The following is a 216,990-nucleotide window of genomic DNA, read 5'->3' on the forward strand; positions in this document are numbered from 1 at the left end:
ATTCACATTGAAATGAGGCCGGCGCGTGCCTCATCTGCCGCAGGGCGCTGCCACGCGTCAGCCCGGCCCGCCGCGTGCCAACTGGGGCAGTGGGGCTGGCAGGGCCTGGCAGCCGTGGGGGCGCAGCCCGAGCCCCGAGGCCAGGCGGCGGGTGGGGGAGGGGGGCCGAGCTACCCTAGCCGCTCAGGCGCCGCAGTTTCGCGGACCTTGGCCCTGCAGTTGGGAGCGAGCCGACGTGAAAGGACCAGGACCGACGGGTTTCGGAGGGGGGCCGGGATCGATGCCGCCGCTCCCCGCAGATGCGCCCCAGCAGCGCTACTCTCCATCTGCCGCTGCTCGCACCTGCCGGTCAATAAATCGATTTTACAATTTAATGCAGCAGCTTCCCGCCCGCCTGGGACAGATGCCGCCGCAGAACCACCTCCGCCCTCGCCCCTCCCCTCGAGGGGCGCCAGCGGTTAGGGCCGGGATTCCCGCTCGGCAGGCGGCGCCCCGCGGGGCCTCTGTCACCTCTCTCTGGAGTCCCTACAAGGAACTGCCTGCTCTGGGTCTTTCCCGCGGGACAGAGCGGGTTTCCCATAGGACAGGCCTGAAGCTGGTGGAGGAGAGAGGAAGATGATGACTTGGTGGTGGCCTTCAAGACTTACTTGGGGGCTTCACAGGGGGAAGACAATGCAGTGGCTGATGATAAGACGTGAGAGCCCCTGTGAGAAGGAGGAAGGGGTAGCACCTGGGACACTTGTGCTGATAGCCACTGGGTTCTGAAGAATCTCCATGGCAGAGCCCGGGAGGGTTGAGTTGGAGTGGGGCCTCTCCTCCACCTCTGCCTGAGTGGGGTGAATAAGCATGATGCAGACCTGACTCTTGGCACTTCTCAACCATATGGTCTTGGGCGTGTGATTCAACTATGGCTCTACACCTTAGTTTTCCTATTTGTGCAATGGGGATAAAGGATGGGAGGGCAACTGAGTATGCATTTGCAAATGAGTTCCAGGAGAAAAGAGCAGAAAAAAAGGAGAGCTGAAGGCAGTTATAAAGGATGAGGCAAAGGAGCAGAGGATGGAAACAAAGCGAGGAAAGCTAGGTGGGGCTTGGAAGGGAGACTGCACAACCTCCACTGGAAAAGGCCCTGTGCGGGTCTTTTGTGAGAAGAGGACCAGAAGGTTCTCAACTGAAAGCAGAAGTCTGGAGCTTAGAGAATGGGTTTAGAGATGGTTTGGAAGAACCAATTGCCCATGACCACATGACCCTCCAGCCAGGGCCCAATGTAGGTCTCAAGCTCTCACCCTTCCTCCTTCACAGTGGGGTTTCACAGCAGAGGCATTGGGAGGAGAAGTCAACTTCTGGACAGCCCTGCTTATTGAGGGGTCTCAGCCCTCCGTGCATCAGCAAGAGGGCACACAGACTGGGCTGGGCTGTCCGCTGGTTTATGGCTCGTGACTGATGACCCAAATGTCCCAAGGAAAGGATGTCCAAGTGGGTGAGGCCATTACACATGAGTCAGAGTGCCTGCTCTGGCTCTCCATAAGACCAGGAGGGCTTCCCACCTTCTCTTTGCCAGGCTCCCAGAAGCCTGCAGGCCTGGGCTAGCCCCATTCTCTGTCTCCTTTACCTTCTCAGAAGACTGGGGCAGATGGTGCCTAGGGCTGGGGCAACTGCTCTGGACTGAGCCCTCTCCTTCTCAACAAGAACAGCTTTGGCCTGAAGAGACAATGGGCCCAAGAGAGAAGCAGCTGAGGGTCCGTCCCTGACCTGAGAAACCTCTTCGTCCCTGACCTGGGAAGCCTCTTCTGACTGTGTAGGAAGGAAGCGCTCCCTAGGCTTCCTGTGTGCTAGTTAGAAGGAAAGAAGGAGAGAGAGGAAGGCAGGGCAGAGACCTGCTGGCTGGAAGCAAGGGCCTTCATTGGTGGTGACCTGGCAGCTGCCCCAGCTTCATTTGCCAAACCCAGGGGAAGCCTGGAGAGCTAGGGCCAGGAGCCATGCCGCGGGTATTTCCAGCCACAGATGAGTCCAGGGTTTATGGCAGCCTCCACGGCAACTTTCCCAGATCCCCTGGCTTCCCCTTCCCTAGCTCCTTCCTGTCCCCACCCTACAAATTAGGAGGGAGGCCCCGGGGAAGGGAGGGAAGGCGCTTCGTGGAGACCCTCAGGCTGCAGGCCTTGCCCAGCCTGCCCTTGCCTCCTGCTGGGTCTCTCAGGACAGAGGGGACTCTGAGAGGGCTCACAGGGCTAGAGAACAGAGGGCATGGGACAAAGGCATTGCTGAGAACAGGGAACCTTCTGCCAACCGTGCTGAAGGACAGAATGGGATGGGGAGCAGAGCCTGAGTTGAAGGTAAAGGTTCAGGCGCCTCCTCAGCCCTCTATCTGGGACCAGTTTCTCTGCCCCAAGGACTTTCTTCCCTCTCACTCACTAGCCCCCGCCCTGAGTGTGCTAGCCTCCATGTCCTCTGCTCTTGTCCCCTCCCCAGCATACAGCTCACCTGTCCCTGAAACCTCTCTTTTCAGTAAACGTTGACAGGTGGGAAGCTCTCGCCAGCCCCACCCGCCTGCTCAGCCCTCACTTTCCTCTCCTGGCCCTGGCCTCTGTTTAGCATCAAGGCCCAACATTGCACCTGACCCCTCCGTGTCCTCGTGTGCACTTCACCTTGCTCTGCTGAGCAACAACTCATCTCCTGGAAGAAACTCTGACCTCTCTTCATTTCTCCACATGACCTCTGATCTCTGGGCTCAGCCTCCACCCAGGACTTGAAGCGAGGAAGAGATAGGTGCTGGGGTCACAGCTCTCCCTCTCTGCAGCCCCAGAGCCTGGGAGTGGGGACTCCTCAGATGGGCCAGGGTCCCCTCCAGCCTCCCTGGGGGGAAAGGTCGGGCTAGAACCAGGAAGTGCTGTGCTTCACATATTCTCACACACAGAGAAAGAAGCCAGGGGCAGGTGCCAGCTCCATGAACAGCGGCCTGAGCAGGTCCCTGAGGAACAGCTCCCTGAGGAAGGCTGAGGAGCAATCTGACTGCCATGGTTAAGTAGGTGATGGGTCTTAAGCAGAGAATGGTGACCAACTGACTCCGTCTCCCACCACAGTCAGAATGAGAGGAAATGGGCTTCAATCGTGGCAGGAAGGATTTAGGTTAGACATATGGGAGAACTTCCTGTGACAGTGTCTACACTATGTATCCCAGTCGTTAATCCACGTTGAACTCTCGCCTGGAGTTGATGAGAAATGCATGTTGATGCTGCTAATGAGTAACTTGTCTTGCCTGTGATTAGTCAAGAACTGCCAACCCAGAGGATTTTCCTTGTCCAGAAAGAAGTCCAGGGAAGCCTGAGAGGCACTAGGACCTGGGCCTCCTCTCAGCCCTGAGGGGTTTGGGGACAGTGTTAGACCACTGTGGGTCAATGTCCTCTGCCTCTCCTGCCCCCAGTCCTCTGGCTGCTGCTCTTAGGTCCAGCCCTGTGGAGCTGTCCAGCCACCTGAACTTTGCAGCAAAGGGGCAGGCTTACTTTAAGGTCTGGGAACTCACAGAGAATTTCCAAAGCAATGGTGAATACCTAGAATCTCCACCACCAGGGGCTTCAGCACCAGCCTTAGCTATTTCTATAAGTTTAGAAATAGACAGGCTTTAGCTTGGTTCTGTGCCCATTCACCCAACTCTCATGAGTCCTGCTCAGGCAGCACGAACATTTCCACTGCTGGAGTCATCCTGCACTGAGATCCCTGTGTGTGTCGCCCCGTGGCTATGGTCGACACCCTTGTCTCTTGCTTCCCTTCCTCTCCTAAGAGGCTTGATCCCCTACCCCCATTACCACCACCCTTCTCTAGGTAAGGAGGAAGCTGGGAAGACCTGGGATGGGTCTATCAAGTGGGCATCAAAAGAATGCAGGCAAAAGACCTGCTCCATTTGCAGCATGGCTCTGTGCACCCCCATAATGGGTCCTCCTGGGTCAGGGCCTATGCATGTGGTACGTGTACACTCAGAGTTTGGTCCATTAGTAAACCAGTTGTGAATGAGGTTGACTATGTGTCTAGCACTGGGCTGTGGTCAGTGAGGCTAAAAGGAACATCAGATTCAGTTGTTAATGCCTATGGGACATGCAGATAACATTGACGGTCCTGAAAAGGAATGTGATGTCCTGAGGAACCAGGGTTCAGAGAGGCATGGGGGACCCCAAGTCAAGGGAGGCTTTCTGGGTGGACTGGGGAAACACACTGAACCTGGAGAAAAAGAGCAGGACATAGAAAAAGAGAAGAGAGGGTATTCCTGCCAAGGAGGGTGGAGGGAGGAAAAGGATCAGGTAGAAACGAAGTAGGTATGGCTGGAGTGGACTTTGTATGTGGAGGGTTGGACGTGACATTGGACAGAATATGGAGATCTATCAGGCAGATTAATTCAGCCTTGATCAATGGGCTTTCGAATTGTGGTGCTAGAGAAGATTCTTGAGAGTCCCTTGGAGACCAAGGAGATCAAACCAGTCAATACTAAAGGAAATGAACCCTGAATATTTATTGGAAGGACTGATGCTGAAGCTGAGGCTCCAATAGTTTGGCCACCTGATGTGAAGAACCAACTTATTAGTAAAGACTCTGATGCTATGAAACATTGAAGGCAGGAAGAGAAGGGACGACAGAGGATGAGATGGTTGGATGGCATCACTAACTCAATGGATATTGAGTTTGAACAAGCTCCAGGAGATAGTGAAGGACAGGGAAGCCTGCTGAACTGAATAAAGCGTGCTGAAGTTCATGGGGTTGCAAAGAGCCGTACACGACTTAGCAACTGAACGACAACAACAACAGGGAGCCTTTGGGTTCTTGAGCCGAGGAGGGTGTTCAGCCATTATCTGGCAGTGGTGCGCAGGTGGTCTGGAATAGGGAGGTGCAGAGGGAGGGCCAGAGACAGCTACGAGCCTTTCTGCATCTGTGGCTGGTGGCCAGGTATACACCAATGCCTGGGTCCTGTCCTTGAGATGTCTGGGCACCTGAGGTTGCCAGACCCCTGATGACCTGCTGGGAGAGGCCCCATACTTTCCTTGCCAGCAGCTGCTCTCTCCTTCCACCCCAACTTAGACAGAGCATCCCTGACTCCTATACTGAGCATGGGGACTGCTTTGTCTAAGCCACCTCTTGCACCCATCCCGCCCCCTTTCCTCCTTTTTCCCTCAGAGGCCTGAGGCCCTTCCTGGCAGCCTGCCTGAAAGAGGGTAAAGGGTTGGGTCAAGCCTGGGTTCATCCATCTTCAGGCCTGAAACCCACTGCAGGAATCTACAGGTGTCTCAAGGGAATGAGCTGGGGCCTTATATCTAGAAACTCAGGATGAGGTAAGCTCTCAAGAGCACCTAGGCCCACCCCACACTCTATACCCATGTGCTTGAATACCTCTAGAGACAGGACCCTCACCTCCTCCTCAGGCTGATCCTGCTCCTTAGGTGGTTCTGGTTATAGAAAGTACATCCTCTGGTTGATCCAAAAGTCCTGCTGTGATCAGAGACTGGTGGTGTGGGAGAGCTCTGTTTGGGCCTCGCTGAGGGGCTTCTGGAGTGGCACTGCCAGAGGGAGGGTCCACCAGCCTCTTGGGTCTAAGGTGGCTCTGCTGGGTCTTGAGGGCCTCCCTGCTGCGCCTGCCTGGCACCCTGGGCTGGGGCAGGTTAACCGTGAGAAGTGCCAGTCAATTCCCAGCTCGGCTCCGGAGGTGGGGCAGCAAGGGCGAGGCCAGGCCAGCCCCGTCAGCCTTGTCAGCCTCACCGGGAGGCCAGGCTAGGGTCAGGCTGTCGCAAAGGCCGGCCCTCCCCAGGCTGAGATCATCGCCCTCCGGCCTCCATGGCAGCCCCCACCCCCAGCTGAGCTCACTGCCCTGGCCCGCTGGGGGACATTGTTGTCTCCTGGGCCCCTCCCCCGGGCTCAATGAGCTGTTTGTTGGCATGTCCGGCGCGGGCAAGGGGAGGGCGGGCACGGGGCGCCCGCACACAATGGGGATTCCGTCCATTCTGAGGTGGCTGCGGGAACCAGGCTGGCTTTGTCTCTGGGACCCTCATTCCCACCATTTAGCGGAGCCGGAACTCCAGGCGGAAGGCCCCGTATAAGAACAACAATGTCGTCACCCCGTCTGTGGGGGGAGGGCATTGTGGGCCAGGCCTCTTGGGGCCCATGGGACCCACAGTTCAGGGCAACCTGAGGAGCACTCGGGACAGGTCTCAGGGCTGAGGCTGTGCCTCAAATCTGAGGGGGACTCAGGAGGCAGGTGACCCCCCGCCACCGCATGCCCTGCTGGTGTATCTGCAGCCCGCAAGCATGGAAGGCGCTTCCCTGGCATCTCTAGCTGTCTGCAGCTCCTCCCTGTGCAAAGATGAGAGCTAAGGTGCAGAAGGGGGTGAATGTACCCTGTATGCCCCATTTGGGTGATGTGCTGTAGAGGTGCTGAGCTCGAGGCAGCCTGACCCACAGGCCTTTCTGGATGCAACTTGGGCAAAGACCTTTGCTCAAAGCTGGGCTCAGGCCCATTTCCGAGCCTCTAACTCGGCAGGCCTGGCCCTTCGGAAGCGGCGCTGGCTGCTCAGACAACAAGTGTTTATTTTCCAGGGTGAGGGGAACAGGACGTCACCGCGTTTCCCTCCTGCCTGGTGCTGCAGTGGTTCTCACAGTCTGGGCACTGGTGACATCACCAGCCTTTCCTCCTTGGTCCTGGCCTCCTTGCCTCTCCCTTCCCCCACCGCACACTCTGGCCAGGCTACACGTTCTGAAGCTCCTGCTTCCGGCAAGGGCACTTCTGAGCAGGTCCTCATGGAAGGCGTGAGGGTGGCCGGGAAATTACTGCATCAGCCCCTCACTGCCCTTGGCATTCAGGCCAAGCCTGGGGATAGCCCCTTCTTGCTCACCCTCACCAGAGCACTTGGTGTCCCACCGGGCACGCTCCTAGAGTGATGCTGGCCCTTTAAGGGTCTTGGGAAGCCAGAACAACAGGAAATCCAAACGGCCTCATTAGGCAGCTCAGAGCTCAGCACAGTAATTAGTGCCCTGAAAACAAAACAAGGAAAAGCAGGTGGTGGTGCCCCCCCCAATCTCGGCTGCCCCCGGCGTGGCCTGTTAGTACCCAAAGCTAGGCAGCTGGGACTGGAGCCCCTCCCTTCTAAGCCCACTCACCCCAAGCTCCTGAAGCCTGCTGCGTGCTGCCCAGGCCAAGGGTCAGAGCCTTAGCTTCTGGGGAGCAGGCAGTGGCTTCTTGGCCAATCATTTCCCCCTGGGGGAGGATGAAGCCCCAGGGACCTGCACTGGGGCTTCCCCTTTCCTGTAGCCAGGTGGCCACTTGTCTACAGCATTTTCCACCTGTTTGGAAAGGGCTGTGATGAAGGTTGGGAGCCGGGGTGGTCTTCTCCAGGGGGAAAGGGGAGACCCCTGAGAATCCCAGGCCAAGAAGGGAGAATCCTGGTCTGTAGTCCAGCCTTTCAAGATCTCTGGTGATTCTGCAGGTGGGCAAGACAACTTGGACAGAAGGAATGGTACCCCACTGGCCCTCTGGACAGACCTTGAGGACCTGTAAGCCCTTCACCTGGTAAAAGCCTGGCCAGAAGCAAAAAAATACCCTAGTGAGTTCTCTTCAGTCAGGCCCCAGGCCCCAGCTCATTCTACCCTCCACTCTCCCCCATCTGATGCCACTGGAACCCCACCTTGTCCCAGACCCCCGAGAGATCTTTTATGTGTACTGCTAGGGGAGGTTAGCAGCAGCAGCAGCTAGGGCAGGTGCATACTGTGCTCCACTTAAGAAACAAATAGTCATTCAACAAACATTTCTGAAGTGTTCAAAATACTCCATGCACTGTGCTGGTGGGGAATTCATGAGAAGGTTTCAAGGAATTTAGATGGTAGTTACCTTGTGATAGCTCATTACAGTCCCTCCCTCTGTTTTGAGAAAGCCTTTGAGAGGAGGGGCTGTGGCTTTCTGTGTGTGCACATCCCCTTGTAGACAAAGTTCTTAGGAGACTGGGACATGCTTATGAACATTTAAAAATGAACCAAGAAAAAAAAAAAGAATCAGAAATAGTCTAACTTTAGAGTAAGCTCAGTATTTGGCATGGCACAGCAGCAGCACTCTGGCAGGGCCCCCTGGTTGCTGGGGAAAGTCACAAAGGCTCAGAGCAGAGATCTCCCTGAGGACCCTAAGTTTTGTGGACAGCAAGGGCTAAGGGCATTGTGGGGAAGGATCCTCTGGTCATCCTGAGAACAAAACTGGAGATGACCCTGGGAGGTAGAGAGGAGCTGTGCTGGGCTTGCCTGGGCTGCAGGCCGTAGGGGGTGGGGTGGGGGTGGGGGATGCTGGGCGGGAGAGCTGGGCAGGTTGAGTATGGACCGTGGCCAGCCTATGGCCAGTGAATGGGGCTGTAATTAAGCTGCGGGTAGGTTTCTGGTCACACTCCTGTTGGCTGAGAACAAAGGCCCCAGGCGTCATTGCCCAGGGGGAAGGAGAAGGAGCAGAGGGAGGGGGCGGGGTATCCCAGAACCTGCTACTGGGTTGGGCAGCTGGCCTCCAGCTGGTCAGGGAACTCTGTGGGCACCTCTGGAGCCACCGGCAAGGTGGTAAATTCGGAGGGGCTAGAATCCTGTGAGGCCAGTGCTGATGCTAGAGGTGAAGGGGATCAGCCAGCAAGTGACCAAAGGGTCACAGGTTCATGGAGCAGGGGTTCTCAGCCCTGACTATACATAAGAATCACCTGAGCTGCTCCCTAGAGGTTCTGATGTAATCGATCTGGGACGAGGCCTAGGATCGTATTTTCCAAAAGATTCCTAAGTGACCCAGAGTGCAGCCAGAGTTGAGAACTATCACTTGTTGGGAGCACAGGGCCCTGTTTTAAACCCTAGGGCTTCACCTCCCCCTCCCCCAAGCCCATCGCGATCAGAGGTCTTGCCTACTGGACCAAACAGTGCAGGTGCCCCGGGCGGAGAGGGAAATGGACAACAGAGTCTCCTAGGCCTGGGGGTGGGGACTTTGGGAAAGTCCTCCTCTTCTTGAAACCCCCTCACCCAGCGGAAAGTTACCCAGGGAAGCGGCTCTGGGCAGACAGGGCAAGATGGCTGGGGAGGTTCCCATGGCCTTTTCGGGCCCCCAGGAAGGGACCCTCCTACCTCACCCCCAGCCCCTCAGACAACACCAGGAGAACAGGGGAGCAGGAGGGAAGAGAGATAGACTCAGAGCACCTGAGCTGATGGAGCCCGACCCGGTTCAGGGACGTGCGCTGGTCCTGAATCATTTCCCGGATATAGCTCAACAGCTCAGACTTCAAGGTTTTGAGGGGGAAATCTTTTTTCCAAGTTCCTCGATCTGTCATCCCACTCCCCAACCCCCCGCCCACCTCCCCGCCCCGCCGGCTGGCCGGATAGGCCTGGACCAGTGTCCTCTCTCGGCTCCCCCTCAGCCTCCCAGCTCGGGCTTCTCCACTGAGCTCCCTGGACATTGTTTCCCGCCTCAGGAAGTCTCTGATGCCCTGCGCTGGATTTTGTTTTCCTTGTTATCGGGACAACTAATATTTTTTCCTGTGCGGAAAAAAAAGAGATTTTCCCAAGCAGATTACAGCTGTCAGTGAGGGGGGAGGGGGCTGGAGGTTGAGCCCTCCCTTCACCCTCCCTCTCTGCCACCCTTCCAGGGCAGGGCTTTTGAACCAAGGAGGAAGCGCTGGCCCAAGAGCCAGCCAGGCCAGCTGGAGCCAGTGACAACTCTGGCCTTGGGAGAAAAGTCAGGCCCCTATCCTCTGCCTGAGGGGGCCCTGCTCCCTGCTAAGAGGGCTGATCCATGGTCTGGGTCACATGCCCAAGGGCAGGGAGAGGCTCTGGGGCCTGCCTTCCCTCTAGCGGGCCAGGAAGAGCAGGCCACTCAGCAGTGCCCATCGGGTAAGTTCTGTCTGAATGGCACATCCTAGGCGCACAGTCACATTTGTGGATATACAACACACACACATACATCCTGGGCTTCTGTATTCTTCCTCAATAAATGCTCACTTTCTACATGAGGTGCTATGGTTCTAGGGAGAGGCCGCCTGAGCTTTTGGGGCGGGGAGCTTTAGCATAACCAGGATTGCAGCAATAAGGCCTTACCTAAGATGACCAGGTTTTTTTTTAAGGTTCACAACAACAAACGGAAGGGCTTTAGATGTGGATTACTCTATTGTTTGTGGTTTGCAAATGTATTTAGAAAACTAGCCCGCCCCCTCCCATGCCCTGCACCCTCCTGCAAAGTGGATGGTCAGCTCTGAAAAGGACCCTCCTATCTCTGTGTGATAGCTCCACAGTGGGCTGTGTGCAGGGGTGAGCAAGGCTATCTGTCCAGGGGGTGAGGAAATAGAATTTCTATTGAGATTAATTGTTTATCTAAAAAATAAGTTGAACTTTAATAATACTTAATATGTGTTTTGACTGGAATATAACCTATACAGAGATATTTATAATCTAAAAAATTCGGAGACCACTACTCTGGGAGATCAGTGAGAGCTTCCAGACTGGGTGGGGGAAGGGAACTGTGGAGGAGGGGCTGGTGAGCTCTGGGTGCAGAACCATTTGGGCCAGGTCGGATGCCCGTACGTCACCAGCATTGTGGACTTTCCGGGCCATCACTACCCGCTGTGGCCTCCCCTCTCCCTGCCCACCCTCTCAGGCCCTCTATGTTCCCGTTGGGTTCTAGGACCTTTGGCTGCCATGTTTCCCACCAGGGAGAAAGTGGTCGTGTGTGATGGTCCCTATACCCCAGGCTGGCTGAAGTGCGGCTGGGGTCCCTCTAGCTGCCCTGGATGCTGTGTCACCCCAAGAGAAAAGTCCCTGGCGGGAGGCGGCCCTCTGCCGGGAGGCTGTTTCCTCAACCAGCCAAGGTAAGAAGTGGGGGATTTCCAGCCCTGTCCATGAGCTGACTTAGTGCTGGGGGCTCCTCTCCTTCCTCATGCAGCCCAGGGCCTGGTGAGGACAGAAACCCCAGAGTTGGGCCCGGTTGTCGGCCAAGGGGTGTGGGGGCAGAGTCAGCTAAGCCCGCAAGTCTCCCCAGCTGTGAATCCCTGTTCCATAATGAGCCAAATCCAAGGCGGAGCCCCAGGGCCACACCTGGGGCCAACAGGGACCCAGTCCTGGAAGACCCCGGCAGGCCTCTTGGTGGGGAGTAGGACCTGGAAATCCAGAGCCACACTTACTCATGGTCCTGTGGGGAATGACTCAAATCAATGAATGCCCCTGCCTAACCCCAGCCTGCCCTGGTTCTGGTGGTCAGGGGAATGGCAGGTCTGTATTTTTCCCTTTTGGGCTCTACTAACTGGCTGGTCCTCCCAAGGACGCTGGAGAATCAATGGAGCCAATGTGGGCCCCTTGGGAGCTGGGAGCCAGGACCCTCACGTCCCAGACATCTTGCCCCAAAAGCTTGACCCCAGGAAAGGGGAGCCATGCCCTAACAGCGTCCCCTTTCTTCCCGCACTGTGGTCAACTGAGTGAGGAGAGTGGGTGTGATCCTGGGGGCTGATTGGAGACACAATTAGGCAGATTTGGTGACCTGGTGATGGTGTTACACACAGACGCCCCAGCTCCAATGACGGGTCACTTAGGCCCAATAATGGCTTAGGAAACAGCTCGACTCTTCCTCCACTTTCATGAAGATTCTCTCGTGCCTCAGACACTTGTGAGTTTCACTTCGTTGCCTGGCTTGTATGTGTTTGCTGCATGTATACATACCCAAGCCTGCAGGTTAGTGTGACTGAGGCATGTGAGGTGGTGGAAGAGACAGGGATTCGTGCAAGGTCCCTGAGCATGAGAGCATCTGAGAGGTGAAATAATAAATTCAGATATCATCAGCGCAGGCTGGCAATACACCATGATAATGTACATGCATTATCACCAATCTAAATACCAACCAATCCTCTGAGGAAGGTATCATAATCGCCATTTTACAAATCAATAAACTGAGTGAAATTGAGAAAAGCTAAATGACCAGCCTGAGGTCACACAGTAAGCAAATCTAGGTGAGCATTTGAACGCAGGTCAGTCCAAGGCTAAGCCAGAGGTCTCTCTGTCAGGCTCTCTCAACATGGTTCTCTTCAGTTATGCTCCATCTGCTCCTTGTCTCTGAGGCTTTGGCTGCCCTAGTCTGAGGTAACCCCCTCTCCCCCTCCTTCCCTCCCCTTTGGTCAAGGTGGCCAAGCAGAGCCTGTTCAAGGCTGTGTGGAGCCCAGATGCTGGGCCCAGACCTTCAAACATCTAGCCTGTGCCCATTTCAGAGAGGGTCTGGCTGGCCCTGGGCGGGATCGGCTAGGGCAGAGCTGGGGCAGCTGTTTACAGTAAACAGAAAGCTCCCGAGGAAGGAAGGAGGGGAGGGGCTGGGGTCGTCATGGAGACAGGGAAGAGCAGCAGGGCCTCGGCCCTGATCCACAGTTACTGGTAACGCATCCCTGCGCCTTCTAGAGCTGAGAAGGCCCATGGAAGGTCCAGACGGACAGCCTAGGCAGGAGGGGCAGGGGCAGGTTGGGCCTCGGAGCCATGCCTGCTGAGAACACACTCCCACCTCATTACATATTTCTACTTATTGCTAACAATAACAACCACTGTTTATTGAGCTTTTTTTAACAGCAGGCCTGATGCTAGGTCCTTGAGAGTATGTTTTCTTATTTAAGCCTAAAAACAACCAGGAGACAGGCAGAATAACACTCTCTAATTAACAGAAGAGGAAATTGAGGTTCAGAAGGATGAAGCCATTTGTCAAGATCACACAGCTTGTGACAGAGCAAAAATTTTTGGATCAAAAACTCTTTACCAAGGCAGATAGGAGATGAGCTAGCAAGTGAAGCTCTGAGACTGTCAGCTGGTGGGGAAACTGAGTCCCTTGGGTACCAAGGGGACTTTCCCAGGCTTCTGGCATTAGTCAAAGAGATGGCTGGGGACAGAACTCGTGTGTTCCAGCCCTAACCACTAGACCACACGGCTTCTCCATGGCCTGAGCTGGGAAGGTCCAAAGAGAAACTCCCTTTCCAGCCCCAGCCCGGTCTTAGATTCTCCCCCAGCTATCAGGCTGCCCCTGTGGAGGCCAAGCCTAGCCAGGGTGCCTGGGGGATGCTGGGGGGTTTCTGCCCACACATATGGTTTCCAGATTCCAAGGGATGAAAAGGAGGCCCTTGGGGGCGGAAATGGGGGATGTGTGATGACAAATTTAGACTGATTGCTTTAAAAAAAAAAAAAAGGCCTAGAAACCCTAAAAAATAAAAGCAAAAAGTCCGCTAGAAAAACCAAAGGGAATTATTTGATTGTGGAGCCAAGTGCCGTGAGGTAGAACATGGTTTAAAGTGGAACAGTACCAAGGGTTCTCCTGACTGTGCTCAGAGGATGACGGGGAGGAAGAGGAGTTCCGTCTGCTGTTTCTGGCTTTACCCCCTGGACTTTGAGACAAGGCTAAAAGTTGGGCCTGGCTAAAGTCGGATGTCTGGAGTTCAGGAGCACTTGTTGGGGGGGCTCCCCTGTAAAGACAGGGCCGTTCCGATGCCAAGGATCCTGGCTTGTGGCCAGGGGTCCCCATTGGCTCACAGAGCGAGTTGCCCTAGGGGAGGCTCCAGCTGGTCTGTACTGGGAGCATGTAAAAAGATGAACTGTAAGGTGGGGGTCTGGGGTGTCTCTGAGTCCCAGCCTTAAAGGGAAATCGCCAGGAACAGAAGGTAAAGAAAGGACAGCTGCCTGGAATTCTGGCCTGCAGCAGGCCCAAAAGGTCAAAGGTCAAGGGGGGACAAGGGGGACTTCCTGAGGCTCTCTGGGGAGTGCCAGCCAGCCAGGCTGTTGTGCAAGCTCTGGGCTGGACCAGAAGGGCAAGCTGGCAGAAGAGCCGTGCCTGGCCTAGTCCCCTCAGCCTCTCATATCTGTTCCCTGGAGCTGGAGTAGTGCCCTCTCTCCTTCAGGAGATCAGACCCCGCCCCCCAACAGCACCCTGTCCCACCTCACTGGCCACACTCTATATGCTTGAGGGCTTCGTCTCGAATACTCATCCTGAACCTCTCCTCCCCAGAACCACCATCTTTTGAGAAGCAGAAAAATCTCAAGTAAGCGTCTTTCTTCCATTTCTACTCGGATTTCCGACGTGATCAGAAGGGTTCACGAGGAGAGAGCCATGAGAGGGGGTCACAGGCTCTCAGCTCTAGAGGAACAGGCACAAGGAGAGTGGAGGTGAAGCAAGCATCAGGGGTGTGTGGGCGCTGGGCCCTGGGTTAACCACAGATGTGCTGCCCTGCTCTCCCTTAGTCTCACATGAGCCTCTCAAGGTCTATTATGTTTGAGTTTAACAGGTGAAGAAATTGAGGTTCTGAGGGTGTGATTAAACTGACAGCTGGTAAATAGTAGAGCAAAGACTTGCACTTGATCTTTCCAGATCGCCTCCCTGTCTCTCAGCTCAACCCACCTGACTGGAGATGGAAAGCGAGCACAATAAAGGGTCTAGGACCGCATCTGGCTCCCAGAAGGTATGGGATCATTACTGACTGATGCTGAATCTCACGGAGAAGGGACTGGATCCTGGATGGAGCCTGGTGTATCACAAATTTCTCCTCTTAGATTCAGCATCTATAAGAGCAGGAGGTGGGGTTGCCAGCTCAGTGGTTTTTCCAGCTTGGATTCTGGGCATCCTGGCATCTCATAGAAATTGGGAAGGGGGAGAAAGGATGGTGAGTAGGGATGTTCCCTGCCTTCTTCCAGCCCAGATCCCATCAGGGAAGCTCAGCATATCAATATAAGGTAGTGGACATCCATAAGGGACGCTTTTATTTGAATAAGGGTCCCACAGCACTCTATGACCTCCACCTGAGGTCCCTGCAACTCTGACCTTCTGGGAGCCGTGATCAAGGCAGGTCCTGGGCTGGGGAGAGAAGCCAGAGGATCTAGTGAGGGAAATGCAGGAAGCCATGTCTGGGCTCCTAGCCCTATGGCAGGAAGCAGGTTAAGGTCAGAGCCATGAGATCAGGCCTCGGCAGAGGAGGTGAGTTAGAGACACATGGCACTTGCCTCTCCACCCGGGAAACACAAATAGACCTTTGGCCACAGCAGCCTGGAAACCAGAAGTAGCACCCACCTTCCTGGGGGTCAAACCTATGTCCCTTTCTCCTTTTCTTCCAGGCCTGCTTGGGCTTGTTCTCAGTGGACATCAATTGTGGTCGCCAGCCAAGGACCACCCTAACCTCCTATGACCTCTTGGCTCCTGCTGCTCAGTTCACAGCCTACTTCAAGGTGAAAGCTGAGAAAAGGCAAAGCTGCTCACAGAGAGGAAAGCCCCTAATAGAGGGCATTCAGTGGGCAAGGCTAATCACCTTGAAAGAAGGACCCTACTTGGTGCTCCTTTATGGGCCAGCCCTAGACAGAGTTGTCCCTGTGCCTCCGTTTTCCATTTTGGAAGCTGGGCGTAAGAATGGTGTCCCTCTCCTGGTGGCTTCAGCATGCATAGCTCCCAGCATGTGTAGTCTCCATGCTCTAGGTGAAGGAGGAAGCAGAGGGTGGCCCTAGAACTATCTAGCATTCTCCTTCTGTCCCACTGCTCATCCTGGCCCTGCCTCTGACCACCATTCACCCTCAACCTGCTGCAGGGCCCAGCCTCACTCCATGTAAGCAAAGCTTGCCAGCAGGGTCCTTTGTGGGGCTGCTCCCCTGTGGCACTGCCTAGGGGCCCCACCATGGGGCAACAGATGGACCTATGGTCTCTACAGAACAATGGTGGGGGAGGGGCCCTGGCATCGCCTGCCCCAAACAGGAAGCGCTGCATGAGCTTCAAAGAACTGGCAGGGCCAAGGGGCTGAGTGGCTGGAGCCGGTGCCAGGACCGGCGGCTGCCTGAAGAGATGCCTGCCAGCCTCGGGATGCCCAGCCTGCAGTGGGGGTGGGGCTGCAGTGGCAAGGGCAGCTGGGTCTCGGCCGAGGACGCTTTGCACCCTCGGTGCAACAGCCTCTGACCTGGAAGCAGGCTGAGGGAAGGGCGCTCGCACTCAAGGCTGTTTCCCGGCTCTGCTGCCACCCGCCCGCGGGACTGCAGGTTCTTTCCCAGACCACAGTGGGTCTGGCCCTCCAGCAAGTAACCGTGAGGGGCAGGGCTGGCACTAAGCCTGCCGCCCACTCCCTGCCTCCTGCTCCCAGCTGCACTGCTCAAAGCCTTTTCCTCTCCACTTCCTGTTCACACAGGGGGGGGCGGGAAGTGGAGGGAGGAAGTTGGGGGGAGGCGAGCAGGGGGGACCCATTGAATAAAAGGAATTAACCGTTTCCCTCCTCTGACCTCTGGGAATTTCCGCCTGTGAAAGTGTCTCGAAGAATCTGCAGAGTTGAGGGAGTGAGGAGGAGGTGTGCCCCTCTTGGCCCCCTTCCCTGCCCCCTCTCCCGGTGTTAGTAGTGGGGCCAGATAACTCCCTCTGGGCCCCCTAACCTTTTGTTTCCCTGGCGCCAGGGGGGCAGCGCCAAGGGCAGCCTGGAGCCTGGTGGCCCCCTCCCAACCAATGGGGTTAGGGTGTCCCGCCTGCGACACGAGTTGGGCGCAGCGGGGCAAGAGGGGGCTGAGCAGGAACTGCTGGGAGGCGGTGGTCCCTGGGGAATGAACTCACTCCCGGGCTGTCCGGGCTCTGAGCCCTGCGCCCTCCCTGCCAGGGTTGGCTTTGGCCAGGAGAAGGGCGGTGGGCAGTCGGCCGAGCCTCAGACATGGGGCGGGCACACCCTCGGGGCCACTCCCCCTGGGGCAGAGGAAAGGAGCTGGTGGGTTAGGGAAGCCAGTAGACAGCGCCCCCTAGTGCCCGCTGCTGACTCAGCCAGGCGCCCCCCGCAGCCCCCCCACAAGGGCCCTCTCAAGGGCGGGCCTCAGGAAGCACCTGCTCCCCAGGACCAGTGGCCGCCCTGCATCTCCCCCAGGTGGCTTCCTTGTTTACAGGCCTCCTGCCCTGATCCCAGCGTCACTGACTGTGGCCACTCCTCCTATTTCCAGTGACCGCTCCAGAAGCAGCTCATTCATCTTGGCCCCTGCCCACGCAGCTGCTCCCACCCCACCCCACCCCCTCTTGGTCCTTCCCCCAGGCTTAGGGCCAAGGCCCCGAGGGCCTTCTCTCTTCCCTCCACTCCAGGCCTTGCTTGGTTTCCAGGGATCTAAGAGCCGTGGCTTCCCGTTGCCCTGACTCAACGGAACCCCATTCTGTTGGTGCCAGAGAAGATTGGGGCCTTTTTCCAGGAAAGAGGAAGCAGCCTAGGACCAGATGGGCAGGCTTAAGAAAGGACAGAAGGGGCAGGGGTGTCCCAGGTTGTCTTAGCCAAGTCTTCTGGGAGGAGGGAACAGTAGGGCAGCCTTTGCTTAACTAACATGTTATTAGGCACACATTATGTGCAAAAACAGAAGCCTCAAGCTGTTCCAAGTAAGCAAGTGACCAGGCCAAGATTTACCTAGCAGACAGTGGGGAGCATTACCCTGAGCCCTGGACTGGTCATGTCTAGGTGTGAGGGGAGCCTTAGGCCACATGGAGAGGAAGGGAGCAGGAGGCCCCCCAAATCTTCCTGGGGCACTGGAAAGCGAACAGGATTAGGATGGGTAGGGTCCCCTTTGTTTCCATTCTTGTTTCAGGGGGAAGATGGAGAGTCTGAGGCTCATCAAAGATGGACAGCTTCTGGCCCTATCCCTTGGCAGGGGCCATGAACAAACCCTGTTGTTCTAGTGGTTGGGGAAGAAATCAGCAGGACAAGATTCTCCCAGAACTGCAGAGGATAAATGTCTTGGGAGAGGATTAGGCTGCCCGGGCAAGAGAGAGAAGCCTGCCATCACTAGCCAGGTGACTTGACCCCAGCCTGATTCCAGGAACACTCACTAGTTATTTCGTCTCAGTCTGGGCAGCTGACTGACCACACCCATAAAGCTGGGCAGTGGACTGTGAACGCTAGTCCATGGAGCAAAGGGTGCTCAGCTGATGTCACAGGAAGGCCCTGCTTCAGGACTTCCTAGGGCTTAGCCTCAAGCCACAACTAAAGAAGTATAAGTTGGGGGGGATGGGTAGGTCATAGGAGCTAGATAGGGAGAAAACATATCTGCCAAATGCTATGGATGGCAGCAGCAGCAGCCTCACCTCCATGGTGGACCTCTGCATTACGGTTAAGGGACTTCCCTGGTGGTCCAGTGGTTAAGACTCCATGAAAACAATGAAACAAACATCGATTGTAGGGCAGTATCAAAATTGGGCAGAAGTTGAGAAGGCAGGGTTCCAGGCTGGTGAAGAGACAGGCAAGCAAATTCTAACAAAATCTAACATGAGCCAGGGGAGGTAGGAAGAATGAGGGGCTTAGATTTATGATTAGGCATTGAGATTAGCAGAAAACTCCTGGGACAACCAGGGAGAGAACAGACCAAGACTTGAGAAGTCAGCGCCCCCAGCTGCCTGAGTGTGGAGAGTTCTGTGGGGAGCAGCACCATCTGCTGGCCAAGGGGAAGAACAGACCCTACTCCTAGACTTGGGAGTGCTGTGCTGAGTTGCTCAGTTGAGACTCTTTGCAACCCCAAGGTGTGTAGCCCGCCAGGCTCCTCTGTCCATGGGATTCTCCAGGCAAGAATACTGGAGTGGGTTGCCATGCCCTCCTCCAGGGGATCTTCCCGACCCAGGGATCGAACCCAGGTCTCCCGCATTGCAGGCAGATTCTTTACCATCTGAGCCAGCAGGGAAGCCCATGAATACTAGAGTGGGTAGCCTATCCTTTCTCCAGGAGATCTTCCTGACCTAGGAATCGAACTGGGATCTCCTGCATTGCAGGTGGATTCTTTACCAGCTGAGTTACCAGGGAAGCCCAGACTTGGGAGGGTAGGCCTTAAAGCCCAACCCAAGCTTGGAGTCAGAAAGAACAGAATGAAGGCAAAGAATCAAAAAATCATCCTGTCACATCTCCAGGAGGAAAAAGGGCCAAGGCTTGAAAGTATACAGGGCCTTGGCAGCTTCCTGTGGCACCCCAGCCCGTCTTGGAGATCACTCACACACTGCTCTCCCCAGCATCAACACAAAGGCACCAACTCCAGAGTACCAGGGCAATGCAGACAGTTTAATGCTCTCCACCTCATCACCATCTCCCACTGTCCTCCAGGAGGCTCTCTGCCCCAGAGCACCCCTCACACTGGAGCCCCAGACAGTGTGTGCACAAGGGCAGGCCCACCATCAGCCCCACCTCTCACCGCAACCCATGCCCAGGGCTTGGGGGGCTGGCCTTTTCACCTGTGGGACCGAGAGGCAGACAGAAGAGAGCGCTTCTGAGAGAGACAAGCCACAGTGAAAGGGAAGGCTAGGATAGGAGGTAATGCTCCAGGAGAACAGGTGTGTGGAGAGTGAAAAGGAAAAGAGCTGTTACACGCATGGGGATAGTGATGGGGTCACAATTCTGACTTCTCCAGGCTATGGCCCTCTACTGGGAAGCAGGCTTATGGCCTGGGCAAAACAGCAGCTCTGAGGCAGCTCTGAAGACCAGCACAGGCAGCTGGCAGAAAGCATCAGCTGATACCCGAGGGCAACAGGGATAGTTGCAGTCCCCCCACCACCGTCCCAGCCCAGCAGCCTCCAGGAGATTGAGCACAGATAATGCTGTGGCTTTCCCAAGAAGGGACAGCCCCTCAACTGCCTGCCCGCCTATCGGGGTTGACATCTTCCTACAACCAACTGAGGTGCTCCTCCTCGTAGCGCTGGGGGTCGATGAAGGGCCGGTCAATAGAGCGGATCATCAGCTCCCCACAGTACACGCACTCAGCGGCCACAAGTTCATCCAGGTCAGCCTTGAGCTGTTCCCGGCTGGGCCCCCCAGCAGCAGTGCCCCCCTCAGCCTCCTTAGCCCGGGCAGAGCCCTTGGCAGGGGGTGGAGCAGCCCCTAGCTTTCGCTGCAGCTCCTCGAGCCGGGCCTGCTTGTAGGCCGGCAGGCCAGGCCGCACAGCCTGCAGCAGGCAGTCAGCATGGAACATGTGGCCACAGAGGAAGAGGTAAAAGGGGCGGTTGAGCAGGGGAAAGTCGCAGGTGGCACATTTGTCCTGGGGCTCTACGGTGCCATAGCGGCCCCGCAGCTCCTGCAGGTCTCTCCGGATGCGCTGGGCACTGGCTGTGGCCTCTTCCATCTCTCGCTGTAGCTCTTGGATGTGGTGGTTGTAGGCCTTCAGTGAGCTGCAGATGGCCTCCTTGAAGTGGTCAATGGTGACGAAGTCAGGAAAGAAAGGCAGCACATCTTCAATCTTGAGCAGGGGGCAGCTGGCCAGGCAGGCCATGGCCGTCTGTACATCTTCCTCCTCCTGCACCACGTGCCGCGCAATCTTTAGCCACAGCTTCTTGCGCAGCTCCTCGTCTTCCTCAGGCAGGTCAGCACACTGCTTGGCCAGGTCCACATCCACCTGTGGGGAAGCTGAGAGTGTTAGGGTCAAGTCCCCTCCCCACTCAGGGCAGAGTCTGTGGGAAAGACAGATGCCCAAGAGAACAGATGCCCAGCACTCCTGGCAACGAGAAAGATCGGGCTTCTGGGAGCTGAAATAGGGGCTAATGAAACAGGAAGGAACCTGAAACAGGAAGGCCTGTCAGTAACGGGCCTGTCCCTGTCAGAGCTATGCAAATGCTACTTATTAATGGTGGGCCTGCAATATTAGTGAAGTTAAAAATCACCTCAGGAAATACCCAAAATACAGATTTTTGGGCCCTCACCCAGACATTCTGATTCAGTAAGTCTTGGATTCAAACCCAGGAATTGATTTTTTTTTTTTCTTTTGACTGCAATGCATGGTTGGCAGGATATTAGTTCCCTGACCAGGGATTGAACCTGCGCCCTTGGCAGTGAAAATGCACAGTCCTAACCACTGGACCACTAGGAAATTCCCTCAAATTTTAAATAGCACTTTCTATAATACTAAATAGGTGATAATTCATGATCTGAGCAATGCAACTCAGCATCTTCCCATTCTGCAATTGTGGCTAGCATGTATGCAGAACTCACCTGTGAGGGAAGTGCTTATTATATTAACCCCATTTTGCAGCTGAATAACCTGAGGCAAAAAGAGGTTCAGAAACCAGTCTGAGGTCACACAGCCTAGTACGAGACAGAGCCAGAATTCAAACCCTGACTTCTGAGTCGTGTTCTTCACCTCTATACAACAGCTCCTCTGCGAGAGGCCAGCACCCCTTAGCCACGGTCCAACCCCCCCAACTTTCAGCATGTCTTGCTTTCTAGTCCTCTCTCCCATATGGGGTCAAGGATCACCGGCTCACCTGCAGGGCCAGGTCCACAGCCTCCTCATACAGCTCCAGGACCTTGTAGACGTGGACACAAGCACGGTGGTGGCCGTGTTCAGCACAGAGCCGCAGCGCATACTTGAGATCATAATGCACGCGATGTGGGCTGGCCCCGGCCTGCTCCAGGTAGGCCAGCAGTGAGGCTGGCTGGCCCCGGGCATAGAGCGACAGCAGGTAATTGTGAATAGCCTGCTCGGTCTCGCCCAGCACATTCACGCAGAACTCCATGTAGCGGATGGCTTGGCTCACCTGCTGGGCCTCGCCACCTTGGCTATAGTTCACCAGGGCAGGGATGAGCTGCCGGGCATCCAGCCGGCTGCCCATCTCAATCCAGGCGTCCACCAGCTGGCGAGGGATGTGACGGATAAGGATGGGTGAAAACTTGTAGAAGAGCTGGGGATCACGGTGGCGGGCCAGCACGGCCAAGGCCTCCTCGTAGGCCTCATGCTGGCAGTGGTAAGCCACCACGCGCTCGTAGTCCTGCATGATCACAGCAAAATACACCATGTGCTCCGTGTCCCCGTGGCTGGCCAACAGCTCGTGGATGGAGGCCCGGCTGGCAAAGAGCCACTCCTTGTGGCGAGGGCTGCTGAGGAAGGAGCGGAAGCGCTCACGGGTTTCCCGGTAGAGGTTCAGGGCGTCGGGGTCACCCTGCAGGGCCCCGAGCCGGCTCAAGTAGAGCTCCGTCAGCCACGCGGTCAGCAGGGTTGCCTGGGTTCGTTCGGCAGGCTTCAAACTGGCCAGTTTTCGCTGCAGGAACTCGGCCAGCGCCTCCTCCTGTCGGGCCTCCAAGAACTTAAGGGCAATCTCTTCAAAGTAGCTCTGAGTCAGGGCATAGCAGCGAGCGCTCTCCAGGTAGCGACGCTGGCGGAAGCAGAAGTCAGCCTCCCGGGCCAGGACTGTGTCCAGGCAGTCAGGCCGCTCTCGACAATACTCCTTGGCCAGGTCGAAGCGGTTCATGTCTAGGTAGGTGCGCCAGACATCCCGTGCCTCCCGCTGTACGTGGTAGCGGAAGACAGCCCGCTCGGTGTGGGCCCACAGGTGACCCGTGGAGGAGTCCTTCACCATGTGCTTCAGCGGCCCAAACTTCTCCAGGAAGTGGTCCCGCAGCACCACCTGTCCCGTCAGCGTGCACACTGCCTCCACCCGGTCTGCCAGCAGCAGCAGGAAGTGGAACTGGGTCAGGACAATGGCCAGGGGTGGGCTGGCCCCGGGACCCACCCCCTCTGGGTACTCCCAGACCCGTTCCTCACTCAGCAGGGAGTCTGGACGCCCGCAGTCCAACGATCCATACAACACGCCATCTCCCATCATCCAGGCGAAGGCCCGGGGTGCAGAGCGCAACTTGGGGGTGTAGAAGGCCAGCTCGCTGTAGCCCAGACTGCTGGGGAACTCACGGAATGGGGGTGGGTGGTCAGCATAGGCAGCAAAGAGCCCCGAGAAACCCTGGGCCTCAGCTCCCTCCGCCACTCGGCCTATGAACTGGAAGAGGCGCTGCCGAGTGGTGGCGATGACAAAACCGCGCCCTTCAGGGCCCCGCTCAGCCTCAAGGGAGCACACAGGTGCTGGGCCCCCTTCTTCATTTAGCACGTACAATGGACGGAAGTAGAGATCCGGGGCAGGGCCAAAAAGCCCACCCTCGCTGGCCGAAAGCTCTGCTTCAAAGATCTGCCCTTGGGCGGTGCCAACCAGGATGGGACCCGTGCTGCTCTCAGTGCCCAGGGCCTTATTCCAGCCCACACTCTCCACCAGCTGCCCCTTCCAGCGTGCCAGGGGCCGAACCTTCTGTCCATTACGATTCACATAGAGGACCTCAGTGCTGCTCAGAGCGATCAGCAGATGAGAACCTGGAGGAGGGCAAAGCATGGCACCCTAGAGGATGCTGCCTTTCCCACCCTCAGGTCCCACCCACCCCGGCAGTGACCTGCCCTCAAAAGTCCCCACCCCCACCTCAGAACTCTAGCACCACTCACCAGTGGGGTCCAGGAACATCTTGTGAACTTTGGCATCATCCTTGCGCCCCAGCTCCATGTGGTTGGGTTCATTTGCTTTGCCCAAGTCAATGCTGTCAAGACAAGAGTCAGAGCATGACTCCAGAGGAGGGCAGAGCCTTTTTTTGAATCACAGACCTCTTTATGGAGAAGGCACTGGCACCCCACTCCAGTACTTTGCCTGGAAAATCCCATGGATGGAGGAGCCTTGTTGGCTAAAGTCCATGGGGTCACTAAGAATCAGACACGACTAAGCGACTTCACTTTCACTTTTCAATTTCATGCATTGGAGAAGGAAATGGCAACCCACTCCAGTGTTCTTGCCTGGAGAATCCCAGGGACGGGGGAGCCTGGTGGGGTACGTCTATGGGGTCGCACAGAGTCAGACACAACTACAGCGACTTAGCAGCAGCAGCAGCAGCAGCAGACCTCTTTATAATCAGATGAAAGGCACAACAACCTTTCCTCCTTGAAATCTACAGACACATAAAATTATGAATACAATCCCAAGGGAACTCTGAAACACATATGGGGTCCTCCTTCAGAACCCTCAGCTCTGAGAATCTACTTCATTTTGAGAAATCACTAAGCAGAAGTATTTTGCTTCTGCTCAACACACCCCCAGTGCCTCCAGGATGGGCAGGGACATCCCAGAATGCTGGGGTAAAAAGGGAACCACAAATAGTAGCTAATGGTTATTGAGCACTTTCTAGATACCCAGCAGCATGCTAAGAGCTTGAGCTAGTATGACCTCAATTAATCTTCACAGTAATCTTGATGGGTATTTCCTTAAGGTTATTCCCTATTTAAGGTATTTCCCTTATTAAAACCTTTTCAAATGATATGCTCATTCTAACCAAAGAATCAATGCAAAATTGTATGAAGGGGAACTTCCCTGGTGGTCCAGTGGTTAAGAATCCACCTTGCAATGCAGGGAATGCGAGTTTGATCCCTGGTCAGGGAACTAATATCCCACAAACCTCAGGGCAACTGAGCCTGAGACCCGCATTGAAGATCCCATGTGCCACAACTAAGACCCCACACAATCAAATTTAAAAACAAAAAGTAAGTATGTACGAAGAAAAAGTTAATGACTTTCCTTCCAAATTCCTGTTATTCCCAGCAGAAAAAAGTGATATTAACGTCTTTCTCCATGTTCACAACATAAAGTTATTTTATCACTGTTTTTATAATTTATACCTTACTTTTCTCAATGATATCATGAACATTCCACTGGGTCAACAGATACAGCTCTCATTGTTTTAATAACTGCGTAATATTTCCTTTTATGCCCGAATCATAACTTAATCATTTTCCTACTGATGGGCATTCAGCTTGGGTCTAGTTTTTTCCTACCAGAAACATGGCTGCAATCAACATCCTTGTATATATACCTTTCAAACTCATAGTTTTCTTTCTATTACTTGAATTCCCCAAAGTGGGACTGCCAGGAAATGTCACAGATATTTTAAAGTTTAACAGACATTACTTTTCCAAAAGGTGGTGGCAATTTATACTCTTTCCAGCAATATATAAGTTCATCTCTCTATATCTTCACCAGCATCATACATTGCCATTTTAAACTCTTGCTAATCTTACAGGTTAAAAATAATAGTATCTTAGTTGTTTTGTTTTGTTTTGTTTTTTCAATTTTTTGGCCATACCGCACAACATGAGGGATCTTAGTTCCCCAATCAAGGATTGAACCCACGTCCCCTGCATTGGAAGCACAGAGCCTTAATCACCGGACCACCAGGGAAGTCCCTTACTGTTATTTTAATGTGCATTTCCCACAGGTTTAAACTATTTTCAGATGTTTACTGGAAATTTGGAGTTCCTCTTCTGTAAACTGCTTGTTTATATTGTTTACCTTTCCTCTTCTACTGAACTTTTTCTTATTAATTTCAAAGGGTTTTTTAAGGAACAGGAATGTAAATCTTTAGTCATATATGGAAAAACATTATTTTCCCACTGTCTTTTGTCCTGACATGCCTCATATGCTTTTCTATTTTTATTCTGTCATAACAGAAATTACATAGTCAAATCTACCTTTTCCTTTGTGGATTCTTGATTTTCTAGCTTGAGTAAGGTCTCCCTTAAGCCCAAGGGCACAGAAATTTATTAAATATTCTTTAATATTCACACTGCTTATTTTTTTATATTTAAATAATTATTCTACTTAGAATTCATTTTTGTGATACAGAGATTTAGCTCTGTTTCATCTCAGATGGTTATTCTGAATAGATAAAAAAATTTTGCTAACACCTTTTGTCATGTATTTCCATTTACTTGAGATATTTCCAGTTTTATTGAGATATTTTATTTCTACTTATAGTGAATTTATTTCAGGACTCTAGACAGTTCCACTTATCTACATGACTAACTTTGTGGGTTGGTACTGTCTATAATGGGCTTCCTTGGTGGCCCAGTGGTAAAGAATTTGCCCGCAATACAGGAGACAGGGGCTCAATCCCTAGGTTGAGAAAATCCCTTGGAGAAGGAAATAGCAACCTACTCTAGTATTTTTGCCTGGGAAATCTCATGGACAGAGAAGCCTGGTGGGCTACAGTCCATGGGGTCACAAAGAGTTGGACATGACTTGGTGACTAAACACACACACAGAGTCTGTAACAGATGAAGGGACGTGTTCAGAGAGACCAGGTGACTTGCTCAAGATTCCATTGCTGTAAGTGGCAGAGCTGAGCTCTGAGTCCAGGTCTACTGCACTACATCAGTTCTCTCTGCAAAGGATAGGATATTTCCCCCAAATCCCAAATCACTGTTTCACCTGCCCAGAATGGAAGAAAGGCCTGGTCAATCAACAGTTCCAAAATACCACCAATCCACTTCCTACACTTGTAAACCTTCTGGGTCTTCATTTACCGGAGTAGTGTATCCTTGCCAAGGCTCATGCAGAGCTGATTGCAGGAGACGACAAGACTGGTGATGCGCTCGGAAGGGGTAAAGTCAATGCGCTGCTTCGTGAAGATGGGCGCTTCCTTCTCTAGCTGGGCATTCACATATCCTAGGCAAGAAGCAAAAGAAAGGTTAACTATGAAACAGAGGAAGGGCAAGAAGAGGCAGATTGCTCCTCTCCACCTTCTTCTAACATATTCCTACCCCAGGATGTTGGTTAGTGACACTTTAAATATCAATATATCAAGCACTTTACTAATCACCTCTACATTAGTCCTACGCTACATTATAGGTTCTGGGCTCTTCCCACACCTCTGAAAGCAGTAAGGGGTTGATTCTTTGAACCCTTGGGACGCTATTAAACCACTATGTACCTGCTCCTGGTGGTAATGAGGTAAAGTTTGAGTGTTCTCCCTTATCAGTCTTTGGTCAAGCAATCCGAGCTCAACTAAAGTCGTCTAGTTCCACTTTCTTCCCTCCTCCCTGCCCATGCAATAATGCTCTCAATGAATCTCCAGAAGAATGAGGGCAGAGGGATCCCTGAGAAACCCTTCCAATCAGTTGGTTAACAAACTGCTGGTACTTTCTCTCTAGCCTTTACTTTCATTTCTCTATCACTACTCAAAATATTCCAGCACTTCAGATGCCTCTGCCAACTCTGTACTACTTTCTACAAAAACTTCCCCTCACCATCCAGCTGCAAACAGCTCTACCAAAAGCTTAAGATACTTCATTTTCCCCTGTTCAGTGACAGAGTTCCCTCTAGGCTCATCCCTCCTTCCACTACAACACTCCCCTTTCACCAGTTCTTTACTCATTCTTTCTCTTACCTCCACAAGGGGACTGATGGGAAAAACACTGAATCAGATGAAGCCTATTCTCATCTGAACCTATTCTCAGTTTTCCCAACTGCTGCCCTCTAAGCAAGTCACTTCCTTATCCGAGTCCCAGTTCCCTCTTAGAAGGACTCTAGTGGCATGGCCTAGATCACGCGGCTGTGCTTGCTGCTCTTAGAAACTTCGACCATCCACCGCCTAGAGGCCATAAGAACCTGAGGAGAACTAAGGGCCTAAATCCAGACTGCAGGTCCAGGAGGTGAACCCGAGCTCCTGGAGCCACCTGCTCCGCTCCTCCCATGCAGATGCCAGGACAGCCGAGAGGTGCAGCGGCGCCTTCACTTCCCTTACCCGAGTGGGGGATGCCCACGCTGGGGCAGCCGGGCTGCAAGACGGTCGAGCGGGACAGGGAGTCCTCGTATTCATCCAGGATAGACGCCATGGTGCCCGGCCTCTGGGTCCTCCGTCCCAGGGATTACAACAGGGCTCCCCCCAGGGATCCCCGTCTCCCCGGATTGGAAGCTGCGACTCCCCAGCCTCGACAGGAATCTGACAGATCCTGGCAATCCGCCACCGCCAACTCCTCCTCTTTAAAATCCTAAGAATCTTTTCACTCTCGCCTTATAGAGCGAGAAGATCAGAGAGCCCGCCTCCTTTATTTGACGCAGTCCTGCACCCAACTCACGCCCCCAAGAGAGCACCGGTTCCCCTTAGCCGATCTCAGGTGATCCCAACGTCGCCCGAGCAGCTCAGCTGACTCCCGCCCCTGGGACGCACGCCTATAACGTAACTTCCGGGTTCTCAGAGGCCCACGTTTGCTGGCGCAGGAACGTCGCGGAGCCGGCCCTTGGGAGGTGCAGTGAGGGCTGCGGTGGGCGGGGCCGGATGGTGGTAGGGGCGGGGTCGGGTGGCGGACGGGCGGGGATATGGCCTAGCTGGCTCTCCAGCGGAGTTCTCCGTTCTCTGCTGCGGAGAGTCCGAGCTGGTGGTGGTGGTTTAGTCACTAAACCGTGTTCGACTCTTGTGACCCCATGGACTGTATGTAGCCCGCCAGGCTCCTCTGTCCATGGGATTCTCCAGGCAAGGATACTGGAGTGGGTTGCCATTTCCTTCTCCAGGGGTCTTCCTGACCCAGGGATTGAACCCAGGTCTCCTGCACTGCAGGCAGTTTCTTTACCGACTGAGCTACCAAGGAAGCCCCTAGGTGGTGGACGGGCCCCGCTGAACACAAGCCCCACCCTCCTGGACTCTGCTGCAGTTCTAGACTTTGACACCAGGAGGCAATCCTGGCTTTCTCAGTCGCCTTCCCAGACCCGCCCAGCGCAATCCAGCCTCAGCCTCTGAGAAGGTCCCCAGCATTTTTCACGCCCAGGCTTCCCTCCGGCAGAAGACCACTCAACCTCTCTGGTCAGCTCCCGCTCGCACATTTAAAAATAGTCCGTTGCCCTAGGTCCCCAGTGAAGGAAAAGACTACCCACTCCAGTACCCTTGCCTGGAGAATTCCATGGACAGAGGAGCCTGGAGGGCTGCAGTCCATGAGGTCGCAAAGAGTCGGACACGACTAAGCGACTAACACACACACTAGGTCCCCAGGAGAACATTCCTTTCTTCAATCTAAACGCCACCTAAATCCTGCCTTCACACGGCACAGGCAAGCGGTCCTGGGCTCTCTTCTCCCACATCCAGGGACCCACCAGTTTCCAGAAAGTGGCAGAGATGGTGGCTCGGCCAATAGGAAGCTATGTGCTATCCAGTCTCTTTCTCTGGTTCGTAGTGGCTCCTCCGTGTTGAGCACTTATTCTCTGTCTGGCCTTGAGTTAGGTGCTGGGGTCACAGAGATAAGTACAACAACCGTCCTGGAAGATCATAATCCAGAGGGGCGATGGGCCCATAAATAGGTAGTTAATGCTGATTGTGAAGTGAAAGTCACTCTTGTCCTACTCTTTGTGACCCCGTGGACTGTAGCCTGTCAATCTCCTCTGTCCAGGGAATTCTCCAGGCCAGAACACTTGAGTGGGTATAGCTGTTCCTTTCTCCAGGGGATCTTCCCAACCCAGGGATTAAACCCAGGTCTCCTGCATTGCAGGCGGATTCTTTTTTTTTTTTTTTTTAATTTTTAAACTTTACAATATTGTGTTAGTTTTGCCAAATATCAAAATGAATCCGCCACAGGTATACATGTGTTCCCCATCCTGAACCCTCTTCCCTCCTCCCTCCCCATACCATCCCTCTGGGTCGTCCCAGTGCACCAGCCCCAAGCATCCAGTATCGTGCATCGAACCTGGACTGGCGACTCGTTTCATACATGATATTATACATGCTTCAGTGCCATTCTCCCAAATCTTCCCACCCTCTCCCTCTCCCACAGAGTTCATAAGACTGTTCTATACATCAGTGTCTCTTTTGCTGTCTCGTACACAGGGTTATTGTTACCATCTTTCTAAATTCCATATATATGTGCTAGTATACTGTATTGGTGTTTTTCTTTCCGGTCTGAGCCACCAGAGAAGCCCTAATTAATGCTAGAAAAGCAATTTATGATTTGTTCAGCAGCGCACTCATTCCGCAAATGAGCATGCAAGCAAGCAAGTGAACACACACACACACATACACTCTGTTCCTGGCTCTGGGGACACCACACAGAACAGAACAGAAAAAATCTGCCCTCCAGACATGTACAAGGGACATGGCCACAGCGCTGTTGAAGCACAAGTGCCTGAAAAGCCTGGCTGGAACAAGGGATGAGGGATGTTGGAGGCGGATGGGGAGTCCAGAGCAATGAAACAGTGAGGATTTGGGTGCAACTGCTCTTGGTTTTCCCTCTTCCACCTGCCGGGGCAACCCAGAAAGAATCTCTTCCTTTCTTTGGGGTCATGGGCCTTGCTACCTTGCTAAAGTGGAAGACTCTAGGCAGGATTACCAATGTCCTGGCTTTAACCCACAGCCCTGTATTAATGACTAAGAGTGCCCTCTTTGTTCTCAAAAACTTCCAGATGTACAACGTACATGGTGTGGTTATGCTTCTCTAGCTTAACTTTCCTAGTAGGCACAGAGGACTGGACCCTCATCGGCCCTCACTGAAGGTTCTCTGGGCCTGGAGTGTCCCTGACTGCTTCGCGGTCCAACATATTAAATAACTTCCCAGAGCTCCTGGGCCGGCCTCTCCCACCTGAAACCTGCGGCTGCGACGTGGCTACGCCGCCAGGGGTGCTGAGCAGCAGGTTAGGTCCCAGGAGGGAAGGTGCCCAAGCTACGAAGTAGGGAGGTTTCCGCTGGGAGAAAAGTGATCCCAGCCCCGAAGCTACTCCTATGTAAGGCTCCACCCCAGATCACCTGCCGGCTGCATTTTGATAAACACACATAGGTCCAGACGAAGGTCAAATAACCAGAAAAGGTACATTTCCTACAGATGCGCCAAAAACCACACTAAGTTCCTAATATTCGGTGTTATTTCATCTTACCTCACACTAATGATATAAAATAGGTACTGCTCTTTTCCCCATGTTAGGAAAGCGAAAACTGAAATTCAGCATGGTGGAGCATTTTGTCCAAGGTCATGTGGCCAGCAAGTGAGGAAACCAGGAAGCAATATTCAAATGCAAGCAAATGCTTAAGAGTTTACCACCGCACCGTCCATGACCCCAGAACAAGCTGAGGGGAGGGTGACACAGCTGAATCCTCAGGTCTGGACTGTGCAGGGAGAGTGTACGCCCGGCATGGAGCTGGTGTCTCAGGGAAACAGAGCTCTTCCAGCCACCTCACTGTCCCCAGAGCCTCCCTCTCAGTTCCACTGCTCTCTGGGATGTATGGGGTGGAGCCTAAGTGGGCCTACACACTCAATACTACTCCCTGTTGAGCTGATTACAGCAGTTTTCCCCCCCGCATACTGGGTCTTCAACCTTAGGCTGGACTTTGGAGTAAGAGTCAGAGACCAGCCTTCTTATTCATGCCTAGTCACTTGGTAGCTGTGACACTGTGTACATTTGATGCTCTTAGCGTTGATCTTCTCATCTACAGAAATAGGTATAATGATACCTAGTAGGTCTATGTGGAAGAGTAAATGAGGTGATCTAGGTGAAAGCTCATTGTGATAGCACAATGTTCAACGTAGAGCATGTGCTCAATAAACTCTAAATGTGGCTTTAACCTGAGAGTCTCTCAAGTCCACCTCCTCCATGAAGTCTCCCTGCATCACAATGTCTCCCTCAGAACTGCTATGGATTTCCTTGTATTGACCTCTACTGCCGCCTATTTCACCCCACTCCAGTACTCTTGCCTAGAAAATCCCATGGACAGAGGAGCCTGGTAGGCTGCAGTCCATGGGGTCGCAAAGAATCAGACACAGACTGAGCGACTTCACTTTCACTTTTCACTTTCATGCATTGGAGAAGGAAATGGCAACCCACTCCAGTGTTCTTGCCTGGAGAATCCCAGGGACAGGGGAGCCTGGTGGGCTGCCATCTATGGGGTCGCGCAGAGTCGGACGCGACTGAAGCGACTTAGCAGCAGCAGCAGCAGCCACCTATTTATGAAGCATGGGCATTTGGTTTTGATGTAACGGATGCTGATTATGGGGAATATCTCAAATACTTCTGAGCATCTGAATACAGAAATGCCTTAGGGAACTTACAGCTGGAGATGCAGATCCACTCACTTCTACCCAAAAAACCCCTGTGGGAAACTTCCCTGGTGGTCTAGTGGCTAAGACACAGAGCTTCTGATGCAGGGGGCCCAGGTTCGATCCCTCGTCAGGGAAGTAGATCGCACATTCTACAGCTAAGAGTTCTTATGCCTCAACTAAAAGATCCTGCATGCTGCTACTAAGACGTGGTACAACCAAATAAATAAATATTAAGAAATACGGTAGTTGTTGCCATGAAACAGGTAAGGGCTGACTGCTGGGCCGGGGAGAGAGAGGATTCATATATGAAAACCAGTGAATCTGAGCTAAGACTTGAAGTGCATGTGTGATTTCCAAGGGCCAAAAAGGGAAAGCAGCAGCTTTGGGTCTGCAAAGACCTGTAAATAGTGATGCTGGTGGGGAGGTGGGGGAGGTGGGGGAGGTGGGGGAGGTGGGGGGTGGCTGAGGAGCACTGGGAGTAGGGCAGTGGGTGAAATGGGACTGGTGGTGGCCAGATTGTGAAAGCTATTGGATGGGCCATCAGAAGGTTTTGGCTGGGGATGAAACCACCTGATGTGGGTTCTGGAAAGATGGGTGGTGGCTTGGGTGGAGTCCATATCAGAGAGGATGAGCTCTGAAGCAGAAACAGAGAAGTGGAGACGGCCCAGCCTGGAAAAGAGAGAGTAGACTGGGAAGACATTTCTGAGGAAGGGCCACTGGGCTTAGTGTCAAGTTAGGCACTGGCTGGGGGGGAAGAAAGCCGGCAAGGAAGCATGCAGGACGGCTGCTAGGAGACCTAGCACATGGTCCAGTGACAACTTTGTCTGGGAGGAGGACGAGCTGGGTTGGGGTGGGGCAGAGGTCACATGATTGAGCTCAATCTGGATGATTGCATTTGAGGCCCCTGAAGGGCATTTACTCTAAGAGACCCAGCACCTTTTGGACATTCCCTAACTCACTAATAAATATTTATTAAACAATTGCATGAATGAGTTTTCTCATGCTTTAGTTTCTACATTTGTTAAAGGAGAAAAATCTACCTTGCAGTGTTCTGTGTTAAAATTAGTGAACCAATATTGATATATTCTTATTCACTGAAATCCATACTTTATTCAGATTTCCTTAGTGTTTAACCAAATAACCTTTCTGTTCCAGGACCCCATTTGGCAGATGACCTTGCATTTATCTTATAATGATTTTTTTAATGTTTGTTTTTATTTATTTGGCTGTGTTGGGTCTTTTTTTTCACTAGGGTAATTTTTAAGCTCTAAAATTATCTGGTTTTATTTCTAAGAATATGTTTCAGTTACATCTAATTGTCTTTAAGATTCCAGGCACTTTTCATATTTGAACTGTGGACCTGTTTCCTTCTTTATCTTTAATCTTTATGAATTATCTGACTTTAAAATTACTGCCCACTTCTCTCCTGTTTAGTCTGAACCCCAGTGGACATCCCCCTCTTCACCACAGTGTTCAGATGCGCAGCCAGGAGATGACTCTTGACTCCATGGGGGCTCTCAGTCCTGCCCCAGGATTCTGTGGCATTTCCCTACTCTGATCTTTGACCTACTTTCTTAGGTAACTATTTCACATCTTTCTGTCTTCCTTGACACCATTCAAAACTTTCCCCTCCTCCTAACTCTCAGCTAATAAATCTGTGTCCTGTCTTCCTGAGAAGAAAGAAGCAGGAGAGGATTTATATAAGATCCATTGCCTCATCTACCCACTTATCTGCTCCTTTGCCTTTATTTTTTTTAATTGGAGGATAATTGCTTTACAATATTGTGCTGGTTTCTGCCAAACATCAACATGAATCAGCCATAGGTATGCCTATGTCCCCTCCCTCTTGAACCTCCCACCCACCTCCCTGTGCTGAGTCTTAATTGTTGCATTCAGAATCTTCGATCCTTGTTGCATCATGCAGGATCTTTTAGCTGTGGCTTGTGGGATCTAGTTCCCCAACCAGGGATCAAACTCAGGTCCCCAGCATTGGGAGCACAGAGTCTTAGCCAATGGACCACTAGGAAAGTCCCTGACCTTATATTCAGTTATCATTTCTCCTTAGGCTACTCTTGACTGTGGCAGTTTTTTCTGACTTTCCTTGTTTTAGGTGACCTTGACAATTTTGAGGAACACTGGGCAGGTAGAATGCTCTCTATTGGAATTTGTCTGTTATCTTTTTTTCATGATTAGACTGAATTTGTTGAGTTTTAAAAGGTAAAGGCGCATTATCATCACCTCATATCAAGGGTGCATACCATCAACATTGCTTATCACTGTTGATGTTGATATTGATCCCTGACTGAGGTTTGCCAGGTTTCTCCACTGTGCAGCTGCTTTTATCCTCCTTTCTAGACTGTACCCTTTGAATGGAAGTCACTATACACAGCCTACACCTAACGAGTGGAGATTTTTGCTTCCTTGGGGGTTAAGTATTATACAAATGGTTTGGAATTCTTTCACATGGGAGATTTATGAATTTATTTATAAATTTAACTTTTTATTTTAATCATATATTTTAATTGTTGGTAAATTTTTTCCCAACTGTCTAAGTGGGAAATGAAGGCATCCTAGGTCAGCAGTCCTCAAACTGGGGTTCACAGGTCCTTATGGGGTATGGAAGTCTCTCCCAAGGAGACCACACCAAGTCATTTTATGAGAATCAGTGCCCAGAGCATCTGTGGCTAAAAGTGACCAGCAGGAGAGAAGGTGCCTGGGAGCAAGGTCACGTCCCCTTCCACCTCTGCTGCTCCTGACTCTTCAGAAGAAAAGCACTCCACACACCCACCTAGATGGCGAAACAGAAACCCCATCCCTTGGTGCATTGCTTCAGAGCTTAAAAAACCTGCAGGGAGCCCAGAAGAGAGACCTCTGGAATTGTTGGTTCTCCCACAAAGAGAATAAAGACAAGAAAACAGTGAATAGGACTTTCCTGGTGGTCCGATGGTGAAGAATCTGCCTTCTAATGCCGTGGACATGGGTTCAATCCTGGGTCAGGGACCTAACCTCTCACATGCTGTGAGGCAACTAAGCCCCTGTGCCTCAACCACTGAGGCCGGGCACCTAGAGAGAAGTGCGTACACCTCTACGAAGAGCCCGCGTGCTGCAACTCAGACCCGACACAGCCAAAAATAATAAATAACTATTGTGAACGGAGATGTGTGTAAACAAGGCTTCTCTGCATTTACATTAAACAAAGCAAAACAGTAAGAGAACTGATGATGAATTTTGTCACGTTCAAGCATTCTATCCATGAATACATAACCTAATTGAAAACGAACCCCCAAAAAGCCTGATGCATTTCATCAAAAGATGTATTTCTAGTATAATTTTACTTTTCATGTATAACTTTATCAAAATGTGTAATATATTTGTGCTTTGATGTTGAATGATTGTAATGATAATTTAATTCAAATTTAAAAGAAAACAAGTAGACTTAGAGCCTCACAGTCACAAGATATATAACATAATGTTAAAAAACATATATATACTAATTACACCCAGTTAGGATACAATACCAATAAAACTTCCAATCATAACATACATGGGAGGAAGACTGAAATATTGAAAGAGAAAATGAATAACATAAATTTTCCAACTGTTAAAGTGGAGCTTGTTTACATTATTCTTGTGTGTGTGTGTGTGTTGCAGAGTTTTATTAAAGTGAAAAAGGGACAGAGAAAGCTTCTGACATAGACATCAGAAGGGGGATGGGAGAGTGCCCCCCACATTATTTTAAATGGATGTGGTAGGATATCAAACGAGTTCGGTATTTTAGTTTCCAATGTGCGTATGTAAAAGAGTGAGGTCAGAGTTTTATTTAAATGTCAGTATTCACAGTGTACTAGAAATGGCATTCTCTGCAGCTGCTTGGTCTTAAGGTGAAGAGTTTTGGTTGTCAGTACCTATAGTTTGGGGGCTTCCCAGGTGGCACTAGTAGTAAAGAACCTGCCTGCCAATGCAGGAGACATAACAGATACGGGTTTGATCCCTGGGTCAGGAAGATCCCCTGGAGGAGGACACGGCAACCCACTTCAGTATTCTTGCCTGGAGAGTAAGAGGACAGAGGAGCCTGGTGGGCTGCAGCCCGTAAGGTCGCAAAGAGTCAGACACTACTGAAGCGACTTAGCACGCAGGCACCTATAGTTTTATTCATTTTTAGGGAGTTTGGGAGTCTTAGGGGGGAGGTAGATGCTTTGTCCCAGCACCACCTTGCCAGGCGCCACTCCCAGGCTGGCTGTTGCTGTTCCTACCACCACCCTCCCGCGCTGTTTCTCCAGAAGCTCTTCTTCTCAGAATGTGGAACCTAACTCAGTCAGATGCTGCTGGACGAGTCTCCTGGCCCCTCTGAACGCCTCTCATTTCCTCAACTGTAAATGGTGAAGGTAGAACTAGAGTATCTCTTAACAGTCTGTGGTTCTCTGAAACCCAAACCTTTCTCACAGTCCGTTTGGAGACACGTAGGGACAGCTCCCAGGGAATAATGGTTTTCACGTGACTGCCTCCAAGCTGGTTTCTATGCTTCTTATCTATCCCTTAGTCTAGGATACATTTTAGAAGATGCCTCAGCCAGGAAGCCTTCTCTGATTATGTGAAACCAAATAAAATCTAACAACCAGTCCTCATCCTGCCTCCAATCTTTTAGGTCATAAGACCTGATACACTGTAAGCACTTGAGAAGAGTCTGCTGTATTAATGCATGGCTTGACACATAAATGTGTATTTACATGCCTACCATCACACTACGTATGTCTATGTATTCACCCACACGTCCTCTTGCAGAAACTGTTTCAAACTTAAAAATAATGAGATCTTTGTATTAAGAATAAAAATAATAACACAACAAAAACAGTAAAATCCAAATTGTTCAAAAAGACCACTAATATGTAGTGTTGTGAGGCTGTGAAGCAACTGGAACTCATTGCTGGTGAGAATGTAAAATGGTGCAACGGTTCCTAGCCATGCACTGACTTTATGACTCAGCACTTCCATACGTGGGTATTTACCTGAGAGAAAGAAAATATATACCCACTTAAAGATTTGGACCAAATGTTTATAGCAGCTTTATTCATAATAGCCCCAAACTGGAAACAACTCAAATGTCTATCAATAAGAGAATACACAAGTAGTAGTACATCCATTCAATACTATTCAGAATTAAAAAAGAAAAAATTATCCTTACACACGGGGCTTCCCTAGTAGCTCAGTGGTAAAGAAGCAGCCTGAAGTTCAGGAGATGCATGTTCCATCCCTGGGTCAGGAAGATCCCCTGGAGAAAGAAATGGCAACCCACTTTAGTATTCTTGCCTGGAAAATCTCATGGACAGAGGAGCCTGGAGGGCTACAATCCAAAAGAATCAGACACGACTTAGTTACTAAATAACAACAACCCTTACATACAACAGCATGAATAAATCTCAAAAGCATGCTGAGTTTTAAGAGGTCAGACATAAGACAGTAGACAGAGCCTGATTCTGTTTATTTAAAATTATAATAGGCAAAAATAAAACTTTATCAACAGAAAACTGTTCAGTTTGCTTGGGAACTGGCTTAGAGGCGGAGGATTGACTAGAAAGAAGCAAGAAGGAACTTTATAGAGGAAATGGAAATGTTTAGTATCTTGATTGTGGTGGGGGTGAATACATTGGTTGAAACTCCTTAAACTATACAGTTAAAATGGGTGTATCTTAGATGTAAATGATATCTCAGTAGAGGTTATTGTTATACCAAATGTTATTTTATTTTTTAATAATTTTATTTATTTATTTTTCTTATTTATTTCTGGCTGTGCAGGATCTTCGTTGCCATGCAAGCTTTTCTCTAGCTGCGGAGAGTGAGGGCTGCTCTTCACAATGCTACTCTCATTGTGATGCACAGACTTCTCACTGTGCTGGCTTCTCATGCTGTGGGGCGTGGGCACTGTGTGGGCTTCAGTAGTTGTGGACTGTGGGCTCAGTAGATGTGACTCCTGGACTCTAGAGCACAGGCTCAATAGTTGTGGTGCTCAGGCTAAGTTGCTCCTCAGCATGTGGGATTTTCTTGGATCAGGGATCAAACCCGTGTCTCTTGCATTGGCAGGCAGATCTTTACCATTGAGCCACCAGGGAAGCCCTGCAATAGCAAATTTTAAAAAGATCTTTGCCCAAATGTCAGAATGGATATTAGAGTTTATAAGACAAAAGATAACATGCTTTGTAGCCCATAATTATTTTTATTTACATTTTTAAAAACACTGAAGTATAGTTGGTTTACAATAATGTGTTAGTTTCAGGCAGATAGCAAAGTGATTCAGTTATATATATTTTTCATATATTTCTGAAGATAATCTTCAGATTATCTTCCATTATAAGTTATTGCAAGATATTGAATATATTTCCCTATGTTTAAGTCCTTGTTGCTTATCTATTTTAGGCATTGTAGTTCATATCTGTTAATCCCATATTCCTAATTTATCCCTTCCCTCACCTTCCCTTTTCATAACTGTAAGCCTGTTTTCTGTGTCTGTATCTGTTTCTGTTTTGTATATAGATTCATTTGTACTATTTTTTAGATTCCACATATAAGTGATACCGTATAATATCTGACTTCCTTCACCAAGTATAATATTCTCTAGGTTCATCAATGCTGCTGCAAATGGCAATATTTCATTTTTTATGGCTGAGTAATATTCCATTCTGTGTGTGATGTCTATATCTATATATTGTGTTTTCCTAAACCGTATCTCTTGATGGGATAGCCCATCATCCTTAAGGGTAGACTGAAAAGTAGGTGTTGGTGGAGCAACAAATGGGGCTCTGCAATCCTGGCTGTATCTGAGCTGTGAGGCCTTGGGCAAGTCATGTAACTTCTACGAAGACTCAGTTTCCCCATCTGTAAAGTAAAGATAATAACAATACCAGTATATTAGAATGATGACTTTGTGTTCCCTATCTGGGTCACAGAAGACAAAATTCTGAACCTGTTTTTTTAATTAATATTTATTTATATGTTTTCCGCTGCGCCAGTTCTTCACTGCTGCTGCCTGAGGGCTTTCTCTGGTTGAGGTGAGCTGGAGCTACTCTCTAGTTGCGGTGTTCAAGCTTCCCATTACAGTGGCTTCTCCTGCTGCAGAGCACAGGCTCTAGGTGCACAGGCTTCAGTAGTTGAGGCTCATGGGCTCTAGAGCATGGGCTCAGTTGTTGTGGCCCAGGGCCTTAGTTACACCCAGGCATGTGGGATCATCCCATACCAGGGATTTAAACTGTGTTCTCTGCATTGACAGGTGGATTCTTAACCACTGGACCACCGGGAAAGCCCCTGAACCTATCTTATCTGACAAATGTGTGTTCACTCTTAGGCTGCACTATGACTTCATCTGAAGAAAACTTGACCTGACCCAGGGGAAGATAATTATAATACTAGTGCACCCTTGCAGAGTACTTTTTCTGCACAACACTATTCCAAGCATTCTCTATAATTCATTTAATCCTCACAACATTCTATGAGGCAGGCACTATCTTAATCCCATTTTATAGACAAGCAAACTGAGGCCCAGAAAAAAAGGCAACAGCTAGTAAGGGATGCAACCTGGATACCAATCCAGGTGCTTTGACCCAGAATCTGTGCTCTTAACCATCAAGTTAACTTATCTCTTGTTGACAAAAGCATAATTTGTGATAAAGTCGGGGAAAAGAACTTGATTTAGAAATACTAACTTTATACAAACAAATGTGAACAAAATGCAGTACCTTTCATATCAACACTTTTATAAAAAATAGTGAAAGCTAATTTTATGTTGGTGTGGAAAATCCTGCTCTGTTTCTAGTTTCAATTGCTGTGGTTCAGCTAAAGAGCTAAAGAGCTGGAGAAGGAAATGGCAACCCACTCCAGTGTTCTTGCCTGGAGAATCCCAGGGGCGGGGAAGTCTGGTGGGCTGCCGTCTCTGGGGTTGCACAGAGTCGGACACGACTGAAGCGACTTGGCAGCAGCAGCTAAAGAGCAGTCTACCCTACTAACAGGGTTAGGGAGACCAGCCCTCATGGTTTTAGAGCTGAAAGTTCTGTATCCTGGGGAGATATCCCTAGATCTAGCTGTTCCCTGCTGAAATAACCCTGAAGGAAATGAAAGCTGTGATGTGACCTGGATTGGGCTCTCGCCTCCCTTCCCAACTCATTTCTCCCACTCACTTCCTTGGTGAGCTGAGCTAGTTTTAGTTACACAATGGACCAGAGTCTTTCCCTTCTGGGCCGGATTCCTGCTATTCCTTCAGGCTGTTTCCAAGCCCTCTTTGCTTGGTTCACACTCACTCCCAAACCCAACCAGACTGATGAAATTCGGCAGGTACACACCTATGTGGTCACGCCAGCGGTTAAAATATCCACTTTCCTGAGTGTGTCTCTCACCATCACTCTTCCCTAGGAGCCAGCCATTAAAGGTTTAATCTCCAGCATACTAGAGATTTTCTAAAAAGCTGCTCCAGCCCAAGGACCACCATCTCTCTGTGGGCCAAATCAGTTGTTAAATAATGTAAATGTCATCCTTGGTTCAAACTATATAAAATGCAGTTTGTATAAGCAATGCCAAGGAGAGGATTTGGATATCATTACTAACTGAATACTTCTTTATTGGGTCCTCTTTTTTGTAAAGCTGCTAATGTTCATCTTGATCATCAAAGGAAAACACATGCTCTAGGGTTAACCGCAGAAGGTCGAGTGGACCTTGGTGGTCTCAGGCCCCAATTTCTATCCACGGAGACTTTGGGCCAGCGGAGCCAGTCTTTGAGGAGAAGCAAGTAAGGATTAGCTGAGCCATTTGGACAAGTGCTTGTGACATCAAGGAACATGGGGGTAGTCTCTTTATCATTTGGTAAATCACGCCTCACCATTCATTTATTTATTCCACAAAGAGTTAATAAGCTCCTCTTTAAGTGGGATGCCACTGGGCTAGGGCAGTAAGAGCCAGAAGTTGTATGAGACCCTCCTTGTCCCCTATCCTGTGTATAAGACATGCACACAGGAAACACGGAGTGTTCTCAAAATGAGTGAGACACACCTTGAGTAGAGAAGGAGGGTTAACATAGGATAAGCAAGGTGGAGGAACACATGAGCCCGGATTTGTTCATCGCTGTGCACTGAGCACTTTCCACAGTGCTTACCCCACAGTGGGTTTGCAAAGAACCTCATGGAATGAAGGGATGAATGAGAACATAATCATAATTCATGATCCTGCCATTCTGACATTGTTGACATGTTGGCGTGTTTCCTTTTTTTCTAAATATACAATGAATGTGTATTTTTAAAAATATTTATTTATTTGGCTCTTCTCAGTTTTAGTTGTGGCATATGGGATCTAGTTCCCTGACCAGGGATCGAACCTGGGCCCCATGTGTTGGGAACTTGGATTCTTAGCCACTGGACCACCAGGGAAGTCCCTGAACGTGTATTTTTTATTTCAGTATTTTTTTTTTTTTTGCATAGAAGTAACATGTTCATTGTAGAAAAGGGAGATAAAATGATGATAAAACAACATAATATTAATAGCTAACTTGTGCTTAGTGTTCATTATATATCAGGCAAAATCAGCTTCCCAGCCAGTGACAATGACTCTCTACATTTTGGTCTAAATCCTTCTTATAGGACTTTTTTATTCTAACTGTACACTTTAAAAAAAATACTTGGCTCAAACTGTTTATATACTTCTGTATCATTTTACATTATTTTTTAAAACACTTTCCTACATCACTGGAAGTTCTCTTAAGGATTATTTTAGTGGCTGTTTATCCCATCCTGGGAGTATACTGTAATCAGAAGCTGTGGATGACAGCAGAGATTCATATACTATCCAGCAGTGAATAGGGATTCACTGTAGTGTTTTAAGTGGGAGAGTAACAGAATAAACTTGTTGTCTTAGGAAGCTTGAGTCCACTAGAAATGAGCAGAACAAAGTCAGGGAGGCAGGCAGGAGGTGATTCTTTGGGCAAGGGATGCCAAAAGGAAGAGGAGTGTCAAGTACTTCACAAAAAGGACTGAAGATGGAGAGGAAGGAGTCCAAGCACATGGTGAGGTTTGAAGACTAGTCGGCTCCAACTCTGTCCAATTCATTAGCTGGAGAGAATTGTGTTAGCGTTTTCAGAAATGAGGAAGTTAGGGGGAGAGCTCTATTAATGAAATGAGAGAAGAGTACTTTTATATGAACAGTTTTAGCTGGAACTCCTGCAGGAGGTTAAAAACAAACAAATAAAAATACTGGGCAGGGCTTAAGAGCAAAGTCTGGGCATAAGTGAGAGGTTTGAGGAGGTAGAAGCAGTGAGATCGAGTGGGTAGAGATGAGGTGGAGAGAAAGGCAGGGAGAAGAAAAGACTAAGGCTGGATGTTGGGAGAAGGGCAGGGCTGGGCAGAAGCCAAGGAAGTAGCCAGATCCTTGGGACAGATGGCATGGAGAGGCTGGAGGGGAGATGAACAAGATCTGTTCCCCTGGTACCAGGAGGCTAACTCAGTCCAGGCCACTGAATTTTGCTTCTGACACGCTCCCAGGATGCAGCACAGGGAGTAGAGAAAAATCCAGTTATTGTCTTATTATCATCAGTATGTTGGTAAATAAGTAGTTTTTCCCAGGTTTATTAAGTGTTGGATATAAAATTCTTTTTATTGCATCCTCTTTTTATTTCAAAGCTTTCTGACCTACTCATTGAGTCTCTGGGCTCCTTTTGAGCAGCAGGCCTGATTCAGAAGTCTCGGAATGGAGTATGCAGAGGATATAGAAAAAGATTACAAGAGGTACGTTTCATTGACAAAGGGCCTCAGCACTGAACTCTTTTGGTAAACTCTTCCTTTTTTGCTAATCTTTTTTTCAACAATAGGAGAATCCAGGTGGTGGGTATGGGTAGATTTCTTTTGGTTTATTGAGTTGAGGTTTTGCTGGAGGTATTCCAATGTATGCAGTAATTTTAAATAAGATCAGGGCTTAACAGAAATGCCTAGGAAGTTGACCACACCTGCTGCTGCTGCTGCTAAGTCACTTCAGTCATGTCCAACTCTGTGTGACCCCATAGATGGCAGCCCACCAGGCTCCCCCGTCCCTGGGATTCTCCAGGCAAGAACACTGGAGTGGGTTGCCATTTCCTTCTCCAATGCACGAAAGTGAAAAGTGAAAGTGAAGTCATTCAGTCGTGTCCGACTCTTAGGGATCCCATGGACTGAAGCCTGCCAGGCTCCTCCATCCATGGGATTTTCCAAGCAAAAGAGTACTGGAGTGGGGTGCCATTGCCTTCTGGTGAATCTATTGATTGCTAGTTTTGGGATGGTCTGCCACTTAGGAGCCTCTTTGATCTTGACGCTAGTTTCCTAACTTTGCTGGACTCCCCGTATACTCCCCCCACATCCCTCAAACCGCTCAGCAATCACACTTGGATATCTTATGAGATAGAGCAAACTAAAGAAGCTTCACAAGTCTAAAGCTCCATATACCTTCTGTTGGACACTTTGGAAACAAAACGTTATGACTGCCAAGATTCAATGTCAGGACCATGTTTCAGTTTTTTTGTGTGTTTGTTTTTCCACTAAATAAAACTATTTTTATTAATCTTACACTCTGCCTAAGCTAGCTAATTTTTTTTTAACTTAAGGCTTAGTTTTTTTTAATATAGTTGACTTAAAATATTAAATTAGTTTCAGATGTACTACATAGTGATTTGACATTTGCATACATTATGAGATGATCACCATAAGTCTGGTAACCATCTGTCACCACACAAAGTTATTACAATATTATTGACCATATACCTTATGCTACACTGTGTATTACATCCTCATGGTTTATTTTATAACTTGAGGTTTGTACCTCTTAACCTCCTAAGTATTTCACCCCCATCCTCCTTCCTTCTGGCATCTACCTGTTTGTTCTCATAGATGTGTCTGTTTTTATTTTGTTTTGTCTTTTAAACATTTTAATTAATTTTTTTTAGGCTGTGCCACACAGCATCTGAGATCTTAGTCCCCCAACCAAGGACTGAACCTGAACCCCCTGCAGTGGAAAGGTGGAGTCTTAACCATGAAATTGCCTGAGACGTCCCTAATTGTTTTGTTTTTTAGAGTCTACACGAGTCAGGTCATAGAGTATTTGTCTTTCTTTGTCAGATTTAGTTCACTTAACATAATACCCTCTAAATCCATCCATGTTGTAACAAATGGCAAAATTTCACTTTTATGGCTGAGTAATATTCCTTGGTACATGTATACAACATCTTTTTCCATTCATCTATTGATGGACACTTAAGTTGTTTCCTGGCTATTGTAAATAATGCTACAATGAATACTGGAGTGCATGTATCTTTTTGAATTACTGTTTTTTGTTTTCTTCAGATAAATACCCAGAAGTGAAATTGCTGGATCATATGGTAGCTCTTCTTTACCGTCTGAGCCACCAGGGAAGCAGAAATGCAGGAGACCTGGGTTTGATCCTTGGGCCACGAAGATCCCCTGGAGAAGGGAATGGCTACCTGCTCCAGTATTCTCGCCTGGGGCATTCCATGGACTGGGGAGCCTGGCAGGTTACAGTCCATGAGGTAGCAAAGAGTTGGACATGACTGAGTGACTAACACCCGGTAGTTCTATTTTTAATTTTTTGACGAAACTTCATACTCTTTTCCATAGTGACTGCATCAATTTACAGTCCCACCAATAATGTGCAAGTGTTCTCTTTTCTCCACATTCTCACCAACACATTGTTCTTTTTGATGATAGCCATTCTCACAGTTGTGCTTTTAATTTGCTTTTCCCTGATGACGACTGATACTGAGCATCTTTTCATATGCCTGTTGGCCATCTGTGTGTCTTGTTTAGAAAAACGTCTAGTCAGGTCCTCTGCCCATTTTTAAATCAGGTGTTTTGTTGTTGTTGTTGTTGAACTGTATGAGTTCTTTGTGTATTTTGGATATAGTTTCAATATAGTCCCTTTATTGAATATATTGTTTGCAAATATCTTCCCCATTCAGTAGGCTGTCTTTTTGTTTTGTTGATACTTTCTTTCAATGTGCAAAATCTTTTTAGTTTGATGTAGTCCTGTTTGCTTATTTTTGCTTTTATTTCCCTTTCTAGGAGACAGACCCCCCCCAAAAATATTGCTAACATCATGTCAGAGAGCACATTGCTTATGTATTCTTCTAGGAGTTTTATGGTTTTGGGTCTTACATTTAAGTCTTAATCCATTTTGAGTTTATTTTGGGATATGGTGTGAGAAAGTAGTCCAGGTTTGATTCTTTTGCATGTAGCTGTCCAGTGTTACCAACAGCATTTATTGAAGAGCCTATCTTTTCCCCATTCTATATTCTTGCCTCCTTTATTGTAGATTAATTGATCATATTAGTGTGGGTTTATTTCTGGGTTCTATATTCTGTTCCATTGATCTATGTGTCTTTTTGTGTGTTAATACCATACATTAGGGTCTTTTGTTTGTTTTTTAAATAAACTTTAGAACAGTTTAGACTTACAGAAAAATCAAGAAGATAGCACAACGTTTCCCTGTCTTTCACGCTCAGGTTCCCCTATTATAAATATTTTACATTATATTGTACATATTTTCCAGTAGTCATGTATGGATGTGAGAGTTGGACTATAAAGAAAGCTGAGCCCTGAAGAATTGATGTTTTTGAACTGTGGTGTTGGAGAAGACTCTTGAGAGTCCCTTGGACTGCAAGGAGATCCAGCCAGTCCATCCTAAAGGAGATCAGTCCTGGGTGTTCATTGAAAGGACTGATGTTGAAGCTGAAACTCCAATACTTTGGCCACCTGATGTGAAGAGCTGACTCATTTGAAAAGACCCTGATGCTGGGAAAGATTGAAGGTGGGAGGAGAAGGGGACGACAGAGGATGAGATGGTTAGATGGCATCACCGACTCAACGGACATGAGTTTGAGTAAACTCCGGGAGTTGGTGATGAACAGGGAGGCCTGGCATGCTTCAGTCCATGGGGTCTCAAAGAGTCAGACATGACTGAGTGACTGAACTGAACTGATTGTACATTTTGATGTCACTGCTTATCACAATTAATGAACCAGAATTAGTCCATTATTATTAACTCAGGTTTACATTTTATTCAGAATTCCTTAGTTTTTACCTAATGCCCTCTTTCTCTTCCAAAGTCCCACCCAGAATACCACATTACGTTTAGTTGTCATGTCTCCTTGGGCTCCTCTTGTCTGGGGCCGTTTTCCATACTTATCTTGTTTGATGACCTTGACAGTTTTGAGAAGTACTGGACCACCTTTTGGTAGAGTCTCTCAGTTGGAACTTTTCCTGTTTTTCTCACGATTAGACTGGAATTCTTGAGAGGAAGGCCACAGAGGTAAAATGTCATTCTCTTTGCATCACATCAAAGGTACATACCATCAACTTGACTTATCAATGTTGATCTTAATCTTGATCACCTGCTTGAGGTGGTGTTTGTCTGGATTTTCCACTGTAAAGTTGTTTTCTTCCCTACCCTTTTCAATCTTTGCAAGGAAGTCACTATGCATGGCCCACAGGAGTGGTGGTTTACTCTCTTCTTTAAGGGTAGCGCATCTACATACAGTAGAAGCATTCACAAGATCATTCATGGGAAGTTTGTATATTATCCCCTATTTATATCAGAATAGATATGCTATTTATTTTATATTTTGGGTTATAATCCAATGCTGGTTTATTTTATTGCTCAAACTGTCCCAGATTTGGCCTGTGGAAGCTCTTTCAGTTGGCTCCTGGGTCCTCTAATGTATCTCCAGCTTCCTGTTGCTTTGTTTGTTTGGCACTTCCTTACTTTCTGTACTACAAAATGTTCCAGGCTCATCTTGTATGTTTCCTGCTCCAGTCCTAAATTCGATCATCCCTCCAAGGAGAAAGTCAAGGCAACATTTTAATCTTAGCAAATGTGTATCTGACTGGAAGTTGGGACAATTTCTCAGGTGGACAGGAACAAGACTCAGGCCACCCTCAGGAGGGGACTTTCCCAGCAACAGCAGCAACCAGAATTGCAAGTCTTTAGTGAGAAATAGATGACTCACCAGCTCCCCAGGTTGTCTCCTCCTTCCCCCCTCTTGCTGACAAGTCTGTCCCTAAACCAGCTCAGACAGAGAGACCCAGGTTAGAAAGTGTCCCCACCCACAGGGCCAGCAAAGAATGGCCTGTTGCAGGCCAAGTGGGGTTTAACCATGACCAGCTGATACCTCCCCCATTTGTATTATTTCTATTCCCTTCTACCTGCAGAAAGAATTAAACATGATTACTCTCAAATTTACAGCTACAATAAAAGTTTTTTTAATAATAGTTTGGGTAAAAGGATAAGAGCATGGTGAAGAAGAGTGTGTGTGTAGTAATTTTGTCCCAGACACCCAGACTGGGGCAATTTCCCTAGGTTCCCTGAATCACAGATTGCTAGCACCAGAAATAAGAAATATTTAAGAAATAAATATGAAATAAGGAAGCTTCACCTAGCATGTTATAGCTGAGATGGAGCAAGTGATCTCTCAGGAATTACACAGCTAATGAGTTGAAGAAGTGGGAATACTGGGGCAGGTCTCTTGATGTCTAGGTCTTTTCAAATCCCCATTCTTGCCTCCCTTTCCAGGACAGCGAAAAGAATAGCTTTCAGACCTTCTGGGCGACACAGTGTGAAGGCAGCACTTTCAGGCTTCTTTCACTTGCCGGATGTCTTGTGTGGATGTGTCTGAGGAGTCATAGGGGCTATAATTAGGGGTTATTAGCATCCACAGATACTTGGAGGTAAGGAATGTAGGATGTAGACACTGGGATACAGAAGTCAATACTGGGGATCCTACCATTTCCGCACAGTCAAGTTTTTAATGATTAAATCGGCAACTTTCTAGTTGTTGTCCTCAACATTTGATCAACAGTTGGTGGTAGGGGTGGGGTAAGGAATAAAAATCAGAAATCTTGAAACATTTTTTCAAGAGATTTTGAGATTTGGACTTAGGGATTTTTATACTACCTACTGCTTGAAAAATACAATGATTTCTTTTCTTCAATTTTCACTGACCTACTCCCAACACTCTCCCTTCAACAACTCGTGAAGGAGGTGTTTTCAATGATCTTTATATAGGCTGAGATCTTCGTACAGGCTTGGAATTCAGAGAAAGGATTCTGGGCCTGTTGTCACCCGGTGTGGCTACAATAAAGAGATGAAATTAGCATCAGGCTATTCTTCACTTGCTCTCTTGGTGACCTTCCTAGAGTTACATGAGATATCATGTATCTATCTATAAACATCTTCTAGGGCAAGGACAATGGGTGACCCAGGACAGCATCAGCAAACAGGTAATTATTATGTGCTTTTGATGATGATGAAGATAATATTAGAGACTTTGGGGATACAGAAAATATTCAATTGGAGAATTGTCCTTGAAGATCCTCCCCAGCTAGCTTCTCCAGCATCCCGAGATCCTTTAAAGGAGCAGAGTGAAGGTGTTTAAAGCCTGCCTTCAGGCTGAATCTAGAGGAAGCTCTTCCGTGGAAGAGGTACAATACATTCTTGCCTGCCGTGTTCCCTCTTGAGCTTATCTTCTGCCTCTTCATGATCTCTTTATTTTTAAAAAGTAATTCATTAATAAAATTATTATCCAGACTTTTTAATACTCAAACATGTCTTTTTTATTGTTTTGATTTGAATAAACGTTTAATTTGAAAATGTTGCATTATGTGTTCTGCAATTTGCTTCTTCTTCCTAACAATAAATCCTGGATATCTGTCTCTGCCAGGATACCGAGATCTGCCTCATCTGGGCAATTCTTTGTTCTCGAACTTGTGTGATCCCCTGAGCGTCAGTTTTCGGCCCGCGTCTCTACCTCCTGATGTTAGAGACTGCCTGACCTCTTGGGGCGTGCTGTAGAGGGAGGTCCTAGAGGAGGCTCGGAGGGTGGGCGGGGTCCGAGGCCGCTTGGGGTATGCAGATGAGGTGGGCGGGGTCCACATAAACCCAAGGGTAGCGGCTGGCGGTTGAGCTGGGTTTCCGCGGATTCAGTCAGAGGCAACCTACGGAACGTGCTTCACCGATCACAGCGGAGCCTGGTCCTCGGCTGTCCCCGGAGCGGGTCATGCCCCCGCGGGAGCTAAGCGAAGCCGAGTCGTCCCCGCTCCGATCCCCGACCCCTCCCCCGGGACGGGGCAGCGCCTCCCCCGAGCTGGGCATAAAGTGCGTGCTGGTGGGCGACGGCGCGGTGGGCAAGAGCAGCCTCATCGTCAGCTACACCTGCAATGGGTACCCCGCGCGCTACCGGCCCACAGCGCTGGACACCTTCTCCGGTACGTTCAACGGCCGCGGCTGCCGCGTGGCTGGGGGTGGGGTTGTGCACTCAGGGGCTGCGGCTGGAGCAGAGGAACCAGTGCGCCGAACCCCCCCGGGAGGCTGGCGGGAGCAGGCCCCAAGGTGGCGCTGCTGAGGCTTGGTGGGATCAAGTACGCTCTTTCTTTTTCTTAAAAAAATTTTTTTTTTCATTTATCTTTGGCTGTGCTGGGTCTTCGTTGCTGCGCGGGTTTTTCTCTAGTTGCGGCGAGCGGGGACTACTGTAAATTGTAGTTCGCTGCTTCTCACTGCGGCGGCTTCACTTGTTGCGGAGCACCGGCTCTAGAGCGTCCCGGCTTCAGTAGTTACCTCATGTTTCGTTTCGGTTCCAGGGCTCTGGAGCACAGGCTCAATAGTTGTGGTCATGGGTTCAGTTGCTCTGAGGCATGTGGGATCTTCCTGGACCAAGGCTCGAACCAGTGTCTCCTGCATTGGCAGATGGATTCTTTACCACTGAGCCACCAGGGAAACCTCTTTTTCTTTTCTTTATTCGAGTATAATTTCTTTACAAAATTGTGTTAGTTTCTGCCCTGCAACGAAGTGAATCAGCTATATATATACACGTATGCCTCCCTCTTGAACACTCGCCTCCCCCCATACCACCCATCACAGAGCACAGAGCTGAGCTCTCTGGGCTGTACTGTAGGTTCCCACTAGCTATCTATTTTATACACGGTAGTGTAAATACGTCAAACCTAATCTCAGAACGCTCTTTCTAACTCAGTCTTTCGCCTGCCTCTCCCCTGCAGTGCAAGTCCTGGTTGATGGAGCCCCGGTGCGCATTGAGCTCTGGGACACAGCGGGACAGGTGAGAAGTAGGAGCATCCTCTACTGGTCTGGGGTGAGGTGGGTTGGAGGCTGGGAAGATCCCGGGTCCATCAGGAATGGAGAAGGCCTTGGGCACTTAGTTATGAGTCTCAGTCTCTAAAACCCAGGTGGCAAGGGATTCCCTGCATCCTGTGGCAAGGAATAATGGCCTGAACTTTCCATCCTAGGAAGACCTTGACCGCCTTCGCTCCCTCTGCTACCCGGATACAGATGTCTTCCTGGCCTGCTTCAGTGTGGTGCAGCCCAGCTCCTTCCAAAACATCACAGAGAAATGGCTGCCAGAGATTCGTACTCACAATCCCCAGGCGCCCGTGCTGCTGGTGGGTACCCAGGCGGACCTGAGGGATGATGTCAATGTACTGATTCAGCTGGACCAGGGGGGCCGGGAAGGCCCGGTGCCTCAACCCCAGGCTCAGGGTCTGGCCGAGAAGATCCGGGCCTGCTGCTACCTGGAGTGCTCTGCCTTGACGCAGAAGAACTTGAAAGAGGTGTTTGACTCGGCCATTCTCAGTGCCATTGAGCACAAAGCCCGGCTGGAGAAGAAACTGAACGCCAAAGGTGTGCGCACTCTCTCCCGCTGCCGCTGGAAGAAGTTCTTCTGTTTTGTTTGAACAGCTGTGGCAGCAAAATGATCAGTAGGCCAATGGCCACAGACTTCTAGAACCTGAGACATGGGGCCTTTGAGAGGCTCTGCTGGCAGGGCCAGGACACCCCCATGGGACTCAGTTCCCGTCTGAACACTGTGGAGCCATGGGCCTTTAACTGCCCGCTCTTATATGCTAGGGTGAGCCTAGGGCCTGGAGGAGGGAAGGCTCTGACTTGGATTTCTGTGGTCAAGGCTGACAGAGAAATCCTAGTACTTTGATTTTCATGGGATGATCCTGACAGTGTCAGCTGCCTCCAAGCAGTTTGGGATCCAATTCCCATTTTCTTATTATGGGCCCTCAAGCCAGCCTGGCTGAATTAAGACCCCTTGTGGTGGTCCCCACCCTTTCCTTGGCCCAGGGGTGAGGAAGAGCCTGAGGAACAGCTGGGCATCTCGGAAGGCTGGAAGGTGTCCAGCCCTGATTTGGAGAGTTTAGAATGAATTGACTAAGACAGAGGTCTGTGAGAGATTGAGAAGGAGCAGAAAGTACAGCCTTGGAGCCTTAGGACTAGAGGCAGGCTGGGGAGAAGACAGATCAGAGGGCTTCTCTTGGAACCAAGAAGAGAAAGGAGAGTAGAGAAGTGGGGCAGCTGAGGAGCAAGGCTGACACTTGGGCTGTCCTCAAAGCCTCAAGGCCAGGGAGGGCGGGGCTGGTGCCTGAGAAGAGCTGGGTCTCAGGGCTCCCTAGGCACTGCCCAAACTGGCTGGACAGGAGTGGGGCAGGAAGTGAGAGGCAAGGCCCAGCAAGAGGAGGGGGAGGAGCTGCAAATCGGAGCCTAAAGGAAGAAGGGGCTTTCTCCAAAATCATAGCCTAGAAGACAGGGCAATGTGGAATCTGCAAATAAAGCCTTAAGTTTCTGAAGCTGCTGTCTCTGTGTCTTTTTCTGGAGAGGTCAGCATGTTGGTCCCTCAAGACCCAACAGTTTGGATGGAGACAGCTTGGGTACCAAAAGACTGAGGCTAGATTGAAAGGTGAGGGCTGGTCTAGATGGGACAGTGATGGGAACTGGCCTGTGGGGAGGGGTTTGGGGCGCCCCGTTTGGGGCTTAGCTGGTTCCCAGGAGAGCTAGCGTGGGAAGCAGCCTGGAAACGGGTTTCCCCAGGTGTCAGCGCCAGAGCTGCTTTCCCATGACCTCACCAGGCGGGTGGTGCCCCTCCCCTTTTCCCCTCCCTTCTGGAGCACAGTGCTCAGCCCTGGGCTCTGGGGCAATCCTGAGCCCTCTAACCTTCCTGTCTACAGTGCCCCAGGGTTTCAGATTGGGGAGGGCCCTCTGATTCAGACCCCAAACACGAAGGGACCCCCATACAACTTAAACCTCAACCACTGGCCAAACTTCTTGGACTTGGGTTGGTTGAACTCAGTCTTTAGACTTAGCACTCAAAGGCTACATAAGGACCTAGTGAAGGTCAAGATGCCAGTGTTAACAATTTATATTGCTTTTTTTCTTTTTTTGGCCTCTTCTGTGCAGGTTGTGGGATCTAAGTTCCCCAACCAGGGATTGAACCTGCCCTCAGCAGTGAGAGTGAAGTGTCCTAACCAGTGGGCCACAAGGGAACTCTGGTTAACAATTTAAATAGAAGTTTGGTCCCAGAAATCCTTTGAGAGTGAAGGTTCATTGATTGATGACTTGGAAAGGAGCAGGGATTCAGAGAACATTCCCTGGACTTGGAGCTGGAAGGACGTTTAACAGGTGAATTTGGAGTGGGATGGGCACCACTTTACCTGTAAGGAAAGGGAGGCTCACAGAAAAAAAGGTAATATCCCAAGTAATATACTATTATAAGTGGCCATAAGAACTTTGCAAACTCTGCTGCTGCTGCTGCTGAGTCGCTGCAGTCGTGTCCGACTCTGTGGCAGCCCAGCAGGCTCCCCCGTCCCTGGGATTCTCCAGGCAAGAGCACTGGAGTGGGCTGCCATTTCCTTCTCCAGGCACACCTGGGACACTTGCTAGGCAACTAATGGGCCAGGTGAGCCTTCTGTCCCGGCCCAGCTCCCTCTGCAGGAAGTTGTGTGTGTGTGAGAAAGAACGTGGCTGTGGGACAAAAGTCCTAGCCAAGTGAAACCTCAGATAATCCCCAAGTTTAGTTTTGGCCAAGACTGTCCACCTTATGCCCCACCTGGGCTCTTCCCCCAGAGCTCTGGCCACCTGTCTCCCTTTGCCCCTTGACCCCTCATGTGGATGGAGTCTCACGCCCCTGCTCCATGGCCGGCTGTTACCTCAGCCCAGCCTGACACACTCCCTTTCCTGGGGGCAGAGACCCCAGTTCAAGTTCAGGGTCTGGCATCAACCATGACCTTAGGCAATTTTTTTTCCTTCTCTATGCCTCAGTTTCCTCATTCGCAAAATGAAACACTCAAGTCTCTGGATTAGAGATTTTCAAACCGTTCCAAGGTGACTTAAGGTGCTATGGGTTGGGGGAGGAAGCCTAATCAAGTGATCTTTGGGGTCTCTCCCAATTCCAGCTTCTTCCCTAATCCTCTGATGGTACTAGTATACCCGTGTCGCTTTGTCTTCTCTCCTGCTGGGTCACTGAGCCTTGTTCGCCTCGCATCTGCATCTCTGCCACTCCCGCTTCCCACCCCGGTCCCCCTAGTGCTGCTTCCTTTCTCCTGGCACTTCCCTGACTCAAGACTCTTCCTAGATCTCAGTGCCTGCAATGAACTCCCAGCTTCTCATTTCAGCACTCAAGACCACAAATCTGACACCAACCTGGACAAGTCCAGATTGTCCCAATGATCCCCACTCCCTGATCCCCAATCATTTTTTACTTCTGACTCCAAGTCTTTGCTTTTGCTAAATCCTCTAGAAAGTGCCCCCCACCTCCTCTCCCAACCAGATGCCCAGTTTCTCCTTTAACCGTCTTCTAGTCACTACTCAAGTCAAGTCAATACTTCCAGTCAATACTCTCCAGGACCTGTATCATTAATGTCTGCACTGCTGTCTTGGCCCATTAAGGAGACACTGAATTTAGTCCTTTGCTCACACTACACCACTGCCCCCCACCCACCATCACCAGCTAAATGGAGAGGGAACAAGTCCCATTCATGCCTCTGTGTTCCCACAGGATCATGGGCCCAGGCAACATTTGCTGCTGGCCATTTAGTGCTTGGGGCTTCCCTTGTGGCTCCGATGGTAAAGAATCTGCCTGCAATGCGAGAGACTTGGGTTTGATCCTTGGGTTGGGAAGATCCCCTAGAGAAGGGAAAGGCTACCCACTCCAGTAATTTGGCCTGGAGAATTCCATGGGCTGTATAGTCCATGGGGTCGAAAAGAGTTGGACACAACTGAGCGACTTTCAGTTTCATTAAGTGCTTGAGATAAAAAGCCAAGCAGTGAGCCCTGCAGGAGATCCCGAGGATAAAGTTCATCTCCAGGTCTGTGTCCAGGGGCCTTACCACAGGCCTAAAGAGTAATGGAATGGCTTGGACTTCCCTGGTGGCCCAGTGGTTAAGGTTCCTTGATGCCACTGCAGGGGGCCTGGGTTTGATCCCTGGTCAGGGGACTAGATCTCACGTGCTACAACTAAGAGTTCGAATGCTACTACTAAAGATCTCGCATGCATCAACTAAATGATCCTGCATGCTACAATGAAGATCTCACATGACGCAACTAAGACCTGGACACAGTAGAGATAAATATTTTTTCAAAAGAGCGATGGCTTGCTGGAAAGGCCTTCTGAGGCACTGGGCCCATGCCTGTACAGAGCAAAAGGGGATTTACCTCTTGTTCCAAACCCACCGTCTCTCTTGCTGTCTCTACAGTGTGATCTCTCTCTGCTTTTCTGGGACTGTTTTTATCTCTTTATCTCTCTCATTTGCCTCTTTTCCCCTCTTTGCTCTGCTCTTGAATCTAAAGGAACATTGACTATATTAACTGGAAAGAAATGTATGTTTCTTACGTATACAGTCTTAAATTAGTGCTTATTGATGTGAAATTATTTTTAATATCTGTGGAACCAACCCTTAGTTGATGTTTTTAAATATCTATTTTCTTTTTTCACAATAAATGCTTCGCTTACAGAAAAACTGGAAAATCCAAAGCACTAGAAGATTGAAATGTACCAATAGTCTTAATTCCCAAAGATAATCCATAGTAACATTTTGATGTTACTTCCTTTTGGTTTTCTCTGTATATTTTTGAAATATTTCTTGTGATTATGCTAGATATAATTTTGTATTTTCAGTTTAAAATTTTAACAGCTTTTTCATGTTATTATAAACTCTGATTAGAATCTGTAACCATTTATGTATGTTTGTTTACTATTTCACTCTGATCATAATTTCTTCAACTAGATCCCCATTTGGGTGCATTCAGGTTGTTTTCCTTTAAATACTTTTTTTCTTTTATAAATGAGATTAAATCCACAGTTGATTATTTTTTCCACCACGGATTGGTGACCATCTATAGAAAAAAACATCCTTCAATTTTGGCTTGGATACTGGGCCACCATATGGTCATAAATGGGGCCTATGAGGGAGCTTTGCCTGTTGACTTGTCAGAGGCTCTTTCTGTTGAAGCATGACTAGCAGATTGTGGGTGTTCAATAAATACTACATGATGACAAGGTATGTATATATGACATATTTGTGTTCATGTACATCCCTCTGCATCCCTGTTTTTGCTCTTGTGTATTTCAAGTGGATATTACCTTTGTGCAGACCTCTGAACCCTTCCATGTGTGTGCAAGTTTGTGTATCTACATGTGTAAATGTGGATGTCTGTCTTCGTGTGAGATGTGTGTAGCTCCGCATGTGTACATTTGTGTATCCACATAATACTTGCCCTTGCTGGGGCTGCTAAGTCACTTCAGTCGTGTCCAACTCTGTGTGACCCCATAGACAGCAGCCCACCAGGCTCCCCGGTCCCTGGGATTCTCCAGGCAAGAACACTGGAGTGGGTTGCCATTTCCTTCTCCAATGCATGAAAGTGAAAAGTGAAAGTGAAGTCGCTCAGTCGTGTCCGACTCTTAGCGACCTCATGGACTGAAGCCTGTCAGGCTCCTCCATCCGTGGGATTTTCCAAGCAAAAGAGTACTGGAGTGGGGTGCCATTGCCTTTTGGTGAATCTATTGATTGCTAGTTTTGGGATGGTCTGCCACTTAGGAGCCTCTTTGATCTTGAGGCTAGTTTCCTAACTTTGCTGGACTCCCCGTATACTCCCCCCACATCCCTCAAACCGCTCAGCAATCGCACTTGGATATCATATGAGATAGAGCAAACTAAAGAAGCTTCACAAGTCTAAAGCTCCATACACCTTGTGTTGACACTTTGGAAACAAAACGTTATGACTGCCATGATTCAATGTCAGGACCACGTTTCAGTTTTTTTGTGTGTTTGTTTTTCCACTAAATAAAACTATTTTATTAATCTTACACTCTGCCTAAGCTAGCTAAAATTTTTTTTAACTTAGCATGTATGCATGGGTGTGTTGGATGTGTGTTGGTCTCTGTGCCTCCGTGTGTACATCTAGGTTTGGGTCTTGTGTCTTCGGGGCTGTATGTCTATGTGTCTGTGTGTGCCCAGGCTCAATTCTGAGTGGGTCTGTGTGTTGGGGGGGGTGGCGGGGGGGGGGGGCCGGGGGTTTCCTCCATGAGCATCTTTGTGCTGGGTGTGTGTGTGCTGGGCTGGTGTGTGAGTGCACACTTGAGGGAGCTGGGCCTTACTCGCTTTCCCCTGGTTAGCAGAGCGGTGCCCAGGGCAGAGGTGACACACCCTCCGATCTCATTCTCCTGGGAACCAGCTTGGGAGAGTGAGTGAGACCGAGAGCAGACTGCGTCAGGAGTACCGGCCCCTTTTGCAACCAGCCCAGGCCCCAGGCGGTAACCAGGCTCTCACAGGTCAGACCTGCCCACTGTGCCTGGCTGCCAGGAAACCCCGCTCCCAGCAGGGCTGCGCTGTCAGCGCCCTCCCTGGGCTTGGGCCAAATCCTCTGGCGAGCGGAACTCAGCCAGCCGAGAGGCCACATTAGTCACGCTGTGACAACAGTAGGGAGTGACTTCCCAGGCCTGGGCAGTGCTGACTGTCCCAGGAAACCACTGTTTTCTGTCCCTGGTTGCGGCAACGCTTAGGCAGCCTGGTCTGCTCCAGTATTGTCTTCCATTCTTACAACTGAACTTCCAGATGGGCCAGAGGGCTCTTATTAGCTCCGATTTTCAGATGAGACTGAAGCCAAGGCCAAGATGGCGCTTGGACCTGGGCCCTGACCCTGCAACCAGGCTTCTTTCTAGGGTGCCTCCTGGAGGCTCTGCCCCCCTAGAAATAGACCTCCCAGAGGGCAGGGCTGGGAGGCATGGTTGATGGGACAGACAGATTAGGTCGTTCTAGGCTGAGTGGGACAGAGGGAGACAGGGTCGGAGTGGAATGTGAGAAGGGAAGTTGGCACTGAAGCGGGCCTGCCCTCCTCCTGGAATGTTCTCCACGCTTCCTCCACTGAACAGATTTGTCCCCTAACTGGGATGACCGTGCAATTCATTGTCAGACTCGGGATATTTCTGAGATTGAATGGGAACTCTATTAATAACCTGGGCGTATGGTCACCCTGCTCATACCCTTCTGGAAGGCAGAGCCAGTCAACGGTCTCCTTGCCTGGCCAGCTCCTTGGCTTGCTTGACCTTTGCCTGTACCAGTCTGTACCAGACTCTCTGGCCCCTGGGCGGTGAGGGGCAGCAAGGGGGCCTTTGGGCCAGGTGGGGCACAGTGATTCCCTGGGGCCCCTTGAAACTGGCAGAAAAGCAAGCAGCCCAGCCCCCAACCAGGGATGCCTGACCTATCGTGTGTTTCCCCCTCAGACCTGTACTCACTGTGGTCATGTTCCACTGCTTCTGCCCATCTTCTCTCCCTCCCCAGCACCCCATACCTGCTGGAGATGGCAAGATCATCCCCTGGTGAGACAGGGACCCTCTATTCCCCAGGATATGTGTGTTTTTCTACCTATGGCACTGTTCCACCCCTGCCCAACAGGCCATGTGTCCCGCCGACCACCCCATCTCCCATGGGTTCTCCGGTTTCAGTTCTATCCCCAACTCGCTGGGCGACTTTGGCCAAATTATTGCTTTCTTCCTTGTCTAAATTTCTCCCAGTTGTGAAGCGGGGTTAGTACTCTCTGCCCCTCCCTGGCTCCCAGGGGACCTTCAGGGAGAAGCACGAGAAGAGTGGGGAACTGATATGGAGGAAGCTGTGCAGTGTGTGAAGGAGCAGTTCTGGCCTGTGTTTACATGGGTGTGTGGGCCTTGGGATCCCAGCCTCCTGAGGCTTGGGAACAGCCCTGACTGCTCCTTGGCCTGGTTCCTTTGTCCCACTTCCAGAGAAATGACAGACACTAAGCCCAGGAGCCTGGGCATCTGGAGAAGATGAGACCTCAGAGCAAAAAGTTTGGGGCTTAGACTTCCTGGCCTATTCTGTCCCCAGACACTGGCTATGTGACCATGGGCAAGTCACTGCCCATCTCTGGGCCTCAACAACTTGGCTCTGACAGCCTCCACCAGTCGTGTATTCAGAGGGCCCTAGAATCTGTAACCTGTAACCATAGTTTAGGGATTAGAAAGGATTTTGCCACCTAGTCCAAGTCCTTCACTTTTCATAGAGCACTGTGGATTTTCTGGGGGCCACAGACTAGTTCTGGTTAACCTAGGATCATAAACTGGTTGCAAAGAGGATTGAGCAGGAGAGGGTAAGTGGATCAGAGAAAATCCACTGGTGAGACAACTCCAAGTGGGTTGGTGAGTCAACAATGTAATCTTTTGTACTCCATCAGTATTCGATCATCCCCAGTCCTCTCAGCCTCTCCAGCCATGCCTGAAACCCAGCCTGGGCCTCTCCTCCCCTTCCCCACTATTTCATTCCGACTCTGCTCTCTGCCACCTGCTAGGACTCCACCTGGCTCCTCAACCATTCATGAAGATCAGCTGGCAACTCATTCCCAGCATCCTCCTTTCCTGACCCTGGCAGGGTTTGAAACCCCTCACCTTCGAGCCTCTTTCTTTCTGGGTCTCCTGCTGCCCCTCCGACTGCTCCTCCTCAGCTTCCTTTTCCTCCAGAGGCTCTGTCTTTACTTACCGCTCTCCCCTCTAGGTTGACTCTCTCCATAAGTAGTCTCCTCCTTCCTGCCCTTCACCCTCACATGGCTTATTCTCTCCACCAGGCCCACACACTCACCTCCAGGGTGTTGGGGGCCTCACCAGGAGGCCCCACACCTGGGACGCAGAGCTAAGTGCGTGGCCCAAAGACTATAAGACTCGTATGTTTTTGCCTTATTCCTAGCCCTATCTTATGTTCCTTCTTAGGTTTCTTTTTAAATCTTGTTCCTTTGTACTCATCTCATAGTTTATAGACCCTTTTAAGTTGCCTTTAAATCTTTCCCCAGTAAGGCTATGCAAAAGCAAACAAAAACTAAGATCAACAATAAGAGCCACAAAGACCTACAAAAAGATCAACAAAACCAGTCTCCATCTGGTCCCTGATGGCCCTCACCTTCTGCTTGGTTCTCCTGAAGCTGCCTTCCTCCCCTGGGCCCTGTTTCTATTGATGGCACTGCCAGATTTCTGGCACAGAAAACCGGAAGGCCCCGCTGACTCAGCTTCTCTGTCTGCACGAGCCAGTCAGTCACCAAGTCTTGGAGCTTCTCTCTCCTTTACCAGCCCCTCATTCTCTATCCCATCTCAGAGACTCCGGATCTAATGATTTGTTTCTTTCCGAAACAGACCTCAATATCTCTTCCGAAACCATTATTCATTGTAGAAAAGCAATAGATATTCATTGTAGAAAATTTTCAAAAATGCAAGTCAGCAAAAAGAAGAATGTGAAAACCACCTATAATTTTATCAACAAGAAAACACTGTAGGCATTTGGGTAAAAATCTTTTTCAGTTTTATGTAAAAGAGTTTTTGTGCATGTGTTTTTTTTAAGCTCTTCTTAGTTTCTTTCCCAGTGTATTTTTTTGGTCTTCCTGGTTCTGGGCTCAGCTGATGGAACCCCAGGAACTACTGCAGGTAGGGGAGGAGAGTACTGTGGGGGAGTTTCGGCCACCCCCGGGGGCTGAAGCCAGCTTCTGGGTTTGTGGTTTCCAGGTGACACTCTTGACCTTGGGGGTGGAGGGTGGGGGTGGGCTGAGAGTGCCTTCCCAGGCTTCAGTCTAGCTGAAGCCTGGGAAGGTGGGGAAGGGAGTGGTCTTGTGCAATAGGACAAACCACTCCTCATTCAGGGCTGTTTGTTTAAAGGGGCAGGGATGGGTTCCAGAGAAACAACCCTGTTTTGTTTTCTTTTTAAAAATTTATTTATTTACTTATTGGCTGTGCTGAGTCTTCATTGTTGTGCAAGAACAACGCACTAGTTGCCCTGAGTGGGGGCTACTCTTGCAGTGTGTGGGCTCTTTCACTGCAGTGGCTCTTGTTGCAGCGCACCAGTTCTAGAGAGTGGGCTCAGTAGTGCTGGTGCACGTGCTTAGTCGCCCCGTGGCACGTGGAATCTTCCCAGACAAGGAATCTAACCTGGGGCCCCTGCATTGGCAGATGCATTCCTAACCACTGGACCACCAGGGAAGTCCTCAGAAGCAATACAGTTTTTGTCAGTGTTTATTAGATTTAAGGGCCTAGATCTGATAGAGTGCCTGATGAACTATGGAATGAGGTTCATGACATTGTACAGGAGACAGGGATTAAGACCATTCCCATAGAAAAGAAATGCAAAAAAGCAAAATGGCTGTCTGCGGAGGCCTTACAAATAGCTGTGAAAAGAAGAAAAGCGAAACGCAAAGGAGAAAAGGAACGATATAAACATCTGAATGCAGAGTTCCAAAGAATAGCAAGGAGAGATAAGAAAGCCTTCTTCAGCGATCAATGCAAAGAAATAGAGGAAAACAACAGAATGGGAAAGACTAGGGATCTCTTCAAGAAAATCAGAGATACCAAAGGAACATTTCATGCAAAGATGAGCTCGATAAAGGACAGAAAATGGTATGGACCTAACAGAAGCAGAAGATATTAAGAAGAGATGGCAAGAATACACAGAAGAACTGTACAAAAAAGATCTTCATGACCCAGATAATCACGATGGTGTGATCACTGACCTAGAGCCAGACATCCTGGAATGTGAAGTCAAGTGGGCCTTAGAAAGCATCACTACAAACAAAGCTAGTGGAGGTGATGGAATTCCAGTTGAGCTATTCCAAATCCTGAAAGATGATGCTGTGAAAGTGCTGCACTCAATATGCCAGCAAATTTGGAAAACTCAGTAGTGGCCACAGGACTGGAAAAGGTCAGTTTTCATTCCAATCCCAAAGAAAGGCAATGCCAAAGAATGCTCAAACTACCGCACAATTGCACTCATCTCACACGCTAGTAAAGTAATGCTCAAAATTCTCCAAGGCAGGCTTCAGCAATATGTGAACCATGAACTTCCTGATGTTCAAGCTGGTTTTAGAAAAGGCAGAGGAACCAGAGATCAAATTGTCAACAACCGTTGGATCATGGAAAAAGCAAGAGAGTTCCAGAAAAACATCTATTTCTGCTTTATTGACTATGCCAAAGCCTTTGACTGTGTGGATCACAATAAACTGTGGAAAATTCTGAAAGAGATGGGAATACCAGACCACCTGATCTGCCTCTTGAGAAATTTGTATGCAGGTCAGAAAGCAGCAGTTAGAACTGGACATGGAACAACAGACTGGTTCCAAATAGGAAAAGGAGTACGTCAAGGCTGTATATTGTCACCCTGTTTATTTAACTTATATGCAGAGTACATCATGAGAAACGCCAGACTGGAAGAAACACAAGCTGGAATCAAGATTGCCGGGAGAAATATCAATAACCTCAGATATGCAGATGACACCACCCTTATGGCAGAAAGTGAAGAGGAACTCAAAAGCCTCTTGGTGAAAGTGAAAGTGGAGAGTGAAAAAGTCGGCTTAAAGCTCAACATTCAGAAAACGAAGATCATGGCATCTGGTCCCACCACTTCATAGGAAATAGATGGGGAAACAGTGGAAATAGTGTCAGACTTTATTTTTCTGGGCTCCAAAATCACTGCAGATGGTGACTGCAGCCAGGAAATTAAAAGACGCTTACTCCTTGGAAGGAAAGTTATGACCAACCTAGATAGCATATTCAAAAGCAGAGACATTACTTTGCCAACAAAGGTTCGTCTAGTCAAGGCTATGGTTTTTCCTGTGGTCATGTATGGATGTGAGAGTTGGACTGTGAAGAAGGCTGAGCGCCAAAGAATTGATGCTTTTGAACTGTGGTGTTGGAGAAGACTCTTGAGAGTCCCTTGGACTGCAAGGAGATCCAACCAGTCCATTCTGAAGGAGATCAGCCCTGGGATTTCTTTGGAAGGAATGATGCTAAAGCTGAAACTCCAGTACTTTGGCCACCTCATGTGAAGAGTTGACTCATTGAAAAAGACTCTGATTCTGGGAGGGACTGGGGGCGGGAGGAGAAGGGGACGACAGAGGATGAGATGGCTGGATGGCATCACTGACTCGATGGACGTGAGTCTGAGTGAACTCCGGGAGTTGGTGATGGACAGGGAGGCCTGGCATGCTGCTATTCATGGGGTCGCAAAGAGTCAGACACAACTGAGCGACTGATCTGATCTCTGATCTGATTTGGCTTCCCTGATAGCTCAGTTTTTAAAGAATCTGCCTTCAATGCAGGAGACCCCAGTTTGATTCCTGGGTCAGGAAGATCCCCTGGAGAAGGGATAGGCTACCCACGCCAATATTCTTGGGCTTCCCTTGTGGCTCAGCTGGTAAAGAATCTGCCTACAATGCTGGAGACCTAGGTTCAATCCCTGGGTTGGGAAGATCCCCTGGAGAAGGGAAAGGCTACCCACTCTAGTATTCTGGCCTAGAGATTTCCATGGACTGTATAGTTCATGGGGTCGCAAAGATATGACTGAGTGACTTTCACCTCACCTCATGTGAGCTGCTAGGACCAGTAAGTTCTAGAGAAAACACTGGAAGGAGGATGGGTTATTAGGGATAAGATGCCCAAAGTCAAATGCCTGGAGGGCCCAGGCAAGCACCTAACCTAGGGAGATGTAGGGTGGATAGGGGATGGGGGCAGTTAATGCCTGAGGGGATCAAGAGGACCTAGTGCCTAAATCACTGTAGGAATGTGGACCTCAATTGCCAGAGTCTTAAGTTTTCACAAGCTAGATATGTGTGTGTGTGTGTGTGTGTTAAATAAAGTTTCCCAATTCTTTAAATGTAATAACTAATTAAAGAAATTAAACCACTGTTTGGGTCACAGCCCAACTGACTGCCAGCATGCAACCTTTCCAACTAGGCTTTACTGCCTGTCTACCATGTACTTCACAAAGGTCCCTCTGCCTAACTTACTTGATGTGGCTTCCTCCTCCCTTCCCTCTCTCTGGGTTTCCACCTCTAATGATATAGCCTGCTTATATGTCCACTTCTTAAAGTTCAGTTTGGATTTCCCTTCCCTTGTCCCTCTGCTCAAATCCCCAAGTGCCCACCAATGTGATCTCTACCTACCAGCCTCCCAGCTTTTCCTTTTAGTGCTTGAGCCAAACTGAGCAGCTGGCTGGACCCCCGTCAAAACAAGAACCATGATCTCCACTGCCCAGCTTTTGCTCACTTTGATTTTGTTATGCCTGCAGCACACACAGCCACCTGTTCATCTCATTTTATACCTCCTTCATGAAGCTGTCTCCAAGATGGCAGACTAGAAGAACATGCACTCATCTTCTGTGAGAATTCCAAAATTACAACACACTGCTGAACAACCGTTGACAGGAGACTGTTGGATCCCACCAAAAAAGATACCCCATGTCCAAGGGCAAAGGAGAAGCCCCAGCAAGATGGTAGGAGGGGAGAAATCACATTTTGAATCAAACCCCGTACCCATCAGAGATGCTTGGAGGGCTCAAACAAACCTTGTGCACACCAGGACCCAGAGACCCCACAGAGACTGAGCCAGAACTGTGTTTGAGTGTCTCCTGTGGAGACACGGGTCAGCAGTGGACTGCTTCAGGGGCAGGAGCTCTGGGTGCAGTAGACCTGGGTATGACATAAGCACTCTTGGAGGAGGTTGCCATTAACCCCACCATAGAGCCACCAGAACTTACACAGGACTGGGGAAACAGACTCTTGGAGGGCACAAACAAAACCTTGTGTGCACCAGCACCCAGGAGAAAGGAGGAGTGAGCCCCATAAGAGACTGACCCAGACTTGCCCGTGAGTGTCTAGGAGTCTCTGGTGGAGGCATGGGTCAGTGGTGGCCTGCTGCAGGGTTGGGGGCACTGAGTGCAGCAGTGCCTGCACTTTTGAAGGAGTTGCATTGTCTTATTTAGCTTCACCATAGTTTGGCCTCAGGTCAAACAACAGGGAAGGAACACAGCCCTGCCCATCAATAGAAAATTGGATTAAAGACTTACTGAGCATGGCCCCGCCCATCAAAACAAGACCCAGTTTCCCCCTCAGTCTGTCTATCCCATCAGGAAGCTTCCATAGCCTCTTATCCTTCTCCATTAGAGGGCAGACAGACTGAAAACCACAATCACAGAAAACTAACCAATCTGATCACATGGACCATAGCCTTGTCCAACTCAATGAAACTATGAGCCACGCTGTGTAAGACCACCCAAGATGGACAGGTCATGGTGGAGAGTTCTGACAAAACGTGGTCCACTGGAGAAGGAAATGGCAAACCACTTCAGTATTCTTGCCTTGAGAAGCCATGAACAGTATGAAAAGGCAAAAGATAGGGCACTGAAAGATGAACTCCCCAGGTCAGTAGGTGCCCAATACGCTACTGGAGATCAGTGGAGAAATCACTCCAGAAAGATTGAAGAGATGGAGCCAAAGCAAAAACAATACCCAGTTGTGGATGTGACTGGTGATAGAAGTAAAGTCTGATGTTGTAAAGAGCAATATTGTATAGGAACCTGGAATGTTAGGTCCATGAATCAAGGCAAATTAGAAGTGGTCAAACAAGAGATGGCAAGAGTGAACCTTGACATTTTAGGAATCAATGAACTAAAATGGACTGGAATGGGCAAATTTAACTCAGAATTTATCTACTACTGTGGGCAAGAATCCCTAAGAAGAAAAGGACTAGCCCTCATAGTCAACAAAAGAGTCCAAAATGCAGTACTTGGATGCAATCTCAAAAATGACAGAATGAACTCTGTTCATTTCCAAGGCAAACCATTCAATATCACAGTAATCCAAGCCTATGCCCCAACCAGTAATGCTGAAGAAGCTTAAGTTGAATGGTTCTAAGAAGACCTACAAGATCTTCTAGAACTAATACCCAAAAAAGTTGTTGTTTTCATTATAGGGGACTGGAATGCAAAAATAGGAAGTCAAGAGATACCAGAGTAACAGGCAAATTTGGCCTTGTAGTACAAAACGAATCAGGTCAAAGGCTAACAGTTTTGCCAAGAGATGCACTGGTCATAGCCAACATCTTTTCCAACAACACAAGAGAAGACTTTACACATGGACATCACCAAATGGTCAATACCAAAATCAGAATGATTATATTCTTTGCAGCCAAAGATGGAGAAGCTCTATACAGTCAGCAAAAACAAGACCAGGAGCTGACTGTGGTTCAGATCATGAACTCCTTATTGCCAAATTCAGACTTAAATTGAAGAAAGTAGGGAAAACCACTAGAGCATTCAGGTATGACCTAAATCAAATCATTTATGATTATACAGTGGAAATGACAAATAGATTCAAGGGATTAGATCTGATAGACAGAATGCCTGAAGAGCTATGGATGGAGGTTTGTGACATTGTATAAGAGGCAGTGATCAAGACCACCCCCAAGAAAATGAAATGCAAAAAGGCAAAATGGTTGTCTGAGAAGACCTTACAAATACCTAAGAAAAGAAGAGAAGCGAAAGGCAAAGGAGAAAAGGAAAGATATATCCATTTGAATGCAGTGTTCCAAAGAATAGCAAGGAGAGATCAGAAAGCCTTCCTCAGTGATCAGTGCAAAGAAACAGAGAAAAACAATAGAATGGGAAAGACTAAAGATCTCTTCAAGAAAATCAGAGATACTAAGGGAACATTTCATGCAAGATGGGCACAATAAGGACAGAAATGGTATGGACTGAACAGAAGCAGAAGATATTAAGAAGAGGTGGCAAGAAAACACAGAACAACTATACAAAAAAGATTTTCATGACCCAGATAACCATGATGGTGTGATTACTCACCTAGAGCCAGACATCCTGGAATGGGAAGTCAAGAGGGCCTTAGAAATCATCACTACAAACAAAGCTAGTGGAGGTGATGGAATTCCAGTTGAGCTAATTCAAATGCTGAAAGATGATGCTGTGAAAGTGCTGCACTCAATATGCCAGCAAATTTGGAAAACTCAGCAGTGGCCACAGGACTGGAAAAGGTCAGTTTTCATTCCAATCCCAAAGAAAGGTAATGCCAAAGAATGCTCAAACTACCGCACAACTGCACTCATCTCACACACTAGCAAGTTTAAGTAATGCTCAAAATTCTCCAAGCTGAGCTTCAGCAGTATGTGAACCATGAACTTCCAGATGTTCAAGCTAGATTTAGAAAAGGCACAGGAACCAGAGATCAAATTGCCAGCATCAGTTGGATCATCAAAAAAGCAAGAGAGTTCCAGAAAAACACCCACTTTTGCTTTATTGACTACACCAAAACCTTTGACTGTGTGGATCACAATAAACTGTGGAAAATTCTGAAAGAGATGGGAATACCAGACCACCTGATCTGCCTCTTGAGAAATCTGTATGCAGGTCAAGAAGCAACAGTTAGAACTGGATATGGAACAACAGACTGGTTCCAAATAGGAAAAGGAGTACGTCAAGGCTGCATATTGTCACCCTGTTTATTTAACTTATATGCAGAGTACATTATGAGAAATGCTGGGCTGGAGGAAGCACAAACTGGAATCAAGATTGCTGGGAGAAATATCAATAACCTCAGATATGCAGATGATACCACCCTTATGGCAGAAAGTGAAGAGGAACTAAAGAGCCTCTTGATGAAAGAGGAGAGTGAAAAAGCTGGCTTAAAACTCAACATTCAGAAAACTAAAATCATGGCATCTGGTCCCATCACTTTATGGCATATAGGTGGGGAAACAGTGGAAACAGTGACAGACTTTATTTTTTGGGCTCCAAAATCACTGCAGATGGTGACTGCAGCCATGAAATTAAAAGATGCTTGCTCATTGGAAGAAAAGTTATGACCAACCTAGACAGCATATTAAAAAGCAGACAACTAAGGTCTGTCTAGTCAAAGCTATGGTTTTTCCAGTAGTCATGTATGGATGTGAGAGTTAAACTATAAAGAAAGCTGAGCGCCAAAGAGTTGATGCTTTTGAACTGTGGTGTTGGAGAAGACTTGCACTGCAAGGAGATCCAACCAGTCCATCCTAAAAGAAATCAGTCCTGAATATTCATTGGAAGGACTGATCCTGAAGCTGAAACTCCAATACTTTGGCCACTTGTGGCGAAGAACGGACTCATTTTAAAAGACCCTGATCTGGGAAAGATTGAAGGCGAGAGAAGGGGATGACACAGGATACAATGGTTGGATGGCATCACCGACTCAATGGACATGAGTTTGAGTAAACTCCGGGAGTTAGTGATGGACAGAGAAGCCTGCTGTGCTGCAGTCGGTGGAGTCGCAGAGTCGGACAAGACTGAGCAACTGAACTGAACAGATGAAGCCATTTCCCAACCTCTTTCTTAATCTCTGTGGCTTGACCAGCCTGTTTCATTCAACATCCATTTGTGGGATACGCTGTAACCAAGGGGATCCTGGCATGGTGGATACTGAGGTAAATAAGACCCGGCCTCCATCCCAGAGTGGAGGAGCCTTGTCCCACTTAAGCTAACACCCAATCATGTGTATGCAGGGCAGCTATGAGAGGGTGGCTTTTTCAGCTGGATTATCAAGTAGGAGCTTTCCAGAGGCAAAGAGATATTCAAGGTGGAGGCAACTGCCTATACAACAAAGAAAAGGAGGTGTGAAAGTTCTGGGAAAAGGAGTCATTTGGCTGGGGACAGAGCAGAGAACAGTTGGGAATGTCTCAGCAGTTCGGGGACCAAATTGTTTAGGTACAGTATTTGCATTCCTTCCGCCTGCACTCCAGTGTGTAAGTTCCAGAAAAGCAGGTGCTGTGTGTCAACTTTTATTGCTCCACACCTGACACCTGTCTGGGACTGTGTACTCTGGGTTCAACTCTTGCCGCAAACACAGCTCCTGGCAGTGATAAGAGCGCCCCCTAGTGGCTCCTCTGCGCTCCCACCTCTCGTCACCCAGCTGACTCAGCTCTGCTTGCCTCCCAGCAGCTCTTGCTAGGGAAGGCACTTTTGTCTGCCGTCACCTCACTTCATCTCCACCCTCCCTAAGAGGAGGATGCTCCCTTCAGTCCAACAAACACTTATTAAGCTCTTATTCTGTGTTGATTACTCTTCTAGGCATTGAGATACAGAATTGACATCAGCCTGGAAGTGCTCATAGAGAACCAAGGGATAATGAAGTTTCCTGGTGCTGTGGGGACGAGAGGAGGAATCAAGCCCATTTTGAACCTTGAAGGATGCATGAGTGGCTGGCAAAGTAGGAAGCAAAATACAATGCCCTTTGAAATGGAAACAGCCAAAGCACAGTAAAGGCCCCACCCCTGCCATCTACTCAATGTTTATTGAACCACTACCATTTACTAAGGTCATAGAGGGGGTGTGGCAAGCTGCAGACTCAGGTGATTTAAGATGCCATCTGTGTCTGCAGCACTGTGGGAAGACAGGTAACTAAATGGAAAAGGGGGTGCTTGGTGATGAGGGTCCTGTTAGCAGACACAGGATGTAGAGCAGGGAGTAATCCCGAGAGGATCTCAGGAATGAGCACTCATGAGAAGGGTGAAGATGGGCCAGTTCAGTACCACAGGCGCAAGGGCTGTGAGAAAGCCATCAAAAAGAGGCCTGTCCTGGGCTGCTAATAAGGTTTTGCTTCTTTTAGAAAAAATTAATTTACTTATTTGGTTGCACCAAGCCTTAGCTGTGGCATGTGAACACTTGGTCGTGGTATGTGGGACCTAGTTCCCTGTGTGTGTGCTAAGTCGCTTCAGCCGTGTCCAACTCTGTGAGCCTCTGGACTGTAGCCCGCCAGGCTCCTCTGGCCATGGGATTCTCCAGGCAAGAATACTAGAGTGGGTTGCCGTGCCATCCTCCAGGGAATCTTCCCAACCCAGGGATCAAACCTGCCTCTCTTAAGTCTCCTGCATTGGCAGGCGGGTTCTTTACCACCAGTGCCACCCCTGGCCAGGGGTCAAAACCGGGCCCCCTGCACTGGGAGCGCCATTGGACTACCCGGGAAATCCCAAGGCTCCGCTTCTTGATCTGGGTGCTTGTCTCCTGGGTGTGTGCAGTTATGGAAATTTATTGAGCTGTACACTTAGGACTCAAATATGGACATTAACCTCAGTTGCTCTTCAACCCTTTAAAAGTAGTCCTCAACCTCTCACACTGCTATTTGATTTTTCTGTGTGGCACTTTCCACAATTTAAAAAAGTCTCTCTTTTGTAATGTAAAGGTTTAAATCAATCCCCCGGTACCAGCTCTAAGACCTTAGGAAATGATCTTTGCTGAGTCAGTTTCCTCGCCTGTAAAACGTGGATAATGGTAATACCTTCATCCTGGGATTGTGTGCTGAGGCAATCACTTGAGATATGTTAAAGCACTTACACAGCGCTTCCTATATGCTTAAAAATACCAAACTTCTAAGGACTGGTGGTGCCTGGTACATAGCTCAATAAATAATTGGTTGACTAAATGAATGAATTAACAGAATGATTTTTTTTTGCACAAGCAGGTAGGTAGCTCAAACAAACAGAGGGGTGTGGATTGGAGGCGAGCACCTGAACTAATGGCAGGAGCTCAGAGCCTGGGGAGCAGCTACACTCCTGTGAGAAGCAAAGGCTTCTGTGGGTGACCAGATGGGCCCCTTGTCCCCAGCCCCTACACCAAAGGGAGTAGAGATAAGAACCAGGGTTCAGTTAAATTCCCTGGCGGTCCAGTGGCTCCACTGGAGGGGCCCAGGTTCAATCCCTGGTCAGGGAACTAAGATCCTGAAAGCCTCGGCTACAAAATGAAAAAACCAAACCAGGGTTCAAGTGTATGCACCCCCCACCCCCCAAGTCCTCGACTACATACTGCAGGCCCAAACCAGGAAGAAACAGAGCTCCATGGCCTCCCTAGGTCCCTACTCCCAGGGCTCTTTCTCCCCTCCCCCTTGGTGGTCAGATTTGGCAAGTCTCTCCACCCTCAGGGGCTGGGGCTAGGACAGTTTCGGGAAGGGTGGGAAAACCTGCTGAACAGGATGACCAAAGCAGGAACCGGTTGGACAGGACGGTCCCATCTCCCCCCAGCAGCCTGTCCCTTTCCTGGCCCACAGAGCAGAGGCAGGAGACTCACAGAATAAATCACTTTATTCCACTGAGTGGACTCTGGCCCGTGGAAACAAGGGAGCTCCAGTGGGTGCGGAGGATCTGGCTCCATGTGCAGGCCGGGCTGGCTTGGGGCTTACTATGGGGGGCAGGGGAAGGGGTGGGGCCAGAGAGCCACTTCCTACTCCTCTCACCCACCCCCCACAGCATTAAATAAACAAAAAGGAACTCTGTACAACACAAAATATACAGGGAAGTCCTTCCCCCCCCAGACCGCCGCCCACTGGAGCCCTGGACTTTGCAGAATGGGAGGGCCAGATGTGGAGGAAAGGGTTGGGGCTTCCAGCCTCTGATGCTGTCCCAAGCCCTTTCCCAAGGTCATGGGATGGGGGCAGGCAGCTTGGAACAGGAAGCAAAACTCCAACTTCCTCTGAAATCCTACGTGGAGAGGTCCATTTCTTTGGGACTCCTGGCTCAAAGGTTTTCTGCTCCTTGCAGACCTGTGAGCTTTCTCAGGAACAAGTAGCCTGGACTTAGCTGAGACTCCTCCAAGAGGAGCTGAAGCCCTGGCCTTGGAGGCAGAACAGCCCTGGGAAACAGGCTGGAGAAGTCTGGTCCCGAAGTCTTTGCCCAGCCCAGGCCTCCGTCTTGGCTAGGAAGCAGGGCCGGGTGAGAGATGGCGAGAGCCCTGGAGAGGCCCAGGCTCAGAGGGGTCTAGTTGTTTGGTAATAGACCAGGTGTTCCATGTCATCAGTGGTGGAGACCTTGGAGCTGGTGGGGGTGGAAGGTGGGGGGTGGCGGTGTCTGTGGAAGTCCTTTCTCTGGTTCTTGAAGAAGCAGTAGCCCAGAATGGCGACCACCACCACGATGCAGGTACCCAGGAGCACTGCAATGGCCACCTCCACGGGGCCTGGGGGAGGCAGGGAGCCTGGGGGAGGAAGGGCCGGATGAAGCACTCCCAGAGCCTGCTGGGTCCTGACGCCCACCCCTACTCTGTATCAAAGGGACTTAGGCAAACGGACGCGGTGGGTGGTGGTGGTGGAATAAGGACCCTGGGCATGTGAGCAGCTGAAACTGCTCTGCTGGGAGTTTGGTGGGAGGGATTCTGCTGGGTCTTGGCTCCAGGTCACTCTACTTGCAGCTGATACGGGGAGGACACTGATGGCCCGCAGACCTGGCATGTATTTCTATCCTTCTCTCCCTTGCCCCGGCAGGTACCACCATTGTCCCTTTAGCCAACCTCAGGATCCTCTCAACACAGGCTTAGGCTGTCACAACCAATTGAGTGGAGTTGATCTTTCAGTTGATACCTACTCAGTGGTGACAGGCAGACGGGAGGCTTACCTGTGTTGGGAACGGGGCTTTCCCGCCGCAGACCAAACACATCCTTCTCTACAAACCAATGGAGGCGGGGGAGATAAGTCAATATGAAAGGTTCGAAGACTCAGCTGCTCATCAGTAGTGCCCCAGACACCCCACTGCCATCCTCTCCCACCCTTAGTTCAGGTGCTCTGACGACAAGGCTGACCAGTCCACGCCTTGAGACAGAGCTGAATGCTCAGCTAAGCCTTTCACCTCCCCATCTTCCGGCCCCCCTCTGCCCCACTCACTGGAGATGCCACGACAGGACTCAAGGCACTGCTCCTCCTCCTCAAAGTTGTTCTTGTTGCCATAACAACCGCCATAGGTAAAGCGGGCACAGTGTTCAGTGAAGGGGTTGTAGTACCAGCGGGGGATGCTCTCTGAGCAGAGGCCCGTGTCTGGCATGTCTACACAGTGCCCTGCAGGGTAAGGAGCAGACGAAGGTGTGAATGTCCACGGGACCTCCCTGCCACCACTAGGCTCCACATGGTTGCTGCCCGCCACCCCCGACCCTCCTCAGGCTGGGGATGGCTGTGATTCAGTGAGGGCCCTGGGGGCCCCAGGAATATCTGGGCCATTTGCAGTGCTGCTAGAAGCAAGGAAGATAAATGCAAGAGAGTAAGTGTGGGTCCAGAATTACCCTAGGCTGACTCATATAACTATTTCTTAATTTTCTTTCAGCATTCCTGACTGTATCAAGGTCTTGGTTTCTCCCCAGCACTTGATGGTCTGCCTTCTAACAAAGAAGACTCAGTCTGAACCTTGGCAGCCAACAGCATCCAGCTAAAATTTTTTATTATATGTTTTATTATACTTATTTTAAAAGCAAATCTCAAATTGTGACATATAATAGTGGCTTTTCATTTACAGTACTGATGTGAAAGTTCCTTTTTCTTTTTTAATCTCCAATTTCAGTTATTTATTTTTGGCTGTGCTGCGTAGCATGCGGGATCTTAGTTCCCTGACCACGGATTAAACCCATGCCCCCTGCATTGGAAGTGTGGAGTCTTAACCATTGGATTGCCAGGGAAGTCCCGGAAATTTCCTTTTTAATATATTAAGTTAAATCAATAACATCTCAGTGATATGTAGGCATGGTTAAATTTCTGAAGGTGTTGGAACTCCCCTGGCAATCCAGTGGTTAAGACCCTGAGTTTCCACTGCAAGGGGCATGAGCTCAACCCCTGGTTAGAGAACTAAGATTCCACATGCCATGTGGCATGGCCTAAAAAAAAATAAGAATTTCAGGAGGTGTTTGATGCTTAGCAAACACAGAAAGAAAAGCACAGGACACCCCTGCCCCCAGCTTTCTGCCCACAGCCTGGTATCCACAGCAAGCCCCTTCAGCACACTGATGGCATGAGTGAGGACAGTAGTTCAGCCCTGACCCAGGAGACCAGGGCAGGAGCTCACCTTTGTCCCCGGGGAAATGGATCCTCTGGAGTTTATCGAAGTCTCTGGTGTCTGCAAAGATGAAAGATCATCAGAGGTGCAGACCTGACAAGGGCCTCGCAGAGGTGTGGGGTGAGTGGGCTGGCTCTGCCCTGCCCTGCCCGCTGCCCTCCACCCCCAGGCCTCACATTTCTCACAGGTGGCCTCATCGGAGGCGTCAGGGCAGTCAGGAGTGTCGTCACACTCCAGGAAGCTGTCGATGCAGCAGCCATCAGCGCAGCGGAACTTGCTGGAGTGGCAGCTGCCAGAACACACTGAGTAGGGGTGAGGCCAGGGGGAGGGTGAGGTCAGGTGGGGGTGCAGAGGCCAGCAAATACCTCGAGTCCATCATCTACCTGGCCCTCTCTACCCCCAGGCGGCATCATGACACAGCCCCTGTTCCCTCTCCACCCCTGCCCCTCAAACCCTCACACAAAACAGGCAAAGGCTGATGGGAGGATCCTGAGCTGCAGGGGGTGAGGCACTTGTGGGCCTCCGTTCTGAGGGCAGGAATGAGTTGTAGAGCCAGGGCAGTGTGGGCAGGGGCCTGGACTTGATACCGGCTGGAGAGCTGGCAGGGGTAAGGGAAACAAGGAAAGCAGCAAAGCCCACCTGGATGATGCCTTTCTGCTGAGGGACCTAGGAGAGAAAAACAGAGAAGTGAGAGGAGGCAGGGCCAGGCCCCAGCCGGGATGAGCTGATAGGGGGCCTAGGGATGGGGGTATGCCCATGCCCACCTCCCTGATCCGTGAAGAGAGAACACCTACCCTGGGGGAACGTCACCTGAGCCCCAACACTGCTTCGCAAAGGCCCACCTTGCACATTGCGGCAGGCGAGCTTGCACTCTTCCTCCCGAAGGTAGTTGTTCTTGTTGCCCAGGCAACCTCCATAAACAAAACTCTTGCAGATCTGTTCTGTGGGGTCGTAGTACCAGCGGGGGAAGGAACCACGACAGCGGCCCACCTTCCTGGATGCAAGGCAGTATTCTGGCAGGCAGGGAAGTTGGTCAGGGGCGTCTGAAGGGCCAGGCAACTGGGGCGGGGGATGCCTCCCATGGTGGCCTCCTCGCCCCGCTTCCTTACCTTCCGTCTGCTCAGGGGACAGCACAGTGACTGTGACGTTGGACGTCCTCTCTGGCTGGTCTGAACCGGTCGCCGTCAGCTGGAACAGGTAGCTGCCATCTTTGAGTCCCCACAGCTCCACCTGGTCTGGATCATTCCTCTAAGCACAGGAATGGCCGTCAGGCAGGGGCTGCTCCAGGCCCTCCCAAAAAGCCATTCCCCCGCCCCTGCCCCAACTGGGGAGAGCAGACGGTCTTGGTATTAAATGGATCCTTGGCTTTTATCCACCCCATCCCTCCTGGAGCCACAGTTGGGCCTATGGCCCCAGGAAGGAGCCCTGGAGAGCTGAGGTGGGGGTCCGAGAGCCACCCAGTGTCTCACCTCGACCCTGATGTCTGTGTCACCCCGCAGCAGACGCCAGTCTGTGTTCTCCACACCCTTCAGCACTAGGGGCTCCTGGGGCTGTACCTTCAAGTCTATACCGTCCCAGGCCATGGGGATCCGGGACCCTGGGAGGAAGGTGAGGTAAGGTGAACTCTCACTGAATGGGAAGGATCCCTCCTCAAGTGAGGGGCTGGTGCCCTATGGGTGGCAACTAGACCAACCTAGGACTCAGCAGCCTGGTGAGACACAGATACAATTTCGCAATGAAACCATTCTTCTTGTCCTCTATTTAGATATGTTACACTTAAGACATTCTAATGTTGTAAAGCCACTTTCTGAAGCAAATAACTGAATGCATTGCCATCTGATTCCATTTAGGAAAAAAAAATATATGTATATATACATATACATACATATACACACATATATTTGGAAGGAGGAATTTTCCTATTTTCTACAATAAGCAGGTACTTGTGCTAATTGCTTTAAAAAGTCAGGGGACTTCTGTGGTGGTCCAAGTGGCTAAGACTTGGCACTCCCAAAACAGGGAGCCTGGGTCTGATCCCTGTTCAGGGAACTAGATCCCACATGCTTCAACTAAGTTTGTATGCCACAACTGAAGATCCTGCATGCCACAACTAAAGAACCCACACGCTGCAAGGAAGATCAAAGAACCCGCGTGCCACCTCTGAGACGCGGCGCAACCAAATAAATATATTTTTTTAAAAGTTAGAGTAACAACACTTTTGAAATGCCAGATAAGTTAATGTGTAATTAACATCATCACCCTTCTCTCTGCAGCCCAGATCACTGCTGAGAAGCCCATCCAGACAGAGGCCTTAAGTACAGAGTTCCCGGGCAGCACTGTGTCAAGCCTGGTCCCATGATGACCGGGCACATGAAGAGGGTGCCTCCTCCAGTTACAAGGGGACACAAAATACCCTCCCTCAGCCAGGGTCTTCAGAGAGAGCATGGCCCTGTGGACATCTTGATTTTGGACGTCTGGCTTCTGGAACTGAGACAATACATTGCTATTGTTTTCAGCCACCCACTTTGTACTACTTTGGCATAGCAGCCCTAGGAAACTGACATACTGCCCTTGAGGGTGTCATGGTCCCGTTAGGCAGGTTAAGACCCAGCCACAGGAAGCAAAACCAGAGAAAAGACCCACCAAGATGAAGGGGTTTGTGGTACATGTACAAGACAAGGAAATGGATGTTTAAAGAAAGGAAAGATCACAGCAAGTTAGAGGAAAAAGGCAAGGCTCTGTGAAGAAAAGACAAAGGATTTTTTTTTTTGAGACAAAGGATTTTTAAAATTCTTTTACTTTTTTTTTGTTTGGTTGTGGGGAAGAATGTTCTGTGTTGCTGATGATAGCAGAAAGCATGATGAGCCAAAACAAGGAGTGGGGAATTTGCAAGGCTGGTTTGGTGGACTTTAAGGAGACCAGCTGGGCTGGGCCAGATCTCCAAGGGCCCTGGACACTCGGTCAGGGCATGTGCACAAACAGGATTAACATGCAAATACTTGACAACTGATGGTACAGAAAGGGGACAGACACTGGCAATGAATAGTGGCACAGAAGCCTGGAGGCCCAGTCTGCACTAGAAGCTGACCTCCCGCAAAGCCTGATCAAGCTCCAGAAGTACTAAGGGAAGGCCAAGGGCTAGGGTAGCAGGGGAATTCTTAAGCTCCCGGCAGCAGCTGTTTACCCATCTGTCTGGAATAGAATTATTTCTACGGAGCAAGGAGACCAGCAAGTGGACCAGTGCAGTAGTTCAAGGCAGATGCAACAGAAGCAGTCTGAATTAAGAGATAGCTTAGGGATGGATCCTGATGCTGGAAAAGATTGAGGCAAGGAGGAGAATGGGGCAACAGAGGATGAAATGGTTGGATAGCCTCACTGACTCAATGGACATGAGTGTGAACAAACTCTGGGAGATACTGAAGGACAGGGAAGCTTGGTATGCTGCAGTCCATGGGGCCACAAAGAGCTGGACACAATTTAGCAACTGAATGATGACAGAGATGGAAAGGAGGATCTAAGAAACAACGGGCAGATGCTTCAGGCTGCTGTGCCTGACAAGCTCTAGGGAACTGGCAACGGAGAGCCAGGGCATGGGCAGAAGGGAAACCAGATCTAGCAGGAACATGTGGCTTCAGCCATAGAGAAGTTGAATTTAAGGGAGAGGAGTGCAGTGGGAGCCCCAGAGAAGCCAGAGGTGGAGAAAGACCTGGAGTCATACTAACAAAGCTGCTGCTAATGGAAACTGTGCTCAGAGGACTTCCCTGGTGGTCCCGTGGCTGAGAATCTGCCCGCCAATGCAGGGGACAGGTTCAACCCCTGGTCTGGGACGATCCCACATGCCTTGGGGCAACTAAGCTCCTGGACCACAACTACTGAGTCTGGGCTCTAGATCCCACACTCCACAACAGGAGAAGCTACCATAACGAGAAGCTGTCACACTGCAACTAGAGAGTAGTCCCCATTTGGCAACTAGAGAAAGCCTATGCACAGGAATGAAGATCCAGCACAGCCAAAAATAAAATAATTAAAAGAAAAAAAAAAAGCGTGGCTGGCACACACTAGGTACTTTATCTGTAGTATCTTATCAGAGCTGGCAAATTATGGCCTGCAGGCCACATTTAGCCCAACCTGTTATATTTTTTAACGGTTGAAAAGAATTCTTAAACAATACTTCATGACATGTGAAAAGCCCATAAAATTCAAATTTGTGTCTATAAATTAAGATACAGCCTTACCAAATTGTTTACAAATTGTGGATGGCTGCTTTCATGTTACAACAGCAGCTGAGCAGTTGTAACCAATACAAAATCTAAAGTATTTACTATATGAATATTCACAGGAGGTTTGCTGCCCCCATCTATATTGCCGACCTGCCTAACCATCCTGCCACAACCACATTCTTGCTCCTCTTTCCAGATGAGAAACTGACACCAGAGAGGTTAAATGACTTGCCCAGGGTTGCTCAGTTTCTAAACAGCAGAGCTAGGATTTGAACCCTGGTCTGACTCATACTTGCTGCAAAACATCAAAACACCATGCTGCAGGTTATACCTGATTAGAAGGATGACTTTTTATTATTATTACTTTTATAATCTTCAATTTTGTTTTTAGCTTAGGTAATACATGGACCTGGAGAAGGAAATGGCAACCCACTCCAGTATTCTTGCCCGGAAAATCCCATGGACAGAAAAACCTGGTTGGCTACACTCCATGGGGTCGCAGAGCTGGACATGACTAAGCATAAGGACATGAACGAACCTTCTCTCCAGAGGTATTCTCAGTTACTAGTTTGGGGGCGTGTGTATGTGTGACTATCAGGAGACAGAGTATTGAATTTATAAGCATGCAAGTTCTTCATCTTGCTTTTCCCTTAATATATACTGGAAATCATTCACAGTAATACATACTTTTGGTTGCATAGCACTTTTAACACATTTAACCAGTCCATCAGTCCCTCTGGGTCGTGAAGATCTTTTTGTACAGTCCTTCTGTGTATTCTTGCCATCTCTTCTTAATATCTTCTGCTTCTGTTAGGTCCATACCATTTCTGTCCTTTATCGAGCCCATCTTTGCATGAAATATTCCTTTGGTATCTCTGATTTTCTTGAAGAGATCTCTAGTCTTTCCCATTCTGTTGTTTTCCTCTATTTCTTTGCATTGATCGCTGAAGAAGGTTTTCTTATCTCTTCTTGCTATTCTTTGGAACACTGCATTCAGATGTTTATATCGTTCCTTTTCTCCTTTGCTTTTCACTTCTCTTCTTTTCACAGCTATTTGTAAGGCCTCCCCAGACAGCCATTTTGCTTTTTTGCATTTCTTTTCCATGGGGATGGTCTTGATCCCTGTCTCCTGTACAATGTCACGAACCTCATTCCATAGCTCATCAGGCACTCTATCTATCAGATCTAGGCCCTTAAAATCTATTTCTCACTTCCACTGTATAATCATAAGGGATTTGATTTAGGTCATATCTGAATGGTCTAGTGGTTTTCCCTACTTTCTTCAATTTAAGTCTGAATTTGGCAATAAGGAGTTCATGGTCTGAGCCACAGTCAGCTCCTGGTCTTGTTTTTGCTGACTGTATAGAGCTTCTCCATCTTTGGCCTCAAAGAATATAATCAATCTGATTTTGGTGTTGACCATCTGGTGACGTCCATGTATAGCCAGACATCCTGGAATGTGAAGTCAAGTGGGCCTTAGAAAGCATCACTACAAACAAGCTAGTGGAGGTGATGGAATTCCAGTTGAGCTATTCCAAATCCTGAAAGATGATGCTGTGAAAATGCTGCACTCAATATGCCAGCAAATTTGGAAAACTCAGCAGTGGCTGCAGGACTGGAAAAGGTCAGTTTTCATTCCAATCCCAAAGAAAGGCAATGCCAAAGAATGCTCAAACTACCGCACAATTGCACTCATCTCACACGCTAGTAAAGTAATGCTCAAAATTCTCCAAGCCAGGCTTCAGCAATATGTGAACCATGAACTTCCTGATGTTCAAGCTGGTTTTAGAAAAGGCAGAGGAACCAGAGATCAAATTGTCAACAACCGTTGGATCATGGAAAAAGCAAGAGAGTTCCAGAAAAACATCTATTTCTGCTTTATTGACTATGCCAAAGCCTTTGACTGTGTGGATCACAATAAACTGTGGAAAATTCTGAAAGAGATGGGAATACCAGACCACCTGACCTGCCTCTTGAGAAATTTGTATGCAGGTCAGGAAGCAGCAGTTAGAACTGGACATGGAACAACAGACTGGTTCCAAATAGAAAAAGGAGTTCAAGGCTGTATATTGTCACCCTGTTTATTTAACTTATATGCAGAGTACATCATGAGAAACGCCGGACTGGAAGAAACACAAGCTGGAATCAAGATTGCTGGGAGAAATATCAATAACCTCAGATATGCAGATGACACCACCCTTATGGCAGAAAGTGAAGAGGAACTAAAAAGCCTCTTGATGAAGGTGAAAGTGGAGAGTGAAAAAGTTGGCTTAAAGCTCAACATTCAGAAAACGAAGATCATGGCATCTGGTCCCATCACTTCATGGGAAATAGATGGGGAAATAGTGGAAACAGTGTCAGACTTTATTTTTCTGGGCTCCAAAATCACTGCACATGGTGACTGCGGCCATGAAATTAAAAGACGCTTACTCCTTGGAAGGAAAGTTATGACCAACCTAGATAGCATATTCAAAAGCAGAGACATTACTTTGCCAACAAAGCTTCGTCTAGTCAAGGCTATGGTTTTTCCTGTGGTCATGTATGGATGTGAGAGTTGGACTGTGAAGAAGGCTGAGCGCCAAAGAATTGATGCTTTTGAACTGTGGTGTTGGAGAAGACTCTTGAGACTCCCTTGGACTGCAAGGAGATCCAACCAGTCCATTCTGAAGGAGATCAGCCCTGGGATTTCTTTGGAAGGAATGATGCTAAAGCTAAAACTCCAGTACTTTGGCCACCTCATGTGAAGAGTTGACTCATTGGAAAAGACTCTGATGCTGGGAGGGATTGGGGGCAGGAGGAAAAGGGGACGACAGAGGATGAGATGGCTGGATGGCATCACTGACTCGATGGACGTGAGTCTGAGTGAACTCCGGGAGTTGGTGATGGACAGGGAGGCCTGGCGTGCTGCGATTCATGGGATTGCAAAGAGTCGGACAGGACTGAGCGACTTATCTGATCTGATCAGTCCCTCTTGATTTAGGTCCTTCTTCCCTACCTTCCTCCCTCCCTACTAAAAACTAGCCCATGCTGCCTCAGGGTTTATTAGTAATATTATGATTAAAACACCACCACAGCTGTTTTTATACACATTATAGGATGTGTTGACAGACACTGAGATTGTTTCCAATTCCTTGCTATTATAAACAATGGTGCAGTTGACTGGCTGGCTGGTAAGTTGTTTTACACACGTTTAAGCATAGCCACAATATGAGTTCCTGCAAGTGGAACTGTGATGAGGGTTATGTGCATTTACACTTTTGGTGGATACTGCCAACCTGCCCTTCACAGAGGCACCACAGAAGGTTAGTGAAGTCTAAGAGTTCAAAGGAAGGAGAGAAGGTAAAGAGATAAGAACAACTGATAGAAGGCTGAATCATAGGGCTGCGTCCCTGCCTCTCTTTGATGAGGCAGAGAAAGCAGAGCCAATAGGGGAGTCACAGAGCGTGGTCCCAGAGGTGAAAAGACCAGGACACACAGTGACAGCAAAGAGAAAAGGAAACCTCCATTATAAGACCAGGAGAGCAGGGCCAGGAACCAAGCCTCAACCCAGTGGCTTGAGGGCTCACTGAGAGCTAGCCCAGGCCCTGAGGTGAGAGGCCAAGCCAAGGGGGCAGTGAACTGGGAGGAGCCTGTCCCTCCCTCCTTGCCTTTTCCAGAAAGTAATCAGCAGTCCACAAGGGGAAACAAGACAGACTACTTGGCAGTCTACCTAGCAGAGAAATAGGCTAGCCCCACTGGCCCCAGGGTAGAAGTCACAGAGTGACATATCAGACCTCGAGCCAAATCAGCAATGTCTACCCACACACGCAAGGCTGGTCCTCTCCAAGCCCCAGTCCCCAGGAGCAAGGGGCAGATGTCTGGACAGATACCACTCCTTACGTCCCACCCACAGAGAGCAAAGGGCCAGAGGAGCAATAAAGCCAGCCCCTCCCCCAGCCATCAGGCCTCAGGACTCTCCAGGGAAACGCAGTCTCTATCTTCCAAGCCACTCTTCCAATGCAAAGATGGGGAATGCAGGGGAAGGGGAGAGGAGGAAAGAGCAGGGTGTTTAGGAGGCCCCAGTAATCTGGACTGGATTGGCCTGGCCACAGGCAGGGAAAGGGGTACAGGTCAACCCACCCTGGGAAGGGCTCCCCCAGTACAAGAACCAAAGGTTCAGAAGCCCTGAGCACTTGCCCACTTTGCCTGCCTCGGTCTACCCTAGCCCAGCTTCCAGAAGGCCATAATGGCTTGACCCTCTTTGTACTTTCAACCTCTCTACTGCGACTCAGGTGAGAATGGACTCCTGGACACATGCACACAGCATCCCCCATTCCCCCAAACACTGTGGTGCCCTGAAATGGCCTGGGGACCAGACTAATCCAAGTTCTACCCAGCACCTCATGGGACAGGAATCCCCACTCTGTCCTGTCTTGTGCCAACCAGGCAAGTCAGGAGGTGGGGAGGTTCCCAGATGAGGAAGGCTCCGTCCAGCTCAGCGTCCTGCCCAGACCCCAGAGTTTCAGGTGTTGGTCCTCTAGTGCTGGCCCTCCGATGGGTCCTGTCAGAGCCGGGAGGGCAGGCAGCTCGGATCACTTAGGTCATCACCACCTACACTCCCTGCTGCTTCCTTGTGAAATACGCTCAGGCCCTGGCCCACTGGGACTCAGTAGCCCAGCCTAGCCTGGAGACAGTGTCCCCCTCCTGGAATCTCCACCCCACCTCTTCTCAGAGATCCAGAGCTTCTGAAAGGATAGGGAGAAGAGGAAAGGCTGGAGAGGGAAACTCCTTTCTCTACTTCCCAGGACTGAGACCAACCAGCCCCAGCCTGGCCCTGGGCTCCCCAGTCTCTGGTTCTGCTGTCCACTGGGCTGTCTTGGATCAGAGACAGGTTTCTACCAGAGAGATGGTCTTGTGTGAGAAATAGCGCAGCCCTGCAGGAGGTCCTTCCTGGGGTTGAGTCCCATTTGTGGATGGTATATATTTAAGACGGGAGTCAGTTTCCTAATCTAAAAAGTGGAATGACTACTAATAGCACCCTTTTCAGAGGCGGTTGTCATGATGCCTAAGTGAGAGGCTGAGTGGCATAGCAGTCAGCAAACAGTAAAGTACTAACAGAGGTTATCAGCATGACCCATCCCTGCCCTGGAGCCCCACCTGGCCAGAACAACAGGTGGAGAGGATGGGGAACGAAGGTCTCTGGAAGGACCCCAATCCCAGCTAACTGCTCAGTCCCAGGAGGAAAGAGGAGGAGCCGTGGCCCCACTTTGCCCTTATCCTGGCAGTAAACAAGGTGAGCAGACAGCTTGGCTACTAGATCTTAAGCAGGAAGAGCTCTGCCAGGCTTATGAGCACACACAAGTATACACACATGCACACACACACTTGCCTGGACAGCTGACTTCCTTCCCCTACCAGGTATACATACCAGTGGACTGACTCATCCAGCAACCCTCCTCACCTGGACCCCAGGGCTAGGCTACTGTGTCCACAGTACCACCTTCTCCCCAGTTGGGTCATCCCCAACTGGGCTTGTTCTTTAGACTCTGGTGGTCTGGCAGTTTTCCCCCAGACCACTAAAGACCAGTACCTGGGGAGAGGAGTACAAGAAATGCTAGAACCAATCCCAGACCCAGCAGTGAGGAGCCCAGCCTTCACCAGTCCACTTGACAGGGCCCCAAGGTACCTAGCACAGTGCTTGGCCTGGAGTATCTATCTATCTGGTCATCAGGTGGCCTCCAGACAGCTCATTCCCTGATTTGGCCCAGTGGGGTCAAAGTAGGAATCCCCAGGAGCTTGCTCCCACTCACACATCCCAGAGCACCCGCCCACTCAACATCCTGAATTCAGGAGCCAGCCTGGGCTCTAGGACTTCCCCCCTCGCCCCTCCTGTAGGTTGTTCTTTATTTACTGTTTATACCATGCCTACTTCTAAGGATGAGTTAGGATCGAATGGGACTCTCCTCCAGCTTCGCGCAAAGACCCTATAACCAGTCCTTTTTGTGAGTCTCCCCAGATTCTGGCACCCTCGTCCTTACCTCTGAAGCCCTGGGTCCGCAGCTCGCGGTAGGAGCGGTAAACCTCCCGCGTGAGGTAGTTGATGAAACCCTCCCTGGGCGCGAACTTGCACACGAAGTTCTGCTCGTAGAGGCAGTTGATGAGGAAGCAGGAGACGATGGCGTCCTCCCCGCCGTCGGGCTGCAATTCCACCAGCGCCAGATTGCAGTCGTTGGAGCTGCAGCAGGCGTGCACGCAGTCCCTGCCGCGGCGCGCGGTGAGGGAGCGCAGGAAGGTGGCCCCGTTTCTGACCGAGGCGTCCGTGTCGAGCACGAAATCAGGCACCCCGGGGGTAAAGCGGTTCAGGCAACCGTCGGCCGTGAGGAGACCGGGGGTCACCGGCGGCGGCCCGGCCTCGGCGCCCTGGAGGACGAGCGCGCAGAGAAGCCACACGGCGACCGCTGGGATGCGGGCCCGGGAGAGGCGGCCCCCGGCCATTGTCCTCCCGGGGATCGTCGCCCTCCTCACCACCGGGGTCACCTTCAAAGAGCGGGCCTCTGGGCTCCGAGGGTGCTAGCGACCTGCGAGAGGGAGGGGACGGAGGAGGAGACATCGGATCAGCCGAGAGACTTCCAGGGAGGAGGGCCGGCCGGGAGGAAGTGAATGGGAGGACCGAGGAGCACGAACATCCCGGGAGTGAAGAAGGGCAGGCGGGCCCGGTGCTCCCACACACACTTCGGTGACCCCGCAGCCGGTCGGACGGCTAAAGAGCTCACGTACCCGGACACACGCACCGGCGCAGAACAAAGGGCCAGACATGCTCCGAACCCGCTCCGCCTCCTCCTGGCTCTCCTCGGCCCGGGTTACCTGCGCAGGTGAGTGGGGTGGGGCCGGGCCTGCCGAGGTTCCGGTCCAGGTTTCCTGCGCTGCTCGGACCGCCGTTTCCGCCCGGGTGTCGGGTGCTCTGGGGTTCCGGCACCTCCACCCGTCTAGTTTCTGGTGAAACTGAGTCAGTGCGGCCGGGGCGGGGCGAACATTAACCCCGGCGTCGCCGGCCCCGCCCACGCCCGGTGCGCCCCGGCAGCCCGGGCTTCCGGGCCGCCTACCCCCAATCCCTGCCATCTTCCACCCTGCTTCTGCAATCTGGTGCCCAAACAGGCTCAGAGGCCGGCGCGCCCTGCCCGGGTCCCAACCTCGCGGGGCTCCATGCGCCCCAGAAGTACACCCCTATCCCTGGAGGCCCAGACACTTCGGGAAGCGCCGACGACGTCTGGCACCCGAAGGTGGGTCAGGTGCTCAGAGACGCCCGACTCCCTTTCCGGTCCGGGCTAGCATTCCCAGACCCAGGCCCGAGGCGCTAGGGAAGGGGCTGGGGGAGGAGAAACGGGGGAAAGCCCGACGCCAATGATTTCGCTGTCGTGGTCAGCCCTCGGGAAGTCATTTCCATCTTGTGGCGGGAAGAGATCCCAGAAGCTGTGTGGCTGCCCCTTTGATAACTGGAATTCCAGATGCCTGCTGGATTATTACCACCTTTGCCAGTTCTGGAAATCCTCCTTTCAGTTACAGTTGAGAAACAGATTTCCCCGGGCCAGGTTAGTGGTTCCTTTTGTTTTGAGGCCCTTCCTCATTTTGTACTAACGTTTCCGTTCGGGTAGTTGTCCGAGCTGACTTAGCTTCATTGGTCAGACGATGCGTTCTCTAGAGCACAGAATTTCTCTCCTCTCTCACCAGGTGGGGTGCTCCTGGTCAGGAGCTGGTTCTTTGTTTCAGTAAAATAACATCCTTGGAAGCTAGAGGTTCCGGATCACCAAAGTAGCTGAGCCTTCACTGAGCCCTGGACTCCTTGAAACCAGGCTCATTGCTTTTCCTGAGTGAAGAACTCCTCTTAAAGGCCATTCTTTACAGAACAGCGTTGGTCCTGTTAATGTTCTCCTCAAAAGAGATTCCATACCGGACTTCCCTGGTAGTACAGTGAATAGAAATCCGCCTGCCAATGCAGAGGTCACAGATTCAAGCCCTGATCCAGGAAGACTCCATATGCCAGGAACAACTAAAGCCCACGAGCTGCATCTAGTGAGCCTGTTCACCTAGAGTCCGAGCCCCGCAACGAAAGAAATCGCAGCAGTGGGAAACCCTTGCACCACAACAGAGAGTGGCCCGCAGCAATGAAGACCCAGCGCAACCAAAAATAAGTTAATACAATTTTTTTTTAAAAGAGAGATTCCACACCTTCACGATGACTTAACAAACCCCAGCCCAATGGGAACGGTCTTCTTACCCACTAGATCCTGTAGCCAAACCTCAGCCTTTTTCTTAGCTTAACTGCAACATTCCCTAGCTGCACACATTTTGGGTATGGGTATTGGGTGTGGGAATCTGGAGTCTGTCTCCCCTCTGAATTTTCCGTTTTTTTCCACTGCCCCAGGCATGGTGGGGAACATGGATTATATGCTGGGGAATGAAGCTTATGATTGTGTAGTTAGTGGAAAGAAAGAATTTTGTTGAGATTTGATTCCTGCTTCCTTTAATACCTTATACATACAAAAATCCTAACACAGAAGACTTACCCTATGGTAATATTACTACAGATTAATCATTACTTCCATCATATATACCATTACAAAAACCTACATCTGATAATGCCCAAAACCTGTTCCCAAGTATTTCCCACACATTGCCCCATTCAGTCAAAACAAACCAAGATAGTAGGTACTAATTTTAATCCCCATTTTACAAATGAGCAAGCAGGCTCAGACAGGTGGACAAACTTGTTAGGTCACGTGACTTTGGTGGCGGAACCGGGATCGGAGTTCAGGCAGGCTAAGTCCACTGCTTTAGCACATAAACGCTGTGCTTTTACTGCACTTTCAATTCTGACTTCAGCTGGAAATTCCACACTCAGCTCAGATCAACTTGCCTTGAAAATCAACAGATTTTCAAGTGGGGATCAGCCACCATTTGAGATGCCTGCTGGGTTCCAGACACATGACATCTGTGACCTTCTAATGCTCACAGTAGCTCTGAGAATAGTTTCTACTTTGCAGGGAGGCTCACTAAACTCCACCTAGGTAAGGTAGTGAAGAGTGGGAGGCAAGATGCTATAGGGGTTCAGCTTGTGGGCTTCAGACTCAGATTACAGGGTTTAACTCTTTCATCAGCCACTTACTGTCAGTGTGGCCTTTGGCAACTTATTTATCTCCTCTGTGCCTTAGCCTTCTTGTATACAACGTGGGACTTCCTAGGGTTAGTATGAGAATTAATGAGTTAATACAGAGAAAACATTTGACTCTGAGTGCTCAATAAATGTTACCTGAAAAAAGCGACAGAGTCAGAATTTTATCTCAAGTATCTCAGACATCAAAAACTACTCTTTGGGAACTTCCTGGTGGGCCAGTGGCCAAGACTCCATGCTCCCAATGCAGGAGGCTCAGGTTCGATACCAGGTCAGGGAACTAGATTCCACACGCTGCAAGGAAGATCAAAGACCCTGCGTGCCGCAAGACCTGACACAGTCAAATAAATATATTAAAAAAAAAACAACCCTACACTTTTCACACTACCTTATGCTGGTTCTTACATCCTAAAGAGAAAAGCTACACATGAAGGGAAAAAGACTAAGTTCACCAAAGCGGTAAAGGTGATGGCATTTGAATGATGAAAATATGGGGTAACATTTTCTTTTTTCTAGTTTAGCAATTATTACCAAAGTTTCTTTTGGTGAGCTTGAAGTGTTTCCATGAGAAAGAGAAAAATACATCATGACAGCTTTCACATTCATATTTAGCCCCGCATTACTTCTTTTTCCACATTCTCTCCTCATCTCACCGACCCAGCCACTTTGTCGCAGTATCTCTGTTCCCCTTGGCTTTCCTTGGGCTTCCCTTGCAAACGTCCGGCCAGCCCTGGGTGGTGGCAATCTTCTTCGGTAACTGCTCACAGACATCCCGGCTTGTCTGTGGCCACTGCTGCCCTAGTTTTGGGCTCTCTACCAGCTTGCAGATGTACTCCAGGCCACCCTGCACGTGGCATGTGGTTCCCTCCTCCAGCCCTGCCCTTCACCTGTTCAGGGCCTCAGTGACTCCCAAGAGCCTCTCTAGCAGTATGTACAGAGCCAGCTATCCTCTGGGTGGGTTCATAAACTTTGGTTTATGGAGAGGCAGAGAGCGTCAGAGCTATTGGGGATCTCAGTTAAAGCCTTTCCCCTTACATATAGGAAGCTGTGTGTCCTATATAGGCCCAGAGATCGGTCTTTGGTTTGTTCAGAGACAAACAGAGCTAGCATGTAGCAGAGGCCATCTCTACACTTCAGGTCTCTTGACTGCCAATATTGGGCCCTTTCTGTGATTCTGACTTACTTCCTACAAAGCATTTCCAGATGGTATTGTTTTCTTTTCTCTCTCTCTCCTTTTTTGGCCATGCTGTGTGGCTTATAGGATCTCAGTTCTCCAACCAGGGGTTGAATCTGGGCCATGGTAGTGAAAGGCCAGAACACTAACCACTAAGCAACCAGGGAATTCCCCCAGATGATATTGTTTTCTGATTGTACATTGCAGGCCCAAGGGAGCTGTCCAGGTGAGTTAGCTTTTTTGTTAGGCCACGTGGTTCACACTCCCTATATGAACTTGGGGAAGAGAAAGCCAGGGTTTATGCTATAGGCTTCCTTCTTATTTGCACCAGTACCAAACACTGATGTTAGGAGTGGGTGGTTTGGTGAGAACATGCAGTCCTTAACACCATACTAGAAAAGGAACACTGAATGCCTTGTCTTGGATGGTGGTCTGGTGGTTTCTATAAGTAGGTTTAATGAACTATCTACAAAGACCGCTATCAACGATGGTGGACAGGCCCTCACCTTCCTTGTAAGTGCATGCTGCTCCTCCCACCAAGAGGTGGTGTCTACCTTTCCCTTCCCTTTGAATTTGTAACTTGCTTTGACCAATAGGACAGAGTAGAAGTGGTGCCACGTGGCTTTCAAACCTCAGCCTTGTGGCTTGCATTTTCCCTCTTAGAACCAGTTGTTGGGTAAAGAAGTTTGACAACCCTGAGGGAGAGAGAGGCCACCGGAGGAGAGCAAGACCGGAGGATGAGAGGTTGTGATGGGAGAAGGAGGTGTCTGGCTATCTCACAGCCACCCCCGCTGAGTAGCTTCATTAAACCATTGTTCGCCTTTAGCCCCAGTTGACTCGCTCCAACAGAGATTAGCTACACCTTCAAAGCCCTGCCCATGTTGCAGAATCATGAGGAAATGTGTTCATTTTAAGCCTTTAAATTTTGGGATGATATCTGTAAGCAGATAAGTTAGGGAGTCCCTGAAGAAAGAGAATCAGGAATGGCATTCTTGACATAAGAGAAGCCATTGTGGGGAATTCTGTGGTGGTCCAATGGTTAGGGTTCCTGGCTTTCACAGCCAGGGGCCCAAATTTAATCTCTACACAGGGAACTAAGATCCCACAAGCTGTGCAGAGCAGCCGAAGGAAAAAAAGAGAGAGAAGCTATTTTGGCTGAAGTTATCTTGTGTTCCCTGATAGCTCAGTTTGTAAAGAATCAGCCTGTACTGCAGGAGACCCCAGTTCGATTTCTGGGTTGGGAAGATCCCCTGGAGAAGGGATAGGCTTCCCACTCCAGTGTTCTTGGGTTTCCCTCATGGCTCAGCTGGTAAAGAATCCACTTGTAGTGTGGGAGACCTGGGTTCGATCCCTGCGTTGGGAAGATCCCCTGAAGAAGGGAAAGGCTACCCACTCCAATATTCTGGCCTGGAGAATTCCTGGGTTGCAAAGAGACATGACTGAGCGACTTTTACTTTCATCTTGTGACCTAAGCCTGGCCACAGTGCTTGCCCTTGAACAGGTCTAGGTAACAAGGATCTTGAGGGAACAAAGAAAGAACAGAGAAGACAGTCAAACAATAGTCCTGTGATAAAGCAGAGTCCTAGTTCCTCCTCAAGGAATATACATAATAATTTATCTTTGACTCCAGCTGGAGTTAATGCCCCCACCCCGGTGGAGGACAGAATAATGATACTGACCCTCCTGACTTCAATCCACCAAGACTTGGATGCCTAAAACTTCGCCCTAATTCTATGCAGAATTTTCTGCTCAAGCCTCTTCCTAAATATGCGTATCAGTTCAGTTCAGCTCGGGCTTCCCTTGTGGCTCAGCTGGTAAAGAATCCGCCTACAATGCGGGAGACCTGGGTTCGATCCCGGGGTGGGGAAGATCCCCTGGAGAAGGGAAAGGCTACTCACTCCAGTATTCTGGCCTGGAGAATTCCATGGACAGAGGAGCCTGGAAGGCTACAGTCCATGGGGTCGCAAAGAATAGGACACGACTGAGCGACCAACACTTTTAGTTCAGTTCAGTCGCTCAGTCATGTCCGACTCTTTGAGACCCCATGGTCACAATGCTTGCCCTTGAACAGGTGTAGGTAACAAGGATCCTGAGTGAACAAAGAAATGTCAGAACAGAGAAGACAGTCCAACAATAGTCCTGTGATAAACCATATGTATATACCCTTAGCTCAAAACTTCCCTAATTTTGCTGTTAGGGGAGAGGCTGCTTTGAGAAAGTTCCCTGGTCTCCTCCTGACTTGCTGCTATTGCTGTTGTTTAGTCGCTAAGTCATGTCTGACTCTTTTGTGACCCCATGGACTGTAGCCCATCAGGCTCCTCTGTCCATGGGATTTCCCAGGCAAGAATACTGGAGTGGGTTGCCATTTCCTTCTCCAGGGCATCTTCATCGTCACCCAGGAATTCAACTCACATCTCTTATGTCTCCTGCTCAGGTGGGTTCTTTACCACTAGTGCCACCTGGGAATCCCCAAGGCAAGTAATAATTTGACTTGCTGCCGCTAAGTCGCTTCAGTCGTGTCTGATTCTGTACGACCCCATAGACGGCAGCCCACCAGGCTCTCCTGTCCCTGGGATTCTCAAGGCAAGAACACTGGAGTGGGTTGCCATTTCCTTCTCCAATGCGTGAAAGTGAAGAGTGAAAGTGAAGTCGCTCAGTCGTGTCTGACTCTTAGTGACTCCATGGACTGCAGCCCACCAGTTTCCTCCGTCCATGGGATTTTTCCAGGCAAGAGTACTGGAGTGGGGTATTACTTGCTGCAAATAGTAATAAATCCTTCCTTCTTCCAGTCTTTGGCTTGATTGTTTCTGTTGGCTTGACAGCCACTGAGAGGCAAACCCATTTCTCCGATAACAGTTTGTTTTGTGGAAATAACTGAAACAGAGGGACAATATATTTACAGAACAATTTTTAGTATTAATTATCTGATTATCTGGAGAAGGAAATGGCTACCCACTCCAGTATTCTAGCCTGGTGAATCCCATGGACAGAGAAACCTGGTGGGCTACAGTCCATAGGGGACCAAAGAGTCGGACATGACTGAGTGACTGAGCACTAGCACATCTAATAATTATAGCTAAATAAGTTGTATTTTAATGATCTAAAGACCAATAATTCCCTTGATAATGCAGGGCCATGGAGAAGGCAATGGCAACCCACTCCAGTACTCTTGCCTGGAAAATCCCGTGGATGGAAGAGCCTGGTGGGCTGCAGTCCATGGGGTGGCTGGGAGTTGGACACGACTGAGCGACTTCACTTTCACTTTTCACTTTCATGGATTGGAGAAGGAAATGGCAACCCACTCCAGTGTTCTTGCCTGGAGAATCCCAGGGAAGGGGGAGCCTGGTGGGCTGCCGTCTATGGGGTCGCACAGAGTCGGACACGACTGAAGCGACTTAGCAGCAGCAGCACTGCAGGGCCAAAGAATTTTGAGGAAAGTAATGCAATATTTGTCAAGGTGAGGCCACTGTCATTGGTTTAATCTTCATTTAAAGGAGACAAGTCCCCTCAGATACTGCTGCAATCCTCAAAGGGCTTGATTTATTTGGCCGTGCTGCACAGCTTGTGGGATCTTAGTTCCCCAACCAGGGGTTGAACCCCAGCTCTCAGTAGTAAAAGTGTGGAGTCCTAACCACTGGACCACCAGGGAATTTTCTAAAAGGGACATTTTTGAAGAATTCTGCTAACGTCAAAAACGTTCACAATAGTTCAGTGTGGTAGATAACCTCTAAATGATCACCAATGATCCATACCGGCCAGTAATCATGCCTGTGTGTGTAATCTCCTCCCTTCAGTGTCGCTGGACTTAGTGATTGGCCTCTGATGAATAGAATACAGCACAGCAAGTCATGGGATGTCACTTCCTAGATTAGGTTACAAAAAGACTGTGACTTCCATCTTACCTGTCCCTCTGCCTCTCTCAGCGCCCTGTGTCTGTTGGAAACCAGCTGCCATGTGGTGAGTAGCCCACTAGAGATGTCCATATGGCAGGGAACAGATGTCTGACCAACAACACTGGCTTGTGCTGGCTTGCACCCTTCTGAGAACCCCTGAACCAGAGGAGTCGGCTAAACCACGTACTGAAATTGATATAATAAATACCCATTGTTTTAAGCAGGCTTTGCTGGTGGCTCAGAGGTAAAGAATTGCCTGCCAATGCAGAAGACATGGGTTCGACCCCTGGGTTGGAAAGATACTCTGGAGAAGGAAATGACAACCCACTTGCCTGGGAAATCGCTTGGACAGGGGAGCCTGGGAGGCCACAGTGCTGGGGTAACAAAATAGTTTGACATGACTTAGCGACTCAACAATTGTTTTAAGCTGCTAAATTTAGGGGTAATTTGTTATATAGTAATATATAACTGGTGCGTGCCCAGTCGCTTCAGTTGTGTCCGACTCTTTGTGACCCTAAGGACTGTAGCTTGCCAGGCTCCTCTGTCCGTGGGATTCTCCAGGCAAAAATACTGGAGTGGATTGCCATGCCCTCCTCCAGGGGATCTTCCTGACCCAGGGACTGAACCCGAGTCTCCTGTGTCTCCTGCATTGTAGGTGGATTCTTTACCCACTGAGCCACCTGGGAAGCCCTAACATATTCATTAATTTAAAAAATTAGGATATCAAACTATAAACAGTTTATCTGGTACAATCTTTCAAGGAGCCTCTAGAATTTCCCTAGAAGTGGGGTGGGGGGAAACACAGGGTGGTCCAGGGGGCATTCCACTGCAGGTGGTAAGGGTTCCATCCCTGGTTGAGGAACTAAGAACCAAGAAGCATGGTCAAAAAAATTTTTTTTTACATAAGAAAAAGAAAGAGAACATCTAGCTCTGATGGGGCCTGCTTGCTGCTGATTTTATTCCACCGCTGGACCCAGGCCTGGCTGGGACAGCAGGGCAGACACCCTCGCCTCTGCCCAAGCCTGCACCCTCTTTATTTCCCCACCCTGATATGAACCTGTGGTCCTGGTGGTTTTTATTTTCTTGAAATTTGAGTTCCCTTATCTTGGGCAAACTTATTGATGAGTGGTGACATGCATAGGTCAATGCTGAGATGAAAGAATGTAAATAAGGAGACTTATACAAAATAATGGGCATTACTCTTTCGTGTGCCATTGAGCGTCTCTGGGACTGTGTTGTGTGTTCCTGCAGAGTCTTAACAACGCCCAGCTTATAGATGAGGAAATATGCTCAGAGAGGTCCCATGTATGAACCTGTGTTCCTGTATTGGCATTCATGGAATTTGCATGTTCCAATCCATCACCAAGTTCTGTTAAATATTACCCCCTAAATAGCTCTCCAATCCGCAACTTCTCACTATCACCAGCAATACCTCCCCCAGTCAGGCCCTACAGCAGTGGTCTCCCCACTGACCTCCAGGACTTCTGCACCCTCTGATCCTCTCTCTATTCAAAATCTGAACATGTCAGTCTGCCCAACCACCCTGGCTTAAGATTTTGCAGTGACTCTCAATGCTCTTAGGATAGAGACAAAACTTCTTACCATGGTTCACAGGGCCCTAAGTGGATAGATCCACCCTGTCTGCCTCAAGACTCACTTCTGCCTCCCTCATCTCTTTAAAAATTTTTATTTATTGGCTGCACTGCACAGTTTGTGGAATCTTAGTTCCCTGACCAGGGATCGAACCTGGGTCCACAGCAGTGAAAGCACTGAGTTTTAGCCACTGGACTACCAGCAGATTTCCCCTCCCTCCTCTCTTTGTTCCAGCTCTACTGACCTTCTCCAGTCCCTGGTGCTTACCCTCGTCCTCCTGCCACAGGGCCTTTGCATATGCTGTGCCTTCTGCCAACTCCCACCTCTCCCCTGTACCTAGTTAACTCCTACTTATCATTCAGAACTCAGTCCAAATGTTACCACTTGTTAGGTCATACCCTCTCTAGACATTCTATATCACCTCTTACCTTTTCTTCAGAAAAGAAATATAGTTGCAGTTTTACATTTATTTGATTAGTTGATTAATGTTTATTTTTACACTAGACTGTAAGTTCCATGAAGGCTGAGACCGTGTCTTTTTTGGATCACCAGTCTCCAGTATTGAGCATAATGTTTGCCTACCAGAGGAGTTCATAAAATCTTTGTTAAATGAATGAGTTAATGAATGAACAAAACCATGGGCTCTTCTGATCTGGTTCCTTTTCCTGAATGGGCTCTTGAACCCTTCAGGAGACAGAAACAGAATGGGGAGGAAACTATCATAATAATGCCTATCACACTGTGTAACATGTCATCAAGGTAGAACAACTGAGTCTACAGGCTGTATTTTAGAGGCCTCCCTACCCCCTTCTTATTGCCACCTTCTTCCAAAGAGGGTCAGGAAGGAAGCCACTGCAGAGAAATTCCAGAGCCAGCCTTTGATGGACAGAGCCTCACCGGGAAAGCAGGGAGGATGGGAAGGCAAAGAAAGGAAGAGAAAGGATGTCTGTTGAGAAAGTACTTTGTATTGAACATCATGCTAAATGTTTACACACATCATCTCATTTAATATTTACATATATATTTATTTGACTGCCTCGGGTCTTAGTGGCAGTACATGGAATCTTTGCGGAGCTCAGACTATCTGTCATGGTACTCCGGCTTTAGCAGTTGGGGGCTTCAGTATTTTCAGCACATGCTTAATTGCTCTGCAGCATGTGAGGTCTATAGTTCCCCGACAGGGATTGAACTCATGTCTCCTGAATTACAAGGTGAATTCTTAACCACTGGACCACCAGGAACGTTCCCACCATCTCATTGAATCCTCTTCAAACTCCATTTTGCAAATGAGAAAGCAGACTCAGGTTGTGAAACTGGAGGGTTATTAGACCAAGGCGGGGCAAAGCTGAGTTTGAACTGGGATCTGTCAGCCTTCCTCTGAAGCCTGGGTGTTTCTAGGCTACCATCCTGGCTTCCAACCCTCAAACACCTCCCCAACCCGGTTAGCTTAGGGCCTAGAATATCACCATTAAAGACTCATCAATTGGTTTTTGTCTAAAACTCTCTTGTAGGTGTCACTGTATGAGAGTTGAAATTGATAAGTTGGAGACAAATTCAGCATCACAAAGGCAACCACTCTAAGACCTAAAAAGAAATTAGTGAAAAAGAAATACATAAATAAAAATACGAATGTAGCAAGTAAAGGGGATGAGGGAGTATGAGTGAGGGAGCTAATTTCTTATCATTCATATTAGGAGACAAGAGATACTGTCTAAAATGGACAAATTGGAATTTCCCTGGCAGTCTAGTGGTTAAGACTCTAGTCAGAAAACCAAGATCCCACATGCCACGCAGCATGGTGAAGAAGATAAAAAATAAATAGAATGGACACATTTATGTTATTACACAAAGAGATAATGGTGATCACAGGAGAACTAAGAACAGAAACTGTTGGTAGGCTGCCTCTAGGGGGTGGAGCTGGGGAGAACAGAGAAACTTTCATTCTTTATTTGTCCTTCTTAGCTCTTCATTAAAATATATATATATTATATATATAATATATATTCTTCTGTTGTGTAACTTTTCTAAAACGTTTGGAAATTTTTATTACAAAAGACTGAAGAGACAAAAACACCCTTCCTTTAGCATGCAAGTCTGTCTTGAAGTAATAGTCCTTGACACCGGGGTAAATGTTAGGTCTACAGGGTTCCTCAGTGGAACCTCAGTCAGGGGAGGGTCATGTGGTGATAAACATGGCTTTCTAAGCAGTTGCCTCTGGGGAATGGGCTTGGGAGACAAGTTCAACTCTGCAAACACACAGGGCCAGGGGAGTACCTGTTCCCTCACAGTCTTAAAGGCAGCTAACACTCAGACACAAGAGGATGCTGCCCCCACGAGGGCCAGAGATCACCACCCCTCTAATTATCCCTGATGCAACTCTGCTCTCAGCAGCACCACGCTCTGAGCAGGAGCCCTTGCCAGCCAGGGACCCCACTCCTGCAGGATCCCTGTGAGCGTAGCTTCTGAAGGCCAGTGGATCTAGTCCCAGGAAAACGCGGTGCTAAGGTCTCTCTGGTGAGTGTGACTCAGGTTAGAGCCCCGCACCCCTCAGGACCCAAGGGCCTCTTCCACCTCTGAGGCATGGCACCCTCTTGACCTTTGTTCCTGTGCAGTTTATATCCCTGTTTTGCAGCAGCTGCAGAAAGGAAGGCTGGGGCACAGCTCGGGAGTGCCACTTACTGGCAGCCTGGAGCCAGGAGCCTGGCATTCCCAGCACCAGACAAAGGCCAGTTGATCTTTGACCCCCGCCCCCCCAGAAGCCTTGGCCCTGCCTCCACCCGCCTTTCTTTCTTCCCTGCTGGCCTCTCCCTCTGCTCTCGCTCCTCATTCCCTGGCTTTCCTGCTCTGACTGGCAATTTTTCCCAACTCTTTGCCCAAACCAGTCCTTCCATGCTGTCTTCAAGCCCTGCTTCCTGCACATCTCCCAACCCGGACAAGGAGAATCCAAGTAAGAAGGTCCACTGGGCTTCTGGGAGGAGGAGGACATCATCCACAGACTCCGAGTCCAAGTCCCAGTCCGACCCCTTCCGACCCCGGTCCCGGAAACCCAGCCGGCTGACGGTGAAGTATGACCGGGGGCAGCTGCAGCGCTGGGTGGAGATGGAGCAGTGGGTGGACACCCAGGTTCAGGAGCTCTTCCAGGTGGGTAGGACCTGCCGGGCCTGGGGACTGGAGGGCACAATAGAAGTGTTCTATGGAGAGGAAGCTTTTCCCACAGGCAAGGCATGGGTTCGCAGTCCTGAAACTGGCCTCCCATTGGTCTGGGCTCTGCATCCCACTCTATAATCTGGAGCAGGTCTTTTAACATCTCTGAGACTCAGTTTTCTATCTATAAAATGGGGCTATCAATGCCTGTTGTACCCCTTTTGTAGAACTTTTTGAGGCTCAGATGAGATGGCAGAGGAATATTTGTATTTTAGGTCTGTATTTACTTTCATCCTCAACACACATACCTGTCTAGTGCAACGCTGTTCACTCCTGTAGCTATCAGCCATGTGCAGCTATTTAACTTTAAACTGATGAAAATTAAATACAATTAAAACTTCAGTCCTCAGTCACACTAGCTACATTTCAAGTGCCCAATACCTCCAGGTGACTAGTGGCTACCAAGTTGCCAGGACAGATACAAAACCTTTCCTTCATCTCAGAATGGATAGTGCTGGAGTAGAATGTCAGAGTGACCAATAGTGACCGCTGATATGAGCGCCTGACCTAGCCTTGGCCCTGGCTCCGACTGATTCCCCTCAACCACATCCTGGGAGAGCAGCATTTTATTTACCTAGATACCTCCAAATCGAGATCCTAGTGTAGTAACAAAGGTTGCTCCAACAAGAATAACATTTTGAGCACTTAACCATACGCTAGGCACAGTGTCCAGAACCTGCCTTACGTTATTTCATTCAGCCCTCCCCACAAGTCCATTAGGTAGATTCTGTTTTGTTGTTGTTTAGTCACAAAGTCCTTTCTGACTCTTTTGAAGCCTTCCAGGCTCCTCTGTCCATGGGATTTCCCAGGCAAGAATACTGGGGAGGGTTGCCATTTCCTCCTCCAGCGCATCTTCCCAACCAGGGATCCAACCCAAATCACCTGCTTGGCAGGCATACTTTTTACCACTGAGCCACCTGGGAAGCCCAGATACTGTTTTACTGTGGAGGAAATGAGGACAAGGCAATGGCAGCCCACTCCAGTACTCTTGCCTGGAAAATCCCATGGATGGAGGAGCCTGGTAGGCTGTAGTCCATGGGGTCGCTGGGAGTTGGACACGACTGAGCGACTTCACTTTCACTTTTCACTTTCATGCCCTGGAAAAGGAAATGGCAACCCACTCCAGTGTTCTTGCCTGGAGAATCCCAGGGATGGTGGAGCCTGGTGGGCTGCCGTCTATGGGGTTGCACAGAGTCAGACACGACTGAAGCGGGTTAGCAGCAGCAGTGGAGGAAATGGAGGCTTAGAAATGTTGAATAAGTAGCCCAGGGTCACACCACTAGAGAGCCCTGGGACCAGGAGCTGAGCTGGGGCTCTGCCTGTAGCGTCCGAATGTTTATTCACGTAGCTTAGTGGTTCCCCCAAGTTCTTCAGAAATAATTCAATGCCCCTGTTGTACTTCAACTAAATTTCAGTCTACTGGAGTGGGGCCCAGGCGCTGGTCTTTTTCATAAGCTCCACTGCCGATCCTAGTGTGTGGCTAGCAAGAACCTCTGCACCATGCCAGAGTCCTCCTTGTCCACATGCCATGGTCCTTGTTTCTCTCCTTCCTGACTCAGGTCCTGTCTTCTTCTTGGGGGACAGCAAGGGTTTGTGACTCTCCCAGGTAAGAGCTGTGTCAGTGGTCCTGCAGTGGGGGTGGGGAAGAGTGATACCCGTGGCCCAGGCTGTCTTGTCAGGCTCACTGTGTCATGTATCAGTTTGGTCCAGGTGTTGACAGTGTCCCTGGCAGCACTTGTGGAGGAGAGGGAGATGGCTTGGAGCTGGGAGCAGGAGAGGCAAGCTTTCTTGGCCCGTGTCTACTCTGACTTTACTGGACATTGCCCTGCCCTTCATTCCTGCCAGCACCCTGCCTCTCTGGGTCTGTTTCAATTTCAGATTGTTAGACTTGTGGATAAAAAGTCTCATATTTCAGACACCTCAGGGCAAATCCTTCCAGGCAGTAGAGAGAGACAATAGCCAAAGAATCTTGTTTTGCAAGATCAAGGCAGGGGAAAAGCTGTAGAATTATGAGCTCATAAGGTTAGAAAACAGGACATGTGGGAAGACTGCTCCCAGGAAATGACTGGAATAAAATACCTGACCTGTGGTTGCCATGGCAATTGTCCAAAGGTGCCAGGTGGGAGTTCCTGTCCTAATCTCTGCTCTTTTCAGCAGGAAGCAGGCAAGTGGGTGGGAAGCACTAGGTAGAGGCTGGTCACCTTGGGCAGGGATTGAGGCAACTCAGTCTTCAGCTTACCCAGCTTCAGTTCTACCTTCATAGAGTCCCTCTCTACTAGCTGCCCGCCTACCCCTGGCCACATGCCCACCCTGGATAGCACTGCTGGATTGGTTCCAGGAGTAGGTTGCATTACTGCTTTTAGTTTAGTTTAATGGGACCCAACCTTCCTTTGTTGAAGGGCCCCACCTCTTCTCACTGGGTGTGCAGCCTGTTTTAGGGTCTTGAGAAGAGCCAAGTCTGGATTCAACAAGGCAAACTGACTTGGGGCCCCGGAGCTCCTGTTGTCCAGAAATGATTGTGTAGATTCAGCTTTTAAGCAGGGACTTAAACACTCGTGAGCTTCTCCTGTTTAACACTATGCTCCGGTTTGGTTACCATCCCCTACTTCCTGTCTCCTTTACAAGGCCCTTTAATGGATTTGTACTCAGAGCCTTTGCTAACTTTCCCCCTTCCCTTCCTATCACTATTCAAACCACTGTAATCTACAAACCACTGCAACCTGACTTCTGTTCCCACCACTCTATTGAGACCTCTTGGCAAAGTCGAGGATCACTACCTGGGGGGCTAAATAGTGTACATATCAGCAGGGGACACTGTTGACCACCCCAGAGTTTTGAAACATTCCTGTCGTTTCCATGACACAGCCCTTTTGATGTGTTGACATTTTAAAAAACAATCTATTCAACTTACAACTATAAAAATGTACTGCCTGTGCCTCCCGAGGTCTCTCTTGAGTTCCTGGGTGATCAGGGATGACCCTCCACTCTGGCTGAGTGGACCTTGATTTGTCTATCAGTCTTCTGTGAGGTCAGGGAACTGTTCATTTCTGTGCCTGCCGTGTCTCATAGTATCTGGCCTCGTGAAGTTTTACCCTCTGAATGTGTACCTTGTGTTCAGCAAAAGCTCAGGAGAACCCTTCTGCAGACTTTTGGAGGTCTCTTTCTTCATAACTCCCTCCTCTCTGGAACTTGTCCATTTACAGCCACCTCAACCCCAAACTCTGATCTCTGTCATATCAATTTAGTATGACCACTGCGCTCTGCTTGGGATCTGCCTCTCTGCTCTGTGGTCTGGAAACTGCCTTCAGGATGAAACCCAGGACAATTGTAGAGTTTATCTCTTTCATTTCTCTTCCTTCCCAGGTAGTGCTGAGTTAGTTACCTGTTGTCTAAAGTCTGAGAACACTGTTCATATATTTTTGTCTAGTTTTCTAATTATTTTCTGACTAGTTACTTATGTTGAGAGAATAAATCTGGTCCCTGTTACCCCATCATCAGAAGTATAAACATCTTGTTAACTCCTACTCAGCCTTCAGGTCTCAGATTAGAGATCACTTCTTCCTGGAACCCTTCCTAAACCCCGGTCTTGGCTAGGTTCCCCTTTCATGTGCTCCTATAATATCTCATCAGAGTGCTTAGCTAAGCTAAGTCACTTCAGTCGTGTCCGACTCTGTGCAACCCCGTAGACGGCAGCCCACCAGGTTCCCCTGTCCCTGGGATTCTCCAGGTAAGAACACTGGAGTGGGTTGCCATTTCCTTCTCCAATGCATGAAAGTGAAAAGTGAAAGTGAAGTCGAGAAGTCGTGTCCGACTCTTCGAGACCCCATGGACTTCAGCCCACCAGGCTCCTCCATCCATGGGATTTTCCAGGCAGGAGTACTGGAGTGGGGTGCCACTGCCTTCTCCTCAGAGTGCTTATCACCCTGTATTATAACTACCATTTTGCTTGTCAGTATCCCTCAGGAGAATATAAGCTTTTCGAGAGCAAGACCATATCTGCCTGTCTTGCTGTTATGGCCCCAGGACTCATCACAATGCTTGGTGCACAACATGCTCTCAATAAGGATGCATTTAATAAATGAATGCTAAATCAGATGAGCTAGAAACCGAGGAAACAAAGGAGAAAGTCTAGAGCTTAGGGTGAAAGAACTTAGAATCCTAGCACTAATTTGCTTTTAAAAGGGTATAGAAGGACCAAAACTAGTAACAATGATTAACCATGGGCAGTGGAAGGAATGAGAGGGTAATTGAGGCATTTTTTCCCTTCTTTCTTTTCTAAATCAACTTTATTGAAGCATAATCGGCAGACAATAAAATGTGCCTATTTTTAGAGTAGGGGGTAAGCATTAGCTCGTCAAGATATGGAACATTTCCACCACCCAAAAAGTTCCCCCCAATAGCACTTACTTTTAAACAATTTATACAACCAAATTAATTAATGCATCTGTTTTTACTATGTCTCCTCAACTGCCCCTAAGATAGGTTCTTTGAGGGCAGGATCTTTGTTTTGCTCACCGAAATTCCCAAGGTCAGAGTGCCAGGTTAATAGTAGCCACTGGACACACTTGTTGAATGAATAGATTCCAGATAATTAAATACTCAAATAGAAAAGGTAAAATTATCAAATATCTAGGAAAATGTAAGGTGACTATCAAATATTTACCCAAATCAGTATGGGAAGAACCTACTAAGCATAGAAAAAAATTTTTTAAAAATGAAGCAAAACTCAACCTGGAAAAAAACATTATTTCCAATTATATAATACACCTATTTCTCCAATGCCTCCCCCAAACAATATATCCATGATATATGGAATGCTAGGGATAATCTGAATCAAAACAAACAAATAAGCTTCTTTAATCAGTTAAAAAAAAACCCTCAACAACCCCACAGAAAAATGGAGAAGGCAGCAGTTCTCGCAGTGTGTTCTGGTGACACCAGGGGTTCCCAAGACCTTTTCAGAGGGTCTACAATTATTTTCATAAATAATGCAATAAGTTGTTTGCCTTTTCAACTGTATTGATATACGCACTGATGATGCAAATCAGTGGTGGACCTTGGCATGAATCAAGAAAATTGCACCAACCTATTCTAGAAGTCATGATCTTCCCCATCAGGCAACTTTCACTTAAGAAAGTCCCTGATGAAGCACTACAAAACCTTGAGTTTACATCTTAAATTAAAAAAAAATATTTTTATTAAGGTGTAATCAATATTCGTTTCAGGTGTACAATGTAATGACTTTATATTTGTGTATATTGCAAAATGATTACCATAATAAGCCTAGTTAACCGCTGTCTTCATACATAGTTTCAACAAATTTTTTCTTTTTCTAAAAATAATTTTATTTATTTATGACTGTGCTGGGTCTTCACTGCCGGGCGAGCCTCTCTCTAGCTGTGGTGCGAGGGCTTCTCATTGTGGTGGCTTCTCATTGCAGAGCACAAGCTCTAGGGCATCTGGGCCTCAGTAGTTGCAGTGTGCGGGCTCAATAGTTGTGGGTCCCAGGCCCTAGAGTTGTGGTGCAATAGTTGTGGTTCGCAGGCTTAGTTGCTCTGACTCATGTGGGATCTTTCCGGACCAGGAATGGAACCCTTGCCTCCTGCATTGGCAGTTGGATTCTTTTTTTTTTTTTTTGACTGTGTTGGGTTTTAGTTGCGGCTCATGGGCTTCTCTCTAGTTGTGGTACCTGCGACACGTGGGATCATAGTCCCCTTATCAGAGATCAAACCTGAACCTGTGTCCTCTGATTCTGAAGGTAGGAAGGCAGATTCTTGACCACTGAACCACCAGGAGAGTCCCTGGCGAGCAGATTCTTTACCACTGAGCCACCAAAATTTTTTTTCTTGACAGGAGGACTTTTTTTTTTTCTTTTTTCAAACCCATGCTCCCTGCAGTGGAAGATTCTTAACCACCAGACCACTAGGGAAGTCCCAAGGAGGACTTTTAAGATTTATTCTTTTAGCAACTTTCTTTTTTTTTTTTTTTTTTTTTTTTGACTTCCACTAATACTTGTTAAATTTATTAAACAAGAAGGCCATTAGACTGAGGTATTTCTAATCCCTTGGCATCTACAAGTAAGCCAATCAAAATATAAGCTTTAAATATCTCAAGGTTACACATCTAAACCTAAAAAGGACAACAATCATAGACAGCCAACTAAGCCGGTATTCTGACCTGGAGAATTCCAAGGACAGAGGGGCCTGGCAGGCTACAGTCCATGGGGTTGCCAAGAGTCGACACCACTGAGCAACTTTTCACTTCGCTTCACTTCACTGTGTATACATGTCAACCTCAATCTCCCAATTCATCCTCCCCCACCGCCTTCCCCATAGTACATCTGTAACTCTATTTCTGTTTGGAAATAAGTTCATCTGTATTGTTTTTCTAGATTCCGCATGTAAGTGATATTGTACAACATTTATTTCTCTCTTTCTGACTTACTTTACCCTGTATGACAACCTCTAGGTCCATCCACCTCTCTGCATATGGTACTATTTCGTTCCTTTTTATGACTAAGTAATAGTCTATATCCCAGAGACTACTCTTGCCTGGAAAATCCCATGGACAGAGGGGCTTGGTGGGCTACAGCCCATGATGGGCTACAGTCCACAATCCAGTGTGGAGATTCCTTAAAAAACTGGAAATAGAACTGCCTTATGATCCAGCAATCCCACTGCTGGGCATACACACTGAGGAAACCAGAAGGGAAAGAGACACGTGTACCCCAATGTTCATCGCAGCACTGTTTATAATAGCCAGGACATGGAAGCAACCTAGATGTCCATCAGCAGATGAATGGATAAGAAAGCTGTGGTACATATACACAATGGAGTATTACTCAGCCATTAAAAAGAATACATTTGAATCAGTTCTAATGAGGTGGATGAAACTGGAGACTATTATACAGAGTGAAGTAAGCCAGAAGGAAAAACATAAATACAGTATACTAACGCATGTATATGGAATTTAGAAAGATGGTAACGATAACCCTGTAATGAGACAGCAAAAGAGACACTGATGTATAGAACAGTCTTATGGACTCTGTGGGAGAGGGTGGGAAGATTTGGGAGAATGTCATTGAAACATGTGAAATGTCATGTATGAAACGAGATGCCAGTCCAGGTTCAGTGCACGATGCTGGATGCTTGGGGCTGGTGCACTGGGAAGGCCCAGGGGATGGTATGGGGAGGTTGGGACAGGATGGGGAGCATGTGATTTTTTTAAAAATAAAATTAAAAAAAAAAAAAAAAAAAGAAAACGAAAAGCAGGGTAAAGGCTGAGAAAAAAAAAAATAATAAATAAATATTCTAACCATAAAATATAAAAAAAAAAAAAACAAACTTGAGAGGTATGAAGTTTCTAATACTAGTGGTATAAAATCAAATGCTTAGAGACCTAATGGGGATTCTTGGATAGTTTCCGGTGCTTGGTATAATGCCAGAGAAGGTGTGGAGAAAGGGAACCCTACTACACTGTGGGGTGGGAATGTAAATTCCCACAAGTATGGAGAAAAGTATAGAGGTTCCTAAAAAATGAAAAATAGAGTTACCATATGACCTAGAAATTCCTCTCCTATGCAGGTATCTGGAGAAAATCAGAATTCAAAAGGATGCATGCACTCAGTGTTAATGCAGTACTATTTACAATAGCCAGACTATGGAAGCAACCTAAATGTCCATCAATAGAGGAATGGATATAGACTATGGCTGCTAAGTCACTTCAGTCATGTCCGACTCTGCTCGACCCTATAGACGGCAGCCCACCAGGCTCCCCCGTCCCTGGGATTCTCCAGGCAAGAACACTGGAGTGGGTTGCCATTTCCTTCTCCAATGCATGAAAGGGAAAAGTGAAAGTGAAGTCGCTCAGTCATGTCCAACTCTTCACGACCCCATGGACTGTAGCCCACCAAGCAACTTTCAAATAGGCGGTACAACATTATTAATGCTAGTCACCATGCTGTGCATTAGAGCCCCATGACTTATTTATTACTGGAAGTTTGTACCTTTTGATTTGTTTTACTCATTTCGCCTTTCCCCACCCCCACCTCAGCAACCACCAATCTGTTCTTTTATTGATGAGTTCTCTTTTTTTTAATGCCACATATAAGTGAGATCATACAGTGTTTGTTTTTCTTTGATTTATTTCACTCAATGTAATACTGTCAATGTAATTCATGTTGTTGCACATGGCAGGATTTCTTTCTTTTTTATGGCTGAATAGTTTTCCAGTGCATATGTATACACCACAGTTTCTTTATCTATTCACCCATTGATGGACGCCTAGGTGGTTTCCATATCTTGGCTACTGCAAATCAACACTGCAGTGAACATGGGGGTTCATATATGTTTTTGAATTATTGTTTTCATTTTCTTTGGATTAATATCCAGAAATGGAATTACTGGGTTATATGGTAGTTCTATTTTTCAGTTTTTGAGGGACCTCCATACCATTTTCCATAGTACCTGCACCAATTTACATTTCTACCAACAGGGCACAGAGGTTCCCTTTTCTCACATCCTCACCAACACTTGTTATTTATTTTTTTGCTATCTTTATTTTAAAAATACATGCACATGGTAAATTTTTTAAAAAATAATAAAATGGTACACAAAGATGTAAAATGAAAAATATGTCTTTACTAACTTATAGAAACACTTGTTATTGTCCTTTTGATAATAGCTATTCTAACAGGAGAAGGCAATGGCACTCCACTCCAGTACTTTTGCCTAGAAAATCCCATGGACGTAGGGGCCTGGTAGGCTGCAGACCATGGGGTTGCTAGAGTTGGACACGACTGAGCGACTTCACTTTCACTTTTCACTTTCATGCATTGGAGAAGGAAATGGCAACCCACTCCAGTGTTCTTGCCTGGAGAATCCCAGGGACGGGGGAGCCTGGTGGGCTGTCGTCTATGTGGTTGCACAGAGTCGGACACGACTGAAGCAACACAGCAGCGTTCTAACAGTTATGAGGTTATATCTCACTGTGGTTTTGATTTTCATTTCCCTAATGATGAGTGATTTTGAACATCTTTTCATTTGCCTGTTGGCCATCTATATGTCTTCTTTGAAAAAAACGTCTATTCACATACTCTGCCCATTTTTAAAAATTAGATTTTTTTGCTATTGAATTGTCTCAGTTCTTTATATATTTTAGATACTAACCCCTTATGATTTGCAAATATTTTATCCTATTCAGTAGGTTGCCTTTTCATTTTGTTGATGGTTTCTTTTGCTGTGCAGCTTTTCTCTTTTAATGACTCTATTTTTTATTTTAATGACTTTCTTGTTTTAGGTTCACAGCAAAATTAAGCAGAAGGTGCTGGGAATTTCCATATTCTCCCTGTCCCCACACATGCACAGCTTTCCCACTATCAACACCCCCCTACTAGAGCACTAGTGCTCATGAATTTATATTGCTACATCATAACTACCCAAAATTCAGGGTTTATATTGGGATTCACTCTTGGTGCTATACCTTCTAAGAGTTTTCACAAATGTATAATGACGTGTGTCTACCCTCCTGGTATCATCACGTAGAGTAGTTTGGCTGCCCTAAGAATCCTCTGTGTTCCACCCATTCACCACTCCTCCACTGTAACCCCTGGCAACCACTGGTCTTTTTATTGTCTCTGTAATTTTCCAGAATGTCATATGGTTGGAATTGTACAGTGTGTAGACTTCTCAGGTTGGTTTCTTTTGCTTAATAATATGCATTTAGGCTTCCTCCATGTCTTTTTATGGTTTTATAGTTCATTTTGTTTTAGCACTGAATAATATGCCATTGTCTGGGTGCACCACCATTCATTCATTCATTTACCTACTGAAGGACATCTTGGTTGCATCCAAGTTTTGGCAATTATGAATAAAACTGCTATAAACATTCATGTGCAGGTTTCCATGCAGATATATTTTCAACTCATTTGGATAAATATCAAGGAACACAAGTGCTGTTTTGTATGATAGGAGTATGTTTTGTGTTGTAAGAAAGTACCAAACTGTCTTCCAAAGTGGCTATGCCATTTTGCATTCCCACCAGCAGTGAACAGGTATTCCTATCTCTCCACAGCCTCATCAGCATTTGGTATTTTAGTTTGTTTTTGTTTGCCATTTTAATAGGTATGTAATGGTATCTCATTGTTATTTCAATTTGCAATTCCCTAATGAAATGGCAACCCACTCCAGTGTTCTTGCCTGGAGAATCCCGGGGATGGAGGAGCCTGGTGGGCTGCCGTCTATGGGGTCACACAGAGTCAGACACGACTGAAGTGACTTAGCAGCAGCAGCAATGACATATTATGTTAGCATCATATGCTATTTGCTATCTTTGTATCTTCTTTGGTGAGGCAGATATACAAAATTTCCCCCTGTTTTTAAATTGGATTATTACTTTCTTATTGTTGGTTTTGAGAGTTCTTTGTATATTTTAGATAACATCCTTTATCAGATATATCTTTTACAAATATGTTCTCCCAGTCAGTGGTTTGGTTTCTTACTCTCTTTACCTTCTTTCATTTTTACTTTTATAAACTATGTATTGCTTAAATTTTTGCAATGACTATAATAACTTTTAAAGTTAGCTTTATTGAGCTATGATTCATATACCATACAATTCCCACTTAAGGTATAAAATCCAAATAGTTTTAACTATCTTCATAGGTTGTACAACCACCAGTATGGTCTAAGTTTGGAACATTTCACTATCCATAAAAGAAGCCCTGTACCAGTTGGTAGTCACACCCCATTCCTTATCACCACCAGTCCCAGCCTTAGGCAACCACCAGTCTACTTTGTGTCTCTATACACAAACATCCTACTCTGGATGTTTCATACAAATCGAATCATATAACATGAAGCCTTTGTAACTGGCTTCTTTCACTAACATGTTTTCAAAGTTAATCCCAGTTGTAGCATGAATCAGTCCTTTATTTCTTCTTATTGCTGAAAAATACTGTATGGCTACATAATATTTATTTATCCATTCACCAGTGGATGGTCATTTGAATAAGAATAATGCTTTGAACTGCACTCATATGTGATTTTTACATGAATATATATTTTCACTTGTCTTGGAAATAGACCTAGGAGTGGAATTGCTGGGCCAAATGATAACTCTATATTTAACATATTAAGGAGCTGCCAAATTGTTTTCCAAAGCAGCTGTACCATTTTATATCCCTACTAACAATGTTTATAACTCTTGAAATTAAAGATACTCTTTTTAAAGAACCCTAGACTTTCAGGTAGAACATAGTAGGTGTTTGGTAACTGTTGAATGGACGGATGAATGGGTGGTTCGAGTAAGGAGAGGAACTGAACATGGAAAATAGAGTGGGAGATGGGTGAACCCACTGCCTTTCACTCCAGCACCAGCTGGCTGGGCTCCTCTGAGCCCCATGTGGTTCCCAAACAGGATCAACCAACTTCTTCAGAGCCTGAGATCGACCTGGAGGCTCTCATGGAACTATCCACAGAGGAGCAGAAGACTCAGTTGGAGGTAGAATTGGGGACCAAGGGGAACCCAAGAACCCAGGTTCTGCTTCCCCATCCAGTGTGGGGAGAACCAGTTCAGAGGGGGAAATTCCTGGGAGACTGGGGACTCGTGAAAAAGTGCTGTGGCTCAGGGACCCACTCTGCTTTCTTCCACCAGGCTCTTCTCCAAAACTGCCCCCGCCCCACAGAGGTAAGGGATGCTCTGGTGGTCTGGGCTAAGAGGGGGCCCAGTGGGCCAGCAGCTAGTGAAGAGGAAGGTTTGGCCCTGGGTCCTTCTCCCCTTTCCTGACTTGGAGGCCATGGAATCAGGTGGAGACTAGGGGGAGCACTGTGGTGGGGTAGGTGTGACCCCATAACCTGATCTCATCCCTGCTTCTGCTCCTCTGTTTCTCAGCCTTTTATCTCTGAGCTGCTCAGTCAACTAAAGAAACTTCGGAGACTCAGTCGACCTCAGAAATAAGCCTTGTGAGACTAGCTTCATCAGCCTCAGCACTGCCCAGTCTGCCCTGAACCCCTGGATCTTCAGCTGGGTGGGAAACCACTCCTTGGGACCCAGACGAGGAACATGGAGAATGAGGAGGGACATTTGAACGCCACTGTCTGTGTGCAGCCACAGCTGGTTCCTGTCAGCTGCACTGTCTGGGAACCAGTCATGGCTGTTGCCCACTGCCTTCCTATCAGCCAAGTGGATAAAACCTTCAGGAACCCCAGCTTCATGGAGTGTGGTGCATATCTGTGCTGACAGATGGGGGAGGGAGAGGGTGAAGTCTTATACCAGAAGGCCAGCATCCAAGTCACTAGGCTCCCATATACCTCACCCGTCCACATGTCCAGCCACCCACCCACACATGCCTTGAGAATTCAAAGATACAGGTCACAGTTCTGTGTCAGAGAAATCACCATCATGCAAGGTCCCAGAGGCCAAGCAGAAGGCACCTGGCTAAGACACACAGCATCCTGCCACCACCAACAGGAGCCTAAGTGGCAAAGACCAATAGGAGAGTTAACTGGAAAAACCTAGTTGGGTCCGGGGGCATCAGAAGCTAAACCTTCCTCCCCCACTAACTGATCCAGGAGGCCTCAGGCTGAGGACTCTTTCTTGAGCCAGCTCCAAGCCAGAGGCTAAAAGAGAAAAAACAGGGACTAAGCAGAGGGGTGTAAAGGGTATAGGCTGAGAGCCCAGTGGTCAGGTAAGGAGGGAGCTGGTGGAAACTGACAGTGGGTCTGAAAGGCAGGCAGGTGGGGACAAGAGCCCTGGAGGTGGCATCCTTTGGGAGTAAGGCCAGAAGCAGGGTATGCATTCACTGTTTGTGTAGGCAGTGTCTGAGTACTAGAAAGGTTGTATAATCCAAGATGGTGGGGCCTGGGGGCATGCCTACTGCATGTGAGGCCACCAGGAGGGGTGGGGCTGTTCCTGCCTAGAGAAACTTTTTCCTTCTTCCTCACTTCACAGGACTCTGCTCCTGTACCTCTCCGAGGGCCCAGGCTCAGGATCCATAGGGTTCTATAGATAAAAGATGCTGGTCCAATGAATCACACACTTTATTAAATCCTCCAAGTACCAGCGGAGGGCCCTGGGCTCTTGAGCAAGTTTCAAGGCTCCTCCTTAGATTCAGACTGGTCTTGCCCTGTCTCTCACTTCCAATCCAGACTCTAGCGCTGGAAGGCTCCTGACCTCTGCCTTCCCTCTGGCTCCTCCAGTCATTGTCTCCAATGGAGAATCCTTCCTCCTTCCAGGAACGGAGGCTTAAGAAAGGGCACATTCATAAGCAGTCCAGCCTGTCATGTCCTCCCATCAGATGCCCTGGAGGGCGCCCCAGCCTGTGTGCTTGCCTGTAGGATGACGTTCCCGGGAGGACCAGGGCTCCCTCAGTGCCCTTGGCCTTTATGCAGGGGCTGGTAGGCAGATGTCTGGTGCTCTTTAAGCTCAAAGGCATCATGGCCTTCCCTGCGGAGCATAGAAATAGGTCAGAGATCACAGGTAGCCCTGGAACTCTCCCAGCCCCAAAGAACATTCCACCTTCACCCACCGGAAGCAGCGGTTGCAGTAGAGGTCTCCGTCGCAGCCAGCACAGCGAAGGGTGGCATCCTCATTGCAGATGCAGCACCAAGGGAGCTCCTCTTCCTCTTCCTCAGGCCTGGTGGCCATGGCCTGGGCCTTTAAGGACCAGAGAGGAATGGGGGACATCAGGTACCTGACGGAGGTGGGAGGGAGGCTATGATGGCAGCCTGGGGGTCTGTGTCTGTGGTTCTTCTCACCTTAGGCTCTGCCCCGCAGGACTGGTCTTGGGGTTGGGGAGTTGGCTCCACAGGGATGTTAAAGCCACTTGCCTCATCCAGGGCAGCTTCTTCGGTGAGCTGTGGACAGAGTGAAGAGGTACAGCTCCTAGCTCCAGGCACCCCGCCAATGCACAGTATTTCTGCACTCTGTGGCCTAAGCTCTCAACCCATCTTCCTTGATCTATTGTCTGTGGCTGCTGATGTCCCATCTCAAGGGACCAGGGGCAGGTGTGGGTCATGGGGGTAGAGGAACTCCAGCTAGAACAGGAGCTGCAGAGTGACAGGCCAGCAAACCCCAGGGTGGGCACAGAGTGAATGGGGCCAGGGGTGTGGTGGGGCAGCACAGCAGGGACCAGACAAGGGGTGGTCAGGTGGGTAAGGCAGGGCCAACCTGCCGCAGGACTCTCTGGATGGCCTTCTCTTCCTCCTCTTCATCATCGCTGTCGGGAAGGTAGTAGTCCTGGAGGGTCACTTGAAGATGGAGGGCAGGGAGCAGGGGAAGAGGAGTGAGGTGGAGAGCTCACCGGAGTGGCTGTACTGCTGTCCCCGGGAGTGGTGTGGTTTCCAGCGGCACTTGTTCCAGAGTTAAGCCGCCTCCGCAGCCAGTCTGATCAGAGTGGCTCTGACCCCCCTCTGCTCTGATCTCCACTCTGCCCCCTCTGCTGGGCTGGACAGCATGAACAGAAGGTTCTGCACCTGAAGGGACCCGGGGCCCCTGCCCCCTGATGGCTGCCCCTTGTTCTTCATCCACCGTTTTGCCCTAGCACTTGTCTCATGGTTCTAGGCAGTGCTCAGTAGACTCGGCCTGGCAGAGAGTACAGCCACTGTGCAGAGCTTGGCCTGGGGGTGGGGGTCGGGGGGCCTGCCCAGGGGACACGAGTGAGTGGCTGTTTTACCAGCCTTTACCTCTGTCTGGGTCCCGTCCCTGCAGCACAGCCAGGCGCTTGGCGAGGGACAGGATGCGCTCCTGCCGGGTGTTCTCCTCCCGAAGCTCGACGGCTGCCTCAGCCAGCAACCTGCTCTTTTCCTCCTCCAGGGACCAGGTGGCTTGCCCCCTGGAACTGGTGCTCTGGGCCCCTGGGCCCCCCCGGTTGAGGTCGTTCTGGATAGAGGCGGCTAGAAAGAGTGATGCATTCAGGGAGGGAGACATTTTGGGATCTCTCATCAGAAACCACTGAGCCCATTTCCTAACTTTAAAAAACCCTCCACGAATTACCAGCTTTTTGTTCCACAATAGTTCCTATGGCTTATATTGCAAATAAAATTAGCTATTTTTATTCATTTTCCCAAATATAAGAAACCAGTAATCTTAGACTTTTTTTTTCAATTAAATTCATCCCCACCCACCTGATACTTTAACATGTTGCCCTTAGGGTGGGTGCCCCATGGTATGAGAATCACTGTCCGAAAGGAGCAGAAGATGGGGAGGCCAGGGTCCAGCCAGGCCCTCTGCCTTACAGGCTGGAATCAGCATTTCTAGGGAGCAGCACAGAGACGACATGAGGGAAGCTGAGGTCTTGAATGTCACTAGGGGGGAAGAATTTTAGTTGAGTGGGTGTGACTCTGACATGGTCCTCTTCAGCTCAGAGTTTTAGAATAAGACATTTGAAGTTAGACAGCTTTGGGCTGAAGTCCTAGCTTCACTACTTAATAGCTATGTGACCTTGGTCAAGTTCCTTAAGCTCACCAGGCCTCAATTTCCTCGTTTATAAAATATGGATAATAATATTAATCATAGGATTACTGAGGATATTCAGTGAGATTGTATCTCTAAAGCAGGGTTTCTTTTTTTTTTTTTGGCTGCACAACATGGCATGCAGATCTTAGTTCTCCAGTTAGGGATCAAACCTCTGCCCCCATCAGTGGAAGTACAGAGTCCTAACCACTGGACTACCAGGGAATTCCCCTAAAGCAGGGTTTCTTTTTTTTTTTCTTAAGGTTTTTAAACTTTTTATTTTGTATTGGGGTATGCATGCATTTGTGATACTTTCAGGTAAACAGCAAAGGGATGCAGCCATACATATACATGTATCCATTCTACCCCAAAACTCCCCTCCCATCCAGGCTGCCACGTAACATTGAGCAGAGTTCCATGTTAAAGCAAGGTTTCTTAATCTTGGTTCTACTGACATATTGGACAGGACATAGGCATACCTTGTTTTATTGCACTTCACAGATAATTGCTTTTTCTTTTTTTTCTTAGAAGTTGAAAGTTTGTGGCAACTCTATGTTGTCAGATGGTGGTTAACAATTTTTAGCAATAAAATATTTTAAAATTAGGTAGGTACATTTTTTTTTAAACATAATGCTATTGTGCACTTAATAGACTATAGTATACTGTACACAATTTTTTTATGCGCCAGGAAACCAAAAACTTCACGTGCCTCACTTTATTACAGTGAACTTGAACTGAACCCATAATGTCTCTGAGGTACGCCTGTAATTCTTTGTGGTGGGGGCTGCCCTGTGTATTGTATGATGTTCAGCAGCTTCCTTAGCCTCTGCTCACTAGATGCTAGTGGTACCCTCTGAGTTGCAACACCCAAAATGTCTCCAGACGTTGCCAATTGGGCCCTGCAGGGAAAATCATCACCATAGTTGAGAACCACTGATGTGAAGCTTTTGAAGAGCTCTGTCCAAAAGAATTTTTTATGATGATGGGAACATTCCATGTCACGTCATGGTCTGTATTTGTGCTGTCCAAGATCATAGCCATGAGTCACTTGTAACTACTGAGCATTTGAAATGTGGTACCATTGAGGAACTCAATCTTAAATTTAATTTTAAGTAAATAGCCTCTTCCTCCTTATCATCATCATCATCACAGAGAACATTCACTTACTATGAGCCAGGCAGGGTCCTAAGTACTCCTGGATTAGCCCATTTACTCCTCATGACTTTTCCATGAGGTAGGTCTTACCACACATCCTTCCATTTTACAGATGAGGAAAGTGAGACTTCAGTCAAGCAACATGCTGAGGGTCACACAGCTACTAAGTGGTAGAACAGAGAATCACTGTCTGAGCCTAATGCCTACACACTAATCCACTAGGCTTACACTGGCTCCCACTGGAGTAAACATTCAATAAATGGCAATCCTTATAATGTTGATATTCTCTAATTTATATTCACCTCCCAGAGTGTCAGCATTGGAGCCTCTCCCACCTGGGGAAAGAGTAGGGGCTGGGTCCCTGGGGGAGCCAGGTGGAGAATATACCTGGGCCTTCTTGTTCCCAACTCTCATCAATAGCCACCTCCGCTGTTAGCTGTGTCAGCAGATCCTGTGCCTGCTGCACCTGGGTCCTGGGGTCCGGTGGTTGATGTGCCTGCTCAGAGAAGGGAACCTCAGTGGGGAGCAGGGTAGTGGGGAAGCCACATCATAAGGCTCAGAGCAGTTCCGGTCAGGGCTGGGTGCTGAGGCATTCCCAAAACTCAGGGAAAGGGGACTAACCAAGAGCCCATGTAATCAGGTAGGTCTGGCAGTCCCCAACAGAACCTAGGGGCCACTCTTTGCTGCCCCACCCAATCCTGCTGCTTGTCCCTGGTTCCTTGGCCTGGCAGCAGGCCTCAGGAGCAGGAGGTACTCCTGCAAAGTATCTAAGCATACATGTATCTGGGCTTCTGCTGGGTCCCTGTCCCAGGACCTCCATCCCTCCAAAGTCACAGCACTCACCAGCTGGGGGGCCTGAGAAGATGGAACTCTGCCTTGCAGCACAGCAAGCCGCGCCTCCATCTCCTTGGTGGAAGGGACAGGACCCTGGGGTGCATCCTTCAGTGCAGCTAGCCTGGCTTCTATCTCCGCCTGCGAGGGCACTGACTCTGCAATTGGCATAGAGATGCCTTGTAATATCCAGAGGGTTCCTACTCCCAGGAGCCCCGGATGGTGTCTTTTCCACCCTGTCTGGGCCTGCTCACTGGGCTTGTTCTCCCGGCGGAGCCGTGCTAGGCGCTCAGCAATGACTTGATCTTGCTGGGTCAGTCCATGGCTCCGGGGAGTGCTGGGCTTCTGCTTGGCTTCCAATGCTGCCACACGCCTGGTAGGATATGAGATAGAGGCTCTTGATGAATGCAGAAGGGAGGGGTGAAGGCACCCTCTCTGTTTCCCATTCAAATCATTTCTAGGCAGCTAGGGAGGCCTCCAATGGACCATCTTCTGGGGCCATCGCTCATGTCACCCTGCACCCCAACCCAGCCAACTGGCAGGAGGGTTCAGCTGAGAGGGTGAGGTCTACCAAGAACCTTTTCTGGGGAACGGACTGATGAGCTGCTCTCTGAGCCCAGGAGGGCACTCAGGAGCTGGAGAGTCAGCTATCCTCCTGATCCTGGGCTCACTTAAGCTACAGGCTGGGAAGAGACTCCTATCCTATGGCTCCTGTGTCCTTTCCCCTCCCCATTTGTCTCTGTCCCTTCAGCACTTACTTCTTGTAGTTCTGAGGTGGTGACCACTTGGAGGCACTGGCAGGAGAAGATCCTCTACAGAGAAGAAATCTGGTGTCAGAAGTCACCCACCATCTGCCTATCGGTGCCCTCCACCCCAAACAATCCCGAGTCGACCTCTAGACCCAGAGCACAAGGCTGAGAGGCCTGGCCAGCTGCCAGCTGCCATGCTCGGCTGAACCGTCACCCGTGTTGGCTTCTCACCTGGTCAGAACCTCATGGCACTGCTTGCAGACCTTCTGTTGAGTGTTTCCAGCTCGGGGAACTGCTGCACTGAAGCTAAGGCAGCCGGAACAGAAGGCCCGGCCACAGTTCTTACAGCCATACTACAAGAAACATGAAGCAAGGAGTCTACCTCTCACCCACCCCTGAAGGCTCCTCACGGGGACTCTTTGAACACACACACAGAGCAGACACTGAAGCTGTGACCAGATGCTGGGAGGAGGATGGGGAATGGGGCCCCTAAGGCCTGGGGAGAGATGCGGGGTGGAGGGCAAAGCGATTCCTGTCTCCAATTTTCTATTCAAATCTCATAAAGCTTCATGCAAAATTCACATGCTTTCTACTCGGTCTTCCCTTACACAAGAGTGTAAACGACAAATAGGCAAAGTCCCATGCTTCAGGTCACTGACTCTTCAACAGAGGAGAAAGAGAATGCAGGGCCCATGCCTTCTCTGTTCTAGCAGAGATGGAAGGAGGTTTGACTCAGGATGGGATGGCAACAATAGCCTCCATTTATTAAGCATTTACTGTGTGAGTGAAAAGTGAAAGTTGCTCAGTCATGTTGGACACTTTGCGACCCCATGGACTGTAGCCTGCCAGGCTCCTTTGTCCATGGAATTATCCAGGCAAGAACGCTGGAGTAGGTAGCCTCTCCCTTCTCCACGGGATCTTCTCAACCCAGGGATTGAATCCACATCTCCCACACTGCAGGCAGATTCCTTACTGTCTGAGCCAGGCACTAAATTCAGTACTTAACGTTCATCACTTGATTTAATTCTCAATTTATACACACTATCATACTTAATCCTGACGACAACCATTATCATTCTTATTTTAAACAGGATCAGAGAGGTTACTAGACTTGCCCAAACCAAGGTCACCTCTGTGAATGATAGCAGAGCCCCAATTTGAATTCTGACCACTTTGACTACAAAACCCAGGTTTCTGAGGGCTCCATGATCTGCTTCCCTACCAGCTATTCATCCCGCCTATCCGGTTCCTATCTCCTGGTCACACTGAGGCAGAGGAAGCCTGCTGTTTACCATGGGAACTTGGCAGGTTTGTGCTGAGGATAAGTGAGACTTTGCTATGTTGCCCTGGAGACAGGAGAAAGGGCAGGCTGCTTGATGGTGAGGGCTTCAGAGCAGAAAGAGTAACGGGCATGGTGTAGTGGAGAGTGGTCACAGAGTATTAACTAAGACCGGGCTGCGGAGGAGCAGGGTGGAGGGAAACAGCCAGATCCTACACTTGGCAGACAGAAAAGCTTAGCTTTCCGAAAATGACAGGAGCCCGATTTACAGTTTACAGGGAACTCACATCCAGCACCATAACCCCGAAAGCAAGGGAGTGTTAGCCCCGTTTTATAGAAATGTTAACTGAGGCTCTGTGGCTTCATCAAAACCACACGTCTGGAGAGGTGCCATAAAACCAAGCCTAGGACTGCAAGTCCCGTGTATTTCCCTCCACTTCGCGTCCTCCCTCTAGCCCGTGAAGAGAGACTCGCCTCCTTCTTGAAGATGGTGAACTTGACAGCGCATCCGTAGCACCTACTCTCCATCCTGTTTCCCGGTGCAGCGCAGCAGGATCCGCAGAGCAGACCTCTTGCGGGTCAGGTACGGGCCCCAGGCACCTTCACCCAGCCCCGCCCCTACCTACCACGCCCACTTGCGCGGGCCAGCCAAGGCCTCCGACAGGAGATTCACGACAGTCACCCCAGCCGGAGAGCAGCAGCGGCGGGCGCGAGGGCTGCCGGGAGTCGTAGTTCGTTCACCATTCAGCGGGCTTGGAGCCGACAGTCCGCGGGAAGCCCCACACGCGTAGACTTTTGGGAGTTGTAGTACTAATCCAATCAGAGTTGGAACCATGGCGGTGACCAAGGAGCTCCTACAAATGGACCTGTACGCGCTATTAGGTATTGAGGAGAAGGCGGAGGACAAAGAGGTGAGAACGGGGGTGAGGAAAGTCGATCCTGAGCGACCTGGCGGCCCTCCCAGCCTTGGCGCCTCACCTGAGGCTGGCACCAACATCTTTCCAGGTTCCGCCGGGCCCTGAGTGGGGAACGAGAGGCGGCCCAATGGCTTCAGAAGGGGATTCCCAGACCTTCCTCAGACCTCAGGGGTCTGAGGGCCTCAGGAAGAAGAGGTGGCACGAGCGAGAGGTTACTCCGCGGGGCACTGTACTGTGCTCTTCGGTGGCCCTTGTGTAGCGGAGGCCGCCGGCTGAGCCTGGGAGGCAACCCTACCCTACTTCTTGCGCCTGCGCAGTGTCAGCCTCTGATGCCCCTTCTGTCTAGACTGCGGCTAAAGGTGCTTCATTCTGTCTCTCTTGCTGGCTGATTTAACTATGTTAAGAGCCTAGGGCGGAAGAAAGGCCAGGTCTCAAGGTTCCTCCATTCCTTTTTCATACCTTCAGTGGCAGTGTGACCTATGACTTTGCCATCTCTGTTTTCTTTTACACCCCAGCCCATTGACTCTTTTCTAGTAGCAGATGCTCAGGTGTTGCCCTCTCAACATGTGCTAGTGGCCAGAAGCAGGAGGATCAGAAGGGTAGGCAGATGACCTGGAATTGAAGTTTCACAGGAAACTCCAGGTTGATAAATGTGCCAGGGAGTGGTACACTGATCAAGCTGTAACTAAGATCTCTGTTACTTCCCCCAGGATTATGGTGGTGGCTGTAGCAGTGTAGGAAGTGGAGGCAGATAAGTTATCAAATGAAAATTAGTGCCTACAGATGCCCCTGTACTTCCAGGCTGCTCTGCTTATTGTCTGAGTGAGCTTGTGGAAAGAGGAAACTCTGGGACAGAAAAGCAGGGAGACCACAGGGCCCTTGAGGAGTGATACAGTCAGTCAGTACAGAACTGGTCCCAGGTGGCTCAGGGGTAAAGAATTCAGCTGCTAATGCAGAAGATGCAGGAGATGCGGGTTGGATATTTTGGTTGGGAATATCCCCTGGAGGAGGAAATGGTAACCCACTTCAATATTCTTGCCTGGAGAATCTCACGGACAGAGGAGCCTAGTGGACTACAGTCCATAATGTCGAAAAGAGTCAGAAACGACTCAGCACAGCACAGCACCACCTATATAATATCATGTGCTGGACACTATTTTAAGTATTCTATATTTATAAATTGTTTAATTAGTACTTCATTATTAGTGGACATTTCACACTGGATCTAGCCAATGTGTTGGAACCTTGACGTTGAGAACTCCTGAGGAAGGCAGTTATGAGCCACTGATGTATATATTAATCAGAAAAGTGACATAATCGGATTTTAAAGAAAATATTCAAAGTCAATTTGCAGAAAGGACACAGTACGCGATGGGTAGAGGAGCTGCCACCGGGGGATCAGGTGAGGCTGTTGTCTAGTCAAGAGGCTGGGGTCTAAGCAGGGCAATGAGGTTGGTATTCAGTTTTCACTCAGGTGAAGTAAGGGGTAGGTGAGAAGACTGCATTGGCTGTACTGAATCTTAGTTGCAGCACATAGGATCTTCATTGCATTGTGTGGGATCTTTTACTGTGGTGCACGGACTCTAGTTGCAGCATGCAGGGTGCGGGCACATGGGTTCAGTCGTTACGGCATGTAGGCTTAGTTCTCCGTGGCATGTAGGATCTTAGTTTCCTGACTAGGCATCAAATCTCTGTGCCCTGCAGTGGAAGTGCAGAGTCTTAACCACTGGACTGCCAGGAAAGTCCTTCCATCTGTGTTTTAGAAGAGGGTAGAAACTTTTTCCCCCAAACACCATTTGATTCCACAAACTTTTATTAAATGTCTACAAGTGAAGAGAGCAGTCCCTGGAGGGTTACCTCATCATGTCTGTTTCCAGGCTCTCTGTCTCTTGCTTTTGTAGTTCATTGTTTAGAAATGCAGAAGTCAAAAGTTGATAATTCTAGAAGGTGATGCTTTCTAATCAGATGGCGGTTTCCTACAGAGTGTAACTTGTGTAGAAAATGACAGCATTTATAACTAATCTTAACAAGTGAGGCCAAGAATTGTTGCTTGTTACATCCCTGTATTGAGAATGGATGGAAATCATAATACAGCATTGAGGTGTATTGGGATTGTAAATGTGCCTTTATAATCATCTTTGTGCTAATCACCGCAGGCAGTTAAGAAAGAGAACTTTGGAGTCAGACTGTATGCATATTGGTTCCATTACTTACTTAGTTCATGACCTTGAACAAACATTTAACTTCTGTGTGCCTTGGCTTCCCCATCTGCAAAATGGGAATGATGGCAGTCCCTCCTCACCTGCCTTGTTGTCTGGCTTAGTCCAGGCAAAGCACGTAGAAGGCACTTAGCACAGACTCGCTGCAAGTTCATTCATGCTGTTATCATTGTAGCTTCACCTTCCTACACTGTAAGCTCTAACGTCCAGTGCAGTCTCCCACAGCTCATGTCTAAGGTTGCCCTTCACGCCTCACCCCTTCTCATTTGTTAGAGTCCCTCATTCACTTCACACTACACCAGTGATTCTCAGCCAAGGCAGTGGTCAGAGTAGAAGGGAGGTGAGGCATCAGGGAGGTAGAACAAGATTGAGGATCAGCAGAGTTCACAAATGTTTGGGCATGGTGGGACTTCAGAGCTGAAGAAAATACCGCTTCTGTTTTCTGACAGCTCACACAATATAGTAAACAATGAATTCTGAGGTAGAGTGAAAGAGGTTGAATAAAAGCATGTAAGGAAGGCTTCCCTGATGGCTCCGTGGTAAAGAATCTGCCTGCGAATGCAGGAGACAGGGTTGTGATCCGTAGTCCGGGAAGATCCCACGTGCCGTGGAGCAACCAAGCCCATGCACCACAACTACTGAGCCTGTGCTCTAGAGCCCAGGAATCAAAGCTACTGAAGCCTGCCTGCCCTAGAGCCCATGTTCTGCAACAAGAGAGGCCACCGCAATGAGAAGCCTGCACGCCGCAACTAGAGCAAAGCCTGTGCAGCACTGAAGACCCAGAGCAGCCAAAAATAAACAAAAAATTTTTTAAAGCCTATATGGAAAATGCTGTCAGAATAAAGAGGAAGGCATGATTCATGTGATTGGTAGGATCAATGAAGACTTCCCCTGAGGAGGTATTTTTATGCAAGACCTTGAGGGGAGAAAGGAATATTTTGCAGCAGGGTTAAAGATCATCATGGTCATTTACTGTCTTCATTTTATAGACAGGAGGATGGAGGCTCAGGGAGGTTATGGAACTTGCTGAGATCACCCAGTGAGTGAGTGTTGGGCCATATTGGAGCCCTAATTTAGTGTTCCTACCACTGCCCTGCACAAATCCGTGGAAGCTGACATGTGAATTTCTGTCCTGTTTATAGCAGCCTTGCTTTTCATTTGAAGCCCTTTGCAGGGTACGTAACTCACTGTATCTTGCCAGGTATTACTTGGTAAAGCTAGGTGCTTGAAAATGCGTTTTGATCAACCCTTTGAAGACTCAACTTTTAAATGTATTTACCAGGAAAACTACCATGGAAACTTACTATTGACCTTTTCAGGTTATATTTTATTATTGCTTTAAGGAAAAGGCGATTTTACCTGTTTGCTAGCTAATACTTGTATTTAAATCACTTGTTTCAGTTATACCCTAGAATGTGATCACTGACATCCATTGTTTCTTACCGATATAAGAAAAGTAAGACAGAGAAGGACTTGAAGGAATGGTATGAGGTTAAAGTGCTTGGCATGACAAGGATTGGGGCATTGCCTAGGATTTGTTGAGGATGTGGCGGGAGATGAATCTGAAAAATGTGGTATCTCTGGGCCTCTAGGCCCTGGGGTGGCTATACTTGATTCTGTGGGGGTCTGGGGGCCATTTCTGGATTTGAGGTGTGTGGGACTCAGTCCACTGCCTCCAAATGGCTGCCTTGCCTCCAGCCTCTTGCCTCCAGACCAGGCCCTGAGGCGCTAAGGTTGGGCACTGAGCCTGGTTTCACTTGTCATTCATTCATTCACTGAGGGCCTGACCGGCACTGGGTGGGACCAGGAGCCCAACCTCCAAGTCTTCTTGATATTTCTCTGATAATTAACTCATTCCTGGGTTTGGCTGTCTGGCTGAAGCTCTGAAGTTTTGAAGTTACTTGGCTACCTGTTAAGTCAGAAGGAATGATTCATTTGTGTTTGTAAGCTATTCATTAGTGTTCAAGATAATACCTCACATTTATATGACACTAAAGTGCTTTCACATAAATTATCTCATTTGATGTGATCTTCAAAATAAGCCTGTGAGATATGCAAGGACTATTAGCTCCAATTTATAGATGAGAAGACTGAGACCTGCAGAGTTTAATTGATTTGGCCAGCATAAGGTGGCTAGTAAATGCAGAGCACCTGCCCAAACCTGCATTTTATATGCCTCTTTCAGAGCTGTTTTCCATGACCCACAACTTAGGAGCAATTAGGGCAACAAGAGATGGCTCCAGAAAGCCTCTCGCTCCCATCCTTGACACAGATAGAGATTTGACTCTGAGTAAAGCTGCCCGACCTGGGTTAACTTGAAGGATATTAAGCCAACCTGGACAACTTGAGGACGTGTATTAAAATTTGTGTTAAAACTACCATAGTGGAGTTTTCATCTTAGTGAAGGTAGAATTCAAAATATTCTCTATTTGCATAACTGCTTTCCCTATTTTTGCTGCTTCTGAATACTTTTATTTGGTTATTATTGTTTTTCTTTAAGTCAACTCTCTTCTTTTTACTAATATAATTTTGTTTATGAAGGAAACCAGTGCATTAAGGGGAAAAAAGAATGAGATGTAGGAAGTACCAGGGCCAAGAGAGAAAGAATTCTGTGCCCAGGCAGAGAGAATGACTTTGGGGGTAGGGACCGAGGACGTTAGGGGTTGAGAGTGATAGCAGGCCATGGGGGTGAGGTGAGGAGCCGCCAGACCCAGGGTATCTGTCAGATCTGAGGGGTGGGAATCTCCAACCTGAGAGAAGAAGGCAGGTGAGAATTTGAGAGTCTGGGCATGATGTAAGCCTGCTTAGGGTAAGGGTGGGAGGGAGAGGCAGGCCTGAGAGAAGAGGGCATCTGAGGAGGTGGAGGTGGAAAAGGAGACTGGCCTCCAGATGTAGACCAGTCTGGTTTGGGGATGTGGGCTGAGAAGGAGGGCAGGGCCGGGGTTGAGGCCCAGGAACGGATACTGGGAGCACCAAAGGGAGAGCCTGAGGGGAGGGAGGACCAGAGGAGTGACCTCAGGGATGGGCTGGGGACCTGGATCCTTTAAGGCACATAGGGGCAACATATGGACAGAAGCAGCCCAGGCCCTGTGCATGGTCTTGGTTGGTTCAGGCTGCACAGGTCACTGTCCTGAGTCTGGACCATGGACCATGGTTAGCAGACCGAGAGATGTTGGCGTGAGGTCCAGGTGCCCCCAGAATCATCTCACAGTACTACTGGCAGGCCTACATTTGGAAATGCTGAGCTGAGAGCACTGGTCTGGGCAGTGGCTGGCACCCTCTTTGCTCAGAGCCTTAGGAGCAGTCCCGTTTCCACAGAAATTTAGAAATTTCTCTGTAGTGCTGTTGCAGTGTAGACCATAGGCTGTAAGAAATGAAAGTGACCAATCTTTTAGGCAGAGGGGACTTCCAGGTAAGTGCCTAGAGCTCTGTGGTTTACTTCCTGCTTATGACATCAGGCGGTCACATAACCTTTGGGGTTGTGACTAGTGCAGGGTTGATGAGATGTCTGCCTCCCCCAGGCTTGGCAAGAAAATACTGCCCAGGCTGAGATTACTAACTCTTCCTCCTTCTGGCACTGGGCCTGTAATGACTTCTTGCTGATTCGCCAGCATGATTTGTTCATTCAGTATCTGTTGTCACATGGAGTGGCCTCCCTGTGTGTCCTCTGTATCTGAGTCTACCCTGTGGACTTACTTGTACTATTAATACTTACTTGGCTCCAAGTTTTATTATATGGAAGGATAACAGCCTTCTAAAAAATAATGATCTCTTCTTTGTAGGGCACCTTTCTTTTAAGTTAATGATGGCTATTTTACATTTATTGGGCCCCTTAGCGCCTGGCTTTTTTGTCTAAGTTGGGAATTCATTCCTTTCAAGAGGTGAAACTGGAGGCAGGTGGATTGTCAGAGGCCCTCCTGTGTGCCTGGCACCAAGCCCAGTGGAGACGGCGGGAGACCCAGCTCCAAGCTCCTTTCCCTGCTCTGGGCTTAGGTTGCTGCAAGTGGCCAATCCAGTTATGGAGCCTCCAGGAAGGGCTGGGCTAATGCATAACTCATTCTTCCCCTCTGTGATGCAGGGGGATAACATTTAGTTCCCACTATGGTTCTTTTATAGTCTGTTGTAGTGATTTCTCCTTAAGAGGAAGTGTTAGCAGGTAGAAGGAGAAATTATGAAATAGTGTGGGAGGATCTCCAAGGCTTGGAACAGCACCCACTTCCTTCTGCTCTTCAATAGGCCAGAAGCAATTGACATAGTTGAATTTTCCTAATTGTGTTTGGTTGAGAACAAATGGATGTTTGCCCCTTTCATTCAAAAGGTATTTATTGTGTGCCTACTGAGTGCCAGGCACTGCCCAGTGCACTGTTCTGGGCCCTAGGGATAAGCAAAATTCCCTGTCCCCTAAAGCGCATTCCCTTTATTTCTAAGAACCCCCATAATTCCCTATACCTGTGTGCTCTCATTTGAAGTACAATCATAACCGGTGTGTCTGTTTTTCCAGGCCATACCAAAAAAGAAACAGCAGATTTATAAGCACTTCCAAAGATATGCTGGTACCTGGCGCAGTCTAGTAGGGAAGAGAGATTTCTATAAAAGAGTAGAATTTGAGGGACTTCCATGTTGGTCCAGAGGCTATGACTCTCTGCTCCTAATGCAGGGGGCCCTTGCTTCATCCCTGGTCAGGGAACTAGATCCTGCATGCCACAACTAAGACCCAGCTCAGTCAAATATACTTTTTTTAAAAGTAGAATTTAAGATCATCACCACCTGAGGAAGCATAGGAAAAGCCTGACTCTGCCCTCAGTAACATCTGAACATTTTGTACTGTTCAGTAGTTTATGTTCTGAGTGATGATCCTGCGTGACGGAAGACTGATCAAACTCAAGTAGTGTCCTAGGATGGAGAAGGGAAGGGAGTAATCTGTGGTATTTTTGAAAGGCATCAAGAGAAAAGACCACACTTTTGCAAATTGGAGTTTAAAGTCCTCATAAAGTTTAGGTTCAAAAAAAAAAAAAAGTTTAGGTTCATCTGAGATCTCTGTCATTCCGGGACTGGGTCTTGGAGACAGCCTGGTTCTTGGAAAAATCATGGTCTGGGCAGGGGCTTTGGGTGAAAAGCCCCTCAATTGTCACCTAGGTCCTTTCTGTGAAGTCTCAGGAAATGTAAACAACTATTTCCAAGTGCTAGGGAGATCTGAGTTTTTAGGAGAAAACTATAGGTAAAGAAGGAAAACTGCAAGTGTTGAGATAATTCAGTAGCTTTTGGCAACTTTCAGTGGCTGCTTCAACCCTCCCTGGGTGTCCAAGCACCTGCAGACTCCGTTTCATAAAGGAGCTGCCAACCCTGGGATTAAATAGTCCTGTCTCTCTCACATAATAACACAGAAGTCGTTCTGTTTCTTTATTCTTCTGAAAGTTCCTCTTCCTTCTCAACTTATCATGATTAAGAAAAATAGTATTGCATCTTTTTTGCCCTCTTGAGCTGCTAGTAAGGTGGAATTATTTCATAATAAACAGTATTGACGCAGAAGCTTTTCAGAGGCCTGTTGTAGGAGAGTTGTGTTTATGAGATGAGAAATTTTTCAGGTACTACTCACTCCAGGAGGGCTGGGCGGAGCTGGGAGTCCTGTTAGTAGCACAAAATACCAAACTGCAGGCCAGCTGATTCAAAGTCAGAACTGGCCTTCCAGGCTAAAACCCAGCAATGGGCCTTGCCCAGGGCAAGCTTAGCAGCTAAAGACTGTAATAACTAGTTAATCAGGACAGAAAGATTGTAATAACTAGTTAATCAGGACAGACACACTTGACCCGCATTCTTAGGCCAGCTGGGTTTTTGTTCATGGCCACTCTGGAGGATCTCAGGCTACCTATACTTTGAATGAGGGTAGTTCAGAGCCCTTGGGGGCTGACCAAGGATAGAATTTGAGAACTGCCCCCAGCATTCCTGAAACCAGCCTTGTACACCTTGAGAATTCATACTGGATTGACCTGGGTTCTTTCCTGAAGCTTCTGAAGTCAGGTTGGCATCATCCTGGGCTGGTGTCACAATTTACCTCCCTCCTAGGAGTGGATAAACAAGAGGTTTGGACCTTACATTGAGTACCTGATTTTGTTAGGTACTTCACATGGATTATTTTCTTTAATCTTCACAATGGCTCTATGTGTAGGGGATACTTCCCACACTTTGTAGTTGAAGAACCTAAGGCTGAGTGAGATTTGGTAATTTGCCCCAGATTGTGCTAATAGCATGCGGAAGATTCAAAATTTTAAAACATCATCTGTTAGACTCCAGAACCTTCTTTCTTTCAGTGAACCATGTTGCTTTCTAGCTTAGGATAATTGAAAGAAGCTAAACATCCCTGGTTTTTTGCTTTTTGTGTTTTTCTAAATATATAATTAACATGTAACATTATATTAGTTCAGGTGTACAGCATAATGATTTGATATATTTGAGATATATATTGTGAAATAATCACCAAAATAAGTCTAATTAAATTACATCCATCACTGTACATAGTTATAATTTTTTTTCCTTGTGATAAGAATTTTAAGATCTACTCTCTTAATAACTTTCAAATATATAGCATGGGGCTTCCCTGGTGGCTCAACAGTGAAGAATCCACCTGCCAAAGCAAGAGACTTGGGTTCTATCCCTGGGTCAGGAAGATTCCCTGGAGAAGGAAATGGCAACCCATTCTAGTATTCTTGCCTGGGAAATCCCATGGACAGAGGAGCCTGGTGGGCTACAATCCAAGCAGGTGCAAAGAGTAGGAAACAGCTTAGCAAGTAAACAACAACAACTAACTATAGTTGCCATGCTATACATTTTATCCCCATGGCTATTTGTTTTATAACTGGAAATTTATACCTTTTAATCCCCTTCACCCATTTCGCTACCCCATTCTGCCAACTGCCTGCTCTGGGGCAATCTGTTCTCTATGAGTTGTTTCTTGTTTGTTTTTTAGATTCCACAGGTATATGAGATTATATGGTATTTTTCTCTGACTCATTGACACTCAGCATAATGCCATCAAAGTCCATCCATATTGTCACTGATGGCAAGATTTCCATTTTTATAGCCGAGTAATATTTCATTGCGTATATCTATCTATCTGTGTGTGTGTGTGTGTGTGTGTGTGTGTATGTGTATGTATAATCTCCATGAAATTAAAAGACACTTACTCCTTGGAAGGAAAGTTATGACCAACCTAGACAGCATATTAAAAAGCAGAGACATTACTTTGTCAACAAAGGTCCGTCTAGTCAAGGCTATGGTTTTTCCAGTAGTCATGTGTGGATGCGAGAGTTAGACTGTGAAGAAAGCTGAGTGCTGAAGAATTGATGCTTTTGACCTGTGGTGTTGGAGAAGACTCTTGAGAGTCCTTTGGACTGCAAGGAGATCCGACCAGTCCATCCTAAAGGAGATCAGTTCTGGGTGTTCATTGGAAGGACTGATGTTGAGGCTGAAACTCCAATACTTTGGCCACCTGATGTGAAGAGTTGACTCATTGGAAAAGACCCTGATGCTGGGAAAGATTGAGGGCAGGAGGAGAAGGGGATGACAGAGGATGAGATGGTTGGATGGCATCACTGACTCAATGGACATGAGTTTGGGTAAACTCCAGGAGTTGGTGATGGACAGGGAGGCCTGGCGTGCTGCAGTTCATGGGGTCGCAGAGTCGGACACGACTGAGCGACTGAACTGAACTGAACTGAATGTATAATCTCACATTTTCTTTGTCCATTCATCCATCATAAGACACTTAGGTTGCTTTCATGTCTTGGCTACAGTAAATAATGCTGCAGTGAACATGAGGGTGCACTATATTTTCAAGTTAGTGTTTTCATTTCTTTTGGATAAATACTCAGAAGTGGAATTGCTGGATCATTTGATAGTTCTGTTTTTATCTTTTTAATATTTATTTGGGCCACGCCACACAGCCTGTGGGATCTTTGTTCCCCAACCAGGGATCGATCCCTGGCCCTTGACAGTGAAAGTGTGGGGTTCTAACCACTGGACTTCCGGGGAATTCCTGGTAGTTCTATTTTTAATTTTTTGAGGAATCTCTATACAGTTTTTTGTAGTGGCTGCACCAGTAGAGAAGGAAATGGCAACTTACTCCAGTGTTCTTGCCTGGAGAATCCCAGGGACAGGAGAGCCTGGTGGGCTGCCGTCTATGGAGTCGCACAGAGTCGGACACGACTGAAGCAACTTAGCAGCAGCAGCAGTAGTATAACTGGGATCACTTTCTCCACATCCTCACATTCTGTTTTTTGACAATAGCTATACTAACACATGTAAGGTATTAATAGTATCTTATTGTAGTTTTGATTTGCATTTGCCTGATGGTTAGATGTTGAACATCTTTTCATGTACCCATTGGCCATCTGTATATCTTCCTTGGAAGAAATGTCTATTCAGATCTTCTGCCTATCTGTTAATGACATTGGTTTTTTTGTTGTTTATTTTGGGTCTTTTTATTAACCCCTTATCAGATATATGATTTGCAAATATTTTCTCTGATTCCATAGTTTGCCTTTTTATTTTGTTGATTTGCTGAAGCTTTTTAGTTTGATGTAGTCCCACTTGTTTAGTTTTTGCTTTTGTTTGTTGCTTTTGCTTTTGCTCTCAAATCCAGAAAAAACAAGAAATCATTGTCAGGACTAGTGTTAAGGAGCCTAATTTCCATGTATTCTGCTTGAAGTTTTATGATTTCATGTCTTACGTTCAAGTCTTTAATCCACTTTGAGTTAATTTTTGTGTATATGTAAGATAGTGATCCAGTTTAATTCTTTTGCATGTGACTACCTATTTTCCCTAACAGTATTTTTTATTTTTTAAAATTTTATTGAAGAAAAATTTTATTGGCACATAGTTGATTTAAATGTTGTGTTAGTTTCCGGTGGAGAGCAAAGTGATTCAATTTTCCGTATACATATATTTCTCTTTTTCAGATTCTTTACTCATGTAGGTTATTATAGGATAAGTTCCCTGTGCTCTATAGTAGCTCCTTGTTGGTTTTTTAATGTACAGTAGTGTGTGTATGTGAATCCCAAGCTCCTAGTTTATTCCTCCCCACTCCAAAACTACTTATTAAGGAGACTGTTCTTTCCCCATAGCATAGTCTTGGCTCCTGTGTTGTAAACTAATTGACTGTATACGTGTTGGTTTATTTCTCAGCTGTCTGTTCTGTTCCATTAATGGAGATGTCTGTTTTTATGCCAGTACCATACAGTTTTGATTACTATAGCTTTGTAATATAGTTTGAAATCAGGACGTATGATGCTTCTAGCTTTGTTCTTCTTTCTCAAGATTGCTTTGCCTATTTGGGGTGTTCTGTGGCTCCATAAACATTTTAGGATTTTTAAAAATTTTTTAGTGAAAATGCTCTTGGAATTTTGATATGGATTGCATTGAATCCACAGATTGCTTAGGGTAGTAAAGACATTTTAGTAGTATTAATTCTTTGAAACCATGAGCTTGGAATATCTTTCCTCTTACTTGGTCTTCTTCAACTTCTTATTCGGTGTCTTATAGTTTTGGTGTACAGGTTTTTCACCTTCTTGGCTAAATTTATTTCTAGATATTTTATTCTTTTTGATGAAATTGTAAATGGAATTGTTTTCTTAATTTCTCTTTTCTGATAGTTCATTGTTAGAGCATAGAAATGCAACAGACCTTTGTGTATTGATTTTGTATCCTTCAAACTTTACTGAATTCTTTTATTCTAACAGTTTTTTGGTGAACTCTTTAGGGTTTTCTATATATGGTATGTCATCTGCAAGTAATGACAGTTTTACTTCTTCCTTTTTGATTTGGATACATTTTGTTTCTTTTTAAAAAAGTTTATTTATCTGACTGTTTTGGGTCTTAGTTGTGGCACGTGGGATCTTTGTTGTGTCATGCTAGGATCCTTTGTGATCTTGAGTGAGTTCAGTAGTTGTGGTGTTGTAGCCACACGTTTCCGGAGAAGGCAATGGCACCCCACTCCAGTACTCTTGCCTGGAAAATCCCTTGGATGGAGGAGCCTGGAAGGCTGCAGTCCATGGGGTCGCTGAGGGTCGGACACGACTGAGCGACTTCACTTTCACTTTTCACTTTCATGCATTGGAGAAGGAAATGGCAACCCACTCCAGCGTTCTTGCCTGGAGAATCCCAGGGATGGGGGAGCCTGGTGGGCTGCCGTCTCTGGGGTCTCACAGAGTCGGACACGACTGAAGTGACTTAGCAGCAGCCACACGTTCCGGGAAACAAACTCACTCAGAAGGACAGTGCAGATAGTGGAGTGCAGTTTATTTCACCGGTGGGCCCAAGGCAGAGTCTCCTCTTAGCCAAGGACCCCGACCAGCATTTGTAAAAATCTTTTATACCCCATGTGTACGTGTCTGAACCCTTCCACTCCAAGTTCCTTGAGACTTACATAAACCAAGGAAAATACAATCCCAATAACCCCATCATTCACGCGCTATGTGCTCATGTGCTCAAACAGTCAAACAATTAGCCAATAATCAATAAACCCGAGGTTACACTCCGATAGATACAGAAAAATTTATGGCCTGTCTGGAGGAAGGGGTGATTAGTGTATGTTTCTTTTAGGCAATGAGTAACCTAGATACGATCTTCAAGGTTCCCCTGTCTGGAGGGGGTCTTATCCTTCTGTTGCTGTTTTCATAGGCACTAAACATAGTTCATCACTGCAGATGGTGACTGCAGCCATGAAATTAAAAGACGCTTACTCCTTGGAAGGAAAGTTATGACCAATCTAGATAGCATATTCAAAAGCAGAGACATTACTTTGCCAACAAAGGTCCGTCTAGTCAAGGCTATGGTTTTTCCTGTGGTCATGTATGGATGTGAGAGTTGGACTGTGAAGAAGGCTGAGCGCCAAAGAATTGATGCTTTTGAACTGTGGTGTTGAGAAGACTCTTGAGAGTCCCTTGGACTGCAAGGAGACCCAACCAGTCCATTCTGAAGGAGATCAGCCCTGGGATTTCTTTGGAGGGAATGATGCTGAAGCTGAAACTCCAGTACTTTGGCCACCTCATGCGAAGAGTTGACTCATTGGAAAAGACTCTGATGCTGGGAGGGATTGGGGGCAAGAGGAGAAGACGACAGAGGATGAGATGGCTGGATGGCATTACTGACTCGATGGATGTGAGTCTGAGTGAACTCCGGGAGTTGGTGATGGACAGGGAGGCCTGGCGTGCTGCGATTCATGGGGTCGAGGAGAGTCGGACACGACTGAGTGACTGAACTGAACTGAACTGAAACAGAGTTCAGAGTCCATTGGAAAGGTGCCCGAGCATGATCAGCATGAACAGGCCTAAGATGGAGTCCAGGCCCTATGAATTCCTTCTTCAGTGGTGCACAGGCTTAGTTGCTCCACAGCATGTGGGATCTTAGTTCCCTGACTAGGGATCAGTCCTATGTCCCTTGCGTTGCAAGGTGGATTCTTACCCACTGGACCACCGTGGAAGTCCTGGGTGCCTTTTATTTCTTTACCTTGTCTAATTGCTCTGGCTAATTATGTTTGTTTGTTTGAACAATTTTTTTTTTTCTTGATGTGATTACACAGTGAGCTTATGTAATACAGCTCCCTGTGAAAAGTAAATGTCAATTATAATGCTCTCTTTCGGAAATATTTTTATATTTTCATCTAGTGAGTGTGAACTCCCTTCTTGGCCTTCTCTGACACCACTCTGGCAAAAGGTTTGGGGTGCTTTGTTACAGCTGGTGAGGATGGAAGTCTAGACTCCCAGTTCCTTCTTTGATGGCAGGGGTGATTGGGAGCCACAGTTTTCCCTATGGTATATGGCTAGAATAGAACAGTTATTGTCTGAAATAATGATTGCATAGTTTTTCATTGAATGGATTTTCAGTATCATAATGATTGCTTCATTATGTCACAGTTTTCTCATTTGTAAAATGAGGATAGTAATTTCTACCTCATAGGGAGGTGTTAAGAGTTATGTAAGTTACTAGGACTTCGTGGTGATCCAGTGGCTAAGACTCTGTGTTCCCAATGCAGGGGCCCCAGGTTTGATCCCTGGTCAGGGAACTGGATCTCTCACGCCACAGCTAAAGTTTGCTTGCCCCAACTAAGAGTTCACATGCCACAACCAAGAGATCCCATATGCTGCAACTAAGACCCGACAAAGCTAAATAAATAAAATAGATTTTTTTTTTAAAGGAGAGAAATCCTATTTTAAAATAATAGAGTTAAGTAAGTTACTGTATATAAAGCATTTCAAAAAGAGCTTGCTACATGATAGGTGCTAGCAACCATCTTGGAATGTAGATTATTTCTGACTTTTTCTTTTATAAATATGCTATAATGAACAGCAATGTTTATAAATACTGTATAAACTTCTAAGTATTTCTTTAGAAGAGGCCTTGCTGGATCAAAGGGTCTGCACTTTTCAAAGCTTCCTGATATATACTGCTAGATTACTTTCCAGAATCATTGTATAAGAAATTCCTTGGCAGTCCAGTGGTAGGGCTCTGCTCTTCTACTGCAGCGGGTAGGGAGCAGGGCTTTGATCTCTAGTCAGGGAACTAAGATCCCGCAAGCCACGGGGTGCAGACAAAAAAAACCCAAACAGACCAGAATCATTGTGTTAATTTACATATTCACCACAAAGCCACCAACATTAAATACCATCCTTTGTTTTCCTTGTTGTCAGCTGAGAGGTGAAAAGGACTTAACTTTTATGTGTAAGGCTGAACATTTTTCGTGTCAACCGTTTATATTCTATGACTCTCTGTTCATGTTCTCTGTTTTCTTGTAGTTTGTCTTTTTCTTGTGTTTTTTTTTCCTGCATGGCTTCTTTGCATAGTAAAGATGTCATGCACATACTTCTTTCAGTTATCATTTCCTTTGTCCTTTTTTTTTTTAAACTTCTTTTTTATATTTAATTGGAGGATAATTGCTTTACAATGTTATGTTGATTTCTACTGTACATCAGTGTGAATCAGCTATAAGTATATATATAGCCCCTCCCTCTTGGGCCTCCCTCCCACCCCCCTCATCTTTTAATTTTGTCTATGATTTTTTGCTTAAATTAAAAAAATTTTCATTGTAAATCCATTCATTTTGTGTACATATACATGTGTGTGCATGTATGTGTGATTCCTTCCCTTGCTTTAATGCTTAGGAATTTCTTCCCCACACTAAAGGTAGATTAATAGTCCCATCATTTTCTTTCTTTAGGTTCTTTTAGTTTCATTTTTTGTATTGAGGTTTTTTTGTTTTTAATCTATCTGGAATTATTTTGGTATATGGCTTGAGATGAAGAACTAACTTTTTTCACTCACTATGTTGGATTTTAATAATACTTTTTACCATACATTGAATTTTTACATTTATTAATGTTTGTTTCTTGGCCATGCTTATATGTTCCATTAATCTTGTCTTTGTGCTTCACGACAAACTTTCATTAGCTCAAAGTGAACTTTGGGGTTCAAATTCTTTGGGCTTGGAGACCCCTAAAGCCTCTTTAGTCATTCATCCTGATTCATTACTTTTGATCTTAGAAGGCTTTCCACATCTGGCCCTGTTCACGCACTGTGAGGCTTTTCCTTCTGATTGGTCCACTCTCTGTTTTATGAATCACACATACCTTATGAATCATGCTGAGTTTCTTTATTTTCAGAGTCACACCTGAGTTACCTTTAGCGCTGTTTCTCTTCTCAGGCCAGTTTGCATTTCTTTGCCTTTATATGTGCCCTTGCTCCCTAGCATTTCTTCATCCCAAGTTTGTGTTTTTAAAACTTGTTTGTGTGAATTTTATTCTTTTCCTGGTTTTTTTCTGTTACTTTTCTTTGGTCAAAGGTTTTTTTTTTTTTTTAATTAAAATATTCTTTGACAAAAACATTATTTTTACTTCCATGTTTTATTGCAACTGCATCTCTGCTTTTTCATGTCCTTTTCTGTTCTCAGTACCTTTTCCTCATTAAAGGAAAACATATTTCTCCTCTGAGCTGATCTGGGGCTTGAAGGGAAGGAAGTCAGGTTCTTCCACACCCTCTGTCTTGAATGCCCTTTCTGGCTCTGCTTGAAGAACTATTACTCACCTTTCAGATCCAGCTCAGATGTTATCTCCTATGTGAGGCCTTTAAGGCTAAAATTAACTCCTCTCTCTTTTTTTTTTTTTTCCACTCTAAGGGACCTCACTTACAGGCATCTTACAACTGTAGTATTCATTGTTTTCACAGCCATTTTCCTTGCTAAGCAGTGTCTTTCCTCTTCAGTGTCAGGGAAATTCCCGATTATTCTCTGTATTACCAGCTTCAGCTCAGTCCTTCCGTATCCTCCACGCTCCAGAAGTGGACCCAGGAGGTGGGGTAGATTTGGTGCTGTACCAAGGGGCTCTCACAGAGCTTCCCTCCTATCTGTAGACATTGCTCTCTAAGAATGAATACCAGCATGACCTTGACTTTCTTACCTCACCTCTCCCCTTACTCATCAGGCCACTGCATGAGACCGGTAATTTTTTCCAGTAGGATTTTGAAATACAGAATGTTCAACTCCTCACACCTTTAAGGGGTGATTTGGAAATGGAGGCCCAGGCTAGGCCTTGAGTGGAAAGGGGTTCAGGATACATCAAGTTGATTGGGGCAGTTGTGTTTGGTTATAGATGTTGAGTGTGTGGGAGGCTGGAGGGGTGGGAGTAAAATGGGGGTCCACCCAGATGGGGAGTGAGGTGACCTTGGTCTAGTTATACTGTTGCTTCAAATGAAATCTGATGAGACTGGTAAAGACATTTGTCGAAGGAACATATTCTGGAAAGAGAATTGATGAGAAAACAGACTAATATATGTAGAGTAATTTCCTATTATTATATAACTAGTTTTTTTGTTTGAACAATTTTCCTGTTTAAGTTAAAAAAAAACAACTTTCTGATATAGAGCATTAAAATGAAATATAAAACAGAAAGCTATTTAATATCATTCCTTTAGAATAAAAAACTATAAAGCATTCTCTAAAGAAAGAAAAGAAGATGAAGAGTGCTCTACCACCTAGCCCCCTCTTGCCTCTTATTTTGCTTTCCTACTGTTCCTTCTTACTCCTCCCCTCCCTCTTATTGTCCTTTCTTGCATTTACAAAAAAGAACACGTAACACTTTAAAAGAGCTCCGTGATACAAAAGAAACCATCTTCCACAAAATTCAGCCTTTGTAGGGCAGGACTGCTAATCCTGGTCCTGAGGGCAGTGTTGCAAATTGAGGCAAGAGACACCCTGTTCTCCCTTCCTCTTCCTCTCAGCCAGTTCAGCCACAGCGCCTGGGATCAGAGAGAGGAGAGGTGGGGGCAGAGAGGCAGAAACAAGACCCCAAAGACTTCTGTTTGTTGGAATGATCAGGGGGAAGGACTTGGAAAAGAGGGCTGGGGAAATAGAGAAACAACAGTAGCTTTTTAGTTCTCTCTCTCCTTATATACTTTTGTATTGCTTTACTTATTGAAGAAACAAAAGACGCTTGGTCTTCTACATTGGCAGGAGGATTTTTTTAACTACTGAGCCATGGGGGAAGCCTGCAAATATAAAGAATACGTAATAAAGGCTTGGTTTAAAGTAAAAAAGAAATAAGGCCCTAGGCATAAATGGAGAAGGGAAAAGAAAGAGTAAAGAGAGGAATGACAAATAAGTTGCCTCAAGAGTAAAAGATGACATGTCAGATGTAAGACTATGAAACTATCACCTCCTCTTCCCTTATTATTATTTTTTAATGAGGAGAAGAAGGCGACAGGATGAGATGGTTGGATGGCATCATAGAGTCAATGGATATGGGTTTGAGATAGTGAAGGACAGAAGCCTGGTGAGCTGCAGTCCATGGGCTGGCAAAGAGTCAGACTCGACTGAGTGACTGAACAACAAATAGTGAAAAAAAAGCTGGGTTTTGTTATTGTTGTCATTACTTATTGTTGGTGAAGACCTAGGTTGGGGTGAGGAAGTGAACATAGGTGGGCAGTTGAGAAGGTTAGGGGGCAGGGAGGGACTTTTACACTTTCTGCCCAAAGCCTGTGCTGGGAGTGGTTCCTGCTTCCTCAGGCTCAGCCAGGAGAGCTGTTAGTAGATGGGCTTGCTTGCCCCGGCAAGTGAAGGTGTGCTTCTAGCTCTGGCCCAGCAGGTGGCAGCACACCCCAGTGGTCCTGGGCTAGGTGTAGCCGAAAGTGCAGGGGGCACTGGGCCACAGACCCTCCCCTGGGGGTGCTGGCTGCTTGCCTCTGAAGGCCCTTTTCTAGCACACTTTGGATTGAAATGTTTATTGGTTCCCTGTAGGAAGCCTGGAGAGCCAGTCTGCTTAGCTACTGGTGGCGGTTCTGGGCTAGAGGCTTCTCCTCCCAAGAGATTTGAGCAGTAGGTAACGTATACAGGCAGAGTGAGGGCAAGGCCTCAGAAAGCAGAGGATTTCTGGGTTTTGTGCTCTGCTTTCCCTTATGAGTGGGAAATATACAAAAGAGAACCTTGGTAGCTATGTTTATTTATTTTTACTAATATAAAAAATAATACTTATTTTCTTTTTAATAAAGAGGTACAAAGATGAAAACTAAAAATAGACCATAGCTTCCCCACCAAGATAACCCCTGTTATCAATAAAAAATAATAATAAAGACTAGTTTAAGGTTTGAAAAGTAGAACTACAGAAAAGTATACAATGAGAAGTGAATGTTTCTTTCCCCTCCACTTTCAGCTTCTCTCCAAAAGAAACCACTGTTTCTTGTGATTGCTGTGAGGGAAAACAGGAAAACAAAGGCTTGCACATGCTCGAGTGTTTCTAACTATTTACATTTCTTTTATTTTTGATTTATTTTTAACCCCCAAATTGTCATATTAACATATACTGTTCTAAGCCTTGTTTGTTTCATGCACTGTACCTTGAAGATACTTTCTTTTTTTTTAAGTTGAGGTATAATTGACACATCACATTGGATTAGTTTCAGGTGTAGAACATAATGATTTGCTGTTTGTCATCATACTTAATCAGTTTTTTTTCTTGTAATGAGGACTTGAAGATATTTCTGGACAGCACATACAGACTTTTGTCTATGATGATTTCTTAAATGAGTCTCCCCATTGTTGGAGATTTTGGTTGGCTTTACTTTGGGGCTTATATAAACTATGTTTTAGTGGGTGTCCTTGTATATTATTTTGGCATGCTTCTGCAAGTCAAAATTCCATAATAAGTCAAAGAGAAAGTACATTTAAAATGTTGATGGCTAAGTTTCCCTGCGGAAATGTTGCCCTGGCATACATTACATTACACTAAGACTGTGTGAGTGCCTGTTTCTGGATGGCTAGAGGGAATCTGCCCCTGCCAGGAGCCTCTGACATCCACAGTGGTGAGACTGGGCGCTCGGCAGGAAGCAGGCCCAACCCTGCTGCTGGGCAGCCTTCAGCTCCCTCCGTAGCCTTTGCTTCCACTGAAGATCTCCACTGTGGTTGTGAGATGACTATTTCAGTGTGGCAACCTTCTTGTAGCGATGCAGAGCCCTCCCTGGATTTCCCTTATCCCGTTAGCAGTGTTTTCCTGTCTGTCTTGGGGTGAGAGAATGAATAACCCAATCTTGTCTTTTCCAGGTGAAGAAGGCATATAGACAGAAGGCCCTCTCCTGCCACCCAGACAAAAACCCGGATAATCCGAGAGCAGGTGAGCCTCTCCTAGGCATGAGGAGAAGCCCAACCCACCTGGGTGTGGTGTGAGTGCCATGGAGGTCAGTGCATGCAGCCTGACTTTGGGCACTGGGCCCGTGGCTGCACTTCACACGTTAAAGGCATCTGATCAATTGCTGATATACTCACTCTTCTTTGTTGGTTGGGCATCTGTTGATGTCTTCCTTTCCAGCAGCCTGTGGCTTCTTTGAGGTGCTTTTCTGAGGGAGCACACCGTCACCAAGTCTAACTTTACTTTTCTCCTCTCTCTGTTTTGATCTCTATGTTTAGCTGAACTCTTCCACCAGCTTTCTCAGGCCTTGGAGGTACTGACCGATGCTGCCGCCAGGGTAAGCACATCCTCCTCCATCTGAATTGTCCCCCACATTTAGAGACCACTGTGTGCTTCATCCTCTATACTCGGCCATACTGTCCTCGCCTTGAGACTGTCACCAGACTGCCTCACTAGCTCCAGGGCTAGTGGCGGGGCCAGGGAGGAGGCCTGGCGCTGTGTGTGTTACCCTGTTGACTCTTCCTTCTGCCAGGCTGCCTATGACAAGGTCAGGAAAGCCAAGAAGCAGGCAGCAGAGAGGACCCAGAAACTTGATGAGAGAAGGAAGAAAGTAAAGCTCGGTAGGTGCCATCGTGGTGCTGGCGCCCTGCGGTTTCCCTGGGTTATTTTTGTGCAGCTCCGCCACCTTTGCTCCTGTAGCTTCAGTTCCAGCCACTCAGAGCTTTGGGCCCCAGTCCTGGACAGAACCCCGTTCTCAGGGGCGGCTCCTGAAGGACAGTCTGAGGAATAATAACAATGACTAGGTGTGCTATTAGCTAAGCATTGTGACAGATGTTTTACTGCCTCCTTTAATTATCATGACTGTCCAAAGAGCTGGGTGTTACGAAACCTATTTTTATAAACAAAAGAGGCTAAGGCACCAAAAAGATAAGAACCTGCTGGAACCAGGATTTGAACCCACACGGCACGAGCACAGTCAGGTCTTTGTTGGCCGTGCTGTTGTTTATCTGTGTCGTTTGTCCAAGTTCTGCACAGAGCTCTCACTCTGAAATCCCCTCAGAAGGATCCAAAGAGAGCCAGACATTCACCTTTTGAAAAACAGCTTTATTGACATTATTTTGTATATCCCATTGTCCACCCATTTCAAGTGAACAACTCAGTGATTTTTAGTAAATTTAACAAATGGTGCAACTATGACTCTAAATCAATTTTAGAACATTTTCATTACCCCCACAAGATTGGTTCAGGCATTCTTCACTCAATTTTTCTCCCCTTCATCTTGCCTGTTTCACATCCATATATTTATTATGTACATATACCATCCCCATACCTCCATCAAAAACAAATAAACCTGGAGTTTAGGTAGGTAAAGTGAACAGAAAAGAAAGCAGCGAGTCCCAGACCTGAGAGAAGCATTTGCCGCAGCAGCTGGCCTGGGACAGAGCCACAGGCAGGTTTCTCTTGGAAGGTGGGAAGGGCTCCAGGCCCTGGGGTGATGTCCTTGCATGGAGGCTTCTGTCCCTATAGCTGGGTCTGCAGTGAGGCTTGGTAAATGTGAGTTGAGGGGCAGGTAGAGGAGACAGTGGAAACTCAAGCACAGTGGTGGGAAAGAGCATCGAAGCCAAGGCAAGGTTGCAGGCTGTGGTGCCAAACTGCAGGAACAGAGGCCGGCGGCTCCACCCACTGGCAGCCCTGACCCATGGCCCCAGGCTGCTGACATCAGCACCCACCCACACCTTCACTGTTCAGAGAACCAGCTTGGTCAGTGGGAGCTGCTGTAACTCTTCCAGACCCCAGCCACTCAGCTGGAGCCTATACTCTTCCTTGTGACAGCTTTTCTCAATGGAAATGAATCTGGGAGCACATGGGCATGGAGGGAGGAGGAAGAATTACTGGATGGGTTCATGCTACATGAGACTTTGGGGTACAGCCAGAGCCAGGTGGGCTGGGGCCATGTGGAAACTGCTTAAACCAGACATTGGGTCATTCAACCCTTGTGCCTAGACCTGGAGGCCAGGGAGCGGCAGGCCCAGGCCCTCGGCAGCGAGGAGGAGGAGGAAAGCGGGAGCGCCAGGACGCTAGAGCAGGAGGTGAGCGTCCAGGCCCTGCGACCATCCTCAGGAGGAAGAGGCCGGTCAACTAGAGGCTGCTGTGTCTGGGGCGGGCATGCCCTTCCTGCCTTCCCCTGTGGGATCTGGGTCGTCTGTCCCACCCACAGGTTGCTGAGCCTAGCTTGCAGGTGGAACGTCCCAGGGACCTTTGCAAGGTGAGCCAACCTGGAATTGGATCTGCACAGAATTGTCACCCTCCCCAACCCCCGCTCTGCAGATCGAACGCCTGCGAGAAGAGGGTTCCCGGCAGCTGGAGGAACAGCAGAGGCTGATCCGGGAGCAGATACGTCAGGAACAGGAGCAGAGGTTGACAGGTGAGAGTCTGGCCCCCACACCGGCCTCCCACTCTGAGGTGGCTCACAGCGGCCACACTGGCTGCTCGGTGAAGTTGATCTGGAAGCTTCTACCTGCTGGAACCCTCCGGGTACCCCACTTGGACACATGCCACCTGTCCTTTCTTACAGTTCTCTGGGGCTTATTGGCTTTTCACTCTGCCTGAGATCTCCTGGCCGCATTTATGTTGGCTCTATTTTTGGAGCAGATCACCAGGGCAAGGGGAAGGCTCTGGGACCCTTTGTTTCAGTAGAACTGTGAGGTCTATACCTCTGACTCTTGCCCCCAGAAGGCATTCATGGCCCCTCGTTGGTGGAGTGCTAATCATGGCCTCCAGCAGGCAGCTGGGCTGCTACCCTAAGGTGGCAGCTGGGGGCAAGGGTGGGATTGCTCCTACTTGCCCTGTCAGGCTCCACAGCAGGGCGGGGCACTGCCCGTGGACAGGAGTGATCTTTGCCAGGTCCTTGTGGCCCTAGACTTTGTCTCCCCTGGGGGAACCTCTCCACATTCTACCTTGCTAATTTTCCTAAATTTTCTAGGAATGGCAAAAAATCCTGAAAACAAAGAAACCCCCAAGCTAAAGGTGAGCCCTGCAGGCTCCACGGGCCACTTCACACTGCCTCCTCTCAGCAAGAAGAGATGCTTCTGGGGTCACCGGGGCTTGTGGTGCGGACACTGGATCTCTGGAAGCCACACCACTGTCCACATGCCATCCTTCCGTCTTCCCAAGGCCTGAGCATCAGGATGGCCCATCAGAGCTGGCCGTGAAAGGCTGTTCTTAGCCTTGAAGGCTGTAAGGCAGCCCTCCCTGAGGCCCCTTGAAGGAGAGCATCTTATAGGCTCTGTAAGAGCCCTGAGACTGTGGCTGAGCAGGCCTCCTGCCTGTCCATTTTCCAAGGGGAATGCATTTCTTGGGGGTGCTCCCTAGATCACTGGTGCCTTGAAGGCCAGAGGGGTGTCTGCTCAGTTTGTAAAGCTCAGGTGCAGGGTCTGGTCCTGTTGAGAAGTCAGAGTTTAACAGTGGCCCCCACTGCCGTCTTTTCAGCTCAAGTGGAAGAGCAAGAAGGAAGCTGAGTCACAAGGCGTCTATTCCAGAGATGTCCTCCTGCGGCTCTTTCAGAAGGTCAGCTCTGCTTACTTCCCTCTTACCCATCATCTCAGTCCCCACGTCAGTCAGCCCAAACCTCAGGATCTCCAGGCCTAACCTTCCTTCACATCTCTACCTGCCTTTTTTTTTTTTTTTTTCTGTGCCATAAACTATGTGGTAAGTCATTTCAGTTGGGTCTCTTTGTGACCCTATTTACTGTAGCCTGTTAGGCTTCTCTGTCCATGGGGTTTTCTAGGTGAGAATACTGGAGTGGGTTGTCATGTCCTCCTCCAGGAAATCTTCCCCACCCAGGGATTGCACCCTTTTATCCTGTGGCTCCTGCATTGCAGGGGGATCTTTTTACCGCTCAGCTACCAGGGAAGCCATAAACCATAGGATAGTCTAAAGACTTATACTTGAGCCATGGCCCTCCAGTCACTCGTGTTGCCATGTGCCACCTCCAGCCAGATCTAGCCCTTGTCATCCTTAGAAGTAAGGGGCTTGGCTGGGTGTATGGGGAGAGAGGAGGTGGGTGTCTGGCACTAAAGCTCCGTCCTCTCCATCTCCTTCAATCATGGAGGCAGCTGTGCGTCTCTGCTGGTCCAAATCCCCACGTCTGCCCAGCTCGCCTTTGCTGTCTCCTGTATTCTTGGAAAAAGAAACAACAAACACAAAAACCTTTGTTTCCCATCTCTGATATCCCCTCTCTGGGAACCTAGCAACAACAGGTTATCCCCAACCCAAAATGACTTGGTTGCCTCTGGGTGGCCTAGGCTTATCTCCAGTGTGAGCTGGGCCATCCTGAAGGCTGGGCCATGCTTACCGGGACCCCTTATCCTCACAGTACGGAGAGGTGCTCAACCTGGTGCTCTCCAGTAAGAAGGCAGGCACCGCTGTGGTAGAGTTTGCAACCGTCAAGGCTGCGGTGAGTGCTCTGTGGGGTTTTGGGGGCCACCAGCAGCCCTGCCATTCCAGGGGAGGAACTCAATTCTGTGGGCCCTCTGAGCTTAGGTGTCCCCACTCCTTGGGCCAGCTTAGAGCCAAGATCTCCCCGAGGCCCACAGGTCTTTGGAGAGGAGACAGAGTGAGTGAAGGAATGAATAGGAGAATGTTCCAGGGATGGTGTTATTTCCTACTGCCTGGCTCCACACCCCTCACCTTCCCCTGGAAGCCAGTGTGCCTCCAGGTTGGGACCCTCACAGAGCCTTCTCCCCTCCCCCACTGCCCAGTCAGAAGACTCACGTTTCCCATGAGCATCAGAGCTTCAGCACACCATCGCACAAAGGCTGCTCCACTTTGCTTGGAGGATGAGAGTGCTGGTTTTGGTTCTTTCTGTAGGGGTAGAGAGAGCCATTGTGTAGCTGACTGGAATGATGGGACTGGGACTGGCTGTTGTATTTGACAGGAGCTGGCTGTCCAGAATGAAGTGGGCCTGGTCGATAACCCTCTGAAGATTTCCTGGTTGGAGGGACGGCCCCAGAGCGCGATGGGCCACAACCACCCAGGACTGTCCCGGGTAAGGAGCCAGGCCTCACTCTACTGGGCCTACTCAAGCTTCGGGGTGCCTCTTCCTATCTGGGCTCTTCTCAGGGCCCTTTCCTCACAAACCCGTCATCGGGACTACGGAGAGATTGTCAGGTCTGCCTACCCAAGCAGGAGGACTGTGATTCCTTGCTGCCTCTTTCCAGGCTGGCTTACCCTACCCACAACTCTTAGACCTTACTTTCTGTGTTCTGGTCTCCTTTGGGAGCTCTCATCATCATCCAAAGGTGTTGCCCTGGCCTGTGGGTTGCTTGGTTGCTGTGTGAAGCATTTGGTGCTGAGATGACCTGGCGCTTCAGGGAAGGGCTGGTGAGGAGGGTGGCTGCCTTCTTCCCCAACTTCCTTCCAGGTGTGTCTGTGGCTGTCCCAGACAGGGACCTACTGTCAAGAGGCAACATTTCCTCCTTAGAAATAACACTGTCACCCTGCCAACACTGAGGTGCTACCTGGTGCCCACCTCTTGGGGGGAAGCACAGACTTGAGCTGACACATGCCATGTACCAGCTCTTAGTCCCCACGGCCCCACGAAGGCTTGTGTTCACTTCCCCTCCATACACATATATATACACACACTCGGCCCAGGTCACACCTGCCCCCGCTTTGGTGGGGAAAGAGCTCTCCCTTCTCAGAAGCATCTGGGGGTCTGTGCCTCAGGCTGATGTGCTCCAGCCCCTCTGGGAGGAAGAGTGCCCCTCAGCAGGTCAGCAGGGCCTCTGCTCCCACTGCCTCTGGCATGTCCCCTGCTCTCTGACATGGCCCGCACCCGTGAGGATGGGGTGCTCTCTGGAGTATGTCCCAGACCCTGGACAGAGGAGGAAAAGGAACTGCTCTGAGCCCCACCTGGAACTCTTTAGAGACTGTTTCTCTCCCCCCCTCACCCCTGTTAAGTCCCAGCATTTCACAGCCCCAGATGACACGCCATAGGCTGTGTGATAAAGAACTTTATTTATCATCTGCACCCCCAGGGGAGCTTTCCGCTCGGCACATGCACACAGAGTAGAAACGGGGAGGCCATAAGGCTCGCGTCATGGAGGCAGTGTGTGCCAGAACCACATGCCGCCAGCCAGGCTCCGCCTCCAGGTCTTCTGGCCATGCGTCAGGGCAGTGCTGCAACCCCCATCATCAGAGGCTTTGAGCAAGGCTCCTTGGTCGTGGTGGCGATTCTGGAGACCAGCTGTGCCTCTTCAGTGTAACAGCCTTGAGCTTTGTGTCCGTCCCCTGATCAGACCTCCGTATTCTCATGGGTGCAGGAAGGAGGGAAAACTGCACTGTATTTCATTGCATTTCCCCAGGGCTCCCATCCCAAATCTTTCCGAGAATTCCCCACAGCCTCTCTTCTGAAGCTGTCTATGCCTGACATGCCCTCGAGTTCCTTCCTTGGGCTCCAGGGAGTGCTCCAGGCAGCTGTGTTGGCATTTTGAGTCTCTCACACCCACTTTTCTGCTAGTGATTTTGGACTTTTTCCTGAGTCACTCTCTGTATCTCCATCAGCCTCGCTCTTCCCACCCCACAAGCCCCTCCCTCTCCTGGCAGGTCCCATATGCTTCCCTTCCCCCGCCAGCCTACGGTCTAGGCCTGTGTGGCCCAATAGAACTTTCTCCAGTGACCTTAACGTTCACCGTTTGCCGTTCAGCGTGGTAACCCTTAGTCATATGTGGCTGCTGAGCACTTTAAATGTGGCTAGTGTGACTGGGATGACTTTTTTTTATTGTATTTAGTTTTAATTAGTGTGACTTTAAACAGCCACATGTAGGAGCTGGCACAGCGCATCCATCTTTGAGCCAGTCTTTGTCCTCCACTCCCAGACTTGCCCCTTATGCCACCGTCCCTCTGCCTCCACCCAGGCCTCTGCCTGTCCCTGTGGCTGCAGGCATGGCCTCCCTTCCCAGTCTAGCTAGCTGTCTTCAGGGCTCCTGCCAGCAGGTGCCCCCCTCACATTTCTGGCTTGCCTCTATACCTTTGTCCCTCCACCCTGGGGTGACTCAGAGAACTGTTCAGGACTCCAGGGGGTAGGGGCAGGCAGGGACCTGGATTTCTATCCCTATCTTAATCCCCGACTGTCCCCTCCTTCTCTGGGTCCCCAGGCTCCCACCTCTTTCAGTCACCCCACCTCTGCCCACCCTCCCCCCATTCAGAAGCTGAGCTCACTGGGAAATTGCTCTCTCAGCATCTGCAGAACCTCCTCAAGAAGTGAAATCCCCAGGTCCACTTTGAAGGAGAAGAAGGGATCGCTGAGGTCCGGAGCAGGTGTCCTCTGGAAGGGGGGCGTGTCCGTAAGGTCCTCCTCGGAGGATCGGTGGAGGTTGTCTGCCACGGAGAGCGCGGAGGGCAGGGTGGCAGAGTAGGCGGCCGTGTACTCTGCGGAGGGGGCCTCTAGGATGTTGGGGCAGCTGAAGCTTTCCCGGTAGAGACGCGGGGGTTTGGGCGGGGCCAGCAGGGTGGCCCGGGGCTGCTCGTCCCCCCACAGTGGCAGGCGCCGGCCGTCCGGTCTCCCTCGCAGCTCCCGTATGACCTCTCGGTTGCTGTACTCCTCATGGTCCCCCCCAGCTGTGCTGGCCTGGCTGAGCACGCTGCCCTGTCGCCGGAGTCTCCGCGGCCGCCCCAGGCTCAGCCGCTTGAAGAAGGAGGGGCTGCGGAAGGAGCCTTTGCGCCAAGTCTCCATGGGACCCTGGGGAGCCCGCAGACCAGCCTCAGAAGCCCGGTCAAGGGCAGCTGGGGACCATCGGGCCCTGCTGGAGCAGTGAACAGCGAGAATCAGGCAGCCCTCGCGGGCAGAAGCAGAGGCCTCCGGGTTTCTGCTCAGCACAGAGTGTGGGCGAGCATCCTGGATGATGAGAGGGCATGCAGGGCAGTCCAGGGGAGCCAAGACCTGGGAGTGCTTGGCGATAGGAGTTTCCCAGAGGGTCAGGAGCGGCCCGGTTACTCAATAGGGTAGTGGAAAAACCCCAGGAGGAGGAAACTGCACTTACAGAGCTAGAGTTCGGGCAGCTGTGGTAGATGAGAGCTGCATTGTCTTCCGCGGGGCTGGGCTTCTCACCGGCTCCGCTGGCTTCTCCCTGGCCCTGGCAGGAGACCGGCCTCTCCGCTGGTAGCTCCCAGACTGTGATTAGTAGCTTGGCTGTTTGTGACCGCGTGTGGCGGTGGAGATGTTTTGTTGTCTTCAGTTGACTCAGTCAGGTGGGAAGTGGCGTTCAGGCTCTGAGGTAATTGCAGCATCTGCAGGCTGGGGTTTGGGCTGCGCAGCCAACACCCTGGGGCACCAGGGAGCTGAGGATTCCTCTGGGGACTGTCCGGGCAGCCCTGCTCTGTGTCACCACGCTGCCTCCTCTTCCTCCACAGCCCCAGTGCTCTGGGGCCTGGTGGGCAACCTGGCTCTCCAGCTCCTGTGTGTCTGGAGTGAGGAACTCAGAGGTGGGAGTTAACTGAAAGACTGGCGTGTGGAATGACTGTTGGGGAAGGAAGGGACCTGTCACTGGTGTGGGTGACTCAGACCTGGGGCCCAGTGACAGGCCCTCATTAGCAGAACCCGCAGGGATGGGGAGGAGGAAAGAGGCAGAGGGTGTGTTAAGGGTGAGCAGCCCTGCACCTATAAAGTGCTGGCTCCTCCCAGGGGCGTGCCAAGGGTGACTTCAGGTTTTCTCAGCAGAATAGCATTACCTTGGGGACGGGAGAACTGACCTCCCCTTGCCCTGACTTCAAACCTGGCTGCTGTTTCCTCTCCCTTCCTTGATTTACCCAGATGGCCTCAGGGCAGGAAAGGACAGTTGAGGGCCAGGGTCCTACCTTCCTGTCAGGCTGTGTGGACCTCATCTGGGGTCTGTCCTCTGGGGAAGGGGCTGGGCCCAGCCTAAGAGGTGGGCCTGGCGGGGAGGGCCACTCTCCTTCAAGTTGCTGCAGCTTGGGAGAGAGGAGGAGGCGTGGGGTTGTTGGGAGGAACAGGGGGATCTGGGCTGAGTAACACTTCCTGGTTCCGTACATCCCCGACTCCAAACCAGTTGGCCAGGGCCTAGCATCTTAACCCTAGCCACTCCCTTCTAATTCCCTGGGTCACTGACCACCAGACTTTCTTCTTGGCTTGTTCCGTGAAGGTGCACCAGCTTGGGGTACTATGAGAAGCTGTCTGCTGTGCAGCCCCCTTTGACCTGGCTCGCTTCTGTGCCACCTCTGGTGGGCTTCACCCGTATTCACATAGCTTCAGCTGCACGGAGGGAGGAAGTGGATCTAAGACTCACTGCAGACATTATCAGGGCATGAGGTCGGTGGCTCAGGGCTCTCCTGCAGAGCCGCCTCTCCAGCCCACAGCCTTGGCCTACTAAGGTGGTTGTTTATTATTCTTTTGATTATTAAAATACTGCACTCTTTAATCCCTCACACTGTGCTGGCAAGATCATAAAAGAAGCCAGGGCCCTGCCCTCCGGGAGCCCTTGTGTGTATTTTTAGGAGGCAGGCTGGCCTCTTGTTTCCCTCTCCTCCTAGGGTGGGGCTCCCTCTGTGTCCTTAGCAGGAGCCAGACCACAGGAAGGGAGGGCAACTGGGAGGGGGCAGTGCTCTCACCTCCTCCTGGCAGAGCCGGTATATTTCTGCACCTTCAACAAGCCCTCTTCCCTGGGAACTGGTGGAAAGCAGAAACCATGGGGTGCAGGACATGAGGGGAGATGAGGGCCTGGCTAGAGCATGAGCAAGTGAGTCACTGAGCTGACTGCAGATGCGAAGGACCTGGGAGAGGGGGAGGCGGGGTGGGGTGGCAGCTGCTTGATGGGCTGGAGGGAAGCAGCCGAGCAGCTGGCCTGGTGCCAAAGGCCTGCTTGCTGTGAGGGAATATGGGTGGCTTGGGGTTGTGGGATGTTCCAGGATCCTCCCTTTCCCAGGCAGCCTCCCTCCTTGACCATTGGTGGCGGCTCTGCCTAGGCCCTGTCCTCCAAGTCTGGAATCTGTGGGACACTGCCCTACCACCCTGATCCCTCCCTGTCTCCCTCTGTCCCCAGGGCTCAGTGGTGTCCGAGAGGGACTACGAGAGCCTCGTCATGATGCGCATGCGCCAGGCAGCTGAGAGGCAGCAGCTGATTGCCCAGATGCAGCAGGAGGACCAGGCGGGGCAGCCAACGTAACCTCCTGCCTCCAGCCCTCTCCTCCCACAGCCCTTTTCTTAAACATCACCAATAAACTTTCTGTTTTTTAAGAGTCTACCTCTACTGCATACATAGGTATAGGGTGTGGGCCTACCCAAGCGTGGCCCTGGTTTCTGGGCTCTGCCCAGGCCTGGCTCTCCCTCCCAGGGAGTGGGCAGACCCCAAGGAGGCGCTCCCCTTGGTGAGAGTCAGTGGCCAGCAGAGCAGAGGAGCAACCTCTCATCACAGCCCTTTATTGGCTTGGACTAGCTATGCAGGCCCTACCCACCCAGTCCTGGAGCCATGCTCCACAGGGGCACCTAGCTCCCTGCCAGGGGCAGCCTGGCTCGTCAGGCCGTTTTTGACAGAACAGGGCCTCCTCCAGGGCCTGCGCCTGGCCTGATGCTGGAGGGGCAGCTGAGGGCACCAGGGCCAGGGGCCCTACCCTTCCACACTGTCTGAGACAGGTTTCAGAGAAGGCCATTCACTGCCCAGTGGTACTGGGCCAAGGAGAAGGATGATTTGGGAAGAAGGGGCAGGGTGGTGAGCAAGGCAGGGTCTTGGGGTCGGGGCCCCTGGCAGCCACTCCAAAGAAGTGTGACTGGCGCTCCTCCGTGTGGGAGGGTCACTCCTTGTGCAGGCACCACACCAGCGTCTGGCCCACCCCTGTCATGCTCAGCACACGGAAGCCCCTGCGCTCCAGCTTGTCCAGGACGATTCGAGGAGGGTCATTCACGTAGTACTCAGAGCTGCGAAGAGAAGGAGAGTGGCATGAGAGGGTACACAGCACAGCCCCGCCTACAAACCTAGTATCTGCTGCAGACTCTGCCTGGTCACAAGTACTCCTAACAGGACTGCTGTTTTCAGGTTGCCTTCTGCAAATGTTCCCTGCCCCGTCACCTGCTTAGCTCTTTGCATCATCTCATTTATTCCTCTCAACAACCTAAGGGAGGTACTGTTATTCCTATTTATAAGAGAAAATCAAGAGGAGTAAAGCAGCTTTTCTGATGTCATCCAGATAGTAACACCCCCGTTAGTCTGAAAATAGCCCACATGCCCTGGGTCACTGCCAATTTGGAGGGAGCAGCCTCCTTTCCCCAGGGCCATCCCCCAGGCCTCTGTCCTCTTGTCTGACTGTCCTGTAGTCCTGGAGCAATAAGGTTGGCCTTCAAGAGCTCCTGGCTGTGGCTGCCGCCCCCTAGGATGGAGAATGCTTGGTTTCCCTTCTTTCAGGATTAATTGATTCTGAAGGGCCATCAGATACATAAAGAGCTCAAGCCCCAGGCTGGGCATCTCAGAGACAAAAGCCTCATGGCAAAGGGATGGGGTTGGCTTCAGCCTTCCAACCCTGACCAAGGGGCTAGGGCCAGCTCACCAACTCTTTCCCTTCTTTTAACTGGGGTACACTCTGGTGACCTTTCTTAGGAGTTCCAGCCTGTGTGAACAGGGTTCTCCCTGTCCACTGGGTAGGAAGGAATGAGGGGCAGAAGAGGAATTAATGATCACTGTTTAGACTTGGAGTTGGGGTGAAGGATGCCGAGGGAAGTGGTTAAGTCCCCAGGCAGCAGCTGAACTGGAAGCAGGACCCAGGCATCCTGTTCCTAGGGCTGAGCTTTGTTACTCATTCAGCTCTTCAAGCCAGAGCCTTTCTCTGTGCCTGTCTTGGCCTTGATGGGATTCAGCTTAGAGATGAAAAGGTAAGGCAAGAAGCAGTCCACTTGCAGAAGTCTATACTCAGGGGACTGGACTCTGTCCTGGTACCTTGTCCACAGGCTCCCTTGTGAAGGCAGGGCCAATGGAAAAGCTCTCAGAGCAAGCCTGGGGGGCTGTGGTGAGGCTGCAGATGGGACCCACCCTACAGAGGACAGATCCCCAGGATGCAGGCAGAGGGGTCCTGAGGCTGGGCAGGGGCATTTTTTTGTGTAAATGGAACAAAGACAGGCCTCGGGGCTGGCGGGGAGAAGAGTCTTAGGAATGCTACTACTTACAAGTTGTTTCCCAGGACACTTCTTTTTGAGGCCCCCAGATGCTGCATCAGTTCTGGATCTGAGTGCTCATCGCCCACCACGGTGGGGCCCACCTCCTGCAAGGTAAGCCACAGAGGCTGCTTGGCTGTCTGCCAGGTCGAGGTGTGCAGTTAGCCTTTATCTGAGCCCACTTCAGTTAAAGGCTGGAGGGACAGGGAAGGAATCTTGGGGGCTAAACACAAGCTGGGAAGGGGTAGAGTCCATCAGTCATCAGACTGAGCAATGTGGGGCCTCCTTGGCCCCTCTAGGCTGGACCAGGCAGTGCCCAACACTGGCAACTTCATGCCAGGCACCACTGCGTGTATCTGTGTATCAGAATCACCCAGAGAACAGAGAAATGCAAATGTATGTCCACATAAAAACTTGCACACACAGTAGCATTATTCATAGTAGCCAAAAAGTAGAAACAACCCAAATGTTTGTCAACTGATGAGTGGATAAATGAAATGTGATATAGCCTTTCAATGGAATTTTATTTGACAATAAAGAGGGGTGAGTACTGATGCATGCTACAATACGGATGAACCTTGAAAACATCATGTAAGTGAAAGAGGCCAAAGACCATATATTATGATGAAAAGTAGGCGAGTGGTTACCTAGGGCTGAGGGGCCCGGGGAAATGAGTGACAGCTAAGGTTCAGGGTGTGGGTCTTCTCCTAAGACCCAATTGGAGTCTTTGGAGAAGACAATTGTTCTAAATGTTGTTCTAAATGTTCTAAAATTGCTTATGGTGATGGTTGAACAATTCTGAATAAGCCAAAACAAACCCAAACCCACTGCCGTGAACTCTACACTTTAAATTGGTGAATTCTGTGGTTATATGTATCATATACCAATGAAACTGCTAGTTTAAAAAATTGCTTCAGGAGCACTGAATTCCCAAACTCCAGGCTTACAGAGTGCTTCCGGAGATCTGGGAAGGGACCCAGAGTCTACATTTTACCATCTGTACAGCTGACTGGCTCTTAAACCACTGCCAAGACTTCTCCCATCCAGTGGAGAGCGCGTCTGCTATTTCCTGCATCTCTAGGGAACCGTGTACCTCCTGATGGATCACCGGAGCACTGGAGAGGTAGGGGGCAGACGAGCATCCTGCTGCCCAGGTTGGGAACCCAGTCATATTGTGAGCAGTCAGCACCTTCTTTTTGCAGAGGAAACTGTGCCCAGGGAAAGGGGCGTGGCTTGACTGTTGAATGGATGTTCTCACACCTCTAACCTTCCTGGTCGTCTCCGGGTTCTTTCTTCTCTTTCTTTTCTAAGGTCTCAGAAGAGCTCTTCCTGGAAGTGCCTAAGGGCGCAGGTCGTAGCTGTAGGCGGGCCACTTGGCACAGGGGTCTCAGTGTCGTAGCACATCCTTTTTTCAAACCTCTTTTCCTTAGATTAGTCCACTCCTCCCACCCCTCATTGCCCGGCGGAGCGGCTCTGTGTAGGGCAGTGGTTGCTGCACTTGAGAGAGCAGGACTTTCTGAGTCCCTTTCAGAGGCTTCGACCTCCCGCAGACAGGTAGGACCCGAGCCGCAGGCGCCCGGAACTCCTGAGTGGCGGGGACGCACGCACGTAGCCCCCCTTCCCGGCGCTGGAGGGGCCCGGCCGCCGGAGCTCCCTAGTCCCAGTATCCAGGCAGGGTCCGAGTTCCAACCTTCCTCTCCGCCGCCCGCGGGGGGCGTGTCCCAGGCGGCTTCCGCGTCTCGGCACCCGCAGGCGTGGCCCGGGAGGGAGGCGCCAAGGTGCGGCCGGCAACGTCCCCCCGCCCTGGGCCCAAAGCCAACTCCCAGGGACGAGCAGCGGGTACTCACCATGCGTATCTGGGTGCTGATGAGCAGGTAGGGCATGGTGCGCGCGTCCCGGCCAGGCTCCTTCCCTGGACTTTGGGTAGGGCGCCGACGCCAGCCCTTCAGGCTCCGGGACTGAGACCAGCAGCCTAGAGTCCAGTTACTCCGACTCTGGCCTCCGGTTGCGCCAATCCCTGAGCTCCTGGTCCGTAAGCCCCTCGACCGGCCAATCAGGAGCGGGCGCCCTTGACGCGCCCAGAGCTCGGTGATTCGAGACCCGCCCCCTGCCCTGGGGCAGCTCACTGGGACCCTGTGTTGTCACCCGCCGCTCCCGAGGGTCGTCCAGCGGAGCGGAGGGACCTCTGTTGGGTAGTGGGGGGATCGCTCCCGCACCGGCGTGCGGGAGCTGGGAGCGGCCCCCGAGCTCTGCTGGCTGCGTTGGGCCGTAGCGCCCAGCGCGCGTGTTGCCCTTGCACCCCGTTACTGCAACACCTCCAGTAACAGGTTCCAAAGTCCTGCTGGTCCCCGTCCCAGCCTCTGTGAAGCCCAACAGGGAGCAAAGGGCGACCCCACTGAGGTCTCCCAAGCTCCTGCCCACCTCACCCAAAGACTCCTCTAAAATGTTTATCGGATCCCTACTTCCCGACCCAAGACACGGTCTCCGGAGATTCCTTAAGCGCATGGAAGACAGGCAGGAGACCCCTCCGGTGCACTGCGCATTCCTGCCTCCCCACTGTAGTTCCTAGTACAGCGGCGGAACCTTGCATTTCTGTGGCCTTGTGGGTAAGTATGTAAGAGAACTGAGCACTTCGCAGAGTGCCAGGCCTAGAGAGACTGAAACCAATGGAATCTGGCCGTTCAGAGAGCTTTCCATGAAGCGAGAGAGACACGGCACACGTGCAGGAGACTACAAGGCAACACCTGGGACAAAAGAAACTTACCCGAACCAGCCACCAAAGAGAGCGGCGAGTTCACCTCCACGTGTTCACGCCCTCATCTGGATGTATCAAAATCTGACAACATTCTTAATCTGCCTTGTGACATCTGCCTTGTTGTGATTGGTTTTTTAAAAAAGAAAAGCAAAACAAAGGCAGCCTGTAACCTTCCCTCCCAGGCTCTTGAAAAATCTTCACTTCACTGAAGGGCACTTACAGGGCTCTCTCTGTGCCTCCAGCACTTTGACCGATGAGGAGAGAAGTACAAGGGATAAATAGCAAGTTGTAACCCTAAAGGGAGAAGGCAATGGCACCCCACTCCAGTACTCTTGCCTGGAAAATCCCATGGACGGAGGAGGCTGGTAGGCTGCAGTCCATGGGGTCGAGAAGAGTCGGACACGACTGCGCGACTTCACTTTCACTTTTCATTTTCAAGCATTGGAGAAGGAAATGGCAACCCACTCCAGTATTCTTGCCTGGGAAATCCCATGGAGAGAGGAGCCTGGTGGGATAAGCCTGTGGGGTCACAGAAGAGTCAGACATGACTTAGCAACTAAACAACAACCCTAAAGTATACTTCCTGGTCTGATCTGTTTTTCTGTACCCTCTTTCCCTATTCTCTACCTCCAGGACTAGAAGTCTAGCTAGAGAGATAAGACATATTTATGCTTAACAAAGGATTTGTTAAACTAAAAACTAATGCCCAGGATATAAAGAAATCTTACAAATTAGGAAGAAAAAGAAGAAAAATGGGCAAATGACTCAATTGGGCACTTTTCAAAAAAGAGAGTGGAAATAGGCAATAAACATAAAACATAATGTTCAATATCATTAGAAATTCAGAAATGCATATTAAACCACAATGAGATAATGCTTTACAGATTTGAAAAAAAATCAAAATATGTGAGCATCATGTATTGGTGAGGATGTCTAACAGTTGAAACGTGAAACGTTACTGTTGGGATTACAAATTGTTATGATAGATACAATCACCTTGTAAAACAATTTGGCATCATCCAGTAAAGCTTAAGATGTTCATTACTGTGACCCACCAGACCTCTCATCGATAAACCTAGGAAAACTCACTGACTACATCAAGAATATTAAAAAAGAATATTCATAACAGCACTGTAATTAGCAAAAAACTGGAAACAGTCTTTATTGCCATCTGAAGTAGAAAAAGGTTTTGCTTGATTCATACAATGGACACTACAATAAAAATGAATAAAAAAGCAAATACTGGGGAAAATACAGAATAATCCTATTTACCTAAAGCTCACAAACATGCAAAACTAAACAATTTGAAGGAAATGATAAATATAATATTCAGGGTAGTGGTTACCTCTGAGAGAAGAGAAAGGGATGGAGGAGAGACAGAAATGCAGGGTTCTTAAAAGATAAAAATGATGTTCTCCTTCTTACACTAGGATGTGGGTGCAAAGGATTATAAATGTACTCAGTTTTTATACATATATTATAAGTATTATTTTGTAGCCATTAAATATTTTGTAAGAACAAACCTTTTTAAATGTCAAGTGTCTTAGAGGTAAGGCCACCATCCCAAGGCATATGTCACCTCTCTTGAAAGAGCCAGGTACATAAGGCTCTCATGTTCTGGGCAGAGACCAGGACAGGGATTTGGGGTGTGCTCTACTCTCTCAGGCTGGACTGTGGAGGGGTGGGGAGGAAACAGGAGGGCAGACTGTCTCAGACTGCCAGGGATTTATTAAATTTGCAAAACTGGTCTGCAGATGCAGCATAAGATAGAGTACTCCATCCAGAATCACCTACCCCAATGCTGATTGCCCTAGCAGAGGCATGCACACCAGATAATATCTTTAATATCCAGGAGGAAATGAATTCCCCTACTTGGTTTTACCATCTGGCTTCACCTCTTGCCACAATCAGTTTATCTGCAGATCTTCCTCCCCTATAAAAGGAGAAGAAATTGTTCTTCTACTACTCAGCTTTTCATTATGAAAATCAAACTGTGTCCACAGGGTTAACAGAGGCTTACGACTAGCAAATTATTACCTTGTTTTACAGAACAATAGATAAGAAACAACTTGTTAAAAACCCCCTCTGCTTGTAAACTCCCTTCACTGATTAAGCTAGCTTTTGTTTTTAAAGCTAGCTTTAATTTTTTTTTTTTTTTCTCTCTCTCTAATTTCATACCCTTCAAACATCACATAGCCTGGGTAATATATCACAAGACTCCTTAACCACCCCTACAGATAACACCTTTGAAGTGTGGGTCGCTATAGCAACGGGAGCTCAAGTTGTTTCTTGGGAACTTGGAATCAGTTCATGTTCTGTTCAAGCTGGCTAAGACTGGCTGGGACCACTGAGCCTAAAACTGGGTCCACACAAGTGTCCAATGAACAGCCTTTTGACATAAGAGGGTCAAAACTCCACCATCAGATCATGCTAAGCGCCTGCATTTTTAAACATACATCCCATGAAGAAGCGTATAACCCAGATATGGCCACACAGAACACCATTTACCTTACCTTTTCCTATCTCTAATCACCTTCCCCCATGCCTAAGATCACCCTGTTTCTTTTCTTTTTTTTTTTTTTTAACTTTGGCTGTGCTAGCTCTTGTTGTGGCAGGTGGGATTCTCCAGTTGTGATTAGAGGGGCTTAGTTGCTCCCCGGCATGTGGAATCTTAGTTCACCCACCAAGGATTAAATCCATGTCCCCAGCATTGGAAGGTGGAGTCTTAACACTGTACCACCAGGGAAGTCCCCTACCCTGTTTCTTTATATCTCAAGTCTTCAGAGAGGCGGATCTGAGATTTGTTCTCCTGTCCCCTGGCTTGGCTGCCTTGGTAATGAATTCTTTTTCTGCTGCAAACCTCTGTGTCTTAGCATTTGACTTGCCATGCTTTGGGCAAACAAATTTGGTTTGGTAACAAAAGCATTATCAATGTGGCAGGGGCTGGATATTCATCATTCCTTATTTCCTTCCTTCCTCCATGCAGCTTTTATGGATGGTCTTTGTATTAGAGCTGTGCTAGGCATAGGGAATGGATCAGGCATGAACTCCATCCTGGAAAAGTAAGCAGTCCAGTGGGTAGAGAGTCTAGAAAGCAAATATTTATAGAACCAAGTGTAATACAGGTAACCAGGCCTCAAAGGCAAAGAAAGAAAATATTAATTCCACTAAGGAATTAATTAACTAAACAGGTTTTTATTCCCTCCAAAGTAAAAATACTCAGTTTTTTCTTATTACAGAAGAAATACATGCTTATTTCAGAAAAATGAGGAAAAATACGGAAAAGATATTAAAAGCATTCCTTTCTCACCACCAAGACAACATACTTAATCTCTTAGCGTATCGCAAGAGGTACTAATACTAATGAAACTGAATCCTTAAAAATGAGTAGCTGGAAAAAAAAAATCAGTAGCAGATATTGGTGAAGTTTTTTATTTAAAGGACTTCACCACAACCTCTGGAATTTTTTATTTATTTTTGGCTGCATTGGGTCTTCATTGCTTTGTGAGGGCTTTCGCTAGTTGTGGTGAGCAGGAGCTGTTTGTTCTCTAGTGCAGGCTCAGAAGTTGTTGCACAGGGCTTGGCTGCTCTGCGGCATGTGGAATCTTCCTGGACCAGGAACTGAACCCATGTCTCCTGCATTGGCAGGCGGATTCTTAACCACTGGCCCACTTAAGGAAGTCCCAAATGTACTGCTATATGTGTAAAATATCTCACAATTAAAAAGTAAATAAATATAATATCTAGTCAAGGATTTGGGAGGACTGGTTTAGATATTTTGACTCCCACTAAACTAAAATTTAACTTTTAAGAAATGCTGACAATAAAATTAGAACCATAATCCATAAAAAAATCTTGTCTTTAATTTTTTTCAAATATTTATTTATTATTTTTGGCTGCATCTTGTCTTCACTGGGGATCTTTCCCTAAGATGCGTGGGCTCTGTAGTTTTGGTGTGCAGGCTTAGTTGCCCTGAAGGCATGTGGGATCTTAAGACGTTCACTGGCCAGGGATGGAACCTATGTCTCCTGCATTGGAAGGCAGATTCTTAATCACTGGACCACCAGGGAAGTCCCTATGTGTTGTTTGCTTTTTAAGTAATTAATTAATTTTTGACTTATACTGCAGGGCTTGTGGGATCTTAGTTCCCCGTGCAGGGGTAGAACCTGAGCCCCCAGCAGTGGAAGCACAGAGTCCTAACAACTGGACTGCAGATGATTCTCTTCTTTTTAGTTTCTAAAACTACAAGTTGCATAAAATCATAGGATCAAAATAGATTTATAAAAGTACAGTTCACAGGTGGTAGAAAAAAATGATTAAAACAAAATCTGAAATGCTATCAACCAATTTAAGCAAACAGAGATCAACCCAAGTTTCAGCCTCATGCAAACATTTAAAATGTTATCATTAGAGGAATGAATTTAATGAATTTAATTTTCATTCTGGATATTAAAAAGAGTTTTTATAAGCCTGTCCCTGTTTAATGTTACAACAATTTAAGGTTTAAGATTTTTTTAAATGATGGGGTGTGCATCTTTTTCAGATGTCAGCTGGCAGAAGCTGGCCCTGGGGACTCAGGGCCTGTTGTGGATAACCAACAACTTAACCTGTTTTAACTTGAATTGCCAAAGGCACTATTGTGTTGAGCTTAGTAAACGATTTGAGTAAAAATACGTAAACAAATTGAGCTGAAATCAAATAAAGTCTGAGTTTTGACCGAGGGTTAAGGAAAGGTGGAGAGAGGTGGCGTTTTCCAGGTAGGGGTTCAAGACAGAAAGAGCAGCAGTGGAAAAGGTAGAAACGTTGGGTATTAGGAGCATATTCCGGGAACACTAAGTAACCTGGTGTGATTGAGGGGAAATGGAACCTCAGCTGTAACCTGGTGTGATTGGAGGGAGATGGAACCTCAGCTGGCCAGACCACGGAGTTACTGCTCTGAGCATCCACTCCAGGCAGTCTCTCAGCTTTCCCCTGTTTGTGCGTGCTAAGTCGCTCAGTCGTGTCCGATTCTGTGCGACACTATGGGCGGTAGCCCGCCAGGCTCCTCTGTCCATGGGATTCTTCAGGCAAGAATACTGGAGTGGATTGCCATGCCCTCTTCCAGGGGATCTTCCTGACCCAGGGATCGAACCCGCGTCTCTTACATCTCCTGCATTGGCAGGCAGGTTTTTTAACACTAGCGGCGCCAGCTGGGAAGCCCTGGTCACTTTTACTCGCCTTCTAACCCATTCTCGATTCGCCTTTCCAGAGCTCTGCTGGCTCCGCCCCCCTGGTAGTGCCTGTGGCCCCGCCCCCTAGGGAAAAACCTGGCAACGAGGTGGAGTCTCGAAGGGCTGCTCACCCCCGCCTTCTTATAGGCGCGCGAGGCTGCTAGTTGGCACCGTTTGATGACGTCACGGTCATTGACAGAGAAGCCTCGGCCTTCGCCACAGTAGCTAGCGGTAGTAAGAGTGAGTTGAGGTCCAGACAGGCTGGGGCGCCTTCAAAGGGCGCGGCGGAAAGGCCAGGGTTTTGTAGCCAGGGCGGCGGGTTTGTGGTCTGCAGTGTCGTGAGGCTGGGGGGGGGATTTGGAAGCCCATCGACCTGACTCCGGTATCAGGCTTAGGGGGCGTGTTGGAGGGGAGGCTGCGAAGGGCCGAGTGGGCGGCGTGGTAGTCAGGCCTGGGGGCTAGCAGAAACCTTAAGGTCGGGACTAGGGTGAGGGTGGCGAATGCTCGGGGTCTGGGCAGGGAGATTATCTTACAGGGTTCGGCTTTGGCGATGGGTGGACCACACTCACGAATCTCTCTCCCTTCCTTCGCCCGCTTGCTCCTGGTGGCTCACGCGGGCTGCAGGTGTAGCATGTCTAGTCTGGGGACCTTGGGTGGCGCCCGCGCCGGGCTAGGACTGTTGCTGGGCACCGCCGCGGGCCTTGGATTCCTATGTGCCCTTTATAGCCAGCGGTGGAAACGGACCCAGCGCCGCGGCCAGAGCCAGAGTCAGTCCAACTCTCTGGACTACACGCAGACTTCAGAGCCTGGACGCCAAGGTAGGAGCGGGGCTATTGAGGCCTCAGTGACTGTTGAGGGGGTGGGCTTGGGGTCGGGGCTGCTTGTAGCAGAACCTGCGGGACAGGACAACAGGAAAAACTAGGCGGGTGGGTGCGGGGCCCGAGAGTTTCAAGTTTGGGGAAAGTTTATCGAAAAGGAAAAGCAGTCTTCCTCTTCTGTCGTCTTTTTCCTGTGATCCCAGGAAAGTATATAGTGAAAAGGCTTAGCTTTCACTTTTAGTTCTGGCCGCAGAAGTGCTGTGTATGTATTAAAGTTACTTGCTTAGTGTGGTTGAGGTGTTTAATAAGTAAAGGTCCGAAAGAAAGTAAAAAGAGAATAGTCTTGGAGAAATTAAAATCTTTTGAGGCTTATGTATTAAATTAGGTTAATATTAACATTCGAAGACACCTTGGAGACTATATAGTTCAAGGTTTTGTTTTTTTAAATCCTTCTTATGAGTAAGTTGAGATTGAAAAAAGTTGTGTAACTTTCCCAAGGCTGTCACAGAGCAAGTAAGTGGCAGGATTGGGCTTGGTCACCTGGTCCTGTGGACTTCCCACAGCATGGGGCCGGGAGTGCACTTACTGCAGTTGAAGCTGAATATGGCTGGGAGCCAGACACAAATGGTTAGTACTTTCAGTTTTGGAAAACTTTAATGTTAACCCATTAGAGCAAAGCATCTAGGGCTCGTCCAAACCACTCCCCTCATGTGTGTGTGTGATAGAAGAGGGTTCAAGTCATCTTGCCTCATGTTCATTGGAAACACATGTTTCCTCTGATGACCAAATGCCAGTTAGTTTTTGAAGAGTCTTAAGAGTTTTCACCTTAGATTGCAATTGTTTGTCAGCATTTTAATAAGCTGGTAGTAACAGCGCTGCAAGTGTGCTTGCCCTTCCTTTCTTTTCCTTGTATTTTGTTTGTTGGTTTGTAATTTCTCAGCTGTAATCTTTCTTCTACTGAGGTTGGGAGGTGGTAGCCACATTCCCAGGGATCTTTCTTGCTTTACATACTGGAACATTGTTGGGTCTGTACAGTAATCCAGCCTTTATTGTTACTAGATTTCCTCTAACAGCTTTATGCTTGCTTGGACTGTGGGTCCTGCCTTTCTGGTTTCTCTCCTGTTTTTACATTTCCCAGTCCACTTGTCTTAGGTATCCGTTTTCTAGCATTTTAGAATTTACTTAGAGCTCAATTCAGGGCTTGGTGATGATGTTTTTTCCCAGTGGGGTTTGGGTGGGTTTTTCCTGGTGTACCTTTTCTCTCAGTAACTGCCCCTGTTTACCTTGCCACTCTCTGATAATACTAAATGAAGCTCTTGAGAGGAAAGAGTGTTCTTTGCTATTCTTTGTAAAGTGCAAGATCAGAATTTGAGTGAGCTCAGTTTCAGTTTTGCTGTGTGGTAAGGATTGACTGCCTGGGATTTGGGCAGCAGGGCAGCTATCCTGCCTTCTAGGTATCGCACTCTTGCGAGAGCATTCTACATTATCTGCCAAGGTGTACAGTGCTCATGAAGGGCCCTGGGTGCAAGGTTTTTGGAACAAAGGGCTCTTGTGGACTTTTTTGTTTTTTTCCCTTTGGCCATGCTTGCAAGATCTTAGTCCCCTAGCCGGGGATTGAACCTGGACCCTTGGTAGTGAAAGCATGGAATCTTAGCCACTAAACCACCAGAGAATTCCCTGGAGAGCTCTCGTTTAAAGATTGGGACCTTGATTTTTTTTTTTTTCCGGGTTTGTTACCTGGGACTTGTGAATATCTGACCCTCAAAGATCTTTATACATTGAACTCCAGTGAGAAGTAAGAGTTCTTGAGTTCTGGGTGCAGGATCTTCTCGTCCCTCTAGCCCACGGGCATCGCTGTCTCCTGTCCTCCGTCCTTCAGTCAGGCCGTTGCGGGCAGCCCCGGGTGAGGCTGGTGATGCTGCAGTGCTCTCAAGCCTTCCACGAGGGCAGGAGGTGGTACTGGACCGCCTGGAGTTCGTGCTGACCAGCCTGGTGGCGCTGCGGCGGGAGGTAGAAGAGCTGAGGAGCAGCCTGCAGGGGCTTGCTGGGCAGATTGTGGGGGAGGTCCGGTGAGTATTGCAGCCTTCCTTGCTGCCTTGGCCCCTGCACCCTAGCTTTTCCTCGCCCCGACAGCTTTCTCAGCCTTTGTTGTCTGTCTGTAAGGACACAGCCAGTTTTCTGGCTTCTCACCTCTCTGGCAGGGAAGCCATGTGCTTGATTCCTTGCCTTACCTGAGTTCTTGCTGCCTTTGGGCCCTCAGGGTCTATTGCAGCAGCTGAAATACTTTGTCCTGTTTAACCTGGTCTGCTCTGTAGGCTGGGTCCCGCCAGCTGCCCTTCTTGCTCTCCTGAGGGCAGAGACCCCAGAGTTTCTCTGCTTTGGGCCCTTTAATGAGCAGCAGTAGTAAGAGGCTCCCTCATGGTGAGGGGAAAGGCAGGCTGGAAGGGCCTAATGGCACCCTCTGGAAAGGAGCTTACTTTTCAGATCACATATGGAAGAGAACCAGAAAGTGGCTCGGCGGCGAAGGTTCCCATTTGCCCGGGAGAGGAGTGACTCTACCGGCTCCAGCTCTGTCTACTTCACGGCTGCCTCAGGAGCCACGTTCACGGATGCCGAGAGTGAAGGCGGGTGAGTCATGTCTCCTGGAGACAGCTGTGGCTTCAGCCAGGTTACATTGTGTAAAAGTAATGTTCAGAATGAAAAGTTCACACCAAGCTGCTGTAAATAATTTTTAGAACAAGGTAAGGATATAAACAAATGAAATACAAAACAGTTGAAATAAGAAAAACCATCCACCACATGTCATCCGGACAGATGGGAATGTTTAACAGCAGTTAGTGTTTGCATCTGTTATTTTTCTCAGAGTAGGTTTGCTTTTTACCTAGTTATTAGATCCTTTATTTTTGTTTTATTGTAACGTCGGTTGGGTGGTTTCCTGTTATCAGGAGGACTTTGTAAGCTTTGTCTTAACGGCCGTATTTCCTTCACTGAGTGACTGGGCCAGGTCTACAGAGCTGTCTAAGCGCTAAGCACGCTCCCTCCCTCGGGAAGTTCTCTTCCCACGGGGAGATCCACTTGTGCGCCCTTGCCCTCTTCACAGGTGGGCGGTGACTCACCTGAGTAACTGGTGGGCCAGCAGGTCTGGCCATAGGCCTTACTGTGAGACAGGGCTGCAGGCAGGAGTCTGGTGGAACGCCCAGGTTGGTCAGGCTGAGGGCTTTTTGGTTTTAAACCACTGGTGCCATTTTGAAATTTCCATCCCACGGATGGAGTCTGAATGAACATCTTCGTTGCAGTGCTGTTAATAGCAGCGTCTGCCCGTGTCTGCTTCGAGGCCGCCATCCAGGTGGCCCACGTGGGGTCTAGAGGCTGGTCTCTCTTTGTGGCCTTTGCTGACCTTTCTCCCCCTTCAAAGAAGAGGCTGGTGAAGTGAGCAGTCAGGCCTGTCCTTTCAGGGCAGAACGACTGGTGTAGCTCCAAACATACACATGGAAACCAGAAGCTAAACCAGTCATTCATGATCTTTGCAGCATGTCCCTCTTCAGCTGAAACACTTCATAATATTAACCAGTTTATTCCTCCTTTGTGACAGACAGGTGGGAAGCACTTCAGAGGTATTTCCTTAGTCTCACAAAGGAGAGAGAGGAGCATCTCTTAAGGAGCATTTCTAAGCAACCCAAGGAAGCCAGTTACTTGACATTTGAACTTTATGAGTGTGGAACATAAGGACAGGTCACAGCTCTGCCCAAGACTAGGATAATAGAACTCAAACCCCTTCATGATGATTTTAAGAAATTGTACAGGCTTCTGGGGGCAGCACGAGCCAGAGTGATTAACCAGGGAAGTTTATGGGTGCTTCGTAGCTTAGGGTGCTCACTGGGGCTCCCAAAGCCATACAGGGCAGGACAGGGCTGCCAGCTGCCTGTAGCAGCTGGAGAGAAAGGGTGGCTTCCTTAATAACAGCTCCAGCAGGCTTAGCCTTGTGACCGATCCTGTGGCATGTGGAAGCCGATGGTCGTGCATGGTGCAAGACTGGTTTAGCCGACTGCTCTCAGGAGCAATGGCCGTGGTGAATCATTCATTTGGTCATGGTCAAGGAGACCAAGCCTTGGGAATGGCTTATTATTTTTTTTTAATTTTATTTTTAAACTTTACAATATTGTATTGGTTTTGCCAAATATCGAAATGAATCCGCCACAGGTATACATGTGTTCCCCATCCTGAACCCTTCTCCCTCCTCCTTCCCCATACCATCCCTCTGGGTCGTCCCACTGCACCAGCCCCAAGCATCCAGTATCGTGCATCGAACCTGGACTGGCGACTTGTTCCATATATGATATTGGGAATGGCTTTAAACCTGTGGGCCCTGGGGAAGGAGAGCTTCTTTGAGGGATGAAAGAATAAGACTATTTGATGGACAGCTCTGCGCCACTGAAAGCTGTGTTCTCGCTTTCTTCCAAATAAAACAGCTCCCAGGGGATCAGCTGAATATGCCAGAGTCCGAATCACTGGGTGGGTCAGTGAGCTTGTTCCCAGAGCCTTGTTGCAAATGCAGCTTTACTTCCCTCCTTGCAAAACCCAACTCGCCCTAATACCAGCTCCCCTGGCAAACCTGCCCAGGCATTCCAGCCAGGAGCCACTGCCGGCAGCCTCATTGCCACTCCTCCTTGGGTGTTTGCTTATCACCTCATTCCTCTTGGTCTTATCTTCCCCGCCACTGTGGGGTCAGGGCCCAGGCCTGCTTGTCTTTGCCTCAGCTCAGCACCTCTTACGGGGCTTAGCAGTTGGAGGAAAGAAATGTAATTGCTGGGAGGGCTGTGTGTGTAAGAGTCCTTGATCCCTGATGCGGGGGCTCCCCTTAAGGAGCAGAGTTGGCCTCCTTGCCTCAAGGGAGCCTGGAGTCCTTGCTCCACAGTGGGAACAGTGTGTCTAGCTTGAGTGCACAGGACCAAAGGACCTTTTCAGAGGTCTGTACTCATCTCAAAAGCTGCCGGGCATGTTGAACAAAAGGGTCACCACTTTTTCTCTGGTGGATTTCACCAGCAGGTGGGTATGTGGTCCAAGAAATGTGGGAGAATGCTGCGATACCAGCTGTCACTGGGTGGCAGCAAGGTCCCCCGACCTCTCCTTTTCCTTGCCCATGTGAACTCCCCGGCCTTTACGGCCCAGAGCGATCACAGCACTGAAGGACCTTCCTCCCTGCTTCCTTCCCTGGAGACTGCGCTCAGGCAGGATGAGAGCAGGGGTCTCTCCCCATATGCCGAGGCAGCCTTCAGCTGAGCAGGGAATGAGTGGGGTCTCCTCTTCTTTTTGCAACATGAAGTGATGAGACTCAAGCTTGCACCTGCCAAAAATTCATTTACTCATTTTGCCTCTGGGCCTGGTTGGGCTGAGTAGGGGCACTGGTAGCCACTGATTTGACTTTCTGGATGGGGCAGGTTATTGTCTAAGCCTAGGAGCCTAAGAGAGTTTCTCTAGGCTGCCCCTGTGTGGTCTTGCTCACCACCACCCAGGTTGGTTGTGAAATCTGATACCACTTTTCCTTGTCCCTTTTTTTTACTGCAAATTGCTTGAGGGGGGAGATACTTCTATAACCTCTTTAAAAAGCAAGGTTAAGAAGGTTTTAAATATTTTCCAATTTCTTGTAATAGATGTTTCTGGAGCCCCTTTGTTAAATGCATCTGAAAGCTCCCCTATAAAGAAATAGGATGGATGGACTGGACCCCAGGTCTGGTTACTCACTTGGTCCCTGTCCTCTCTGGCTTTGCAGACGAGGAGGACAGCACTTGGACCTGCAGTACTCAGCCCCCTTGACCTTAGGCTATCTTGTTGTGACTTTGTTTGTGTCTCTCCTTCGGGTCTGATTTGCTCCAGCCACAGGGATCCTACCTGTCTTTTATTTCAGGATGGAGGAAGGCCTATCCTTAAGTGACTCAAGGATCTTCCCTGTGTCTTGGAACCTGCTAGCTCAGACAGAACCTGCTTTTCTTTCACTCAGCCTGGGGGCTCTTTGGTGTCTGGTTGTGACCCCTCGAAGCCTTATCTTCTGCTCTGCTCGGTTTTTGTCTGACTCAGTTGGCAGTTGGAGAAAACAGTATCATTAGCTGCTGGTGGAGGCAAAGATCCAGGAGAAACAGTGGATGCAATCAGAGTTGAGCTCCCCAGGAGACACCTGGATGGCAGCCCCACAGACACCTTCCTAAGGGATTGCTTGCATCTTCTGCCTTTCTTGCTTCCAGCTGCAGCCCTCCCCTGCTCCCCCCACCAGTTCCCAAGGTTTCCAAGGGCTACTCCTGTTGTGGTTGAGGTTTGGTTACTGACTTGGAACAGAGGTATACATTGAATTGAGAAAGAAAATATGTATATCTGTGGCTACCCACAGCCACAGAGGCTGGCATCCACCCATGTTGGTTCTGGCAGGTGCATTTGGCTGATAAAGCAAAAATGATTGACAAACCCTTCCCCTCGTGAGCCATCGAGCTCCACCTACATCTGAAGGTTTTTATCTTAAACTTTTATTACTTTACTTATAAGAATATATGGTCCCTAAAGCAATCCCATCTAATACTAAAATATAGGGGGGATATTAATTCCTCTGCCCTGAGAGGTCTACTGACATTTTGTTGATACCTTTCTAGGCTTTCTCTGTTTTCTGGCAGACGTGGTGGTAGCTAAGTAGGGGCTTCTCATATCGGCCTCTGACTGTCACAGGGCTCCGAGTTGGTCACTCTTCCCCTCCCAGATCATTTTCCTGTGGTTCCCTAGGAAGCATTCTCTCAGGACTGAGTCCCCCCTCAGTGAGGGGCATGGCTCACGGTCAGTGCTGATGGCTGCAGCGCTGTGGAGAGCCCCTCTGTGGAGGAGGCTAGACCCCTGGTGATCTGAGGTTAAGTAATCCCCTCCCTTGCCCTTGTCACTTTGTTTCCCCGCCACAGTTACACAACAGCCAATGCTGAGTCTGACTATGAGCGGGACTCTGAAAGGGAGAGTGACGGTGACGGTGAAGATGAAGTGAGCTGCGAGACCGTGAAGATGGGCAGAAAGGACTCCTTGGACCTGGAGGTGGAGGTGGCTTTGGGTCTGGAGCCTGAAGCCCCGGAGGCTGGAGGCTCCCCTGGCCAGGAAGATGTGATGCCGCTCCTGCAGCAGGCAGACGAGCTGCACCAGGGCAGTGAGCAGGGCAAGCGGGAGGGCTTCCAGCTGCTGCTCAACAACAAGCTGGTGGTGAGGCTCCAACAGCCCGTCTACCCTCCTTCCCCTGCTCACTCCCACGAGTATGTCAGTGACCCTGCCAGGTGACATGGGAAGGGAAATGAGGGTGACACGGCGAGTTTCTGCATCTACCCTCAGGGTCGTACACCCTTTTCCAAGGAGGCCAAGTGTTGCCCCTAGGGGCCTGTGTACTCCCTGCCCCAGCGCTTCCTCCCCCACCACCCCCTGGGTCGTTGGCTCTGGCTCTCAGCATAGGGAGAAATGTGGAAAGAACTGAAACTTTCCCCTTTTATTTCCCTGAGGCAGACCCACAGCTGCTTGCCCCATTTGAAGTTTTCATCACCAGTGACAAGTGTCTGGGTCACTCAATCACAATTCCCTTCTCAAGTTCACTGCCAGAATTTATGCAGAAAGACTGAAGGCAGGAGAAGGGGACGACAGGATGAGATGGTTTGGTTCGGTGGCATCACCGACTTGATGGACATGAGTTTGAGTAGGCTCCGGGAGTTGGTGATGGACAGGGAAGCCTGGCGTGCTGCAGTCCATGGTGTCGCAGAGTTGGACGCGACTGAAGTGAACTGAGCTATAAATGCCCTCAGTTAGAATTTCCCTTTTCCTGGGCCTTGCCACGTGCTCTTGCTCTGACTCATTACATGTTGGAGTTGGCCTTCCCTCCTCACAGCATTGGGAGGCCAGGAGGCACCCACTCTGTGGGTTGTGCAGTCTACTGACTAGAGATGATGTCACCACCTAACTGCAGGTGAGAGGCCATGTAGATGGCCTGATATCAGTGTTTACGACACAGAGAGAAGGTCAGGGCTCCAGTTCTCTGCAGCTGAGAAGGGGCCCTCATCCCTCTCTTTGGATTGCAGCATGGAAGCCGGCAGGACTTTCTCTGGCGCCTGGCCCGGGCCTACAGTGATATGTGTGAGCTTACCGAGGAGGCGAGTGAGAAGAGGTCCTATGCCCTAAGTGGTAAGTGCTGACAGCCTCCTGGTGCAACTGACTGATTCTGAGGGTGGAGCCAGCCCAGTGGCTTGGGGCCCAGGGGACCCACCAAGACGCAGGCTATCAGGGCAGCTGGGGCTCAGGTACTCAGCAGGGACAGACTGGCTCCCAGAGACCCATTTCCTCCTGGAGACACAGAATAGTCTCTGCTTTTCTGCACGGTATGGGGCTTGAGTCACACAGGCATACGTGACTGTAGCACAGCTGGCCTTGAACATCAGTGATTTGAGCAGCGCAAGCACATACAGTCCATGGTTGCTTGGGCCTGAGGATTTGTTGTTGCTTAGTTGCTAAGTTGTGTCGGACTCTGCAACTCCATGGACTGTAGCCTGCCAGGCTCCTGTCCATGGGATTTCCCAGGCAAGAACAATGGAGTTGCCATTTTCTTCTCCAGGGGATCTTTCTGACCCAGGGATTGAACCCTCGTCTCCTGTACTGGCAGGCAGATTCTCTACTGGTGAGCCAGAGGGCTGACTATGTTACACGTGGATTTCTGACTGGGCAGAGGGCCAGTAACCCCTGCATTGTTCAGGGTCAATTGTAGTTGTTTCATTAGCACTCTTCTTTGTCCTAATTCTTTAACTACAAAGGGCAAAACCTTTCTTAACCCGAGGAGGGTTTTTTTTTTTGCTGCTGTTTAAGACTCTAGTTTCAGTTATGGAGCCTGTGGGGCAGGTGTTTAAGAACATAATGAGTGGAGTACGTTTGGTGAGTGCCAGGAAGGAGTAGTTTGGGAGAATACCACTAGCCTACAAGCCCGTGGGGTCTACTAGCCAGCTCTGTTGTCAGAACCTGTCCCCGGGCATGTAGGGTGCATCTGACTCATGCCAGGTTCATGGCCTGTCCTCTACTGTCGTGAAGTTAAGACCCTTGAGATTTTAGAGACTGGTTTTACAGGCAAGATGTGTCCCGCCTAGCTACACAGCCTCTGAGTCAGGCACCGTCGGTGGACTTCCACATCTTGTAGTACAGCCTCGCAGACATTGAATTTTTGATAATGTAGAGTCTGACAGTACCTCAAGGTCGTCATTCTATAAACTGTTGTAGAATTCTGCCAATACAGAAAGGTCAATTGAGCTGAATGTTTGATCTTCAGAAAAACCCCTGGAAGTTTTAACTGAAGGTGCTTAATTACTGTCTGTTTCTTTTCAAAAGTTTCTGCTACCTTTCCTGTGTTTCAGGTGAGGATTCTGATCAGCATTTGGGGCTGGTGTCTGGACTCTTGGTGGCAACAACCACCTTTCCTTTTCCTTTTGATCATCTCTTAGTACTAATAGCCAACGTGAACCCTGAAGGTGGAGAGGGAGCAGTGGTTAGAGAAGCAGCTATGCCCACACTGGTATGGCTCCTTGTAGCACCCCCAGACAGATCTGTTCCTTCTGGAGGTCAGGGGACTATGGAGAGACTTTGAAGGCTCTGCTCTGTGATTCTAGCCTTTTAGGACCATTGTTGGTGGATCTAAAGTTCATTTGGTGTTGCCTCTAGAAGCTGGACCATCAGGAGGCTGCAGGAACTGGTTGCCTCATTCTTCACCGTTATTTCCCTAGTGAGTGAGTGCTTTGAAGCGGGCAGAGTGAAGTCCCCTAAAAGACAGTGTCCCTCAGTGGTAGAGCCACATGGTTCTGCTTGGATAGGGGAATTGTAGGGTTCTCACCTGTTCTCTTTAAATGTATTTGTTGCATATACAAAATTATACCATGATTACTATCACTTATACATGAGGAAACATTTCAGATTAGCCAGCCTATCACCTTAACACCTTACTTTTGTTCCATTCCCTGTGTTCCCTTTCAAGCCCTCGCCATTGAAAATTTCTTTTTATTATTTCAAATTTTTATTATACAGTTGACTTAACAATGTTTCAGAGGTACAGCAAAGTTATTCAGTTATACCTAGATATACTTTGCAGATTCTTTTCCATTATAGGTTATTACAAGATATTCAATATAGTTCTCTGCTACACAGTAGGTCCTTGTTGTTTATCTATTTAATATATAGTAGTTCATATCTGTTAATCTCAAATTCCAAATTTATCCCTCCCCTTTGGTAACTAGTTTGTTTTCTGAGTCTGTTTTGTAAATAAGTTCATTTGTATCATTTTTAAAAAATATGTTTCACACATAAGTGATGTATATTTGTCTTTCTCTGTCTTATTTATTTCACTTAGTATGATCTCTAGGTCTGTCCATGTTGCTAAAAATGGCATTATTTCATTCTCTTTTATGGAAGCCCTCTTCTAATCAGATGTCCCATTTCGCAGTGTTCTGTTTTCTCCAGTGCGTAGGTGTAACGGTTCTCATCTGGAGGGCTCCAGCTCCTTGATGTTCTAGGGGACCCTTGTCAAGAGCCTGCATGTGTTTAGGCCTTGATTTCTGTTAGTTTTGGTGCCTGGAAAACTTGGGTAAGGACTACATGAAAGTCATCCTTGGTCAGATGCCAGGTCATTTGGCTCTAGTGAGGAGTTCTGGCCCAGAGCCATGGTTACTGTTCCTAGATCATGGTCCTCTTGAGAATCCAATCAAAGCTGTGGACCCTCTCAAGAAAATGGACTTATGCCTAATATTTCAGTGGGATTTCATGGACACCCTAAGGCCTATCCACAGACCCCAAATCAAAAACTCTCCAGGTAATGATCTACTAGGGCAACTGTGATTGCTTTCGAGTCCTTTTATATTTGCAGTGCTCTGAGCATGTCGGGTGGGTGTTGTATAGCTGGGACAGCTGATGACAGAGATAGGGAAAGCAAGGCAAAGTGGAAGTTATCCTTGAAAAGCTATTTGTATCTCTTCACTCTGCTCAAGTGCATAACTATTTATAAGTCCTGCTTGGGTGGGAACTGTGAGAGCTAGAGCAGACCATCCTCCCACAGCCTTTCCCGTGGAGGGGTCACGGGAGCCCGAGTCAACTCTGGATCACTTCTGTCTTACAGGAAAAGAAGAAGCTGAGGTCGCTCTGGAGAAGGGGAATGAGAATGCGGAGTGTCATCAGTGGTAATAACACCCTACAGGGCCCCAGAAAGAGCCCAGCATGGGTTAGAGTGGAGCAGAGCCCTTTCTTTTCTCTGCCCTGGCCAAACAGGCATTTGCCAGAGGCACCAGGAGAGGAAGCTCTGGCCTTTATTTTCATATGTCCCAATCCTCCCCCAAGCCAGGGACCCAGGGGAGTTTCCTTCGGGAAGTGCTTTGGGAGTGAGACAAGGGAAGAGTAGTACAGCTTCCTGTTGAAACTTGGAGAAATGAGTAGCTTTCTTATGTCATCCCTGGCTTCAACCTTGAGGCTCCTGGCTCCTCAGGGAGGTTGGGACATTGGCCGTTCCCCTCTCCCATACAAGCTCTTCATTCCCCTAGCTGTGATCCCTGGCTGGTGGTGGACTTTGGCTTCTTCGCTTTGCTGGCATGAGGAAACATAGATGTGAGCTCACCCCCAGGAAGTTCAGCAGTCAGTATTAGTCCACAAAAGCATCAGCCCTGTTTGTGATCTCATGTGGGCAAAGTCCTGCCACCTTGTGTGGGTCAGGGCCAACCTGGAGGCCTGGTTCTAGCATCTCAGTTTTAGTCAGTGTTCCTTTTCCACTCCCTGCTGCTTTCTGTAACTCTGCCCTCAGATTGTGAGCTGGAGAGGCCTTGTTTCCCCATCTGTTGCTGAAACTTTGCAGTGCCTCTTTTTAGATGCCAGGTCACTGTTTCTTAGACCTTTGTTTTTAAAGACAGAAAATGGGAAGCTGGATGGCTTTGTTTCCCTGGGAGGGTGTGGAGGAGAGGGCTGAAATCGGAGGCCTTTTCTTCCTCTGCTTCTGTTGCTAATTTTAGAGTATCCCCTTCCCAAACAGCTTCCCAGTGACATACCAACTAAGCAGACAGTGTATTCACGTTTCTTACACATTGATGCTGATTTTTAGAGACCTGCTTAAGTTTTTATGACAGCTATGGCTATACTGATCATGAGGGGACATTTGGATTGAGACCTTGTCTAAATTTTAAGTATAAAAGAGCCCACTTTTTGTACCCAGTGTACTTTGGGGAACTGTGAACCTACCACTGTATCTGCTGAAGAATATGAATTGGGACCATAGGTCTGTGAAAAGAGGAATTATGTACAGATGAAGTACTGGGCAGTGCCGTCAGCCCTGGGTGGGAAGCCCCTTCCTGGCAGGGACGGTCCTCAGTTCTGAGCCTGCCGCTGCTCTCCCCCTAGGTATGCAGTGCTTTGTGGTCAGCTGGCTGAGCATGAGGGCATCCAGAGGCGCATCCAGAGTGGCTTTAGCTTCAAGGTGAGAAAGGCTTCTCTTCCTTCCCTGGTGCTGGTCTCATGCAGATTACCTGCTCCAACCTAGCTCTTTGCAAAGGTGTTCCTACCCTACAGCTCTGTGACTTGCCTTTCTTCCCTTAGTAACTCTGCTCTCTGATGTTAACTTGTTTGTATTTCCGCTCTAGGAGCATGTGGACAAAGCCATTGCTCTCAAGCCAGAAAACCCCATGGCTCACTTTCTCCTCGGCAGGTGGTGCTACCAGGTGAGCTAGATTTCAGGGCTTGACACAAGGGCCCAAACTACCCTGAGACACTGATCACCTTGCAGTGAAGATCAGGTCACCTCAGCATGGTCTGGCTTATGTGTCCTTCCCTCCAGACAGTCATGGGAGTGGTGACTGGATGCAGTCCTATTTGGCCTCTTTTCCTTTCAGTACAGAACATTTATTGTTCTTAAAGATACTTAAGTTTATAGTTACACCTTGATCTTTTGATGGCAGGTCTCTCACCTGAGCTGGCTAGAAAAAAAAACTGCGACAGCCTTGAGTGAAAGCCCCCTTGGTGCTACTGTGCAGGATGCCCTCTCAAGCTTCCTAAAGGTATCAGGGAGGGAAGGGAAGGGTGGACAGCAGCCAGAAAGGCCGGGGTGACCTTGTTTTCCCTAAGGACATTAGTGTATTGGGAGGGGTTTCTGGTAGAGGGCAGTTTTATGTGTGCCTGTTCTGTGGAAAATGAGAAACCACTGGAAGGGCTTATTAAAAAAATGTAGACTCACTGAATCAATCTCCAGGTTGGATACTGAACTCTAATAAACTTTAGCCTGACTTGGATTTCGGAACCTCTTACTGAAATGCATTCTCCCTTCTCTAGGCTGAAGAACTACAGCCAGGATTTTCCAAAGCAGGAAGGATATATATTTGTAAGGTAAACTCATCTGCCCATTTCAACATAGATGAAATATATGTATGTTGATACTTTTTCTTGAAAACATACACTCATTCCCTTCTAGTCTCCTGGTGGTATTTCTCCCAGGTTTTCACTGTTGTCTCTTCTCAGTGCTACAAAGAACTAGGGAAAAACCCTGAAGCTAAAGAGTGGATGAAGTTGGCCCTGGAGCTGCCAAATGTCACTAAAGAGGTAATACTTAAGAGCTTTTCTAATACAGGGTTCTTTCACTGAGTCATTATGTGACTTTTCAGGAAAGAATGTCTTCCCGTGGTTCTTATTTCCCTCCAAAAGAGAGTCTGCACTTTGCATGTGGGATTTTTCGTATACATCTCACCTGGGGAGGAGACAGAGTTCGTAGGTTCCAGGTTGTCCTGGGAAAGTGGGAAAAAGACTGGTAATAGCAAGGAAGCAAAGGGCCCATTCTCAGGTACCAATGGTTTAGGAAATGTTGGCTTGGATTTAAAGTCCTAGTCTTATTCTCTTGTCTTCCTAGGATTCAGCTTTCCAGAAGGACCTGGAAGAATTGGAAGTAATTTTAGGAGAATAATCACATTTCAGTGGGCTTCATGACTCGAGGAAGGAAAAAAATTAAGTCTTTTCCCCTTAGGTCCTGCTTAGATCAGGAAACTGAGCAAGACTGCTTAAGGGAGTGTCTTGACTCCTAGGTCTGACTGCTGCTTGCTACAATTCCCCAATTTCTTCCTACTGGTTAATTTATTCTAATCCCTTACCTAATCTGAAATTGGGGAAGTACTTGAGACCTGGGTTTCTATTACTTTTTCCATAAAGTGAGTTCTCAAAAAATCAAGACTAGTATACACCTGCCCTAGGGTAGAGTGTGGATAAAACACTGGAGGCTCCCTTTCAACTGCTGCTGAGGTGGATGAACTCCAAAGAGCTATAGGAACAAAACACAGAATGTGTACTCTCTAATCTTTTTCACTGATTAATATTCAGAACCAAAATATATAGTCCTAAGATCACACACCCCAACCTACCAGGGCAGAAGGTCGGGGAGTCCATGGGTATTGCCTCTGCTCAATCTATCATGTGGATCGTAACTGTACTCCTGGGCTGAGCGCTGGACCACCTGACTTCCAGTGTCCTGGCAGCTTTTGGAACAGCAGTGCATAAGGCTTATGACTGAAAATGATGATCTGAAGAGTTGCCTGGAATATATTTTGGTATAAACTTGAAATAAATCCAAAATTTAAACTTAACTAGAAGTGATTATAATCCCCTTTCTATGTTTGTTTTCATCTCCTTATTCTTTCTTGGCACTTCAATAACTGTTTCCTACTGGGAGGCTATTGCAGACAAGTAGAAAAATAGTAACAAATAGTTTAGAATAAGCTCTTTGGTTAAAGAAAAATTGAGACAAGTTTTTAGGTCAAGGTCACTTAAAATACTTTATAGATCTAAAAGACTGAGATGCTTTTATATAAGAACCAAGCTTTCATTCCAGAGTCTGTCACTGTGGGTTTATTACGTCATTCCAGGTTTGTTTTGTGATGGAAAAAAATGGAGGAAGATTTAGGAGGCACTCTGGTCTATAGTCAGGGAACAGCTGTTTTTAAAACAAAGTTGCATTAAATTTTGTCCTCCTATCTCCTTACATAGAGTAGGCTCAACACAGGCAACAGCCGAGATTTGCACTGCCTCTCCACCCAATTCTAGCCAAGAGGCCCTCTGAAAGTGGAAGAGTTGCTTAAAACTCATGCTGAGTAGAAGTGAAGGGGAAGGAGTAATCTCAAAGCCCTAAAAAGCAGAATAATCTAGGCAAGTACCAGATTTATACAGTACAAACCTTAATAGAAACAAAGGCCATAGGAATGCTATGGAGTAGCTGTCTTGCGATATTTTCTATGAGTTTAAAGGAGAATAAAGGGAATCACCTGAAGGTTGGGACTTCCCCTTTAAAACTGAAAATGTAAAGTAATAGAAACTGATCATTCCTTCCCAGAGCTAAAACAGTATTATGCAGGCCCTATGTTGAAATATTCAGCTTGTACCAGGATAACTCCTATAAATAGCACATTCCCTACAAATAACTACTTTATTAGCAGCCCCACACTGAATCTACTTAAAGAGCTTCTGAAATGAGTATCTTGAATTGCTCTTAATATTAAAACAAAATTCTTACATAAACTAATTCAGACATACAAACTTAAAAACCTGCTTCTGATTTAACAGTTTTTACTGATGGAGGGAAAAGAACCTGTGAGGCGACCCACTCCATTTGCTACGTAGCTCAGGTATTTTTTCCCAACATTAACACAGAGAAGTCAGGTCTCTCCAGCTTTAGTTAGTTCTCTTGGAGACATAAGAGTGGCCAACAGCAGTTAGTTCTGAGTCAATCCCAAGGCACTATGATGTCAAAGGTATTTCACACCTACCCCCCAAACCAAAGAATTCACATAGAGATTAATATATTCTAGAAGGAATAAACATTTCAGGTCAGCTTGTGACTACTGACTTGTCTCGTGTTTACACCGTAAGAAAAGCTGATATAATAGCTGTTTTCCTGAAAGCCTTTTTCTGCAGTCACAATAGGAAGAAGCCTGTGAAAAACTCCAGGGAGCAGTCCTTTCCATTAGTCTGCAGCGCTTAAGGTTTATCACAGGAAAAAAAACAATTCAGTCTTTGGCATCTCCCACTCCATCTGCATTGATGGCAAACATTGCTTCAGCTTCAGGAAGACAAGGAGAGTCATAGATTTTGCAGATTCTGGTTTCCCCTCTTCCTTTTCGCAGGTACAGTCTGCGGCAAAGACACAGACCAAAGCACCAAAATTACTATAATTAAAAAATTCTATTCCTGATCTATTTATGGTAGATCTAAAAGGTTTTTAGACTTATATGCTAACTAGAAGGATTTTAGGGGATCTTTCTGTATTCCTTAGGGTACTTCTAATCCAGAGAAATCCATTTCTGCTCACCCCCTGCCCCCAGTGGATTTCCTATATTGAAACCTTTTTTAAAAAAAATGATGAGACATTAATTCTTCAAATGTATTCTTCCACACTTGAGCTTTTAATTCCTTTGTGAACTAAAAGCAAACATTTGTTTTAACCAGAGCGTGATAATTAGGTTAAGCAAAGGCTCCTGTGTCTAATTACAGACTAGGCCTTTAACAAGGTGTAAATGGAAATATTCTTTTCATGTCCACCTCACAGTAATATGACATTCCACAATGAAGCGCCTGTCCCATCACTGTACCTTGTTGTTGAGGCGTGAGCAATGATATTTCCTCCAATAGGTTTTTTAGGATCTGCAGCAAACATGGCTGCTCCATCCACTTGGGCTACCACCTGGTTGGTGATTACCACTGCTACACCAAACTGACAGGGAAAGGATAAACGTCATTTTTTGTGGTCAGACATTCCAAGAACCTTACTGCTGCCACTCCATCCCCCACAAAGCAATGAATGACTAAAGTCTCTATATCTAACTGATATCTTGATACCAGACTCCAGTATTGGCCTCCTGGCAAGGCTACTAGAATTCATAGCTCTTGAAATTAGGTATTCTCTGTCCCTACCCCAAAACTTACCTCATCAGCAAGTCGCAAAAGCATCCGCAGAAACCTGGCCAAGTGCATCTGCCTGGCTGAAAGCTCACCTCGACCCGAATAGTCCGTTCTGTAGAGGGCAGTGGCACTGTCTACAATTAGCAGTGCATACCTACAGGGAACACAGATTCTCTGAAGCCTGTTTCTAGACGCCGATGTCAGATTTTGCTCCCTTTCCCACTACCCTAACATTTTATATTTATGGCTACACTTATTTATTTATACAACATGCACTTGAGTTATCCTATAACAAAATTTCCAACAAGTTCAGGTGAATTATAGTTTCATATTTTAACAGTGACTTGACCTAAATCACAAAGCAGGGGTGTCAAAATAGGAACTAAAACTCAAACCTCCCCATTTCTAATTCAAGCTACTATCAAATTTGCCACAGCCTGTACAACATTCAAGCCAAGGGCTCTGGGAAAACATGTTCAGTATCTTCTTCTGCCCACATACCTGGACTCAACCATCATGGCCGATGCCTGATAAAGGAGCTGGGTCTGGTGGTCTGTGTTGAACCCTCGGGCATATGCTACATTATCCAGGACATCACTGCCAGAGAGGCCATATCTAGAAGAGAGAACATTTTGAGGCTGATACAAAACTAAGGCAATGAAATTACCTGAATGGGTAGGTAAGAAGTGATAGTAAGAAGGCTAAAGAATATAATTCCCTTTCTATTAGGAAGCCCAGGGAAACTACAGAGAAAGATATAACAGCAACTGTGTTACAGTAGATCTACCTGGCAGGACTTCAGAATAAATCAATCTATTCTTTGAGGACTCCTGAACTAGAATGATAAATTTCCAAATATAAGGAAACAATCAATGTTCTCCTGGAAAAACAAAAGGCAGCATGACAGATTTAGGACTGAAACAAAAACAATCACTCAAAGATCAATTAAACAAAATCATATAAACTGTTTGTTGTATAGGAATAAAACCTCCTAAACTCAAAACCCTAAGGACTCAAAACTGTAAAAGTCCTATACTTAAGAGAAATAAGTGTACTCCATCTGTTCTCCCCTTTTTCTTGCTAGTAACAAGTTATAGAATCTGTGACATGGATCTAGTATGGTTAAATAAGTAATACCTTAATTCATCTTATATTTCAATAATGATTTTTCACCTTTGCATCAAAAAATACCTTTCTTAGAACCCCTTTTCCTCCTGCCCCCAATCCCTCCCAGCATCAGGGTCTTTTCCAGTGAGTTAACGCTTCGCATGAGGTGGCCAAAGTACTGGAGTTTCAGCTTTAGCATCATTCCTTCCAAAGAACACCCAGGGCTGATCTCCTTTAGAATGGACTGGTTGGATCTCCTTGCAGTCCAAGGGACTCTCAAGAGTCTTCTCCAACACCACAGTTTAAAAGCATCAATTCTTCGGCGCTCAGCTTTCTTCCCAGTCCAACTCTCACATCCATACATGACCACAGGAAAAACCATAGCTTTGACTAGGTGGCCCTAGTTGGCAAAGTAATATCTTTGCCAAAGTAATACTTTGTTGGCAAAGTAATATCTCTGCTTTTTTTTTTCTTTAAATATCTCTGCTTTTTAATGGGCTGTCTAGGTTGGTCATAACTTTCCTTCCAAGGAGTAAGCGTCTTTTAATTTCATGGCTGCAGTCACCATCTGCAGTGATTTTGGAGCCCCCCAAAAATAAAGGCTGACACTGTTTCCACTGTTTCCCTATCTATCTCCCATGAACTGATGGGACCAGATGCCATGATCTTCGTTTTCTGAATGTTGAGCTTTAAGCCAACTTTTTCACTCTCCTCTTTCACTTTCATCAAGAGACTTTTTAGTTCCTCTTCACTTTCTGCCATAAGGGTGGTGTCATCTGCATATCTGAGGTTATTGATATTTCTCCCGGCAATCTTGATTCCAGCTTGTGCTTCTTCCAGCCCAGCGTTTCTCATGATGTACTCTGCAAAGAAGTTAAATAAGCAGGGTGACAATATACAGCCTTGATGTACTCCTTTTCCTATTTGGAACCAGTCTGTTGTTCCATGTCCAGTTCTAACTGTTGCTTCCTGACCTGCATATAGGTTTCTCAAGAGGCAGGTCAGGTTGTCTGGGATTCCCATCTCTTTCAGAATTTTCCACAGTTTATGATCCACACAGTCAAAGGCTTTGGCATAGTCAGCTTGTCATTAAATGTATCTTAATAGGATCCCATTTCTTCAAAAGTGGTTTGATTTATTCATCTATCAAGACTCAGCTAAATGCCAGTACTTTTATAAAAGCTTCCCTGTATCTCTTGAATAGATGTGATTCCCCTTCTTCTGCACTTTGAGAAAACTTGATTTAGGCCTTTTTATGGCACTTGTGAGGAGCTACCTGCCATTCTTTTACTAGACTAAAAATTCCTTGAGGGAAAAGACTATGCCTTTCCAACTAGCACATTTTTTTTTATACCTAGTAAATTCTGAATAAACATTGCTGAATATGAAGTTTTTAACCATAATCCAAACAAAAGGAGAATCATATGTCATCACTTTAACTCAAGTAATATTTTCAGATTAAGGTTACCTAAAATCATTATAGTTCAAAAGTATAATACTGACTCCCTTATGTAACACTTCAAAAGATAGTCTGTTGAAATAAAATCTATGTGCTATAATTTCTTGAGATCCAGAAGTCTCTATGCTTAAGAGTTTATCTTTTAAGAGAAGCAATCTATTCTATGTAAAGATTCTGATCATTACAAAAGCATATACTACGTGAAGCCTACTCTTCTGAGACTTAGCTTTAGTAGCTTTCCTCTGTTTTCCTACCCAAAAGAATAGAAAAACAAAAGAATGTCTAGCACTTGAAATAATCCTGCAATAAGATGAGCCTTGATATCAGGAGATCCCACTCCTCCCAACTGAATTTTCTACATCTTTCAATGGATTCATCATATTTGGCAAACCCGGTCTTTGCACTTCCCTGGACAGTTCACCAGTTATTCTTTGCCATTATCAATACAAAGGGAAGTTTAGCTGTTTTGTTTGCTTTTTAAAGTGGATTGATGATGATAAATTTGTTGAGTCTAGGCATGGAGACAAGAAAATGAAGCAAACACAGTTTTACCTTAGGATCATGACCAAATGGGGATAAAAAGATAAATTTTCTGTATTTAAGTCATAACTATAAGATAGAAAAAAGACTGAAGAGGCCTAAATACTACATAAACCTTCTAGTCTTGCCTCAAGAAACATTGATATAATCTACTATCAGGAATGGAGACTAACTTCTGCTGTTAGAATACAGATGTTACTAGAAAAACAGAGTCATCCTGGCCTTTCTTTCAGCAGAGTTCATAAAGTTCATTATGGGGATCTCTGTGCTGATATTCTTGAAGTAGTAGAGAATTTTCAGTTCCTACAACTTGGAAAAAGCTGGCTGGAAATCAGTATCACTCATCACCAGGGAAATACAAATCAGAACCACAGGAGTCTATCACCTGTCAGGGTGGCTGTTCTCCCAAAGAAAAGAAACGTTGCCGAGGATGCGGAGAAGAGTGAACCCTCAGGCACTGTTCGTGGGAATATAAACTGGTACAGTCACTGTGGAGAATGGTGTGGAGGTTTGTCAGGAAACTAAATTATCATATGATCAAGTAATTTCACTGCTGTGTATGTATCTAAAGAAAAAAGACATTCAAAAAGATGTATGCATCCCAGTGTTCATAGTATTATTCACAACAGCCAAGATAAGGAAGCAACCTAACCTGCCAACAACAGAGGAATGGATAAAGATGTGGTATATATATTCAATAGAATATTACTAAGCCGTAACAAAGAATGAAATCTTGTCATTTGTAACAACATGGATAGACCCGGAGGGCATTATGCTTAGTGAAATAAGTCAGACAAAGAAAGACAAATACTGTATGTTATCACTTATATGTGGGACTTAATAAATAAATAGAACAGAACAGAAACAGACTCAAAGATACAGAGAACAAGTAGTTACCAGGGCGGAGAAGAATGGGGGAGGGACAAAAAAGGGGTAAAGGATTAAGAGGTACAGACTATTATATATATTAACAAAATAAATAAGCCACAAGGATATATTGCACAGGTAATATAGCCAATATTTTCTAATAACTTTAAATGGAGTATAATCTATAAAAATATTAAATCGGTATGTTATACACCTGAAACTAATATTGTAATCAACTATATGTGGGACTTCCCTGGAGGTCCAGTGGTTAAGAATCCACCTTCCAATGCAGGGCACATGAGTTTAATCCCTGGTTGAAGAACTAAGATCCCACATGCTGCAGGGCTACTGTGCCCCTGTGCCACAACTAAGACCAGTTGCAGGGACTTCTGGTGGTCCAGTGGCTAAGACTCCAATCTCTCAATGTGTGGGGCTTGGGTTTGATCCCTTGAGATTTAGTCAGGGGACTAAATCTCACATGCTGCAACTAAGACCTGGCACAGCCAAACAATGAAATATTTTAAAAAGAATAATAAATAAGAATAAAATGAATTCCATCAAAAAGCAAAAAAGACCAGATGCAACCAAATATAAAAAATCAACTATACATCAAGTATTCTATACACACATAAAAACTTATATAGTGCTGTATGTCAATTATATCTCAATCAAACTGGAAGATAAAATGGGAATTTTCATAGTAAAAACAAAAAAGCATGTAAGTTTGAAAAATTCAGCTGTATTGCCTCAAGGGAGTTCTGTCATTCTTTCTTTCATAGTATTTTAAATACATTCCAAAAGGGTAGGGACACTGTGGCAAGCAATGGTGGCCATGGTTTTCCAACTCAGCAAGCATCCCAATCACCTGGGGAGCTTGTCACACCACTACTGGACCCTATCCTCAGTCTCTTGGTCATCTCTATTTCTGTAGATCTGTAGTGGAATCAGAGGACAGTGAAGGACAGGACTCTTTGCGACCCCATGGACTGTAGCCTACCAGGCTCCTCCCTCCATGGGATAGGCAGACGCTTTAACCTCTGAGCCACCAGGGAAGCCACAGGGATTCAGAGGATCTGCATTTCAATTTCCCAAGTGATGGTAATGCAGTTATAGGGAGGACTAGAGTCTTAGAGAAGGCACTGGCAACCCACTCCAGTACTCTTGGCCTGGAGAATCCCATGGACGGAGGAGCCTGGTAGGCTGCAGTCCATGGGGTCGCTGAGGGTCGGACACGACTGAGCGACTTCACTTTCACTTTTCACCTTCATGCATTGGAGAAGGAAACGGCAACCCACTCCAGTGTTCCTGCCTGGAGAATCCCAGGGATGGGGGAGCCTGGTGGGCTGCCGCCTATGGGGTAGCACAGTCGGACATGACTGAAGTGACTTAGCAGCAGCAGAGTCTTAGAAACCTCTGAGCTAGTCATCTGAATGTGAGTTAATATTCTTCAACAGAATATGGCAAAAATTTATCAATAAGGGTTGTTCTCTTGTGGAAGGAAATTAGGTATTAATTATCTTAGGAGGCCCTGTCCTGTAACTTTCTCAGATATATAAATTTAAATGCAATATACATAAATATAAACTCAATTATAAAAATTTTCCTGATAGAAGTGATTAAAATGAATTAAATTTCTAAACATTTTTCTTTTAGTTGACAAAACAGCCATAAACATGGCTCTAATAAATATTAGTTCATTAACAAACATCGAATGCGCTGTTCTAGGGCTTGGGGATACAGTGAATGGTCAAAACAAAGTCCCAGTCCTCATAACATTCTACTATCTCATATATCCTATCTGAACACTCATTTATACTATTGCACAAAATCTTAGTGACTTTATCCAAAAGAACTCAACTAATAAAGTAGCGTACTTAATTAAAAGTGTTTTCTGTAGAACACCAAAATCAACTTTGGGAAGGAATATACATTTTGATATACTCATCTTTGGTAAACTAAAATCAGGTTGCAAGAAAGTAATTCTTTTTTCCTGACAGGGATTTTCTAAGAAGAAGCAAAGGGCTACAGTTATTGTTCCAGCCTAATTTTATGCCTCAATGGTGTATATCTGATGACTTGGATTCCTCCAATTGTAAAATGGGAAAGACAATTCTGTTATAAAACTAGCGAATTCTCCTTAACTTAGCAAGGCAGGTTCCAATGTGAATCCAACATCTCAACATGCAATTAAATTTCATTTAATCATCACTAGGTTTCAGTAAAATGTGTGGTAGGAATCAAATTATCATATTTGACCCTAGACAAGGGAAAATTAAGGAAAACAATTTTGAAAGTTTATTTGAAAGCTGTATTAGGGGATGTAGGAAAATTACCAATTCTTTTGTTTAAATAAAATAAATTATTACTTATTTGGCTGCACCAGGTCTTAGTTGCAGAATGTGGGATCTATTAACAGTTCCCTGACAAGGGATTGAACCCAGCCCCCCTTGCACTGGGAGTGCAGTCTTAGCTACTGGACCACTAGGGAGGTCCCGAAAAATGTACAAATTCCTTACCAGCTTTTCTGAGGTATAATTTATATACCATAAAATTGATGTGTTTTAAATGTAAAATTCAATGACTTTAATAATTCAATTTTAGAACATTTCCATTGCTCAGAAAGATTTCTCCAATCTATCTGCAGTTACTTTCTGTTCCTACTCCCTGCCCCAGGCAACCATGCATCTACTGTCTCTATATTTTCCTTCTGGGAATTTCAAATAAATGTAATTCTATTTGGTCTCTTCTGTCTAGCTTCTGTCATTTAGCATGTTGTTGGGGTTTGTCCATGTTATAACATGTATCATTACTTCATTCCTTTTAGCTGTTTAGTAGTATTCCATTGTATGGATATGCCACATTTTATTTATTCATTCATCAGTGGATGGACAATTGGGTTGTTTCTAGGTTTTGGCTATTTAATAATACTTATAAACATCCACAAACAAGTCTCTGTGTGGACATGTTTACATACCTCTTGGGTACATAACCAGAGTGTAATTGCTGGGTTATATGGCAAATTTATGTTTAAATGTCACAGTTTTTATTGTCAACTCTCGATTCTATTCCATTGATCCATATGTCTATCCTTAAGGCAGCACCACACTGTCTTGATTACTATTGTTTATAGTAAGTTTTAAAACTGGGAAAACTGAGACCTCCAATTTTGTTCTTTTTTTCTCCTCCAAGAATGTTTTGGCTGTTCTGGGTCCTTGATGTTTCTATATTAATTTTATAATCAGCTTGTCAGTATCTGGAAAAAAGGCTGGTGGAATTTCAATAGGCATTGTATTGAATTTGTAGATCAATTTGATATTATTTTTAATAATATCACATCTTCCAATCCATGAATGTGAAATGTTTCTCTATGTAGATATTCTTCAGTTTCTTTCAGCAATGTTAGCTATCAGTGTACAAGTCTTGGACTTCTGTTAAATTTATTACTATTTCATTCTTTTTGATACTACTGCGAATGGAATTATTTTCTTAAGTTTTGAATTGTTCATTGCTAGTATATAGAAATACAATGGATTTTGGTATATTGAAATTGCATCCTTTGAACTAATTTAGTTCTAGTAGTTTTTTGTGTATGTAGCTTCTTAAGATTTTCTACATATAGGATCATTTCATTGATTAATGAAGATAGTTTATATTTTCTATTCCAATCTGGATGCTTTTTATTTTATTTTCTTGTACTGGCTGGGACCTTCAGTACAATGTGAATATAAGTGGTGAGTGTGGAGATCTTTGCCTTATTCCCAATCTTAAGGAGAAAACATTCAGATTTTCACCATTAAAAATGATGCCAGCTGTAGGTTTTTGTAGATGCTCTTTATCAGGGCATCTGATAAATGCTGTATCCATTACGGAGAGTAAGGTATTAGTCCCGAACAATTATGCACATATTTGGGGGCTCTATTAAGTGTGTATATATTTGTTATACTGTCTGGATGAACTGACCTTTTATTTATAAGATGTTCCTCTTTGCCTCAATTAGTACCTTTTTTTTTGTCTTAAAGTCTATTTTGTCTGGTATTAGTATAGCTACTCCCGCCCTCTATGGTTACTATTTGCATGCAATATTTTTTTCTCATCTTTTTAGTTTCAGCCTATTTGGGTCTTTGAATCTAAACTGGTTCTCTGGAAGGCAGCATACAGTTGATCTTGTTTTTTATCCAGTTTGACAGCAACTCACAGGTTTTTTGACTAAAGAAGCATGTTTTTCTCTAAGGTTATTCTTTTGAAACACACATACAACTTTGGGATATGGAGCAATAAGACAGAGGAAAAGACACCCTTCAGCCAGACTAAGCCTGGCAATCACTACAGTGACAGATGGAGCCATGTTTCTCTTGTCTGATCCAGTAACCTACCTCTCAGCCACTGCTAGCAGCCGTTCTGGCCTAAAGGTACCTTCGGTGTCAATGTACATGGCCTTTCCTTCACCTCCACCTCGGTCAATGGGAAGCTAGAGAGAAAAAGAACAGTGGAAATGACACTGTACTTCTGATATAACTGAACAACTTCCTTCTGACGGGCCTATAATCGCTTCCGCTCCCAGTAAAGCAAAAAGAAAAATAAAGTGACAATAAGATCTAGGGAGGAGACACTCACTTCTGAGAGAAGTGCATCTAGTAGTAGGTATGGAGGTCACTGTGAGGCTAGAGTCTGGCCAGAGTTGAAGAGTGCTTGGAAATATATACCAAAGTAAGTGATAAAATTATTTTTTTTAAAAACATACACTTCTTCCAATTAAAAAAAAAATTTCTACCATTGTATACCAGCAAAAGACTGATCAAGTCTCTCAAGGCAATTTGGAAGATCATTTACTTAGCTTTAATAAGCAAGAGACTGATCCAATACCCAAATCATTTTATCATATCCAGATCACACTTAAACGAGCAGAGCTCATATTTACCGAGCAGAGTTCATTCCTTCGGGTTGCTGAAGGAGATTGGCAACTACCCCAGGGGCATCCCTAGCACATTTAATAGGTGTTTGCTCCAATAGTACACAGATATTGAAAATAAACAAACATAGAAAAGGAAAAATAATCAGAGTTTAAAAAAAAAAAGAAAATGGAGGAATGCCAGGAAAACTGTCTCATGAGCTGTTCAGGGAAATCTGCTTTAGGTACCTATCCCATACCAGATACTGAGTTCTACCAATTTTAAGTGAATGTGGCTAAATGGTAGTTTCCACCCTTGAAATCTACTTTGGAACCTTTAAATTCTGAGGAGAATCCCTTACAGCGGTTTACATTAAGTGCCTGGTAATGCCAAAATTTTGTCTTTTCCGATTCTGAGAAAAAGGATTTTTTTCAAAATTACAAAAGTACTACATGCTTGTATTAAAAATTCAAGCAATATAGAAATGAGTGGGAAAAAAAAAAAAAAAGGAAAATTTCTTCTTTTAAAAACTCCCATCTCCCAGATCATTTTCTGTGTATTTTCATACAAACACTTTTTATATGATTCTGCCACTTGCTATGTGACCCTGAGAATATTACTTCTCAGTTTTTACATTTTGTGTAAAATGTAATAAAACCTACTTATGGCACTGTTTTGAAGATGAGATAATTCACGCTAAGTGTTTAGCACAGTGCCTGATACATAGAAGACATCTGGAAGACTCAAGCTGTCCTCCACCTCTAGGGCACTGACTTTAGCATATATTAAATTACAGAAGGCTTCATTAATTTGGAAAGGGGAAAATGATTATGTTGTCATTTGGTAGGCTGGCAGATAAAATTGTTCAAACTATAGGAATTTGTGGAAAGAGCAAAAGATATATATACAACAGAAGAATGTCTTCAGAAAGCAGAAACTGCCTCGGTTTTTGGGGAGGAGAAAATCTTGACATTCAGGGGCCTAAGTCCATAGGAATTAAAATGAATGAGCTTCTCCTTTCTCTCACTTTCTTGCATCTTTAGTACTAGCATGAGTTCTTTTCCAGCTAAACAGACCTCCTTGGGCAGAAGGGAGGCCATGAGTGTCTGGACAGGGCATTGGTAGGCAGACTGACAGCAGAGAAGTGGACTGCTGGCCTGGTCACAGGGGGATGGACTATGTGCTGTACACCCCTGCTCATTTTGTCTCCTTTGCCTCACCCTTCCAGTGTCACCTCAGCTATCTCCTGTTGCTGGGCTGACCACCAAGGTAGCTATTTGTAATAACTACTTAGTACCATAAGCAGAGACATCACTTTGCCGACAGAGGTTCATATACTCAAAGCTATGGTTTTTCCAGTAGTCATGTATGGATGTGAGAGTGGGACCATAAAGAAGGCTCAGCGCTGAAGAACTGATGCTTTTGAACTGTGGTGTTGGAGAAGACTTTTGAGAGTCCCTTGGACAGCCAAGGAGATCAAACCAATCAATCCTAAAGGAAATAAACCCTGAATATTCATTGGAAGGACTGTTGCTGAAGCTCCAATACTTTGGCCACCTGATGCAAAGAGCTGACTCACTGGAAAAGACTCTGATGTTGGGAGAGACTGAGGGCAAGAGAAGGGGGCGACAGAGGATGAGACAGTTGGATGGCATCACTGACTCAGTGAACATAAGTTTGAGCAAACTCACAGAAATAGTGAAGGACAGAGAAGGCTGGCGTGCTGCAGTTCATGAGGCTGCAAAGAGTCGGACACGATTTAGTGACCGAACAACCACAACAACCGTAATTTAATCTTATTTCATAATCATGCAAGCTGTTTTGAACTTTCACCATTTTATAATGCTATGGTGTAAATTCTTTCTACATATATTCTTGATTGTATGTGAAGAGTTTTCTAAGACATTTTCTGTCAAGGGCATGTGCATTTAAAATTTGTACTTAACACTGTCCTCTCAGGATTTTAAAATTATTCTAGTACTGTGAACAAACATGGGCTATTCATTTTTATAACCTAAGTATGACTCTTAACTTTATATAACTTCACTATTAGGCAGATCTGATACATAACAGGGTTTCACTTCATTAAGTTGAGAAAATCTGAACAAATAAGAGGTGATAATATTTAGATTTAAATCTAATCTAACAGCCTCTTTATACCTCTGGTTCCAGCTCTTAGGCTAGCGACATGTAATCCTTTCCATTACTAATGAATTAGAACTTTTTTTCTCTGACAAAAATATCAAAGATCCAGTTATTCAGCCAACTGTGAATGTTCAGTTGTTTTTATAGAGAGGGTATGTTTTAAAATTTTGCTTCAGTTTATTGTAAACAGGCATTATCTGACTAATAAACATTCCCGAGATAGGAGTCTGTCTGTACAACTTAAGAGCATCAGCATGCTATGCTGAGTTGCCAATGGCAACTACAGATATTGTGTAATGTACCCTAAATATTTATTCCATGTGAATCCCTGTCAAAACAACATAGGGAAAACATTTCTATTTTTAGAGGTCACATATCATATCAGATGACCCACATCTGAGTGATATTTTAAATAGTTCTATTTCCTTTTAGCTAAAATTTTCTAATGGTGCTTGAGCAATAAGCTGTAGCTCCGACAGCTTGACTGTACCACTGTTCCTCTTCTCAATGCTTCCCCTCTATCCTAAAAGTTCTTATATCCCCCTCTTTTCTCCTCAGAGTTATTTATGAGATGAGCCAACATAGCTTATGTCTACTTGATACTGGAATCCTAATGCGGCTACATGTGGTGACATTTTGGTTGCAATGGAAAAGATCAGTAGAGTTACTGAGGAGAGAAACAATCAAAATGAGAATGAGAAAGGAAAGTGATGAGAAAAACAGGAGACCAAGTTGGGCCTCCTGTTAGTAGATAAACTTTTATTCATGCAGAATGAAAATATTTTCCTATCTCAAGAAATGGTATTGACCACTTCAAGACAGTAGTGTTGACTGATGCACATTATCTGTAAAATGGAAAAAAAAAAAAAAAGAGAGAGACAGATTTTCTTGGGTGACTTGAGAGAATCAGTCTCATAATATAAGCCTCTGCAGATATATGTGTTTCACTAAATGTGAACTCTATCCAAGACACAGTCCTAACAAAATCCATATTTCTTTAATGGCACATACCATCTGTATAACATAGCACTACAGTGATGTAACAAACATTTTTATAAAGTGTTCTTAAATACAGAATAAATTATAAACGGTAGTTCATAATTTGTTTCATAAGGGAAAATGCACAAAAGAGAACAATTTATATTTGATGTTTAAATTTATAAGTTCCAAGAATGAATATTATTTTGTTGAGAGGATAAGAACTCACATTGGATGGTAAGATACCAGGAAGTCCCCTCTGTCATACTGACTGAAGAAGGCAGATTTCCTTTCAGTTATTCTCTAACTCCACTGGTAAGTTGTGTCCTTGGGAGAAGTGAGTGTAATCTATCTAGAGAGTTTCCAACTTAACTATGGCTTGATTTACAATCTTTCAACTTTACCATCGTGGGAAAGTGATATGAATTCAGTACAAACCAAAAATCTGAATTTCAGTCCTTTCCCAGGTGAGTCATTTGCTGTACAACACTTTCAGGGTACTGGGCAAGCACACTGCGCTCCCAGTCAGCCACTTGAGCTGGAGGGTAAACAGCTGGTACACTTAGAAACATTCTGGTTCTCACTTTCAGTATAGTATTCAATAAACTACATATGAGAAATTCAGCACTTTATTACAGAACAGGCTTTATGTTAGATGATTTTGCCCAACTGCAGGCTAATGTAAGTGTTCTGAGCATGTTTAAGGTAAGCCGGGCTAAGCTACGATGTTCAGTAGGCTAGGTGCATTAAATGCATATTTAACCTGTAAAACTACCGCACAGTTGTACTCATCTCACATGCCAGCAAAGTAATGCTCAATTCTCCAAGCCAGGTTCAACAGTACGTGAACAGTGAACTTCCAGATATTCAATCTGAATTTAGAAAAGGCAGAGAACCAGAGATCAAATTGCCAACATCCACTGGATCATCGAAAAAGCAAGGGAATGCCAGAAAAACATCTACCTCTGCTTTATTGACTATACCAAAGCCTTTTACTGTGTGGATCACAACAAATTGTGGAAAATTCTGAAAGAGATGGGAATACCAAACCACCTGACCTGCCTCCTGAGAAATCTGTACCAGGTCAAGAAGCAACAGTTAGAACTGGACATGGAACAACAGACTTGGTTACAAATTGGGAAAGTACGTCAAGGCTGTATATTGTCACTCTGCTTATTTAACTTTTATGCGGAGTACATCTTGAGAAATGCTGGGCTGGATGAAGCACAAGCTGGAATCAATATTGCCAGGAGAAATATCAATAACCTCACATATGCAGATGACACCACTCTTATGGCTGAAAGCGAAGAAGAACTACGAGCCTCTTGATGAAAGTGAAAGAGAGTGAAAAAGTTGGCTTTAAAGCTCAACATTCAGAAAACTAACATCATGGCATCCAGTACCATCACTTCATTGTAAACAGATGAGGAAACAATGGAAACAGTGACAGACTTCATTATTTTGGGCTCCGAAATCACTGCAGATGGTGACTGCAGTCATGAAATTAAAAGACGCTTGTTCCTTGGAAGAAAAGTTATGACCAACCTAGACACTACATTAAAAAGCAGAGACATTACTTTGCCAACAAAGGTCTGTCTAGTCAAAGTTATGGTTTTTCCAGTAGTCATGTATGGATGTGACAGCTGGTCTATGAAGAAAGCTGAGTGCCGAAGAATTGATATTTTTGAACTGTGGTGTTGGAGAAGACTCTTGAGAGTCCCCTGGACAGCCAGGAGATCCAGCCAGTCCACCCTAAAGGAAATCAGTCTTGAATATTAATTGGAAGGACTGATGCTGAAGCTGAAACTCCAATATTTTGGCCACCTGATGCTGGGAAAGATTGAAGGCGGGAGAAGGGGACGACAGAGGATGAGATGGTTGGATGGCATCACCGACTCGATGAACATGAGTTTATAATAATTATACCTCAGCTATCCTTAGCTCCTGCCTCTCCTTTCAGTTCATTAAACAAGTTGCTACCAGAATATTTCTGAAAATTTGCTCATGCTTATCTTCTCTTGAAAAATGCTGAATGATCCCCACTCTCTATAGAATCAAGTCTATACTTCTTATATTTTGGTCAAGACCTTGTAAAATGGTCTTGATGTGTCCTTTTCAAAGGTTTGTCTCCTACTATTTGTCCAAATACAACTTCTGAGCTAGGTAAACGGACTTATTTTGTCTTATTATGTTATGCTCCCCTGTCTCTGCCCTATTCATACCATTCCCTATAGTTAAATGCTTTTTAGTTTATTTACCTGGTCAAATTTAGCATTCTTCAGGATCCTGGTCTAATCTCTTTTTCCCACAAAGTATTCAATGATTACTCTAGTGTGATGGAATCCTGTTTCTTCCTTAAATACTTACGCTACTTCCCCTGTATTTTTTTATTTACTAATATATCAGGTATGCCTTCAGTTCAGTTCAGTCACTCAGTCGTGTCCGACTCTTTGAGACCCCATGAACCGCAGCATGCCAGGCCTCCCTGTCCATCACCAACTCCTGGAGTTTACCCAAACTCATGTCCATTGAGTTGGTGATGCCATCGAGCCATCTCATCCTCTGTCATCCCCTTCTCCTCCTGCCCCCAATCCCTCCCATCAGAGTCTTTTCCAGTGAGTCAACTCTTCGCATGAGGTGGCCAAAGTACTGGACTTTCAGCTTTAGCATCAGTCCTTCCAAAGAACACCAGGACTGATCTCCTTTAGAATGGACTGGTTGGATCTCCTTGCAGTCCAAGGGACTCTCAAGAGTCTTCTCCAACACCACAGTTCAAAAGCATCAATTCTTCGGCGCTCAGCCTTCTTCACAGTCTAACCCTCACATCCATACATGACTACTGGAAAAACCATAGCCTTGACTAGATAGACCTTTTTTGGCAAAGTAATGTCTCCACTTTTGAATATGCTGTTTAGGTTGGTCATAACTTTCCTTCCAAGGAGTAAGTGTCTTTGAATTTCATAGCTGCAATCACCATCTGCAGTGATTTTGGAGCCCAGAAAAATAAAGTCTGACACTGTTTCCACTGTTTCCCCATCTATTTCCCATGAAGTGATGGGACCAGATGCCATGATCTTAGTTTTCTGAATGTTGAGCTTTAAGCCAACCCTTTCACTCTCCTCTTTCACTTTCATCAAGAGGCTTTTTAGTTCCTCTTCACTTTCTGCCATAAGGGTGGTGTCATCTGCGTATCTGAGGTTATTGATATTTCTCCCGGCAATCTTGATTCCAGCTTGTGCTTCTTCCAACCCAGCATTTCTCATGCTGTACTCTGCATATAAGTTAAATAAGCAGGGTGACAATATACAGCCTTGACGTACTCCTTTTCCTATTTGGAACCAGTCTGTTGTTCCATATCCAGTTCTAACTATTGCTTCCTGACCTGCATATAGGTTTCTCAAGAGGCAGGTCAGGTGGTCTGGGATTCCCATCTCTTTCAGAATTTTCCACAATTTGTTGTGATCCACACAGTCAAAGGCTTTGGCATAGTCAATAAAGCAGAAATAGATGTTTTTCTGGAACGGTCTTGCTTTTTCGATGATCCAGCGGATGTTGGCAATTTGATCTCTGGTTCCTCTTGCCTTTTCTAAAACCAGCTTGAACATCTGGAAGTTCACGGTTCACGTATTGCTGAAGCCTGGCATGCCTTAGGACATCTAATTCAATCATCTCCATTCATTCCAGTATTTACTGAGCACTGACTTAGGCACTAGCAGTACAGTAGAGAACAAGTCAGTTACTATAAGCCAGGTACTACTTTAATGAGTTTTAAGAGCATGGGCTCTGAAGTTGGGTTTGATTCCTGTAGCTACTACTTAAATGTGATATGATCTTAGGAATTGTTTAACTCATTGTTTCTGTTTCCAAATCCATCCTAGCAAAGCAAACAAAGAAGAAACAGAAGGCATCTGGGGAAGTTTTTTCCCTAATGTAGGAAATACTAGGCATGCTTGTGTAACAATGAAAATAATTTAATAGAGAGGTAGACCAGAAAATAGAAGGAGCAGAGTCCTTGGAAAAGTGGCAAGGCATGGTAACCAGATCACAATGGTAGGGCCTTTGAGAGGAAGAGAGACACTCTCTATTGTAACCCAAGGTAAGAAAAGGTGGCTATAGATAGATGGATTTACCTCACACCAGTCAGAATGGCCCTCATTAAACAGCCTACAAGTAACAAATTTTGGGGAGGGTGTGGAGAAAAAGGAACCCTCCTACACTGTTGGTGGGAATGTAAATTGGTATAGCCACTATGGAAAACAGTATGGAGGTTCCTCAAAAAACTAAAAATAGAGTTACCATATGCTCTAGCAATCCTACTCTTGGGCATATAACCAGACAAAACTTTAGTTCTAAAAGATACATGCACCCCTGTGTTCACAGCAGCACTATCCTAACAGCTAAGACACAGTAGCAACCTAAATGTCCACTGACAGATGGATGGATAAAGAAGATGTGCATATATACAATGGAATACTACTCCGTGGATTAGTACACATATATACAATGGAATACTACCCCATGGATTAGTACACATATATACAATGGAATACTACTCAGCCATAAAAATGAATGAAATACTGCCATTTGCAGCAACACGGATGGACCTAGAGATTGTCATACTAAGTGAACTAAGTCTGAAAGAGAAAGACAAATACCATATGATATCGCTTACAAGCGGAATCTAAAATGTGACACAAATCGACTTATCTACAAAACAGACATAGAGAAAAAGGGAGGGGGATGCTGGGGATGGATAGATTGGGAGTTTGGGATTAGCAGTTGCAAAGTATTATAGAGAATGGATAAACAACAAGGTCCTACTATACAGTACAAGGAACTACATTCAACGTTCTGTTACAAGAGACTTCCCTGGTGATCCAGTGGTTAAGAATCCACCATGCAATGCAAAGCCCATGGGTTCAATCCTTCACTGGAGAACTAAGATCCCACATGCTGTGAGGCAGTTAAGCCCATGAGCCACAACTAGAGCCCGCATGCTCTGGAACCTGAGCAATGCAACTACCTAGCCCGCGTGCCACAACTAGAGAGTCTGTGCGCCACAATGAAGGATCCTACATGATGCAACAGACAAGATCCCGCACGCTGCAACTAAGACCTAATGCAGCCGGATAAATAAATAAATAAAATCCTGTGACAAACCACAATGGAAAAGAATATGAAAAAGAATGTATATATTAGCATAACTGAATCACTTCACTAGACAGCAGAAATTAACATAATATTGTAAATCAACTATACTTCATAAAATTTTTATAAAAGCTACATGAGTTTATAGTTTTGACGTGAAGAACGTGAAGAACAGTTTAGATTAATCTGCCTAAGAGTGAGGCTGAAGAGAAGCATGAAAGTTTGAGGAAAAAGGACAAATTACGAGATTCTTACTGAGTGGGGGAAAATGTTGCCTGAATGAAAAATTTTCAGGAGATCATTGAATGTTAAAGCCTGTCATCTTAAATTTAAGTGAGGTCAGTCAGCTTTATGTTAAGATTTTTCTCTAGTATGATCCGCTATTGGGGAAATCAGGCACTGAAAACATAGATAGGGTTCATCTAAGAATGGCATCTCTTCAGATGGGGAATGTAAATCTGAGGGTATCTGTAAAGGAATGACTTTAATGAAGAGTCATAAATATAAACCAGTGAAGAGGGAAGAAAAAGCCAGGAGAGGCCTAGTGGATAGCAAGAAAGTATGTGAAATTAATAATCTGAAAGTTTCCGAGCTGTTTGGAAGTCTTACAGTAGCAATCTGTCTTCTAATTAGCTATAGCATTCTTTTTCTTTTTCGGCTGAGTCATGCAGCATGCACAGGTTCAATACCCAACCAGGAATCGAACCTGTGCCCCCTGCAGAGGAAGTTCAGAGTCTTAACCACTGGCCCTGCCAGGAAAGTCCCCCTAGCATTTTTGAAGACAGAGAAAGTGCTTTTTTGGTCCATGCGAACAGATGCTTGCCAGTAGCAGGAATCAACTCATTCTTGCTGATATGATTAGGCAGAGTCCCAACAGCTCACCTGGCATGTTACAGCCAATGTATGACAGATCTGGGTCTTCCCAGTTCGGAATTCTCCAAACATCTCTGTGATGGATCCAGTCTCAATTCCTCCTAAAAAGAGAAACATCTCTTAGCACAATACAAATGTTAGAAACATAACCATAGAAACATCCCAGTAGCTCATCAGAAAGATGTTTACATAATTTAGAGACCCAGTCTTCAACAAGCAGTAATTTAAAAAATACCTCATTTGGAAATAATTCTAGATTCATAGACAACTGCAAAGAAATACAGAGGTTCCATGCATTCTTCATCCAGCCTCCCCCAATGTTTGTTTTATATAATTATAGTATAGTATAAATATCAGAAAATTGACACCCATACGATTCACAGAGCTTATTCCAATTTCTCCAGCTATATATGCACTCATTTGTGTGTCTGTGTAGTACTATGCAACTTATCACATTTGTAGCTTCATGTAGGTATCACCACAACCAATATACAGAACAATACCATCACAAGTCAATAAGCAGTCATTTAAAAAATAAATTATAGATAATACCTAACATTTACCAAATAATTTTTGTGTATCTGTCATTGTGCTATCAATTCATTTAATTCCAATAACTTATAAGGTAGGAAGCTTTTTTTGACCTCATTATGAGGTCAAAGGTAAGACCTTATCTTCTTCAGTAAGATAAGAAAATGGAGGCATAGAATACAATACGTAATCTGCACCATGTAACATGGCCAGTAAATGCTAAGAGGGGGAACAGGAGGGAAAGCAAACGAGCAAATCTGAGTGTGATTCCTGAACTCATGCTATTTTGTGCCTGAATGTGATCAAATATTTGGGGAAGCAACAAGAACCAAATCTAACACTAAAATTTAGGACAGCAGTGCTTTCAAAAGTTCAAAAACTTAACAGCTTTCCATCAAGTCCTGAAAATTAGTGTGCACCACAATGTACTGATACTATAGTGTAGTATGTTAACCAGCCATCAGATTTTCTACCTTGTGGTAGAGTAAAAGGTTATATTATTTCTTTAGGCAGAGGGAGATGACTTTCAAGAATGCAATTATTAATTAGAGATTAAATTATTGAATTGGCAGATAATTTTAGTATTTCTAAAGTCAGCCTCACCCTTCAGTCTTACTGAATACTTTCCTTTATTTCTTAATTCTACCTAACACATAAACATGAACCAAATATCTTAGTTATGTTCTATAACCTGGATGCTTTGCTAACCGCAGTTCACGACATAGGATAAGAGATTACGATACCTTGAAGCAGTTTGTCAAGTTCTTTGGAGCCAGTAGTAATCTGTATGATCTCAGATCGCCTTTGGTGGAACTCAGTTGCAGTGGTGAAACCCATTGGAACTAATTTAGCTGCCTCAGTCTGGGGTAAAATAAGAAATGTCAAACTGATGAAATACACTTAGTAAAGTAATAATCAGGCATGTAGTGGGAAGAGGTAACATCTAACAAAATTTCCAGAACGATTTCTCTTTAAAAAGTTATCAAAACACTCGTAAGTTCTAGTTCTAGGATTATTTTCTCTCTGGCAAATAAAGGATAAACTAATTTAGAGACTCCAAGAAGACTGGCAACAGTTTAATTGTCATTCAAATAATACACTCATGTAGTTAAAAACAACAAATTGATACACCAACACATACATAGTTTGCCTGACAATACAGTACAAAGTCCAGTGTATTTAAACCTTTGTTTCCTGTTCCATCAACCACAGAATGTATCTCTTAACTTTCTACTTTGTTAAATGAGGACATTTGTCCTTTGATCTTTGCTCCCTCATCTACTTTTCCATCTCTGTCAACTGTACATTTTCTTTTACCCTGTCAGGTTGAAAACATTTAATCCTACTTTGTAGTCACTGATAAGCCATTAATGATCAGTCTATAGGTTGATTCCAAAATTTAAAAATAAAAGCTTTCAGATACATGGCGATTAAACATAATATTCCTAAATAAGCAATGAACCAAAGAAGAAATCACAGGGGAATTTCGAAGTCACTGAAATCAATGAAATTAAGACAAAACACACCAAAACTTATGGGATGTAGCAAAAGCAGTATTTAAAGGGAGATTTATAGCTGTAAACACCTATATTAGAAAGATCTTAAATTAATAGCCTAATCTTCCCACCTTAAGTTACTGAAAAAAAGAGCAAACTAAACATAAAGCAAGCAGAAGGAAGAAGATAAAATCTGAGTGGAAACTGGTGAAATAGAGAATAGAAATACAATAGAGAAAAATCATTAAAACCAGAAGTTGCTTCTTTGAAAAAAAATCAACAGAACTGATTTATTATTTATTTTTTTTTAGAACTGATTTATAAAGCGTCAAATCACTAAAATCAGAAATGACAGAGAGGACATTTCTACAACCCTTACAAAAATAAATCTATGCCAACAGATTAAATAATTTACAAGAAACAAAGAAACCCCTAGAAACACACAAACTATCAAAACTCACTGAAGTAGAACAAGAATCCAAGTCCAGGCCCCAACTAATTAGCCAAACTTGAATCTAAATTCAGTAAAATAAACTGAATCTAATGAAAGAAAGAAAGAAAAGAGGGAGGGAGGAAGTAATGAAGGAAATTAAAAGAAAGAGAAACAGGAAGAGAAAGAGAAAGAAAGTGGGAGAGGAAAAGAGAGAAAAAGAGAGAGGGAGGGAGGAGAAAATCTGGATAAATCTACAGCAAGTAGAGATTAAACTTGTAATTTAAAAACTTTCCACAAAGGGAAAAATCTAATGAAGAGGTAAATAGTGGTCAGTGGTCTTGCTTTATTCTCTGAACTTCTCTATACGTTTAATACTTCACTTAAAAGTTGATTATAAAGTTTGTATTATAGTTATTGCAGAACCAAAGGGTGTGCTAGAAATACATTTCTTTCACTAAGGTTCCAATGTTAACAACTGATGTCTCTCAAAGTTATCTGTCAAGTTCAAATAAATTTTTTTAAATGCCACTAGTTTCAAAATCATGCTCCACTTTACGCTGCTTTTATATCTGAGCCATATCTTTCTCTAGTATTCTCTGACTTAATCACTTCTCAAAATCTTCAGTCTCTCAGTCTTACTATGTATTCTACTGACTCCTTTCCTTCTTTCTCCAAACCGGGCTCTCTGCTCTCTCTTTCACTGGCTACCTGACATAGAGCCACTCCAACCTAGGTCCTGTGTTTTCTGATTTTAGTAAAGCATATCCTCAAGTATTGATAACTTCCTAAGAAAGAATAGGTAAGAGCAAAATGTTCTGAATTCTTGTATTTCTGAAAATGTGTATTCTGCCCTAACACTGGGTGAGTAATATTGTTACCAATAGAATTATAGGTTTAAAATCATTTACCCTAAGAATTTTGAAGGGATTGCTCTACTAGCTTCCACCACCCAGATTTCTAATAAGAGACGTGCTATCTTTCTGATTTTTGTTCCTTTAGAGGTCACTTACTTTTTTTCCTCTGAAATCTTTCAGTCTTCTCTTTATAACTGGTATACTGAAAATTTCACACTCAGGAGTCCAGGTGTGGGCCTTTGACATTTTGTGGGGCCTTAGGCTTCTGTTTCAGAGAAGGCAATGGCACCCCACTCCAGTACTCTTGCCTGGAAAATCCACGGACGGAGGAGCCTGGAAGGCTGCAGTCCATGGGGTAGCTAGGAGTTGGACAAGACTGAGCGACTTCACTTTCACTTTTCACTTTCATGCACTGGAGAAGGAAATGGCAGCCCACTCCAGTGTTGTTGCCTGGAGAGTCCTAGGGACGGGGGAGCCTGGTGGGCTGCCGTCTATGGGGTCGCACAGAGTCGGACACGACTGAAGCAACTTAGCATAGCATAGCATAGCATAGACTTCTGTTTGCCTTTAGCTCTGAGAAATCTTAATTTTTTTTTTGAGAATTTCTTTACTTCATTTTTCCTATAACTTCTACCAATCTTTAGGATAAATGAAGATCAATGAAAATTAGAAAGTAAGAATACTAAAGAAAGGGGAGAAGAAACTATAAGCCAATATGGAACTCTAGTTTAGTAAATGCTAAAATATTTAGGTGGAAATGTACTGCAACTTTCTTTAAAAATCACAAAAAGAGCCAAGATGTACTGATGGCTAGAGAGATAAACAGATAGATGATAAAGCAAGTATATTAAAATGTTAATAGTAGTGTCCAGGTGGTGGGTAAATGAGTGTTCACTTCAAAATTCTTTCAACTTTACAGTAAGTTCAAAAATTTTACTCAAAAATGTGGAGGGAAAACATCAAACTCACAGAAGATGTTATCCCTTCATGTCATTTAGCCCCTACATTTTCTAGTTTATGAGCTCTTCAGTTCATTTCAGTTGCTCAGTCATGTCTGACTCTTTGCGACCCCATGAATCGCAGCACAACAGGCCTCCCTGTCCATCACCAACTCCCGGAGTCCACCCAAACTCATGTCCATTGAGTCGGTGATGCCATCCAACCATTTCATCCTCTGTCGTCCCCTTTTCCTCCCGCCCTCAATCTTTCCCAGCATCAGGGTCTTTTCAAATGAGTCAGCTCTTCGCATCAGGTGGCCAAATATTGGAGTTTCAGCTTCAACATCAGTCCTTCCAATGAACACCAGGACTGATCTCCTTTAGGATGGACTGGTTGGACCTCCTTGCAGTCCAAGGGACTCTCAAGAGTCCTCTCAAAAACCACAGTTCAAAAGCATCAATTCTTCTGTGCTCAGCTTTCTTTATAGTCCAACTCTCACATCCACACACGACCACTGGAAAAACCATAGCCTTCATGAGACGGACCTTTGTTGACAAAGTAATGTCTCTGCTTTTTAATATGCTGTCTAGGTTGGTCATAACTTTCCTTCCAAGGAGTAAGTGTCTTTTTATTTTATGGCTGCAATCACCATCTGCAGTGATTCTGGAGCCCCGAAAAATAAAGTCAGCCACTGTTTCCACTGTTTTCCCATCTATTTGCCATGAAGTGATGGGACCGGATGCCATGATCTTAGTTTTCTGAATGTTGAACTTTAAAGGAACATATTATAACCAATATGAAATTGGAAGTAATTTCATTCATTCAGGGCACAAATATCATAAGTAATTTGGCATGGTTTTGCCAAACTGCCAACTGCATAGTCTGGCAGAACTTGACTTCTTTTGTTTATATAATAAGCTTGCTTTCATCTGTCTTATATCTGTAGGAATTTTCAATGTCTGACAAAGTTTTTTTTTTAATGTCTGACAAGGCATAAGCAAAGGTCAGGATTCACTGAGTCACAAAAACTGATACCCAGAGAGAAACAACAAACAGACTTTAGGGACACCTACTGGCTTAACAGTATCACAATCTTTCAAAGAGGTATTAGGTATTCAGAATTCTTATTCAATTAAGTCACCACTTTAACAAATTTATTTATTTGAGCAATCCAATAAATGACAACTGCATACTTCCATAGATGGCAACATGTTTAAGAATTTAAATTAAGGATTACTTATGATATTTGCGCCCTGAATGAATTAATACTATAAAATAACAGACTTGCTAGCACTTAAAAATTCAAAGCTCTTAGTATAATACCTGATAAAACAGAATTTACTAGGTTGTATATATAATATGAGACATTAAAATAAATCTCAGGTATTGTCCATCAGATTAGGTTATGTGGTAGAACTACATGCACTGAAGCTGCAGGAAGTTTTTTTTGAAGATTCTTTAGCTTTTGAAGATGATTTTTCTCAGAGAAAATTTCTGTGAAACTATAACAGCCATCAACATAAAAGTATAAAATATAATTTTATAAATTAAACACTTGCTTTACATTATAGAAAACTTCAACAGCAAAGCTAATCAAACTCTTTAACTACACAATGGTGATCTGTGGTCAGCAATCTTTGATGTTACTATAATTGTTTTGGGGTGCCACAAACTACACCTATAGAAGACAATGAACTTAACTGATAAATCTGTGTGTTCTGACTGCTCTACCCACTGACCATATCCCCACCTCTCTCTCCCCTGAAGTCTCCCGTTCCTTAAGACACAACCATACTGAAATCAGGCCAATAAATAACCCTACAATGGGCTTCCCTGGTGGCGCAGATGGTAGAGAATCCACCTGCAATGCGGGAGACCTGGGTTCAATCCCTGGGTTGGGAAGATCCCCTGGAGGAGAGCATGGCAATCCACTCCTATATTCTTGCCTGGAGAATCCCCATGAACAGAGGAGCCTGGCAGGCTACAGTCTAATGGGTCACAAAGAGCTGAACATGACTGAGCAACTAAGCACAGCACAGCACAACGGCCTTCAGGTCTTCAAGTGAAGGGAGTGAACCTGTACCCCCGTCACTTTAAAGAAAAAGACTAGAAATGATTTGGTTTAGTGAGGAAGGCATGTCAAAAGTTGAAATAGGCTGAAAGCTAGGCCTCTTGTGCCAAACCGTTAACCAAGTTGTGAATGCAGAGGAACTTCTTGAAGGAAATTAAAAGCACTACCCCAATGAATACATGAACAGTAACAAATAGCCTTATTGCTAATAATGAAGAAAAATTTTAGTGGCTTGGGTAGAAGATCAAAGCAGCCATAACATTCCCTTTAGCCAAAGCCTAGTTCAGAGCAAAGTCCTACTCTCTTAATTCAGGGAAGGCTAAGGGAGATGAGAAAGCTGCAGAAGAAAAGTCTGAAGCTAGGAAAAAAGCCATCTCCATAACATTTAAGAGCAAGGTGAAGCAGCTAGGGCTAATGTAGAAGCTGCATCAAATTATCCAGAAGATCTAGCTAAGATAAAGAATGAAGGTGGCTACACTAAACAGATTTTCAGTGTAGACAAAATAACGTTATATTGGAAGAAGATGCCATCGAGGACTTTCATAGCTACAGAAAAGAAGTCAATGCCTGGCTTCAACAGTTTTCAAAGAATCAGCCGACTCTCTTTTTAGCAGCTAATGCCACTGGTGACTTTAAGTTGAAGCCAATGTTCATTTACCATACTAAAAGTCCTAGAGCCCTTAAGAATTATGCTAAATCTATTCTGCTTGTGCTCTATAAATGCAACAAGTCTGGATGATGGCACACCTGTTTAAAACAGTTTACTGAATATTTTAAACCCACTGTTGAGACCAATTGCTTAGGAAAGATCCTTTCAAACTATTATTGCTCACCAACAACATACCTGGTTACTCAAGAGCTTTGGAAATGCACAATGAGATTTAATGTTGTTTTCATGCCCGCTAACACAACATCCATTCTGCACCCTGTGAATCAGAAGTAATTCTGCCTTTCAAATCTTATTATTTAAGAAATGCATCTTGTAAGACCACAGTTGTCATAGACAGTGATTCCTCTGATGAATATGAGAAAAATCAGTTGAAAATCTTCTGGAAAGGACTTACCATCCTAGATGCCATTAAGTACATTTGTTAAAAAAGAAAGTATTAAAAAAAAAAAAAGTAAATTCGTGGTTCATGGGAAAAGGTCAAACTGTCATTTAACAGGAGCCTGAAAGAGGTTGGTTTTCACTCTCATGGATGACTCTGACAGGTTCAAGACTTTAGCAGAGGAAGTAAATACAGATATGGTGGAAACAGCAAAAGAACTAGAAGTGGAGCCTAAAGTTGTGGCTGAAATACTGCAGTATCATGATAAAACTTTCATGGATAAGGAGCTGCTTCTTATGGATAAGCAAAGGGTGGTTTCTTGAAATAGAATCTACTAGCGAAGATGCTGTGAAGATTGGTGAGATGACAACAAAAGATTTAGAATATGATATAAACTTGGTTGATAAAGCGGTGGCAGTGTTTGAGAGGGCTGATGCCAATCTAGAAAAATTTCTGCTGGGGATAAAATGCTATAAAATAGGACTTCCCGGGTGGTCCAGTGGTTAAGAATCCATCTGCCAATGCAGGGGACACAGATTCAATCCCTGGTCTGGGACCATTCACATGCGATGAGGCAACTAAGCCCACGCTTAGGGCCCGTGTTCCGCAACAAGAGAAGCCAATGAAAAGTCCATGCACTGCAACCATAATAGCCCTCATGCAGCAACAAATGCCCAGGGCAGCCAAAACATTAAACAAATAAAAATTTTACAATCCTATCAAATAGCATTGCATACTACAGAGAAATCATTCATGAAAGAAAGGAAGATTCAATCTATGTGGCAAACTTCACTGTGGTCTTATTTTAAGAAACTGCTGCAGCCACCCCAACCTTCAGAACCACCACCCTGATCAGTCAGCAGTCATAAACGTCAAGGCAAGACTCACCAAAAAAAGAATATAAATTGCTGAAGGCTCAGATGATGGGTAGCATTTTTTAATAGTAAAGTACTTTTAAATTAAGGTATACACACTGTTTTTGTAGATCTAATACTATTGTATAGTTAACAGACTACAAAATAGTGTAAACATAATTTTCATAGGCAACAGGAAACCAAAAAATTCATGTGACTTGCTTCACTGCAATATTTGCTTTGTTGTGGCGGTCTGGAACCTAACCTGCAATTATCTCCAAGGTATAGCCTATAAATACGAAAGGATAAAATACATAAAATGTAATCACAGGGTACTATGAGTGCCAAAGGAATATATGAAGCAAGAAAAATGAATAGTAGCTGCAAGACACTGGAGGGAAATAAGAAAGGATCACAGTGTATCAGGATGAAATTAACTGGATTCTAGTCTTAGTTCTGCGATCAACTGCGTAACGTTGGATAAATAACTGAACCACTGTGCTCAAGTTTCCTTATCTGTAAGGCAGAGATAACACTGGTCCTACCTCTCTCTCCCAGTGTAGGTACGAAGGGCAAGTGAGAATACTGTGTATACAAAAGGGATGGGATTTCAAAGTTAAAGTGCTATAAGGGAACTCTACTCAATATTCTATAATAACCTATACTGGAAAAGAATCTAAAAAGAATGGATATTGTATATGTACTGACATATGAATCACTTAGCTATACACCTGAAACACAACATGGCAAATCAACTATAGTCTAATGTAAAATTTCAATTAAAAAAGTTAAAGTGCAATATAATATAAAGGATTATTATTACCTTATTTTGGTTAAGCCTGTAAAATCACTTTTACATCATTTACTAAAGTTAAAAAAACCTAAGTATTAATGATGTATAATTACACTTTCTTATGATTAAAGAATCTTGCTTATGACTAGTTAATTCATAGACTGTACACACTGGCAGCCTAATTAACATGACTCTAATATTCAAGGAATAAAAACAACTTTTCCATTTAAAGTAATACATGTTTAGGGGACTTTCCTAGTGGTCCAGTAGCTAAGAGTCCACCCTCCCAATGCAAGGGGCCTGGTTTTGATCCCTCTTCAGGGAACTAGATCACATGTGCTGCAATTAAGACCCAGTGCAGCCAAATAAATAAATAAATATTTTAAAAATAAAGTAATACAAGTCTATTATAGAAACTGCAGAAACTTCAGAAAATTGAGGCAAAAAAAAAAAACTGTTCACATTCTCACCATCCAGAAACAACAGTGTTAGTATTTGACTGTAGTTATCCCCAGTGTATATGCTGGGGATAATCTATATGTGTATATAAATACACACATTTAAAAAGATAAAGACATAAGCACACAAACACATTTTTTAACCTGCTTTCTTATATCAGGAACATTTTCATATGTCAATAAATGTTCTTCAAAACTATTTTCAGTGGCTATATACTAATGAATATATTTCTAAGGCATGACATTGTAACATCCAGAAATGATAAGGCCCACATCACTCACGGCTGGGAGGAGTGCAAACTGGTAGTCAATTTGGCAGTATTTATGTCATACCCCCATGATATTGCAGTTCCCTAGGAAAAATCCCAGTTTATTCAAGGAGACATACAAAGATAATTAGCTGGTAATACAGTCACTTCTGGAAAAGGGAAGAGGGTGGCACACGGGGGATGGAAGACGGAAGACTGCGGCCTTTCACCGTATGCTCTTCTATACCACTCCCACTGCTGCCTCTCTTGGTCACACAAGCGGTACTTACCAGAATTTTATCAGCTTTGGCTTCACTAATCCCCTTAATATTTATTAGCTCCTTCTTCGGTGCATAGGCAACAGCCTCTACAGTATGAAATCCAGCTTCTTCCAATTTCTTCACATCATTGGCATTTATACCACATTGCTGCAAGTGAAGAAAACTATGGATAAATCTAAGCTTTGGTTCCCTCATCTGTTGAATGTGGATATTGGCCCTACTTATTTCACAGGGCTGTTTTTAACTGTGATATTATACGCAAAAGCTTTAAAAAGTATGCCCTACATATGATGTATTTCATAACAAATTACCAATCTATTCATCATCAAAGGTATTCTCTTGGTGGCTCAGATGGTAAAGAGTCTGCCTGTAACGCAGGAGATTTGGGTTTGATCCCTGGGTTGGGAAGATCCCCCAGAGAAGGGAAAGGCTACCCACTCCAGTATTCTCGCCTGGAGAATCCCAAGGACGGAGGAGCCTGGAAGGCTACATACAGTCCACGGGGTCGCAAAGAGTCAGACATGATTGAGCGACTTCACTTTCACTTTTTTTTAGTTTTCATTCATTATCAAAACCAGTAGTTTTAAGCTAGCACTATGTAATTAAAAGACTCGTCATGAATTGGGATTAAACCTGTAACTAAACCTTTTGACTGGAACTCTAAATGAACTTTGAGACCTGGGCCCTAAAAGACCACTTTAAACTGGTGCTTCCCAAAGTTTTCTACATCAAGCACCCATCAAGAATAATAAGTTTTACACTAAGCTGGGTAAACAGATAAGACTGTCCCAGAGCTAAGGGGAGCATATCTTAGCATACATTCTTTGTTGCCCAATAACTGGAAAGCTCGGCTTTAACAACTGATATTAAGAATGAGGAAAACTATTTTTGGTCAGGGATTTACATGCCACTTCTCAAAAACAAACCACCCAAAGGCACTTCCTTCTCCTGATAAACAAAGTCAGCTTTGGTTTTATTAGCCACCAAAACCATGACTTTGGGGAAAGCATGCATTATTAGCGGGATATGTATGTAGAAACCAGGTCTGTTGGTTTAAGCCATAAGATTTAAGCCATAAGCAATACACATGTGTGGTTATAAGGATGCTCACTGAAACCAAAAGTTGACTCTGAATTCTCCAATGTGTTTAACAAACCCGTTTAAGTATCCTCTGAAGAGCTGAAGCTTAGGTGGGAGATGGGAGGAATATGCATAAAGAGACAAGAATGAAGACTTTCTCAGTATACTCTGCTGATTCTTTCAGCCCAAGTCAATGGCACTCACTCTGGGACCACTGTACAATGTGGAGAAATAGTGCAAGGCCCCAGGTTTCATGCTTGATGTCCTTGCGCAGAGTCTTGAACTCTCACATCTTAACCCCAAGCCAGTGTGTCTATGACAGCTGTCTTCTTAGTAAGTTCATCACAGTTCCAAGTTGGTGGAGAGATGTTGTTCCTCTCCACTTCCTGCATAGCTGGCCCAGGACACTACAATTCCCTGGATGGTAATTTCATACTTAGTACAAACAGCACAGATTCTCATGGGATCCTAGGGCTTCTTAGTTTCTGACATCCAGTTCTAAGAAAAAAAAAATGATGAAAGAGGGGAAGAATTCTTGACAAAAAAGGGACCTGGCAGATATGTTTAGCAATTGTCTTAAGTCTTTCCACAGGATCCTTGACAACACTTCTGAAAACTCTAATTTGGACTTTAGTTTATGTAAAGGCTGTGATTCCTCCCAGTAGGTAGAACAATCTTATCCAGCATTATAATTTTAAAATTAACAACCAAGCACATACCTCTAGTCGGGAAATAGGTTGTGGACCAAAGCTTTCTTCTTCCACAGAAGTATCTGCATTTGCTTCAAGCTGCATTTGCATAGCCATTACTTAGTGTTCAATACTGAAAAACACAGATGGCCATCAGGAAGAACACTAGAGAAAGTACAGACGCGCAAACATAGTTTTACAGTAAATCTCTTAAAGAATTACTTACTAGGCTTTTCCTCTGGATATATATATATATAAATAGTATGTATAATATATTTAAGAAAACTTATGGACTTTTGCCTAGCTAAAAAATGTATGGCATTTTGATTCTACTTGTTTGACTTATGCTAGAACAGAACAGAATGCTAGATTTTTAATTAAAAAAAAATAGATACACAATAAGCAACAAAAGTTTACTGTATAGCACAGGGAACTACAGTCAATATCTTGTAATAAACTACAATGGGAAATAAAGTGAAAAATAATATATGTGTATATGTCTAACTGAATCACCTTTCTGTGCACCTGAAACATTGTAAGTCAACTATAGTTCAATAAAATATATATATTAAGAAAAAAAAACGACTACTAGGCTTTTGGTTTAATCACTGACCTACCCATGGCAAGAAAAAGAAGAAATCCCTCACCAGCTTTCCCTTCCACCTAGACAGCTTAACTATATGAACTATGTCCCCCAGTTCTCCTGCTTCATATTTCTTATAGATAAGGGCCAAGTCTTATTTGTGTATAATTTATGATACATCATAAATGTTAGGTGTTTGTTAAATATTCAGCAACTGAATGCAGATTTTCCAGGACTCTACTTAAAAAAAAAAAACTCCAAACTGATATAGGATTAAAGTGTTTCAGTTCCACTGTTCCCTTCCAAGAAAGCAGGGTTTCGGGGTGATGGGAAAGGAGTGAAATGAAGGTGCAGAATCACTGCCATAAATCTCCACTCCTGATACAGAAACAGTGGACTGAGATGAGAATTCTCCCCACCTTAGGCAATGATCATAGTTTGTAGTCCCACATTTTGCTTCTATTGTAACAAAAGTGTATGAAATTTAAAGATCAACATTTTAACCAATTGCAGACTTCACTGAAAGCACAAATGAATAAGTAACGTGAAGTACCCTGCTCAGTTTGAAATCTTCCATATAAGGCCAATACCAAAAGTCAGATTATTTTAATAGTTAAGATTGCACTGATTGAAAGAATGGAGAACAAAAAATTTTAATTATCTTCATGAGGTATTAGTAAAAGCAAACAAGTCATGATGTCTACAAGGATAAATATACTTAAGTCACACCAAAATAATCTGGACAATGTAACAATCAAGATAAATTTAATTCAAAAAATAACAGGTAAGGAATCTCCAGTCTTAGAGGCTTGACAGAAGGTAACCATTTGTTCTTGACTGGTTCTGGTGTAGTTCTCTTAGATGGCATGCTTAGCATAATGTGAGTTTATAATTCCAAATATCAGAATCATCTGAAGGCAACTTAAAGTGTCTTCCTTCATAATTTATGAAAAAGATGGCTTGAACTGTATACATAAAGCAATAACCAAAAAGCAATAGGCTTAAAAACTGGACTATATTTAAATTTGGAAATTCTATCCATCAAAATGCTATGGCTGGGACTTCTCTGGTCATCAAGTGGCTAAGACTCCAAGCTCCCAATGCAGGGGGCTGGTGCTCAATCCACGGTCATGGAGCTAATACCCAGTGCAGCCAAAAAAAAAAAAAAAAAAGGCTATGGCTTCCCAGCTGACGCAGTGATAAAGAATCTACCTGCCAATGCAGGAGATGCAAGAGAAATGGGTTCAATTCCTGGGTTGGGAAGATCCCATGGAGTAGGAAATGCACCTGGAAAATTCCATGGACAGAGGAGATGGGAGGGTTACAGTCCACGGTGTTGCAAAATGTCAGAGGACTGGGACTTCTCTGGTGGTCCAGTGGCTAAGACTCTGCACACGCCCATTGCAGAGGGCCCAAGTTCGATCCCTGGTTGGGGAACTAGATATTCACATGCCACAACTGAGACCAAGTGCAGCCAAATAAACTAGTAAAAAAAAAAAAAAAAAGTCAGATGACTGAGCGACTGAGCACATCTAATCAAGACACCACGGCAAGAAGGAAAGTTAAACAATAGTGAGGGGGGAAAATATTTACCACAAATATAACTCAGGGCTGATAATGAGAATATATAAAGAATTCTTGCAAGTCAGCAAGAAAGACAACCCAATAAAAAACAGGCAAAAGAGATCTGAACAAGCACTTCATAGGAGAAGATACTCAAATGGTTAATAAACGTATCCACAAATGCTCAATTTCAGTAATAATCAGGAAAATTAAAATTAAAACCACAAGATAATAGCTAAAATTTTAAAAAATTAACATTAACTATTAGCAAACGTGTGGAACAACTGAACACTCATTCATCTCTGGTTCGAGTGTACTGGTACTGTATTAAATATGGAAGGTGAAGACAGACAAATGCTTTGACCCAGGAATTTTGCCACTCTATTTTTTTTTGCCACTCTATTATTAACCCACTGAAAAACATATACGTGTGCACTAAACTGTATGCAGGAATTTTCTCAGCCATCTTTGTCCTGAAAGCTAAAAACTTAATCCTGATATCCATCATTGGTATTATGAATAGGAGGAATACAACATAGCAACGAGAAAGTATTGCTAAATGCAAAGACACTTACGAACCTACAGACAGAACGTTGAGCAAAGCCAGACACAAAAATAGTCTTTCTTTACATAAAATTCAGAAACAGGCAAAATTAATCAATGGTATTAGTAGTCAATACAGTGGTTACCTCTGGCGAGAGGGTGAGTATTAGAGAAGGGGGCACAAGGGAGGCTTCTGGGTGATGACAGCATTCTTTCTTGATCTGAGTGGTATATTCATTTTGTAATGACTCATGGAGCTGTACACACTTTTGATCTGTGCATTTTTCTATTTGTATACTACACTTGGCTTACAAGATTAAGAAAAAACAGCATCCGTTACTACAGATCATTACCTAGACATAACGTAAACGGTCTTCCGCACTAGGAAAAGCAAACTATCTTACGGCAACCGGAGGTGGGTACTCTGGTAAGCAAAATTTTGTGTAATGAAAGGGCACTGACCAGAAACCTGGAAACTGTGGTTCTGGCTTAAGAGCTGTGACTCTGTCACTACACAGCTCTGGATCCTGGATTCCTCGCGGACGCCCATTAAGTAGGTGTTAGAAATGCAGGCCTCCCAAGGTTCCTCCCAGGAACTCTAACTAAACGCTAGAGTGCGCTTCTATTTTCCCCTCAGCGAACTGCGACGGTCGAAGTAGCCCGGACACGTCCCGGCTCCGCCCCGCCATTTCCGAGTTTCTCACTTGGGAGAAACGGAGGGGCCCCTAAGCCTGCTGCGGAGCTGGGGCCCAAATCTGGGTCTAAGCCTGGGTCCGGCTTATACCGGGACTAACCTGGCGGTGGAAGGGGCTTGGTCTGCGTCTCACACTCACCTGGACCTGCGGCGCTTTGGTATTCGCTAGGGCAGGCTGCACACTCCGACTACCGTCTGCTGGACCCACCCGTGCCCGATCCTGGACGGACTGTAGATCCCCTCGCTTGTGCCCCGCTTCTCTACTCCCTTGCTTCGACCTTCTGCACAAAACCCAGGCGAGTTTCAGCTTCCAACTGCGCTCCTGCGGCGCGTCTCGCCTCCTCTTAGGCCTCGGTCTCAAGCCGCAGCGCGCGCTCTGCCTACAGCTTTCGGAAATCCCGCCAAATCCTATTGGGCAAGGTCACGCCCGCGTCAACGTAACGTCTCCCCACCCTTCTCTGGCCCGCCTTCCAGCCGCTTCGACCACTCGTGAGACCGAGAGTTGGGCTCGAGGAACTTGAGCTTGCAGGATGTTATGGATTCCCGTCTTCTTTTTCTCCGTTAGGACTAATCCAGAACTTGAGAGTTGTGTTTTTCTCACCCTTTACCTGATCGAGGACTACAACTCCCAAGAGGTTGTGGGCCGCCAGAGACCACATATCCCAGTATGCACCGCGGGCGGGCGACTCAGCTGTAGCTTCTCAGCCCCTCTCCGAAATACCCAGACTCTTGGGAACTGGTGGCTTAGACAGTAAAGAATCCGCCTACAATGCAGGAGACCTGGGTTCGATCCCTGGGTCGGGAAGATCCCCTGGAGGACAGCATGGCAACCCACTCCCGTAATCTTGCCTGGAGAATCCCCACGGACAAAGGAGTGGTGGGTTACAGCCCATGGAGTGACAGAGTCGGACATGACTGAACGACTAAGCACAGCACTGGGATCTCTTAATATGCTTCTTAAGTGTCTAACCTGGGGCATTTGGCCCTTCAGGTTGCGCTGAGCCTCTAATTTAGACCAACTACGGAGTTCTGGTGCTTTCTAGGCTCTTGTAGATGGTGGAGCTGATGATGCTGAAGTACATGGGTGAAACTGGAACAGAAAGCTAATGGAGAGAAAGAAAGGACTGAAATATTAGTCAAGCTGTGGTACTTTACTGGAAATTTGCAGGATTCCGGATTTTAAGAATGTAAATCTTTTCGTAGTTTATTAAAAGTTGATTCCAGTTTTAAAGGGTGATTAGTGGTACTTTCATGCATTGGAGAAGGAAGTGGCAACCCACTCCAGTGTTCTTGCCTGGAGAATCCCAGGGACGGGGGAGCCTGGTGGGCTGCCGTCTACGGGGTCGCACAGAGTCGGACACGACTGAAGTGACTCAGCAGCAGCTGCAGCAGTGTTTACTGGTGGAGAAGGCAATGGCAACCCACTCCAGTACTCTTGCCTGGAAAATCCCATGGGCGGAGGAGCCTGGTAGGCTGCAGTCCATGGGGTCTCGAAGAGTCGGACACGACTGAGCGACTTCACTTTCACTTTTCACTTTCATGCATTGGAGAAGGAAATGGCAACCCACTCGTGTTCTTGCCTGGAGAATCCCAGGGACTGAGGAGCCTGGTGGGCTGCCGTCTATGGGGTCGCACAGAGTCGGACACGACTGAAGCGACTTCGCAGCAGCATGAAGAGATGTATAAGACCATTAGAGAACTTTGATCTTTATTCTTTAGGTAATGGGTACATCTGAAAGTTTTTAATCCAGTGAATGTCATGCTTTAGACCTGTTTTTTGTTCCGCACTACTTTATATTTATGGAGTGCTTTAAAATTCATAAACTTTTTATTTAATCCTCACATGGTTACCCTGTGGCATTGAAGGACAGATTTCAGGATAGAGTAAAAACAACAGAAACTGTTATGAAGTGCTTTAAATATTTCAGGGAAGAGATTGTCGATTTTAAAAAGTCACAACCTAAAGGTTGAGAGTTATGTTTTATTTGGTGGGAATTTTTAGGACTTAAACCCAGGAGGCAGAATCTCAAGTAGCCTTGAGAGAACTGCTCAGAGGAGGCAAGGGGAGGAGCCAGGTTATATAGAAGTTCTACAACAAAGGACAGGCAGGCTGAATATCAGAGATTATTGTTAAAGGAAACCAGATATTCCAAGTTAAGAAATTTGGTGATTTTCCATGTCTGGGAAGATGCAAAAGTCTCGTGAGATCCTTGTTAATTGATATGGCAGGAAATAACTCCATTTCTCAAGATGAAGGTTTGCATTAGAGCAATGACAGAACAGATTCAGGAAGCATTCTGAAGGTAGAATTAACCTAACTAGTGATTCTAGATAGTAATTGGGGATAATAGTGAACTGCCATCCATACCAGAGATACACACCTTCATGCCTATTCTTCATATACTCTCCTTAGAACACCTGCAAACCCACAGCCCCTCTTGGCTATGTGATGATACATAACTTTGACCTTTCATTAAAATAGAATTCCTGTGGCTGTGGGGATGTCAAACCAGAGAAACCCATTTGCAGAAAGGTTAAGAAATTGAGAGATAAGGAAGTGGGAAAGAGTCAAACAGAAAGAAACTGTTTTGAAATCTGACTGCTTCCCAGATCTTTCCAGTTTCTCAGGGGCCCTGCAGCACTTAATGCTCTTGAGGTCCATGAGATAGCTCTACATTCCAAAAATCTCCCTACATTCCAATAATCTCCTTTTTTTTCCCCAGCTTAAACAAATTTGAGTAGTTTTATGTTCCTTTCTTCCAAGACAACCAACTAAGCTGGAAGTAAGACAAAGTAGATTTCTTACCAACAGTTCAATTAGCAATTCATGAGAATATCTATAAATGTGTAATTGAAGTTTTGAATATATATATCCCAAGTTACAAGGTAAGTGACCAATCTGAAATCTCAAGGAGGCAACTTCTAACAAAACCAAAACTTAATCAGCAGAAATCTGATCATTTGTTCAAGAATATGATCTCATTAGCATAATCAACCTGGAGCACAAAAAAGGAAATCCCATGTCACGTCCAAATGATCTATTTGAGTAGTGCAAGAATGATGCAATATTAGAAAAAGTCAGTTATTTGGCTATATTAATGGGTCAAGGAGAAAAATCAAATGACTAATTTTATCACATTGGAAAGCATTTGTCAGGAAGAAATTTTCCTCTACCCTCATAGGTTCTTCTGGCTGATCTGAGAAATTGACATTAAGACAAAAGGAGAAAAATCAAAAGTTTAGTAATATGTACACCTGGAGTGATGCAGGAAATCTGAGTAACTCTGCAAAAGAGCAGAAACCCTCACCTTAAAAACCATCTTTAGCAAAAGACAAAACAGGATGTTGGGGATAGTGGCTTAGGACTTTAAAGGAGAGGAAGGCAGATGGAAAGGCAAATGTTTGGCAAATAAATATTTGTTGGGTCATGCAGAGACAATGGAACACAGAGTAGACTCGTGATACCTCTGTACCAGGAACAAACCTCTGAATTTTTTTTAGGCAATCAGGGGAAAGGTCAAAGTTACTTTCTGATCTTGATCAGGTCTTGATTGTTTTCAATTTGAAATAACCTACAAACCAAAGAGATATTTTGGAGTACTAAATTCTGTTCTACATATCCAATAAAATTAAACATCAGTTCAGTTTAGTTACTCAGTTGTGTCTGACTCTTTGAGACCCCATGGACTGCAGCATGCCAGGCCTCCCTGTCCATCATGAACTCCTGGAGTTTACTCAAATTCATGTCCATTGAATCAGTGATGCCATCCAACCATCTCATCCTCTGTCGTCCCCTTCTCCTCCCACCTTCAATCTTTCCCAGCATCAGGATCTTTTCAAATGAATCAGCTCTTCACATCAGGTAGCCAAAGCATTGGAGTTTCAGCTTCAACATCAGTCCTTCCAATGAATATTCAGGATTGATTTCCTTTAGGATGGACTAGTTGGATCTCCTTGCAGTCCAAGGCACTCTCAAGAGTCTTCTCAAACACCACAGTTCAAAGGCATCAATTCTTCAGCGCTCAGCTTTCTTTATAGTCCAACTCTCACATCCATACATGACTACTGGAAAAACCATAGCCTTCACGAGATGGACCTTTGTCGGCAAAGTAATGTCTCTGCTTTTTAATATGCTGTCTAGGTTGGTCATAACTTTTCTTCCAAGGAGTAAGCGTCTTTTTACTTCATGGCTGCAGTCACCATCTGCAGTGATTTTGGAGCCCCAAAAAATAAAGTCAGCCACTGTTTCCCCATCTATTTCCCACGAAGTGCTGGGACCAGATGCCATGATCTTCGTTTTCTGAATGTTAAGCTTTAAGCCAACTTTTTCACTCCCTTCTTTTACTTTCATCAAGGGGCTCTTTAGTTCTTCACTTTCTGCCATAAGGGTGGTGTCATCTGCATATCTGAGGTTATTGATATTTCTCCCAGCAATCTTGATTCCAGCTTGTGCTTCATCCAGCCCAGCGTTTCTCATGATGTACTCTGCATATGTTAAATAAGCAGGGTGACAATATACAGCCTTGACGTACTCCTTTTCCTATTTGGAACCAGTCTGTTGTTCCATGTCCAGTTCTAACTGTTGCTTCCTGTGTGGATCACAACAAACTGTGGAAAATTCTTAAAGAGATGGGATTACCAGATCACCTTATCTGCCTCCTGAGATACCTTTATGCAGGTTAGGAAGCAAGTTAGAACTAGACACGGAACAATGACTGGTTCCAAATCTGGAAAGGAATAAATCAAGGCTCTATATTTTCACTCTGCTTATTCAACTTACAGGCAGAGTACATCATGTGAAACACTGGGCTGGATGAAACACAAGCTGGAATCAAGACTGCTGGGGAGAAATATCAGTAATCTCAGATATGCAGATGACACCATCTTTATGGCAGAATTTCCAATAGAAATCCCAGTGGGATTTGTGTCAATCACTGGCAGTTGCCTATCCAATAGTATGGCTAAAAAAACTTAGTATGTGGAAGGATGCTCTCTAGTAAGATATGAATGAGTTTGTCTTCATCCATATTCTTTTGTGTGTTGTTTGAATTTTTTGTACAAATTTGACTTTACAATGATAGTTTTAAATTGTAACAAAATATAAAATGTCTTGGAATAAACTTAACAACAAAAGTACACATTAAAAGGAACTTTAAGATAATAAAGGACACAAAACAGAAAAGCATACTATCTACTTGTAATGGAAGATTCAGCATCTTTAAGATAGCAGTCCTCCATTAGTTGATCTTTAAATTTAATACATGATCTCAGTAAAAATGTCAACAAGGATTTGTTGCAACTGAACCAGCTAATTCTCACCTTTATATGGTAAAATAAAAAGCAGGAAGAGTCAGGGACATTCTGAAATAAAAGGGTCTGAACCAACCAGCCAGTAAACTAAATTATAAAACTGTAATAATTAAAATGTACTTGTACACAAAAGTAGGTCAATGGCACAGACTAGTTATCCCAGTGTTGTAGTTCCCTATTGCTGCTGGTAACAAATTACCATGAATTTAGTGGCTTAAAACAACAGAGATGTATTGTCTTACAATTCTAGAAGTCAGAATTCCTAAATTCTGAGTCTCAATGAACTAAAATCAAGGTGTTGGCAGGATTGTGTTCCTTCTGGAGGTCCTAGAAGAGAGTCTGTTTCCTTGCCTTTTCCAATTTTCAGAGGCATTTGCCTTCTCTGGTTTGAGGTCCCTTTCTCCATCTTCAAAGCCAACAATCATTCTGATTTCAGCTTCCATCATCACATCTCCTTCTCTGACTCTTGACATCCTGACTCCCTCTTATAAGGACCCTTGTGATTACATTGGATCCACCCAGCTAATCCAGGATAGTTCCACATGTCAAGATGTTTCAGCACATTTGCAAAGTCCCTACTGTGATGTAAGGTTACATTCATAGGTTTCAGGAGTTAAGATGTGGACATCTGTGGGCCATCTCTGGACTGTCTGAGCCACCAACTATATATTTGGTCAATCATTTCAAGTCCCCTAGTCATTATTCTGTCTACCATGCTCAGCTATAGATATGAATATATAGAGAAATTTGTATATGAGAAGAGAGAAATTATGAATCACTGGGAAAAAAGGGTGTTCATTAAATGGTGCTGAGATAACCACATAGCCATCTGGAAAAAATTAATTTTGATTCTTGTATCTGTTTTAGGATAAATTTCTAAATGGATCAAAGATATAAATGTAAAGTGTTAAACCATAAAAGTTCTAAGAGAAACCATGGGCTTTACAGGTTCCAAAGAAATAAAGGGGGAAGCCAGGTATATACGTGACTTTTGACAAAGGCGTATGTGCAACCAAGCACACATCTTGGTAGGTGACTACTATTCAAAAAGAATAGATATCTTAGTTAATGGTGTTAGTACTTTTCTAAGTATGGGAAGATGTAAGAAACTGGGTTCATAAAATTTTCTCCAGAAAATATCTGAGGGCCAGTTCTGCCAGAGCATGAAATGCCTCATCCTGGTCTTTGCCCTGAATTCCTTTCTAGGATGTACTGTATGTACACTGCTAATGACTCAAATCTTATAGAACTGGATGGTGGCCAACATTTTTTTGTTTACAAAACCCTCCTTTTGTGTCTCAATTTTGACAAAGATTTGGGAGGCATTTCATGACCAATTTGTCCCACAGCATTAGGAATACTCATTCCCAGGTCAGGTGAGGATTTCATTGATATGCCACTCACTGTGCTATTACTGGACTTGGGCCTATTAATAGTTGCCCAAAGCCTCTGGATTGCCTGTCTTACTTGTCTCTTATGGTCCAGGAAATGGCTTATTCCATACCTACACTATTATAAACATTGATCTTATCGAACTATACATTTGGTGAATCATTTCAAGTCCCCAAAAAAGTGAAAGTGTTAGTCGCTCAGTCATGTCCAACTCTTTGCAACTCCATGGGTTGTAGACTGCCAGGCTCCTCTGTCCATGGAATTCTCCAGGCAAGAATACTAGAGTGGGTTGCTGCTCCCTTCTCCAGGGGATCTTCCCATCCCAGGCATCAAACCTGGGTTTCCTGCATTAGAGGCAGATTCTTTACTACCTGAGCCACCAACTATATATTTGGTCAATCATTTCAAGTTCCCTAGTCATTATTATTTTACTAGAGGCTCAGTCACACATTCTGTAATGTAAACACACACACACACACACAAACAAACCAACTAAACAACCCAGTAATCTTATGAAATAGGCAGAATACAAGTAATATGGCTAGCAACATTAATAGAGTCGTTAAGTAGTTAAGATAAGAACTTTCTTCCATTAGGTGTTGTCCAGGTCACCTGACCCAGTCTGTTCTGTACCAGTCATAATCTTTAAACATAAGTTCACCAAAGATGTCCACATATACAAGGTAGGTGGTAGTTCATTGAGACCTCTTACAGGATTGAGAAAAGAATTTTTTTTCTAAGGACTACACGGCTGGTGCCAGAAGAAAAACTGGTCTCTATGTTTGAACAGGTATTTCTGCTGTTGGGGAGGTTTGGTTAATGCATAATGCAGATGTGCAATGCACACTAGAGGGAAGGGAGGAGGCCTGAAAGGGCAGTGAAAAATTTTTTCTTGTCTTGCCTTAAAATGTTAATTTTATTTCATCATTATATATATATCTTTAATATTCTAAATGGCAAAACCCATCGTAAATAATGTCAAGTAAACCAACAAATGGGGGACATTTGGCAACCTATATCAAAAAGAGTTCTTTTATAAACACATCCTACAAGTCAATGAGAAAGATAACTCAGAAAAATGGGCAAAGATTATCAACAGACAGTTCACAGAAAAGGACATACAAATTGCAAATTTAGAAAGATGGTAACAATAACCTGGTGTACGAGACAGCAAAAGAGACACTGATGTATAGAACAGTCTTATGGACTCTGTGGGAGAGGGAGAGGGTGGGAAGATTTGGGAGAGTGACATTGAAACATGTAGAATATTATGTAAGAAACGAGTTGCCAGTCCAGGTTCGATGCGCGATACTGGATGCTTGGGGCTGGTGCACTGGGACGACCCAGAGGGATGGTGTGGGGGGAGGAGGAGGAGGAGGGTTCAGGATGGGGAACACATGTATGCCTGTGGCAGATTCATTTTGATATTTGGCAAAACTAATACAATTATGTAAAGTTTAAAAATAAAATAAAATTAAAAAAAAATAAAAGTAAAGCAACTATACCCCAATAAAAATTCAAAAATATGCTATAAAATTAAAAAAAAAAAAAAAAATAAAGCACATGTGAAGAAGCACAATCTCACACATGAGAAGAATATAAATCAAAACCATACTGAGATAACCATCAAAAAGCTTGGGACACACTGTATTAGCAAGTTTGTGGTACTCATTCCTAGCAGGATTGATATGACTATTTTAATGGGCAGTTTGCTGACATCTATTAAAGTTACAAATGCAACTAGCCTTTGACTTAACAGCTCCATTTCTAGGAAGCTTTCCTATAAACTTACACATATGCAAAATTTCAGCATAATTTACAGTAGCAGAAGGTGATAAACAACCTACATGCTTATCAATAGATATAGCACATCTATCCAGTGGTCTATGATTTAACTAAAAGCAAAAATATGTGTTGGAAGTCCATTATGTATTGATCTGAACCTATCAAGATATGTCCTTAAGTGAAAACAGTAAAGGACAGTGTGTATTGATGGGCTATTTGTGTAAAAAAGGAGAGAAGAAATATATATTTACACACTCATACCTACTTGCATACATGTTTACTTTTGTATACAGACAGGTTTGGAACAACAGGTAAGAAACAGGTAATACTGGTTGTCTCTAAAAAGGGAAACTGAGTGTCTAGGGGCAAAATAAAAGAGAAATGTTTACTTTCCTTGTGATTTAAGCACGATTTTTAAAAAAGAACACAATACAATTTTTCATTTTGGAAAAATTTTTAAAGGATGGGGAAACATCACCAGAAAGAATTTGGCATAGTCTAGGAAGGATTAAAATTTGCATCAGAAACAGCTGCAGGAAGATATACTTCCTTATGGAACAAAAGCAATTCATCAGTGTTTCCTAGAGCCTCGATGAAATCTTAGAATTGTACTACCTCTCGTGCCTGGCCACCAAGAAAACCTTTTTTTTCTTCTCTCTCTCTTTTTTGGCCATGCTGTGCAGCATGTGGGATCTTAGTTTCCTGACTAGGGATAGAATTTGTGCCCCCTGCAATGGGAATGCAGAGCCTTAACCACTGGACCACCAGGGAAGTCCGCAAGCAAACCTCTCTTCATCTCCAATTTTTCATTTTGAAAAAATTGAAGCCTAAAGAAATGTTGAAAGAACAGTGCATTTAAGCACCTATGTACATATTGCTGTATTTGTTTTCTCTCACTTTTTCTGTGTCTCTCACACACATGCATATATGCACATACCCACATATATTTTTTAAAAAAACATTTGAGGGTTTCCCTGATGGCTCAGTGGTAAAGAATCCTCTTGCCAATGGAGGATACACACATTCGATCCCTGATCTGGGAAGATCCCATGTGCCATGGAACAACTAAGCCCATGCACCATAGCTACTGAGCCTGTGTTCTAGAACCCCGAGCCACAACTACTGAGTCTATACACTGCAACTACTGAAGCCCAAACACCCTAGAGCTGTGCTGCACAACAAGAGAAGCCACCACCACGAGAAGCCAATGCACTGCAACTAGAGTAGTCTCCACTTGCTGCAACTGGAGAAAAGCCTGTTCAGCAACGAAGACCCAGCACAGCCAAAAATAAATAAAATTAAAGAAAGGCAATGCCAAAGAATGCTCAAACTACCGCACAACTGCACTCATCTCACACGCTAGTAAAGTAATGCTCAAAATTCTCCAAGCCAGGCTTCAGCAATATGTG

The 216,990-nt window shown here is 46.5% G+C and overlaps 10 protein-coding genes across 25 annotated transcripts; 4 read left to right on the top strand and 6 right to left on the bottom strand.

The window, feature by feature from the left end:
* Positions 1-19,001: 19,001 nt before the first annotated feature.
* On the bottom strand, positions 19,002-27,749 carry VPS18 (VPS18 core subunit of CORVET and HOPS complexes). Of its 2 annotated transcripts, XM_005903957.2 has the most exons (5): positions 27,330-27,749; positions 26,110-26,251; positions 23,209-23,300; positions 21,212-23,082; positions 19,002-20,346 (listed from the first exon to the last, which is right to left on the bottom strand). In XM_005903957.2, exons 1-5 carry the CDS (start codon positions 27,418-27,420, stop codon positions 19,621-19,623), a joined length of 2,922 nt encoding a protein of 973 aa, XP_005904019.1. In that variant the 5' UTR covers positions 27,421-27,749; the 3' UTR covers positions 19,002-19,620. The 2 variants fall into 2 exon arrangements, with proteins under 2 accessions (XP_005904019.1, XP_070234308.1); XM_070378207.1 differs by lacking the exon at positions 27,330-27,749 and having other exon boundaries at positions 26,015-26,141.
* Positions 27,750-48,548: 20,799 nt separating this feature from the next.
* Positions 48,549-51,226, top strand: RHOV (ras homolog family member V). The gene is made up of 3 exons (XM_005903956.3): positions 48,549-48,869; positions 49,659-49,717; positions 49,905-51,226. The coding sequence occupies exons 1-3, from the start codon at positions 48,662-48,664 to the stop codon at positions 50,346-50,348; spliced, it is 711 nt and encodes a 236-aa protein (XP_005904018.1). The 5' UTR covers positions 48,549-48,661; the 3' UTR covers positions 50,349-51,226.
* An 18,597-nt stretch (positions 51,227-69,823) lies between these two features.
* Positions 69,824-83,741, bottom strand: SPINT1 (serine peptidase inhibitor, Kunitz type 1). Of its 5 annotated transcripts, none has more exons than XM_070378209.1 (11): positions 83,614-83,741; positions 82,788-83,327; positions 74,020-74,147; positions 73,660-73,798; positions 73,345-73,563; positions 73,190-73,216; positions 72,727-72,852; positions 72,560-72,610; positions 71,395-71,565; positions 71,129-71,176; positions 69,824-70,712 (listed from the first exon to the last, which is right to left on the bottom strand). In XM_070378209.1, the coding sequence occupies exons 2-11, from the start codon at positions 83,242-83,244 to the stop codon at positions 70,489-70,491; spliced, it is 1,590 nt and encodes a 529-aa protein (XP_070234310.1). In that variant the 5' UTR covers positions 83,245-83,327; positions 83,614-83,741; the 3' UTR covers positions 69,824-70,488. The 5 variants fall into 5 exon arrangements, with proteins under 5 accessions (XP_070234310.1, XP_070234309.1, XP_070234311.1 ...); XM_070378208.1 differs by having other exon boundaries at positions 83,527-83,731; XM_070378210.1 differs by having other exon boundaries at positions 73,393-73,563; positions 83,527-83,696.
* PPP1R14D (protein phosphatase 1 regulatory inhibitor subunit 14D) lies at positions 83,342-108,632 on the top strand. 6 transcript variants are annotated; one of them, XM_070378217.1, is made up of 5 exons: positions 83,342-83,621; positions 95,461-95,719; positions 107,198-107,281; positions 107,435-107,467; positions 107,672-108,632. In XM_070378217.1, exons 1-5 carry the CDS (start codon positions 83,410-83,412, stop codon positions 107,735-107,737), a joined length of 654 nt encoding a protein of 217 aa, XP_070234318.1. In that variant the 5' UTR covers positions 83,342-83,409; the 3' UTR covers positions 107,738-108,632. The 6 variants fall into 6 exon arrangements, 3 of the variants coding, with proteins under 3 accessions (XP_070234318.1, XP_070234316.1, XP_070234317.1); XM_070378215.1 differs by having other exon boundaries at positions 107,198-107,467; XM_070378216.1 differs by having other exon boundaries at positions 107,435-108,632.
* A 194-nt stretch (positions 108,633-108,826) lies between these two features.
* Positions 108,827-115,913, bottom strand: ZFYVE19 (zinc finger FYVE-type containing 19). The gene is made up of 12 exons (XM_070378214.1): positions 115,721-115,913; positions 114,199-114,320; positions 113,977-114,030; positions 113,473-113,591; positions 113,231-113,376; positions 112,775-112,883; positions 110,464-110,673; positions 109,949-110,028; positions 109,537-109,635; positions 109,308-109,435; positions 109,111-109,225; positions 108,827-109,023 (listed from the first exon to the last, which is right to left on the bottom strand). Exons 1-11 carry the CDS (start codon positions 115,772-115,774, stop codon positions 109,147-109,149), a joined length of 1,200 nt encoding a protein of 399 aa, XP_070234315.1. The 5' UTR covers positions 115,775-115,913; the 3' UTR covers positions 108,827-109,023; positions 109,111-109,146.
* Positions 115,914-116,028: 115 nt separating this feature from the next.
* On the top strand, positions 116,029-146,302 carry DNAJC17 (DnaJ heat shock protein family (Hsp40) member C17). Its single transcript, XM_005903953.2, has 11 exons — positions 116,029-116,157; positions 135,961-136,030; positions 136,324-136,382; positions 136,578-136,665; positions 138,050-138,135; positions 138,374-138,470; positions 139,029-139,072; positions 139,535-139,612; positions 140,421-140,501; positions 140,982-141,092; positions 146,104-146,302. Exons 1-11 carry the CDS (start codon positions 116,080-116,082, stop codon positions 146,224-146,226), a joined length of 915 nt encoding a protein of 304 aa, XP_005904015.1. The 5' UTR covers positions 116,029-116,079; the 3' UTR covers positions 146,227-146,302.
* C10H15orf62 (chromosome 10 C15orf62 homolog) lies at positions 142,135-146,105 on the bottom strand. Of its 3 annotated transcripts, none has more exons than XM_070378219.1 (3): positions 144,088-146,105; positions 143,267-143,847; positions 142,135-142,355 (listed from the first exon to the last, which is right to left on the bottom strand). In XM_070378219.1, the coding sequence occupies exons 1-3, from the start codon at positions 144,126-144,128 to the stop codon at positions 142,303-142,305; spliced, it is 675 nt and encodes a 224-aa protein (XP_070234320.1). In that variant the 5' UTR covers positions 144,129-146,105; the 3' UTR covers positions 142,135-142,302. The 3 variants fall into 3 exon arrangements, with proteins under 3 accessions (XP_070234320.1, XP_070234319.1, XP_070234321.1); XM_070378218.1 differs by having other exon boundaries at positions 143,267-143,850; XM_070378220.1 differs by lacking the exon at positions 142,135-142,355 and having other exon boundaries at positions 143,250-143,850.
* A 162-nt stretch (positions 146,303-146,464) lies between the features above and the next one.
* On the bottom strand, positions 146,465-150,216 carry GCHFR (GTP cyclohydrolase I feedback regulator). Of its 2 annotated transcripts, none has more exons than XM_070378222.1 (3): positions 150,050-150,216; positions 148,215-148,309; positions 146,465-146,975 (listed from the first exon to the last, which is right to left on the bottom strand). In XM_070378222.1, the coding sequence occupies exons 1-3, from the start codon at positions 150,083-150,085 to the stop codon at positions 146,852-146,854; spliced, it is 255 nt and encodes an 84-aa protein (XP_070234323.1). In that variant the 5' UTR covers positions 150,086-150,216; the 3' UTR covers positions 146,465-146,851. The 2 variants fall into 2 exon arrangements, with proteins under 2 accessions (XP_070234323.1, XP_070234322.1); XM_070378221.1 differs by lacking the exon at positions 150,050-150,216 and adding an exon at positions 149,296-150,028.
* Positions 150,217-156,269: 6,053 nt separating this feature from the next.
* RMDN3 (regulator of microtubule dynamics 3) lies at positions 156,270-171,621 on the top strand. 3 transcript variants are annotated; one of them, XM_070378224.1, is made up of 13 exons: positions 156,270-156,407; positions 156,792-156,985; positions 158,808-159,054; positions 159,470-159,613; positions 163,921-164,209; positions 165,070-165,172; positions 168,135-168,195; positions 169,400-169,475; positions 169,639-169,716; positions 169,954-170,052; positions 170,324-170,377; positions 170,510-170,590; positions 170,895-171,621. In XM_070378224.1, the coding sequence occupies exons 2-13, from the start codon at positions 156,799-156,801 to the stop codon at positions 170,946-170,948; spliced, it is 1,473 nt and encodes a 490-aa protein (XP_070234325.1). In that variant the 5' UTR covers positions 156,270-156,407; positions 156,792-156,798; the 3' UTR covers positions 170,949-171,621. The 3 variants fall into 3 exon arrangements, with proteins under 3 accessions (XP_070234325.1, XP_070234324.1, XP_070234326.1); XM_070378223.1 differs by lacking the exon at positions 156,270-156,407 and adding an exon at positions 156,414-156,549; XM_070378225.1 differs by lacking the exon at positions 156,270-156,407 and adding an exon at positions 156,414-156,549 and having other exon boundaries at positions 158,865-159,054.
* A 343-nt stretch (positions 171,622-171,964) lies between these two features.
* On the bottom strand, positions 171,965-208,239 carry RAD51 (RAD51 recombinase). The gene is made up of 10 exons (XM_005888946.2): positions 207,234-208,239; positions 203,742-203,844; positions 201,952-202,089; positions 193,210-193,327; positions 191,945-192,036; positions 182,276-182,370; positions 174,431-174,544; positions 173,954-174,083; positions 173,620-173,741; positions 171,965-173,161 (listed from the first exon to the last, which is right to left on the bottom strand). Exons 2-10 carry the CDS (start codon positions 203,826-203,828, stop codon positions 173,038-173,040), a joined length of 1,020 nt encoding a protein of 339 aa, XP_005889008.1. The 5' UTR covers positions 203,829-203,844; positions 207,234-208,239; the 3' UTR covers positions 171,965-173,037.
* Positions 208,240-216,990: the final 8,751 nt, after the last annotated feature.

This window comes from Bos mutus, chromosome 10 (assembly GCF_027580195.1).
Source record: "Bos mutus isolate GX-2022 chromosome 10, NWIPB_WYAK_1.1, whole genome shotgun sequence".
Classification (NCBI taxonomy): domain Eukaryota; kingdom Metazoa; phylum Chordata; class Mammalia; order Artiodactyla; family Bovidae; genus Bos; species Bos mutus.

Excerpts from the sequence above, each read along its gene's own strand:
- VPS18 (XM_005903957.2), bottom strand. The coding sequence starts at position 27,420 with ATGGCGTCTATCCTGGATGAATACGAGGACTCCCTGTCCCGCTCGACC. Across the intron at positions 23,083-23,208 it reads GATGTTCCTGGACCCCACTG|GTTCTCATCTGCTGATCGCT; the intron begins GTGAGTGGTGCT and ends GCCCTCCTCCAG. Across the intron at positions 20,347-21,211 it reads CTGTGGACCTGGCCCTGCAG|GTGGATGTGGACCTGGCCAA; the intron begins GTGAGCCGGTGA and ends GCTTCCCCACAG.
- RHOV (XM_005903956.3), top strand. The coding sequence starts at position 48,662 with ATGCCCCCGCGGGAGCTAAGCGAAGCCGAGTCGTCCCCGCTCCGATCC. Across the intron at positions 48,870-49,658 it reads AGCGCTGGACACCTTCTCCG|TGCAAGTCCTGGTTGATGGA; the intron begins GTACGTTCAACG and ends TCTCCCCTGCAG. Across the intron at positions 49,718-49,904 it reads TCTGGGACACAGCGGGACAG|GAAGACCTTGACCGCCTTCG; the intron begins GTGAGAAGTAGG and ends TTTCCATCCTAG.
- SPINT1 (XM_070378209.1), bottom strand. The coding sequence starts at position 83,244 with ATGGCCGGGGGCCGCCTCTCCCGGGCCCGCATCCCAGCGGTCGCCGTG. Across the intron at positions 73,564-73,659 it reads GTCCCCTGAGCAGACGGAAG|AATACTGCCTTGCATCCAGG; the intron begins GTAAGGAAGCGG and ends CCTGCCTGCCAG. Across the intron at positions 70,713-71,128 it reads AAGCCCCGTTCCCAACACAG|GCTCCCTGCCTCCCCCAGGC; the intron begins GTAAGCCTCCCG and ends TTCCTCCCCCAG.
- PPP1R14D (XM_070378215.1), top strand. The coding sequence starts at position 83,410 with ATGGGAGGACCGAGGAGCACGAACATCCCGGGAGTGAAGAAGGGCAGG. Across the intron at positions 83,622-95,460 it reads GGCCCGGGTTACCTGCGCAG|TCCTTCCATGCTGTCTTCAA; the intron begins GTGAGTGGGGTG and ends TGCCCAAACCAG. Across the intron at positions 95,720-107,197 it reads AGGTTCAGGAGCTCTTCCAG|GATCAACCAACTTCTTCAGA; the intron begins GTGGGTAGGACC and ends GTTCCCAAACAG.
- ZFYVE19 (XM_070378214.1), bottom strand. The coding sequence starts at position 115,774 with ATGGAGAGTAGGTGCTACGGATGCGCTGTCAAGTTCACCATCTTCAAG. Across the intron at positions 113,377-113,472 it reads CCGCCGGGAGAACAAGCCCA|AGTCAGTGCCCTCGCAGGCG; the intron begins GTGAGCAGGCCC and ends TGCCAATTGCAG. Across the intron at positions 109,436-109,536 it reads CCTGCGGGGCAGAGCCTAAG|GCCCAGGCCATGGCCACCAG; the intron begins GTGAGAAGAACC and ends TGGTCCTTAAAG.
- DNAJC17 (XM_005903953.2), top strand. The coding sequence starts at position 116,080 with ATGGCGGTGACCAAGGAGCTCCTACAAATGGACCTGTACGCGCTATTA. Across the intron at positions 136,031-136,323 it reads CCCGGATAATCCGAGAGCAG|CTGAACTCTTCCACCAGCTT; the intron begins GTGAGCCTCTCC and ends CTCTATGTTTAG. Across the intron at positions 136,666-138,049 it reads AAGGAAGAAAGTAAAGCTCG|ACCTGGAGGCCAGGGAGCGG; the intron begins GTAGGTGCCATC and ends CCTTGTGCCTAG.
- C10H15orf62 (XM_070378218.1), bottom strand. The coding sequence starts at position 144,128 with ATGCAGCTCTCATCTACCACAGCTGCCCGAACTCTAGCTCT. Across the intron at positions 143,851-144,087 it reads GCTGCCCGAACTCTAGCTCT|CAGGGCCCGATGGTCCCCAG; the intron begins GTAAGTGCAGTT and ends TCACTGCTCCAG. Across the intron at positions 142,356-143,266 it reads GCTGAGAGAGCAATTTCCCA|AATACGGAGGTCTGATCAGG; the intron begins GTGAGCTCAGCT and ends TGCACCCATGAG.
- GCHFR (XM_070378221.1), bottom strand. The coding sequence starts at position 149,373 with ATGACTGGGTTCCCAACCTGGGCAGCAGGATGCTCGTCTGCCCCCTAC. Across the intron at positions 148,310-149,295 it reads CTCCGGTGATCCATCAGGAG|GAGGTGGGCCCCACCGTGGT; the intron begins GTACACGGTTCC and ends CTTACCTTGCAG. Across the intron at positions 146,976-148,214 it reads AGTGTCCTGGGAAACAACTT|CTCTGAGTACTACGTGAATG; the intron begins GTAAGTAGTAGC and ends TTCTCTTCGCAG.
- RMDN3 (XM_070378224.1), top strand. The coding sequence starts at position 156,799 with ATGTCTAGTCTGGGGACCTTGGGTGGCGCCCGCGCCGGGCTAGGACTG. Across the intron at positions 169,717-169,953 it reads TCGGCAGGTGGTGCTACCAG|GTCTCTCACCTGAGCTGGCT; the intron begins GTGAGCTAGATT and ends TTTTGATGGCAG. Across the intron at positions 170,591-170,894 it reads TGCCAAATGTCACTAAAGAG|GATTCAGCTTTCCAGAAGGA; the intron begins GTAATACTTAAG and ends TTGTCTTCCTAG.
- RAD51 (XM_005888946.2), bottom strand. The coding sequence starts at position 203,828 with ATGGCTATGCAAATGCAGCTTGAAGCAAATGCAGATACTTCTGTGGAA. Across the intron at positions 202,090-203,741 it reads AACCTATTTCCCGACTAGAG|CAATGTGGTATAAATGCCAA; the intron begins GTATGTGCTTGG and ends CTTCACTTGCAG. Across the intron at positions 192,037-193,209 it reads ACTTGACAAACTGCTTCAAG|GAGGAATTGAGACTGGATCC; the intron begins GTATCGTAATCT and ends TTCTCTTTTTAG.